Genomic DNA, 284659 nt, shown 5'->3' on the forward strand with positions numbered 1-284659 from the left:
ACTATGGGACGTGTTCTTGGGAGAAAAGAAGGAAGCACCAAGATTTCACTCCAAGGTTCAGGCACAACTTGGAGTGACAGCAAGCCGCACAGTTTCTAGATATTAGACATGTGCCATGACTTGGAAGTGGGCAAAAAACTACTCTGAGCTGCGAGCTATTATATATTAGTTTCAGCTACAGATCCCTGCACTGTGATCTGTAATAGCAGATTGCAGAATGCAGACAGGAGAGAATGTCTTTATGGAGAAGGAGAGAACATCTTGCAAGTGGGTTTAGAAAAAAAATTTTTTTCAGTGCTGGGGATTGAACCCAGGTCGTCACACATGCTAGGCAAGTGCTCTACCACTGAGCTATACTCTCAGTCCCACAGTGGGGTTAAGGAATCATAGAGACAGGAGGTGGAGCTTCAAAGGAGGCTCACATAGCTTCTGTTTCAGCACCAACGAAAGAGAAATCAAGAGGGCCTTTCCAGGGCTGAAATTGTAGCTCAGAGGTACAGTTCAATCCCCAGGACTGCAAGCTGAAAAAAAAAAAAAAAAGTGCTTTTTAACCTATCTCCTTTGTGGTTTTCCCAGCAATAAACCAAACCCGAGTGGAGGGAAATAATTGATATTACTCAGTTGAAAAGCTTAAACAAGTCAAAGTTAATTTTTTGACTTGGATATGTGTCTCTTGATTTGCTGGGAAATCCTTCTTCCTGAGGGAGGAAAGCAGAAAGAGTGGTTGTAATAATTTGGAAGCATTCACACCATTGACTGGAAAAAGAAAGCAGGACCAAGCAATAGATTGCTTATAACTTCAAAGCACATGGTTCTGGTTTGGGTTACCCCTTACCCTTTGCTGAACACTATTCCAACAATTCACATTTGAGAGTATGATGAAGTCATAAGCTCTCTATATGGGAATTACCTGAGCTCTTTCCTACCTCATGAACTTTATTTTGACTCTCAGCATAACATTTCTCTCCTCTCTTCTTCCTGTCTTTGACTTCTTTCCTGTGCTTCTTTTTAATTCTCTATGATGTGATCTTCACATATTTTGTTGTTGTTGTTTATTTTTGAGGGAGCTTGCTATGTTCTCCAGGCTGGGCTCAAACTTACAATCTTCCCACTTCAGCCTCCTGAGAAGCTGAGATTACAGTGTACACCATGCCCAGTGCACATATTATTCTATGGGAATGGTGAATATCAATCCATTTCTGGGTCTAGTATGCAAAATTATGTAGGCCCATAGATGGAGAAACTAAAACTTAGGGTTTTGGCAGAGTTCTTATCTTTTTGTCCCCATCATCCAGGCAGAAGGGCCTGAGTGCATAGGATATCATGAGAAGTAGCCAAGGAGAAGTTGGGTTTCTACCCTCTCCTGAGATTCATCCCCCACTGCAGCAAACTCTGTAGGAAGATTTGGATATGATAGATTCATGGAAGGAGGAATAGGAGAAAAGATCTCCATAAACAGCAGAGCAGGCAGCACTGAGAGGGTGGGGAGGGGAAGGGTGGGAAAGATTATCATGGGGCTGAGTGAGAAGCAGATGTGTTGAGAGAGAGCTCACAGTTTCCAGGGTGACTTTATTTCTCCAGGGGAACTTCCAGGGAGAGCAACAGGGCAAAGAGGGAATAAAAAAAGCACTGGATCTGACATTAAAATGCCTGAGTTGGTGTCCCATGCATACTGGTCACCTATACTACCTTCAGCAAGTTATTTAATATCTCTGAGCAAATTTCCTCAGCACTGCTCTTTTTACTTTTGAGGAACTGTCTCACCAGGCAAGGTGCCACATGCCTGTAATCCCAGTGACTCTGGACGCTGAGGCACGAGGATCCAAGTTCAAGGCCAGCCTAAGCAACTTAGTGAGGCTCTGTTTCAAAATAAAAAAAATAAATAAAAAGAGTTGGGGTTGTAGCTCAGTGGTAGAGCACCCTTGGGTTAAATTCCCAGTGCACAAAAGGAATTGTCTCAAAGTAAAGGAACTCAGTAAATTCACATCTCAGACTAAGTTGTTGGCTTATTGACGATACAGAGACTCTCCCTGATTTATCGTCAGAATTTCTACTACCAGAAGATCTCCTTGGAATGCATTTGAATAGCAGAGGAGTTCCTGAAGTGAGAGAGGGAGAGGGAGAGTGAAGGTGTGTATGTGTTTTTAATGGAAGATCAGACCAGAGAGGGGAAGATCTTTTGGAAAGAGGACTAGGAAACTCCAGATCCAGATCTGGTTCTGATCCTATCACTTACTGGTCATGTGCAGGTCACCTTGAAAAACTGAGGCTTGCAAAGCTTGTCTCTACTAGAAGGAATGCCTCCCCTGCTATTCTCCTGTGGTTGTAAGAACACACGTAACTCAAAAGTTTTATGAAAGTTCACAGGTAAGATCTTATAATGTAGAATATGAGAAGGAAGTCATTGTCATAAGTGCTACTTGGTATACTTTGGCATATATATATAGACTATAATAAGAATCACTCTAGGTATAATGGTTTTGCCACCCTTCCAACAAATCACTTGACATCCTTCTCCTCTTTTTTTTTGGGGGGGGGGGGGTTCCTGGGGATTGAACTCAAGGGTACTTTACCACTGAGCTACACTCCCACCCCTTTTTATTTTTTTATTTTGAGGTAGAGGGTCTTGTTAAGTTGCTTAGGACCTGGCTAAGTTGCTGGGGCTGGTCTTGAACTTGCCATCCTCCTGCCTCAGTGTCCTGAGTCCCTGGGATTATAGGCATGCACCACTGTGCCTGACTTGTGTGTGTGTGTGTGTGTGTGTGTGTGTGTGTGTGTGTGTGTTCACACACGCATGCACTGGGGATCAAGGATCAAACCAAGAACATTGTGCATGCTAAGCACACACTCTTCAACTGAGCTATTCCCTCAGGTCCACCTTTCCCTTCAAAATTCTGTATCAACTAGAATTGCCTGGTTTATACTAACTTTGGCCCACTTTAGAAATCTTGCAAAGCCCCTGTAACTGAACGCTAAGAACCTTTGTGGTGTGACCTGCACTCGCTCCGATATCCTTGCCAAGTCAAACACCAGAGCCCCTCCCAATAGCATTACAGGTGAAATGATGGGAATTATTTTTCCTTTCAGGTGCATTTTGACCCTGGGTCATTCTGGGCTGAATGTGGAAGGGCAAAAGGACAGTGAAAACCATCAGAACTGGTGAATATCCAGTTAAATTGACACAATGAATAGACATTGGTGAAATATATTATGCTACCCTAATGGGCCATCATGAATAACTCAATCCATACACTTAGCTCTAGAACTCAGTTGACTGGGAAAGAAATTTGAGTGCGAAAGTTCAAGTCTTTCACTGCTGTGATATCATTAGAAGTCAAAAAGGGATGTGGAGGCTGGGAATGTAGCTTGGTGGCAGAGTACTTGCCTCACATGAATGAGGCTCTGGGTTCTATCCTTGTCCACCATAACAGGAAAGAGAACAAACAAGGAAAGGAGAAAAAACTAGCTACAAGAATTTCTTGGCCTCTTTACCCCACCCCCCCCCCCCCCATACACACCATATGTAGGAAAAGTGTTAAGAACAGAGTACAGGGGTTGGGGTATGGCTCAGTGGTAGAGCACATGCTCAAACATGTGCAGCACCAAAACAAAAGAAAACAGAAGTGAAATAGGAAGGCACAAAATTGAGAGATACCAGGTGATTCTTTACTCCTCTGAATCTCTTTGCACTTCCCTGGTTTGGATCAGAAACCCGGTCTTAAAAAGTCTGATTTTTTTTTTCCCCCTGTGGACTATCTTTTCTCCTCAACTAAACAGCATTCTCCCTGTTTTATCTCTCTCCCAGTTCCCACATAAGAGGTACTTTGAGCATTTGGTAGAATGAAACGATTGCCTGAGTTCTCTGAGGAGGGCCAGTCTTGAGGAGAGAATCATGGTGGGGCTGGCACCTGTTTCCATGACAAAGTGCTGCAAGTGACTCAGCCTAACATGCAGTTGTGTTGCTCCCAGTGAGAAAGAGACTATTTACAGGGACCCTGCTCACTTCACACTTGACTCAGCCAAAGCATGCACATATTGGCTGCTCCTGTTTTGGACTTTTGGAAAGAAAGAGGGTTTGCAAAGTGACCAAATCTTCAGGTTTTGCAATATCACAGAGACACTTTCCAGGGACTACTATTAGAGAATTGTCCTTTGAATTCACCTTCTGCTGAAGACTTCCAGTGAATGTTCTGGAATATATTTGCTCAAAGTGTTGTCCTCATCCTCAAACATTACTCAGTGCTAAACTGTGCTATACTATGCTGCATATTGGGAATACAAGTTCCCACTCTAGAAGGCTTACAGTGACATGGAGGAAACAGGACCAACATTCAAAGTTAACTCTCAACATATCAAATGGTGACAAGTTCTACTAAAGCTCCAAGGAGGAAGGGGTTGCTCAGGACTGGGTTCATCCAAGAAAGTTTACTAGAACTTAAAATAGATCTTGGAGAAAGGGTTAAAAAACATTTTTGGTACTGGGGATTGATTGAACCCTGGGATGTTGAGACACATCCCCAGACCTTTTAATGTTTATTTGTTTTTATTTATTTATTTATTTATATTTTGGTACCAGGGATTAAACCCAGAGGGGCTTAACCACTGAGCCACATCCCCAGCACTCTGTGTTTTTCATTTGGAGTCTATAATAAGTTGCTAAGGCTGACTTTGAACTTGTGATCCTCCTGCCTCAGACTCTCGAGATTACAGGTATGTATCACTGTCCAGGCCTCTTTAAAATTTTGAGACATGGTTTCACTAAATTGTTGAAGCTTACCTTGAACTTGAGATCTTCCTGCCTCAGCCTCCTAAGTGGCTGATATTATAGGCATGAGAAAGGATCAAATTTGATTAACCAAAAAAGAGAATATGAGGATGTAGCCCAGTGGTAGTACAAAACTTTCCTAGCAAAACAAAGTATCATAAAGCAAAACAAAGAACCTAAAAAAGAACCTAAAAAAATATGTTGGAGGGCAGGTTTCATGTGGTCATATAAAGATGGAAAATGTTGCCTAAAACATAGGCACACATCTATAATCCCAGCTATTGAGAGGCTGAGGCAGGAGGAACAAAAGAAGACTAGCTCCAGCAACTTAGTGAAACACTGTCTCAAAAGAAAAAGGAAAGGGTTGGAGACGTAGCTCAGTGGTAGAGCACTTGCCTAGGATGCATGAGTCACTGCGTTCAATCCCCAGCTAACAGGAAACAAGCACATGAGAACAAGAAAGAAAAACATAAGACTATTTGATGATAGAGGGAATAATGGCTGTGTTAGGGTAGGGGAGCTTAGAGTTAAGGAGGCTAGTTAGGAAAGTACAATAGTAACCAGGTGCTGTGGCACTCCACCTGTAATCCAGTGACTGAGGAGGTTGAGGGAGGAGAATCGTAAATTCAAGGTCAACCTCAGCAATTTAACAAACCATGTGCTCAAAATAAAAAAATAAAATGGGTTGGGGGTGTAACTCAATGGTGGAGTGCCCCTGAGTTCATTCCTCAGTACCCGAGGGAAAGAAAAAAAGTGCTTATGTACATTTCATTTATTATTGGTACTAGGGATTGGAAAACCAGGGGTGCTCTACTCATGAGATACACCCCCAGCCCATTTATTTTTTATTTTGAGAGGAGTCTTGCTAAGTTGCTGAGTGCCTCAATAAATTGCGGAAGCTGGTCTGGAACTTGTGATCCTCCCACCTCAACCTCCAGTATTGCTGGGATTACAGACACTGTGCTGCAATGTATGGCCTGTTGGGGCCCTTCTGGACCAGGCCCATGCCCTGTGGCAGGGCAGCATCCATTCTCATTGCTGTGCTCATGTCACACAGGTGACCAGACACTTTGAACGTCATCCTCAGGATGGAGGTGGAGTCAAGCACCAGGCCTCCTACCTTCTCCATAGTCTTTTCTCCAGGAGAGAGGGTGGAAAAGAAAGTTGTACTATTGCCTGCGGAATGACCTCAGGCAACTCACTCTGCCCCTTTGGACTTTATCTCATTTAAGTCAGATAATAATGCTTTATTTGACTGAAGGCAGAAAACTGGAATACAGAGAATTGGAATGCAGGTTATCTTGATGATCTTTTCAACTCTGAGTTGCTTCCCCCACACCCCTGTGTTTTCTGACTTCTTTTGTTGCTGGGGATTGAACTCAGAGCCTTGGGCTTGTTAAGCATGTGCTCTACCACTGAGCTACACCCGCCAGCCCCCACACCCCTTATTTGGTCTTTAATTTTTCTTTGGAACTTTCCAACATATATTCTTTCCAAACAATGATTTCATCCCTGAATGGGTAAAACCACTTGTTGGGGTTACCCTAGTGGCCTTATAACCTCTCAGAGAAGTGATTGAGGACGGGAAGGAAGGGTCTTCAAAACTGAACTTAAAGGCTATAGTTGTGTAGGTTTAGTGGTAGGGCCCTTGCCTAGCATGTGTGAGGCACTGGGTTTGATTCTCAGCACCACATATAAATAAATAAATATACGTTGAAAACTAAAAAAAAAATTTTTTTTTAAACGGACCTTGAAAAAAGAAGTACGGCTGAATTAAGTGTTGCCTCCCAACTAATACCATGTCCACTCTAGTTTCCTCAATAGGGAGAGGTTCATTGTAGCCAATGAAAGGCTTTGAAGTAAAAGCCTTGGATATCATCCCAATATGAACCGGCCTCTACTCCACTTTTCTGCTTGGAAGGAACACCATCAAGTGCTTCGGCGATAACTCGGTTTCCCTCAGTCACAGAAACCGGATCATAACTCATCCCTCCTTCACCCCACCCATATCCAGTGCGCGGAGGCACCAGGGATCGGTTCTCTGGCTCCACCTCTCGCTACCGGGTGGGACCAGAGGGGCTCTTCCCCTTCCTTTGGCTTCTCAGGGGCGGAGCCCACCTGTGCTCCGGGGGCGGGGCCACAGCGGAGGCGGGACAGGTGGGATATGAGGTGTGCCCAGAGCTGAGAGAAAGAGCCGGAGCTAGAGAAGGCGAGAGCAAAGGCAGGCGACGGGCGGGTACCTAGGGAAGCCTCCTTCTGGGCAGCTTGTAAAAGAGAGCTAGGGAACAGGGAGGGAGGGAGGCAGCGAGCTTGCGACGAGAGGCGTGGAGAGGAGAGCCGAGCATTGAGGACACTCAGTGGAGGAGGAGCCGGGCTTTGCTGAGGAGAGCGACCTTCGAGGCGCCCGCGCAGCCTGAGACCCCGTGCTCACAGAGCATGAGCGGGAGCCCCGCTGGAGAGCGGCCGGGGAAGACGGCCTCGGCGCAGCCCTGAGACGCTGGGCTGGGGTTGGGGTTCCGGGCGCCCGGGGCGCTGGGCCCGGCCGGGGGGCGGGGGCTGGGTGGGGAGCAGCCCGCGCTGGCGGCGGCCGCCTCGGCGCAGCGCCATGGGGAGCCCCCGGGCTGCGCTGCTCCTGCTGCTCCTGCGCCCGGTCAAGCTGCTGCGGAGGCGCTTCCGGCTGCTGCTGGCACTCGCCGTGGTGTCCGTGGGGCTCTGGACTCTGTATCTGGAACTGGTGGCGTCGGCCCAGGTCGGCGGGAACCCCCTGAACCGCAGTAAGTAGCGCCGGGGGGCGAGTAACAGCGCGGAGGTGGGAGGAGGCGGCACCGTTGGCTCCTGCGTTGGGGGGACCTACGTTAACATCGGACCCGATTTCCAACTCGTTTTGCTCTCCAGGTGCCCGGCGCCGCCCGGCACCTACTGGGGGAGAAAGGTGGGCGGGGGTTGGGGGCGCAGCTTCGTGGCCGGAGCTCCGAATTCCCGAGCCGGGGCCTGCCTCCTGGGCCATGTGGGGCTGGGACATTCTCAGGGCTCCTCGCTTCTACCCTCGGGGAGCGACGCGAAGAGGCTCCGCGTTTGCCCTGCCGAAACGCTGGCGGAGACGTGGGTCACCTCCCACCTCTCCAGGCTTGCAGCTCCGCGGGAAAAGAAACGCGCGGTCCACGCGTGGGCTAGAGGTTTGTGTCTAGGATGCCCTCGGCATTTTTCACCGAGGCCGCGCGCTCCAGTCGGAGCGGCCCAAAGTTTGCCCACCCTCTTGTCTTTGGCTCGCTAAGTTTCTTCTACAACGGTGTCTTCTGGGGTTCTTTTTCAACAATTCCTCGGAGAACCACCCCATCTTCCCCCATCCCATGCTTCACCCAGCTCCCAGACGGGTCTTTTTTCTCCAAGCCTCCCACCACCTCGGTACACAGCCCCCTCTTCTCGCCCTGGTCACCTCCTGCTAGTTTTCTCAAGCCCTCCCTGCAAATCCTACAGAACCTGCAAACTCCAGAAGAGAATGGACAGCACAGTGGACATAGTGGGTAGATTCCTATGTTCATTTTTAACTTTGCCAAAGTCACTTGATGTTTCTATGCCTCAGTTTCCTCCTAAGAAAATGGGAGGGAATAGTCTCTTTCCCTCTGTACTTCACTAGGTGCGATTCTCCTGAAGTGCCTTTCAATGTACTTTTGGTGGATTTAAGAAAGTAAAAGATCAATATGATAGCAACAAGGAGTGGAGAAATTCCCAGAATGGTGAGGTGTCCTTCTCCAACCTGAAGGGCTCCGGGTCAAAGTTTTAGCTCTTGTCTCCCATGGCTTCATTTCCCCTTTTTAGAAGCCTCAAATAGGAAAAACACTCTGACCTGTACTTGTGTTAACTCCTCTCCCCAGAGTTGGGTGTGGTGCTTTGCCTCCTCCTGTGGCCAAAAAAGAGGGAATTACTAAGGACAGTAACTGAGTGGGTTCAGGTTAGAAATACATATTTATGGCCTAACCTCTTACCCTGTGCCAGGGAAATAATTCTGGCTGTGTTAAGACTGACTCTGTCACCAAGCAAAGTAACTTGGCCAATCAAGGGAAAAAGTGACTGCTTTTCAGGTCAAAGAAATTTAGTCTAAATGATCTCCAAAGATCCCTTTCAGTCTGTATCTTAATAGTGAATGAACTTTGACACTTGAGCATTTCCTGGGCCAGAGATCTCAGGACATATGGAGGAAAATTGTGTTCAGCCACAGTCCCACAGTTCTATCTAGGAGAATTCTGATGAGTCCAGTCTGCCTTCTCATAGCTAGTTCTTCCCTCCCTTGAGCCTTTCTACCTCTACAGGGCAGCTACTCAGTCCCAAGTAGCTGGGCTCCATTGGAGTGCATGCAGGTGGGAGACCTGGGAGGGATCTCCCTTCTCTCCTCAGGATACACCTTCCCAGTGTGGCCTTCGTTATGTTCATGTGGCACAAATTAAAGACGGAGAGGAAGGCAGTTGTTTTGTGACTGAAGTCAGTGACCTCTTTTCTCCCCTTCCCCATTTTTCCTTTACTTCAGGTGTGCTTCCTCCTCCAAGACCGAAACCTGTTTGCCATGATAATTCACACTCTGGCTTCCAGTTTTTATCTCCTGTTTGTTTTCTCATCCTGAGCAGTCAGTTCTTGGGTCTCTTGGGTTCTCCTAATGGATGAATCTGACTTGGTTTTCTTATTCTTTGTTTCTTTTTCCAAACCGAACCTTCTCCAGAAAAATGTTCCCAACTTCCTATTCCAGAATTGGCTTTCTGTTTCCCTGTGATTTTTAACAAGAGGCTGAGCCTGGGCACTGATGGATCTCTTTTTTTCCTCTTCTCAGTCTCCTAGAACCCTGGAATACATCTGCTATGCAAAGTGTTTGACTCTTTCCTTGATTTCCTTATGGAATGAGATTTAGACAGTGGATATGGTTTCTGGCACCTTGCCTCCCATCTTTTTTTTGTTTAAAAACCCCAGAAATTTTGCATCAAAGTTCCTTCCTGTCCTATAGCTCTTACTATCAACTCACAGCTATTCCTTTGAAGAGAGAGTGGGGGAGAAGGAATTAGGAAATAAGAGATAGGAATTATCTCCTATTCCCTCCTCCACACCCTATAACATCAATGGCAATCAGAGTAGTAAAACTGCCCCTTCCAGAACTGTACCCAGGGGCCTTGACCATAACAACCAGAGCCCCATCTTGGCCCTGCCTCTCAGTAAGCCACTCTGCTTCCTCTTTCTAGCAATCCCTGCCAACTCACTCTATCACCAGCTTGCCTGTCATCTGTAAGGCCAGCCTCCATTGCCCAGAACCTGTCATTTGCCTGTCCCTGTGTGAGGGGCGTATTGGTCTAGCGCTGGAAGAAGTGTACAGAGAGATGGCAGTCACAAACTCCAGGGTGGTAAAGTAATGACAGGGGATCATGCTTCCTACTTCATCTTCATGAAATAACCCAGTAGTTTTAAGCTATGGATGGTGTGCAATTTGGGCTCCATATGTAGAAAAAAATACAGCCAGTTTGACTAGCATCAGAGAAAAACAATCAAAATCATTAACAAATAGAAAATAGGTCCCTTAGACAAAATAATGAGGGCCATTCAGTCACTTATTTATGCAAATATTTATTTAGTGCATACCTCAAGTAAAGCATTGTGCTAGATCATTTAGATGTGATGACCAGGTTATAGTTTCTACTCTCTAGTGCTTTCTATCTAGGATGAGAGCAATATGTTTATGTGAAATAATCAGATTATAGAATAAGCATCAAGTTTTCCAAATGTAGAAACTAGGTATTGCTGTGATGCTTCTGGAAATGGGGCACAGCTCTCAAGCCATTTCGTGAAAGTGGGGACATCTGCAGAGTTCCTGAGGAACTGATAGAATGTTGATGGGTTCCAGGAAGAAGGCTATTCCAGGGAGAAAAAACAGCACAAACAAAGACTAAGAGTCAGGGAAAACTTGGTGTTTGGGAATATTGAGCAGCTAGGTTGGGTAGGACAAAAAAGTAGAAAGGAGAATAGAGAATGATGCTAATTGTGAAAATTTTTAAATAACAGTCCTTTTTTTTTTTTTTTTTTTTTTGGTACCAGAGAGGGATTGAACCCAGGGGCTCCTAACCATTGAGCCCCAGCCCCAGCCCTTTTATATTTTATTTTGAGACAGGGTCTTGCCAAGTTGTTTAGGGCCTCTCTAAGTTGCAGAGGCTGGCTTTGAACTTGCTCTGCCTCAGCCTCCCAAATCAATGGGATTACAGGTGTGCCCCACCATACTAGGCCCTTGAATAACAATTTTAAAGCATGGCATTTATACTGGTTTTGGTGGCACACACCTGTAATCCCATTGATTTGGAAGGCTGAGGCAGGAGTATTGTAAGTTTGAAGCCAGTTTTTGGCAATTAAAAGAGACCCTGCCTCAAAATAAAAAGAATACCAATCAAAAATGACTGCGCTATAACTCAGCAGTAGACGCCTCCCTGGCTCAATCCCCAGTACCATATTTAAAAAAAAAAAAAAAAAAAGTGGCATTTATTCCATAGAAAGCAGAAAAGCAGATGAAAGTTTTAAGATAGGATGGCATTGTTCAATGGAACAGGCAAGGGAAATAGAAAAACTAACAATACTTTTGGCATGGAATGGTGGTGCTGGAACAGGTCCTGAGGGTCGGTCCTGTGGTATGACCAACATTAGCCCTTCAGTTGCTGAGTCATAAAGCTGTTCTGGGGATTGGTGAGGGTGGTAGTGGGGCACTCAGAGGGCCTGGGGCCATCATTGTATACAAATATGTACCTAAGTATTTCAGGGTTTTTTCCTTCTCCCTAGAGATTGAACCCAGGGATGTTCTCCCACTGAACTATATCCTCAGCCCTTTTAATTTTTTTTATTTTAAGACAGGTCTCCCTAAGTTGCTGAGACTGGCCTCAAACTTATGGTCATCCTGCCTCAGCCTCCCAAGTTAGTGAGATTACAGGTGTATGCCACCACGCCCAGCTCAGTTTTTTAATACCTGGTACAGCTATACTGGTGTATACTGGCTGAGAAGCAGCTTTGGGAACAGACTGTTATTGGAAGTTAAAGATTATACATTCAGGCAGGTTTTAACAAGTTCTACCGATTTGTTCATATTGGATTAGCTAAGGTTCTGCCTGAAGGTAGAGATCTGGACTAAAATGTTCTTTGCTAATTGACCTACTGCTGGCATCAACTTGGAGCTATAGCCAAGAAATGACATTTGTGCAGAAAAGCATTGCAAAGTGATATGGTGTGCTGACCTCCTTCTGGATCTCCCAAAGCTGGGTCTGGCCCATCCCTGCTTATGTGCAGCTTTACCTGGACGTCAAAGTGCTCTCAAGTCCAGGAACTAATTGGTTTTCCCTGACTCTTAGTCTTTGTTTGTGCTGTTTTTTCTCCCTGAAATAGCCTTCTTCCTGCCTTCCATCTACACCTCATCTCTTTGGTTGGCTCTTGTGATTTGTGATTGATTTGAGTGGGCTAAGGGAGGCACACCCACAGATGTCAGGCAGGCACTTCAGCTCCTGGGTCACCACAGCCACTCTGCTTTGGAAAGGATACAAACCCTCCAGTAACAGAGGTAACTCTGGACAGAGCAGTAATCTGAGACACAGGGAGGGAGGAAGAAGCAAATGAGACAGATGTGTGGGCAGAAGAGGGATAATGTGGCTTAAAGGTGAAACTTAGAGCAGAGGCAGGGCACAGCTGCCTCATGTGCTTCTTGTGGGCTGGGACCGTGTCTCATGTCGCTGGTTGGGCTGCTTTTCTTTCCCATGGAACCTCTGGCTCTTTTTCCTGCATTCTATTTACCTTTCTTTTTTTTTTTTTTTCCGCAGGGCGGGGGGCACAGGGGATTGAACTGAGGGGCACTATACCACCATCCCCAGTCCTATTTTGTGTTTTATTAAGAGACAGAGTTTCACTAAGATGCTTAGTGCCTCACTGTTGCTGAGGCTGGCTTTGAACTCAGGATTCTCTTACCTCAGCCTCCTGAGCCACTGGGATTACCGTTGTGCACCATGGTGCCTGGCTTCTACTTACCTTTCTTTGCACTGATATTTGTTTGACCTGCCTGCTGTGTGCATCTTCAAATTAGTATTCAATTCTGTGCACTTACTAAGTACTCACATAGGTACTTCCTGGTTGTAAACAGTCAGATCTGAATTTTCCAATCTCCACTAGCAGATATCCTGTTTATTGGTGCCTGATCCAATAATAGAACCTAGAAATTTTTATTCCTTGTGCTGTCATACGTAGAAACAATAATAGTATTTGCATACAAATATGAAAGGTAAGAATAAGTATGCTTTCTTTGGACCTCATATTGCCTGTAGCAGGAATGTGTGACAATAGCAGAACACACCCATATTTGGTTTCTGTCCTTTCCCTAGTCTGGTCAGTCTCTGTTCTGATGTGGCCAGCAGCATCTTAGCAACACATGCACTGTCTTTATCCTCCCCACCACCCAGGGACCCTCATCTGAATTAAGGTCCCATTCTCCTGCTGCCTGCCATTCTTCTGAAACAATCACTTCTCTGCTGGTTTTAGGAGAGCCTGGTAGGTATGCTGCAGTAATTTTCCAGGCCACAGAGCCTGGTCTTGCTCTTTAGTGCTGAGCTTTATGAAGCAGAGCAGAGCAACCACCATAGCGAGTTTGCTTTGGAAGGGGGCCTAGAGGCTGTTCTTGAAGTCAGCTGCTCACTGTCTAGTTCTCTACAGAGTTCTGCCACTCTTAGAAACTTCCCTTTTCAAATTTTCCACAAACACTTTTCCTTATATCTAAAGATGATGAGGTCTAAACTAGGCCAATAATATATTTCAACCTTCAGACAATCCCTCTTTGACCATGTGAGCCATATAATTAATAGATTTATAGATTAACTGATAAAAAATACTACTACTAGAAGAAATGAGAAAAATTTGGATGGTGTATATAAAGGGTATTGGGAAGAATGAATATGTTATACATTCTGAGCAACGCATGACAGATTTTTTTTTTTTTTTTTTTTTTGTAGTACTGGGAATCAAACCCAGGAGGGCTTTACCACAGAGCTACATTTCCATTCCTTTTTAAATTTTTTTATTTTGAGACAGGGTCTTGCTAAGTTGCTGATGCTGTCCTTGAACTTGTGATCCTCCTGCCCTGGGCTCTTGAGTTGCTGGGATTTCAGGTGTGCACCACCTTGCCTGGCAAGTAGATCTTTAAATTTTTACACTCTTATGTTCTGCTTTTAACACTAGAAGTAGTCATTAGATAAACAAAAATGAATATTTTAGTTATCTCTGTGTGTGTGTGTGTGTGTGTGTGTGTGTGTGTGTGTGTGTGTGACTCACACGTTAGTCAAGTATTCTAAAGTATTCTACCACAGAACTACACTTCTAGTACTTCTAGTGTCCCCCACTTTTTATTTTTTATTTTTTTGGTACCAGGGATTGAACATAGGGGCACTTTACCACTGAGTTTCATTCCCAGCCCCTTTTTTATATTTTATTTAAAGACAGGGTCTTGCTGAGTTGCTAAGGGCCTCACTAAGTTGCTGAGGCTGGTTTTGAAGTTGCAATCCTCCTGCCTCAGCCTCCCAAGCCACTGGGATTACAGGTGTGTGCCACCATACCCAGCTCTCACAACTACTTCTGATTTATGTAATCTTATGTTCTATGGTTTTTGTAAACCAGTTTAAATTTTTTTCTGAACCAAATCAAAGCATAAAAGTGCTATGGTATACATAGAAGTGAAGAAGCATTTAATAAACACCTATAATTCCCTACTCTGATATAGAGATAATTGACAATAAAAAATATGTGTAATAAGCAGTGATAACCAGATGCTGCATTTTGGAATTTTCTCTCTCTCTCTCTCTCTCTTTTGGAACTGGGTATTGAACTCAGGATGCTTAAACACTGGGCCACATCCCTAACCCTTTTTATTTTTAATTTTGAGACAGGGTCTTGATAAATTGCTTAGGGCCTTGCTAAGTTACTGAGGCTGGCTTTGAACTTGTGACCTTCCTGCCTCAGTCTCCCACGCTGCTAGGATTACAGACATGCCACTATACCTGGTTGGATTTTGGAATTCTTAAACAAGAATTCTAGAATTAAAATCCCCCAAAGCTGGAACATTATTTTTCTGTCCTTTCCCCCTAACTTTTTTTAAAAATACTTTTATTTAATTTATTTATTTTTGGGTGGTGCTGAGGATTGAACCTAGTGCCTCACACATGCCATATGAGCACTCTACCACTGAGCCACAACACTAGGCCCATTTTCTCTCACCTTTATTTAGGCTAATTGAGAAGTTGAGCCAGGCATACTGGCACATCCCTGTAATTCCAGCTACTTGGGTGGTTGAGGCAGGAGGACCCTAATTTCAAGGCCAGCCTTAGCAACTTAGCAAGTCCCTGTCTCGAAATAATGAAAAATGTTGGGATGTAGCTCAGAGGTAGATTGCTCCTGAGTTTGTTCCTTACTACCACAAAAAAAAAAAAAAAAAAGTTGAATTGCATGAACTTTGGCATTCAAAGACTATGGAGAGGTTGGAATTTATTGAGAGATGTCAGGGCCTGAGCCACTGTTGTTGAAAAAAATGACATAAACACAAAACAAATTCAGTAAAGTTTGAGGCACTCCTGACAGGTAAAACAATGAAGATGTTGGCCAGGAAATCTGGAGACCTAAAGTCTGTCATGTGGACACCACGCCACCTAAAGGTGTAGGAGGAAGACCCTTAGACCAGCAGGGAGACCATGAATGTGAAGAGCTGTGGCTGTTGCCTGGCCTCTGGCTTATGGACACATACAGCCATAAATATTAGAGATCCTGCCCCTTTATTAACAGCTGAGAAAACAGGCCCAAAGAAGAGACTGCGTGTGCTTCTTCCACTCATTTCTTCTTTTAAACTGTGTTTTTGCTTTGCTTGGCAGAGGCTATGCTTATGTCCCACTTTATAGTGGGTAAAATTGTGCTTTGTGGTATCAGGGCCTGGGAAGAGGGCCTAAGATGGATGGGAAAAGGAAAAGAAAGGTGGCATAGGAATAGAGCAGTGACATTCCAAGGGACTTATATATAAAGTGCCCTGGAAATTGAGTGATATATATTTTTCAGTTTTCATTTTGCAAATCTTGAATGATGGCAGAGGTGATTCATTTTAAAACTTAAAGCAAAATATTTATGGAACATGAACTTTTTTGTGGGGGACTGAGTGGAAAAATTGTGGAATTTGAAGATAGGACAGTGTTCAAATCTGAGCTCTATTACTTACCACTTGTGGAACCTCATATCCTGTACTTATTCCTTTCCAAGCCTCAGATGCTTCATCTTCATCATGGAGTTCAAATACTTTCCTTTTAGAACTTTGAATGTAACAGTAACTTTTAGAGAGCCTAGCACATAATAAGTGCCGGGTTAGATTTAATAGATGTTAGAAACTCAGTGAATGTTATTTCCCATCTCTTTCCTCTCAGAGTTTACAGTCTGGTAGAAACTGTGAGAATAGCTGGGCAGGCAAGTGTGATTAGATCCGTTCTCCAGTTGGCTCTTTTGCCAGTGCTTCTTCAACATCTTTGTCCAGTCCTACCACTGTCAGTAGGCCATCATATCCAGCACCTGCCACCAAATACACATCCTCTAACCATTCTTTTTCTCCATGATGTTGACTACTGCTTTCATCTTTAATCCCCATCCTAGGGAAAAACTTGCGTTGGGGATTTGCAGGTAGGCTAGGAGGCAAAGTTTTTTTTATGAGAAAGATATTTTGGAGGATGTACCAGGACACAAAAGCACAGCAACTGGGACATAGAAGTTTGTTACTTTGTTATGTGTCCCCTGAAGTCTGAGGACTTCAGAAATTGTTATAGTTTGGATCTGAAATTTCCCCCAAAGGCTCCTATGTTGAAGGCTTGGTCCCCAAGGCAACTGTGTTCAGATGTGGGGCCTTTGGAAGATGACTAGATCATGAGGGCATTAGCCTCATCAGTGGAGTAATCTGTTTATGGATTCATAGCTTAATGGATTTTGGGAGAGAAGCTGTGTCATAAAGCAAGCTCTCTCTGCTTCCTAGCCACCATGAGCAACCTCGCTTCACCATGTACTCTCCTCCGTGATGTTCTACCTTACCATGGGCCCAGGAACAATGGAGCCAAGAGACCATGGACTGAAACTTTTGAAACCATGAACCAAAATAAGTATTTTGTCCGTTTTTGTTGTTGTTGTTGTTGTTGTTTTTTGGGGTTTTGGGTTTTTTTTTTTGTACTGGGATTGATCTCAGGGGCATTTTATCACTGAGCCACATCCCCAGCCCTTTTTATTTTTCCTTGTTAAGACAGGGTCTTGCTGAGTTGCTGAGACTGGCTTTGAACTTGCAATCCTTCCACCTCAGTCTCTCAAGATGCTGGGATTGCAGATGTGTGCCACTGAAGCTGGCACGTTTCCTCTTTTAAGTTGATATTTTCAGGTATTTTGTCACAGCAATGGAAAACTGACTAACACAGACTGAAGAATGCTAGGCAGTTTTCTTTGTTAAAATTCTAGCTCTGTAACTGAGTTAACATGAGCAATAGATTAGATAAAATAAATTTGCATTAAATGGTTAAAACATAAGATTAATATGGTATTTTTAAAGGTACCTCATAAATTTGAAATAACCAAATAAAATTTTTGAGTTTTTTTTTAAAGACAGAATTCTGGGGCTGGGGAGATAGCTCAGTTGGTAGAGTGCTTGCCTTGCAAGCACAAGGCCCTGGGTTCAATCCCCAGCACCACACACACAAAAAAATAATAAATAAATAAATAAATAAATAAATAAATAAAATAAAATAAAGACAGAATTCTTCTAAATTGCCCAAGCTAGCCTTGAACTTCCTGCCTCTGCCTCCCAAGTAACTGGAATTATAGACATATATCACCGTGCCCAGCTTTTGAAGGCTTTAGTTTAATAATCTTTGGAATGGGATGCCTCTTTCTAGAGTAGGTTTGGCACTCTTCCTATGCCACTCAGGGATCAAGGGAACAGTCTATCTTTGATGTTCTGGCACTGGTCTTTCAAGACTCAGTTACCTCAACCAGGAGGTGGCAGCTATCCCAGGGCCTTTGGCCACTTTGGCCTCCAAGGTCATCTCTGACAACATGGTCTCTACACAGCAGCTGCCTAGAGGATTAAAAACCTCCCTACTGAGATCTTCTTACAAATCCTCTGATCCACTCCTTTCCAGCCTGCCTGCCAACCCCAGTGTTCAAGTGGATGTGTGCAGCATTGCTCATGCACACCCTCCCTAACCAGTCAGCTGGTCTCACTGGCGTACTACCAGTGTGAGGACATTGAGGATTTCCTCCGGAACCAGAGACAAAGTGCCAATATTCATTCTTAGTCCTTGGTTCTCCTTTCTTTCCAGTTCTGCCAGGGGCCTGGGTAAAGGGGGATGGAGATGGAGACAGATGCCAGATGAATGACTTTTAGTAGCAGCAGAAGGCAGAGACAAAGAGAAGAGATAAGAGGCATAGAAATCAAGGGAGAGATTTCTATCCCATTTATTTCATTCTAGAGACTTATATTTGGGGGGGTCTATAAGTCTTATTTGGTTCTATTTCAAATTTGTTAAACCTCTTAAAATACTGTATTAATCTTAAGGCTTTACATTTTTAAAAAAATTAATTTGATCTAATCTATTATCTAAAATTATTGTTCTCTGTAAAACTAAGGGACTGCCAGAGTGTTAGCATCTGCTTGCTGATGTGATCTGCATCTTCTGCTGAAGATGGGATTGTCACATTTTCATGTTTTGGCCCCTGGTGATTTCCTTTACTTTATGAAGGATTTAACTGAGTCAGTAAAAAGAAGTTTAGCCATATTTCATATAGTGATTTTTAAATATTTTGCTATATTTTCAAAAAGAAAGTCCTCTGACTTAAGATCTCCTCCAGCTCCAGCAGTCTGTGATTATTGGATTGTGTGTGTCTAAACAATGGTGAATAGTCCCCTGTGAAGGGGAGACTCCAGGTGACTCTAGCAGACTCTAGATGAAAATTGTGGGAACCCAAGTTTTGTAGTACAGAGGCTCACATGAAATGGTAGAGATGAATTTGAAAAGGTGGTAGGAACTGCATTATGGAGTTTTTTGATGCCAGGCTGCTGAGTTTGGAGTTGAGTGGGGGCAATGTAAATTCTTTTAAGCAGGGATTTGATATGATTTGATATGGTGTTGTCCTTTTTTAATCTACTAATTTGTATTTTATTATTATTATTATTATTTTTTGTTTTTGTACTGGGGATTGAATTCAGGGGCACTTAACCACTGAGCCACATCCCCAGCCCTTTTTTATTTTATTTATTTTATTTTATTTAGAGACAGGGTCTCACTCAGTTGCTTAGTTTAGCACCTCGCTTTTACTGAGGCTGGTTTTGAACTCATGATCCTCTTGCCTTAGCTTCCTGAGCCACCAGGATTACAGGTGTGTGCCACTGCACCCAACTGTGTTTTAACTCTTGAAAGGTTTATTGACCAACAATGTCCTAGGAATGGTGACTGCAGGTAGGTTAGCTGTTGGAAGTTTGCAAGATGGCCTGGAGGTAAAACAGTCACTCACGTGGTTTTTACATCATCTAATGGTGGATGATGAGTGTCCAGCTGAAAGGGGGATAGATGAAAGCTGAGACATGTCAAGGAAGGAAGTGACAAGAGTTTAGTGACAGAGCTAATGTAGAATGGGAGAAAATACTAAAGTTCAGGATTCCACACATGGTTCTCTGCCTGTACTCTGCCATGATAATTTTCATAAGGGCTGCCTTGCCCACCCAGCATCTCAAAAATGTTCTTATGAGAAAAAAGTGTCTCTGTTTCTTCTTGCATGCTCCTCTCTGGGACTTGGTTACAATGCTGGTTCTGAAGAAGAATACAAAAGCAACAAGAAGACATTCATTCAACCAATATTTCTTAAGCACTCACTAAATGACAGGCAATGCTCTAGGTATTAGGGACATGGCAGGGAATGAGAAATTGAAAGTCTTTGCCCTCATGGAGCCTACATTTGTACTGAAGAAAAGCAGATAATAAGCACATCAACACATAGGTAAGAATTTCAGATGGGATTTATTCTGGGGGAGAAAAACATGGTAGTGGTGAAGAGGGACTGTATGGAGGTGAGGGAAAAGACAGCTTGTAGGGTTAGGGGGCTTCCCCAAGAGTGACATTCCTAAAACAGGTATCTTAGGGGTAGAGGACACAATGACACACCATGTGGGCATCAAGATTATAAGATCCTCAGTAATTCGACAAATGGGAGCTGGGTAGAGAGGAAGCAAGTGTAGAACAGGGTCAGTGCTGGTTTTCAGGTTAAGCAACTCCTCCCTGCCCTTCCTGTTGTCCTGAGAACAATGCCCTCTCCCTCCTGGCAGGAGTTAGTCTCAGACTTTGAGCTCTCTATTGGAAGTGCTTGAAAAAGGTACTGGCTAAAAGCTCTGTCTGGATCTTGGGAGAAACTGATAGTGGTTGTTTTTCCTTCATTACAAACCTGGATCCCAAAAGCGGTATGGGGCGGGGGCAGGGTGTGCAGCTGGAATTAACCTCTCTTCTACCTTCCCAAATAGGATTTTTTTTTTTTTTTTCATACCTCCATTAGTGCACTTATCAAAGTCTGCCTTGCATCAGAGTTATTTATGTCTGGGTTTGTCTTCCCCCATGAGATTGTGAATTTCTGGTGTACTGCACTAGACCTAGGCATCATTTCCCCCCCTCCATCTGCAGATATTTTTAACCTTTTGTGAATCACATTAACCTATAAGAATCTGATGAAGATACAGTGAACCCTCTCCCCAGAAATTTGCCCACCCCCACCCCCAGATATTTTGCTTACAATTTTGGGGGAAGGTACCCAGGACCCTGATCCAGTCCATGAATCCCTAGTTAGTAACTCTACCTGAGTGCTTTATCCAAGTCTGTATATGGTAAGTGCTGAGAATCTGATTGACTTGGGAACATTCTCTCAATGTTTGATGTCTTCTGTAGTTGAAGAGGACAGATGTTAGGTGGGAGAAAAAGCCAGAAAGCAGCTCCACTGCTAGGAGATGCAGAGGAGCATATAAACCATCCAGAGTACAGTGGCATCATAGTCACTTCTTGTCACAGAACCAGAGTTGGGTCTTGGGTTTTTTTTCTCTCACCTCTTTGCCTTTGCTCATGTTGTACTCCAGGGTCATGACATCCCTTCCACTTACCTTTCAAACCTCTGCCCACCCTGTTAGCCCATCTCGTCCCTTGACCATTCTTCAAATATCTCAGAATGAGCTAAGATGGTCCTTTTTGAAACGTCTTTTGAACTAAAGTTGTCTGAAATTTACAGTTGAGTATTCACTTTCCTTTACTTCTACTTCATTTGGGTTGGTATTATATATTCCAGCTAGATTGTTAGAGAAGCCAAAGATGACTCCAGAGCATCTGGTTAGGGAAATTTGATTCTCCTTCCCTATAGGATTTGATGGAATGCCAGCTAGAGGCAGGTGGCTAACTTAGCACTGAGTCTGCATATCTTCCTTCATCATGGCTAAATGGTCAAGAGCAGGACTGTGAAGCCATCCTTCCTGAGTTTGAGCCCCAGCTCCAATTTAGTAAGCTGTGCTTCACTGAACAGATTACTGAGCCAGTTCCTTTTCTATAAAATGGAAATTAATTTTTCCAGTACTTAGAATTGAATCCAGAGGTGCTCTACCCCTGAGCTACATCCCCTACTCTTTATACTTTTACTCAGGAACTTCTGAAATTTCTCTGGTGATAATCTTCTTTGATATTGATGATTGAGAGTAGCCTTCAAAGAAAGTTTTTGGGCTGGGGTATGGCTCAGTGGTAGAGCACTTGCCTAGCATGTGTGAGGCACTGGGTTAGATTCTCAGCACCACATACAAATAAATGAATAAAATAAAGGTCTATCAACATCTGAAAAAAAGAAAGTTCTTGTTGCTATTGAATTCTTACATTGCAAGGGGCAGGGCAAGATTTGGCTTTCCTAGCTGGGCACCGCAGCACATACCTGTAATCCCAGTGCCTAGGGAGGCTGAGGCAGGAGGATGGCAAGTTCAAAATCAGCTTCAGCAACTCAGTGAGACCCTGTCTCTAAATAAAATATAAAAAAGGGCTGGGGATGTGACTCAGTGGTTAAGTTCCCCTGGGTTCAATCCTTGATACAAAAAAAAAAAAAAAAAGATTTTCAAGCAACAGATCCCTTTGTTGCAGGCTCCCATCCTACAAACAGAGCCTGTTCCAGTGTACAGCTGCTACTGCTTCTTTGGGGGGGAAAAAAAAAAACACACACACAAATGGAGTCATGAGCTCTTATCTCACCTTCTTGAATTGAGGAGAGTTGAGAAATAGAATAGATGAAGTTGATTTCAAATCCAAAGACTCCTGGGATACTTGGATCATGAAACACTTTGGAAGAAAGATGTAATAAGACATTAAAAACATATTGCTTTCCCTTTAGTCTTCTGTAAAAAGATACAAGTTGATGTGGGCTGATGTTTTCACAATTCTGGTCTTAGGTAGCAAATAAAAGTGCATCACTGGTAATTCTGTGTGGGGGTAAAAGATAAAATGGGTGACAAGTTAAAGAAAAAGCACAGGGAGGTGGCAACAAGTGGATTCAGCTCACGTTTGGATGATTACAAAGAGAAGGTTATAAAATAATACTCCAGCTTGATTTAGCATTTTGAATAAGAGTTCAATTTTCATGCATGAAAATTGGAAAAATATTTACATAAGTAACATTCTGTCGGTTTAAAGCTTTAATTATATTACTCAGGAAATACCACCTGGCCATTATTGGGGAATATTTATTGAAGCAAGAGCTGTCAAATTGGAAATGGTGTTTACCATTTTGAGAAAAAGAAATGGATACACACTACCCAAGGTGTCCGTTGATAGAAAAACAAAAACGGGGGGCAGTTCAATTTCTGGTAAATGAAAGTATCTTGTGATATTTTGGGGGAACAATTATGAAATATTTTTAGTAGCCTTTATGAATCTAAAGTAGTTTTTAGTTAGTTTACCAAGATAAAATTTTATACATAAGTTTGTGTCTTAGTTATTTTGCTGTTGTGACCAAAAGACCTGACCAGAACATTTTTAGCACAGGAAGTTTATTTGGGGCTCATGGTTTCAGAGGTCTCAGTCCATAGACAGCTGACTCTTGCTCTGGGACAGAACATCAAGGCAGAAGGGTGTGGCTGAGGAAAACAGCTCAGGACATGGCAATCAATGTGCACAGAGAGAGAGAAAGAGTGTTCCACTTACCGGGGACAAAATGTAAACCCCAAAGTCACGCCCAGGGACCTATCTCCAGCCACACCCCACCTATCTACAGTTACCATCCAGTTAATGCATTCAAGTGGATTAATGCACTGATTAGGTTAAGTATCTCACAATCCAATCGTTTCACCTCTAAATTTTCTTGCCTTATTTTACATATGAGCTTTTGGGGGACACCTATACTATAACACTTGGCTTACTTGAAATGATTAGGCTTCTTATATTTAGAAATTAGAGCACCTGAGAGGCAGGAAGAAAAAAAGAAAACACTCCACTGAAATGATTTCTTCTAGCAACTTTTTTTTTTTTTCAAGGCAAGGGAAAATATTGTTAAGAGAGTTGTTTATACACACACACACACACACACACACACACACACACACACACACACATATATATATATATTTTTTTTTTTTTTTTTGATTCTTTATGTTGCTAAGAAGGCTTGAAGAGTTTCAGAGCAAAGAACACTTTCCCCAGTTGGCAGGGTTTTCATGAACCAATCACGTGAGAGGAGTAGAAGGTGAGGGAGAACAATAGAACTTTGTTTTCCGCAGGACCTTTCTCCTGCAGTCTTACATTTTAAGATCACTTCTCTTCTCCTTGAAGGAGGTTTGGTCCTTTTCCACCCATCTGGGAAGTTATCCTCTGCCACAGCTTAAGGATTCCTATGGAGCATTGGGGGTGGAAATAACACCCCTGTGGAAGGATGAATTCTGGAGTTTGCTGGGAAGAAAGGAAACATAGCTTGCTACCTCGTAGTAAGAGGAGAAACTAAGGCAAAAGGGAGCTGGCACTGACAAATTTAATTTACCTATCTTATCGCTGAAGTGAGTTGGGAGGCTCACAGGAGTGTTCTACCACCTGCACTGGGTAAGGTATATGGGATGGTTCAGAAGCTCAGCAGGCCACAAGATATATTCAAGAATCTCTGGAGTAACTTGACTACTTTTTTTTTTTTTTTTTTAGTGCCACTGGGGATTGAACCCAGGGGTACTTACCATTGAGCTACATTGCCAGCTCTTTTTATTTTTAATTTTGAGACAAGATCTTGCTGAATTACCTAGGCCGGTCTTGAATCAGCCTCCTGATTAACTGAGATTACAGGTGTGCACCCATGTGGCTGTCTATAGTAATTTAGCTCTTGCTGGGGGCATTTTGTTACATGGCTGTGGCATTGATGGTGCCACTGTCCTACCCTGCCCGGATCTCTCCCCTAGAGTGAGCTGGTGTTCTTTGGACTAACAGACCTGGTAAGATAGAGGCAGAGGACTTTGAATCTGATCATTGGAAAAAAGGAATTGCCTCCCAGGGATACCAATCACTGGTTAATGACAGGGACAAAATGAACAGTTAAAGAAATATGGGGAAGGGGATCATGTTCTAAGGAATCTTTGTGTATGTGTGGGGGTGCTGCTGGTGATTGAGCACAGGGCCTGGGGCATGCTAGGCAAGTGCTTTACCACTGAGCTACATCCCCAGCCTGGAGGAAACTTCTTGGGGGCAAGATGAGTAAGTGTTAGATATAGCCGAAAGGTCCAGAAGGATGAGACCTGAGAAGAAACCAGCATATTTGGCCAAGGAGCAAGGAGAGTTGCTGGTGAATTTGTACAATCAACTGAGATTTGTCAAAGGAAAGTGAAAGCTGTATGATAGTCATAGGAGTCTTTGGGTTAAAAGAGAACATAGAGATTGCCCATTGTGCTCAAACTGTGGACGTTAGTGGTTGTGTTACTAACTCAGTGGGTTTTTGTCCTCTCTATCAGAAGAACCAGGTAAAATGAATCCACCATTTGACCCAGTTATCCCTCTCCTCGGTTTATACCCAAAGGACTTAAAATCAGCATACTACAGTGATGCAGCCACATCAATGTTCAGAGCTGCTCAATTCACAATAACTAGATTGTGGAACCAACCTAGATGCCCTTCAATTGACGAATGGATAAAGAAACTGTGGTATATATACACAATGGAATATTACTCAGCCATAAAGAAGAATAAAATTATGTCATTTGCTGGTATATGGATTAAGTTGGAAATATCATGCTAAGTGAAATAGGCCAAGCCCAAAAAATCAAAGGCCAAATGTTTTCTCTGATAAGTGCATGACAATATATAACGAGGTGGGGAGGTGGAGGTGGGGGAGGAGAGAAGAGTGAAGGAACTTTGGATGGTGTAGAGGAAAATGGGGCGGGAGGGGGTGGGGGAAGGAAAGATAGTAGACTGAGACAGACAGTATTACCTTTTGTACATGTATGTCTACATGAATGGTGTGAATCTACATTGTATACAACCATAGAAATGAAAATTTGTACCCCATTTGTGTACAATGAATCAAAATGTAGTCTGTTAAAATAAAAATTAAAAAAATAAAAATAAAAAAGAACCAGTAAAAAAGCACTGTGATGGAATGAGACTATTGGGACTTCTTAGGCAGCAGAAGCGAGAGACAGCACTGACCAAGGGAGTGTCAAGTTACTTCCTTTAACAAAGAAGCTAGTTTTATTCATGTGAAAGGATAGGAGGGCTGGTTTACAGGTTAGGAATATTAATTGGCTTTAGGTGTTTTTTTATTTTTTCGGGGGCTGGTTACTAGGGATAGAACCCAGGGGTGCTTTACCACTGAGTACTACCTCCCCAATTATTTTAAAAAATTTTGGGGGGTACCTGGGATTGAACCCAGGGGTGCTTAACCATTGAGCCACATCCCCAGCCTTTTAAAAATATTTTATTTAGAGACAGGATCTCCCTGAGTTGTTTAGCGCCTCGTGCCTTGCTAAGTCGCCCAGGTTGGTCTCAAACTTGTGATCCTCCTGCTTCAGCCTTCTGAGCACCTGGTCTATAATACTCTTTTTTTTTTTTTTTAAGGGAAACACCAGGGATTGAACTCAGGGGCACTTGACCACTGAGCTACATCCCCAGCCCTATTTTGTATTTTATGTAGAGACAGGGTCTCACTGAATTGCTTAGTGCCTTGCTTTTGCTGAGGCTGGCTTTGAACTCTTGATCCTCCTGCCTCAGCCTCCCGAGCCGCTGGGATTACAGGCATGAGTCACCATGATAGGCCTGGCCTATCATGCTCTTAATAGCTAAGAAGACAAGTTAAGGTGAGAGAATAGAGAAAAGGCACATATCAGGCTTTTCTTTTTTCTGTTTTCACAGTGCTGGGAATTGAACCCAAGGCTGCTCAACCACTGAGCTACATCCCCAGCCCTTTTTGTTTTTATTTTTTATTATTTTTCGGTACTGGGGATTGAACCCAGTGGCACTTTACTATTGAGTTACACCCTCAGTCCTTTTTATTTTTTATTTTGAGACAGGGTCTAACTAAATTGCTAAGGGTCTCTCTAAGTTGCCAGGGCTGGTCTTGAACTTGCAATTCTTCTGCTCAGCTTCCTGAGTTGTTGGGATTACAGGTGTGTGCCACTGTGCCTGGCTCACAAATCATACTTTCAATAGATAACAAGCTATGATTTAAGGTCCCTAGATTGCATTTGCCCCTTTTTGGGGAGTGGCATGGGGAGAAGCTGACTGTCTTCCCCTCTCAGTGTTTTTAACTGTCATAATCTTAAGAGGTGCCACTTTTCATGGTGGGGGTCCATGACTGTCTCATTTGGGTGATTTGTCTACAGTTGTCCAAGATTTTTCCACTTATAAATGCAGTGGATCCGGAAGTCTGTTACAAGAAGAAAGCAGAATAGGACTTATATTCAGAACTAATCAAATAATAAACATATAAATGAAAAGTATTAGTTTTTTTTTTTTTTTTCTCATAAGCGCATGGATAGAGCTGGATATCAGAGGATGTGGGCTCTAGTCTTGCTTCTGATGTGGACGAGTTCTGTGACTTTTTTTTCTTGGTACTGGGGATTGAAACCAGGGGTGCTTAATCACTGAACCACATCCCCAGCCTTTTTCATTTTGAGATAGTGTGTCACAAAGTTGTTTATAGCCTTGCTAATTTGCTGAGACTGACTACAAACTTGTGAACCTCTTGCCTCAGTCTCCAAAATTGCTGGAAATACAGGTGTGTGTCACCATGCCTGGTGGCTCTGTGTCTTTGAGCAAGTCAGTTCTGCCCCCTGGGTCTCAGTTTCCTTATTTTTGTAAATGCAGAAGCTTAACTACATGGTTCTTGAGGTCCCCTCTGACTCTGACATTATTTCTAAGGAAAATGGTATTTTTCTCAACTCTGAAAATTCTAAGTTGGATGTAGATGGAGAAGATTGGAAAAAAGGGGACTCAGGGAAAATGCATAGGTTCAGCTCCTGGTTCTGCCCATGTTTAGCTGTGTAGCCTTCCCTTCTCATTCTGGCAGGATGGGCAACTGGGCCCAGCCCTTATCCCCTGACACAGTGATGGTCCTCTGCCTTCCCCATTCTCACACTTTCTCCTCCCTCTCCCCTCCAATAGAAGGGTGGGTTCCATAGGTGGGGGCTGGGAGGGAGGGGCTAAGGCTGGTTGAGCTGATGTGATAGTCCTTTAGAGGATCTTGGGGAGAGGCTCAGTAATTTGGGGGCATTTTCACAGGCCATGGTGACTATGGACATCTTTCTCATAGTCCTCCTTTGTACTTGTACTTCGGAGCTATAGACTAGTTCAGTCTGCACCCCAGGGCCTGGCCCCTTATCCCTCCCTGCCTGCTGGGCAGCCATCACATAAATGCCACTGTGTACTTAACCCAGGGATGGGAGGGACTTCTGCCCAGGGACTGGCCAAGGAATTGGCCGCTTATTTTGGCAGTTTTCACTGCAGGCCTCCTGAACAGACCATCAGAAGTGGAGGGAACTAGAGGTGGGAGTTAGTGAGTCATGGGCTTTGCCTTGGGGAGGGAGCCTTTGCTAGAGGTGCCCCTCTGGAAAGCAGACTTCCCCTCTAAATGATGAGGGGTGGTATTTCAGGATTCCTTCTTGCAGTCTTACTGACTGGGGTCAACTAATTTGATGGGCATCCCTGTGGTGTTGTGTGTAATGGGAATAATGATCCTGACCTCACAAAGTTGTGATGGTGAGTTGAAAACCTGGCACATCGAAAGCTCTCAGTAAACTTGTTTTCCGTTCCTTGGTGTGCCTGGAGTTAAGGCCGGGACAGGGTGTACCCCGTGGATGCAGAAGTGGAGGAAGAGCAGAAGCGAAGCAAAGACCAGCTCCCCACAGGCAGATGCCCAGCTGCTCATGGGTTTTTCAGAGCCCAGCCAGAGGCTGGCCATGATGGGAGATCAGGCGGTTGCTTTGTGCCGCCTGCTCCTAACCCCTCTTTGTCCTGGGGCAGGGCAGACAGGCTCCCAGTCATTACCTCACCGCAAGGCCCCTGTCTGCCAGAGTGAGCGGTGGAACTGCCTGGGTGGAGAGCTCTAGGCTAATTTTAGACCTGGAGACTCCCTGCCAACAGCTGTGGCTGGGCCCAGGCAGCTGGGCTGGGATGACTTGGGGGGAGGTCTCAGTCTTCTTACAGGGATCCCTGGCTGCAGCCATACCAGTCTACTCTGGGACCACATTCCTGTCTCTGCCTCTGCTGCAGAGAAAACCTGGGAAAAGAGTTCTTCCCAAAGGGTGGGGCCTTGGGGCCATTCTCCAATTCTTCTTTTCTCCTTTTTGCATTAAGGTATTTCTGTCCTCCAACTCTTCTTTCCAGGTTACTTTGAACACCAGGAACTCCTGATAATAGCACCAATAGAATAGGCCAGTGACCATCCAAAAAGGGGCAGGAAGGGGTATTAGGGAACAAACCATCTTGGATTTATAGGATTAGTCCAGCCTCCCACTTAACACAAAACTAAAAATCTAATTTAGTGCTTTTCAATCTTTTTCAACTGGCAATCACAGTAAATGATAAGAAAAGATAATATTTGTATTATATAATACAATGAGTAAAGATAAAAGCTTCCGTGATTGGATGCAGCCAGCCCTAGGTTTCTGCTGCTCCAAAGAGTCGATACTTTGGTTCAGCTATTACTCATTTGAAGTCCACCTGTGAGCTATGCACACCAATTTGGAAGTTCTGATATTCTTTAGCAGTTGGCTACAGTCATTTATAAATGGCAGCTCCCAGCCCCAAGAATCATCTTCTAGGTTAATTGTATACTTTATGCTGGAAGGGAAGTTAGAGGGTATTGAGCCTCTCCTCTTCTTTTTACAGATAAGGAAACTGAGGCCCAGAGAATTTTGCCTAAGTTTAAGTAACTAAGAAGTCAAAAGCCTGATTCTAGTTCTGCTAGGACAGTCATGCCCTCATTTGTACAATTATCTATGCATGTACATATTTATTTATTTTGAAATGGGGTCTCACTGTGTTGACTATGATGGCCTTGAACTGCTGCACTCAAGTGATCCTCCTGTCACAGCCTCCCAAGAAGCTATGATTACAGGCTCTCAAACTGTTATGCTTTGGATATGAGGTGTCCCTGCAAAAGCTCATGTAGTGATGTAGGAATGTGCAGGGTGAAATGATTAGATTATGAGAGCTGTAACCTAATCAGAAGATTACCTCATTTGATGGGGTAATAATTTGAAAAGACCACTGTACTGGGTGACAACTGGCAGGTAAGGTTTGGCTGGAGGAAGTATTCACTGAGAGCATGCCTTTGGGAGTTTATTTTATCTCTGGTACTTTGCTTGTTCTTTCTCTGCTTCTCAGCTGCCACTGAGCCAAGCATCTTTCCTCCACAACACCCTTCCATCATGATGTTCTGCTTCATCTCAGACCCAGAGCAGTGGAGCTTGTTGACTGTTACCTGAATCTTTGAAACTGAGCCCAAATAAACTTTTTCTCTTCTGTTTTTCTTGTCATGTATTTTGATCATAGCAACAAAAAACTAACACACTAGTGTTTATTGAGGAGTGCTTACAAAATTCAATATTCTGGGAGTACAAAGATCGAGAATAGTTTCTGGGGTTCATTTGTATTTGGTTTTAAAAAACAAAACAAAACAAAAAAGGGCTCCATGATGGAGCACTTGCATAGCATGTATGAAGTCCTGGGCTCCATCTGCAGCACCAGCAAAACAAGCAAGGAAACAAACAAAAACCCCAAGGAAACAAAGTTCAGGAAGGCAGTTATTTCTAGGGAAAGATTAGGTGTGCAATTGAAGAGAGGTACAGAGGGCTTCAAAGCAGTTGATTATGTCTGCTTCATAAGCTGAGTGATGCTATTCTTTAAATCATATGTATATATTCCTTTTGATGCATGATATATTTCTTTTAAGAAGTAAATGAAAAATAGAGGGAGTTTAATAAACTAGGAGAAAGTGTCCTAGGGAATAAGTAAGGAGTAAATCTGTTTTACAAGGTAGGGTGATAAGTGCTGAAGCCAAACTAATAATAACACCCACCTATGTGCACCTGATATATGTGATCTCACTTAATATTTGCAATAGCCCCATGAGGTACAGGAATCTTTCTGTTGTTACCATTTTATAGGAAATAAAACTGAAGTTCAGAGATATTACTCACCTTGTTCAAGGGTTTCATGATGAATCATCTTTGCAGTCATATTTGAATATTCACATCCTGTTAATGCTACCATGGTGGAGTACAGGCAAGTTGGCCTGCACAGTGAGGTGACCCTGAGGATGGGCTGGGAGGAAAGTTACTTCGTCTCTTTAAAATTCTCTTTCCACATCTATAAAATGGAACTCATTTTACTTGGCACTCCTTCTTGTGCAAATAATTTGAATATAAAAGTAATATATCAGTGTAAAACCTGACATTTATTGAGAATGAATCCTGTGCCAGCTGCTTTTCATGTGTTACTTCCTTTAATCTTTACCCCACCAAGAGCACATGATTTCAGTTTTACAGGATAGTCTGCCTCCCTGCTCTTAGCATTCCTCTGTTAACAAATCTTTCTTCTCCCTGCCTTCCCCAGCATGCTGGCTTCTCGACTTTGTCAGTGAGGGTCCTGCTGGGACTGAGTTGTTGGACATAATGAAGCACCAGCCTTTACCCCTAGTGCCAGTAATGTATGCCAGGTCCCATGGTTATCTCTGGGGGCCATCCCTCTTAGCTGAGAAGGCTGAAGATTTGAAATCCTTGATCTGTCCCGTTGGTTCTTAGCATGGCTGCACATTTGAAACACCTGAGGAGCTTTAAAACCTCTAGTTTTGGGGACTGGGGATATAGCTCAGTTGGTAGAGTGCTTGCCTCATAAGCACAAGGCCCTGGGTTCTAATCCCCGCCACTGCAAAACAAAACAAAACCCTCTAGTTTTGAGAGACTATTCACAATAAACTAGGGGTGTGGCTCTGTGGGAAGCACTTGCCTAGCACATGTGAGGCTCTGGATTCCATCCCCAGAACACGTGTGTGCACACCCCGTGCACACACGCATCCACTCCAAGATCTGATCCCAAGCCATTCACTTAGATTTGAGAGGAGGGGGAGTGAAGCATCAGTCTCCAGGTGATTCTAAAGAACAGCCAAGATAGAGAATCTCAAGAGAATACTACTTTTCTGATGGGACGATTCCAGAAATAAAAGGTAATGAAAGAAGTCTAATATACCCATGCTTTAGGCATGTAATAAATTTTGTGTGTTCTTTTCCCTCTTTAAAAAACAAACAAACAAACAAAAAACAAACAAACAAACAAAAAAACCCAAAAAACAAGGCAATGAAAAGATGAGGAAGTACACAGATAAGCAATGACCAGACTGCCTTTGGGCCCCTGACTGGTCCCACGGGTTAGGGATGTAGTCCAGTGGTAGAGTGCTTGCCCAGCAAGTGATAACCCATGGGTTGAATTCCCAGCACTAAAAAATACAAGCAACACCAAAAAATAAACAGATTATACCAGGGAGGGCTAGTAATGGGAAAAGGAACAGATAAGGAGGCAATAAGAGAAGAAAATGAAAATGTTGCATGCTGGAGGATGCCAAGTTGCCCCCAGTAATGACCCCAGACCTTTCCAATGGTACCTGTGTGTGTCCGAGTCCAGCCAATAAACATTTGATCACGTGGTATACATGTGCTGCAGGGGACACAAAGAAGCATGACTTCTATCCTGTTAGTATCCCAAGAGATAAATTGTTCTTTCACAGATAAAATATACACAATAAAAAAAAATTGTAAACAAATGTTTACAATAAAAAAAAAGAAAAAAGAAAAAAAAAAAGTAAGAAAAAAAAAATTACCTCCCTGTGTTGTGTTCTCTCCAGCATCCAGAAACCACCTTACAAGAAATAAAGTTTATCATAGAGGAGGAAGACTTTGTGTTGGAGGTGGGATTTAACTGGGTTTTATATGATGTGAAGGACTTAGATGTGGAGATGAGGGAGGATGAAGACAGATGGAACAAACAAGGATATGACAAGAACATAATAAGGATCCTCACTTGATGGTCAAGGAGACTACCACATTCACTAGGAAGGGTGGGCAGGGAGAGGAAAGAGGTACTAATAGTCCAAGGGCAGCTAAACTTGAGAGAGGGAGAGGGAGGAACCAGCTATGGTAAAAGGGCACGGGATTAATAGATAGTGTGAAGGATCTATGAATTACTTGGCCATGTAAATAAATTGTCTTTCTCTACTTTAGGGTGGTGTTTAGGATGTTCCATTCAGGAACAAGAGATTTGAAGAAACCATGACTCAGTGAATGACCTCAGAATTGTAGTCTCCAAGGCCCAACTGACAACTAAGAATGACAGGAACAGTGGTCTCAACACTGGCTGTATATTAGACCTGCATACTGGGAAACTTAAAAAAACAAACAAACAAAAAAACAAAAAAACAGCACGTAGGGAGCTCAGATGTTAGCACTCTGTACTAACAAGTAAAAAGCTGAACAGGGGAAAAAATTAGCAACTCCTCTCAGGTACCTCAGAGAAATGAAGTCATAGGGGAATCTGCTTGCCCCTGTGGAGAAAAAAGGCAGAGACAGAATCACAACTTGGTAAAGCAGAAATCCACAAGCAGAAACCTGGTTTCCTCTGCAGAAACCAATGCCCAGATAGAAAAACCTAAACTGTGATCCATGAATTGCTGGCAACTCAGTGTGAACAAGTCAGAGACTTAAAAACTCCAGGGGAGATGGGCACAATGATGCATTCCTGTAATCCCAGAAACTTAGGGAGGCTTAGGTAGGAGGATCAAAAATTCAAAGACAGATTTGGCAAGTTAGAAACTGTCTCAAAAAAATAAAGATTGTTGGAGGCACTGGGGATATAGCTCAGTTGGTAGAGTGCTTACCTTGCAAGCACAAGGCACTGGGTTCAATCCCCAGCACCGCAAAAAAAAAAAAAAAAAAAAAGATTTTTGGGGAGGTAGCCTGGTAGTAGTGCCCCTAGGTTAAATCCATAGTACATGAGGGGTAAGGGTAATAGAAGAATATTATTAACAGCAGTTCTGTGCCTACAAATATGATAATCTAGATGAAATGGACCAATTATTTTTAATACATTCTGCCAAAATTTATAAAAGATGAAACAGATGATCTGAATAGGTCTATATATATCAAAGAAATTTAATTAATAACAACCTTCCAAAAAAAAAAAAAAAAAAAAAAAAACGCACCAGGCCAAGCTGGTTTACTGATGAATTTCACTAAACATTTAAGGAAGCTATTGCAATTCTCTATAGTCTCTTCCAGAAGATTGAAGCAAAGGAAATACTTCCTAAATCATTTTATAAGGTACACATTACTCTAATAACAAAACCAGACTGAACTTTACCCAAAAAGGAAACTATGGATCAGTATCTCTCACAAATGTAGACGCAAAAATCCTCAACAAAATATTAGTAAATCAAATCCAATAATGTGTAAAAAGGATACACTATGCTCATTTTCCCCAGATATACTAGGCTGTTGCAATTCAACATTCGAAAACCAACTAAGCCAAATCAATAGGCTACAGAAGAAAAATCACATAATATCAATGCATACTGAAGATGCATTCAACAAAATCTAACACCCATTCATGATGATAATTCTCTTTCCATGAGGAACAGAAGGAAACTTCCTTAACTTGATAAAAATATTTGTAAAAACTCTATTGCTAGCTAGAATCACATTCAAAATGTTCCCACTAAAATCAGGAACAAAGCAATGAAACCCCCTCACCATTCCTTTTTAGTATAGGACTAGCAATTCTACTCAGTGCAATAAGACAAGAAAAGGGAAAAAAAAGTATAAGGATTGAAAAGAAAGAAATAGGTCTTTGTGTACAAATAACATGATATTCTATGTAGAAAATCTGAAAGAATTGACAGAAAACTCCAGGAACTAATGAATACAATAAAATACAGAATAAAAGTCAATATGTAGATGTCAATTGCATTTGTAAGTACCCAACAATGAACAAATGGAATTTGAAATTAATAACCTGTTACAATTTATGTAAGCTCCTGCCCAAAATGAAGTATTTAGATGTAAATCTAACAAAATGTAAAACTATAATGTGAACAACTACAAGTATGATAAAGGAAATTAAAGGACTAAATAAATAGATATTCCATGTTCATGGATAGGAAGATTCAGTATATTGTTAAGACATCAGTTTTGTCCAACTTGATCTATACATTTAGTGCAATTCCACCTCAGAACACACAAAACATTAACTCAAAATGGATTGGAGACCTGTGTGTACAATTCAAAACTATAGAACTTTTAAAAAACAACAGAAGAAAACCCTATAGATTATGGGGTATGGGTTTGCCTAGATATAATACCAAAGTCAGGATCCATGAAAGAAACAATTGATAAACTGGACTTCACTAAAATTAAAAACTTTTGCTCTGTAAAAGTGTCAAAAAATAATAAGATAAACCAAAGACTGGGAGAAAATATGTGCAAAAAACAATTATAAAGAACTATTGTCCAAAACCTACAAAGGACTCTTAAAACAACAATAAGAACGAAACAGCGCCATTGAAAAAAAGCAGACTGGACATGGTGGTACAAGCCTCTAATCCCAGTGACTTGAGAGGCTGAGGTAGTGGACCTCAAGTTCGAGGCCAGCTTCAGCAATTCAGTGAGATCCTCAGCAATTTAGCAAGACCCTGTCTCAAAATAAAAAATAAAAAGGACTGGAGAGGGGCTGGGGTTGTCGTTCAGTGGTGGAGCACTTGCCTAGCATGTGTGAGGCACTGGATTCAATTTTCAGTACCACATATAAATAAATAAAAGGTTCATTGACAACTAAAAATATATACATAAAAAAGAAAAAGGACTAGGGATGAAGCTCAGTGGTAAAGTGCCCCTGATTTCAATCCTCAGTACCCCAAAACAAACAAACAAATATATAAAAATAGGCATGAAGCTGGATGTGGTGGCACAGGCAGTAACTCAGGAAACTGAGGCAAGAGAATCAAGAGGACTGGAGGTTGAAGGCCAGCCTAGGCAATTTATTGAGGCCACGTCTCCAAAAGGGTGGGGGGAGGGTAATGCTGATTATGTAGTTCAGTGGTATAGTGCTTGCTTAGCATGCACAATAAATACATTAGTAAATAAACAAATAAAAATTAAAAAGGGGCTAGGCTAGGGATGTAACTCAGTGAGTGGTAGAGCACTTGCCTAGCATTTGTAATACAGCTTTAGAAAGGCCAAAATACAAACATTGACAAATGCTGCCAAATACACGGAGCAATAGGAACTCTCATTCCTTGCTGGCAGAAATACAAAAGGGTGCTAACAGTTTGATGGTTTGTTTGTTTTTTCTTTCTTTCTGGTACTAGGGATTGAACCTGGCCTTCTACCTCTGAGCTATATCCCTAGCCCTTTTTATTTAAAAATTTTAAAAATTTTATTGATTGAGTGATTGGTACTGGGGATTGAACCCGGGGTGCTTTACCTCTGAACTACATCCCCCACTCTTTTAATTTTTTTAAATTTTAAGACAGGAACTTGCCAAGTTGCATAGGCTGGCCTGGAACTTTTGATTCTCCTGCTTCAGCCTCCCCAGTCACTGGGATATCTATTCATTCTTGTATGGAACTAAGCTCTTCCCTATAATGTAGAAATACAATATAGTTTTTTTTTTTTTAATTTTTATTTTTTTGGTGTGTATTGTTCTGGGGATTGAATTCAGGATCTTACACATGCTAGGCAAGTGCTCTACCATAGAGCTATACCCCTAACCCTATTTTTTTTTTTTTTTTTTAATCTTGGAGAGAAAGTATTCAGTAACTCATTGTTATAATTAGGAAGATTTTAAAAACAATGACAGTATTTCAGTCACTCAGTGTTTTCTGCCTTTATTCACTTGCTTGTTACATAGCTCAAGGCAGTTTTCCTTTGATTAAAACAAAAATTACAGAGAATTGGAAGGGGTTTTAAAAAAATAAACAGTAAATATTGATAAAGGTGGGTAGTGAGTTTTATAAACCTTCTGGAAACATGGCCCAACCAATGTAGAATCTGTAGTGGAGAGGCAAACCATACTACAAGTCACTTAGCATGAGGTCTCCTCAATGAAGATCTCATCTTCATGGACATAGGTCATCTATGGAAAAGGATCTATTGTCTATTCTCAAGTGTAAAGGATCTTAGCATCATTAGAGTGTTCATTTTACAGGCTCTGGGGTCTCAAATAGCTAACCCCTATGTTGAACAGAATTCTGCTTAACCAGCCCTCACAATGCACTTAACTGCTAAGAGTTTAAGATGAAGGTTCCCATGCTTCTGGAGTCTCCGTTCCCTCTTTGCATATTTTCCACCATTTCATAGCAGTGATAAGGATTGGATGGTGTATTAGTCCATTTCTGTTTCTATAACAAAATCCCTGATGCTGGGTATTTTCTAATAATAAGAGGTTTTCTTGGCTCACTAGTCTGGTGACTGTAGGGTTCAAATAGCATGTTGGTGAACTATCCAGGCACCAAATATCACATCATGGCAGAGAAACAAAGGGAATTGTGTATGTACAGAAGGAACCAAGTAAGTGTGGTAAATTCTTTAATAACCCACTCTTGCAATGACTCTCTTTTAGAGATTAGCATTAATCCTTCTGAGGACATGGTCCCCAGTGACCTAACCATTTTCTATTAGGCCCCACTTTTTAAAGTTTCTACCACACTGAGAGCCAAGCTTCCTGCCCATGAACTCTTAGGGAACACACTCAAACCATATTTAGATCATAGCACATAGGATCATAACTTAAGGCACTGAGACTGACACCCAGGTATAACTTGTGTGACTTGGAAGAATTCCTGAGAGACATGGTTTTCCCTATCTCAGAGGCTCATAAGTACTCTTGGAAACTGAGGCATAGGGGTATAGGAAGACCCACAGATCAACCTCTGGTCACCAGTCATGTCAATGAGCAAGTGATAGGAATACCAAAGACTGGAGCACAGGGCTCCTGAGCACAGTGATGGAAGCATCACCTGGAAAGGTGAGACTGAGCCCTAATGTTTGGAATGTCCTTAGTCTTATTCTTTGCTAACAAAGTGTGTTAGTCAGCTTTTCCTCTTTGTGACCAAAATACCTGGCAAGAACAATTTAGAGGAGGAAAAGTTTATTTGGGCTCCCAGTTTCTGAGATTTAATCCATGGTCAATAGGCTCCATTGCTCTGGGCCTGAGGTGAGGCAGAACATCATGACAGATGTGTGGTGGAGGAGGGTGGCTCACCTCATGGTAGCCAGGAAGCAGAAAGCAGGAGAGCCCAAGGAGCCAGGGATAAAACATAAACCCCAAAGACATGCCCTCCGGGACCCACTTCCTCCAGCTGCACCCCACCTGCCTATATTTATCAATAGTCCATTCAAAGTAGTATGCACTGATTGGATCATAGCTCTCATAATCTGATCATTCCACCTCTGAACATTCCTACATTAAAAGGAACTTTGTCCGGGAGGACCACCTCATCTAAACCATAACAACAGCCAATAATGAGGACATTGTCAGGATATATATTCAGATTTCACTTGCTTTGGAAATACTGTGAAAAGCTCCTACCCCTTTGACTAGGAGTTAAGAGATTTGGGGTATAAAAAGGAGACCTAGAGTAAGTTTCCAGCCCTGCATAGCATAAACACAGAGGTGGCATACTGATAATAACTAGTATTTGTGGAGCATCTTTCAAGTTCCAGGTACAGTGTGAAGCACTTTGTATGCAATAGCTCATTTTAATTTTCAGAACCTCCTTATCAAGTTGGTATTATTGTTATTACTATTATTCTTTATTATTAGGAGTTGAACTAGGGGCCTTCACATGCTAGGGAAGTGCTCTCCCTCTAAGCTACATCTCCAACCCCTTAAAATTTTCTTTTTTTAAAATTTTGAGTCAGGTGCTGTGGTGCACACCTTTAATCCCAGTGAATGAGTCAGGAGGCTGAAGCAGGAGGATGGCAAGTTAGAGGCCAACCTCAGCAATTTAGTAAGACCCTAAGTAATTTATCAAGATCCTGTCTCCAAATAAAAAATCAAATGGACTGGGGATATAGTTCAGTGCTAAAGCACTTCTGGGTTCAATCCCCAGGACCAGGAAAAAAAAAAAAAAAAAAAAAAGATTTGGACTGGGTCTTCACCTTATGAGGGTGAACCTTTCTAGTTGCCCTCTTTAAGCTTCTTCATTTCCTCCTGAATTTTTGGGACCTTCTCTTTCCCCTTATTCACCCTGACTTTCTTAGTAAACTTTAATTCAGCTGATCACATGCCCACTCTCCAAATGAAACAGCTGAAATAAAAAACTGAAGGATCCCCTAGACCTCAAGCATACAGATAGGTGAGAAGTGATCACTTCTAAGGTTGCTCCCTATTTTCAGCAATATAGCAATGCAGTGGGATTATCCACAGATGTTCCCTTCCCAGGGGATAAGTCTGGATGAAAATCCAGTATAAGCTCCAGTTGCCAAGATGCATGTCTGAACAAAAGACACAAAGGCACTGGTAGACTAATGGTAATCTTAACTAGGCTGGAGCAGTTCAGGGTTAAGTCTTTTTTTTTTTTTTTTTGGTGCTAGAGATGAACCCAGGGTGCTTAACCACTGAGCAATATTCCCAACCCTTTTTATTTTTTATTTTGAGACAGGTCTCATTAAGTTGCTTAGGGCCTTGCTTAGTTGCTGAGGTTGGCCTCAAACTTTCAATCCTCCTGCCTCAGCCTCCCTAGTGACTGATTTCAAGTCTGCACTACCAGTCTTGCCCTTGGGTAGCTTTCTCATCTCTTCTTAGAAAAGGTATCCCCATGAAATAATAGAAGCAGGGGTCTGCAACTCTGTTGTGTCACAATCAGTGGGAGGAATGGATGACTAAGAATTATAAGAGCATGGGTATTTGTGAATGGTTTTTATATTTTATTTTTAAAGTGTGCATTTATTATGCTTTATTGATAGTGTATTTTTGTGTTTATATATGAATATCTTTATATCCCTCTCCCTAACTTGTATTTCAGTATGCTTTCTTTCTTTTTCTTTTTTTTCTGGGTGGTGGCAGGGGAGAGATGCTGGGGATTGAACCCACAACTTTGCACATGTTAGTCAAGTTCTCTACCACTGAGCTACATCCCCATTCCCCCTTTTTAAAAATTGAGCTGAAATATAACGTTGACCTTGTAAAGTGTGCCATTCTGTTGGGTACAGTGGTTCAGACCTGTAATCTCAGCTATTGGGCAGGCTAGGGCAGGACTACAAGTTGGAAGCCAGCCTGGGCAATTTGAGAGAGACCCTGTCTCAAACTTTTAGAAAGGGCTGGATGTGTAGCTCAGTAGAGCACTTGCCTAGCATGTGTGAGGCCCTGAATTCAATCCTTGGTAAGCAAAAATAAAAAATAATAAAGGTACAATCCACTAGCATTTAGTACATTTGCAATATTGTGCAACCATCACCTCTGTCCAGCTCCAAAACATCATTAACACTCCCACAGGAGTTCACCCATTAAGCAGTCACTTCCCGTTTCCCTTCTGTCTAACACCTGGCAACCTCTAATTTGTTTTCTGTCCCTGCTGATTTACCTATTTTATGTCTGACTTCTTTCACTTAGCATAATGTGTTCAAGATTCATCCACATTTTATCTTGGTAGGACTTCATTTATTTTATGGCTGAATAGTATTCCATTTTATGGAAGTACCACATTGAGTTTACCTACTCATCCATTGATGAGTACATTTGGGTTGCTTCCATCTTTGGCAACTGTGAATAACTTTGCTGTGAACGTTAGCATATCAATATTTGCTTGAATACCCATTTTCAATGATTTTATATGCAGGATTGGAATTCCCAGGTCATGTGGTAACTCTAACTTTTCTGAGCACTGAGCCAGATGGCAAATTTCCTTCACAACACTTGACTTAACATTCTACATTCTTCCCTTTCCATTTGGTTATGGGCCTGTTTTGCCACTTTGCCCTACTTTTCAAGACAAGGTAGAAACTGGAGGGGTTTTGTACAATTTCTCAAGTTTTAAATGTTGGCTTAATTTTATCTAAAAGTACCCAGAGTAGCCAAAGCAATCCTGGGCAGGAAGAATGATGCAGGAGGTATCACAATACCAGACCTTAAACTCTACTATAGAGCAATAGTAACAAAAACAGCATGATATTGGCACCAAAATAGACAGGTAGACCAATGGTACAGGATAGAAGACACAGAGACATACCCACATAAGTACAGTTATCACATACTAGACAAAGGTGCCAAAAACTTACAATGGAGAAAAGATAGCCTCTTCAACAAATGGTGCTGGCAAAACTGGAAATCCATATGTAGTAAAATGAAATTAACCCCTATCTCCTGTGCAAAACTAAACTCAAAATGGATCAAGGATCTAGGAATTAGGCCTGAGACCCTTCACCAAATAGAAGAAAAAGTAGGCCCGAATCTCCATCAAGTTGGCTTCGGATCAGACTTCCTTAACAAGACCCCCATAGTGCATGAAATAAAAGCAAGAATCAATAAATGGGATAGATTCAAACTAAAAAAAATTTTCTCAGCACAGGAAACAATCAATAATGTGAAAAGAGAGCCTACAGAGTGGGAGAAAATCTTTTCCTCACACACTTCAGTCAGAGCACTAATCTCCAAAGTTTATAAAGAACTTAAAAAACTTTACACCCAAAATACAAAGAACCCAATCAATAAATGGGCTAAGGAACTGGGCAGACACTTCACAGAAGAAGATATACAGGTGAACAACAAATATATGAAAAAGTGCTCATCATCCCTAGTACTTAGAGAAATGCAAATTAAAACCACCCTAAGATTTTATCTAACTCCAATTAGAATGGCTATTATCAAGAACACAAGCAATAGTAAGTGTTGGCGTGGTTGTAGGGGAAAAGGCACACTCGTACATTGCTGGTGGAGGTGCAAATTGGTGCAGCCACTCTGGAAAGCAGTATGGAGATTCCTCAGAAAACTTGGAATGGAACCACCATTTGACCCAGCTATCCCACTCTCGGTTTATACCCAAAGGACTTAAAATAAGCATACTACAGTGATGCAGCCACATCAATGTTCATAGCTGCTCAATTCACAATAGCTAGATTGTGGAACCAACCTAGATGCCCTTCAATTGACGAATGGATAAAGAAACTGTGGTATATATACACAATGGAATATTCTCAGCCATAAGGAAGAATAAAATTATGGCATTTGCTGGATTAAATGGATGAAGTTGGAAAATATCATGCCAAGTGAAATAGGCCAAGCCCAAAAAACCAAAGGCCAAATGTTTTCTCTCATAAGTGCATGACAATATATAACCATGGGGTTTGGGGGGGAGAGAAGAATGAAGGAACTTTGGATGGTGTAGAGGAAAATGGGGCAGGAGTGAGTGGGGGACAGAAAGATAGTAGAATGAAACAGACAGTGTTACCCTATGTATATGTATAATTACATGAATGATGTGAATCTACATTGTGTACAGCCATAAAAATGAAAAGTTTTACCCCATTTGTGTATAATGAATCAAAATGCAGTCTGTAAAAATAAAAATGATTTTAATAAAAAATAAAAATAAAAAAACCGAAAAAACCATAAAGCTATGAACACTCAAAAATAATTTATCTAAAGTACCATGAACTACAAGGAATTTGCAGCTCTTAACTTAAGGCTTTGATCTCTAACAGATACACGGGGTTTTAGGAGAAGCAACTTTACAATGTCATCCTTCACCTGTCAAGATGCACAAAGGCCCTGAGAGCAGGGGAATTTCATGGAAGGAGGCAAATCTAGGATTTTAACAACTTGAATTCTGTTTGTGGCTTGGTTCTTACATGTCTTTCTGAGTTCAGTTCTGTCTACATGAAGGCTGCAGTGGCAGGTGGAGGAGGCAGGGTAAGTGAGTGGGCAGAATGGTATAGTGGAAAGAGCACAGACTTTGAAGTATGGACATTCAGCAGATGCACACTGATCCAGTCATTTAGCTTATACCACAATAATGGTAGGAGGGTAAATGGCTTCTCCCCTGAATCCCCTGAGAACCCCAGCCCTGGATCCTTCAGACCTCCACATAATCCATTAATCAAAGGAGCAATGCCTGACCATTAGTGGGGTTCTAGCACTCTGCACAATTGCCAGGGCTGGTATCCATTCCATGAGGCTGGGTAAGTACTTTGAAATCAACCCTAGATAAACCTGAGTTTGAATCCTGGCTCCACTTCTTACCTGGCTGAGTATACCTTGACAAATTACTTAAACTGAGAATCTTAACTTTCTTCATTCATAAAATGAGGATTATACTCTTATTTGCAGGACTGTTGTGAAGAGTAACTGAGATAAGGCTACTATTGTTATTTCCCATACTCTAAGCAGGAAAATAGTATCTCCTCCTCTTCTTCCTTCTTCTTCTTCCTCCATCTCCTCCTCCTTCTTCCACTGCTCCTTCTTCTCCTCCTTCTTTGTCTTCGATACTGGGGATTGAACCCAGGGGTGCTTTACCACTGAGCCACATCCCCAGCCCTATTTTGTATTTTATTTAGAGACAAGGGTCTCACTAAGTGCTTAGGGCCTCACTAATTTGCTGAGGGTGGCTTCAAACTTGGATCCTCTTGCCTCAGCCTCCCTAGTTAATGGGATTGCAGGAGTGCACTAACATGCCCAGCTCATCCTTTCTTCTTATACATATTTTTTCCATTGCTGGGGATGGAACCCAGGACCTTGCGCATGCTAGACAAGTGTTCTACCACTACACCCCATTTTCCTGCTTTCTTACCTTGCCCCTCCTCCACCCCAGTGGTACTGGGGAATGGAACCTGGGGCCTCACATATGCTTATGCAAGTGCTCTACACTGAGCTAAACTTGTCTTTTATACAAAAGCTTGGAGATAGGAATCAGGGGACTAGAAGCTATGTATTACACAGTGACAAAACCCATTGAATCTCAAAAGTTGGTGGTTCTGGCTGCTAAGGAATGACCTAGGGAGCTTATTAAATATAGATCCCTTGAGAAATTCAAATTCAGCAGGTCTGAGTGGGATCCAGGCATCATTATTTTTACCAAGTGCCCTAGGATGATCCTGATTGACAGCCAAATCTGGGAGCCATCCTGTTCTGTCAAGGGCAAAGATAATAGCCTGTCCTTCCTCTGCCTTTTCACCCAGAACCTAGTGTAAGCAGCACTGTCCCTCCAATGGGAGCTCAGTCCAATGGGAGGAACTCATAGGCCTGTGTCAAACCTATGACTAGTGCTGGGCCAGTTAGGTTGGGACTTCACCCACCCTTTGTTGCAGATCTTATCTCACTCCCAGGTGGGCTCTATTTCTCCCCCAAGGCTAAGAGCAAAGGAGGAGACCAAGCCTGAGCGTTTTGTTGGGTTTCAGGGTAAATCAGACGCAGGGGTATGGATTAGGTTTCTTACCCAGGAAGAGGAGATCCGCTGTAGGAAGATGAACTTGTTTATGAGCATTTTCTCTGTCACATCATCCCCCCAGGGCCTGGACCCAGTTGGCTGACCTTGTGTGGACCACCTGTTGACAGGACTTCCTGTGTCCTAGGCTGGGCCCCCAGCACACCCTGCCCTCTCTGTGTCAGGTGCTCTGACTTACTGCAGCTGTCATTGTTGAGCCCCTCTTCTGCCTGGCAGCTGTGGTCAATGCCTCCTCATTACACACTCTAGGGCCACCCCTGGAAGTAAACTATCTGATTGCAGCCTTAGAAGTACTGCTGACAAAGTAACACCCAAATGATAAGGACATGGAAGATGCCATAGGGAAATGGGGCTGAGAGTCAGGTAAGAGATTCAGAGAAGGAAAAAAGAGAAACAAGCGGGTGGGAGGAGAAAGTAGGAGGAGGAAAAAGGCCAAGAAGCGAAGAGGTTAAAACCTGGAAGGTAGAGCTGGCTGTAGCTCAGTGTTAGGACATTTGCCTGGCATGTGTGAGGTCCTGGATTTGATCTGGGGTACTGCAAAAGAAAAAAACTAACAAACCCATAAGGCAATGAAAAAACATTGAGTGTGTAGAGAATAATCCTTGCCATTATCTCAGGAGGAATAACATCCATGATCCCTCTGTCTGTTGGTTAATTAAACAAGTTACTGAGATGCAGTAACTCAACAGAGGCAATAAAGTAGTAAGTTTGGGAGTTTGCAATCTCATCCAATGTTTCCAAGCAGTGTGAGATCCTGGGGATTTTAGGGCGTGTGCAGAGTGATTCACCTGACCACAGGGCCTCCTTGGTTTATAGTTTCAGCCTTGCATACCTGTTCTCTCTCACTTACACATCTATCACCACCTACTCAGTGGCCACACCCCACGATCTCAAATGTCTTCAACTCTACTTCCTCCACCACCAGGTCAGGACTGCTACTCCCTACCCTTTTCTTACATTCTATTGCCTCCTTCAAGGCCTGAGTTTCCTAGGACCTGTGACTTCTCTGTGATCAGCTGTCAAATCCTCCATGGATTCCCGGACAGAGCATTTTCCTGTCTGCAGCTCAGGTTTCTGACTTGTAAAATGAACCTGAGGCTCACTGCTAACTCCTTGCTGTGCAGAGCAGTGAATTACATCTTTAGGGAACCTGTTGCTTGTCAGATGAAAGATGCCAAAATCGGCTTCCAATCCTACCTTTCCCCATGCTGTGGACAACCCCTCTTTCCTGCTACTGTTTACCACACTGATAAGCCCTTGATTACAAAAGGCAAGTCACTAAAGATCTATGAACCTCGACACATCTCGGTTCCCCAATTCACTGACCTCTTAAGGGGCTTGCTCCATCCTACCATGTCTACAGCAGACCACCCACTTCTTAAAAAAAAAAAAAAAAAAAAAAGCTTACAAGTGGACTGGGGGTATCGGTTGGTGGTTAAGTGCTTATCTAGCATGTGTGAGGCCCTGGGTTCCATCCCCAGTACCACACACACACACACACACACACAAAGAAGAAAACTGGACCAGTATTCACATCTCTGCTGTGCAGCTTACTCAGGTGAAATTAGGAAAATCAACCTTTTCTAAAAGAGCCTCAGTTTGGAGCCAGCCGTGGTGGCACATGTCTATAATCCCAGTAACTTGGAAGACTGAAGCAGGAGGATTGCAAGTTTGAGGCCAGCCTCAGCATTTAGTGAAACCCTGCTTCAAAAAAAAAAAAAAAATTTTTTTTTTAAAGGACTGGGGATGTAGTTCAGTGATAAAGCACCCCTGAATTCAATCCTGCCCCCCCCCCAAAAAGAGTCTCAGTTCTTCCTCCTCCTCCTCCTCCTTCTTTTCATATTAGGGATTGAGTCTATTTTAGGTAAATACTCTGCCACTGAGCTTCATCCAAGCCCTTTTTATTTTGAGACAGTGTTTCACTAAGTTGCCCAAACTTGCTATCATCCTGCCTCAGCCCAACTCAGAAGCTTCCATTTCTTCACCCTTAAAATTGAGATACTACTTCATGTCCTTCCTGCTGTCCTAGTAACACAGTAGCAGTAAGGGTACCAGCACAGTGCATGGCACATAGTGAGATGTAGTCAAGCCTTGCCCAGTGAATCTACACTACAGATGCTGAGCACCAGGGATGTGTTTTGGAAGGGACAACAGAGGAAGTTAACAGGAAGGGAATTCCCAGGAAAATGTGAAATGATGCGAGTTGGGTAGTTTGAGAAGAATGAATGAATGAATTTTAGGCCAACTTTCATGGGCTCAGACAGGATATTCAATGTGTAACTTCACCTACTACCTCTTCTAGATGTCAGCTGCTCCTCCCATGCCAGAGACTCAGACTTTATTCCATGCCTCTCCCCCAACCCCCACGAATACACTTTACATTGCCAGTACAAACACAGCACAAGCATGCCCTTAACATTATAGATATATCTGGAACAAATGTTTAACAAAACAATACTTACTCTAACTATGTGGGATGACTGGGATGCTTTTCAGTTATTTTTTAAAAGATACTATTGCTGGTCTGGGGATGTGGCTCAGTGGTAGAGCACTTGCCTATCATGTGGAAGGCTCTGGGTTCCATTCCCAGCAAGGAAAAAAAAAAAAAAAAGGATACTGTTTGTGACCCACCAAATTGATTTCCAAATATCTAGATTTCCAAATATCTAGATTTCCAAATATCGTCTGGCTCTGTGGTTCCACTTGAAGCTTTCTTTCATCCTGCTGTGCCTTGTTGGCCCCGGTTTTCAGCTGTGAAAACCCAAGCTCAGTGAGAATAGGAATTTGTCCAAGGATGTGTACCTCTTAGGTGGCAAAGCTGAGAGTCAAACCCAAGTCTGTGTGACACCCAAGCCCATTCACTGAGTCAGGTCCCTTTCTCTGGCACTTGGCCTGGGGCCTCTGTCAACCTCTCATTAGGCCACTAATCGAGGATCATTAAATGTGACCTATGTCTTTGCACCCCAGGATATTTTGCCAAGATGACAATTAAAGCTTCCTTTTACTATCAAGTGGTACATAGCCTAAAACTGAGCAGGCAGCCTTGACAATTAGATTTTAATGCCACCCCTCATATACAGAATTGGTTATAGAGAAAAATGCAGTGAGATGAGAAGGTGAAAATGATGTCTGCATTGCCTGCTGAGAAGGGAGGAGTGAGGGCAGACCTTACATCTCCTTCGCTTCTTCCCTTGAACCTCCTTAGCCAAAAATTGGGGAGATGGTCTCCTATGTCACCCTTATCTCCCTTTACAGGTGGATCTTATGACCTCGTGGACTGGACGTCTTGATTTTTTGAAGGATGCGGTGAATAGGAATTTAAGAAAAAAAGAATGAGTCAATAAAAGGAAGGAAAGAAAGCTGGAGAATGGTAATCAGAGAAGGAAGGATGAGGCAGGGAAGGAAAGGAGCTGAGGAAAACCAGGAGTGAAGACAGAAAATAATTTCTGGAGAAAGCTGCCAGAAGCTTCTGATATCTTTGGAAATCCAGAGCTATCCAAAAGTTGCCGGAAGGCACTAGTAGTGATTATGGGTTTTATGGGGAGAAGGAGGCAATTAAAGGGGTTGTCCAGTCACAGTTTAAGAATCATGGGCAGTGGGAAGTGGGAGAAGGAGAAGGATTTTGGTGCCCTCACATTAGAAAGATGTCTGTTGAGATAAAAGGAAACAAGCTGAGGCACTGGTGTCCTGCCAACTTGGTCCACTCTCCTCTCTGTGCCAAACAGTGGGTATTTGATGGAATTATCTTACACACTCACATATGCACAGGCTTATGAATTACAAACACCATTAAGTTTGTTTTTGAAATCTCTTTTATTGGCAATTAACAAGAAGAACTGTTTTGAAGTGATCTTAGTTGCCCTCCTCCAGACCTCAAAGCACAAATTATGTGTAGTAGATGTTATATATAATGGTGTTTGTTTTGTTATTGATTCCTGTAACATCCTGGAAAGGGATGATAGGAAACTAAAACAGCTCACCACTAACTCCCTAAAGGTGGCAACATGGATGTATGGCAGAACCAGGGTGAAAATCTAGGTCTTGTTTCTAAACCAGAGTTTTATCTGCCTTGAATCCCAGGGTTAGCACATTCATCACTGGAGGACTTTGCAGGGCATGTATAAAAATCTTCCATGTTTATGAAATTAGAAGGGAGACCTACAGAGTAGGGGAAGGAGACTCGAGAAGGAAGAAGGGGAAGGAGAGGGGAGGTGAATGGAATTGACCAAATTATGTTATGCGCATGTATGAATGTGTCACAATGTATCCTGCTGTCATATATAGTTATAATACATCAGTTAAAAATTTTAACTAAAAAATATGCCATGTCGAATAGCCTTAACTTCATTCTGTTCTAATTACACCATTATTGAATGGCCACCGTTGACTTACTAGTTTGTACTGTATTAACTGTTAGTACTTTGGAAAGTCTGTTTTTTTTTCCTTTGAATTAGTCTAGTATTCTAAAACTAAGAGGATAAACTCCTTGAAGTTAGAGGACCAAGTTTTCTATTTTTTTAATTGACAGATACAAGTATATGTATTTATCATGTATAAAGTGATGTCTTGAAATATAGATCCATTGTGCAATGACTAAATCTAGCTAATTAACATATGCATTACCTCACATAGTTGACATTTTTGTGATGAGAACACTACATATTCACTGTGCTAACATTCTTCAAGAATGATATGTTGGGCTAGGGGTATAGTTCAGAGGTACAGTGCTTGCCTAAGTGAGGCCCCGGATTTTATTCCCCAGCATCACACACACACAAACACACACACACACACACACACACACACACACACACATACACACACACACAAAAGAAGACTATATATTACAATAACTATAGTTACCAAGTTGTCAGATCTTCTGTTTCTTTGTCCTGCTGTTTGCAGTATCCAAATCTGCACCTCCCCACACCCCCCCGCTCCCCCCCACACACAAAAAAAACCCTCATGTGCATATGCAGTCTTATAAAGAATTCACCACAGGACTTCCTAGGCAGATAACAAGTGAATTAGTAATTTGAGGCAACTTGGGGTTTGACTTTTCCTAGAACGAATTAACGTCTGGAGAAGGAGTAGGAGGAAGTGTTACCACCACGACCTCATCCAGAGAAATGACAACAGCATCAGTGGCTCTCACAACAGCCCCCTCTCCTCTGTTCCCACTGTAGCCTTCACCCAGGGATCTTGAAAGTCCAAGGAAGGCACAGCTACAGAGCCACCCCACCCGATTCCTTGGACTGGAAACATGTTTTATTTAAAAACCCAGATCAAGAATTGGCACTGGCTGAGATGGTCTTGAGGGAGAAATTCACCCCATCCTTGAGTTTGGCTTGTGCTATTTCTGGTCTTTCTCACGCTTTCCTGTCCCATTTTCAGAACGTCCCCACTGTGTGTGAGATGTTGTCTGCCCACCACACTTCATTGTCACAGGGGAGAGAGTCCCCTGAAGACCCTTGTTTCACATTACCCAGGCCAGGATTGCTATCTTCAGAGAGACAGGGGTCTGAATAGGTCTGCCTCTTGAATGGTCCTGCATCTGGATTGATAGGCACTGGGGGTAGTGGGGCGGAGAATGGGGCTCTGGAAACAAAGCTGTGTAGAGCCCGCCAAGGATTTTCAACCCTCTCCCATGAAGAGTCCTAGATCAGTGACAAGTGGGATACTTGCCATTTGCAACTCCATCCATCTTTTTTTGTCTTCTTTCATTTGCATAGATTTGAGCCAGTTAAGCATCAGCCAACGCTCTTCTTATAAGTCAGACTGTAACCCAATTTGTCTCTCCCTCTTTTTTTTAACCTCTCAAACTGTATAGGTATAGTGCAGTATACCTACAGATACATTCCTGAAAAATTCTATGTGATTCACATTTTATTTATTTATTTTAGGGACTGATTTTTTTTTTTCTTTTCTTTTCTTTTTAATACTGGGGATTGAACCCAGGGACAGTTAACCACTGAGCCACATCCCCAGCCCTTTATTTATTTATTTAAAAAATTTTGATATTAACAGACCTTTATTTTTATTCATTTATTTATATGCAGTGCTGAGAATCAAGCCCAGTGCCTCACACATGCTAGGCAAGCACTCTGCCACTGAGCCACAACCCCAGCCCCTATTTTTTATTTTGAGTCAGGGTCTTGCCAAGTTGCTTAGGGCCTTACTCATTTGCTGAGACTTGTTTCAAACTAGCAATCCTCTTGCCTCAGTCTCCTGATCTGCTGGGATTACAGGCGTGTGCCACCGCACCCAGATTTATTTTTTATTTAAGAAAAAAATTTCTTTAGTGGTGGGGATCAAACCTAGGACCTTGAGTATGCTAGATAAAAGCTCTTCCACTGAGCCACATCCCTACCCTCCTATGGATTACAGTATTTGAACTATCCTAGGGGTGCTTTATTATTTAAAGGGACCACAATGGATTTGCTAGGAACACAGTTTTCATTTGTGTGTGTGTGTATTTTTTGTCAAATCATACAATGTAACATTATCAGTTGTCCGAAAATGCCATCCTTCTATGGATAAGGAAACAGGGTCAGAGAGGTCCACTGGGATCACAAAGCTAGTGAGTGGGAGAAGGAACAAAATTCTTATTTCCTGACTCCTAGTGCAGTGCTCTTTCAATCATAACAATGCATATGAAAGAACTTTCTAGTTTTTGTTTTTTGTTATTTTGCAGTTCTGGGGATTGAACCTCAAAGCACTCTGTCACAAACAACACCTCCCCATCTTTTATTTTATTTTATTTTGAGCACAATGTCTCGATAAGCTGCCCAGTCTGGTCTGGAACTTGCCATCTTCCTGCCTTGTCCTCCCCAGTAGCTAGGATTACAGATATATGCCCATCTCTTTTACTTCTTCTACTTAAAAACATTTTGACTCAGGTGTGATGGTGCACACTTGTAATACCAGCTGCTCATGAGGCTGAGGCAAGAGGGTCGAAAGTTTGAGGCCAAGCCTGACCAACATAGTGAGGTCCTGTCTCAAAATTTTAAAAAATTGGGTGGTTGGGAGTGTAGCTCAGTAATAGAGTACATGCTTAATATGCATGAGGCCCTGGATTCCATCATTCCATCCCTAATATCTCTTTCATGTACACACACACACACACATACACACACAGTTTTTCTTTTTTTCCCCATATTTTCCTTGGTGCATTATAATGAATAGTTTTATATTTACAAAAAATTACAACAATGCTACAGAAAATTCTTACCTACTGCACATGCAGTTTCCTCTATTGTAATGTCTTATTTGTCACAATGAACTAGTATCAGTGTGTTGTTACTAACTAAAATCCATGCATTTTTCTGCAGTGCTGGGGCTGAAATCCAGGGCCTTGAGAATGCTAGACAAGTGCTCTACCACTGAGCTGTACATTCCAGTCCAGTTGTACATTCTGATTTCCTTTCAGATACCCTTTTTCTGTTTCAGGATCCCATGTATATTACCACATTACATTTAGTTAACATGTCTCCTTAGGTTCCTCTCGGTTTTAAATATTTGTTTGAGAGCTTCTCTTGTACATATGGCAAAATTTTTTCACAGGACTATGTTTTGAATATCTTTCTGGGTTAGTGTGTAAGGTCTTCCATACTTCTATAGTTTCTGTATGTGTGCTGCGGATGGAACACAGGGCCTCATTCATGCTATGCAAGTGTTCTAGTACTGAGCTTCATTCCCACCCCCTTTCACACCTTGTGTGTGTGTGTGCGTGTGTGTGTGTGTGTGTGTGTGTGTGTGTGGTACTGGGAATTGAACTCAGGGTCTTCCACTTGCTACACTTGTGCACTTGGTAGGTAAATACTATACCGTTGAGCTACATGCCCAGCTCTCATTTTTCTTTCTTCTTTTTCTTTTCTTCTTCTTTTTTAAAGTTTCCTTTTGAGATGAATCTTGCTAATTTGCTGAGGCTGACCTTGAAATTGTGATCCTCCTGCTTCAGCCTTCCAAGTAGCTGGGATTACAGGTGTGCACCACCACAGCTAGCCCTTTCCACACCTTTAAATACCACCATGTTCTATTGAGTGGCCATACCCCATAATTATAAACTTTCCTTGGCAAAGTGTCTAACAGTGACATGGGATCTAGATATTCTCTAGTGAATTTTGACAGATGCTTCTTGCTCTCTTGGAGTTTTAACACTATCAGAGGCAGAAACATTGGTGTAAGTGACCCCACAGAGCTCAGTAAAAAGAAACCAAGTGGCCTGTAGTACTGATGCTGCTGCCCCTCACCTCACATGCAGTTTTGTGTGTTTGAGGGTTCACACTGTGGTTAAAGTGCTTTTCCATAAAAGGGCTCCTAGGACAAATTCCATAAAAGAGAAGAACTTTGTATCAATGTGAACCATACAACAATGGCAATAACAGCTTTGGCATGTGGAACATTCTCCATCACTGAGTATTTCTAGCAGTGCTTGGTGGCAGCCTGTCAGGAGCACTTGAGTAGAGATTGGTTTAAACTGTGAGGTAAACTTCCAATGTCATCAAGTATAAATAGAAGAGATCTGAAAGATGCTCCAGTCCCAGGTCCCACAGCTGGTGTGGGCAGAATGTCTCCCCTCCCCACCTCACCCCTTCCCCTTCTCTTCCCTACCCTTCCCTTCCGATTGAACCCAAGGGCATTTTATCACTGAGCCCTATCCCCAGCCCTTTTTATTTTGAGACAGGATCTTACTAAATAGCTTAGGGTCTCACTAATTTGCTGAGGCTGGCTTTGAACTTGCTATCCTCCTGCCTCAGCCTCCCAAATCACTAGGATTACAGGTGTGCGCCACCATGCCTGGCCCTTTTTACTTTTTATTTTCAGACAAGGTGTTGCTTAATTGCTGAGACTGACCTTGAATTTCTGATTCTCCTTCCTTGGCCTCCTGAGTCACTAAGATTACAGGTGTGTACCTCCACACCTGGTAGGATGTTTTTTTCTTTTACCCTTCTCAGTTCCCCTCCAGTCCCAGCCCCCTATTTAGCAGGGCATCCAGTTCACACTCATTTATGAAGATAAAATTCCCAGAGCCTTCACACTTTCTTTGTCAATTCAGTAGGGCCAATAAACATTTTGAAACATTTTTTCCTCTGAAGTGCTGGGGATTAACCACAGGGGCACTCCTCCACCGAGCTACAATCCCAGCATTTTTCATTTTGAGATAGGGTCTCACTAAGTTGTCCAGGCTCCCCTGGAACTTAGGATCCCCCTGTCTCAGCCTTCCTAGTTGCTGGGATTATAGGTATGTGTGCCTGGCTTGAAACAACTTTTTCACTTACAAGTTTCACCTTGGGTTTGAGTTTCTCCAGATAACCCTTGGAATTGGTCATAGCCTCTGATCTACCTTAAACTTTCCCACTTAAACCTTCCCCACCAACTCAAACCACCAGGTTTGCCACCTCTGACCTCTGATTTACCCAGTCCTCTGCAACAGGGCTTCCTGGTTATTCCTTACCAGCAATGATAGAAAGGGACTCCTTTTTGGACTGACCCTCTCTGACTTGAGACTTGAAAACTAGACAACGCTGAAAAGTAGAAGCAGTTACTTGTCAGAGAGGATCCAGGAAGCCAAGGACCTTCCCTCCCACTCAGCCTTACAAATTGACTGGACTTTATGTGAGTGGAGCTTTGGCAGAGGTACCATGCTCTGAAGGCCTGCTAGGGAGTTGCTGTACTTCAGAAAGGTGGAGACACACTCAACTGGTTTTTCTTTTTTTCTTTCTTTTTTGGGTGCTGGGGATCGAACCCAGGGCCTTGTGCTTACAAGGCAAGCACTCTACCAACTGAGCTATCTCCCCAGCCCCTCAACTGGTTTTTCTCACCCAACAGAGAATCTCTGCCAGGTCCCAGCAGGTATTTGAGACAGACACACTCTGGTGACACTGCTTCCTCCTCACCTGCTGCCTGCCGACACTTTAAAAATGATGGTCAAATTTTTGTGAGGCAGAGGGAGTGGAAGACACTTGCACCTACTGACCTTCAGCACTTTGTCCCTCACCCCTTTTAGAACTCAGACCTGGTTTAGGAGGAGGTGGATGGGTTCCTTGAGTGAAAAGATTTGACAGCAGATAAGTGCTTTACAAAATGCAAGTGCTTCATAATAAATGAGCATTAGAAGACAACCTGGGGCCACTGTGTTTTAGGAAACCCTTTTGTACAAAGAGGACAAGCGAAAGGGAGATTTCCAGGGCAGGAGAGACTTGGGAGGTGGCACTAAATGGAGGGGGGTGACCTCCTAGGGGACTTATATGATACTGAAACCTGGATATGGAATCAGAGAAAAAAATAGCAGTTTTGTTCTCAGGGCATCTTACTCTCCCAAATACTGATTTCATTGACCTAAATCAGGTCTCTGCTCCCATTTGCTGGGACCTATTTTAAGAGAGTCTTATAAATATACAAAGGCGGAAATGCCTGATGCAGGGTGGCAAGAGGATGTGGTTCCACTCCAGGACAGGATCTGACTTAAGTCACACTTCCCTCCTGGATTCCAGGCTGTCAGGAGGGATGCCTCTGAGAGGGTATTTGGAAGGAGGCGCTCAGAGTAGAACTAGAGTCATTCTAAGCATCTCCTAGAGAGGATCCTGCCAGCCTGACTCATGTGTGTCCTTGCTCAGTACCCTGGGCAGCAGGGCAGAGAAGTGGAGGGAACCAGAAGGAGACAGGAAACCCTATCTCCACATGTATTTATTTCTTTTTTTTCCCCCTTCTTGCATCACACTGAGATTATCCACATATCTGGAGGCCCTTAGTAGACCCACTGCTTCTTCTCCAGGTTGGAGACCTATTTGACGAACTCAAGTTTTCTTCCCAGGCCTAGCAAGTCCAGTCCACATTTATTGAACTAGAAATGCATGAGTCTTAGACCCGTAGGCCCTTCCCTTTTGCAGGTGAGATGAGTGACTGGTCCAGGTTGCCTAAGCCAGTTCAGGCCTCCAACATGCATTCTTCAAGGCTTCCAACTCAAAGCAAGTTTTAACAGGGGTAGAGCACCCTGAGAAACAGCGTCACAGGGGTGCTGCTGAGTGGTGCTAAGATGTGGTAGTACTTAGGTGAAGAAGAGGGCTCTGGATAATTTTGCATATGAAGCATTGGGGATGTGGCCCAGTGGTAGAGCACTTATATTCTGAGACCCTAAATCTGATCCCCAGCACCATCAAAAAAAAAAAAAAAAAAAAAAGAGGAAAAAATATATATAATTATTTGCATACAAGAAGCCTCTGAATATCCTGGAATTTTACACACATTTGCCCGGGTGTTAAGCTGGTTGCCTGCTGGCTTTGTAAAGCATGGAAATAAGAAGGCTATTGTGTCCGTTCTTTGAGGGGTTGGTGTGGTGTGGTCTTCCTTGGAGGTAAGACAGCACTGTGGGCAGGGCTAGCAACTCCCTGCTGATCCTCAGGTTTCTTCCTTCAGTGATCTGAGAAACATTTGAGGGAGGGCATAGGGAGGGACTGGTAAGGGGAGTTGGCTTGGCAGAAAGGGAACAGGCCCTTTCAAGGGCTTGTCAGACTCTTTTGTGAGCTGTTTATCCCGCCTTATGCCCATGGGTGCAATGTGAGTCATTTAATCTAATTGGTTTAATAAGTAAATGATCTGGGTACAAAGACGAGGGGGTTGGGTAAGAGAGGGAGGGATAGTGCTATCTACAAATCCTACAGAGTCAGCTTTGAAAAGAAACCTGTTGCCAGCTCTCTAGGGATCCATGATAATTAAACAGGGGTGGAGATGCTTTGGGAAAGAGAATGGAGAGACCCAGATGTCAGGGGTTGGAAAGTGAAATAGAGCCCTGGGTAGGTCATATAGGTTCTCAGTGCCCATCTTGAAAAAAAAAAAAAAAAAAATCATTCCTTCATTAAATTAATGAATGAACATAAAACTATCCATTCAAAGGTTTTAGTGTATTCACAACCTTGTGAATTCCAGAACATTTTGATAACCCCAGAAAGAAATCCCTATATTTATTATTAATCGTTCCCTATTCTTCCCACCTACCCCAGCACTGACAAACTTGAATCTCTCTGATTGCCTATTCTAAGCATTTCATATAAATTGAATCATACAATATATGTCTTTTTGTTGGAATTCTTTTACTTAATATAGAGTAATTTTTTTTAGTGTTCACCCAAGCTGTAATATGTGTCAGCATGATAGTCCCCTTCAGTGTCACGGGAACTGGTTTTAGGACCCACCTCCCCAGGTTACCAAAATCCAAGAATGTTCAAGTTCCTTGTACAAAATGCTGTAGTATTTACATATAACCTAGCACATCCTCTGGAATATTTTAAATCATTCTAGGCAATTTATAATATCTAATACAATGTAACTGGGTGCAGTGACCCATGCCTGTAATCCCAGAGACTCAAGAACCTGAGGAAGGAAGATCCCAAGTTCAAGGCTAGCCTCAGCAACTTAGTGAGACTCTCAACAAGTTAGTGAAACCCTTCTTAAAATAAAAAATTAAAAGGACTGGGAATGTTGCTCAGTGGTAGAGCATGCTGGATTCAATCCCCAATACCAAAACAAAAACAACAACAACAACAACAACAACAAAAAATAATACCATGTAAATACTATTTTTTAATTGTGTATAATTGTGGTTTTTTTTTTTTTTACACTGCATTACAGTTATACATAGTTGTAAATACTATTGAAATAGTTGTTATATTATTGTGGGGATAATTATAAGAAAAAAATGTCTGAACATGTTTAGTACAAACCCAATTTTTTCCCTGTTTTCTACAAAAGGTTGATTGAATCTGCTGACATGGAACCTTAGATATGGAGGGCTGATTGTATTTCATTTCTTTCCTTCTTCCCCTTTTCTTCTCTGGATAACATTTCTTTGTATGGATACATGACATTTTGTTTATCCATTCATTGTTGGTGGACATTTGGGTTGTTCCAATTTTGGGTTTTTAAGAAGAACTGGCCCCAATATTTTTGTTTCTGTCATGTATATAACTGAGTAGAATTGCTGGCCCACACCGTTACTCTGGGGTTGCATTTTGAGAAATCATTGCACTGTTTTTCAAATTAGCTGCATCATTTTACATTCCTAGCAGCAGAGTGCATGAGGGTTCCGATTTCTCTGCATCTTTGCCAATACTTGTTATTGTTTGCCTTCAAGAAAACAACACAGCAAAAAAGATAACTGTTCTAGTGGGTGTGATGAGGTTCTGTGTTGTTTTATGATAATTTCTTCTTGCCAGGTAAGGTATATCAACATTATCATCCCCATTTCAGTCCTAAGTCAGTTGTTTCTGCTGGGAAAGAAACATGTTCCAGGCCACAGAGGTGACCTGTATGATACAAATAGCAAAATTTTAAAACTGTTGAAGAGATGAGGTTGTTTGGAAATAGACATTTTAAAACAATACCAAATGATGGTGTGTATTGTTTTCAAATCTTTTTGGAACATAATATGTCAATATCTCCTAAAGTTCTAAAAATATTCACACCCTTTGACCTAGAGATCTCATTTTGGAACTTGATCTACAGAAGACATAGCAGCTGCACATAGCTGAAGCATTGTTTGGAAACAGTTGAATGGCCATAAATTGGGAAATAGTTTGCTAAAACATTATATAGCCCTGCTTGTTAAAGGAAGATTAATACATCTATTAGTCTCTGAGCATGGAAGGAAACTACATAAGGTTGCCTAACTGTGAACATCAGTTATCAAAGGACAGATAGCAAGAGAGGAGGTACTATCTTTTCTTATTTATTTCTCATTCACTACTTACAGTGAATATCTGGAGTTTTTAGGAAATGAAAAAAATCCATGCACAGGGAGATTTTAGAATCAAAGGAGAATAGTAAATAAAAACAGATTCTGGGACTAGAGACCTTGGGTTCAATTCCTGGCTCCATATTTTATCTGCTATGTGGCTTTGGGCAAGTTACTTTAAATCTTTGAAGTTCAATGTCCTCACCTGTGAAGTGGAGATAATAAGGGTATCTATTTCAAAGGGTTGTTTTTTGTTTTGTTTTGGCAGTGCTGGGGATTGAACCCAGGGCCTTGTGCATGCTATGCCAGTGCCCTGCCACTGAACTATGTCCTCGGCTCCTGCAGAGTGTTTTTATGAGAATTAAATGAGATTTTCTTTTCTTTTCTTTCTTTCTTTTTTTTTTTTTTTTGATACTGGAAATTGAACCCAGGAATGCTCTACCATTGAGCTACATCCCTACTCTTTTACTTTTTATTTTGACACAGGGTCTTATTAAATTGCTGAGGCTGGTCTTGAACTTGCAATCCTCTTACCTCAGCCTCTGAGTTGCTGGAATTACAGGTTTGTGATCCCTGTGTTACTGCACTCACCAAAATTAGATAATATTTGTAAAACATATAGCATACTACCTGTCACATTGTGAATGCTAAATGTGTTGATTCTTCTGATTTTTATTATATCCAGGATTTATTGAACACTTACTGTATGCTGTTCTCCTTTGCTCCTCATAATTAACCCCACCAACATCACTGTTCTACAGAGAAGAAGCTGGCCTTTAGAAATTAAGTCTGTATAACTAGCCACCAATGCCTTCTGACTTTTTATTTTTTATATTTATTTTTGGTTTTGGGAATTGAACCCAGTGCCTCACACATGCTAGGCAAGTGCTCAAGCACTGTGCCACAACCCCTCTTCTGACTTTTAATCACTGAGCAAAACTAGATGGATACTATTAACAATGATGTCTTTTATTCAACAATGACTGTTATGTGTTATGCATAATGAACAAAATAGACAAAATTCTGCTCTCATGGAGCAAATATTCTTGTGTGTGTGTGTGTGTGTATTTCCATATATATATTTCATATATATATATTTCCATATATATATATTTCCATATATATGTATATATGGAAAGGGTACATTTTATTTTATTTTTATAGTGCTGGGATCAAAGAGCCAGGGCCTCAAGCATGATAAGCAAGAGCTCTACCACTGAACTGCACGAGATATATTTTACACATTTGCACACATAATATGTCAAATGATAATAAGTGCTATTAAGAAAAATAATGCAGAGTAAGAGAGAGAATGATGAACTCAGGGTAGAGTGCTAATATAAACAGGATGATCTTAAGACCCCTCAGATATTCCAGCTAAGACCTGAGTCATGAGAGCAAATGAGCCATGTAAATATCTAAGGGAAGTATGCTCTATGTAGGGGAAATTCAAAGGCAAGAGGTACAACATGCCTGGTGTGTTGGAAGAATAGCGAGGATATCAGTGTAGCTATAGCAGAATCATGAAGGGATAGGAGCCCAGTAGAGGATAGCCAGACTCTAAGCAGTAAGGCCTCATTCACAGGGTGACTCTACAATGTATTGTCCACATTGGAACACTTCTGAGAGTGAAGGTAGGTACTACAACCAGTATGAACTGGGTCTGTCCCCAACAAACCTTACTCTTAGACCACGAAAAGGACCTTGGCTTATATTCTTAGTGATTTGGGAAGGGTCTGAGAAGAGGGTTGACATGGTTTGACTTACATTTTAGTGGGATCACTCTGACTGCTAGACTGTAGGGTGCCAGGGTGGAGGCAAGGAGACTATAGGGGAGATGACATCTAGGACAAGAGTGGTGGAGATGAAAGAAGGAGGAGTATTCAGATTCTGAATAGTTTTTGAAGGTAGAGTTCACAGGACATGCTGACAGATTTCATATGGGAAAGAAATCAAATGATTTGAAGATTTCTGACCTGGGCAGTTGGGAGGCAGGAGTTGTCATTTTCTAAAATTGACAGAGTAGGGAGGCCCAGATTTAGGAGGAAAAATTGAGTGTGGTTTTAGACACACTAAATTTGGAATGCCTCAATGATATCCATGGAGTGTGTGAGTCAACTAGATATACAAGTAAGGAATCCAGTGAGCCCCTGGGACCAAACCTAGGGACACTGACAACATTACCAGTGATATTCAAAAGGACCAGATGAGATTAGCAAGGCAGGAGCATAGATGGAAAGAACAATCCCTGAACTAAGCTGCAGTGTAAGCTATTCAGGGATTAAAAGTGTGAAAAATGAGTATGTAGCCCAGGAATGGAGGAGGGGCCTGGGGGAGGATAGGAGTCATAGGGCATCATAATTTTCTGCTTGATTTACCTCTGTGCTCTGCAATTCTGGGGATGGTAGTGTGCCTATGTTAGCTTTATTTTAGGGGAAAAAAAAAAAACAAAAAACTTGTGGGTTCCAGTCTGGGACCCAAGACAGGGGTCTGGGTGGGACTTGGAGACTACCCTGTAAATTCAAGGTCTTCTTAAGGGCATGAGTTACCTGCATTCCCAGACTCACGACTCCACCCCAGAATACCTTTTCTGGACCTCTTCACCATGAAGTTCTCCTGACCACCAGCACCCTCCTTGCTGAATCCCAGGTACTTCTTGGTACTTCATTGCATTTCTCCTCATGTTCTCAAGTCCACCCTCCCCACATGAAGTGGAGCCCTGCCTTGGAAAAAGTGCAGGAGGGAGGCAGACCTGGGTATGAAATGCAAGCTGGCTTCACAGTGCAGCCACGCAGATCTGGCGGCTGTGTCGTTGTTGTTGTCTTCTTTTTCTTCTTCTTCCTCTTTTAAAGAAGGTTCATTGGTTTGCTAGAAAAGAGAAACATTTAAATATTTTTTAGTTGTAGATGGACACAATACCATTTAGTTTTAGGTAGTACTGAGAATCAAACCCAGTACCTCACACATGCTAGGCAAGTGCTCTACCATGGAGCTACAACCCCAGCCCTGGCTGTGGCTTATTCTTTTTTAAAAATATTTTTTAAAAGGACAGTAATTTTTTTGAAATTTAATTTTTGTGTGTGTGTGTGTGTGGTGCTGAGGATAGAATTCAGTGCCTCACGCGTACTAGGCAAGCACTCTACCACTGAGTCACAACCCCAGCTCCAGCTGTGATTTCTTAATGCCTAACCTGACTCTATTTCCTCATCATAAGTGAGGCACCATACTACTGACTTTAAAGGGTGGTGGATAGGATTAACTGGGTAGCCGTGGGAAGCCTGTGGACTTTGAAACCAAACAGAACCAGTTTGAACCTCAGTGTAGCCACCTACGAGATCTGGAGCAGGCCATGTAATCTCTTTGAACCTCAATGTTATCATTAGGAGAATGGGGAGAGTAATTCCTTACTTTACAGGGTGTATGTTGCCAATTAATGAGTGTAAAATGTCTGGTGAAGTATAAATAATCAGTAACTAGTAGCTACTGCCACAAACCCTAAAGGAGCTGCCTCTTACGGTGTCTGCATTGAATACAGGTTAGTTTAATTGTTCATGCACCTAATTCATGTTTCCAACTGAAAGATGAGAGTAGGGAAATGAGACAACTGAGGCTTGGAGAAGATAAGGAACTTGCCAAAGTTCACACAGTTAAAAAGTGGCTGGGCAGGGATTCAATGTAGATCTTTCTGGCTCCGAACCTGGTTTGTTTTCCCTTCGTTGGTCCTAGGGATTAAAGCCAGGGCGTTGCTCAGTTTGGGCAAGCACACCACTTCTGACCTACATTCCCAGCCTTTTTATTTTATTTTGAGACAGGGTCTTGTTAAGTTGCTCACACTGGCTTTCAACTTACAATCCTCTTGCCTCAGCTTCCCAAATCTCTGGGATTATAGGTGTGCAGGCTTGAGCCACTGTGCCTGGTTTAACCTGGTTCTTTACACTATATTTGATCACCACATGGAGCTGCTCAGCACAATGCTCTGTTAATCTAGCCTGTTGACTGCCCATGTGGCTTCCTCTTTAAGTCTCTCTTTTTAAGCTTCCTTTCCACTATGAGCCATTTTGTGCAACCATTAAAACAGTAATAAACTGATCCAAGAAGTCAATTCAAAATAAATAACAAACTGTGCAGTCTTTGTAAGAAACCTGTATCTGTTTTTGTACAGTGGCAAACTCCAGGGAAACTTAACTCAGTGCCTCAGCCAGCTCAAGGGAATAAATTTGCATCTTACCCTACAAATTGCCTACAACAGACTCTTTTTGAAAGATGGAGAATGTATTCCCTCAAGACCTAAGAAAGCTAAACAATTAATAGCTTCCCAAGGGTTTTGTGTATACTAGGATACCAGTAGCTATCATGGATCATTAAATATCAAAGTTGATGCTTAAGAAGCCAAAAAAAAAAAAAAAAAAAAAAAGAAAAGAAAAGAAAGAAAAAAAAGAAATTCAAGTTCTCTGTGCCTCAGTTGTCTTTACGAATACCCTAAGTAGGAGAAAGTTTTAGAAACCATTTTCATGCAGGTAAAATGAGAGTCATAGAGATCTGAAAGTTTGAAATGTTAAACTGGTAGCAGCACAAGGCACAGAGGTAATAAGTCTCCCCTTCCCTTCTCATGTTTGGAACTTTCTTGTTAACATCGACTCCTCCAAAGCACTCTCTTTTTATTTTCTTCCTTCCTTTTTGGGGATAAGGATTAAAGTAGTCTGACCCATTTCTGAACTGTGTTTATCAGCTCATCTTCTTAGATATCCTTGATTTCCTCTTTGGTGCCCACCAGACATAGTTGATGTGTTGGTTCTAGGAGGTTCCTTAAGCCAACAACTTCTGTTTCTCAGCTCAGACTCATCAGCAAAGGTGAAGAGAGTTGAGCTGGGAATAACTCTAGGAATGTTTACACTGAAAGTGTTCTCTGATTTGTCAGGTTGGTCACTTTCATGTTCTTGACTTTCCACCTCCTCCTTACTTGTGTCCTCTATTTAGTGGAATTTCAAAATCTGTTGACCCAACAACAGCTCTAAGCTGCCACCACTTCTGTGTATAGTTTGGGCCAGCTGTCACTTCCATCCCAGCACAGTGTTAGACATAGATCAGCCTGTTGGCCCAAGAAGAGAGGAATGGTGGAGAAATCATTGGGTTGTGGAGGGCAGGACATGTGATAGAGGGTTTTTTTTTTCTTTTCTTAATTTCTTTAAGTTGTCAATGGACCTTCATTTTACTTATTTATTTATATGCGGTGCTGAGAATCGAACCCAGTCAACCTAACCCATGATAGAGGGTCTTGAAATGAGCTTTTCTTCCCCACCTGAGCTGTTTGTGCATTTTAAGCCAACATTCCTGTTGACTGAACTTCATAAATGAATTAGAAAGAGTTGTATAGATCAGTTCTGTCTATTCATCTGACCAACCAGAGAGTTGAGCAAAGTGTGAGGCTAAGGACAATAGAGATCTTTGGAATTCATAATTGGATATCAAATAAGGTGATTCTTTGGCCTGAGTTTCCAGGAAAGATGAACTGTTTCAAATGTTCTCATGCTATGACCACATATCCTGATTTGGGGTTCAGGAGCTATGATCACTAACACATCAAATAACCAGTTGACTTGGTTGAAATTTTTACTTTTCTCCACAGACATAGAGCTGGTGCTTTGATTATATGGACGATCAAAACCATCACTCAATAGTTTAATCAGCCATCCTAAGAATTGTTTTCATTGCATATGTAAAGGTCAGAGTAGAATAGTAGAGATTAATTGTATAGAGTTTTGACCAGTGGTATTTGAATTGAAGTAGATGGTATCACTATATACTATAGTCCAATAAACAGATTATTTTTATTTCTTTTAATTAATTAGTTCAATTTTTTTTTTTTTTTTTTTGCAGTACCAAAGATCGAACCCAGGAGTACTCTAACACTGATTACATGCCCATCCCTTTTTATTTTATTTTGAGATAGGTTCTCACTAAATTGCCAGTCTGGCCTTGAATTTGCCACAGTATTCTAAGTAGCTGGGATTACAATCATGTATCCCTGCACCTAGCCTTTTTTTTCTTTTCTTTTTTTAAGTACTAGGGATTCAACTCAGGGGTGCTTTACCACTGAACCCATATACTCTGCCCTTTTTATTTATTATTTTGAAACAGGGATTCACTAAATTGCCCAGGCTGGCCTCCAACTTGTAATCTCCTGCCACAGCCTCCTGAATAGCTGGGATTGCAGGCATGCACCACCACACCCAGCTCAAATTCTTATTTGTGGAGGTATAAAGCAAACAATATCAACCAAGCTAACCATTGGTGTTCCTGCTTAGTTTTTTTCCTAATGAATCTAAATTCTTTTCACATCTCAAGTGTACTTGCATTTGTTCATTATACTTCTTAATATTTATATTTCTATTTTTTGCTGTGCTGGATATGGAGCGCAGGGCCTTGCATATGGTAGGCAAGTGCTCTACCACTGAGCTATATGTCCAACCCTTGTTCATTTATTTTAAACAAGTTGTTGTTAATCTAGATAGAAGTTTTTGTTTTTGTTTTCCTTTCCTACCTTTGGTCAAATTAGGAAAGACGAGGGGGTGGCAGAAGACAGGCAAGCAGGCAGGCCCATGATGCTGTAAACTATAGCGAACAACCAGTTTTTCCCATTTTTGTTTTTCGTTCCTCATCTGTCAGTGATAGATACATGGTCATACTGCACATCACCAGAATCCAGCTTGCATGGTATGACTCAGCACAGTAGCTCAAAACATCCAAAATGGTCTGTACCATCTTCAATGAGATGATGCCACTATCACTCGCTGATGTTGCAGAAATGTCAAATTGCACTAAAAGGGCAGGGTGTGGTGGTGCATGCCTATAATCACAGTTACTGGGGAGGCTGAAGCAGGAGGATCAGGAAGTTCGTAGTCAACTGAGGCAATTTAGTGAGATCGTGTCTCAAAATAAAAAATAAAATGAAATAAGATGAACTGGAAATGCAGCTCAGTAGTAGAACACTCCTGAGTTTAATCCTCAGTACCACAAAGAAAAAAAATTGCACTAAAGGATTCTAAATGTTTGCTATAAGTTTCTATACTTGCGTCATCAAGGAAAAACGACCAACAGTTTGCAACCTGTATGGGCCCTGAGTGGGAGTTTCTAAGGGGCCAGGTAACTTATCGCTCTCTGAAGCTGGAAGTTCATAGTATTGAAACTGCTGTGTCCACTCTGGCTACTGTTCTAGGGAAAGCACCCACCCTGGGCCCACTCAGAGGTTCTGTTTTTCCTCTTAACTTGTTGACTGGGATTGTTCCAACCTGATTTTACTCATACTTCACTCCTCTTTCCATTCCCAGACTTCCTGCATTCTCAAACACCAGGTCTGCCACCTTATTTCTATCAAGAGGGTAGCCGTGTGGCTTCCCACAGCCTTCAGCACCTGCTTTGTTTTTACAATTTAAAAGAGAGGGCAGAAAGGTGGAATGTTTTCACTGATATGTGGAAGCTAACCCACAACAGGGGTAGGGGGATATAAATACAGTAGATTAGACAAAGAGAAATGAAGGGAAGGGAGGGGGGATAGGAAAAGGAAAGACAGTGGAATGAATCTGATATGACTTGTCTAGGTACACATATGAATACACCACAGTGAATCCCACCATTGTGTACATCCATAAGAATGGGGTCCTAATTAGACTAAGTTATATTCCATGTTTGTATAATTACATCAAATGAATTCTACTGTCAGGTATAACTAAAAAGAACCAATAAAAAATAAATAGAGGCTGCACGGGGAGCCATGAGCAGCAAAGTCTCTTGCGACACCCTGGAGGAGGCAGTGCGGGAAGTCCTGCACAGGAACCAGCATAAGTGTCACAAGTTTCTGGAAACAGCAGAGCTGCAGATCAGCTTGAAAAACTATGATCCCCAGAAGGACAAGCACTTCTTGGGCACCATCAGGCTTAAGTCCACCCCCCACCCTAAGTTCTCTGTGTGTGTCCTGGGGGACCAGCAGCACTGTGATGAGGCCAAGGCTGTGGATATCCCCCACATGGACATTGAGGCGCTGAGAAAACTCAACAAGAATAAGAAGTTGGTCAAGAAGCTGGCCAAGAAGTATGATGCCTTTTTGGCCTCAGAGTCTTTGATCAAGCAGATTCCACGAATCCTAGGCCCAGGCCTAAATAAAGCTGGCAAATTCCCTTCTCTGCTGACACAATGAAAACATGGTGGCCAAAGTTGATGAGGTGAAATGCACAATCAAGTTTTAGATGAAGAAGGCACTGTGTCTGGCTGTTGCTGTTGGTCGTGTGAAGATGACAGATGATGAACTTGTGTATAACATCCACCTGGCTGTCAATTTCCTGTGTCATTGCTCAAGAAGAATTGGCAGAATGTCCAGGCTTTACACATTAAGAGCACTATGGGCAAGCCCCAGCGCCTGAATTGAGGCACATCCTAATAAATCCTAGTGCTACCATCCCTTGAAAAAATAAAAAATTAATAAAATAAAAAGTTTTTAAAATAAAAGAGGGCAAGCTGAGGGTATGTCTCAGTGATAGAGCACTGAGGACCTAGGTTGGATCCCCAGCAGTACAAAACAGAGAGAGAGAGAGAGAGAGAGAGAGAGAGAGAGAGAGAGACAGTACCCTATCAAAAGAACTGAAAGTAGTCTCTCAGAGATACTTGCACACACATATGGACAAGAGCCAAGAGGTGGAAACAACCCCAAGTGTCCATAGATGGATGAATAGATAAATACATGGTATACACTTAAAATGGATTATTGCTCAGCCTTTAAAAAGGAAGGAAATTCTGACATGTGCTCCAACATGAATGGGCCTTGAAAACATGCTTTGTGGAATAAGCCAGACACAAAAAGACCTGATTCTACTTATATGATATATCTATAGTAGAACTCATAGAAACAGAAAGTAGGCTGGGAATGTAGCTTAGGGGTAGAACATTTCCCTTAGCACATACTGGGCCCTGGGTTCAACCCCCAGTACCACCAAAAAAAGTTTATATATATATTATGTGTGTATGCGCACGTGTGTGAATGTATGTATGTACGTATATATATCAGGAACTGGGGTTATGGCTCAGTGGTAGAGTACTTGCCTAGCATGTGTGAGGCACTAGGTTTGAGCCTCAGCACCACATAAAAATAAATAAATAGGGGCTGGGGAGATAGCTCAGTCGGTAGAGTGCTTGCCTTGCAAGCACAAGGCCCTGGGTTCGATCCCCAGCACCCAAAAATAAAATAAAATAATATAAATAAATAAAATAAAGGTATTGTGTCCATTTACAACTAAAAAAAAATACATATATGTACACACACACACACACACATATATCAGGGGAGGGAGAAAGGGAGGGAAAGGGGAGGTACTAGGGAATGAAACTGACCAAATTATTTATGTGCAAGTAAATGTATTTATATATATACACACATGTACACATACAATAGTATGTCACAATGATTGTGCTATTATGTATAATTATAATGCACCAATTAAAAATTAATTTAAAAATTCAATTTATATCCAAAAAAAAGTTTTTGATAATTGTACAATTTGTTCTAAATAATTTGGTGATAAAACAGTAATATACTTATAACTTCAATTTTTGTTTCTATGTTCACAATTTGATTGTGGTGGCATACTGGGAATGGTCTGAGCTACATCCCCAAACTATTTGTTTTATTTTGAGACAGGGTCTTACTAAGTTGCTGAGGCTGCCCTTGAATGTGGGATTCTCCTGCCTCAGTTTCCAGAGTTGCCAGGATTATAAGCATGTGCCACTGCACCTAACACTTGATCAATTAATAAACTGATACTTTGATAAATATTATAATCCAGTATTTAATTGACTATCCATCTAGATGAATTTGAAGCTTTTAATAATAATAATATTTCTTTTTTTTTTTTTTTTCCAAAAGAAACAAAGTAGAACAGTGATTGCCAGGGGCTCAGAAAAGTTAAACGTGGGGAGTTATTTAATGTATACAGAGTTTCAGTTTGGAATGATGTGTAAGTTCTGGAGTTGGATGTTGGTGATGGTTGTACTACAACGTGAATGTATTTATGCTCCTGAAATAATTGAAATGATAAATTTTATATTATATACACTTTCACACATGCCCACACATATACCCCTAGAAATTGCATTTAAAAAAGAGAGAGGAGCCAGGCATGGTGGGGTCCACCTGTAATCCTAGTGTCTCTGGGAGACTGAGGTGGTAAGATTGCAAGTTTAAAGCCAACCTCAGCAACTTAGCCAGGCCCAAGCAACTCTGTGAGACCCTGTCTCAAAATAAAAATTTAAAAGGGCTGGGGATGTGGCTCAGTGGTAAAGTGCCCCTGGGTTAAATTCCTAAGATTGATCCCCAGCACTATGGAAGGGAGGGAGGGAGGAAAAGGAGAAAAAAGTGGAAGAAAGAAAGGAAGAGAAAGAGTACCCTAAAAGGCACTCTGAGCACTGAAGATGCTGAAATAGCGCCAGCTCATTGGTTGTTAATTTCTCAGACTGTCAGGCCCAGTGTCTGTCACTTCACCCAGTCCCTACCCAAGAATTGTGCCCAGAAGATGCCTGATCTGTGATGACAAATATGCCAGGCCCCTCATGTAAATCTTTCTTGTCTTTCATTCATTTACTCCAAATGCATCAGATGTCTGATTTACACAATGAGAATATTAAAAAAAGATCAGGTAATTTAACCTCTCTGAGGTTGTGTTGAGAATTACTGATTTCAACTCATTTACACAGTGAAAATATAATCATAAGTGAGACCTAATTTCTGCCTTGTACAGTGCTAATTTTCGGTATTTTTCCAGATTAGACCCAGTGTCTTCCTCCAGATTCTCAACCTGTAGCTCACTGAACTCCAGCAGGTATAGCTAAACCCTGTTGTGGCACACCAAGCCCTGGACTAAGAATAAAGGCCAAGATGCTTACTTGGTCCTTCACACTGGCTTCCTTTTGACATTAGACAGATCTAATTTGTCAAATTAGACAAATCTAACTTACTGTGGGTCTCTGTATCCCTATGAGTAAAATGGAAATGATTCATAGCATTAGGATAAAAACAAGGTTGAAGCTGGACGTGGTGGTGCATGCCTGTAATCCCAGCAGCTCTTGAGGCTGAGGCAGGAGGATCACAAGTTCAAAGCCAGGCTAAGCAACTTACCCTAAGCAACATAACAAGACCCTGTCTCAAAATAAAAGATAGAAAGGGCTGGGGATGTAGCTCAGTGGAAAAGCATCCCTGGATTCAATCCCCAGGGATGTTCTGTTTTGTTTGAACAAAACAAAACAAAAAAACAATCATCAGGTTGTCTGTGGTGGTATTATTTACTGGGGTGGGGGCAGGTAACTCCTGTGACCAGTCCTCTGCCCCTGGTACGGTCTAACCCTTGAAGTTACATTAAAATGATCATTTGTGGGGAGGAGGACAGCAAAGTCCTCATACTCCTTTCTTGGAGAGCAGAGTTACTATCATGCATACCTTCCTGTCCCATTCTCTCTTCTTCCAAGAACAGGTTACAACAACCTCAGCTGGGCTTTGGCAAATCACCTTCATCAGACCTTGCAGGTCTCGAAGCTGGCAGCTCTCCAGATCAGATAATGCACCTTATTTGTTTTGGAGCCTAATTTGGAAAAGAGAATGAGCTCAAGATGCTTTAAAGAGTGTGTTGTTCCAGACTGGGGAGTGCGGCTTAGTGGCACAGTGCTTGTCTAGTGTACTTGAGACCCTGGGCTTCATCCCAGCAAGTGGGGAGAGGGCTGGGAGGCTGAGGCTTCTGGCTGCTGGTCCCCAGACTAGTCCCTGTGCATGTGTAAAGAATGTGCTTGGCCTCAGGGCCCCTACTTCTTTCTGCTTCTGTTGGATGCCATTGCTTTTTCACTGAATGAACAAAAGGACCTGTGTAAGACACTTGTTAGGAGATTAAAAGAAAAAGGAAAAAGGAGATAAATCTCAACTCTATTATCTAGAAGCTGTGAGGTCTTAGGCAGATATGTATCCTCTTTACCACTCAGAGCCTCAGTTTTCTCATCTGTGCAAAGGGAATCATATTAATACCTACCTAACAGGATTATTTTGAAGATTAAATGAGACAAAGTATGTCAAGTGCTTAGGACAATGACTGGCCTGGGCAAATATTTATTTGCTGTGTGGTTAAGCTTTGTTAAATGCACATGATATTATCCCATTAGTGGGGTGAGTGGGATAATGTATGAGGAAGGGCTTTGTAAACAATGTGGTTTCCTTCCCAGGTCTCTTTTGGCATCTTACTGCAATCACCCCACATGTCTAACCTCTTCATAATTAGCAGTTATCAAGTATTACCCACTTTCCCCCTCCTGTCTCTCTTTCAAAATTAAAAAAAGAAAAAAAATCATAAGAGACCCAGGGGTCCCACTGTGTTTCCCAGTCTGTCACTGAACTCCTGGACTCAAGTGATACTCCTGCCTCAGCCTCCCTGTAGCTAGGATGACGAGTGTATACCATCATGCCTGGCTTTCCTCATATCTCATTTATTGGTCTAGGTGATGCTCTTTCTCCTTTTCAAGGCCACATTCCCAACTCTTCTTCTCCTCTTCTAGTCTTTATCCCAATCTTCAGTTATTTCATTCTGGTTCCTACTTTTTCTGTCTAAAATGCCTCCTGTCCATTTAGAACCTCTAACTATGAAACTACTCCTTTCCCTCAAGTCAGAATGGAGTCACCTCTTCCCTTTCAGGAAAAAGAGTTCCTGTTCCCTCTTTTCCACCTGTAAAGAGGTAAAAGAAGGAGCCCAAGCTTTAGACTGGCTACCAGGCTATTGTTCTAATTCCTTCAGAACCTTCCGGGGCAGTGTCGAACCTTGGGACTAGTTCTAGTGACTGCTTCTGCTGCAACTACTCTGTTGCCAGCATATAGAATCAGGTCTTTCTTATATTTCTGTAACTTCTCCAAGACTCTTTGGGAACCTGAAGATCAGTTTCCTAATCCCAGAAAACATTTGCAGAACATTTTGTCTGATATTCCTGCAAGTCTGGAAAATGGAAAATAAAGCAACATCACATAATTGGCATCCAGTTAGCTCAGCTGTCTAGGGTGCATCATCTCATTTGCATTCAGCAGAACTGGTTTATGTGTATGCCTTGTGAGTGGGCCCAAGTATGAGTGCCAGAACACACACAGAAGTCCATGAAAAGTTGGTTGTTGTGTTTACCAAGGAGCTGCACCTAGGAATGGGTAGAGCCAAGTGTCTCTACTCATCATACCTTCCTATCACAGCAGTTAGCACAATACTCAGTATACAACAGGTACTCAGTGAGTCCCTTATGATTGGTTAGTTCATGGACCTATTTGCTTCCCAAGCTACTGTTAGCTCACTCATGACCAACACTGAACACCCACCTGTGCTGGGGTTGGAACCCAGGGTCTCCCACGTGCTAGGCGGGTGCTCTACCTCTGAGCTACACCCCTAGACCTGAACTTCTTTGAAAAACTCCAGGATGGTCCCACATCTCCCCTGATGTGCATTGTTTGTCTTTGTCCCATTCCACAAAGAAGACAGAAGAAAACATGCCTTAATAGGTTCTGAAAAGTCAGTTCTGATCTTAGGGGTCCTGAAAAAACCTAAGTGGATGTTGTCTAGGTCCATCCAAGGACTAAAGCACTTCTTTGTTGGGCATGGGCCAGTCTGTGAAGTTCTGGACCCTATTGTTTTTGTCGTTGTTTGGCTGTTTTTGTTTTGTTTTTTTTTTTCCTGGTGCTGGGGATGGAACCCAGGGGTACTTTACCACTGAGCTACAACCCAAGCCCTTTGCCCTTTTTACTTTTTATTTTGAGACAGGGCCTCGCTAACTTGTGATCCTCCTGCCTCAGCCTCCCAAGTCCCTGAGATTGCAGGTGTGCACCACTGCTTCCAGCTCATGAAGGGCCTTAAGTCCACATTCTATTTGTATAGGGCTGTGTTTATGACTGTAATTATCACAACACTGACTGGTAAAGGGCCCTTTAAGTGTTGTGGGTTAATTTTTTTCTGGTACTGGGAATTGAACCCAGGGGTGTTCTACCACTGAACTATAAATCCCCATACCTTTTTATTTTTATTTATTTATTTATTTATTTTTGGTATGAGAGATTGAACCCAGAGGTGCTTAACCACTGAGCCATATCCCCAGCACTTTTTATTTTTTATTTTGAGAGTCTTGCTAAGTTTCTGAGGCTGGCCTTGAACCTGCGATCCTCCTGCCTAAGCCTCCAGAGTCACTGGGATTACAGGCATGCACCATCCTGCCCAACAGTTTGTTTTAGTTTTTTGTAATGATGATGGTAATAATGATCATATTCTCGAAGTGACCCAGGGCCATGCTACATCTTGTGGGGTTTTTATTGTTCAACCCCTTGATTTGGGAAATGGAAATTGAGCTGGGTGTGCAAAAAAGAAACCATATTCCCAAAACTGTGGCAACAGAATAGAAAGGGCATTTTCTCTCTCTCCTCTCCTTATCCACTCCCTAGGTTCTCTGGATATTCAGATGAGCATGAAGCCCTGACAGACCCAGGCACATCCTGGCAAGGCCCAGATGCCCTGTTCTGGGTTCCTGTAGGCAGCACCCAATAGGGAAATAGGTAAGAGTCCTTGTATCTTTGTGTCACATGCTGGCAAGCCTCAGCCTGCAGCAGCCACAACCATTCCAGCAGCTCAGGTGCCAGTTTGGCAGGAAGTTGGGGAAGCAGCTGGCTGTTCTTCAGGTTCCTGGGCTTGGCTCTGAGCAGTGGCAGGCTTGGGGGCTGGTAGGGGAAGATGCACAGCTTATTGGGGCCCTGCCTGTATATATCTGTTCATCAAAAAGGTGCCAGAGAAACCCGAGGAGCCCCCTTTCTGCTGCTCCTCTCTTTCCAACAACACTATCCCCACCCAATCCCCGGGCTATGAGGGAGAAGGAGATAGAGTCAAGCAACCATTGATAATCCCCTGAGCCAGCCTGTGCAACGCGCACATTGCTAGATTACTTATTTATTTATTTGGTACTGGGGATTGGAAGGTTGGTTTCATTTGTTTGTTATTTCCACAATCCCAGAACACTGGGGACTTGAACCCGGGCCTCCAGCATGAGAGGCATGCACTCTATGAGATGGGCTACATGGCCTGCTGGTATTGGGGATTGAAACCAAAGGTACTTTGCTACTGAGCTAGACCCCCAACCCTTTGCCCTTTTTATTTTTTATTTTAAGACAGGGTCTTGCTAAATTGCTTAGGGCCTTGCTTCATTGCTGAGGCTAGCTTTGAATTTGAAATCCTCCTGCTTCACCCTCCCGAGCTGCTGGGATTACAGGCGTTCGCTACCTCCCTTGGAGGTATCTTTTTAAAAAATATTTTAGTTGTAGATGGACACAATAGCTTTATTTTATTTATTTTTATGTGGTGCTGAGGATTGAACCCAGTGCCTCACACGTGCTAGACAAGCGCTCTACCATTGAGCTACAACCCCAGCCCTGGATTTTTTATCTTGAGAAGAAAGAGGCTCAACCAGAAAGACGGTGAGGCACACTGGTACTCCCAGCTACTTGGGAGGCTGAGGCAGGGAGATAGTAACTTATTAAGCTTGGGAAATTTAGCAATTTACTGAGATACTGTCTCAAAAAAAGGTGTGTCTCAAAAAAAGGTGGGGCAGGGGCTGGTGGGGTAGTTCAGTGATAGAGGGTTTGCCGCACGTGCGCAAGTCCCTGTGTCCAGTGCCAGTACTGGAAACAAACAAACAAACCAGGAAAAGGTAGCAAGCCCTGCTCAAATGCTCTTATGTCCATTATATTTGTTTCTCCACTTGCCCCTTTGCATTTCTTTGGTGTTTATGAGAAATCTTAGTGGCCAAATTAGAGTAAGGAAATGAGGTGGTAGTGTGGGTGTGGGTGTGGTAGGTGGGCAAATGGTAGGTAATTAGGGAAGGGACAGGAGATCAGGGATAGGCTAGTGACTAAATAGGTACCTGACTCATAATGATGGTGATGTTGGAGGCAGACAGAAATTCTCAAGCATATTCAATAGAGAGTAATGGAATTAAGTACATAGGGTTTTGTCCTGGGTTCAGATACTGGCATGGAGCTGGGTGCAGTGGCACATTCCTGTAATCACAACAATTTGAGAGACTAAGGCAGCAGAATCATAAGTTAAAGTTTGAGGTCGACCTTGACAACTTAGTGAGATCCTATCTCAAAACTTAAAAAACGGGGAGGGGGGTGTTGGTGTATAGCTCAGTGGCAGAATACCTGTGAATTCAATCCTTATTACTGCAAACAGACAAACAACAACAGCAAAACCACCAGAAAACAAAACAAAACAAAAAATTCACATACTTGCACAGTCACTTTGACTTTTGGCAAGATTTTTAACTTCTAAGTCTTTTTTTCCTGTAGGTTTATTATATTAAAGAAAATAATTTATGTTCCATTTAACAGGCATATGAATAAATAGGTGCATATGTGTGTGTGTGTCTACTCCATAAATGTTAATTGTTATAGTTTCTGTAATAATACTTTTTATTGCATCAAGTTCCCTGGGGTGTTGTGTTCTAGAAAGGAAAGGCTTAGCCACACATCTGTCTCTGTCACCGGAGCCTTGGGTTTACCTTGAAGACTCCTTCCCAGGTAACAGATCCCGGCTTCATCTCTAACTGTTTGTGTCACTTATGGTTTCTGGTGGAGTCCAGGCTCTCCTGGCTCTCAGCCATAGCCGCTTCCTCCTGCTGAGGAAAAGAGACTAGCTCTCCAGTGGTCTCCAAGAGCAGAACTCCAGTCCCTGCTTTTTCATCCTGGGACTGCTGTTTCCTGGCATTCATGAAACCATGTCCTGGATATCGCGGCCTCTTGTCCCCTAGACACCCCCCTTTTCTCTATTGGGATAAGGGCTTCGTCTCTGTTCTGCGTCACTGGATTTCATCACTTTTCCTCTTTGCAGTTTTAGTCCCCAGTGAGCCATTCTCTGTACACACTCTGGGGCTTCTCTGCAAATCTACACTCATCCCGCATCTTTAGGTCCTTTGAGTCTGGCTGGAACCAACCCTTTTATGCTCCCTTCCCCAACCTTCTAGAGCCCTGGAAGGGCCAGTCTTTCCCCTCTTGTAAATCTTTCCATGTAGCTCAGAGAAGGGGCAACCCCCAACCCCACCCCACCTCACCATTTTTTTTTTTTTTGGTATTGAGGATTGAGCCCAGGGGACACTTTTGTTTTTTATTTTAAGGTAGTCTTACTAAGTTGCTGAGGCTGGCCTCTTCCTGCCTCAGCCTCCAGAATTGCTGAGATTACAGGGTTGCATTACCATGCTAGCTAGATGCTTGGGACAGAGCTGCAGAGATACTGCCTCCCTGTACTTTGCCTGTAGGATATCACTCCCACCCCACCCCACATGCTTCCACTTCTCTTCCAGGCATTATTCACAGATCCACCTTTCCATTCTTATGTTGCTTTCAGGTTCCCTACTGGTACCAAAAGCTTGGGTTTTTGTTTTGTTTTCTTTTCTGGAGGAAAGGGGGTTAACTTTTTTGCTCCACTGTTTACCCCCCTTTACTTATGGATGGGCTTGCATCATCCACTAGTTTGGGCTATCTACACCTGATTCCATCTGCGAGCAGGTAAAATCCATTTCCACATAAGCAAGAAATAAGAGGTGGGAGTAAGGGGTGAGGCAAATCTAACTCATTTGAGGCAGACTATATTACCGTTAGTGGGTTCCCTTGCTGCTCACCATGAAGTGATGTGTATGTGCATGTGTGTGCATATTATTACCTCTTTACGCAGCGAAATAAAATTCTTAGCATGGTGCCTTGCATACAAGTGCTCATTAATGTTAGCTACTGTTAGTATTGCTATCTTTATAATTACTTAGGAGCAAAAGCAATACATTTTGCTGTGTACCCTATAAAATGCCCTGTTGAGTGTAGGTAGAGGTTTGAATACTCTTCTATGTGTTTGGGTGATTGGAGGAGAATTTCCTGAGAGGACCATGGCTGTGTGTGTTGTGGCTTAACTAGCTAGTCCAAGGTCTTTAGTAGCAGGCTTTCAGACTTTATACTTACATATGGATTTAATCTGAACTTTTCACCTGCTAAGTTGTTTTTCTGTTTGTGTTTGTTTTGTTTTTGGTGCTGGGGATGCCTTACACAAGCTAGGCAAGCACTCGGCACTGAGCTACACCCCCAACCCTTGCCTGCTAAATTGAAAGTGCTTTGAAGTGTTTCAACCCCTGGGATGGATTCAGGAACACAGGTCTACAATTTCATTACAGAATCTGCAACACCAACCACAGCCTGAGCAGCAAAGAGCTTCCTTTTTCTTCCCTATGAATGACCTTGACAACTGTATGATCATAGCAAGATCATCAGAGCAGGGATCAGAGGAAATAAATGCAAGCTTCAGATATGCAATATCATGACTAATCATAAAGATAATAAGTTGCAATATGTTATTGTGCTTATTGTGTTTCAGGCACTAAATTCTATAGGTGGATTATTTTATCTGCTGTTTGACCTTGAGCCCATACGTTTCCTGTTTCATTTTTGTAATCTGTAAAATGGAGATGAGGATACCTAACAGGGAGATTGAAAGGAAGCAATGAAATAATGTATGTGAGAAAAAAAGCACCAAAGGAGATTGTGTGTGTGTGTGTGTGTGTGTGTGTATATGCCATATTTTCACCAAAGAGCCAAGATGGTAATCTTCAGGCCTTTGATGAGTCTGCATTGCCCAGAGGAGGGATGTTGGCAAAGCTCCAGCTGATGGTGAATCTGATAGCCTAGCTTTGTGAGGGCAGAATATGAGGCCCATGGTGGTGCTTTATCTGTCACCTGAGATCAGGGTGTCTGTCTCCTGTCAAATATGACACCTGTTACAGGAGAAAAAGGCCCTGGCAGCTGGTGCTGTGGGAGGAGAGGTCTGGCCAGAGTAGGAGGAGTTCGCTTACCAGAGGGCAAGTGACAAGTGTCAGTAGTTAAATCAGCACATTCTTTAGCTCCAAGTTCCCCCAGCGGGTGAAGCAATGCCTGCATATTTACTGGCAGGATTAGTGTAGAAGCCAAGATGGAAGGCGGAAGGGTCCAAATATTTGGCATAGTGCCTTATGTGTAATGTGCACTTAGTGAATATTGATGGGCAGCAGGGAAGTATGAAGGAGAGCCACAGACCAATACCTGTGGGAGAAAGAGGCAGTGTTATCTATTGCTGTGTGACCACAGAGTCACTGCTGGCCCACAGTCTGCTTATAATCTGGTCATTAAACATAGACAGAAGAGAGTCAGAGGGCCACTGCTCTTTACAGTTTACAAAATTCAAAAGGGGACAGGCATGGTGGTGCACGCCTGTAATCCCAGTGATTTGGGAAGCCGAAGCAGAAGGATCACAAATTTGAGGCCAACCTGGGCTACTTACTAAGACCCTGTCTCAAAATAAAAAATAAAAAATAAAAAGGGCTGGGGATATAGCTTAGTGACAGAGTGCCCCAGAGTTCAATCTCCAGTACTGGGGGAGAAAAAAAATGGTGGGGAATTAAAACTTACATCTCCTGACTCCCAAATCCAAATAGTTAGGTAGAGGACTTTTTCCCCTTTCTTTTCGCTTTTTTTGTCGTTCATCATTTGGTTTTGCTGGTACTAAGGATTGAACCCAGGGCCTTAGCACATGCTAGGCAAGTGCTGTACCAACTGAGCTACATTCCCCAGCCCCTTCTTTCTATATATATATATATATTTTTTTAAATTGGTCCATTATAGTTATAAGGAAGAGAAATTTTATTGGATACTTTTTGGGTGTCAGGCCCCACATAATTCATTGGTCACAGCAGTCCTAAAGGGCAGGGTTGGTTGGTTTTTTATCCCCACCATCCAGAGAAGAAATCAAGGCCAAAGGGGTACAATCACTTGCACAAGCAGTCAGAGATTATAAGTGGTAGATACATAATTAGATCTTCCACTCCAAAGCCTTGCTTGTCTTGCTGCTATATGACCAAGTCTGCAAAGGGATGCTTGTACTCCTTAAATTGCTAAAGGTTGGGCTATTGAGGATTCTGGTTTCCAAGTATCACAGACCATCGAAACTCATTTGTGACCCAAGGGCAGGGCCTGGCTGGGTCTAACTTCACTGAAGTTTCTCCCTGTAATTCCTCTCTTTTCTTCCCCTCAGTGGATTTGTCCTTGCTACAAACAGAGCTACCTATTACCTTCTGTTAAAGAGATATAGCACTGCACACTAATTAAAGGTGGTGATGACAGATTTTTACTCAGCATTATTGTCAGAGGCAAAAGAGACTTTGGTATGGAATTGAGCTCAATCCTGTGTGCAGCAGAGATAGCTAGGGTTTTATAGCCAACAAGCAGAGTCAGTGGATAGACAATTACTAAGATGAGACCTCAGGGGACTATTGCTAAACTGGCCTAGCAGGATTGTTACTAAAGGCAAGAGTGGGAAGTGAGGCACTGACCAGATATCAAAGTGATCACATAGAATTGGGGGATTCTTACTGAACTGATTTAGCAGGAGTCTTGCTAACTACTGGGCAAGCCCAGGACAGAGCCCACGGATGAGACCTCCTCGAGAAGAAGGCTAAGAGCACCCCGTCTAAAGTTGGGCCCAGCAGAATGACTGTCACTTCCCAGCAGATGGTGGGGCAAGAGGCACTGACAGAGATAGTTCACTGACCTTGGGATAAGTTGTCTTAGCTTTAGTGTGACTTCCAACAGTCAAGGAATTGGGCCAGAGCTGAGAATTCTATGAGAAGGAATGTGCATCTAAGATAGCCATCACTCCACTGATAGGGCGATGCCATGTCTTTGGGCATTTCCTCACCACTCTCTCCAAAAGTAGGTGGTATTTAGTCATTAAGAGCAAAGTCAAAAGAGGTGACCCCATCATCCACATGCAGAAGCCAGTCAGGGCCTGTCCTCCTCCTCCCTACACTGTGACTCATTTGTCACCCAGGCCCCTGAACCCCACTAGCCACTAGCCAAGAGCGCCTTGGGGGCTGGGAAGGAAGTTTAGATTGTGTGTTTCAGTTAGAATCAGCAGATAATCAGACCACTTGCCCCTGAGCTCCTCTAAAAACGGAGGGTATAGGCCTGAGAGCATTCCTTTTTCTCCCTCACTTCCCATGTTCCCACCTCACCTCTCTGTCCCCCACACTTAGCTTCTCCAGAGCATACCCCTGCACTGAACTCCTCTGGCCTGTTTTGGACTGCCAGCCAAGAGAAACCTTAATGGCAGAAGGATAAACCTGCCCACGTTTCTGTAACCATAACAGGAGCAGAGGTTGAATGTCTGCAGAAACCCAAAGGTGTAGATCCCCAGCTGAGGCTTCTGTCCCAGGACTCCTCAAAGTCTATGCCAAAAAGTGTCCACAGGAGAAGATATAGATAGACTGAAAAAATGCTGGCTTGTGGGATAGAGTTCTGTCTGATCTAATCCTGGGTGTTAACTAGCTCTGTTTTTGAACACTGGGCTTCTCTTCAGAAAAAAATTTTTAAAATTTGCTCTTTTTAGATATACATCACAGTAGAGTATATTTTGAAACATTATACTGCATGGAGTATAATTTATTCTAATTAGGATCCCATTCTTGTGGTTGTACATGCTGTGGAGTTTCACTGGTTGTGTATTCACATATGAACATAAGAAAGTTAGATCTGATTCTTTCTACTGTCTTTCCTATTCCCATTCCCCCTTCCTTCCCTTCATTCCCCTTTGTCTAATTAAAAGAATTTCTAGTCTTCCCTCCCCCACCCCTTATTGTGTGTTAGCATACGCATATCAGAGAGAACATTCGACCTTTGATGTTTTAGGATTGGCTTCTTTCACTTAATATTGATAGTCTCCAGTTCCATCCATTTACTGGCAAATGCCATGATTTCATTCTTCTTTATGGATGAGTAATATTCCATTGTGTATTACCACATTTTCTTTATCCATTTATCTGTTGAAAAGCACCTAGGTTGGTTCCATAGCTTAGCTATTATAAATTGAGCTGCTATAAACATTAATGTGGCTGTGTCACTGTAGTATCCTGATTTTAAGTCCTTTGGGTATATGCCTAGGAGTGGAATAACTGGGTCAAATGGTGATTCCATTCCAAGTTTTCTGAGGAATCTCCATACTGCTTTCCAGAGTGGTTGCACCGATTTGCAGTCCCACCAGCAATGTATGAGTGTACCTTTTCCCCCACATCCTCACCAACATTTATTGTTACTTGTATTCTTGATAATTACCATTCTGATTGGAATAAGATGAAATCTCAGTGTAGTTTTAATTTGCATTTCTCTAAATACTAGAGCTATTGAACATTTTTTCATATATTTGTTGACCATTTGTATTTCTTCTTCTGTGAAGTGCCTGTTCAGTTCCTTTGCCCGTTTATTGATTGGGTTTGGTCATCTCTTATGCCATCTGTAAAATGGGAGTAATAAAACCTGGCCTATCTCATGAAGTTCTTAGAAGGCTCACGTGAAATTGTACCCGTGAAATGTCTCACAAACATTGAGGGGCTACATAAAATAAAAACCATGTAAGAAAAGCACCCCCTCTGCACCCCTGCTTTCCAGTATCTGACTCTCGGTCCTCACGCCCTCCCGGAATTACCACCTTCCGTGAGGCCACACTTGCATGTTGTATTCTTTACTCTGTGTCTGGCGGCTACTTGTGACTCTGCTGATGCTCACATAGGGATCCTATGAAACTTTATCTCACTGCCAACTGTTGGCTCCTGATGGTGGGTGACTGTCATCACACTTCTTTTGTGCAGTGCCCAATTCCTGTGTGCTAGGCACTCACTTTACCATTGAGCTATATCCCCCAGCCTCATGGGGCATGAAGAAGGTAGCAGCTCAGTTGAAATCCACCTGACCACGCTCTGTCTATTTTAACTTTGTCACTATAACTAAATAAACCTAGCTTTGCCATTTTGCCAGTCTGGGATCATTTTCCTTATCTGGAATGAGGAGGAAGTGACATCGAAAGTCCCATCTCGCTCTTGATGGTCTGTGATTCCCATGTAGGGCTAACGGTCATGCCCAAGAAATCTTCTTATAGGGAGAAAGCTCTGGCTCCTGGTGAATAACAGTAGCTGATCTCTAGACTCTGATTCTCTCCCACCCTCACCCCAGTGGAGCCCCTTGCCTCTTTGCTTGTTGAGGAATGCGTGTGTGTACCCCAGCAGTTTCCTGTTCCCTCCCTCCCTCTCACCATCAGATGGCTTTTTGCCTTCCCAGATGTGTGTAAGCCAATTGGTTCCAAAGCCTTCAGAGTCAGACATCATTGGTCACAGCTTCCAAATCAACCAGGCCTCTAACCTTATATCTCTAGCAGTTTATAAGTTTATTTGACAAACACAAAGTCTCAGACCTATCCTTCCTTGCCTCCCCCAGCTCTGGTTTTATCCAACAACACAACAATATCTAATGACGGGTAGACAGAGGCCTCCCCCACCCACTATAATCCCTTGCAGCTTCCCTGAAAAGGGCCTGAGCTGGAGGGAAGAGAGCACTTCTTTTAATGGCTATTTTTCCACAGCAACTTTTGGAAAAAAAATCAGTCTCCAGGGGCAGCTGAGTGGGAATCTCAACCTGTAGTGGGTCAGCAATGGGAGAATGATGGTCATACCTGACCTGGCTCTTGTGATTTCTGGAAGGTAGCAACTTCTTCTTTTTTTTTTTTTTTTGGTACTGGGGTTTGAACCCAGTGCCCTTTACCATTAAGCTATTCTAATGAGTTTAAGCTCATTTCCTGTCTCTGCCCTGTGGACTTTGGCTGAGGTTTTATTTGCTTGTTTGTTTTGAGGGTGGAGTACTGGGGATTGAACCACTGAGCCATGTCCCCAGCACTTTTTATTTATTATTTTAAAATAGGGTCTCACTAAGTTGCTTAGGGCCTCGCTGAATTGCTGAGGCTGGCCTTGAACTTGTGATCTTCCAGTCTCAGGCATGCGCCACCATTCCCAGCTTGGCCAAATTTTTTACTGTCTTTCGCCCCACCCACTTCATACCTACTGTATGAAGACCGGGAGGAGCAGAAAGAAAGATGATTACTTGTATTATCTCCATCTGTCCAAGCTTACAGTTTTATGAAGTTCTGGAATTATGTTGAGCTTGCTTTTCTTTGTTCCCTTCCGAAGGGTATGGCAGCTGGAGAGAACTGGCCAAGGCTCTGGCCAGCAGGAACATCCCAGCTGTGGATCCCAATCTTCAGTTCTACCGTCCCCAGAGGCCGAACCTCAAGGTATGTGGCAGGGCCTGACCCTTTCCCTGCTGGTGTTGTTAACATGGACCCTCAGTTGTCCCACTCCCATGGCCTTAGGAAAACCTCTGCTCTGTCCTGTGAGAGACAGAGGCGAATCAACTAGTGGAATCCCATCTGCTATCTGGAATTTCTGGAGGTTGAGCCCATTCTGCCCTCCTCAAAACCTAGTGCTACCACTGGACCTGGCTTTCCTATTTCTGTCTTTACTGCATCATTCAAACTACCCCTGTCTAACCAGCTCCAGTCATTCAACCTCCAACACAAACAGCATGTCTTGGGGCTAGGAGTGCAGCTCAGTGGTAAGTGCTTTCCTAGCATGTGTGAGTCCCTGCATTTAATCCCAGCACCAAAAAAAAAAAAAAAAAAAAGAGCCAGGCATCATGGTTGTGCATGTCTGTAATCCCAGTATAATCCCAGAGATTTGGGAGGCTGAGCCAAGAGGATTGCAAGTTGAAGTCTAGGTTTGGCAATTTAGCAAGACCCTGTCTCAGAATAAAATAAAAAAGAGATGGAGTGTAGCTCGTGGTAGAGTATTCCTGGGTTCTATTCCCAGTACTGAAAAAAAGAAAAGGCAAATAAAACAGCATGTCCTGCCTCTTTCTCTTATGGAGACTGAACCGTACATTGATGAAAATAACCAGATACTTGCTGCTGAAAGCCAGAGGAAATGCTAGACAGACACCACACCCTGAAAATAGCTGGGGTGCTGTTTGTAATGGGGTGGCATTTTGTTTGATTTGGGAAATTCCTGCAGTGTTTGTTGATAGGTTAGGGAAATTAGACTCCAATTCAGTCTGGAGCCCCTAATTAAGTATAAAACAGACATGGGTGCCTAAGGCTAGACCAGAACCAGGACCTGCATAATAGGGAGGATTTGTACCTGAAAGTCTCCAGCTTACTGAGAGACAAGTGAGTAACAAATCTGGGCAGAACTCTGGGGGAGGTAGAGGAAGGAGGAGTCAAAGCCCCTGCCCTTAGGAGGTCTTGATTTAATTAGGAAAAAAACTTTTCTTTCTCCATATGAGACAGATGGAGAAAATCTCAAAGCTCAGGAGCACATACTTATGACACTGTTAAGGACATATTCTCCTGAGGGATATGGTGAGAATGAATGAGAGTGTTGCTTAAGTCACAAGCTTCCTGGGGGTAGGGACTGCTTCCCCACAGGCACCGTCAAGGGTCCTTGAAGACGGTTCTGCCCCCAGGTTCTCACCCTAATATTCCCACCAAGATCATTCTTTGTTTTTTCACTAGGACCAAGAAATTGACAGAAGTGGGAACAGTAACAATAGCTACTTGAGGTGGAACAAACCTGTACCTTGGCTCTCAGAGGTAAGGGACTTCTCTTTAACAGAGTTAATTTTTTTTTAAAACAGATAATTCCAGAAATCATGGGTAACTTTCTCCTAGCGATTATTACTGTATTAAAATGCTTGCCCCTGGGACTCCCAGTTCATTTGATTTTTCTTCCCTTAGAGAAGGAGCCCTAACATTTGCTTATGCCCACTGTGTGCCAGGTTCTGTGTATCATCTGTTCCCAGCTTTTGGACCCTGTAAGTTAGTATCATTGTGTCAGTCAGCTTTCCATTGCTGACATAAACGACTCATAAGGAGGAAAAGCTTTCTTTTGGCTCGGTTTCAGAGGTTGCAGTCCATGTCACTTGGTCCCTTCTTTTGCTTGTGATGAGGCAGTACATTGTGGGAGCTTGTGGCAGAGGAGGCTTGTTTACCTCATGGCAGCCAGGAAGCAAAGAGCAAGAGGAAGGGGCTAAGGTCCCAATATCCCCTAGCCATTTCACTTCCTGCCACTAGGCCCCACTTCCTAAAGGTTTCTCTACCTCCCAATAGGGCCACGGGCTGTGGACCAAGCCAATCAGCCTTTGGGAGACATTGGAGATCCAAACTCTAGCCATCATAATCCTCATTTTATAGGTGGGAAAAACAAGCCTCAGGAAAATTATGTGATTTTCATGGCCAGGCCAATCCCTAATATTAAAGATTTAACAAATTTCTCAAACTGTCTTGGACCATTAAGTCCCATAAGATATTCCAGGAAGTAAAGAGCTTATTGTTAAATGAATTAAACAAAACAAAACTGTGTACTACATCCTCTTCTTGGAAATAGACATTAGCATATGAAAGATTCTGAGAAGTTCTGCAGTCATGATGTTCAACATGGTTGGGCTCAGCATGTCCCAAACCTACTTGCCCCCAAATTGCTTGTTCCATGAAATATCTATTAATATTCTGTGATGTTAGGGTTGTAAGGAATATGCATTAGGAAACTCTGCTTTAGAAAATGTTTTGAAAAAAAGTTAAATGCGTGAATAAAAATCATAACCAACTGGGGGTGGTGGTATGTGCTTGTAGACCCAGGTAGTACTCAGGAGGCTGAGGCAAGAGGATCAATTGGATCGATTGAACCCAGGAATTCCAGGTCAGGCTGGGCAACAGAGTGAGACCACATCTCAAAAAAAAAAAAAAAAAAAAAAAAAAAAAAAAAAAAAAAAATCAGGCTGGGTTTTAGTTTAGTAATAAAGTACTTGTCTGGCATGTGCAAGGCCCTGGGTTGGATCACTAACACTGCATAAACAAAAAAGTACAACCCTCCTGATACACTTTATTTATAGACTTTAGTACTCTTTTTTCTTTTGGTTAAGAGACGGAGGCTCAGGGAAATTACTGAGCATACCCAAATTACCTTCGGTAAATACTGTGCTAAGACTTGGGACATGGTGCTTTGGGGATGAAAATTTTAGGTTGGGTTTTATTTTAGTTTGGTTAGAACCCAGTGTCGTTTTATCTCTAGGCCTGTGGACCTAGGTTACTTTTCTTCGTCTGGTGGTGTTGGCCAGCCCATTGTCTTTAGCCTCACCTATCACAGTTGATCTCTTCAGCCTGGGTGGTTTTATTTCCAGTCCACCAACTTGCTCTGGACAGGAGGGAAGGAGGCAGTACTGTACCAAATGTGTTGTTAGGTTATCCACACTGTGAAGCTGCCTCTTTTGAAAACCTGAGAGAGGATGGATTACAACACTGGCACACCTGTTCTAGGTGATATCACCAGGTAATTGTGCCCTGCCCCATCTGGAGATAGTTTTGAAAAGAAATTGCCTTACAGATCATTTGGTTTGGTGATACAGTCCTCTCTTTTGAGGGCAACTTGGATCATTTTTCTTAATAAACCAACTATTTGGAAAGAGTATGGCTACATCCTATTCTGCATTTACTAACAATGAATTTCCCCCACTTTTTGCAAAAGATATAAATATATATATGTGAATATATAATAAAACAAAAACAGTGAACAAATAGTAAATGTAATTAAAATAGAATTAACATTTTTTTTTTTTTCTTTTTGGAGAACTGGGATTGAATCCAGGGACATTCTATCACTGAGCCTTATCCACATCCCTGTTTATTTTTTATTTTGATACAGGGTCTTTCTAAGTTGCTAAGGCTGTCCTCAAATGTGCAATCCTCCTGCCTGAGACTCCTGAGTCACTGTAGCTGTGATTATAGGAGACACCACCCATCAGGATTAACTTCTTAAAGAAATGTTTGAAGCTGAACATGGTGGTACACACCTTTAATCCCAGCAATTTGGGAGGTTGAACCAGGAGAATTGCAAGTTTGAGGCTAGCTTTAGCAATGTAGCGAGACCCTGTCTCAAAATAAAAATAAAATAAAAAGGGCTGGGAATGTGACTCAGTGGAAGAGCACCCCTGAGTTCCATCTCTAATAGTAGGTGAAAAAAAAGCTTGATATTGTAGTACATGTGTATGACCATTTGGTGGTGGATGACTTGTTTCCACTGATTTCATTTTTTTACGTATTAAAAGTAGCTTTAAAGTTCTCATTAGTACCTGGGTGTGATGCTGCAAACCTGTAATCCCAACTGTGAGGGAGGCTGAGGCAGGAGGAAGAGGATCACAAATTCAAGGTCAGCCTGTGCAACCTTGTCTCAAAATAAAATAAAAAGAACTGGGATGCAGCTCAGTGCTTGTCTAGAATGCATGAGGCCCTGAGTGCAATTTCCAGTACCACAAAATAAATAAGCAAAATGAAAGTGCACAGTTCAGTAGCTTTTAATATATTTACAGAGTTGTACATCCCTCACAGTCAATTTTATTGTTCATTACCTTGAACAATAATCCCCATACTCCCTAGCTACATCACCCTTCCCTACCCTAATCCCCCACCCTCAGAAAACAGTCATCTACTCTCTGTCTCCATGGATTTGCTTGTTCTGGATACTCAGAAATGGAATTATACAATATGTGGTCCTGTGTCTGGCTTCATTCCTTTAGTGTGTTTTCAAGGTTCATCCATGTTGCAGCAGGTGTCAGTATATCACTTTCATAAGATGCCATTATAAGATGCCATTATACAGATAAACTACCTTTTTTTTTTTTAATTTTTCAACTAAGACAACAAAAGGGTTCTTTTATTGTATATGTGTTACGCTTGCCCACGACTGAGAACAGAATGCCTCAGGTCTAGGCATGTTTTGGTATGAGCAAGGTAGGCCTCTCAGAGGTGTCTTGGTGATACAATGGTGCAATGGATGTTCTATCCATTGAGAGAGTTCTAGTCTTCAGCATGCCATACACCAACTTGTACCAGCTCCCTGGTCTCTGGCATTCCTTAGTTCTGCTCTTTTGGACTCCACAGGTGCACAAGTTAGCAGTTTGCTTGGACCTCTGCTTGTCTTCCTATTTCTACACTTCAGCCTGATCACTTCTTCACATGACTCTTGAGTTTCAAAAATTTTTAGGAAGATGGTGCTAAGGCCGAGGGAGGCATATACTGCATTTTATTTATCTGTTGGTAGACATTTGGGTTGTTGGTATCTTTTTGCTATTTTTGAATAATGCTGCTATGAGTATATATGTACAAGTTTTTGTTTTGTATGGATCAGTCTTTCCTGTTTTCAGATCTCTAAGTCACCATCATCATAGTTTGTCTTGTATTCTGTACTTTTTTTTTTTTTTTTTTTTTTTTTTGACACTGGAGTAGTCAGAACCCAGGCCCCACACATGCTTGTCAAGTGCTCTACCACTGAGCTACATTCCCACTTTCATCTTTGACTGATGCAAAACACTTGATTCTTATAGAATAAATGCAGGATCATGTTGTTCTAAGCTCAGCTTCTGAAAGCATTTGTTCATTCAAAAAATTAAGATGTGCTGAGGGCACCAGAGAGGGCACTTTTGACTCTTCTGGGAAAGAAGAGAATACTTCAGAGAAAACTTGAGAACAGCTCTGGAGGAAGAATAGGAGTTGACACGGGGAAACTGATAGGACCTTTCAATCAGAAAATGGTGTTTATAAAACAGAAGTCAAAGAACCAGACACTTTGGGCAAAGACAGGGAATTTGGTGTGGGTAGAGTGGAATGTGAGGTGAGACTGCAAGGTAGGTCAATCTGAAAGGCCAGGGAAAGGTTTTTTGTTTTGTTTTGTTTTGTTTATACTAGAAACCCAGAGACACTTAACCACTGAGCCACATCCCTAGTCTTTTTTAGAGCACTGCTGAGTTTCTGAGGCTGGCCTTGAACTTGTGATCCTCCTGCCTCAGCCTCCTGAGTTTCTGGAATTATAGGTGTGCATCATTGCTCTGAGCCAAGGAGAGAGAGGTTTTGTTCCAAAACTGTCTGTCTAAGGTTTTTTTGGCGGGGGAGAGGTGGGTATCAGGGATTGAATTCAGGGGCACTCGACTTCTGAGCCACATCCACAGCCCTATTTTGTACTTTATCTAGAGACCCGGTCTCACTGAGTTGCTTAGCACCTTGCTTTTGCTGAGGCTGGCTTTGAACTCATGATCCTCCTGTCTTGATTTCCCAAGCAGCTGGGATTACAGGCTTGTGCCACCGTGCCCATCTGTCTGAAGATTTAAGCAGCAGGGTAACCTGATCAGATTTGTTCTTTAGAATGATAATCCTGGAGACAGTGAGAGGACTTCAGTGGAAGGGAAGAAGCTGAGATTCATATAGGTCTACTGCAGGCCTGGCAAGCCTGGCAATGGTCCAGCAGAGACTGGATCACAGAGGTGGAAGATGGTGAATGTTCCAGTGTGAGGACCCAACAAACTGGCCTCACCCTCTTGATGCATACCCCCTTGAATTCTCCCCATTTCCACAAAGTTAATTGCTGTGTGTCCTTGGGAAGTCAGTTTACCTCTCTGAGTCTTAATAACCTCACTTCTAAATTGTGGTGGTTCCAAGATTATCTTCTCCACTATTTCTTACTGAAAGTTGCAAAACTAATTGTCCATAGATGTGCTCTGGCACTTGGAGGAACCCATGCCCTTCCCTGGGTCTTAGCCCCTGACAGACAGGAAGAATGTGGGCAGAGAGCAGGATTGGTGTGCTGGAGTCCCATATCCCTGCTAGATAAAAAGTCTCCCAAACTTGGAGGGACACGAATCCAGGTAGAGGAGAAGGAGGGTACCTATGCTTCCCTGATAGACCCCCATCTATAGCCAAGGGTAGGGCAGGCACAGTTTGAAGGCTTGACTGATGCTGGTAAGGGTCTAGACCTCTGAGGAAATGGCCTGTCCCCTTCCAGCAGTCCCACCTCTCCTGGTCTGACTGTTCCCAAAGTACCTCAGGTTCCCATTCCTAAAGCAAGAAAGGTCCTGAGTGGGAGTGGGAGGTGGCCAACCCAGTTTACCCTCCTTTCCCTGCCCTAGCCTCCTGTAGCTCTGGCCTGCAGGCTACACACAGTGGACGTCTCTGGTGGCCTGCCCTCCCCCATAGCCCTCCCTCTCAGTTCCTGGGATCTGAACAAACTGCCCTGAAATCTTCCAGGGAGCGGGCAGAGAGCAAGTCACTGGGAGGAGACAACTGAGTTTTGTAAACTGAACTTGAGGAATTTCCCCAGAATTAATACAATGTTCCCTTTCTTTCCTTCCTTGAAGCCTTAACCCACCTCCCACCTACACAGCCCACATTCCCTCTCCCACCCACCCCAGCCCCCCACTCATATTCCTGTGACTGATGGCTGCTTCCCAAGATCCCACATTCCTAGCATTGACCAGGCCAGCATGCCCAGGAAGTGCCAAGTCACTAAAAGGTCAGGAAGGGACAGGCTTCCCTGTGTCTTTTCTGGATCCAGCTGTTGGGCCACGTAACCCCCAAGGCCATGGCCACCCCACACCCAGACCTTTGGCTGCTGAGGAGTTGCTGCCCCTTCTGTCCTCCCTTCCCCACCCTCCACCAGCTCTCACTGAAGACTTCATGCCCCTTCCTTCCACCCCAGCGTCCAATTTAAGTGTCCCTCACACCTCTGCCCAGTATTCCTAAGGGCAGCTCAGATTTTGGTATCTGATGGGCCACAGAGGGGAGGGACAGACTGCGCTGTTTGTATAGTGTAATTAACTGAGGCCCCGGCACCTGGAGATGAAGCTCTGGAGACAGGGAGGAGGAAAGAGCTGAGACAGGGAAATCTGAAACTCTGATCAACTGGGACAGCATCCCTGCTTCCCCTTCCCTCTCAAACTTTCGGCCCTTCCACCCACCCAGAGTACTGGTTTTTGCTTTATCCCTTTCTTCTGAAGGGGACTCTCTACTCCAGGTCTTCAAGCCCAGTCCTGTCACTGATCAGTGCCATGGCCTGAAGGGGACAGATTGCTTCTACCTACGCAGCACTGCTTGAGAGGCCTCTGAGTGCCTGAGAGCCACAGGAGGCCCCTGCATGGGAGCAGCCCATGGGTCCCTAGATACCTCCCATAGCTCTTCACCAGCTGCTCCCCCGAGCCTGGCCAGAAGCGTGAAGACTACTGAGTAGATAAGGTTTCACCAGCAGACAGCTGTAGGGCTTTCCTCTCATTAGGAGTTGGGTGGGGGGGTATGGAGAGGAGCAAGTCCTTAGCTGAAACCCAACTTGGCTCCTCCTTCCAGCTCCCTATTATCTTTGCTATTTCGTCATGGCTATTACCATCCTCCCTTGCCTGGGGAATGAAAACCAGCCCCCTTCTTGCATGAAATGAGCAGGGTGTGTGTGTGTGTGTGTGTGTGTTTGCACATGTATATCTGGAAAGACAGACCCATCCTCAGGGCCAGGCTGTGAAGGTTGTATTAGTCAGCTTTCCATTCCTGCAATAAAAATATCTGAAATAATCAACTTATAGGGAAAAAAGGTTTATTTTGGCTCATGGTTTCAGAGGCTTCAGTCCATGTCACTTGGCCCCTTGCTTTTGGGCTTGTGATAAGGCAGTACTTCATAATGGGAGCATGTGGCAGAAGAGATTTGTGCCTCCTCGTGGCAGCCAGGAAGCAAAAAGAAGAGTCCAAGATCCCAATATCCTCATCAAGGGGACATGCCCAGTGACCTAACTTCCTTTCACTAGGCATTACCTCATAAAGGTTCCACAACTTTCCAGTTGCACTATCTGCCAGACCAAGTCTTCACCACATGGGCCTTTGGGGGATGTCACCGATCGAAACTATAGCAGGTTCCTGAGAGGAGCTATAGGTGCCGAAATGAGAATGGATTGTCAAGGCGACCGTCTGCACCTCACAGGAGCACTGTGCTTGGCCCCTCCATTCTTCTGGAACTGTGGAGTCACAGGACATGTGTCAGGTGCTCACACTCACTCACCCACCCATCCTCTTCTCTGTATAGTTCCAGGGCCGTGCGAACCTACATGTGTTTGAAGATTGGTGTGGCACTTCCATCCAGCAGCTCAGGAGGAACCTCCACTTCCCACTGTACCCACACGTGAGTGCCTGCCAGGCAACCTTGACTGCCTCCTCTCCTTCCACCCCAGCTCCTCTGCCCCACTTCTGTCTCTTATCTCCTGGCTCCTTCATCTTCTCTTGCTTCTTTTTCTGGTCCACATTCTTCCCTTTATCTCTTGGGTTTTCCTTTCCTCTGCTTGGAATTCCTTACTCCTTCCCAGGAATTCTTTCAATTTCTCTACCACCTTCTGCATCATTTCAGTTTAGTATCATTGTGGCTTACAATATAGTTTACTCAAATTATCACATACAGTTGTGCTGGGTGTGTACTGCATAAGGTCATCTGAATGAAGAGGCAAGTGGGACCCAAAATCTAATGTGCATTCTTCCGGCCATGCCATACCCTTGGTCCTCTATGTCTCTCTCCCTTCCTGGTTTTCTAAGCCCTGAGTGGACCAATTTGCTCAATTTCCTTTTCCCACTTCTGAGTTAGTGTCCTTCCCTTTTTCTTCCATAGATCCGCACAACCCTGAGGAAGCTGGCTGTGTCTCCCAAATGGACCAACTACGGCCTCCGCATCTTTGGCTACCTGCATCCTTTTACTGATGGTAAGGTACCTCAAAGCCCCATCCTCCTTTCTATTCCAGAATTCTACTGGGGACCCAGAGATAAGCCTTTAGTTGGGAAGTAAATCTACACTGAGAGGCCTGGACCCTCAGTCCATCATCCAGGGGAGAGGGGAAACTGAGTCACAGGAATGATTTCCCCCACACACACAAGGTTGTGACTTTTCTCCCTGTCTGTATTCTGGAGCTAGCTGGATTCTCTGTAAATCTTCCCCATCTTCACATTGCCCCCAGGATATAGAAACACACCCCTACTGAGCATGGTGGCCCACACCTATAATCCCAGCTACTTGGGAGGCTGAGGTAGAAGGATTACAAGTTCAAGGCCAGCCTCAGCAACTTAGTGAGACCCTGTCTTTAAATAAAAAGGACTGGGGATGTAGCTCAGTGGTAAAGGGCCCCTGGGTTCAATCTCCAGTGCCAATAAATAAATAAATAAAATAAGAAAGAAAAAGAAAATGTAGAGACCCTTACTGTAGAGAGAGGGGAGCCTTCACACCAAGCCCCCTGAAAGGAATTTAATACAAAGTCATAACAAATGCCTTCAATTCTTTATGCAGTGCCCTCTTTGCTTTTACCTGAACATTCTCTTCCCACTGCCCAGGGAAAATCCAGTTTGCCATTGCTGCAGATGACAACGCTGAATTCTGGTTGAGCCATGATGACCAGGTCTCAGGCCTTCAGCTGCTGGCCAGTGTGGGCAAGGTAAGGACAGCTCAGCCCCAGGAGCTCTCCCACTGGTCCCAGGAGCAAAACATCACTGTTAGCATTTCTGTTGTGAAAAAGAGGTGAAAAGGAACAGGTACTCTTTCACCCATACCCCATTCCACAAAAGGGAAGAGTGAGGAGTCAAAGTCTGAGGCCCAGAAAAGGCTCATCTGTGGACTGGGCCCAGGCAGACATCTTTTGGTTCACATCATCCTAAGCTCTGTGCTGAGGATTCCTGCTCTGAGCTGGCTGACTGCTTGAGGAGAAGGGAGCTTCTAGCAATGGTGGGATGCATCTTACTGAGTCGACCAGCCCTCTCTTTAACTCTTCTGTTTTCTCTCCATCGCTTTCATCTTCCTTCCTTTTTCTCATCCACTCTCTTTCCTTCTCACTCTTCTCCTTTCTGCCCCTTCTGTCTCCACTCATCACCTCCCATCCTTCTTCATGCTTTCTATTTTTCCTTCTTTCTCTCTTCCCACACCTCTAGACTGGAAAGGAGTGGACTGCCCCTGGAGAGTTTGGGAAATTTCGGAGTCAAATTTCCAAGCCCGTGAGGTGAGTAGAAAGGGTCACAACAGACAGCCTCCCCCCCACCCCAATTTATTTTATTTATTTATTTATTTATTTTATGTGGTACTAAGGAACAAACCCAGTACCACACACTTGTTAGGCAAGTGCTCTACCACTGAGCCACAACCCCAGCCCACATTGTGAGGTCCATAATTGCTAGGCCACATCAGAGTGAGATAGCCTGCCCCGATCCTCTCCACCATCTCAGCCTTCCTGTTCCACAGGCTCAGAGTGACCCAGCACCCTAACTTTCTGGGTAGATAGAATCTTTGAAACCATTCAATTTGTCCTTCCTCATTTTACAGATGAGAAAACTGAGACCCAAAGAGGGCTTATGACTTAGTGAAGGCCACAAAGCTCTTTAGTAACACTCAGGCCTGGAAAAAGGTCTCCTTTCTCCTGGTCCTTCCCCTTCCCATTTTCTTCATCCCTGGAAACACATATACTTGTGACATCCTTGACAATGTTTGCTCTGCCTGGGCAACTGGGAGTTCCTACAGGGAACTGCAGGATCACCTGGTAGAATGATCCCATGGTAACCTGGAGGGAAAGCAAGACTTTGCCCAGCCAATAATAGCTGGAATCCCTCTAAGATGCTGCTGGAAAGGGGAAGTTAGCCCAACTTTGGAGCACCATCTGGTGGCCTCTGCAAGCATTGGCTTGAAGTTAATCAGTGGGACACAGTGGTAGAGCACCTGCTTAGCATGTGCAAACCCATGGTTCCATCCCCAGCACCAAAAAAGAAAAAGGAAAAAAAAAAAAAAAAAAAAAAAAAAAAAAGAGAGAGAGAGAGAGACAGGAGAGAGAAGGATAAAGAAGACCACCTGGTTTGCAAAGAGCACATAATATGTGCCAATTGCTGCAGTGAGTGCTTTCTATAAAATTCAGCCCAGCAGCTAAGGATGTGAACTCTGAAGCAGGGCTGCCTGGATTCACATCCCCACTCCACTACTTACTACCTCCATGACTTTGGGAAAATTACCCAAAGTTTCTATGACTCAGTGTCAGTATATGTAAAGCACTTAGAGTACCAGGCACAGGGCTGCTCCTGTGAGTTAAAGGATTGTAATTTCACTGGATTCCCCGGTTTTCCTGTGAAGTGAGTCCTATTATTACCCATCTGACAGAAGAGAAAAGGTCACATAATTAGTAAGTGGTAGGGTGGGGAATCTAACCCCAATGGTTAAAAGGCAAGCTGCTGGGATTCTCAGAGCAGGGGAGAGGGGCAAGGGTGGTAACCCCATTTCCCTGCTCTCCCTCCTGCCAGCCTGTCAGCCTCCCACAGGTACTACTTTGAGGTACTACACAAGCAGAACGACGAGGGCACTGACCACGTGGAGGTCGCGGTGAGTGCCCTGCTCTCCTGCCAATCCTGGCTCAGTTCCTGGCACTTCCCTCCTCTTGTCCCTTGAACCCAGTCCAGAATCCACCTACCTCCAACCTGTCATAACCTCCTCTCTCCTCTTCCAGTGGCGACGGAATGACCCTGGAGCCAAGTTTACCATAATTGACTCCCCTTCCCTGTCCCTCTTCACAAGTGAGTAAGCTCTGCCCTATCCTGGAAATGAAGGCAGGGGGTGCCTGCACATGGAGCTCAGCACACTCAGGGGAATGAGGTCCAGGGAGAAGTGGGAGAGGTGGGGGCTAAAGTTCAAGGTGCTTGGGACACGGTATGGAGGTTCAGTGCAATGAGCAGAACTTAAGGGACCTTACTGTCAGGGGTCTTTCATTCACCGGGGTCAACAACCCCTTTAAAATCCTGCTGGAAGTGCTCTGAGCATGCTCAATGGCAGTGCCATTGCTAGGCATGGTGTCACACACCTGTAATCCCAGCAACTCAGAAGGCTGAGGCAGGAGGATCACAAGTTTGAGGCCAGCCTTAGCAACTTGGCGAGGTCTTAAGCAACTTAGTAAGACCGAGACTCAAAATAAAAAATAAAATGGACTGGGGATATAGCTCAGTGGTAGAGCACCCCTAGATTCAATCCCCAGTACTAAAAAAGAATAAAAAAAAAAAAAAAAGTAAAAAGAGGGGTTGGGGGTATAGCTCAGTGGCAGAGCCCTTGCCTAGCATGCATGAGGCCCTGGGTTCAATCTCCAGTACTGAAAAAAGGGAGAGTGAGACCCATACAATGGGACAAAATATATACAAATCATATATCTTTTTTTTTAATTCTTTAGTTGTTGATGAAACTTTATTTTATTTATTTATTTATATGCAGTACTGAGATTTGAACCCAGTGCCTCACATATGCTCGGCAAGCACTCCACCACTGAACCACACACAGCCTCAGCCCCCAAATCATATATCTTACAAGGGACTTCCCTTTTCTTTGTGGTACTGGGGATTGAACCCAGGGGCATTCTATCACTGAGCCACATCCCCAGCTCTTTTTACTTTTTATTTTGAGACAGGGTCTCACTAAGTTTCCTAGGCTGGCGTGGAACTTGTGATCCTCCTGCTTCAACCTCCTGAGTCACTGGGATTACAGGTGTGTGCCACCACACCTCATTCCAGTTCCTTATTTGCAACCGTAGTTCTTGCAAAACCAAGGCAAGAGAAGAGGAGACAGTAATCTGCTTTAAATTTGTAGGAAATTAACTCTTTGGTTGTATTTTTTTACAAGCAAGACTATACTTTATTTCCTCAGCAAGACTCATACTTTTGAGGTGCCACTAAAAATAAATACGATGGGACTGGGGTTGTAGCTCTGGGGTAGAGCGCTTACCTAGCATGCCTAAGGCCCTGGGTTCCCTCCCAAGTACCAAATAAATAAACAGAGAAACAAACCCATGGAGTTCCAAGGCAGCTGCAGGAAGAGCAGGCAGGACTCTAGAACCCCAAGGATAGATGGGAAAGGCCAATGCCCAGGGAGACTGAGGTGATTGTGGGAAGTCAGTGAGTTGGATAGAGACAGAAGGGGACAGTCTGGGCTCATGGGAGAAGGTGGCAAGGTGGTGGAGAACGTTGCTGGTGACCAAAGTCTGAGGCCAAAGGTCAGTGCAGAGGGGACAGGTCATGAGCTGCTGGGATGGGATAAGAGGGTGAAGGGGTGTTAGAATCCACAGATTCTACGTGAACCAAGAAAGCAGCCCATAGCAAAATTTAGGTAGGAACCAGTAAGAGGGGCCAACAGTAGCTAGCCCTGAGTGTAGAAGGAAGAACTCTATCATGCTATCTGGGGCTAAAGACAAACACAGGAGACAGAGGGCAAAGACAAGCAAGCAGCTCCCCAAGTGGTGTAGTTAGAAAAGAGATGAGGTCAGCTGGGGATCTGGCTCAGTGGAAGAACATTTGTGCAAAGCCCTGGGTTCAATCCCCAGTACTGCAAAAACAAAACAAAACAGAACAGAACAGGGAAGAGGTCAATATGTGTAAACTTGATAAAGACACCAGAGGTTGACCTCCTATTTTGGCTGTTGTGAGCTATGCTGCACGCTAGGGGGCACCCTGCTCATTGTAGTTAAGTTGTATGCAGTATTTGAGGCCTCATGACCTGTAAGCTGGAATGTATTGCCTGGGTTCCTACTGGGCTTTCCCACTTGCCAGTTGTGTGATCCTAGGAAAATGACTTGGATTCTTATGCCCAAGTCTATAAAATAGAAATAATAATAGTACCATCTGAGCATACCTAATCTGAAAATCTTAAATCTGAAGTGCTCTGAAATCCAAAACATTTTATTTTATTATTTTGCACTACTGGTGATTGACCCCAGGGGCACTCTACCACTAACCTCTCCAGCCCTTTTTAAATTTTTTAAAAATATTTTTTTAGTGGGCTGGGGATATGGCTCAGTTGGTAGAGAGCTTGCCTTGCAAGCACTAAGGCGCTGGGTTCAATTCCCAGCACCACAAAAAAAAAAAAAAAAAAAAAAAAAAAATCTGTCACTGGACTTTTATTTTATTGATTTATATGGGTGCTGAAGATTGAACCCAGTGCCTCACACATGCCAGGTAAGCACTTTACCACTGAGCCAGAACCCCAGCCCCACCTTTTAATTTTTGAGACAGAGTCTTGCTAAGTTGCCAACCTGACCTCAAACTTGCAATCCTCCTGCCTCAGCCGCCTGAGTTGCTGTGATTATAGGCATGCGCAGCTGAAATCCAGAACTTTTTGAGCACCTGATGGATTTTCAGATTGGAGATGCTCAGCTGGCTAAAGCCTATGCAAATACTCAAAAATCTGAAACAATTCTGGTCCCATGTATTTCTGATAAGGGATTCTCAACCTGTACATAAATCATATGGTAGTTATAAAGACTAAATGGGTTAATATTTGTAAGATGCTTAGAATAGTACAAAATAAATACTATATAGGTGTTAGTTAAATAAAAATTAAGTTAAATATAATGGCAATTTTCTATAGCAGGAATCAATTTTGTTAAAGAGGTTTCTTTTTCTGATTTGTACAAAATTGTGATATATGCATGCCTTAGGGCATGCAAAGGGAGGTAAATAACTTAAAGCCACAAGTCACATGGGACTGGGAAGAGGGACAGAGCACATTTTGGACTGTACCCACTAGAATACAGAAGCTATGTCAGGGTCCTTTCCCTTGTCCCTCAATGACAAGGAGGTGGGATTCTGAGACTCACAGCTTCCTTCTGTTCTTTCTTCCCTGGGCCAAGATGAGACCATCCTAAGGATGGATGAGGTGGGCCACATCCCACAGACAGCAGCCAGCCATGTGGGCTCCTCTGACTCCCTTCCCAGAGATGAACAGCCCCCTGCTGACATGCTGCGGCCTGATCCTCGGGACACCCTCTATCAAGGTAAGGCCTAGCCACATCCCACCTGGAGGCAGCAGTTCCCTTGGTATAGGAGAATTAGCAATTCTACCACAATATCCCAAAAGTCACAGAATCTTTTTCTCCTTATTGCATGTATACAATATAACATGATTACCAGAAAGCATAAATACAAAAATATTTATGTCCAATTTGACAATTCTCATGTGTGTGTGTGTGTGTGTGTGTGTGTGTGTGTGTGTGTGTGTGTTGCTAGGAAAAAACCCAGGACCTCCCACTGCTAGGCAAGTGCTCTACCACCAAGCTACATTCCCAACCCTTTTAAAACTTTTTTCTTTTGAGACAGGGTCTCACCAAGTTCAATTTTATAGTTCTATAAATTATTACAGAGAAAATATTTGAATAACCACTACCCAGGACAAGAAATAGAATCAGAATCCAGAAGTCCCCATACATCCCTCCCCTCCTACAAATGTCTGAGTCCTTATTCCAACTCTTGTCATTTAATGAGAATTATGTTGACACTTAAGCATTAATTTTATTTGTTTGGTGCTGGGGATCAAACCCAGGACCTTTAGCATGCTGAATAATATGCTATACCACAGAGTTACATCCCAATGTAGTGTTTATATTTTAAAAGATAACAATCCCCTCCCATTTCCTGCTGGTGGAGGCAGAAAAGACAACTGGAAGATGAAGGGATGCTAGACCCATGGAAAAAAATCCAGTTATTGGCACTGCACTAGGGTGGCTTGTGGTCTCTTGAAAGTCTCTAGACCTTGTTAGAGGTTTTACAGGATAGGCCAGTACTGATTCCAAAGTCACACTGTGCTTTGCATGTCCTAATTCCTCTGCCACCAAAGTGTTCCTTGAACACCCCTGCCCCTGAAGAGAGGTGCCAACCTGTTTGGTAGCCTCAGCTGATGGACATGATTCACAGCTACCACTAGTGAATACTAAAAAGTGGCTACTTAGAGAGAAGACTTCAGGACTCCTCACCCTCCACCAGGAGTCTCCGTGGCTCTAAGCCAGCCTCATTAATGCTCTCATCCCCTGCCTTCAATCCTCTTCCCTTCCTGTCCTCAGTGCCTCTGATCCCCAAGTCCCACCTCCGCCACATCCTGCCTGATTGTCCCTACAAACCTAGCTACTTGGTGGATGGGCTCCCTCTGCAGCGCTACCAGGGTCTCCGCTTTGTAAGTCTTGGACCTGGGTTTGGGGCAGGACTGGGGAGGGATTACTGCTTGTGACTAGGGTGGGAGGTGCTGAGGCTGACTCCCCACTTTCCCTCTGCCCCATCCCAGCAGACAGGATAGTCCCCGGGCGGGGGAAAACTTATATTTTACATGTACTAACCCAGAAGGACTGTTCTGCAGAGGATGCAAATGGGTGCTGTGCCTTAGGACTCACCCCCACACCTACACGCACACACCAATTGCTACAGTAATGTCAGGTGGCCTGCTGAGGCTTCCTATAGTCCCCTGTCCTGCTCAGTCCAACCAGCCTGCCAATCTGTGGTATTTGTTAAACTCTGACAAGGCACTGGGGTAAAATCAACCATGGGTGTGGTTAGCTTTAGAGGACCCATAGTCCATTTAGAGGCCAGAGAGGGAGATTGAACACTATATATTCAGATGTGAGATGATTGTGAGAGAGCCAGAAACAGGAAGGAAGCAGTCAGGAGTCACCACCAGGCCTGCCTGAGAAGTTTTTTTAGTGGCAGTGACCTCAAGCTATGTTCAAGGGGGGCAAAGGAAGCAGTATAGTCAGTAAGAAGAGGGGCTATTCAGGTCTGTGGGAGGTGGCAGGTAAAGCTTCAGAGGTGACAGGAGAGGATGAAATGGCAGAGGGAGGAGGGAATGCACGGCTGTAACTGGGGGATTTGAGCCAGGAGAGGGGAAGAGGTGATGTGGAACTAGAGAACTCGACTCAGGGGTGTGCTTGGTCCAGAGGACGCAGGAGAGCAGATGTGATGGGTAGAAGGGAATCCCAGGTTGTGTAACCAAATGTTTCATTCAGAGCAGTCCTTTGCTCCCTGCCACAGACAGGTCCCTAAGACCCTTATATGATGATAGTGAAGGGCATCTTAATACTAGTTGACTGATTCCTTAGCAGGATCCCACCCTCTTCCTTCTGCTTCTGCTTTCTCCACTCCCAGGTTCATCTGTCCTTTGTTTATCCCAATGACTATACCCGCCTGAGCCACATGGAGACCCACAATAAATGCTTCTACCAGGAAAATGCTTACTACCAGGACAGGTAAGTGGCACTGAATGGGTTAAGAAGGTAGCCTTATTCCCAGCCAGGAGAGCTGCTTGAACTAGAGTGGCCCCAATTGCCTTCCCAGTCCTAGGAGTCTTAGCTCTTCCTGGGTACTACACACACACGCACACACACACACACACACAGTCTTCCCTAGTCTCCTTCTTTTCCAGCTGGTGGCTGAGCCTGCGTGGCAACTGAAGTCAATCCACATCTCTGTTCCTCCTACAGGTTCAGTTTTCAGGAGTACATCAAGATTGACCAGCCAGAGAAGCAGGGACCTGAGCATCCAGGTACAGAATGACAGCTGAGTCTTCTGGGTCAGACTGGGAAGGGTAACCATGGTAGGGGTTCAGATCATGCAGCCCTACCTCTGAGGATCTTAAAAATTCAGGTCACAGCCAGGCACTGTGGTGCATTCCTCTAATCCCAGTGACTTAGGAGACTGAGATAGGAGGATCCCAAGTTCAAGGCCAGACTCAGCAATTCAGCAAGGCTCAAAATAAAAAGGGCTGGGGATGTAGCTCAGTGATAAAGTGCTCCTGGGTTCAATATCTAGCACTGAAAAAAAATTAAAAATCCAAATCACATTGACCCCTCCCCATACCCAAGGGAACAGATAGCAACACTCCCAACTTTTCCACATGAAGGTAAATGTGAAGAATGATATTCTTTTTAACAGTGTGCTAGGGTCAGCTGTCAGAGATTTAAAGCCCTAGAGATTACTTAGACTGCTGGAGGGAGTCACTATCCTTGGCATATCATTTGGGAAGTTCTGCTGGGAGAGGCCCTATCTTCCTATGACCTTTCTTCTTGAGGGAGTATGGGTCCTAAAAGGTGCCAGACACCTGCTATGTGCTTATGTACTTTATTAGTGTTTTTTGTTGGGAATTGAACCTAGGTCCTCACACATGTTAGGCAAGTGCTGTACCCCTAGGCTATATCCCCAGCCACACTTCATAACAATCTTTATAACCACCCTCTGAGAGGTGGATTTTTGGAGCCATAATGTAGATTAAAAAACTGGGGTTAACTGAAGTTGAATAACTTTCCCAGGGTCACACAATTAATAGGCAGACCCTTGATCCAATCCCTATCTGGAGCCGCTTGGTGTCTCACACCAGCACCAGTCTTGTATGTCTTCTTGGGAAAAGGTCAAAAATTCTGATTAGAAATGGTTATCATTAACAGGTTTTGAGGAGGACCTTCTAGAAGAATCCCAGTATGAAGTGGCCGAGGAGACCCCTGCCTCCCAGGACCAGAATACCAGGACTGGAGAGGGAAAACAAATGCCTGCCTCTACCCCTGACCAGGAGGTCACTGACTACCGCCTCCGAAGCCTGCGGAAGCTCCTGGCTCAGCCTCCAAGGGGCCCACTGGCTCCCATTTCCAAGCATAATTCCACAGGTCCCTTTGCAGTGAGAGCCAGTGACATCCCAGTCCTGCCACCAGAGAAGACGAAGAGAAAACTCAGCCCTGAGCCCAGTCAAGATTCACCTCATTCTGACAAGCAGGCCCCTGGGCGCCTGGCAAGGAAACAGCCTCAAATTAAGAGACCCAGGCCCACTGGTGATCGACCCCGGAAAACTCTAGAGCAGTCCCAATGGCTGAACCAAGTAGAATCATACATTGCAGAGCAGAGAAGGGGTGACAGAATGGAGCCTCAGGCCCCCAAATGGGGTTGGCATGGGGAGGAGGAAGTGGTGGCAGCTGCGGGCCAGGAAGGACAAGTGGAGAGAGAGGAAGAGGAGGAGGAAGAAGAGGAAGAGGATATGAGTGAGGTATTCGAATATGTACCCGTGTTTGACCCAGTAGTAAACTGGGACCAGACCTTCAGTGCCCAGAATCTCGACTTCCAAGCCTTGAGGACAGACTGGATTGACCTGAACTGTAACACATCTGGCAATCTGCTGCTTCCAGAGCAGGAGGCCCTTGAAGTCACACGGGTCTTCTTGAAGAAGCTCAACCAGAGGAGCCGGGGGTAAGGTAAAGGGCTCTCCTGGGGACAGGGACTGGGGCACACACAGCTGGCTGACCAGGAGGGCAGGGACCTGGGTGCTTGATAGCAAGCTCCCCCTGCTGCAAGAATTGTGGAATTTTCCCCCAATCCAGGCTCCTGGCAATGATCTGCACCAGTCAGTTCTTTGTTCAAGCCTGGCAGGTTCTGAAACACCTGGATATCTGACCTAGGCCCCCAGAGGAGGCCTGAGAAGGCGTGTAAATATGGTCCCCTCCCTCAAGGAGAGAGCTAATAGAGAGAGAAAGACAAACAGGAAGAACGAAGGCTAAAAGTACAAATTAAGACTTCAGGGCTAAGCTGAGCATGTTGTTGCATGCCTGTAATTCCAGTGACTAGTAGTGGTGGGGCTGGAAGGTCTCAAGTTCCAGACCAGCCTCAGCAAGTTAGCAAGGTCCTAAGAAACTTAGTGAGACTCTGTCTCAAAATAAAAAATTGAAGAAAAAAAAATCTCAGAACTCAGCCATGAGGCATATCTAGACTTCTATTTTAAGACAAAATCTCATTAATTTGTCCAGGCTGGCCTTGAACTTGTGGTTGACCTGTCCTAGCCTCCCAAGTAGCTGGGATTACAGATGTATGCCACCAAGACTGACCAATTTAGTGGTTTCAGAATATTTTTATCACCTTTACTAGAAACTAGCCAGATGCTGTGGTACATCCCATAATCCCAGATGCTCAAGAGGGTGAGGTAGGAGAATCGCTTGAGCCCGGGACATGGAGTCCAGCCTGGGCAACACAGAACACTTTTCTAATGGAAGGAAGGAAGGAAGGAAGAGAGGAAGGGAAGGAGGAAGAGAGGGAGGGAGGGACGTTTAAAAGAAATTCTGTATCTGTTCGTGGTTTCTTCTCATTTCTTTACCCTCCCCAGTCCCTGGCAACCACTAATGTCCTTTCTATTGCTATAGAGTTGCCTATTCTGGATTTTTCATATAAATGGAATTATATGTGTCCTTTTGCATCTGTCTTCTTTCTCTTAGGAAAATGTTCCCAAGGGTCATCCATGTTATGGATGTCAATTACCTCATTCCTCTGTACTGGTGAATGATAGTTCATTGTGTTAGATATACCACATTTTGTGTATCCATTCATCAGTTCATGGACATTTTGATTGTTACACTTTTTGGTTATTACAAATACATTGCTGCAGTGAGCATTCAAGTATCAGTTTTTGTGTGAACATGTTTATACACATAGGAGTAGAATTTCTAGGTCTGTGGTAACTTTGTGTTTCACATTTTGAGGAACTGCCAAGCTGTTCTTCAAGTCAGCCACATCATTTTACATTACCATTAGCAACATGTGAAAGTTCCAATTTCTCAATATCCTCATCTACACTTGTTATTTTCCATTTTATTTTGTTTTAAATTACCATTCTAATGGATGTAAAATGGTATCTCATTGTGATTTAGGGGTTTTCTCCCAATAATCCACAATGTTTAAATTTTATCATAGAGGTTAGAGGTGTTATTTAGTGGTTTTTGAGTGCTTGCTTAATGCATGAGGCCAAACACAGCTAAATAAATAAATAAATGAACTTTATTGTGGACTCTAAATGCTGAATGCTCTGATTCACACATGGATTTGTCATAAACTTTACTTAGCCTAGTTAATTTATATGAATAAATTAAATGTGTAAGTAATAAGTTATTGATTTATTTTTTTTTCCTTCAGTGTAATATAAATTACAGTTCTTCACCGGTCATGTAATTATTTATTTATTTATTTATTTATTTATTTTGAGATGTGTCTCACTATGTTGCTCAGGCTAGTCTTGAACTTGTGGACTCAAGTGGAACTTCTCCCACTTCAACCTAAGTGAGAAAATGCAGTAATTTGTCTGTCTGTGCCTGAGTTATTTCACTTAACCTAGGTCCTCCATTTCCATCCATGTTGCTGCAAATGACAAAATTTTATTCTCTTTATGACTGAATAACATTATGTTGTATATATACATTTTCCCATTCATCTGAAGATGAGCATTTTGGTTGATTTGATATCCTGGCTATTTGAATAGTGCTGCAATAAACATGTGAATGTAGTTGTCTCTCCTTCAGCATACTGATTTCAGTTCCTTTGGATATGTGCACAATAGTGGGATTACTGAATTATATCGTAGTTCTAGTTAAAGTTTTTGAGAAACCTCCATACTGTTTTCCTTAGTGGCTGTACTAATTTACATTCCCAAGACCGTATGAGAGTTACCCTTTCTCCACATCCTAGCCAGCTTGTTGTTGTTGTTATTATTATCATTATTATTATATTATTATATCTTTTTGACAGTAGACATTCTTAGTGGGTTAAAATGATATCTCATTTTGGTTTTGATTTGCATTTTCATGATGATTAGTAACATTGAACACTTTTTCATATACTCGTCCATTTGTATATCCTATTTTAAGAAATGTCTATTCATGTGTGATGCACACATGTAATCCCAGTGACTCAGAAGGCTGAGGCAGGAGGATCACAAATTTGAGCCCAGCCTTGGAAACTTAGCAAGGCCCTATCTCAAAATAAAATAGCCAGTGGTAGAGTGCTTGCCTAGCATGTCAAGGTCCTTGTTTTTCAGGTCATTTTTGCATTTTTAAATCAGATTATTTAGTTTTTGCTGTTCAGTTGTTTTGAGTTTCTTATATATTCTGGATATTAAATTCTCATTGATGAACAACTTGCAAATATTTTCTCCCTTTCTATAGGTTGTTTCTTCTATGGTGAAGAAGGTTTTGTTTGTTTGTTTGTTTGTTTGTTTGCAGTGCTGGGAATCAAATCTAGGTCCTCTTACATGTTAGGCTTTACTACTGAGCTACACCTCCATCCCAGAAGCTTTTTAGTTTAATGTAATCCCATTTGTCAGTTTGTGCTTGTGGAGTCATATCTAAAAAATTTTTGTCCAGATGAATGTTCTAAAGCATTACCCCTGTTTTCTTAGTTTCAGGTCTTAAGAGTGATCCATTTTGAGTTGATTTTTTGTGTATGGTGAGAGACACGAGTCTTGTTTTATTTTTCTGCATGTGCACATCCTATTTTCCCGGTGCCCTTTATTTGATCAGACGGTCCTTTATGTAATTTGTGTTCTTGCTGCTTTTGTTGAAAGTCAGTTGACTGCAAATACATGGATTTATTTCTAGGTTTTCTATTGTTTCGTTGGTGTTTGCATCTGTTTTACGCCAAATACCTTGCTGTTTGTGATTTTGATTTGCATTTCTCAAGTGACTAATGATGTTGAGCCAACCAGTCAATATTTATCTAATAAGCCATATGTCTTACAGACTGTTAATTTGAACAGAAAATTGTTATTAACAAGAGTCAATTTCTCAAGGAACCTCTTCACTGTGATCCCTCTTATTCACCTTGTATACTTAGGATTTTTAACTGTAAAGAACTTTATAGATTATCACAGCTCAATAGGTATGTGTTTAAAGATGGAGGCATTGTCCGAGACAGGTTGTGCATTTTCCCTTGGTCCCAACAACTAGCTAATGGCAAAGCTAGAATGAAACCCAAGATAACTGGCCTCATGGGCTTCTCCCACACATGCTACCCTCACAGTGCAGGGAAGATTATTCAAGTCCACCACCTTTTCTGCCTCAGGAGGTATCAGCTGCAGCGCATCGTGAATGTGGAGAAGCGTCAGGATCAGTTACGTGGAGGTCGCTACCTCTTGGAGCTTGAATTGCTGGAACAAGGCCAGCGCCTGGTGCGACTTTCCGAGTATGTGTCCACACGAGGCTGGCAAGGTATTGATCCTGCTGGTGGGGAGGAGACCGAGGCCCGGAATCTGAAGGGCCTGGTCTGGAACCCAAACAGACGTCGGAGACATGTCCTGAACGTCCGGGATCCAGAGCCCAAGCTTTGCTGGCCCCAGGGTTTCTCATGGAATCACCGAGCTGTGGTCCACTTTGTCGTGCCTGGTAAGCCTCAGGAGGGTAGGGATCCTAATGATAATTATGAGCACCCAGGTCTGTTTTCTCTGATTTAATCTCCCAAGAGTTTGTTGAAGAAACCAATTTATAACTGAGGAAATGGAGGCTCCCACACAAAAAAGGAATGAGCTTAAGGTTACATGACTGGTAAATGTAACTCAGAACAGATACTGACTTGTAGGCCAATGCTCTTTCTTTCTTACTAGGTTTTGGAACTGGATGTGATTACAAACTGAGATTGTCAAGTAAATAAGATAAAGAGGGTACTGTATACAATGACTTTATTTATTTCAATGCTGGGGAGCAAACCCAGGGCCTCAAGCATGCTAAGCAATCACTCCACAACAGAGCCACATTCCCAGTCCTGGAGTGGTTTTTACTGATTTATTTGTTTCTTTTTGGTTCTGGGGATTGAACCCAGGGATGTTCTACCACTGAGCCACATTCCCATCCCTTTTTATTTTTGATTTTGAGACAGGGTCTCACTAAGTTGCTGAGGCTGGCTTTGAACTTGTGATCCTCCTGTTTCAGCCTCCCCAGTCACTGGGATTACAGGTGTGCACCACTACACGTGGCTCTATTTGACCTTGCTAAGTTGCTGAGGCAGGTCTTGAACTTGCAGTCCTCCCACCTCAGCCTCTCAAGTGACTGAGATTATAAACATGTGCCACCTTGCCAGGTTCTAGATGGTTTTTGTAATGAGAAGGGAAAACACATAATAGGCAGGTGTATAACAATGGTGTAGGACAGGAAACGAATGGTAGTAAGACAGACAGATAATAGGTCTGATTGTTAGAACATGGCAGGATTGCCAGGACAGAGCTAATGATGAGCCCTAGCCCAAGGCCTTCTCCTAGGGCTCTGCCTGGGAGGGTATGCAGGGAGCGGAACATAGAGGCCAGGTAACTTGTGAGTACTCCCTCTCTTTTGGTCTCTGTGCTATTGCTAATGGTTTCCTATAGCTGCACTGTCCCCTAAGTGAAGGTCTGATGGGGACTCCTGACTCACATTGGAGCTGACACTGGAGATGATCATATTTCCCTTACCCATTTCTTTCTTGCTACCTGGCCCACTGGGGCAGTGAAGAACCAGGCACGCTGGGTGCAGCAGTTCATCAGAGACATGGAAAACCTGTTCCAAGTCACCAGTGACCCACACTTCAACATCATCATCACTGACTACAGCAGTGAGGACATGGATATTGAGACAGCTCTGAAGAGGTCGAAGCTGCGGAGGTGAGGAGGATCCCTGACCAGGCCAGAGCCTGGGCTGCCTCCTTCCTGAGTCCTAGGATTACTCAGTCCAGTGCAGAGCTAGAAGTCCCACCCAGTTGCCAACTTTCTCCCAAGGACTTACCTGCTGATACAAACCCCATCCCAGAACACTCCATCTCTTCTGTGCCTGCCAACTTTCTCCAGGGGACAGTTACAGCTGAGTCCTAATCCTCAGCCCCTCTTTTCTTTCCTCTTCCTGCAGCTACCAGTACATGAAGCTAAGTGGAAACTTTGAACGCTCAGCTGGACTTCAGGCTGGCATAGACCTGGTGAAGGTAATCAGTCTATAGGGGGCTTGGGAGATGTGATTAGATAGTGGTTAAGAGGTAGAGAGGCATTTGAGATGGGTAAAGTAGTCAGCTCCTCAAAAGGGAAGGGAATGGGGACAGAGTAGTGTTAGTTAACTTACTGTTACTGCAACAAAATACCTGAGAGAATCAACTTAAAAAGAAAGACAGGTTTGTTTTATCTCATTGTTTTAGAACTTTCAGTCCGGTCACTTGGCCTTTGGGCTGTGCTGATGCAAAACATCATTGTGGAATGAAGGATGCTGCTCACCTCTTGGTGGCCACGAAGCAAAAGAGATACAAAGGGACCAGAATCCCAAGACCCCCTTTAAGGGCACTAACTTCCCACTAGGCCCACCTCCTAAATGTTCCACCAACTTCCTATAGTACTATAGATGGACATCCAAGCCTTCCACTCATGGATCTTTGAGGGACACTTATCCAAACCGCAGCAAGGAGCATTCTTCCTGCTATGCTGCATGCAGGCCAAGGCCAAGCATGGGACTAAGCAAATTACAATGGAGCATTTGCCCAGAGTCCTCAGAGCTCACAAAAGTAGGGGGGAGTCAGAATTCACTGATGGTAAGAAATCTGTTCCGATGCTCAGTACCGTGGAAACCTGCCCATCCGTTAATTTTGTGCAAGTTTGTTAGTCATTCCAATGGAGAAGAGCCTGGGGGTTCTCCTAGAGAGTGGCCTCCCACCACCCTCTGTTGACCCTGCCCTTTTTGTCCCCAGGACCCACACAGCATCATTTTTCTCTGCGACCTCCACATCCACTTCCCTGCTGGAGTCATCGATACCATCCGGAAGCACTGTGTGGAGGGCAAGATGGCTTTTGCCCCCATGGTGATGAGGCTGCATTGTGGGGCCACCCCACAGTGGCCTGAGGGTGAGCTGTGCCCGGAGCTAGGGAGCAGGAAAAACCTTTCTGGCCTTAGTTCTCAACCTCAGAGCTGGAAACAGTCATGTGTGTGAACATCAGCATCCTCTTTTCCTGCCCTGCCCTCTCGTTACCCCTGAGCCCCAGACAATCCAGAGAGAAGTGCCCCTGGGCTGTGCTGACAGCCATAGCCAAAGAAGCAGCAGTGGGCATTTCCCGCTCACCTTCCTCCTTCATTCATGCGCCAAACTTTTATTAGGAATTTACTATGTGCTGCATGCTATGTCCCTGTGAGGATACAAAGGTGGGAAGAAGTTTCCTGCCTGTGGAGAGGGAAATGGACGAGTAAACTGACTTGCAGCTGTGCTTTGTGTGGCTGCTGTTGTCGGGTCCTGTCATCAGCCCATGGTCAGTGCTGTATTTGTTGAACCCTAATCTTAGTTAGGGGGCTTCCCCTGAAACAGGCAAGGGCTTGTTCAGCTAAGACAGCTGTCAGCCTCACCCTCCCTCCCTCTTTCAGAAAAGCCTCTAAGAGCATAGCCCAGAAGCCTTTTGCATTTCTTCTTCCTGACCCTGGCTCATCTCACCAGGAGCTTCTTGTCTGTCTGCAGGCTACTGGGAGGTGAATGGATTTGGGCTGCTTGGCATCTACAAGTCAGACCTAGACAAGATCGGGGGCATGAACACCAAGGAGTTCCGAGACCGTTGGGGTGGAGAAGACTGGGAGCTGCTGGACAGGTGACTAGGGAAAGGAGGGCATCCAAGACATCTGCTGAAATTGCATCCCACATGGTGCTCTAGGGAAGGAGCAGAGCTGGATCAACCCAGCTATGCCCTTGGCTGCAGGTGTCCCAATGGATGAGTAAAAAGCACTGGGCTCAGAGGACACTCTCAGGTGGCTCACCTCACATGCTCTGTATATCTAGCAGAAAGGGATGATACTCCTGCTGTCTGTGTCACAGGGTTGCTATGACATTTAAACTGCTCAGTAAACTGTCAGAGGAAAAGAAAAAATTTTGAACTGTAAAAATGCAAATGATAATGTTTTCAGTACCAGACAAGGCACTCTGGTGAATATCACTGCCTTGTCCCTAAGCCAGGGTAGATCTCCCTACTGCAGATGCCTGAGGCTGAGGCTAAAGCTGTGGAAATAGATAAGGGAGACATAGATCAGGAAAGACTTTGGGGCTCACAAAAGAAGCATTGAAGGGCAACGAGATATCCAGAGATTCTGGGACTCAGGAAGTCAAGGGGGAAGGAGATTTGGAGAAGAGGTAATAGCCTCAGAGAAGCAAGGAAACATAGGAGAACATAGTATAGGCTGTGTTCATGGTAGGAGGGCTAGGAGAGAGTGTTCTAGCAGGAAGCTAGATTGTGCTTTGAGGGTTTGGGGATGTGGCTCAGTGTTGTGTGCTCTAGGTTCAAGCTTTGGAAAAAAATAATGTGCAGTGACATCAGGTTTAGGGGAGGGAGGAACATAGGGGCAGTGAGGAAGTTCCCGCCTATGATTACATGATATTCTCTTTTAAGAAGTTTGCTGCCAGGAGAAGGGGAAGGAAAGAGGTGCCTTGAGAGTTGAGCTTAGAGGAAGGAGCAAATGGGGGATGGTTAGTTACCAGAAGGGTATCTGGAGGAGGAGGACGGGATGAAGTCAGGCACTTCTTCCTGAGAGATGGGACAAGATGAGCCACCAATCACTGGCACCTGTACTTGGCAGATGATTCACACATTCCCTTGTTTATCTCTCTCCAAACCCATGTGTGTTAGGTGTAATTTTCTTCATTTTCAGTGAAAACTGAGTCATGAAAAGTAGTTAATAACTTGCCCCAAATCTCTATCATTCAAGTGTGAGAGGCTTAAAAACTAGGCCTATGTATGATTTTCCCCAAGAGGGAAGGAAGAAAAGGAAGATGACAATACTGAGAAAAGTGAAGGTGGAAAGCGGAATGTTGAGGGATATTATGTCAGATAACTGAGATCTCAGAAAACTAGATCAAAGTTGATCCCAAAGTGGACATGAGCCATGAGTTGGGAAGCCCAGTACAGTAGTTACTATCACCCTTGATCTTTGTGCTGCACTTTGTGTGTTTGTGTGTGTGTTTGTTGGTTTTTTTTTTTTTTTTTTTTTTTTGGGGGGGGGGTGTTTATTTTTCTTTTGCACTGCCAGGGCTAGAACCAGGGCCTCACACTTGATGGGGAAGCGCTCTACCACTGAGTTTACCTCCCCAGCTGTTTTTATTTTATTTTGAGATAGGATCTGCCTAAGTTAACCCAGGCTAGCCTCAAATTTGGGATTCTCCTGCCTCAACCTCCACAGTCTCTGAGGTTATAAGTGTGTGCCACTGTGCACTCAGCTGGGCTTTGTGCTTTGATGCAGATGTCTGATATAATTCTTTAATGTGCCTGCCTCCTTTAAGGCCCAAAGAGAAAGAATGTGTTTCCAATTCCAGCTACTTGTAGCCCTGCTAGAAGTGCAGGCCTCCCTGTGAGAGGGACTCCCAAAGGGATATACAAATAGAAAAGGAACAGGGAGGGCTGGAGATGTAGCTCAGTGGTAGAGCACTTGCCTGGCATACAGGAGGCCTGGGGTTTCCATACCCAGCTCTGAAAAAATGAAAGGAAAAAAAAAAAAAAAAAAAAGAAAACGAACAGGAGCAGGACACTTAATATGTGTCAGAACTGTGCATCACATCCATCATATCTTCGTGTATTATGTTATGTATATTATGTACATATATATGTTATAATTGGTGGTAAAGACTTGAGATGGATGTGTACATATGTGTAGCTAGCACATATATTTATAAAATTGTTATCCTCTTTCTAAATAGCAAACAGACTTTGACAGGTGACATGACTTGCCTAGACACATTGCTAGGATTCTAACACCAGCAGCCGGATCTCAAAGCCGGCACTCTTTCCACTACACCCTTCTTCCTCTGTTCCATGGGAGGTGACCAGGGGAAGGAGGAACAGGGTCTGATGTAGATGTGGAAGGGTCAGTTCCTCAGGGGCCCAGGCTGCTTCCCAGTTGCTTCCGTTGGCTCATCCTGCCCCTCCCTCCTTCAGGATCCTCCAAGCAGGCCTGGAAGTGGAGCGTCTTTCGATCAGGAATTTCTTCCATCATTTCCATTCCAAGCGAGGCATGTGGAACCGACGCCAAATGAAGATGCCGTAATCCCTGGGGCTGCCTGCAGCTCCTTGACTTGCAGTTGCTCCCCAGCACCCCTGATCGCTGCTGGAGGAGGGGAGGGCAGGGGAGCAGAAGCGATGGCTAGGTCCCAAGAGACCTCAGAGCCAATTCCCCTTTCCACTGGGAGCTGTCCCCTCATGCAGAGACAGGTGCCAAGGCTCCTCTGCCACTTGATCAGTCAACAGAGAGAGAATGGCTCCTGAGAAGGATGGGGCAGCGAGGTCAAGGAAGGAAAGACCTGCTTGAGCAATACTGTCATTAACCATGAAGGTGCATTCCAGTCACCCCTCATGCTCCTCCTGGGAGTTTTGGCCATTGAAACTGAAAACTTCTGCTGGGCATATTTTAATGGAGGGTTTATTTTTCAAACAGAGAACCAAAACTTCTGTCTGGACCCAGCATTGACTGCGAAAGGAGTGAAGTTGTGCATTGAAGGAGCAGTCCCATTTGCAGATCCCAGATCCGAATTTGTGTAGAGGTGTGTCCCTCGGGCACTGACACTTCTAGAGGTGCTGGCCACATGTGGAGCAGGTCTAGCTCTAGCCCAGGCTTGTGCCTTCTAAACACATGTACATCTCTCCTGGTAGCCATTGAACAGCAGGCCATGGATCAGGGCATTAACCTAACCCCTCCAGGTGGCACTAACTTCAGACTGGAAGCACAGAACTGGCAGCCATGTCCAGGTACAGTAGTGGGGTTGGGAAATAGGGAACTAATGAGCATTGGGCTTATCTTGCCCAGTGTTGGACATATGGGCCATGCAGAACCTGCAAGGTGAAAAAGGCCAGAGAAAAAGGTCTTTCCCTTCCCAGCTCACCTGTGAGGTAAGACCTCTGGAGTGGATAGAAAGAGTCAAGCAAAGAGGATGTAAACACAAACCATCAACTTTGTGTAGATGAGACGAGGCAGAAATCTGACAGAGAAGGATGAAACGGAAGTGGAAAACTTGAATCCTGGAAGCCCAGCTCCCCTATGGATTTGCCCTCCTGCAGGGAGAGCCTCACCTGCCTGGCCTTGAGGGGAAGAAGAGGAAGGGGTATGGGTGAAACCCCAGACTTCAAGACAGGAAATGGGCAAGGCAGAAGGGTTTGGGGAACTGAGGGTATTGTCCTGAAAGGTATCTTCCCCAAGGGGAGGGGAGCAGGAGGAACTGAAAAGTGAAGCAGTTTCAGGGAAAATCACTCTTGGCCTTTTCAGTCTGCTACCACCCTTTATGTCACCTGATGATCATGCACTTATCTTGCACTAATCCCCGGTGCTTTTGTGGCTGGGGACTTTTCTACTGCTGCTGTTGAATTCACCAATGGTGCATTGGATGCTGGATCTTGAACTCCAGAGTCTGTGGAGGGAGCTGAGCACAAGGCCTCCCTGTTGGGAGGTGCAGCAGGGCCCAGGAGCTCCATGCTGTGACAGTCTATATCACAGCGCTCAGAGATAGTGTCTACCTGGTGGGCTTTGCATTCACAAACAGCAAAACTTTGGCTTATGAGAGGACAGAGCCCATTGAGAACCTTCTGGACTTTGGGGAGAATCCCTGCCTTCCCCTAAGGAGTCAGAAAGGACAGAGACATTTCAGTGAATAGGTTTTGGCTTGTATGTCATACCTGCCCCCTCAGCTGTGGCTTTTACTGGTCCCTGCCCAGGCTTCTACCCTTGGAAAGAACCCCATAGGAGATAGGCTAGGGCCACAGTTGGCCAACTGGGGGGCCAGCTTTCTTTTTAGGGCCACTCATCCATGGCATTGCACTGGAGGCAACAGTCCCAACAGCCCTCTTGTTCCACCTCTCCTAGGGACCAGGAGACAGCCCAGCCCTCCCTGCCCTGCCCACAATCCCTCTGTCCTTGGGCCAGTGCCTTGTGTTTGATGTCTGTTACCTCCCCACCATATCTGCCTTAACAGGAAGGGCCTGGCATGGCCCCTACTCTGTAGAGAAATGTCTTGGGTGGAGGGAGGGAGTGGGTGAAGGGAGGGAAAAAGCATTAAATACAGCATCTTCTTAGAAAACAAATGGCTCTTGTGTTTTCTTGTTGCCTATTCATGGTGGGAGAGGGTCAAGCTGAGGGGCCCAAGGATTACATCTGTGCACCTCTGATAGGTGTGCCAAGGACCTCCCTCACCGCCCTCCACCCTTGCTGCTAGTTTGCTACCTGCTCTGGGGGATGGGGTGTAGCCTTCTGTATGCTGTGGTTTGTTCAAGAAGGATATAACATTGTCCTTAAGTGTCTCACAGTCTGATAATAGATGAGGCATTTTCTGTTCAGTAAATTAATGGAAGTGACCATTCCAGCTGGGAAAGGCAATAGACAACCTGGTGAAGGAGACTAGCTATAAGGCCAGAATGGTTTGGTGAGCAGCAGAGAAGAGCCAAGTGGTAGCTTATTCTAAGATAACAAATGGGGCTGTGGTGCACACCTGTAATCCCAGAGACTCGGGAGGCTGAGGTAGAAGGATCTCAAGTTCAAGGCCAGTCTCAGCAACTTAGTGAAAGCCTGTCTCAAAATAAAAAATAAAAGGAGCTGGGGATGTGGCTCAGTGGTAGAGCACTCCTGAGTTCAACCCCTGGCACTGCAAAAATAAATAAAATTGATTAATTAAAATAGCAGATAGGGCTGCAGATGTAGCTCGGTGATTGAGTATTTGCCTAGCATGTGCAAGACCCTGGGTTTGATCCTAAACACAGAAAAATTATTTCTATTTGCAAATTCATCTTCCTAGTTGAATTTGGCCTAAGCAAAGATCAAAATTTGTATTCAGTAAATATATGCTTAAGAGACACTTTAGGGATGGTGGTTATTGGGGATTGAACCCAGGGACTTTACACTGAGCTACATCCCCAGCCCTTTTTATTTATTTGTTTATTTATTTGTTTATTTCTATTTTGAGGCAGGGTCTCACTAAGTTGCTTAGGACCTTGCTGAATTGCCGAGGCTGGCCTGGAACTTTTAATCCTCCTATCTCAGCCTCTCTAGTTGCTGGGATTATAAGTGCGCCCCCACACCCAACAAGAGACATTGTAATATGAAAACTATTACAGGTTTTAGTAGGTCCTTGAAAAGGTTTGTACATAAATGCATTAGTCCAGAATTGACTAATCTGTGATTGAGGTAGGAGATATAATAAGCCCTTTCCAGGACATAGAGAGGCCTTTCAGACACCAGCCTGGATACTGGAACCTTCATGACTGAAGACAAGGAGATTGACTCTAAGTGAATTTGCAGAGACTTTTATAGATAGAAATCATTCCATTTTACACAAAGGGAGAACTGAAGCCTGGAGCGAGGGAGGGCATGGGGTGGGTCAGAACCAAAGTCCTAAGGCTGGGCAGACTTGGTTTTACGTTGACCTATCATAGGCTCAGAGGATGCTGCCAGGGAGGGAAGATTGGCAGTACTGGAATCAGAGCTCAGAACTCCAGAACAAGATGGAGTCACTTAGATCAGTAAAGCATCACATCTTAATTTGGGTGCTGTAGATAGGAAGCCAGGACAGCTATATTGGACTTTTAGAAGCTCTCCCAGGGGCTGTGGAAAGTGCCCATTAGCATGGCAGATCAGGGAGGAAGGAGGCAGAAGCAGTTCCAGACCCAGTACCTGTAGGGGAAGCAGACAAGAAGCAATGAGGAGAGCAGGCCAGACCAGTGCTCCTCAAACTTGGATGCAGACACTGTTCACCTGGCACTTACTAAAATGCAGGTTCTGATTCTGTGGCTCAGGAGTAGAGCATGTTTAGCCAGCTCCCAAGTGGTTTTGTGGATTCTGCTGGCTTATGGACCATAATCTGAGCAACAAGGACTGCTAGACAATGCCAAGGAGACATCCCACATCTCCATCTTTCTTTTACTAGGTGGGCAGAACCAACCACTAACCACATTACCTCCCACCCCAACCCAGGCTGTGGAAAGACCTGAGCCTAAGAACTGAAGGAGCGTCACCTATTGACTGGGAAAAGGGGCATAGGGCAGGTCTTCCTGAGAACCAGTTCCCACTCTTCAAGATACCCATGTGCTCCCAGACTGATAGGCCCTCCCCTTTGGCTTGACAAGGGAAATTATTCTTACCCCAACCCCCCAGAGGTGAGAGAAGGGCCACCTGGGGAGCCCTTTGACCAGGGAACCTGCCGTCCTTCCTCACCTAGATCCCAGGCTGTGTTCAGAGAGGATTCCTTGAGGCCCTGGCAGCCAGGAAGCCTGTCTTATGAGCCCCAAAGGCTGTAATGAAGACATTGATGACAACAGTGATGAAGACCAAGGTGGTGGCAGCATTGTTGAGCTGGTTTAGTCGCCACTGATTCTCTACCTCATTCAGGTTTAGCCGTGCTGTGGAAGAGTGGGGAGCAGGGAAGGAAGGGTCAGATTAGGGGCCATCGCTTGAACATTCCCTCCCTATATCCACTCACTTGGAGAAAATTGGTCATGACCCACATGACAGCCATCAAGGGAAGTGGTCATCATTGGGCTGAAACTGAAATGCCTTTGGCCCTCTTGACCAGCATGTGGTGCTTCATGGATGGGATTTGGGAATTTAAGCTGGGTCTTCCAAGAGTGGAGATAAATGATCACAAAAGGCTATAGGGAGCTGGGTGCAGTGGCACACTCCTGTAATCCAGCAACTCTGGAGGCTGAGGCAGGAGGATCGCAAGTTCAAAACCAGCCTCAGCAATTTAGCGAGGCCCTGAGTAACTTAGTGAGACCCTGCCTCAAAATAAAATAAAATAAAGGGATAGGGATGTGGCTCAGTGGTTAAGCGTACCTATGTTCAATCTTTGGTGCCAAAAAACAAAAACAAAAAAGACTATAGGGTCGAAGATTCAAGATGGCGGACTAGAGGGAGGCTGCATTCCTTGTCACTCCATAACTCCGGTTCAAGCAGAGGATATCTGTTTCTTGATTGCTCACTGTCAGGCGCCTATCATCCACCATTTGCCTGCCTCTTGCCTGTCCATCACCTGCCTTACATCTATCCATCACCCAACGCACGAGGTTCACCTCCCGATCGTCCGACAACAGTCAGCAAACTGATCGCCAACTGCCAGTGGAGCACCAGCTGCCTGCTGTTGCCTGGAAGTTCTCTGTCACAGTACCTGCAGGTTTGATTACACATGGCTGCCGCCATTTTGAGACAACAGCCAGGCCCTGTAGGACCCCTTTCCAGACTGATTGAGCCCCGTCTCCAGGATCCCTCAGCCGGACCGATCACTTCCTGCCTCCAAGGCCCTCACATCGACTGACTGCTCCCTGCCGCCAGGACCCCCAGACCGACTGATTGCACCCGGCCTCCAGGATCCCACAACCACACCAAACACACCGGAACTCCAGGACCCCTGCCTGACCAACCAAATCCCGCCTCCAGGACCTCCTGCTGACCACATCCACACCCTGAGCTGCAGCTCCTCATTTGCCAACACATTTGGAAGCCAGAGCGGCCATCTTGGATAATCCTGGAAGCCATAGCTCCGATCTTTAGGTGGGGCAAATCCCATCCTGAGATGCCTGCTGGAGGCTTGAAGCTCATTGTCAGGTACCTCTCACACATCAGGCTACTGAACTCTGGGAGGTTTCATTACTATATGACTTATACTGTAGATTTTCTTTCTTCTCCTTATTGAAAAATTTTGTTTTTATTTCTTTACTTTTCTTGCTCTCTTTTCCTTTTGTTTATCTGTTCCCTCAGAGTCTCTTTCTCCCTTTTTTGCGTGCTAGCATCCAATTTCTTTTGATTACACTCTCACCCTTTCTATTATCTAGAACTTCTGTATATTCTTTTCTTATCCCATTAACAGCCACATTCTGCATCCCTCTGCATCCTCTTTGTCCTCCATTTGAAACTGTAGACCTTATTGCAAATTTGTTTGTTTTACTGAAGATAATTTTTGAACTCATTCTGTTTATTATGACAGTTTTATTATTGTCCTCATAGGGGCTATTTGGTCTAGGATTGCATAGTGTCTGAATTGGGCACTGCTAACATTGATCTCCCCATAAAGAAAGGGTTTTGGAAACCTATAGGGCCACTATAAGCCTATAGGGGGAAATCTGTAATACCCCAGATCTGCACTGCTAGAAGGGAAGATACATGAACAACATGAAAAAACAAGGGAAGAAAATGACCCAAACAAATCTAGATTGTATGACAATGACAATCCAATGACAGTATGGTAGAAGAAATGTCAGAAAAGGACTTCAGATTATACATGATTAAGATGATTCACGAAGCAAAGGATGAGATAAGAGAGCAAATGCAGGCAATGAATGATAATACCAATAAGCTGAAAGGGCACCTGCAGGAAGCAAAAGATCATTTCAACAAAGAGATAGAGATTCTAAAAAAGAAACCAAATGGAAGCCCTTGAAATGAAGGAAACAGTAAACCAAATAAAAAACTCAATGGAAAGCATCACCAAAAGACTAGACCACTTGGAAGACAGAACCTCAGACGAAGAAGACAAAATATTTAATCTTGAAAATAAAGTTGCCCAAACAGAGAAGATGGTAAGAAATCATGAACAGAATCTCCAAGAACTATGGGACATCATGAAAAGACCAAATTTAAGAATTATTGGAATTGAGGAAGGCACAGAAATACAAACCAAAGGAATGAACAACCTATTCAATGAAATATCAGAAAATTTCCCAAACCTGAAGAATGAAATGGAAAATCAAATACAAGAGGCTTACAGAACACCAAATGCACAAAATCACAACAGATCCACACCCAAGGCACATTATAATTAAAATGCCTAACATTCAAAATAAAGATAGGATTTTGAAGGCTGCGAGAGAAAAGCATCAGATTACATATAGGGGGAGACCAATATGGATAGCAGCCGACTTCTCAACCCAGACTCTAAAAGCTAGAAGGGCCTGGAACAAAGTATTTCAAGCTCTGAAAGAACATGGTTGCCAACCAAGAATCCTATACCCAGTAAAATGAACCTTCAGATTTGAAGATGAAATAAAATCCTTCCATAATAAACAAAAGTTAAAAGAATTTACAAATAGAAAGCCTGCATTACAGAAAGTTCTCAACAAAATATTCCATGAGGAGGAAATGAAAAACAACAATGTAGGTCAGCAAAGGGAGGAACTACCTTAGAGAAAAACCACTCAAAGGAGAAACCAAACCAACTTAAAAACCAAAAATAAGCCAAATGACTGGGAATACAAATCATATCTCAATAATAACCCTGAACGTTAATGGCCTAAACTCCTCAATCAAAAGATATAGACTGGCAGAATGGCTTAAAAAGAAAGACCCAACAATATGCTGCCTGCAAGAGACTCATCTCATAGAAAAAGACATCCACAGACTAAAGGTGAAAGGATGGGAAAAAACCTACCACACACATCGACTCAGTAAAAAAGCGGGGGTTTTCATCCTTATATCATGGACTTCAAGCCAAAGTTAGTCAGAAGGGATAAAGAAGGACATTTCATACTGCTTAAGGGAACCATAAATCAGGAAGACATAACGATAGTAAATATTTATGCCCCAAACAAGTGTGCATCCCTGTACATCAAACAAATCCTTCTCAATTTTAGGAATCACATAGACCACAACACAGTAATTCTGGGTGACTTTAATGCACCACTGTCACCACTAGATAGATCTTCCAAATAAAAACCAACCAAAGAAACCATAGAACTCAATAACACAATCAATAACCTACACTTAGTAGACATATATAGAATATTCCATCCATCAACAAGCGGATTCACTTTCTTCTCAACAGCACATGGAACCTTCTCGAAAATAGACCATAGAAATCAATGACAAAATAAAAAAGAAATTACTCCAACACCTGGAGACTAAATGATATTCTATTGAATGAAACATAGATAACAAAAAACATCAGGGAAGAGATAAAAAAATTCTTAGAGGTCAATGAGAATGACGATACAACATATCAAAATCTCTGGAACACTATGAAAGTGGTACTAAGAGGAAAATTCATTGCATGGAGCACATTCCAGAAAAGAATGAAAAGTCAACAACTAAATGACCTAACATTACAGCTCAAAGCCCTAGAAAAAGAACAGAATAACAGCAAAAGTAGTAGAAGACAGGAAATGATTAAAATCAGAGCTGAAATCAATGAAATTGAAACAAAAGAAACAATTCAAAAAATTGACAAAACAAAAAGTTGGTTCTTTGAGAAAGTAAACAAAATAGACAAACCCTTAGCCACACTAACAAAGAGAAGGAGAGAGAAGACTCAAATTACTAAAATTCATGATGAAAAAGAAAATATCACGACAGACACTATTGAGATACAGAGCATGAGAAGCTACTTTGAAAATCTGTATTCCAACAAAATAGAAACTACTGAAGACATTGACAAATTTCTAGAGACATATGCTCCTCCCAAACTGAACCAGGAGGACATACACAATTTAAACAGATCAATATCAAGCAATGAAATAGAAGAAGCCATTAAAAACCTGCCATCCAAGAAAAGCCCAGGACCAGACGGATTCTCATCCGAGTTCTACAAGACCTTCAAAGAAGAACTCATTCCAATACTTCTCAAAGTATTCCAGGAAATAGAAAAGGAGGGAACCCTACCAAACTCCTTCTATGAAGCTAATATCACCCTCATACACAAACCAAGCAAAGACACATCAAGGAAAGAACATTTTAGACCAATATCCTTGATGAATATAGATGCAAAGATACTTAACAAAATATTGGCAAAACGAATCCAAAAACATATTAAGAATATCGTGCACCACGATCAAGTGGGGTTCATCCCTGGAATGCAAGGATGGTTTAACATCCATAAATCAATAAACCTAATCCATAATGTCAATAGACTTAAGGATAAGAATCATGGTTATTTCCATTGATGCAGAAAAAGCATTCGACAAAATACAACACCCCTTCATGCTCAGAACACTAGAAAAAATAGGGATAGTAGGAACATACCTGAACATTGTAAAGGCTATTTATGCTAAGCCCATGGCCAACATCATTCTTAATGGAGAAAAACTGAAACCATTTCCCTTAAAAATGGGAACAAGACAGGGATGTCCTCTTTCACCACTTCTATTCAACATTGTCCTCGAAACTCTAGCCAGAGCAATTAGGCAGACTAAAGAAATTAAAGGGATATGAATAGGAAAAGAGGAACTTAAGCTGCCACTATATGCTGATGACATGATTCTATATTTAGAGGATCCAAAAACCTCCTCCAGAAAACTTCTAGACCTCATTAATGAATTCAGCAAAATAGCAGACTATAAAATCAACATGCATAAATCTAAAGCATTTTTATACGCAAGCGACAAAACATCTGAAAGGGAAGTGAGGAAAACAACTCCATTTGCAACAGCCTCAAAAAAAATAAAATACTTCGGCATCAATTTAACCAAAGAGGTAAAAGATCTCTACAATGAAAACTACAAAAACGTTGAAGAAAGAAACTGAGGAAGACCTTAGAAGATGGAAAGATCTGCCATGTTCTTGGATAGGCAGAATTAATATTATCAAAATGGCCATACTACCAAAAGTGCTATACAGATTCAATGCAATTCCAATTAAAATCCCAATGATGTACCTTACAGAAATAGAGCAAAGCAATCACGAAATTCATCTGGAAGAATAAGAAACCCAGAATAGCTAAAACAATCCTTAGCAAGAAGAATGAAGCAGGGGGTATCGCAATACCAGAACTTCAACTTGACTACCAAGCAATAGTAACAAAAACAGCATGGTATTGGCACCATAATAGACAGGTAGATCAATGGTACAGAATAGAGGACACGGACACAAACCCAAATAAATACAATTTTCTCATACTAGACAAAGGTGCCAAAAATATACAATGGAGAAAAGAGCCTCTTCAACAAATGGTGCTGGGAAAACTGCAAATCCATATGCAACAGAATGAAACTAAACTCCTATCTCTCACCCTGCACAAAACTCAACTCACAATGGATCAAGGACCTCAGAATCAGACCAGAGACCTTGCATCTTATAGAAGAAAAAGTAGGTCCAAATCTTCACCTTGTTGGCTTAGGATCAGACTTCCTTAACAGGACTCCCATAGCACAAGAAATAAAAGCAAGAATCAACAACTGGGATAGATTCAAACTAAAAGCTTTCTCTCAGCAAAGGAAACTATCAGCAATGTGAAAAGAGAGCCTACAGAGTGGGAGAATATCTTTGCCACTCATATTTCAGATAGAGCACTAATTTCCAGAATATATAAAGAACTCAAAAAACTCTACACCAAGAATACAAATAACCCAAACAACAAATGGGCTAAGGATATGAACAGACACTTCACAGATGATCTACAAGCAATCAACAAACATCTGAAAAAATGTTCACCATCTTTAGTAATAAGAGAAATGCAAATCAAAACTACACTAAGATTCCATTTCACCCCAATTAAAATGGCAATTATCAAGAATACAAGCAACAATAGGTGTTGGTGAGGACGTGGGGAAAAAGGTACACTCATACATTGCTGGTGGGGCTGCAAATTTCCATTCTGGAAAGCAGTGTGGAGATTCCTTAGAAAACTTGGAATGGACCCACCATTTGACCCAGCTATCCCACTCCTTGGCCTATACCCAAAGGACTTAAAATCAGCATACTACAGAGATACAGCCACATCAATGTTCATAGCTACTCAATTCACAATAGCCATACTGGAACCAACCTAGATGTCCTTCAATTGATGAATGGATAAAGAAACTGTGGTATATATATATATATATATATATATATATATATATATATATATACACAATGGAATATTACTCAGCTATAAAGATAATAAAATTATGGCATTTGCAGGCAAATGGATGAAATTGGAGAATATCATGCTAAGTGAGATAAGCCAATCTCAAAAATCCAAAAGACAAATGATCTCACTGATAAGCAGATGATGACACATAATGGGGGATGGGAGGGGGGCAAGAATGGAGGAAGGAGGGACACTCTATAGAGGGAAAAGAGGGGTGGGAGGGGTCGGGGGAAGGAAAAAATAACAGAATGAATCAAACATCATTACCCTATGTAAATGTATGATTATGCAAATGGTATGCTGTTACTCCATGTACAAACAGAAACAACATGTATCCCATTTGTTTACAATTAAAAAAAAAAAAAAGACTATAGGGAACTCTGCCACAAGTTAGGACAGTCATTTGGCAGATATTGTGGAATGTATCTCTTCTGAGATACCAGGATAGAACAGATGTCTGCCCTCGCTGTACAGGAGTTATTTGTGCATGTGTAGGTGCAGCAGGCTAACACTAGGTGTCTAAATTGGGAACTCCATTGCATATGCCAAAGCAGGGGCCTTCTCCCCCAGCAGGGGGCAGCAAGGCAAAAAGCCTGACTGACTCCCAGCTCCTCACCAATGACGACTAGGAGGATTCCGATGACCACCTGCAGGAGCAGAGAGATGCTGATGAGGGTGACAAGGGCCGTGTAGTAATGAGAGGATGGTCCCTGTTCCAGCACCGCTTTCAGTCGTGTGGCATTGGACATGAAGAGAGCCACATCCAGCATGCTCTCTGCCACGCTTTTCTTGGTGGCGTAATGGTTCAGGTTGATGGGTTGGTTCCTCCTGGGGTTGGAGTTCCTAGGCTGTAAGGGAGAAAGCACAGACTTACCTAGGAAACTCCAGAAGGGAAGCAGTGGAGAGCTGCAAAGAGGAGATTTTAATTCCTTTCCCAAAGCAGGTGGGAATGCCCTCACCATGGAGGGTGAGAACTCATGATTTATGGCCTGAAAATAAAGGGCTGCTGGGCATAGTGGCCCAGGCCTGCAGTCCCAGCTCCTCAAGAGGCTGAGGTAGAGAATCTTTTGAGCCCAGAAGTTTGAGATCATCCTGCACAATATAGTGAGACTGTCTGACTAAATAAACACAGAATAAATAAACACACACAAAAATAAGTAAAACATTAGACTACAGAACACTTAAAGATCTTTGCTCTCTAAAGTAATGCTATGTTGTGACTTCTACTTCACGGAGGAGCACTTTCCCTCACACCTTGATGCATCCAGCAATAGAGGATTTGAAGCTTGGGTAAAATGGAATAGATGCCATAATCCCAAGGGATGGTGTGTAGCTCAGTGAATTAAACATGAGGTGCCTTTCAATCCACTGAGCTCCTGAACCAAGAACCCTGGAATCTCAGCCCTGTTCAGGTACACACTGGCCATTAAACATAGGCTTTCCGAACACACATATGTAAGCATGTGTATATAACACAGTAATTAGTGCATACTATTTAAAAACTTTTTTTTTCAATACTAGGAATTGAACCCAGGGGTGCTATACCACTGTGCTACATCCCCAGCTCTTCTTTTATTTTTATTTTGAGACAAGGCCTTGCTAAGTTTCCCAGGCTGTCCTTGAACTTGTGATCCTCCTACCTCAGCCTCCCAAGCTAATTTAGTGTTTTGAATAAATTTTAGCTAGGGTTCATTATAGTGTAATTTATATTAAATTTGGTTTTGGAGTATAAAATAAAGCTGTTATTTACAAGAAGCCTCTAACTCCAAAGGATGGAATCACAACACAGGGCACATGGTAAGGGTCTCTGGGGTGGGCCAAGAAATTCACACTGGATGCTGCAGGCCATCTGCAGTCACTTAAGAGCATATGGGAGATTGATTTAGCAGTGGTGCTTGGGATAGATTGAGCCAGGAAGGACCAGAGGCAAGGAGACTCATTTAAAGGTTATGGTCTTATGGGCTTGAGATGTGACTCAGTGGTAGAACACTTGCCTAGCATGGTGAGGCCCTGAGTTGATCCCCAGCACTGCATAAAATAAATAAAGGTTATGTTCTTGATTTAGGGTGAATATAACAGGGAACTGAAGTGGCTGGTGATGAGAAGGGAGAGGAAGAGGACTATGAAAGATGTTTTGGCTTGGAGGTAGGGAAGCTGACTCAGCAGGTCATCACAGCAGGATAGATCCCTATGGGGTGGAGGGACAGACAGATGGTCTAGTGGATGGAAGGATGGGTGGATGGGGCAGGTTCAGAGGGTCTGGATGCTTCTTGTATTCAGTGTGACTACAGCAAAGCACTTCACTTTTTTGTTAAATAGGTAATTACAGAGCAAGTTAAGAGGGAGGAGAAGCCTACAACTTTGGACTGTAAGAACTTTAAAAATGTTCTGAAATGCAACAATCTCCAAACTTTTTTGATAGTATAATCCCAGAATCAGCATTAATTATTTTGTGTTGGGCATACCCTGTAATCCCAGCAAGTTAGGAGGCTGAGGCAGGAGGATCACAAGTTGGAGACTAGCCTTAGCTACTTAGACCCTGTTTCAAAAATAAAAACAAGGACTTTGGATGTAGCTCAGTGATAGAGCACCCCTGGGTTCAATTTCAGGTATTACAAAACAAACAAATAAACAAAACAAAACAGAACAACAACAACAAAAAACAACCCAGCTCTAATCCACACACCTAGTTATAGACCGAACCAAACCTTTCCTAAATCAACAGAAAGGGGCCCCCGTCTCCCTGTCCTCCTAAAGTTTGCCTTCAAAGTTCATTTTCAAACTCCAGGTCCATCAATCCCTTTGCCAGGAGGATACAGTCGAGGCAGGTGGTGGGTCACAGGGATGTTAGCAAGGAGCACCTTCCCTGACAGACAGGATCAGTGCTGGCAGCATGTGCACCTTGAGCCTCTGTTTCCATGTGCCCATTGGAGGATCCAAGCACGAAGGGACCCACTTCCCTACGGTGGTTCCCTGCACTGGGGTTGCACATTATCAGTTTATCAAAATCTGTATGTACTCAACTTCTGGGCAGGATGGGACACTCAGAGGGCAATCAGAAGTGTGCACTTTGGCCAGCAGAGTTATTTATACACTTTTCCTCAGGACATGAAAATGGAGACCCGTGGGCATCATTCAGTCAACACAGTTTGACCATACACTTCAGGCGGTGCTCAGGACTGAGTACCCTCAAGGTGGGATAAAATATTGTTGCTACCCCCAGGTCCCTGGTGAGCACTGGCTCATTGGGTTGTTGGCCACTCATACCAGGCCCTGGTTGCCAGTTATTTTTCACAGCTACCAAAATCAGACTGAGGCCCAGAGCCTAGAGAAATAGGAAACAGGGCTGTAGACACAAGGGAATGGAATAGCTCCCTGTCTCTCATTCCTTTCTGTTCGACTTTTCTGGGGTCTGGGTTTCAGCCAGGGGGCTATGAGTTGGAGGAGGTGGGGATAGCATGGTGGTAAGGACCTGTGCAGACCTGGGAGGCCACACACCTCATTCAGAGCCTTTGGAAATGAGCGTCAGGCAAGTCTGGGCTTGAAAGAGGCCAGCAGTCTGGTTGATTAGGGCCAGAGATCCCAGGACTAATACCTCACAAAGTACAATGATCATTTACAACATGTAGTCCTAGCGCGTTCTGGTCACTAAGAGAGTCTCTGGTTCAGCCCCCTCCCCTCCCTGAGTCATTCAGAGTCCCTGCCTCATGCACACCCATATCCACTCCTCCTCTTCCCACCTTACCCTCTGATTTGTCCAATAGCTTTCTCACTCCAAACCCAGTTAGAAAGATCTGATAGATCCATCTAGCATCAAGGAAGACACCTTTCTCTGAACATTTGCATATGAACAGTAGACAAAACCTTAAACTCAAACCTTTAGCAGTGTTTTCAGCACTGACTCAATGGTGGTAAGAAGGGGAAGAGAGGGTGAAGGGAGGGGAGTACTTGGGAACAGAGAGATCTTCCCAAACCTGTCCATAAAGTATCCTAAGCTGGCCATAGGCTTGGTGGTGCACATCTTTAATCCCAGTGATTTAGATGCTGAGGCAGGAGAAGTGCAAGTTTGAAGCCAGCCTCAGCAACTTAGTGAGGTCTTCAGCAACTTAGCAAGATCCTGTCTCAGAATAAAAAATAAGAAGGCCTGGAGATGTATCTCAGTGGCAGAGCACCCTGGGTTCAATTCCTGGGTGGGGGACGACTAAAGAAATGTTTCACTTTTCTTTCTTTTTTTCCCTCACCCACAGGGGATGGAAGCCAGTGTAGTGCCCTCGTTCACTGAACTGCATCTCTAGCTCCTGCAAAATTTTAAGAGCTGGTCGACTTCTGTTGAATCTATTTGAGAGCCCAGAGCTTCACAGTGTTGTGGAGATTCACAATGAGTTGAGGAGGTGCAGGCCTCAGCCTCATCCTCTCCTAAATTCAAGACCTTTCCCTTGCCTCTCTAAATTTATTTTGACAAGTCCTGATTCTGGAGTGCTTCTAAGTGAGGGTGCTTTTCCAGGGTCTGCTTAAGGTGGTGATGACCTCTATGGGGTGCCTATCATCCCAAGGCACCAGTTCTCCAGAATGTCCACATGGTGGCGTGTAGGGTCCAAAGAAGCTACTTGGGCACTCTGGCAGGATGGAGTTTCTGTTCCCAGGTATCCACTGACAGGACAGGATTGGTGTGAAACCTGGATTCCTGGGAGGCCCAGGACAGGAGCCTGAATAGGACCCAAGTCTGAATAGGTCAACCTAAAACCCACAGACATGAGTGTCAAAGGAGAGTTCAAGAATAAACCAATACTGCTAGGTGCAGAGGTGCCTACCTGTAATGTAAGGGACCCTGGAGAATGAAGCAGGAGGATCATAAATTCAAGACCAGCCTGAGCAATTTAGCAAGATCCTGTCTCAAAATAAAGAATAAGGAGGGTTGTGGGGCTGGGGTTGTGGCTCAGTGGTAGAGCACTTGCCTAGCAAGTGTGAGGCACTGGGTTCAGTCCTCAGCACCACATAAAAATTAATTAATTAATTAAAGGTATTGTGTCCATCTACAACTACACACACACACACACACACACACACACACACACACACACATTTTAAACAAAAGAAGGAGTGGGAATTCAGTTCAGTGGTAGTGTCCCTTGGTTAAATCCTCAGGACCATCATGCAAACACAAATTGAAAGAATGAGCCAAGACTGAAGTAGGGCCTTCAAGACTGAGGTTAGGTGGAAGGACTTCAAAGGGAGGGAGTTTGGGGGAGGGGCTCCAGCAAGACCTGCAGTCTGGGAGCTGGCAGTTAGAAGGGGCTGGCTGTGAGACCCTGGATGAAGTTGTTTTGAAAGGGGCCCCCTCGTGGTAACATCATTAAAAAGCAGGGAAAGAGTTGTCTTAATCCTGCTGGGCCAGTTTAGAGGCAGCCCAGCTCAGAGGCAGGGATGGGTAAAATCACCTGAGGGCCCTCCCTTGCAACCTGAGGATTGGATTAGATAAACACTCAAATCCTGCAGGATACCATCCTTTCTACCCATGCCCAGAACCTGCAAGCAACTCCACCAGAGGTCAGGATAAAAGAGGAGGGTTGGGGTGGCTGGCAGGGTGATCTCTGCTTCTACCTTCAGAGGAGCTGGCCCTTTAAGGCCAGGCCCAGGCTGGTTGCGAACAAAGGCCCGGGAATGTGGGCTGGACCAGGGAACTGAGCCACCCAGAGTGAGTCATTCATGTTTCATGGACTCGGAATTGCTGGCTCCCACTTGCTGCCCTCCCATGGCCCTGGCCCTGGCCCCGGCCTCCTCCCGGGGCTGAGGGGCAGCCTGCAGGGCCTGTCTGCCAGATCTTGCACTGGGCGGGCTAGAGGCCTCCTCTCATCTCAAACCCACAAGCCCTCTGTCTGCTTCTGGTGCCTCTCAGAGCCAGGGCCAGAGGGCCTAGCCTCCTGGCCTCCAGGCCCAGCTCTGTCCCTGGGTTTGTAGCTCGATGCCTAGTTTCCACATCCATAAACTGAGGGGAAAATCCCATCTCTGGAGGAGAGGAGACTGTGAAGAAACTGAATGATACTTTGTTCCTCCTGAGAAGGACAGACAGAAACCAAGTTGTTCTTTTTTTTTTTTTTTTCTTTCATTCTGAAATCTGTCTCTCAATGACGCTCTGTCTCTGAATCTTTCTCTTCTGGCTCATTCTGTCTTGCACTTGACCCCTCAGTTTCACTCAAAGACAGCAGGACCCAGGGCCAGAGACCCATTTCCCTGAGCTCCCAGAGCCCCTATTTGAAGTACTGTGGCTCTGGGAAAGGTAACCAGTCACAATCTTGCTAGCCAGTGGCTCCCAAACACCAGGCCAACAGGCGGGGCTTCTGGTTGACACAGTTGGAGCGGGGCTGACTGTGGGGGAACTGGAACTCTGGGGCCACAAAAGGACATGGGTTTGGTAATCAGGGTGGGACGGAAATACCACTCCATGGTATTTCCCATTTGCCACTTCTGGGTCATCCCTAGTCACAATCATTTCCCTCCCTGATCCTCACCCTGTATGTTCCAGCTCAGACTTCGCTGTTACCCAGGGCCCTCCTGCCAAGTCCCAGCTCCTAAGGCTTGTGTGGATTCCATCCCTTGAAATCATGGATGGCTTCATTGTTCTGCCAGATAATTATTTATCCCTAATCCTTGCTGGCCTATATTTTTGTTTCTTTACAAAACTAAAGTTGGATAAGAAAGGAATGCCTTTTAAACAGAAAAGTAAATAAGTTTTTACATTGTTTATTGACATTATGGTCACTGGGGACCAGGAGCTCCAATGGCTCATTCTGCCCTTTCTTGGAAACAAGATTATAGGGATGTTGTCCCAGAGTGTCATGGAAGTTGGTAAGTAACTGTTCTACTGAAAAGTCATGGGATCCTGTACTCAGTGTGTTGAAGATCTGAAGACTGTGGTAGCAGCTAGACCCTGTGGGGAAGGCCAGCCTGAGAAGGCTCAGAGGTGGCGATTTGGTTCAAATCCCGGCTCTGCTACAAGCTACATGCTACGTATGTAAAGCTGGTTCCCCTCACTGGCTTCCTTTTCTTGCTGTGAGATTGAAGGCTTGGGTTCTTTCCAGCAGAGTGATCTAGGAATGGGGAAGCCCCCGCCTCTGAGGAGAATCTCAGGGGTTGAGGGCATCCCCTGAGAGAGGCAGCTGGGGACCAAGGCCCAGGGCAGAGTCAGTGAGTCACTTTGGACCCGGCAGCTGTAGGGCATTGGTGACCTTTTAGTGAGTCATGCCTGTCAGCCCTGAGAAAAGCCATATGGCAGTCTTCCTGTGGGTCAGCTCAAACTCAGAGCTACAAACAAAACAGGCTGAGAGAACCTGGGCCAGTGGCCCTTCTGTTGTTTTCAAAATGACCAACCACCCAGGAAAGCCAGGTCTCCCCTGAAAAGGAGATGATGGGAAGCCAGGCTTTGAGAAAGCTGGTTTACCATCCAGAGAAAGGGCAGATCCAGCCCAGGAAGAGCAATCTGTTCAGATAAATGGATTTGAGTGAACTTCGATGCCAATTTGCTTTTAAATAGGTGTCTAAGATCCCTAATGCCCCGTCAGAATGCCATTTGGAGGGATAATGGGTCTGCCCCACTGTGCACACATGTAGGAGGCTTCCAATACACTTGACTGGTGTTTCTGCTTATAGAATACATGCCTTTGTGCCTGGCACAGGGTTAAACACAGGACATGAGTCATCTTATCTAGTCCTCACAACAGTTCCCTAAAGTAGGTGAAGGCATCACCATCCTAGTTGAGAAAGGGAGGCTCAGAGACCCCAAGTAACTTGCCCAAGATGACACAGCAGTTTTTAATCCCATTCTCTGTGTGCCAGAGCCTGTAATTTGACCCCTATTCTACAGTGTCCCAGAAGTTGAGTTTTGCTGATCTCCATGGAGTTTAAGATCTAAAGATAAACATACATGACCTAAGATGAAGGAAGACAACGCCATAGTCCCATGAGGGTACATTCGTACACTTGCTCAGAGGAGGTGTAATTCTCTGCCTGAGTGAAATTTGCTTGAGGCTTTCCCGAGTCTGCAGTGAGACTGCATCCTCAAATCCCTCTGTACTGCTGGGCAGAAAGTATGCTAGATTCAAAAGCAAAAGGCTTGGGTTTCCAACTAGTAACAGGGGACTGAGGCAATTGGGAGAATAAGATTGAGAAAGGAACTTTTATCTCTTTTTCACTTTTTCTTCTTTTGTGATGCTGGGGTTGTGCTTTGCTACACCTTTAGCCTTGTTCTTTTTGAATTTTGAATCATGTGAATTTTTATTTTTTATTTTTGACACCAAGGATTGAACCCAGGGTGCTTAACCATAGAGACAGGGTCTCACTGAGTTGCTTAGGGCCTCACTGAGTTGCTGAGGCTGACTTTGAACTCACAATCCTCCTGCCTCACCCTCCCAAGTTCCTGGGATTACAGACATGCGCCTCTGCACTAGGCATGTGAATGTTTAAGTTACCTAAAAACACAAATATGAAACAAAAACAAATATACAGCTGGAAGAGGTAGCACATGCCTGTAATCCAAGGGGTTTGGGAGGCTGAGGCAGGAGGACTGCAAGTTCAAGACCAACCTCAGCAATTTGGTCAGACTGTCAGCAACTTAGTGAGACCCTGTGTCAAAATAAAAAAAAAATAGGAATGGGGATGTAGTTCAGTGGTAAAGCACCCCTGGGTTCAATCCCCAGGACCATAATAAAATAAAATAGCATCCTTAAGGGTCCAATGGTTAAAATAAAAAGGGGCTAGAAATGTAGCTCTGGTGGCATACTTGCCAAGTATTCAAGGCCTTGGGTTCCATTCCCAGCACCTCAAAAAATAAAACAAACAGATTAAAATAAAACTGAATTTATAACTTCATCTCCCTCAGACCTTAGCTTCTCCATCTGTGAAGGGGGAATATCTGCCCTGTTTAGACAAAGTTTTCTTAGATCCATGAGGGACTGGTAGTTTGCTGAGTGGTAAGGCATTTGCCTAGAATGTGAGGCCCTGGATTCACAGCATCGCAAAAAAAAAAAAAAAAAAAAAAAAAGAAAAAAAAGGAAAGGAAAGGAAAGGGAAAAAAGATCCATGAGATAAAGTGAAAGAATGTGCTTTGAGAACTATAAAGTATTAAATATGAGATGAGACAGAAATCTCACCTACTCAAGACTCTACTCCCACCTGTGGGCCTATACGTATTTTATTTTATTTTATTTTATTTTTGGCAGTATTAGGGATAGAACCCAGGGATGTTCTACTACTGAGCCACATCCCCAGTGTTTTTACTTTTTATTTTGAGACAGGGTCTTACTAAGTTGCCCAGGCTAGCCCCAAACTTGCAATCCTCTTGTCTCAGTTTCCCCAATTACTGGTATTACTTATGGCCTGCACTACTGCATCTGGTACATATCTAAATAATACATTCTGACTCATGGCCTATCCTAGTCCAAATATTTTTTCCATATTTTTATTAGTGCATTTTAATTATACATAATAATGTGATTCCAACAAAAATTTCAATGTAGGCACCATTTAGCTTTTCAGCAACCCCCAGTGTCTTTGGAATGCCTCTCCCTGCCTATTGGAAGGCCTCTTTCCTGGATCCCCAGCTCTCACCATGCACCTGCACCAGTCTCTCAGGAAGGGAAGTGGTTACACAAGCCAGCCCACATAGGGACTCCAGGGTCTCTGTTTCTGGGCTGCGGACCTCTTCCCTCTACCCCATCCTCCTCTCTTGCTCTCCTGCTCCTCCTCCCCACAAGGGAAAGGGCAGACAGTTAACCTTCCTTAAGGCACTGCCTATGCCAGGAGCAGTGGTAGGCCACACCAGATTACTCACTGCTCTCTGAACACACCCTACCCTTCCTGGCCTGCTCCTAAAGGCTTTCTTCCCCAAGCCCCCTGAGGGAAGCCTCCCATCCCTTCTAGCCCATAGCCATAAGTGCACTACCAGGCCCTGTTTGGGGGAAAAAAAAAAAAAAGACTGTACTGGCCATTCAAGCCTCTTGGTGTTTCCTTCTGGATGCCTCCTTTACTATTTGGACCCCATCTTCTATATTCCTGGGTCACCAGGGTGCCTAGCTCAGCATCTTGCCCACATTAGGTGCAAAGTGAATGATAATAGCACTAATCTCCACATTCATGTGTCTTTCTTTGGTGCTGGGGATGGAACTCAGAGCCTCACACATGCTAGGCAAGTGACAGCCACTGAGCTGCACCTCAAGCCCAGCATTATATTTTTTATTTGAAAGACATACTTAGAAAATTTTTCAAAAAAGGCAAAAGAATGAACCTTTAAGGGTGGGGTTTCAGGCACATTGCTTCCTGGTGGGAGGAGTGGTGTTTGGGATGTGAATCTTTGACTTAAAAGCTCCAGCCAGGGGCAGCCCTTTCTACCCTGGACCAGGCCTGTGGCAGTCCTGATGGAGAGCCTCAAGGAAGGAATAACTAACTAAGTCTGGTCATCAGGTCAAAACCTGCAAAAACCCAGACCTCTGAGGCCTTCTGTTTGGGGCAAGTCACATGCAGACAATTTGACTACAGCCTTCCTTATGCCAAGCATAGCAATCTTGCCCTTAAAAATCAACAGTCTCTAATACATGTTAGGGTGGGGTGTCTTTTGCCTTCTATTCTGGTAATAATCCCTGACTGACCTAGAAGCCTCCTCCAACTCCTGGGCACAATCTCACTGCAGGACTCTAGCCCTCACCCCAGGTTGCAAACCGGGTGGGGCCTTATAGCTGCAACACTCAGGACTCAGGGAGAGGCCTCCTGGGAAAGCCTGCAGTACCTCGTTTGTCCACTAGGGACCGCTAACCCCAGGAAACAGTTCAGCAAGGCTGGGGAACAGGAATCCAAGCTCTGATCCCTTTGTGACAGTGTTTGTCCCTAATAAAAGAAGGCAGAATGTGCAGGGGAGGGATGGGAAGGCAGAGGGGCTGCAATGGAAACCTCAGGAGTCCTGCTTGCTCTTTCTAGGAAGCATTTTCTGTGAGGCATATCTGAAATCCCAGCTGAGGCTAGAGGATTCCCAGCCTAGGCACTTTTGGGAAACCCTGTCTCAAAAAATACGTGTGGGGGTGGGTGGTACTGGAGATTTAGCTCAGTGGTAAAGTACCGCTGTGTTCAATCCCTAGTACTGGAGGGAAAAAAAAAAAAAAGAAAAGAAAAGAGAAGAAAAAATCTGGGAAGCATTTTCCACCTCCCCTGCAAGAGATACTTTGTCAATAGCTCTCAGGAAAGACTGTCATAACAGAGTCCAAAGTTAATCATGGGTTTACCATACAGAAATTTCCACAGAGTGTATCTAGTCTCTCCCAATACCCAACCCAAATGAACACTTTCTGAGTTAGTTCCTTGCTCTGAGACTTCTGAACCCATCTGACTTCAGACTTCATGGCCCACTTTGGCTTTGGGGTTCCCCAGAGAAACTTTCTCCAAGCCCACTCAGCCCACCCCTGCTGACTATAGCCCTATTCATGTTCCAAAGGCCAACACAAGCAGCTAAATTTTAAACAGTAATAATAATAAATAGTGATAATCCGTATGCCAGATACAACTCTCACAAAGTGGGTATTAATACTCCCATTTTGCAAGTGAAGAAATTGAGACTCAAAGAGATTAATTACCCAAAGTCACCAGATACTAAGGGACGATCCCAGTATCCTAAACCTATAAGTTCTTTTTTCTATTTACCAATGATTCTCAGAGTGTGTGGGTGTTAAAGCAGAAACTTTAAGCATTTGCATGTAAGAAATGCAAATACTGGAATGGGGGTGTAGCGGGTTGCCTAGAGTGTATGCCTAGCATGTGTGAGGCCATCGGTTTGATCCCCAGCATTACAAAGAAAGAAAATGAGAAAGCAAATTCTCAGGTTCTCTCCAGACCTATGTAATGAGACACTCAGCAGAAAGTCAGTAGTTGGCTTTCAGTATTTTAACAAGCCCTCCAGGTGATTCCCATGCAAGATCAAGTTTGAGGACCAGTGGCCTAACTGCAGAATGTGTCAGTGCTTATTTTCTTCTAAGCTTGATGCTAGACACTTTTGTATTGATTTTGTCATTGAATTCTAACTTATAGGTGAGAAAATTGAGGTTCAGAACAATTCAGAAATGTTGTTCAAGATCACCCACTTTTTAAGAATTAGATGGGATTTGAGACAGGCAAGCTCTTGAGTTCATGTCCTTAACCACACACCACACAGCCCTGGAAGTACAGGATATAAACCCCTTGAAGGTAGGGGTAGGGCAACCTAAAGTATTTATAGGTAGTATTTCTAGATCTTTCTATAGATTGGAAAATTGATCAAAACCTACATTTCATACCAGCAGTCTTCATGCCCCAGCAGCTCCTGTTCCCCCATTCATGGGTCTATTTCAGAGGGTCCGATGCTTTTTTTCTACCTTGAAGTGCTGGGACTCAAACCCAGATCCTCACAGTTCCTAGGCAAGGGTTCTACTACTGAGCTACTCTCCCAACCCCTAAGCCTCTCTTGATTTTGTCAAGGCTTAGGTTTTATGAGGGAACCTAAATCCAGATAGGTAAGTAAAAGTGACTTTCAGAACAATAATCATAAAGCAAAATATCACCATTCCACATGATGGTGTATGAGTTTCGTGTGTTCCCTTTAGATTGTATGTCCCTTACCCCCAAAAAGGGCAAGAATGATTTCCTTGGAACTTAAGGCAATTGGAATAAGAAGCAATAGCAGTTGAATCTACAGTCTCTGGCTGCATTCCAGGTGAGAGGACCTCACAAAGTAGATCCTATCTGACAGTGAGATGGGAAAAAGGGAAGGTGGTGAATTTCCCACCCCACCCAGCCCTGCAGAGAGTCTGCCAAGATTCCTATTCAGTCTAGTTCAATAAACATTTTCCCAGCTCCTATCATGTGCTAAGCATCTAGGATGCAATAAAGATCCCTGCCTGCCGTATAACCCTATTCTCGTAATCTTCTAAAATGACAAGGCTTAGCAGAGAATAAAGTGTATAAAAGGGGGAAGACAGGAGGTAAAAATATTGTTTTGATACCACCCTGATAGATAAGCTTCATGGGAACAAGGACTTCGTCTGGTTCACTGCTGTATCCCAGATCCTGGCTCCTATAGCCTGGCATGTGGAATGAGAAGAATGAATGAATGAATGAATGAAGCATTCACTTGTCACTCTCTGCATTCATTCTGCACCATGGTGAACTGAAGTCCATGACCCTCTTATGTGGAGCCCTCTGGGGGTGTCAGTCATAACTGTCTTACTAAAGTCCATCATCACAGCCTCTTCATGCATGTGTCTTCTGTCCTTGTGGTCAGCAGTATTCCGTGTCTTTGTCATAGATGAGACAGATTACCAAAGAGCCTGAAATGCTGTGAGATGAGATTGAGATAGAGACACCTCTGGAGCATTGAGTCCCAGGGATCAAAGCCAGGATAGGAACAGTTCTTCTTTTTGGGGGGTAAAAGGGGTATCAGGGATCGAGCCCAGGGGCACTTAACCAACTGAGTCATATCCCCAGCCCTTTATTTGTATTTTACTTACAGGTAGGGTCTTGCTGAGTTGCTTGAGGCCTCGTTACATTGCTGAGGCTGGCTTTGAACTCATGATCCTCTTGCCTCAACCTCCTTAGCTGCTGGAATTACAGGCATGCGCCATCACACCTGTCTAGAAACAGTTCTCAAAATTCCCCCTACTTCCATAGGCTTGCCAGCCCCAAGTCAGCTGCCCCCTGCCTGTTTGCACCAATCTGAAGAGGCCTTGGTCCAGATCCAGCCTGCCAGGTTTGCCCTCCTGGGGCTCTCACCTGGTGGCCCTCCTGCCTTCAGATGACATGGGTCCTGACATGGTGATGCTCTCTTCCTTTCTCAGAACTTGAGTGTGGGCCTGTGAGGTGAAAGAACTTAAAACACACACATTCTCCCTGCCCAGCACTCTCCCTGACACCAGCACTTGGAGCAGCAGCTCTGATGTAGCCAGCTAAGACTGAAGAAAACTGAGTTTGAGTGAATGAGTGAATGATGGCATTGGGTGTGGTGTTAGGGATCTGAATGGAGCCTGCCTGCCATGTCTGCCCTGGGTGACTTCAGGCAGGCTGTGCAATCTTAGTGCTCCTCAGCTTCCCCACTCAAAAACTCCCTCCTTCTCATTATGAAAAACTAGTAGATGGTCTACTCTATGTGGATGGGAGAGACCAACCTTTGCCAAACTCAGCAAATCCTGTAACAAAAATGCTGTAGAAGTCCCAGTTCAATTCTAACCTAAACCCCAAGGCAGTCCTACAACTAGAATCACCATGGATGCTAAACATGTTAAGTAGCAGAGCTCCAATGTTCTTCCAAATTTCCAGCATTTTCTTTATATCCCTATGATAGAGAAAGAATCCAGGGCCTTGTACATGCTACACAAGTGCTCTGCCACTGGGGGCTCAATCTTAGCCTCTTTTTTTTTTTTTGTAATAGGAATCCAGTGGTGCTTTACCATTGAGTCACATCTCCTTTTTGGTTTTTTTTTTTTGAGATATGGTCTCACTAAGTTGCTTTGGGCCTCACTATGTTGTTGAGGCCAGCCTGAAATTTGCAATCCTCCTGCCTCAGCCTCCCAAGTAGCTGGACTACATGTGGGCTGCCACACAAAGCTACAGTCTCTTTTAAAATACCCATTTGGGCTGGGGTTTTGCTCAGTGATAGAGCACTTGCCTAGCATGTGTGAGGCACTGGGTTTGATTCTCAGCACCACATATAAATAAATGAATAAAATAAAGATCTATCAACATCTAAAAATATTTTAAAAATAAAATATCCATTTTGATTTACCATTTACTGTTCTTTCTACATTCTTCATATGCATTCTTTCATTTACTTTTCACAGAAATCCTGTGATAGGAAACTTAGGCTCAGAGAGATTAAATAAGTTGCCCAAGGTCTCATAGCTAGGAGATAGGAGAGTCAAGATTTGAACCCAGGTCTGAGAGCAGAGCCTGAATTCCTAACAACTATGCTCCTTTGCCTGCCACTGTTTAGCTCTTGCTCTTTTGCCACCATCCTGGTAGGTTGGAGCCCTGGAGAAACTGTTCCTTCAGGGCCTAACATAGTACTGACCAGCAGTGTGTGCTCAGGATGAATAAATGAGTGAACACAGGCATGTAGGCATGCGAGTCCTGCCTTTAGCCACTGGTCCTGACCCAGCCTACAAGCACTTTCCTACAGCCCAGGACAATGCCCCAGGACAAGGATGCAGTTGTTGAGTTGCTGCTGTGCTCTCACCCCTTTTCTAAAAATACAAAAGAGCATGGGCCCTCCAGGCCACCAAACAGCTATCCAGTTGCTTTCTGGGGTCACTCCTGTTCAGCCCTGTCCTGCCACCTGGCATCTGCTCCCTCTGGGCCTCCTGCCTGACAGCTGACCCCTATCATTCCTGTGACTGTTTACTGCAAAGCAAAGTCCAGTTCTGCAGAGGTGGGAAATCCTGAGCAGCCAGGCCCAGCCTAGCCTGACCTCACTCAGGCTGAACTGTGGGACACCAGGACAAGTTTGGGGCTTTCTCCTTAAGCCCAATCAAAGATAGCTTCTTTTTGACTGGGGTTCCATTTTTATAGCCATACATGAACAGATTCATCCCACCAGATCCTTTCGAAATTTAAGTACTAGTCTTTTTCAGGAATGTGGACACTTAAGGTCAGGACACTAAATTGCTGTTCTCACTAAGTTGCCCAGACTGGTCTCAAACTTGTGATCCTACAGCCTCAGTCTTCCAAGTTTCTGGGATTATAGGCATGCATCACTGTGCCTGGCCCTTGAGGACATTTTGGAACTATGGGATGGGTAGAGAATTGTTTCCTTCCAACCTGACACTAGGAAATCCCTAATTAAAAAGGATCACCTGGACTGCAATGTTAATTCTATCCTCTTCAGGTAGGAAGAAGAGAAAACTGTTGTAGATGTGATGCTTTGGCTGAGGCAAGGGCGTGACCATATGGTGTCAACAATGTGGCCTGCTCTCTGGACGAATCAGCAGCATCGATTGAGCACCCACTGTGTGCAGTACCTGTACTCTGTTCTCAGAAGATAACCCTGTTTGCTTTCTAGCTAGTCAACAAATATTTGAGTATCTATTTTGGGCAGGTCAGTGTGCAGAGGGCATTGCATAGAGATGAATAATTCAGAAAGGGAATTTGTGATTCATTGGAAGGATGGTGTGAGAGAGAAAAAAGTGAAGTGAGAAAGCAGGAACTTCTCCACTTCTCCAGCTAGGGATATCAGAGGAGATGTTATGGACCACAATGCTATCTCAGTGAGGTTTTTTTTTTTGTTTTTGTTTTTTTTTAACTCAGAGGTGTGCTGCTGAGCCACATTCCCAGTGCTTTTTTAAATTTTATTTTTAGACAGAGTTTTGCCAAGCTGCTCAGAGTCTTGCCAAGTTGCTGAGGCTGACTTTGCACTTGCAATCCTCCTGCCTCAGCCTCCCAAACTGCTGGGATTACAGGTCTGTACCACCTTACCTGGCTTATTTTTTATTTTGAGCCAGGGTATTCCTCAGATGTTTCAGTTAACCTCAAACTTGTGATCCTCCTGTCTGAGTTTTCTGAGTCACTAGGATTAGAGGTGTGGGCCACTGAACCAGCTCAGCAGGATCTTGAAAGATAAGAAGAATCTTTGAGTGTTCTTTCTTTGGTAAAATGACATAATCCCTGCCTTGGGATCCAATACCCTAACGGGGACAATTGGTAAATACACTGGTAAGAGGTTTCCAAATGGGTATTAATGTAACCAATAATAATTTGTAGGGCCTAGTACAAAATGAAAATGTGGTACCTGTCATTCAAGTTCATTAAGAATTTCAAGATGATGCCAGGCACAGTGGTGCTCACCTCTAATCCCAGGGATTTGGGAGTCTGAAGCAGAAGGATCAAGTTCAAGTCCAGCCTGGGCCACTTAGTGAGACCCTTTCTCAAAATAAAAAGTAAAAAGTTCTAGGAATGTAGCTCAGAGGTAGAGCTCCCCTGGATTCAATTCCTAGTATTGGAAAAAAAACAAAAAACAACCTAGAGGGGGAAAAAAAAAAAGGTGGCAACAGCAGTGTGGGGTCCTTCTCAGTGCTAGGCTCTTTTGAGCAGGTTTTGTGAAGTCAGCCCAACCCAGAGGACTGGTGAGTACTGGAGATCAGAGTTAGGCCTTTCTGGTTGCCAAGAGAACCACAGGCCTTGGGCAAAATAGTGACTGCCATGTTTGCAACCTGGGGTCAGTGTTGGCCCCCAGAGGCTGAGATCACTTAGCCAGATCAGGTTCTATACTTGGCTCTTCCCTTTGGGATCAGTGCAGAGTTCTCTCTCTCTGAAGTAAAGGTGCCATCAATGCCAAAGGCTCTTAGTTCTTTACTCAAGAGCCTGTACTAGTGCAGCAAAGAATAGAAACTCATGAGCCTTCATTGATAGAAGTAGTGAGAACTGCTTCTCACTACAAAGGGCCAGCTCCACTTAAAGGCATTCAACTTTGAACCTTATACACTTCCATTTTACAAATGAGGAAACAGAACCAGAGTGGGAGGAAACTCTCTAAGATCACACAAACAGGCAGTGCTGAAACCAGAACACAGGTTCCCATAGGTCCACCCCTTTCCCTACCAGCCAGGTGTCTTTCTGTGCTGACTGGACTGTAGGGACCCTGGGATAGGCTACCCTGTGCAGTGATCTTCACCTCCATGACCTGCCTGAAGAGAACTGCTGATGCCCACTAGAGGATACTATTCACTGGACTCTAGAGAGGATTTGAGGTCTGGATGGAAGATACCCACCTGCCCCAACTCCAAGACTTTAATTGTGAGCAGATGGTAGAACTGCCTGGGAAGAGAGGAGCCCATAGCAATGCCTGAGGTAAATACAGCCAAAGAGAAACTGTTATCAAAAACCTGTCTGAAGTTGGGTATAGTGGCACACACCTGTGAAGCAACCCCCTTTGCAGGAAGCTGTCTCAGGAGCTCCAGGAATGCAGACAGGCTAAATCGTGAAGCCCCCAAGCTAGGAACAACTCCAGTTCAATTAGCAGCAGAAAGTTCCCTGAAGGCGTCAAATATTTAGACTACAAGACAGAATGTTTGCACATGTGCAATCTCACAGAATTTGTACAGCTCTCTGAGGACCAAAAGTGAGACTGCATTTTATGGATGTGTGAAGTGGGCCCCAGTGCAATGAAGTCATTCTTAGGGCCACCCGATTAGGCAAATTCTGGAGAAGCCAGGTTTTCCTGGGCTTAGTTCCCTGTTCTGAGCTCTGGCTTCTGACCACCATTCTCCATCATTCCACTTCTTCCTGTCTCCTCCCTATCTTGGTGCCCCCGTGCAGAGGTGGGGCGGAGGGGTCTAGCACATCACAGGCACATAATACATATTTGTAGGGTAGGAATTGAACATCCTGTCCCCACTGTGTGTAATGCCTTCTGTACCTGTTCCTAGCCACAACCCAGTAAGCTCTTCCTTCCATGAAAAATGTTATTTCCAGCATGTGGACTTTGATTACACCTTCCATTGGTGACTAATCTGATCTCTCACTAGACTGTGAACTCTTTCCAGATAGGAACTGTGGTATGAGACTGGCATTTATCAACGTAAGTCTGGTTTATGAAAGGTCCCACTCTGATACTACAGCTCTACAGATACCTTACCTAGTCCTAGCACATGATGTAGGCATAAATAGGATTCCACTTGAAAAAAAAAAAAACCCAGTATATGCAAAGTGAAATTAACTTAAAATACAGCAAAATGGAGGAAGGAAGGAGAATCCATGTTGCAAATGCATCTCTAGATACTCCTTCATTTAAAAAAGAAAAAAAAAATTTTCTTTTCAGTTCTGGGGACAGAACCCAGGGCCTCACTCATGCTAGGCAAGTGCTCTACCACTGAGCTACATCCCTAACCCCTTCACAGACTTCTTTAAATAGCACCCTTTGTGAATATTTTTCTAATCTCAGAATAAGGAAAACCTCTATAAGCATGACAAGAAATCCAGAAGTCATAAAGGATCAATAAACTTTTTCTTTTTTTTTTGAAGGAGAGAATCTTGATATGTTTCCCAGGCTAATCTCAAATTCCTGACCTCAAGTGATCCTTCTTCAGTCTCTTAAGTAGCTGAGGCTACAGGTATATGTCATGCCACCTGACAAGGATCAATAAATTTCACTGAATAAAATTAAAACTATTTGAATGCAAAATGATAAAAAAAATAGGAACAGCATGAATAAGTACTTACTTTATACCAAAACTGCATTGAACATTAACTTATTTCATTCTCATAATAATTCCATTGTATAAGTACTTCTTATATTTGATTTTTAGATTAGGAACCAACCAATGTCCCACTCAGTAGTAAATTGGAGACTAAACCAGATTACTGAGAGTTTGCTGTCTAATTTGTGGTCTAGCCACCTCCTATTCTGCTGCTTACCTTAAGAGACAGAAGACTGGTGGAATAGCTCAATGATAAAGCACAAGACTTATTAGCATGATGAAGCTCTGATTTCAATCCCTAGTGTGCATGTGTCACACGCACAATCAGAAGACAAAGACAAATGGGAAAACATTGTAATACACCAGACAAAAGATTGATTTCCCTGATATATATATACACACACACATATATATATGTCTTAAAAGTGAGTTCATTAGAGCCTTAAACTCTAAATATATTCTCTGCTTTTAAAAAACCAAAGGTCAAGGGGCTGGGGTTTTACCTCAGTGGTAGAGTGCCTGCCTGGCACTTGTGAGGCACTGGGTTTAATCCTCAGCACCACGTAATAAATAAATTAATTAAATAAAGGTATTGTGTCAATCTACAACTAAAAAAACATACAAAATAAATAAAACAAAAAACCAAAGGCCGAATGTTTTCTCTGATATGCAGATGCTAATTCACAATAAGAGGGGGGGTGTCCTAGGAAAAAATAAAGTTACTTTAGATTAGGTAGAGGGGAGTGAAGGGAGAGGAAGGGTATGGGGGTAGGAAAGATAGTAGAGTGAAACAGACTTTATTACCTCATGTACATATATGACTGCATGACCAATATGATTCTGCAATATGTACATTCAGAAAAATGAGAAATTATACTCCATTTATATGACTTATCAAAACACATAAATACATTCTACTGTCATGTATAACTAATTAGAACAAATAAAAAAATTTTTTAATGTAGAGAATATCTTGTCCCCTGTATCTACACAAGCATTTATTATTATTTGTGTTCTTGATAATTGCCACTCTGACTGGAGTGAGATCAAATCTCAAAGTAGTTTTGATTTGCATTTCCCTGGTTGCTAAGGAAGTTGAGTATTTTTTCATGTATTTACAGGCCATTGGTATTTCTTCTTTTGAGAAGTGTTTATAGTTCTATTGTGCATTTATTGATTGGGTTGTTTATTTATTTTTTGGTGCTCAGCTTTTTTAATTCTTTATATGTTCTGAATATTAACCCCCTATCAGAGGAGCAGCTGGCCAAGATTTTCTCCCATTTTGTAGGCTTTCTCCTCATGCTCTTAATTATTTCCTTTGCTGTGCAGAAGTCTTTTAATTTGATGCTGTCCCACTTTTCAATTCTTGGGTTTTATTTCTTGAGTTCTAGGGGTCTTGTTAAGGAAGTTAGCACCTGCACCAATAAGTTGGAATGTTGACCTTATGATTTTTGTTGTTGTTGTTGTTGTTTTCTCCTAGCAGTTGTAAAGTTTCTGGTATAATTCCTAAGTCTTTGATCCACTTGATTTGACTTTTGTGCAGGTGAGAAATAGGGATCTAATTTTCTTCTTCTACATATGAATATCCACTTATCACAGCACCCTTTGTTTAAAAGTCTATCTTTTCTCCAACACATACTTTTGACACCTTTGTTAAGTATCAGATGACTGTGAGTGTGTGGGTTTGTCTCTGTGTCTTCTATTCTGTTCCATTGGTCTTCATTACTATTTTGATGTCAATGCCATGCTGTTTTTGTTAGTATAGCTCTACAGCACAACTTGAAATCAGGTATTGTAATGCCTCCAGTGTCACTCTTTTTGCTCAAAATTGCTTTGGCTATTCTAGGGCTATTCTATTTTATTCTTCCAAATGAATTTTCAGACTGCTTTTTTTCTAGTTCTATGAAGACTGTCATTGGCATTTTGATGGGGAATACTTTGAATCTGTATAACACTTTTGGTAATATGGCCATTTTGACAATATTAAGTCTGCCTATCAAGAACATTAGAGGTCTTTACATCTTCTAAGGTCTTCTTCAATTTCTTTCTTCAGTGTTCTATAGTTTTCATTGTAAAGGTCTTTCACCTCCTTGGTTAGATTAATTCCAAAGCGGTTTTTTTTTTTTTTTTTTTTTTTTGAGGTCAATGTCAATGGGATAGTTTTCTGATTTCCTTCTCAGCAGAATCACTATTGGAATATAGGTAAGCTATTGATTTATGAATGCTGATCTTGAGGGGGAAAGGTACACTCATACATTGTTGGTGGGACTGCAAATTTGTAGAACCACTCTGGAAAGCAATTTGGAGATTCCTCAAAAAACTAGGAATGGAACCACCATATGACCCAGCTATCCCACTCCTTGGTATTTATCCAAAAGAACTAAAATCAGCATACTAGAGTGATACAGCCACATCAATGTTTACAGCAGCACAACTTGTAATAGCTAAGTTATGGAACCAGTCCAAATGCTTGTCAACAGATGAATAGACTAAGAAAATGTGGTATATATTCACATCAGAGTTTTTCTCAGTCATAAAGAAGAATGAATTTATGGCATTTTCCAGTAAATGGATGAACTGGAGAGCATTATGCTAAGTGAAATAAGTTAGACCCAGAAAATGAAGGGTCAAATATTTTCTCTCATATGCAAAAGCTAGAGCAATGGAAGGGGATAAAGGTGAGGGGGGTCGGATATCATAAAGATATAAGGAAGATCAGTGGAGTAAAGAAAGAGATTAAGGGGGGAAAGGAGGGACAGGAAAAGGGAGGAAATGTGGAATGGATTTTACACTAAGTGCATGTATAAATATACCACAGTGAATTCCACCTTTATGTACATCTATAAAGCACAAATTAAAAATAAATAAATAAACAGGTGGAAGGAAAACTAGTAGAATATAGGAAGAGGAATGGGGGAGGGAAGAGAGGAGGGAAAGAAGAGGCACTGAGGACTGAAATGGAGCAAATTAAATTCTATGCATGTATGATTATGTCAAAATAAACCCAACTATTGTATATAACTGTAAAATACTAATAAAAGCATTTTTAAAAGAGTATTTAAAGCAAAAATAATTCCAAAAATGTGTAGAGAATATGAACTAACAAGCCCTGAAAGAATGTCACAAATGTGTATACCCTATTAGATTGGTAAGGGTTTAATACTCAATGTTGATATAGGTGTGGCCACACAGATCATATACACATCCCTGGGGGGAATATAAATCAATATAAAAACTGTATCAACCAAAACTACCACAATCTTCTCTTTATTTCTCCTCCTCCTTCTTTTTTTTGTTTGTGTGTGTGTGGTTTTTTTTTTTTTTTTTTTTTTTTTTTTTGGTAGGGACCAGGTCTTGCTAAATTGCTCAGACTGGCTAGCAGCTGGAACTACAGGCACGTGCCTGGTTTACCACAATCATTTTTTGGAGGTAAATCTGACAGTTATCCATTAAATTTTAAATATTCTTTTCAATTAACCTCATACATCTACTTCAAGGAATTTTTCCAGAAGAGAATGTTCCCCCAAACACAAAAAAGCAAGATATTCACTGCAACACTGTTTGTAATGCCAATTAGAAATGACCCTAATTGTTAAACTGATAATGTTTTGACTAAAGAAAATTGGCTATAAAAATAATAAAGTAGCTCTCTATGCATAGATGTGGGAAGTCATCTAAAGTGTATTTAGTGGGGGAGGAGGTCACTAAGAATATATGAACCAAGCCAGGTGTGGTGGTGCACACCTATAATCCCAGCCTCTCTGGAGGCTGAGGCAAGAGGATTGCGAGTTCAAAGCCAGCTTCGCCAACTTAGTGAGGCCCTAAGCAATTCAGCAAGACCCTGTCTCTAAATAAAATACTAAAAAGGGCTGAGGATGTGGCTCAGTGGTTAATCCCCAGTACCAAAAAAAAAAAAAAAAAAAAAATGAACCTACATTGGTTCTGAACCTATAAAATGTTCAGAATATCAAATTATTATTATTATTGCTATTATAATTATTATGACTACTACAATCAGTGGTGCTGGGAATAGAACTCAGGGTTTTGTGCATGCTAGATAAGCACTCTCCACAACTGAGCCACATCCCCAACCCTCAAATTTCTGTTATTATGCATTAGTATAAGCACAGGAAACAAGCAGGGGAGGAATTTATATCACTCTTAGGACATTCTTTAAGTTATATATTTTACCATCTTGAATTTTTGACAAGTACTATGTGATCCTTTTATAATCAGGGAAAAAATAAGAAGACACAATTAAATATATGGTAAATAAATAAATACTGAACAAACACCCTTTCCTGTTTATTTATTTATTCAACAAGCAAGTACTAAATATAGCTAACGAGTCCTAGGCACTGATGCTAGATGTTGGGAATGCAAAGATTGATAAACAGCTAAACATAGCTCCTGCCCTGGAGGACTGTGCCCCCCTCCCCCCCACACACACACACTGGAGATTTAACCTGTGGTGCTCTACCACTGAGCCATACCTCCAGCCCTTCTTATTATTTCGAGACAGAGTATCTCCAAGTTGCCCAGGCTAACTTTGAACTTGCCCTCCTCCTGCCTCAGACTCCCAAGTTGCTGGAATTACAGGTGTGTGCCACTACACCCAGCTCCTCAAGGAACTTCTTTAATGGGGGAAACAAATGGCAAATATCTAGAAAGTATAGCGGGAAGTGGAGTTTGTGGAAGGTGCTGGGGGAGAAGGGTGTTCAGGGCTCAGGTCTTCCGGGGTGAAGGGGGTGCTGATGGATTACAACCTTGAAAGATGAACAGTTGGTGGGCAACAGTCTCAGAGGGGATGCAGTGGGCTCAAAGCTCAGGACCCAAGGGGCCCTTGGGTGTATATGGAAGGTAAGAGGTAGGAGAAGGGGACAGAGTGGGGTGGAGCAGATGAGAGAGGGCCAATGAGATATACTTGTCCTTGATATCCTCAGGGACTGGTTCCAGGACCCCCACATCTTAAAACATCAAAATCCCTGAATCTCAATTTTCTTATTGTGGTTTTTTTTTTTTTTTTTTTTTCTTTTGGTACTGGGGATTGAACTTAGGGGCACTCAGCCACTGAACCACATCCCCAGCCCTATTTTGTGTTTTATTTAGAGACAGGGTCTCAATGAATTGCTTAGTGCCTTGCCATTGCTGAGGCTGCCTTTGAACTCCGGATCCTCCTGCCACGCCCAGCTATATGTTTTTTGTTGTTTGTGGGATTAGCACATGCTAATCAAGCACAGTACCACTGAGCTACATACATCCCCAAGTTTTCATTTTCTTATATAAATGCTATATAAAGTATTTGCATATAACCTCACTATTCTTTCTACATACTTTAAACATCTCTAGATGACTTAACTCATTCATGTAAATGCCATTGTAAGTAGCTGTTGTACTGTATTGTTTGAAGCACAGCAGGGTGGTAAGTGTGGACATGGGGCCTCCCAAAGAGAGGTCAAGGAAGTAGAACTGGCAGGACTAGAGAATGACTGGATGCTGAGGGTGTGGGAAAGGGAGGGGTAGAGAATGACACCCTGTGTTTCTGGTTGGGTGACAACCTCTGTGCATTCCAGTCTATAATCTCACCCTCCACATTGCAGGCAATAAGATTCAATTTATGAACAACTTTCCAGGAACGCAGCTCTTGTGTAAGTAAGGGGCACTTTTGATAATCTTATGCATGGGTGCATTTGCCTGCTGGCAAGTGAAACAGTCCACTGACCACTGTGCCACAGCATCTGGAAGCTGGCCAGGGGCTTCTTCTGACTGGTGCTCATTGCTGAACAGAACTCAGGACAACATCATTTACAATCAAGGTTATCAGAGATGGGAGAGAAAAAAGATCATGACAAGTGATGCTTCTTTTCAAAGTGGTGCCATGGTCCCTCAGTTCTCTGGCTCTTGCCTCTGGGTTCAGGGCTGTTAAAGCCCCTCCCCTTCACATGATTTCTATGAATCAAGGTAGTCGTAGGTCCTACAGAGTGCTGGGGCTCTAGCCTTTACCTGGGTTCAAGTGACTCTGAGTCCGGATGTTACAACACCCTGTGGCATCTCCCCTCACCTCCTCCTTGCTGACAGCACTCAGCTGGGGCAAAAATAGCCCTGTCACACTCACCCGCCTGCCCCACACCTATCACCAGTCCTGGGTTGCAGACTTTCTTGCTGCTGAGACCCTGCTGCCCAGGACCAAATGCTGACTTACCTGCTACTTTGTTCAGAGGGTTGGGGAAGTTTCTGGAAGGGCAATGCTATTGGAGCTCTATAGAGTTGGTTTTACAACCAGAGGTCTATTGGTTGAGCCCTGAGTCCCGAGGGACAATGTCTGCAGTGGACAGATGTCACTAAGGAAGCAATTCAGTGTCACCAGGCTATCTTCTTGCCTCTGGTCCCCCTGCCCGTCTTATCTAATCGGGCAGTCAGCCTGAGGCTTCATGGGAGCAGCCTCTGAGGGCCACGGGTGTTTCTTCTGAGGTATTGCTCAAGGTCTGGGCCTCATTTTTACAGGAAGCCTTCTGAAAGAGTGAATAGCTTGGTGACAGGTATGGTATGTAGAATAACTTGTCAATTTTGATCAAAGAGAGTCCCGGGCCCAATTTGTTAGGAGACCATCCAACCCCTTGTTCCTCCCACTCTGCTCATCCCTCCAACTGTTCCTTAAACCTAAAGACCTAGAGACCCAGCCACCAGCTGGGACCAAATACATATCTTGTTTGCATTCTTGGTGAACTCTTGATTAAGCTGTAACAGATGAAAAGTGTGGACTTTGAAGTCAGAATGGGGTAAATACTTTAATACTTACTAGGTAGGTGACCTTGGACAAGTTAATTTGTCTGAGCCTCAGTTTTCTCATCTGCAAAGTGGGGGTGAATGATAAGAGACACTCTGTAGAGAACAGTCAGTGCCTGCTAAATATGAGGGAGTATCATCATTGCTGGAGGTAACAACTGTTGACCCACTATGATACATCCTTAGGAATGTCCCACACAGTGGTGTTGAAAAGGAGGAGAATGCTTATATATATATAAAGTAGGCTAACTGGCTGCTTAGGCCCCGACATAAAGGAATTTTTTTTTTTTTTGGTAAGCCATGATCTCATTATGTTGCCCAGGTTGACCTTGAGTTCTGGGGCTCAAATGATCTTCTGCCTCTTTTCCCAAGCAGCGGTGACTACAGATGCCTGCCACTGAAACAGCTCAGGTCCTTGCGTAGTTGTTTTGTTTCTGTGATACTAGAGATTGAACACAGGGGCACCATACTACTGGGCCACATCCCCAGACCTTTTTTGTATTTTATTTAGAAACAGGGTCTCGCTAAGTTGCTGAGACTGGCTTTGAACTTGCAATCCTCTTGCCTCAAGCTCCCAAGCCACTGGGATTATAGGCATGCATTACAGTGCCAGGCCTGGCCCATGGTTTTTTGAGCTCTAAAAAATCAATTTTGTTGATATACTTTTTTTTTTTTTTTTTTAACTATTAACTAAATTCCAGGCTTTGTTTGAATTTCACTAGATTTTTTTTCCTAATGTCTTTTTAATGCCTCCCCAAACCCCTCTTTATTTTTGAGGTGCTGGGGCTGGAACCCAGGGCCTTAGGCATGCTATGCAAGTGCTGTTCCACTGAGCCACATCCCCAGCCCTAGTGCCCTAGAATCTAATCCAGGATATGGTGCTTAGTTGTCATGTCTCCTTAGTCTTTTTCTGGTTTGTTACAATTTCTTAGTCTTTGCTTTTCATGACCTTAGTATTTTTGAAGAGTTTTGGTCCAGTATTTTATAGAATGTCCCTTAATTTGGATTTGTCTGTTGTTTTTCTCATGATTAGACTGGGTGCTAGGGGTTTGGGGAACAAATACCCCAGAGGTGACATGTCCTCCTAGTGTATCATATTAGGGATACATGCTATCAAGAAGACTTGTCACTGGCAATGTTGACTTTGCGTTTTCAGGTGCTATGGTTTGGATGTATTTTATCTGCACCAAAACTTGTGTTGAAAGTATTGAAAGGTAGTGGAGCTTTTAAGAGGCAGGACCTACTAGGAGGGGATCAGGTCATGACTATCCTTGAGAAGGACTAATGCTCATCTCAGAAAGTGGGTTAGGCCTCCCTGGAGGGAACTTGTTCCTGAGAAAGCAGGTTGGCAGGAAAAATCAAGTATGGTCCCTCCCCCACCTCTTGCTCTTCTCTTGCCATTCCTCACCCCATACATACACATGCTTTCCCCCTGTTTGAAGCCATCTGCCCTAAGGCCCTCACCAGAAGCTGATGCTGGTGCCGTACTCATGTATCTCCACAACTAGAAAGTAAATAAACCTTTTTCCCCCTACAGTACTGGGGATTGAACACAGGAGAATTCTATCACTGAGCTATATCCTTAGCCACTCACCCACCACCTTTTAAAAAATTTTTGAGACAGGGTCTTGCTAAGTTGCTGAGGCTGGCCTCAAACTTGTAATCCTCCTGCCTTAGCCTCCTGAGTTACTGGGATTATAGATATACACCACCATGCCTGACTAAACCTCTTTTCTTTGTAAAGTACCTGGCTTTAGGTATTTTGTAACAGTAATACAAAACAGATTAAGACACTGTAAAATTACTTTCTTCACTGTAAAATTACTTTCCTCCCTTCTCCATACTCTTAATTTTTTGGAAGCAAATCACTAAGTCCAACCCACACTTAAAGGGGAGGGAGTGCAGCCTTTTAAAAATAACATTATCCAATCCTATTATCACTCCTAAAAATGTTAACACTAATTGCTTAATATCATCAAATATCCAGTCAGTGTTCAAAATTCTCCATTTGTCCACATTGCAAATGATTGATGTCTCAATTTCATTTAATCTATAGGTTTTCCCCCCTTTTATTTTTTCCTTGCAATCTATTTTTGGAACAAAGCAACTCATTTGTCCTATTGAGTCACTCAGTGTGATAGTAATTCTGCAGGGTGACCCCCAGTAACCTTTGCCTCCTGGTGTTCATAATGTTATGTTGTCCCCACCCACACTGCATAAGGCTGACCTGAGCAACTAATAGAAGGATGCAGAAACAGAGGTGTGTGATTTCCAGGGCTAGGTTATAAAAGACATTGTGGTTTCCATATTGCTCTCTTTTGAATTACTTGCTCTAGAGGAAGCCAACCGCCATGTAACCAGTGCACTCAAGTATCCTGTGGAAAGATCTACAGGGCAAGAACTGAGGCATGAACTAGAAGCACTAACTTTCCAGTCATGAGAGAAAAAGCCATCTTTTTCTTTGTTTGTTTAAGTACTGGAGATTGAACACAGTGGTTCTCTACAAGTGAGCTATGTCCCCAATCCCCTTTATTTTTTTATTTTTGAGACAGGGTCTTACTAAATTGCAGAGATTGTCCTTGAACTTGTGATCCTCCTGCTTCAGCCTCCCAAGTCTCTGGAATTACAGATGTGTGACACTACATCTGGCTGTCCCCAGGCCTTTTAAAAAATTTTTTATTTGGAGACCAGGTCTCATTAAGTTGCCTAGGCTGGACATGAATTTATGATCCTCTTGACATAGCATCCCAAATTGCTGGGATTACAGGTGTGCACCACCTAGTTGTTTGTTTGCTTTTTGATACAGTGTCTGGCTATGCTTTAGAGACTGCTTTGAGCTCGTGGGCTCAAGTGATCCTCTTGCATCAGCCTCCTGAGCCACTGGGACTACAGATGTGCCTCACTACATCAGTCTTCACTACACCAGTCTGGAGTGAGCCTCTGAAGTGTATCCTCCAGCTTCTGCCAAGTCTTTAGATGATGCAGACATGTATGACATCCTAAATACAATCTCATGATGCCTTCAATACAATCTCATGATGCCTTCAAGGCAGAACAGCCCAGCTAACTGACTCCTGAATCTCTAACCCACAGAAACTTGGGACAAATGTTTATTGTTACTTCAAGTCATTAAACTTTGTGGTAATTTGTTATACAGTGATACCTAGCTGATATGTAGTGTAGATTCTGTTCTGGATTTTCTATAAATGGGTAGTTATAGCTAAAGGGTAAATCTGGTGGTAGGTGGGTAAGAATACTTCATAGGTGGTTTTCATCAGGATGCACATAATATCTGGTTGTTTCTCAGTGTTTGATTTTTTTCCCCCTTGTGGTACTGAGAATGAGCCCAGAGCCTCATGCACATGCAAGGTAAGTACCCTATCACTGAGCTAGTCCCCAGTCCTTTCCATGTTTTTGTTTGTCTTGGGGCAGTGCTGGGGATTGAAGCCAGGGCCCTGTGCTTGCAAGGCAGGCACTCTACCAACTGAGCTATGTCCCCAGCCCTATTTGTTTTTTGAGACAGGGTCTTGATAAGTTGCTGAGGCTGGCATTGAACTTGCAATCCTCCTGCCTCAGTCTCCCGAGTAGCTTGGATTATAGGCATAGTGTTTTATTATATGAATATATCTTTAGATAACATTCTCTTAAAGGTAGTCACACTGAATTCTAGATTACAGATGTTTTCTTCTCATGTGTGCACAATAAAAAACAATTTTAAAAATTTACTCTATTGTCACTTGGCTTGTACTTTTGCTGTTGAGATGTCAGTCTTTTTTCTCTGCCTGCTTTTTAAATCTCTTTGTTTTTTATGTTCTCAGCTTCACTATGTTTAAACTCAATGTGTTTAGATACAAGTTTCTTTCTCCTCCTTCTCTTCCTTGATGGATTTGTTGGGCTTCTGAATTTGAAGATTGGCATATTTTATAAATTCTGAAAATTTTCAGTATGAATTTTTAGAATATCACTTTCCTAGCATTATCTCAATCATCTCTTTCTAGAACTCTGATTAGACATTAGTTGACCTTTTATTCTCTGTACCTTTTTTTTTTTTTAAATATTTTAGGTGTAGATAGACCTCTGTTTTATTCATGTATTTATATGTGGTGCTGAGACTCGAAACCAATGCCTCACACATGCTAGGCAAAGCACTCCACCACTGAGCCACAGCCCCAGCCCCCTCTGTATCTTTTTGTTTCTTTTATCACTCTGCTTGGCATGGACCTGAGAGCCTGTGCCTATTAGGCAAGCACGCTTCCACTGAGCTATACACCCAGCCCCTCTCTATATCTTTTAATTTCTTTTTATCTTCCATCACGTTGTCTTTCTACATTGCATTCTCATTTATTTCTTCTGTGCTCTCTACCGATTCTTTTTTTGTGTGTGTGGTGCTGTGGATTGAACCCAGGGCCTTGTGCTTGCAAGGCAGGTACTCTACCAACTGAGCTACATCCCCAGCCCCCCCCCCCCCCCCTTTTTTTTTAAGGACTGGTTATTGAACCCAGGTCGGTCTTGGGTATGGGAGGCAAGTGCTCTACAACTGAACTACATTCCCCAATCCTTTTTATTTTACTGAGACAGGGTACAGCTAAGTTGCCCAGGCTAGACTGGAACCCACAATCTTCCTTCCTCAGCCTCCAGAGTATCTGGGATTACAGGCATGTGCCACCACGCCTGATTGTCTACCAATTCTTCATTTATCTCTTTTGCTTTATCTAACCTATTTGAAATAGTTATTGACTTCTTAGTGCTTTTTCTCATTTCTAGAAGTTCTATTTTGTTTATTTTTCAAATTGATTTTGGTATTTTCTGTTCTTTATTCATCCTTTAATCTTCTATTTAAGTCTATTAATAATTCTAATTCTTTAAGTCTATTAATAATTCTTTAGAAATCAGTGTATATTTTATATTTGAAATGACTATATTTAATTTCTCAATTCATATCCCAAATTCTCAAAGATTAAGGAGAAATGTGGACCTACCAATACAATGAAGCTGTAATTGAAGGAAAAATATTTTACCTACTTTAGCATTTAAATTAAAATTAATCAAAGCCAAATAAAATCAAAATAATACAAATGACCATCAACCAGTGAATGGATAATTAAATGTGACATACAAACCTATACAACCATACAATAAGATACCATTTGATTATATATATTATATATAAGTATATACTTATACTTATAATCAAATATATATAATATATATAAGTATATAATAATATATAATATAAATATAATATATATATAATATTTGTACAGGAGATCGAACTCAGGGCTTTACATATGCTAGGCAAGTGCTCAACTGTGGGAAACCATCCTTATTGAGCAGAATAAGACTAGGTTGAACCATGGGAAGCAGATGTCTGGCTTCTAGGAACTGCCAGGAGGCATGTGGCGCTGCAAATCTCCTTCTGGAATAGTCCCCCTAAGAGAATGACTTCCCTAACTCCACCCTATCCTATCCATCACAGAAGAAGCTCCTCCCGTCTTGCCCCCTTTATCTGTGTGTTATAAATAAAAGGCGAATAAATGGGCGAATTGTTGTAAGAGGCCAGAGCTGGCAGACCTGTCACGCCCCCTCTCATTTAAAAAGAGTGTTGGTTCTTGTGTGTTTATTGAGTAGATAAGCTTATGGGTAATTGATTGGTAAACAGCCAACATCATCCTCTGGCAATTAACCCTGTGGTAGAGACCCCCACACTACCACTGAGCTATATCCCCAGTCCTCAACAATAAAAATGAATGAAGTTTTGATACATGCTATATCATGAGTGACCCTAAAAACTTTAAGTGAAAGAAACCAAAAAAGACTAAAAATTGCATTATTCTGTTTTTGTGAAGTTTACAGAATGGGCAAATCTATTGAGACAGAAGATTAGTTCTTACCTGGGATAGGGGTGGGAATGAAAATGGATCATGAATTGATGTGGGGATTTGTTGGGAGGTGAAAAAAAGTGTAATAAAAATTTAAGAGGCTGGGGAGATAGCTCAGTCGGTAGAGTGCTTGCCTTGTAAGCCCAAGGCCCTGGGTTCGATCCCCAGCACCCCCCCCCAAAAAAAAAATTTAAAATTCTTGGGACTGTGCTGTAGCTCAGTGGCAGAGCAGTTGCCTAGCATGTGTGAGGCACAAGGCACAACATAAAAACAAACAAACACACAAATAAATAAAGGCATGCTATCCATCTACAACTATAAAAAACTTTTTTTTTTTTAATTTTAAATTTAGATTCTCAGTTACTGTAGCCACATTTCAAGCTCATCAATAGTCACATGTGAGACTGTGGGGGTGTAAGCCTATAATCCCAGTTACTCCAGAGGCTGTCAGGAAGATCACATGTTTGAGGCCAAACTCAGTAACTTAATGAGACCATGTCTCACGATTAAAAAATAATTTTAAAAAGTGCTGGAGATGTAGCTCAGTGGTAGAGCACCCCTGGTATCAATCCCCAGTACATAGAGAAGAAGGAGGAGGAGGAAAAGGAGGAGGAAAGATATACAGATTGGAAAGGAAGAAATAAATCTGTTGGTCACAGTTAACATGGTTGTTTATGCAGAAAATCTAAAAGAATCGATGGGAAAAAAAAAAAAAAAAAACCTCCTAAAACTAGTAAGTGATTATAACAACGTTGCAGGATACAAAGTTAATAGACAAAAGTCAATCATCTTCCTGTACACTGATAAACAAGTAGAACTAGAAATTAAAAACACAATCCCATTCACAAAATTAAATACTTGGTATAAACTTACCAAAATACGTACATAATCTATATACAGAAAATTACAAAACTCTGATGAAAGAAATCAAAGAACTGAATTAATGGGGAGATAGGCTATGTTCATGGACAGGAAGACTCAAATTTATCAAAATGTCGGTTCTTCCCACCTTGACCAATGATTCAGTGCAACTCCAATCAAAATCCCAGGAGTTATTTTGTTTCTGTCAACAAACTGATTCTAGAGTTTATATGAAAAAGCAAAAGGACAAGGATAGCAAACAAAATATTGAAGAACAAAGTTGGAGGACTGATACTAACTAACTTTAAGACTTCCTATAAAACTATACTAATCAAGACAGTGGTATACTAAAAAGAACAAATAAAAAGATAAGTGCAATTTAAAGAATTTTTAAAAGACAGTGATATTGGCAAAAAAAAAAAATATATATATATATATGGACAAATAGATCAATGGAACAGAATGGAAAATCCAGAAATAGACTTATATAACTATACCTAACTGATCTTTGACAGTAAATACAATGAAGCAAAGACAGTCTTTTCAACAAAAGTTGCCCAAACAAGGTTCCATATGCAAAAGAATGAATCTATGCACAGAACACCCTTCACAAAAAATAACTCAAAATGGGTCATAGACCTACATGTAAAACGTAGAACTATAAACTGAGTATGGTGGCACACACCTGTAATTCCAATGACTCAAGAAGCTAAGGCAGGAGAATCACAAGGTCAAGGTCAGCCTCAGCAGTTTAGTGAGACCCTCAGCGACTTAGTGAGATCCTGTCTCAAAATAAAAATTATAAACCACTGAGGAATGTAGCTCTGTAGTAAAGTACCCCTGGGTTCAACTTCCTGTACAAACAAACAACAGGCCCACCCTGCCCACAGAACTCTAAAACTCTTACAAGATAACAGGAAAAACCTAGATGACCTAGGGTGTGGTGATGATTTACTTTTTAGATATAACACCAAAGGCATGATGCATGAAAGAAATGATGGATAAGTTGTTATTATGGTTTGGATGTGAAGTGTCCCCCAAAAGCTCATGTGTGAGACAATGCAGACCATTCACAAGTGAAATGATTGGGTTATGAGAGCCTTAACCCAATCAGTGAACTAATCCCCTTATGGGGTTAACTGAATGGTAATTGAAGGTAGAGTGTGATTGGAGGAGGTGGGCAGTAGGGGCATGCCTTTGGGGTATATATTTTGTATCTGGTGAGTGGAGTCTCTCCTTCCTGATCTTCATGTCTTGAGCCACTTCCCTCTACCACATTCTTCCCCTATGATGATATGCCTCACCTTGAGCCCTGAGGAATGGAGCCAGCTGTCTATGGACTAAGATCTCTGAAACTATGAGTCCCCAAGTAAACTTTTCCTCCTCTAAAATTGTTCTTGTCAGGTCTTTTCGTCACAGCAGCAGAAAAGCTGACTAAAATAGTTGTTCTTCGTTAAAATAAAAAAACTTCTGTTCTGCAAAAGAGAATGAGAAGACAAGCCATAGACTTGGAGAAATACTTCCAAAGGATGCTTGTGATAAAGGACTATTATTCAAACTCTACCAAGAACTTTTGGAATGGCAATAAGAAAACAGACAACCAATTTTAAAAATAGACTAAAGACCTTCGCAGACAAAGCTTGGCATAGTGGTGCATGTGTGTAGTCCTTACTACAGGGGAGGCTGAGGCAGGAGAATCCCTTGAGCCCAAGAGTTGGAGGCCAGCCTGGGAAACAGGAAGGAAGAAAACAAAAACAAACAAAAAAATATTTCAGACACCTCACCAAAAAGATATACATATGGCAAATATACATGTGAAAAGATGTTCCACATAATATGTCATCAGGGAAATGCAAATTAAAACAACAATTTGATTAGACTGGCCAAAATCCAGAACACTGAAACACCAAATGCTGGTGAGGATGTGGGACAATAGGAACTCTGTTCATTACTGGTGGGAAAGCAAAATAGTATAGCCACTTTGGAAGATAGTTTGGCAGATTCTTACATAAGTAAACATACTCTTAGCATATGGTCCAGCAATTGTATTCTTTGGTAGTCTCCCAAAAGAACTAAAAACTTAGGTCCACACAAAATCCTGCCATGGATATTTATAGAAGTTTTATATATAATTGCCAAAATCAAATTGTCCTTCAGTAGGTGAATGTATAAATAAACTGTGATAATCCAGACAGTGTTACATTATTTAGTGCTAAAAAGAAATGAGCTATTGAGTCATTAAAAGACATGGAGGGATCTTAAATGCATATTACCAAGTGAAAGAAATCAATCTGAAAATGTTACATATTGTATGGTTCAAACTGTTTGATATTCTGAAAAAGGCAAAATTATAAACGCAGTAAAAAGATCAGTGGTTGCCAGGAATTGGGAAGGGAAAGTGGAATGAGTAGGCAGAGCACAAAGGATTTTTAGGGCAGTGAAACTCCTCTACATATCATTATGAGTTTGTCCAAATCCATAGAACATTCAACACCAAGAATGAAATGTAAATATGGAGTTTGTATGATAATAGTAAATCAATGTAGAGTCACCTATTCTAACAAATGTACCATTCTTGAGGGGTGTTGATAATAGGGAAGCTATGCAAATATAGAAGCAAGAGGTCTATGGGAAATCTCTGTACCTTCCTCTCAGTTTTGTTGTGAAGCTAAAACTGCTCTAAAAAAAATTAAGATACAAAAAGGAAGAAAGAAATAAAACCAGAAGATAACACAGTGACCTTATAATGGGCAGGATTTCCAAAACATAAAAGTGATAGAAATCACAACAGAAATGGTTAACAGACACCAAACATGTTAAACTTCTACCACATGAAAAACTTCTACACTTGATCTTAGACAAAAAGTCAAGAAGTGATTAAAAAACTTTTTTAAATTAAAAGGCATGTCACATATATTATATCTTCAACAAAGTAATACATTTAGTACCTATTAAGTATATTTATGATGCCATTTTTCTAAAATAAAACAAAATGCCTTTATATACATGAGGATGATAGAGGAAGGTTAGACATTAAAATGTCAGTGGTTATAGGTTGTAGGCTTAATGATGATGCCTTGTTCTACCATCCGTGTGACCTTAGGCAAGTCAGTTAACCTTTCTGTGCCTCAATTTGCTCATGAATAGAATGAAAATAATAATAGCATGTTCCTGGTAGGGTTGTTATGAGGATGAAATGAGTTAATGTGTTAAAGTGAGTACACATAATAAGCACTCAATGAAATCTAAAGTTTACTATTATTATCCTATGTTTTCTTACTGGTGGTCTCTTGGAGTTTTGATTGTGTTTACCTAGGATGCTAAGGGTTGTACTGAGAACACAGTAACACATGAGGACATTGTCTGCCACTGACAGAATTAAAGGGTATTAGCAACAGAAAAGTAAAATAAGATCAGACAAATCAAAGATTAAAGGCAGCACTTATATCCATATTATATCAAGCCAAAGAGATATAGATAGATGGTCCCCGGCTTACAATGGCTCTGCTTGTGATTTCTGGTTTTTTTTTTCTTTGTTGTTGTTGTTTTTCAGTGTTGGGGCTCAAACCCAGGGCCTCATACATGCTAGGCAAGCACTCTACCACAGAATCCCTAACAATTCACATTAAGAAATACTACAGAAGTGCTGGTCTTGGTGGCACAAGCCTATAATCCCAGCAGCTTGGGAACCTGAGGCAGGAGGATCCTAAGTTCAAGGTCTGCCTCAACTTAGGCAGGCCCTAAGCAACTCAGTGAGACCCTGTCTCTAAATAAAATACACAAAATGGCTAGGGATGTAGCTCAGTGGTTAACTGCCCTGGGTTCATTCCAAAATTAATTAAATTTTTTAAAAAAGAATTGCTCCAGGAGCTTATATTCAAAGAAGGCCTAGGGCTAGGGTTGTGGCTCAGTGGTAGAGTGCTTACCTAGCACATATGAGACACTGGGTTAAATCCTCAGTACCACATAAAAATAAATAAATAACATAAAGGTATTGTGTCCATCTACAACTAAAAATATTTTAAAAGAGAAAAAAAAGGCCTAATTCTGAAGGTATGGAGGGATTGGGATGTCGCTGGTTTTGGATGCATGTTGGACTATTAGAGCCAGAGAGCCCACAGGCCTTTGCATTGCTAACCCCTCTAGTATAATGTTGCCTGTTCTAGTATGAAGGACTTCTATGATCCCCAGTAGGATTTTTCTTGGTAACTCTGGACTCATTTGTGACGTGGAAGTTCCCCTCCAGAGACAAATTAATCTTTCATATATAAACACATTTCACAAGCATCTGCAGATAAGTTTCCTGTCAAGAAATGAGCTCATTAATGGATGGGGAGATAAAGAGCTGCTCACAAACAGAATCTACACGCTGACGCTGTGTGTGAGCCCATAGCTGTGATTTCATGTGCATGTAGATATGTACAGATGGTACTTTGCCAATGACCTATTTCTAGTATGCTCAGGGATGTTTTCAAAGTTGGCTATATCTCAGGTGTTTTCACTTGTTATCCCCTGGGCATCAGGGGGCAACTGCCAGAACCTACATTTACCAGGTAACTGTCCATCACTCCATTTTTGCACACATGCCTCCACCCCCTTCCTGCTCTTCCTCTACTCAGAGAGAGGAAGTTGGCAGTGGATTCTACAGAGTCCTGGAGATGGTTGCCCAAGCTTGTCCACATTACCAGAAGGGGCCATGCCAAGGGCTGAATGGTGTGGAGCTGGCCACAGGCCACCTTCAAAGCAGCAGCTCATCCTTGACTCAGTCTGAGTTTGTGAGAAATGAAGCTTAAGGGAGTGATATATTTAAATCATGATCATCAATTGATTCTGAATCTCTAATCAGAGTCATTGGGGGTACTCCTAATATCCACCAAACTGTTCATTGCAATTATCTATGCATGACAGAATTAAGAGAATTTTTGTTGTTTTTAGTGAGATGCAAGTCTCACTATGTGGCCCAGGTTGGCCTCAAACTCCTGTGCCCAAATGGTTCTCTTGCCTCAACCTCCCTAGTAGTTGGGACTATAGGTGTGTCCATCATGCCTATCTCAAGGGAAATTTTAAATCATTTTAAATACATATTTCCACAATGATTGTTTGGACAAGAATGTATTCCTTTTATAAGCAGAAAAAAGAAATATTAAAATAAATTAGTAATATATATAGATATAGATTTTTTTTTTTATACCAGGAATTGAAGCTAGAGGTGCTTAACCACTGAGTCACATCCCCAGCCCTTTTTTGTATTTTATTTAGAGACAGGGTCTCACTGAGTTCCTTAGGGCCTTGCTAAGTTGCTGAGCCTGAGTTTGAAATTCAGCCTCCAGAGCTGCTGAGATTATAGGCGTGCACCATAGCCCTCAACAAGATACAATTTCAAAAAGTATTTCCTCCTTAGTTAATTTGCCAATTGATCTAAAAAAACTTTAAAAATATGCTTTTCATTTGAAGCAGTAGTTACACTTTAGAAGTTTGTCTTAGGAAAACAATCAGAAATGTGTACAAAGATTTATCTTAGGTGCAGTGGCACACATGGGTAATCCCAATGACTTGGGAGGCTGAGGCAAGAAGATTGGAAGTTCAAGGCCAGTCTGGGCAACTCACAAAGACCCTGTCTCAAAAGAAAAAATAAAAGGGACTGGAGATGTAACTCAGTGGTAAAGTGTCTCCTGGGTTCAATCCCCACTACCACAAAGAAAAAGAAAGTTCATTATGAAAATATTTATAATAGTGAAAACTGGTCATAACCAACAATAGGGGATTGGTTAAATAAATTATGGTGTATGGTGTACCAGGCAATGGAATATTGCCCAGTTAATTTTAAAATTTTTTCATGTTTTTCATTTTTTCTTTGTCTCTTTCTCTTTTTTAAAAAAATAAAAAACTTTTATATTTTGGGTGCTGGGGATAGAACCTAGGACCTTGTGAATGCTAAGCACACATTGTACCCTGAACTATGCCTCCAGCCTGCCTAGTTATTATACATGATATAAGATTAATGACATGGGTGTTGTCCAAATAACTTCATTAGGACACCAAATGTGTGTACTTTATGATGTTGTGTACATGAAACAAAAAAGAATAAACATAAAAATATTCACTGTAGTTACTTCTGAGGAGTCAGATTATAGATTACTTTGATTTTTGTGGGATTTCTTTTCCTGAAATTTTCAAAGATTCTATGCTAGGCACGATGGTACATGTCTGTAATCCCAGCAGCTTCAGAGGCTGAGACAGGAGAATCGCAAGTTCAAAGCCAGCCTCAGCAAGGTGCTAAGCAACTCAGTGAGATCCTGTCTCTAAATAAAAATACAAGACAGGGCTGGGGATGTGGTTCAGTGGTTGAGTGCCCCTGAGTTCAATCCCCAGCACCTAAACACAAAAAAATCAAAGATTCTATTTATGATAAACATGTATTATACAAAGCATTGAGTTCACATTGTGCTGGGTTATACTTTACATTATGATCTCTGACTTTTACAATATCCTGCAAGTTGGGGATTATTATCCCCATTTACAGAAAAATAAATGGCTCAGACTTGTAAAGATTTCACAGCATGGCAAATCTTTGGGATTTGAATCTGCCAGGTTACGGGAATCAGTACTACTGTAGTCAAGAAGTGTGGAGACACTTCCATCCCTATCACTGGGGTTTGACCCTCCGCCTCTCTTCAGCTCAGTCAAACCTGCACCTCAGTGTGTGTCTGAGGGATCTCACATTCCCCTATGAATTACTAACATTGCCCATTTCTGGGCACAGAAGCAGCCCTCCATTAATGATCCTCTAACATCAATATTTATACACCCCAGGCATCAGCCACACCTCCTTCTGCCCACCTAGCAGGGCCCTGATGTTCTTTCCTTCCCTGACTGGTTTCTGAGTCTTGGGGAATGTGCCCAGAAGCAAATTGGCACTGATATTCACATTAACTCCTTTATTTCCTCCAACCTCCTGAGCAACTGGGGGGTCTTGGCTGTTACCAAGCTTCAATGCCTTAGGTCTGAATTCCTCAAACTGAGTCTTGGGAGGTCCTTGGAGCTAGGTCCTTCTGAGAGACATGCAGTGGAGGTGATGGGAAAAGGTGATCAAGGTTATGAGAGAAATGGAGCTAGAAGCTTTAACAAAATGGCAGAGAAATGGTTTAAAATTAGACTGACAAGGCAGGTGGCAGAATTGTTGACATTTTTCTTTTCCCATTTGTTAGGCTTGTTTGAATATTTAAATAATTTTTAAAAATCAAGCTTGAATTCTCAAAGGGTAGAAAAGATATGTAGAAATTTATCTGAATCCTTCTATAGTTAAAACATCCCCAAAGCCAGGCATGGTGGCGCATCCCTGTAATCTCAGTGGCTCGGGAGGAGGCTGAGACAGGAGGATCACAAGTTCAAAGCCAGCCTCAGCAAAAGTGAGGTGCTAAGCAACTCAGTGAGACCCTGTCTCTAAATAAAATACACAATAGTACTGGGGATGTGGCTCAGAGATTGAGTGCCACTGAGTTCAATCCCTGATACCCCTGCCTCCTTGCCCCCCAAAAAATCCCCAATCCCTCTGGTAGGGAGATCCCTGTCCTTTGACCTAAACACTTGTTAATTTAGCTCATCAGTGAACTGGATTTGCATCTCACTTGGAATGCATTCCCAGGCTTGCAAATAGGTAGGTACTTTTTGTATTATTTACTACCAATAAAAGATGTCTTTTAAAAGGTAACTTTAGGCTGGGTGCAGTGGCACACACCTGTAATCCTAGTGACTCCAGAGGCTGAGGCAGGAGGATCGAAAGTTCAAGACCAGCTTCAGCTAAGCAACTGAGCAAGACGCTGTCTCAGGATAAAAAATAAAATGGGCTGGGGATGTGGTTCGATGATAAAGTGCACCTGGGTTCAATTTCCAGTACAAAATTTTTTTTAAAAATTAACTTTAGCTGGGTGTGGTAGTACATGCCTGTAATCCCAGCTATCTGAGAGGCAAGAGGATCACACATTCAAGTTCAGCTTCAGCAACTTGGTGAGACCCCGTCTCAAAATAAAAAGTTTTGATGATATAACTCAATGGTAAAGTACTCCTGGGTTCAATCCCCGATGTATGTCCTTCAAATAAAATAAAAATTAACTTTTAAAAATTAAAATAATCATTTCTATGGAAACAAGAAGGCAAAATCAAATTCAGCTTTTTAACCTGTCTTACTCGATAAACTTTTTTTTTTTTATCCAGTACTGGGGATTGAGCCCAGGGTCTCATACTTGCTAGGCAAGCACTCTGGCCTGAACTACACCCCCAGCCCAATAAACATCATTTTAAGTTCTTAACATCCCCTAATGAAGCCAGTGGCAATCTCTTAACTAAACAACCATTCAATTAAGAATGTGTCATTGCAGATGCAATCTTACATGGTGATGATGGAGAAGCATGGTGGTTAAGATATGCTGGAGGCTTCCAATTCAAAGGTGTTGACACTGGAGAGCTACAGTTAGGCACTGACTCCAGGGATCCAACATAGTGACTTTATTGAGCTCTAAGTCCCACATTTGAAGGTGCAATTCAGTGGTTTTTAGTATGTTCACAGAATTGTGCAACCACACCATAATTTTAGAACATTTTTGTCACCCCCAAGAGGAACCCTGTACTTACCCTTCTTCACTCTGCCTCATCCTGGGCAGGTAATCTACTTTTTGTCTGTATAGATTTCTCTATTCTGGACATTTCATATCAATGGGATCATAGATGAGATCCTTCATGACTTTCATGTATCATGTTTTCAACATTCTTCCATGATATAGCATGTACCAATGCTTCATTTCTTTTTTATCATTGAATAAATATTCCATTGTATGACTATGCCACATATTCTTCAGCTGATGGAGATTTGAGTTCGTCCTACTTTTTGGCTGTTATGAACAATGTTTTTATGAGCATTCATTCATCGGGCAAATTAATACTTGGAAGGGGCACTGGTTAACTGAGGAACTGTCAGATTGTTTTTCAAAGACACTGCACAACTTTCTTTCTTACCAGTAATATGTGAAGTTTAAATTTCTCCATGTACTTACCAACACTTGTTATTATCTTATATACATAAATAGCATCCCAGGGAGAGGTTTTTTTTGCAGGGGTGGGTTACGAGGGATTGAACTCAGGGGCACTCAACCACTAAGCCACATCCCCAGTCCTATTTTGTATTTTATTTAGAGACAGAGTCTCACTGAGTTGCTTAGCACATTTTGCTGAGGCTGGCTTTGAACTCGTGATCCTCCTGCCTCAGCCTCCTGAGGTGCTGGGATTATAGGGATGTGCCACCTCGCCTGCTGGCTACTTTGAATATCTTTTCACGTGCTTGTTGGCCATTTATATATCTCCTTTGGAAGATTGTCTATTCAGTATCTTTGTCCATTTTCACATTAGGTTGTCTTCTTATCATAGAATTGTAACAATGCTTTGTATATTTTGGATACAAGTCCCTTATTAGATACATAATTTATATACATTTTCTCTCATGTGTGTTCTCTTTTTTCTTCCTTTTCCACTTTCCTTCCAGCCCCCACTTTTTTTGTTGTTGGGGGATTGAACTCAGGGCCTTATGCATGCTAGGCAAGTGCTCTACCACTGAGTTATACCCCCAGACCCTCTTTTTAATTTTTTGGTACCAGGATTGAACCTAGGGGAACTTTACCACTGAGCTACAATTCCAGTCCTTTTTATTTATTTATTTATTTTTATTTTGAGAAATGGTCTTGCTAAATTGTAGAGGCTGACCTCAAACTTGAGAGCTTCCTGAGTTGTTGGGATAACATATGTGCAAAGCAATTTTTAAAAGTATAAATTGTGCTGGGCATGGTGGCACACGTAGGAGGATCACAAGTTCCAGTCCAGACTCAGCAACTTAGTGAGGCCCTAAGCAACTTAGTGAGACCCTGTCTCAAAAATAAAAAGGGATGGAGATGTGGCTCAGTGGTCAAGCTTCTGGGTTCAATCCTTGGCACACACACACACACACAAAATGTATGAATTGCAAGAACAAAGAGATTTGGAACGGAAACAAGTCAAACAAGGGAAGTAAATAACTTGGCCAAGCAAGAAGCTGCAACCTGAGGCCTATAGAAAGGAATCAAAGGGAATTCAGGAAAGCACTGAATGGGGAGGGACAGGGTACCAAAGAAAGCAGGAATTGAGGTAGTGAGCTGAAAAGGGGGATGGGCTTACAAAGCAGTTCAGCCCTCCAGGTTTCCTACACCATTCTCAGAGCCTAGCGATAGCTTCTCCCCAAGGCAAAAGACCTTATTTCTTAGCTCAGGGCTCTTATAATGTGCTTTATGAACTGGTTTGGACCCATAAACTGTCATTCACCCCAAGAAGAGAAGTATAGAAAGCAAGAATAAATACATAGGATTTTTACATAAATGTGGCATTGCCTCAGCGTTCCAGTGTGTGATCAGGGGATTCTTCTCGCTGGACAAGGTCTAGCCAGTTTGGGTGTCTGGACTTAGACAGTGAGGCTTATGCAGTGTGAGATGTCATGCACAGTACGACCATGTATAAGGGTCCCTGACAGGTTGGGAATTTTAAAAAGCTGGTCCTTCACCACAGATAGTTTGAAAAGTGCTGTGTTGGAGGCCAACAGGCACCAGTGTGTGTTTAGTTGGAAGCCCCTGGCTCAAAATCTGCATTCCGAATAGTGGCATACCACCTCCCACTCTCATTCCAGAAAAATGGCAGCCAGGCTTCCACCCTCCTCTGGCACACATCCCCAGTCAGGAGTCTAGAAGATTCTGATCAGAAAAGACTAAGTGGCCTAGAGAGATGACATTTAAACATGGATATTTGGAGTTCCCTCAGCAAAAAGTTGGCTTGGCTCCTCCATACAACTCCACAGTGAAGTTCCCCAATGGACAAGTCCCATCCAAGCACATAAAACTTTAAAAAAAAAATTTTTTTTGATGGCATTTGCAGGCAAATGGGTGGAACTAGGGAAGATCATGCTAAGTGAAATAAACCAATCCCAAATAAACAGAGGTGGAATGTTTTCTCTGATAAGCAGATGTTGATCCATGGTGGGGGGTGGGAAGGGAAGAATGAAGGAATTTTGGATTATACAGAGGGAGGGGTAGGGCGCATGGGAATAGGAAGGACAGTAGATACAGACATTATTAACCTATATACATGTATGAAAAATATTTTTTTAAAAAATATTTATCACTGTCAAAGAAAGTTAATTAAAAAATAAATAAAAGTTAAAAATTTTTTGAACAGGTTTTATATTAATATGATTCAGAACTCAGAAGATTCAATAGGTACAATGAAGAGATCTACACTCCTTCTTAACTGTCCTTCGTGACTTAGTTCCCCTCCAGTAGATTTTTTTTGTGCCTCACTCCTTTTCTTTTCTTTTTTTTTTTTTTTTTTGGTACCAGGGATTGAACCCCAGGGTGCTTAACCACTGAGCCACATCCCCACCTCTTTTTTATATTTTATTAGAGACAGTGTATCATGAGATGCTTTGGGTCTCCCTAAATTGCTGAGGATGGGTTTGATCCTCCTGCCTCAACCTCCCAAGTCTGGGATTACAGGTACACTCCATCATGCCGGCTCCTGCCTCACTCTTTAATATACATAGCAATCCTATATGAAAGACCAAAATAAAGAAATAAGAGGGAAGAGAGAATTCAGGGAACAAAAGTTCCAATAAGAATAATAATAAAAAAAAAAATCCCAAGGAGAGAAAAATTATTACATCAATAAAATAAAAATAGTATCCTATTTTTAAAAGGAATATTCATGCTGGGCACAGTGGTGCACATCTGTAATACCAGTGACTCAAGAGGTTCAGGCAGGAGGATCACAAATTCCAGGCCAGCCTCAGCAACTTAACAAGGACCTAAGCAACTTACTGAGACCCTGTCTCAAAATAAAAAATAAAAAGTGCTGGAATGTGGCTCAGTGGTTAAATGCCCTTGGGTTCAATCCCTGGTACAAAACATATATATATTATACACACACACACACAAATGTACATATACATACATATGTGTACATATATGCACATATATACATATATATACAAATTCAAAACCCACCTTGAAAAGTTACAAACAAGTTTATAAAATCACAGGAAGTAAAATAAAGAGAAAAAAAGGTGGAAAATTAGATATAAAAAACAGAATTAAGAATTCTGATCAGGAGATCTGACATCTGAATAACAGGCTCCAGATAGATTGAACAGAGAAAAGAGAGGGGGGAAAATTCTTAAATAAATAGTTCAGAATTATTTTTTCTAGAACAGAGGTTTTCTAGAACAGAGGTTTGTTAGTTTTACATTGCTGTTACTGAAATACCTGATAGGAACAACTCAGAGTAGGAAAAGTTTATTTTGGCTCATGGTTTCAGAGGTCTCAGTCTGTAGACAGAGGACTCCATGATTCTGGGGCCAAGGCAAGGCAAACATCATGGTAGAAGGATGTGGTGGAAGAAATCTGCTCACCTCATGTGGGTTAGGAAGGAGAGAGAGAGAGAGAGAGAGAGAGAGAGAGAGAGAGAGAGAGAGAGAGAGAGAGAGAGAGAGATGGACTACAGGGAAAACCTTCTAGGACATACTTCAGTGACTCACCTCCTCCAGCCATGCCCTACCTACCTACAGTTACCATCCAATTAGTCCATTCAAACCAGGATGGACTGATTAGGTTATAGTTTTCGAAATCTAATAATTTCACCTCTTAATATTCCTGCATTAACACAGAAGTTTGGATGGGAGATACCTCATACCCAAACCATAACAAGAGGATATAAATTTCCAGATTGAAAGGGTTTTTCAAGTATATGAATGAGAAAAGATGTGCCCATCTCAAAGTACAGCATGGTGAACTCTCAGAACTTGAAGTCAGACAAGAATCTACAAGCTTTCAGACATGAGAATAGAAAATTGAGTGGCATTGGTTGTAATAAATATTCAGCCACACACTCAAGCGGTATAAATATGATATCAGTTATGTTAGTACTCACTGTCCTTTCTTTGTTCACTTTCATAGAGAATTACCAGAAGAGCTGCACCACTGAAACTAGAAAGTAAACCAAGAACGAGGCAGAAATGCAATTCCCAGTTCTGTGGATAGAGATGCCTTGGCACTAAGCAGAACAGAGGGGAAAGGAAAAAAGGAAAGTGGGAAGGGAAGGGGAACACCACACTGAATTAAGTGCATGGAGAGAGAAGACTATAGACCAAAACAGGCATTGAAATCCCTGCCTCCACTTCCTGAGGCCCAGCTGCAATCCTGTCCTTCAGCTTTACGAGACACCCATCTCCTTGTAATAAACTCCTTGCTTAACTGGTTCACAGTGGATCTCAGTCACTGCAACCAAGATTCCTCCCGATACCTTTGCTACTCAGGCAATTAGCAGACTCAGCATTAGAGCTTGTTAGAAATGCCACATCTCAGGCCTCAGACATACTCAACCAGAATCTGCAGTTTTGTTTTGCTTTGTTTTGCTTTTGGTATGCTAGGGACCAAAACCAGTGCCTTGCACAAGTTAGGCAAATGCTCTACTGCTGAGCTACATCCCCAGTCCCCAGAATTTGCACGTTAACAAGATTCCAGGGGGCTTGCATGCACGTTCTCATTTATCTACCCTGCAAGGGAGGGAACAATGTGTATTAGAGATAACAGTAAAATACTAACCACTTAGTAGGGACTTTGTAAGGTATTCATATGATGATGATGATGGTGATGATGATGTCAATTATCAGGATGATTGAACTTGAATTACTTTGGAACTACAGTTCAGGAAGAGTTCCTAGGACCATAGTAAATGATAGCCCTGCACCAAATTGTAAAAACAAGCACAAAAGCAAAACGGCAGAAAGCACGTTTATATCATATTTCTATCAGTCTGCTCCAGGAACCTGTCAGGTTAGTCAGCCCAGGTGTCAACATGGAAACCATTAAGAAAAGCCACCTCTCAGGTGTGGCAATTGGCTGTGAGTGACTGACTGACAGTCAGCATCCGGGATGACGCCTGGCTGGGGGAATGCTGAGCTAATGCTACCCTTCTCAGCAGAGCAAGCATTCTGCCCCTGCACTCAGGAAGTAGGTCAAGAGGAAATATCCTGAGTTAGCAGCTCCTAATTGCTTTTTCAGGCAGAAACCTGTGGCCCATAGGACTGGGGGTGGAAGAGGAAAGGGAATGAGAAGAGGTTAGGGGGCCCACTGCGGGGGTGGGGATAGGAAATCACATCCCCATTCTTGGCAGGAACAAGGTTGCCTCTCACCATAGCTTTCCTGGCTCCAGTCCTTTGGCATCCAGCCACCTTCTTTGTGCTAGGGGTTCCATTGACTTTCCAATGCTGAACAAATTTGAATGGAAGCTGTGATTGTAAAGGTTTTAAAGGAAAGAGGAAATGTGCTTGTGCATAGTTGGTGTACCATCTCAGCCTTCAGTGTCCTGTGACTGAAGGATGAATAGTCAAGGTTTTGCTCTTCCTAGCAATTATTGGTTGTTCCCTTCTAATTGTCCACAAGTTGCATGGTTCTGTACCCAACTCTTAGAAGTTTTTACCAAAAAGAGAATATATCTCAGCCTTCCCAAACCTTACATGACAGAGTCTCCAGTCCATTAAACCATCTCTAGGAGTCAGGCACAGTGGTACGTAACTGTAATCCCAGTGTTTTAGTCAGCTTTTTTGTTGCTATGACGAAAAAACCTGAGAAGAACAACTTAAGGGAGGAAAAATTTATTTGAGGCTCATGGTTTCAGAGGTCTCAGTTTATAGTTGGCCAACTCCATTGCTCTGGGCCCAAGATGGGGAAGAACATCATGGTAGAAGGGTGTGGCTGAGGAAAGCAGCTCAGGACATGACAATCAGGAAGCAGAGAGAGATAGCTTCACTCAAGAAGGGCAGAATATAAGCCCCAAAGGCACACCTTCAGTAAAGTGGACCAAGTGATTTCAGGGTTGTTTTGGTTTGTTGTTTTTGCCATGCTATGCAAGTGTTCTACTACTAAGCTGCACACCCCCAGTCCCTGTTGTTGTTATTTTGGTACCAGGAATCAAACTAGGGGTGCTCAACCACTGAGCCACATCTCCAGTCCTTTTTATATTTTTCTTAGAGGCATGGCCTCCCTGAGTTGCTTAGGGTCTCACTAAGTTGCTGAGGCTGGCTTTGAACTCGAGATCCTTGTTGCCTTGGCCTTCTGAGTCACTGGGATTACGGGTGTGCACCACTGCAAATGGCTCCTTTTTTTCATTTTTAATTTTTAATTGAACCTGACAACACTCACTGAAGAGTTACTGCATGTACAGATGCTATACCTGGTGCCAAGGGGCCGCAGAGATGAATCCAAGGCAGACTTGGCTTTTGCAAGGCTCATAGTCCAATTCTCTTTTCCATTTTGTGACTCCTTTTGAGTTAAGCAAGTTATTATTAACCCTTTATTTAAAAATTGAGGAAATGATGTGTAAATATGGAAGTTCACACAGTTCAGTCGAAGCCAAAGGGTGACCCCAAGTCGACTTCTAACCCTAGGACTCTTCCTGTTCTTCACATTCTTCCCTCATTTTGACATCACTGTGACGAAAAGCTACAAAGTCCACTTTGAGTTTCTAACATCCCACAATCATTTTTGTACCATGTTTCTGCCTTCCCTGTCCTGAGAAGTGAAAATACACCACAGCACTTGTCACCCCAAATCACAAAGAATCAATGCTGTTAAGTGAGTGAAAATCAGCCAATCTGGAAGTCTTACTCTATTTTTATTTGCATTTATGGGAATGGAACCCAGGACCTCACACGTGCTAGGCAAGCATTCTACCATTCAGCTACATCCCAGCCCCAAGCCCTATTTTTTTTTTTTTTTTAATCCAAAGCCCAGCCTGGTACATGAGCCAAGACAGCTACCATATACATCATGAGTCATTATCCCATCTGCTGACTCAGAACTGAAGCCTCTTGCCCCACCAAGTAATTACTGGTGAACAGGAAGTCCTTAGTTAAAGATAAAGTCAATCTTCTGGCTGAGAGGAAGGGGTCAGTGGGCACAGCCTTCTGCTGGACACCCCTTCTACCTCCCTGGGCTCCACCAAAGCAGCCAGCCCTGTCCCCTGCATACAGTGTGTACTCAACCCAGCATTAGTGGTGGATCAGCTGCTGTGTCCAGCGCAGCTTCAGGATGGGGTTGTTAGGCAGATATATAGCATATGGGTTTGCAGTCTGAAGGAAATGACTTCACCCCTCTTTTGTAGAACTTGGCTATGACTTGGAGAACCACAGCACTGAAAGTCTTTTCTTTAAAGAAAACTGTGCTATCAAATTCACCTCTGCAATCTGTCCCAAGAACTTCCTTTTCTGTGCCCTAAGTTAGGCTTAAGGAAGAGGCACAATATCCCCATGACTTCCTTGAAATGGTGTAAGAGTGGAAAAAGATTTTAGAAATCATTGAATCTAAACAAATCCTAGTCACACTTTCTGAAGCATTTTCTTGTAGATATTTTCCCCATGCCCATTATATCTCTTCTTTGGTAACAATCTGCTCCCAAAGCTAGAATCAGAGGAGACCAAAACTTCTGTGAATTTTTAAGGAAGTAAGGACACTAGTGATCTCTGTGATTTCTGTAGGAGGTTACTCCCAATATCTATTTGCCCTTCTTCTTTTTTTTTTTTTTTTTTTTTTTTTGGTACCAAGGATTGAACTCAGGGGCACTTAACCACTGAGCCACATCCCAAGTCCCTTTTTATTTTTTATTTTGAGACAGGGTCTCACTAAGTTGCTGAGGTTGGCTTTGAACTTGTGATCCTCCTGTTTCATCCTCCCGGGTCACTGGGATTACAGGTGTACACCACTACACGTGGCTCTATTTGACCTTCTTACAGGATAATGAAATTTTTGACTGACTGCATGACTGCCTGGCTAAAATCAACCCTTCCTAATTTCTCTTGCTTGACAGCCATATGACCATGGTCTGGTTAATAAGAACTTAGCGGGAACAACTGTTCTCTTAAAAGGCCTTCACTATCCCTTCCTTTCCTCTTTCCCCAACTAAAAGGAGGATTTTGTGGCATGCTGTCTTCAACTGTGTATATAGGGCAGATGTTCTAAGAGCAGAGCAAGAGGTGAGAAGGAGAACAGGTCCCTCCCACTGTGGAGCCACCATATCATCCCCCGACTGTTTGACCTCAGGAGAGGAATGAACTTCCATCTTGTCTAAGCCATTATCCTTTGGGGTCTTGTTATTGCAGTCAGATTTTTATCCCAAGACAGCATGCTTTGAAGTGTCACAACCATCACAACCTCCCTTTATCTGAAGTTCCCCTAGCTCCACTCACCTAGGAGGCAGCCTAGCAATGTTGTATTTGGTCTATGCACGCCTGGCTATGGCTGAGTAGACTAGGGGTAGGTGTTTCCTCTAAGCAGGACCCATGAAATTCTCCCTCCCATGAATTTGGAAATGAGATTCACTCTGCTATTCAATCTCCATTGAAAACATGAGCCAAGACACACAGAGAAAAGCCAAAATGAGAGGTCAGAGGACTCTGCAGCCCACTCTGGGCACACTGGATCCTTTTCATTCTTGCAATGAAGAAGGATCTGAGGTGAACAACATGGACTAATAGATTGATCACCTAGTTGACTGGTTGTTGGGTGAATAGATCAATGGATTTTCTGAGGGATGTCAAGCAGAACTTGTGGAATTATAGAATCAGGGGCTGATGAGACAAGTGGCATCAGGCAAAGTGTGCCCAGAGAGATTTAGTGACATACCCAAGCCATGCAGTTCAGCAGCAGAATCTGGACTAGATCCTAGGCCCACTCTTCCTCCCCTGCCATCCCTGCTGATTTGAAGAAGACTCTTAAGTGTCCAGGAGGAGCTCCCACATGCTAATGAGCAAACTCCGGATAACAGGTATGTCAAATCTGTCATTTCTGTAGCTCCTAGGAAAAATGAAAACTTACCCTTTTACTGAAACTTTCTAATCCCAAATCTCACCACATAGCTTAAAGAATAAATTGTTGCCAGGCGAGGTGGTGCACCCCTATAATCCCAGTGACTCGGGAGGCCGAAGCAGGAGGATGGCAAACTCAAAGCCAGCCTCAGCAACTTAGTGAGGCACTGTCTCTAAATAAAATATTAAAAATGGCTGGGGATGTGGCTCAGTGGTTAAGCACCCCTGGGTTCAGTACCAAAAGAATTCTTTTCTTCTTTCGAAAGAAGAACATCTATCTATACCTCCACCATGGACCAGGCATTGTGGATGGCACTTTTCGGGTGCTATTTCATTTAAAGTGTACAAGAGACCTTTCCCAGGGTAGGAATATGAGATTGAGAAAGGCTAAGTGACTTGCCCAAGACACACATCTAGTAAGAATGGCACTAGGGAGGAACCCAGATACTGGTCTAGCTGGAATCTCAATGTATTCTTTTTTGAGAGGGTTTGGGGACTAAACCCAGGGACACTCTACAACTGAGCTATATCCCCAGTCATTCTTATTTTTTTATTTTGAGACAGTGTCTCACTAAGTTTCTCAGGCTGGCCTTGAACTTGGGATGCTCCTGCCTCAGCCTCCTGAATAGCTGGGATTATAGGCATGTATCACTTAGTTGGCCCCTAGCTAACCCAATGTCTTTTACACACCATGCTGCTTCCTGAAGATCCATCCCTGTTGATCACTTTTGCCTTTACTTTCTAGCATTCTCCATGAGCATTTGCTCATTAAGCCTTGATTAGGTTACCAGTGCTGGGCCTAAGATCCAGGGGGCATCACAAGAGAGGAGTGGTATGCTTGGTGGCACCCATGGGAGTCTCAGCAGATGGCACTCTTCCCTCACAGTCCTGCCCTCTTACTGCCTCCTGTCTGGGGCTTGGCCCCCTCACCCCACGTGTTTCCTTTTTGCCTCTGACCACATCTACCTCCTTTTTCCCTATACGTTCTTCAGGGCCTGTGACCTAACATGATCATTCCTTCCTCTGATATTCAACAAAGGACGGCTTACTTATTCCTCCTGGGTGCTACCTTGTCTACAGAGTTATCTGGTTAGCTCATTTTTTTCTCTTCGGAGAAGAAAACAAAGGCCTCATACCTCAGGGCTCAACCTGTCTGTTTTTGGAGCTGTGTTTGCAGCAAGAGCTGAGTGTCTAGTTCAGATTCCCAGAGGCCTAAGGGCAGGACTATGTCTTCACACGCCGGGTGGCGTGCACTGTCAGCGCTCTATGAAAAACAAATATCTGTCATGCAAAGACAAGGAAGCTGCCCACTTGGGGAGGCTCCTGTCCTAAGCTCAAAAGATGTAGTCTTGAGGTCTTGACCTCTTCCATTTAGCACACAAGCTCATGTCCCTAATATCACCCACAGAGACCATGCAGGAACCCCAGGAAGATTCTCTCTGATGCTTCAGGGGAGAGTGGTTTGTGTGAATGTGTAAAGGTGTAGGGTGGAAGAGGACCCTCTCCGAATTCATTTTCTCTACTTATAGAACTAATCTATAGTTACATTTCACTTTCAAAAAATGAGTGATTCTCAAGGAGAGTTATAGGCCCCATAAGGAAGGTACATCAGAATCTTAGAGATCCAGATGATAAATGAAAACATATTGTATTTACCATAAGGAACATGATTTTTAAAAAGGCCTGACTCAAGGTATTGTGTCCCAGGCCTGTAATCCCAGCTGCTAAGGAAGCTAAGGAAGGAAGATGTCAAGTTCAAGGCCAGCCTGGAAACTTAGCAAGACCCTGTCTCAAAATAAAATAGAAAAAGGACTGGGGATGTAGCTCAGTGGTGGAGTGTGCCCCTGGGTTCAATCCCCAGTACCAAAAATAAAATAAAAAAAAAAAAGCAAAACTGACTTGGTCTCGTGAAGGTGGTACTTCTTCCCATTCTTTTCTCTACTTAAAGAACCTACTTACCCTTCAAAGACCATCTCAATGTCCTAAGGCCTTGAGAAGCCTTCCTCAGCTCCTAAACTTGCTAAATTTGTCCCTCTTCCTCAGTTCTCCCAAAGCATTTGATTCATTCCTCTAGCAGAGCATGCACAATGGGGTATTACAGAGGGCTACAGGTGAGATTGTTACCCTATGGGCAGCATGCTCCCAAAGCATGTGTCTCACACAACTTCACAAACACATTTCAGAGTCTTCTGACAGGCAAGAGAAGAACACTGCTGATTGGCAGAGAGCAGTGCTGGTGTAGGGAGCATGTGAGAAGAAAGGACCGAAGAGTCATAAATGTGAAAGAGAGAATATATGTCACAGGGATTTGATCTAGTGTTGGAGAACTACAGAAAGGAGTACTTTTAATGAGCCAGAGGTAAATTGGTTAGAAAAAACTAATGAGAATTTGCTGGGGTAGAAGAAATTCTAAGGAAAGTTAAGGACTGGTTAATGGAAATTTCTATCTGAAAAGTGGAATGGGGTTGTCATTCCAAATGATGGCCCCCACTATGTTTTGAAATAGGAAGACCTGAGAAGCAAGCTTAAACTTCTCCAGTGATGCAAGCTAGGGGAGAAGAGACAGAAGCAAAAGCATTGGTAATACCCTGATCACTGGGATTAGCTGTGTCAGGCTGTACTGAGTAAGTGGATTGTGTACCTATCATTTGCTACTCCCTCTATGGCTTATACCTCCTGTTTTCTTATGTTCTGCTGATGAACTATGGACTGCAAATAAGCAAAGGAACATGTATAAGTTCAGGAGCTTGGTCTGGGGAGGACACAAGTCTGGATGCTTGGGTGTTGGCGGTACAAATTGTTCAGGGATCAAGTACTAGAAGATGATCTCTGTGGGTGCTTGCTTCATTCTAGTGCAAAACGTGGTTGTTCCAGTTCTAGGGACAAGGACAGCAACAGTGATAAGGTTACACAGCATCATCAGGAAACTCACCCTCAACCCCCTCTCCAAATGGGAAACAGGTCAAAATGCCAAGAATTGGGACTTCATGATCATGAGCTGGGTGGGCTGAGCTGCCAGCTCATAAATTAGAAGTAAAACTCTTGAGTGGTAAAAGGAAGTTAGATGTTACTCTGCTTTCTCATGCTTTTAAGATTTGTCTAGAATGGAACACCCTTCCTCACAGTAGTCTCTAGTGTGACCTAATTTTGAAGACAGGGATGCTTAGTTAAACCAGTAAAGGATTAAAATTCTCTTTGTGATTACCTGGTGTCTCTGGCACTTGCAAAGTTAAAATTGTCTCCATTTCATTAAAAGAGCGTGGTGACCTGTTCTTGACATTGGTCTTCTAACCTCAGCAGGGTTGTTCTAGTGACACCTGGTGTGAGCTAAGATGACATCAGAAGAAAAACTCCAGTGGAAGATTACTGTTATGGTTTGAATTCTCATTGTCTGCTGAACACTTGCCTGCCAAAGTCTCAGTTGCCAGCCTGTGATGCTATTGGGAGGTGGTAAAACTTTTAGGAAGTGGGGCCTAGTAAGTTAGGTCACTGGGGGTGTGCATTTGAAGGGGATATTGGGACCCTGGCCCCTCCCCCTTCTTTCTTTGCTTTCTGACTGCGATGAGATGAACAATCCTCCTTCACTATGTGCTCCCACCCTGGTGTACTGTGTTGCCACAGGCCCAAAGCAACAGGGCCAAGGAACCCTGGACTAAAACTTCTGAAACACTGAGCCAAAATAAACTCCTTGCAAGTTGATAATTTCAGATATTTTGTCACAGTGATGGAAAGCTGACTGACATAATTATGTAACAATCAGAGCACATTATCCTTGACAAAGGCTTCCCTGATCTCCCCACTTGCAACTAAAGTCATGGCCCCTAATTAGAAACTCTTTCTGATGCCTGCCTCTCTATATCCATCACCCGGGCATTCCTTCTGCCTCTGGACCTGCCCTCACAACAGCTGATGAGGCAAGTGTCCTGGCCAGCACACAATTTGCCTTCCCTTTCTTCCTAGGCTTATAATTAGGGTGTGTGTGTGTGTGAAACTCTCAAGCTCTGGGGATAAAAGGCCTAGTCTGGCACTGTGCTTTTTCTCACGGTCCCCTGAGCTCACATAGGTGGCTACTGTAGCAAAGGGGCTCCCAGCCTCTGGCCCTTGTGGTGTCAGCTTATTTTCTGTTCTCTTTGCTCATTCCTCAGGATGTTCTGATTTCCTCACCTCAGGCTCTTTGTTTAGCCACAGAGATTGAGAAACAACCATTGGGCAGTGGGGTCAGAAGCCTGTTTCCTGGGAAAGGGCTTCTTTTTCACAGGTCACTCTGAAATTACTTGCTCTCCAGAGGCTTTTGTTGCGCCAAAACCCGGGCACTTGACACTCTGGCTTCATCTGACAAAGGTTAACTCTTTCTTCTGGCACTGCCATATCTGTACCCAGCTCCCAAGGTGGTGATGCTGGACACTGGTCAGAAGTGCAGGTTCTGAGGTCACCCTCCTTGAATGTGACTCCTGGACCTGCTGCCAGTTGGCTATGTGAATTTGACCTTAATCCCTCTGTAAAATGAAGGTCAGAATGGTTCCTTATTTTATAGAGATGTGAGGATTAAAACTGATGACTTGTTTAAAGTGCCTGGCATTTGTCAATTAAGGTTAAAGTAGTTTTATTTCCTGAGAAATGATGCCCTCATAGTCCCATTCACCCTATAGGTTCAGATCAGCAAGTCTTCCTTGGATGGCCGAAATAAACCACTTCTCATGACTCATCTAGGGCTCTTCCTGCCTCAGAGCAAAGTTATGTTTCATCAGATAGAACCACAGTATCAGAGTGAAGGCTCAGATTTGGGGACCACCAAGGTCTCAGCACCTTCTGACTGAGCCTCCTGGACAATATGTAAAGTCACAGAGGAGGTAACCAAGGTTGACCTGGATGTCCTTTGTAGATAGGACCATGTTGTGGGATGAAGGTCTTGTATTGCTTCTTAGTGATCACTTTGTTTATCTGCCCTCAATTTAAGGTGATTATACAGTTTACTGTGGGCCATTTTCAATCTTTTCTAGAGAAAGGAATTATACTGTCACTTTCTTTTTCTTTTCTTTTCTCCTCCTTCTTTTTTCCTGAGGTACTAGGGATCAAATCTAGAGGCACTTTATCTCTGTGCTACATCTGTAGTCTTTTTTTATTTTTTATTTTGAGACAGGGTCTCACTAAGTTACTAAGGTTGACCTCAAACTTGTGATCTCTTGCTTCAGTCTCCCAAGTCATAGGATTATAGGCATGGATTACTGCACCTATCCCATTCTGTCACTTTCTAGCAGGGAGCCTTGGTCTGGCCATGGCAGGGCAAGACCACATGAATCAGAGGCCTGCAAGGACTTCTTGAGGGAAACAGACTCAGGCTTCAGGAAGGCTTCTTTATCCTACCTAGAACCCACAAGAGCTATGGGGTAGAGAAAGGGACCAAAGGCAGGAAGCTCTTTTCTTTTTTCCATGTCCTTGACTGATTAAAGAGCCCACCTCCCTTCTGATTCACTCCACAAAAATTATCAGAAGAGGTCTGGAGATGTAGCTCGATGGTAGAGCCCTTGCCTACTATGTGTGAGGTGCCTTGGGTTTCATCCCCAACACAACAACAAAAAAACAAAAAAAAAGGATAAAGAACAAATCAGACTAGAATGGCCCCATATTTTCTTCCTTCACAATCTCCTCTGCTTTCTCTGGATCTGGCTAGTGGGAAAGGCTAGAATGTCACTTTGTAGAGTACTTCCAAGTTTTTGGTTCAAAACCTCCAGAACCGGGTTTGCCTAATATTTGCATGTAGTTTGTACATGCCTGAGACCTTCCTTCGAATACTCAATGCTGAGTTCTTTTATAGCAAAGTATGTATCCTGGAAAGGATGAGCATTTCCTCCAAACTTTGAGGTCCCTGTGGCTTCTATTTAGGTCATACACATTCATTCTCAGCTTTATCATTCTGGTTGGGTAACTTACATAAGTCATTCCGTTTCTCTCTGGCCTATAAAATGGAAATAATTTCCCCTATCTTCTAAATATGATTGTCATGAGAATTTTGAAATGAGCTAATAGAAATAAAATCACTTCATAAAATTCAAAGAACAGGTAAAATATTCAGATATTATTATTATTATTATTATTATCATTTTTAACATTATTCAAAGAATAATAATCCTCTCTGAAGATGACAAAGGAGAATCTGAAGGTGACTGAAGGTGACAGGGGAGAATCTGATTTATTGATTTAATGTCAACCTGCATAAAAGCCCCCCAGTCCCTCTCTGAAGTTTTATAGGGTACTGGACGGCAGCAACTTTGCTCTGTCATACTTATCTGAACCTATAGGAATTCCCAGCTGGATCATGAGAAGAATCAGTCCTGACTTGTGGCAAGTGGTTGAAAGTCTTATGGGAATCGGTGGCAAGGTGGCAGTGTGGGGGTGTATTGAGAAGGCAGTGTGCTGTCTGGAACCTAGGAGGAGTTTTAGGACTCCAAAGGAATGTTAAGGCAGAAAGGGACTTAGTGATCAGTTGTGCCCAATCTTCCCATTTCACAGATGAAGAAACTGAGGTTCAAAGAGATCACAACTTCGTCAATATTCCCGGGAGGTTACAGTTAACCACTTGGGTTGACCCAGTGAAGGTCAGTCCAATAGCACTGTGGCCCAAGGGCTGCTCAGTCACAATGCCAGAACACTGGGCTCCCAGGAGGCTATAGTGTTGGATCCGGAGCTGAATTGCCTCTTACCCCAGACATTCTGTCTCAATCTGCAGAGAAAAAGAGGCTCTTGGCCTTACAGGGCAGCAAAAGGCAAACATACTTGGTTAATAGAAACCCTTGAGAAAGTGACAAGAGGGTAGAGGAACTGTAAACACCCTCCTCCATGTCTTGCCTTAAGCCTACCCCTGGTTTCAAAAGTGAGCTGCCAAAAACTTGAATGGTCTCTCAGAGCTCCATGAGAGCCCTACTCAGGTGCAGAAAAACTGGCCTCTAGACCCCAACAGACAAAAGATTCTTCAAAAGGTCAGACTTATTTCTGACAGGGCAGCAAAACAAAATCCCAGCACTTTCAAAGGTCGTGAGCCTCATGCAGGATTAGGTAGGGAGTGGGGAGCCAGCAATTTCTTTTGAGGGGAACAATAGCCAGAATGAATGGTCTAGGAGGGAGGAACTTTATTCTTAGGACTGGATTTAACTCAACGAGGATTTATTAAGAGTTGAGGCTGTGTCCAGTTCCAAGTTGGGCACTTAAGGTAGAGAATGCAGAATAGGTTTGACTTGGCACCTGCTTCCAAGGAGATTGTTGGGGATTTAAGACTCTCACACAGGCATCAAAAGAGAAAAAGCAGAAGCTATGCTAAAGGTCAAAGATAAAATGTTCTAGAAGGGGTGAGAAAAATTAATGTAGACTCACACAGTTCTGAAGGGCTTTGTAGGGAAATCTCTACACAGGATGATGCTCTTTAGTTAGTGATAGTTGGGGAAGAAGGGTAGAGAACAGCCTGAGCAGAGGTGGGGATGAGCATAGGAATGCACCCTTCCCAAACTCCCTTGTCCCTAGGCTGTAAGCTGAAGTCAGAATTTTAAATAACACTCTGTCCGCCAAGGGTTGAGTCTTGCCTATGGAGTCTTCCTGAGACTTGGAAGATGTGGCAAAGATGCAGTAGATAAAGAGGGCCTTAGCATTACTGGTAAGCTATGGCTGGGTTCAGCATGATTCCTTGGGTTAAAGGGGTAGCAAGATAACTTAGGCATAAAGAAGACCTAGGAATCCTGAGCCCAGTGAACCTGGAATAAAGCATGACTACGTAGTGATTACCATCTCAGGGTCTGGATTTAGGCTTGGTTTTGGATCTTATCTTAAGTTTTAGTAATCATATGACATTGCCATTAACCTCTTTAAGCTTCAGTTTCCACATCTGAAAAGTGAAGTAATAATAATCCTTAACTCACAGGCTTATAGGAAGGGCTAAACGAAGTAGGGCTTACCCCACAGCTTGGTACCCTTAGTCCATGACAGGTATGTCATCGTTTTGTGTTCCACTCTGTTGCCAAAGTCTGGCATGTTGTGTTATTAACTCTCTTGTCTGATTGTTTTTTTCAGATTAGGCAAAGCCTAGTGAGTCCTTTCTTCCCTTAGGTGCCCTTTGGAGATCTCTTAGTGAGAGGAGAGTGCAGAAGGAGTAGATCTGGGAGACAAATAGCATGAGCATCCTGCAAGAGCCCAGGAGATAGTCAAGAATTTTGGGTTCTGAAATAGACTCCACTCTACCTCACTAAGACCTTCATTTTGCTAGACCACAGTTTCCTCATCTCTAAAGTGGAGAACTTAAATTAGACCAGTGATTCTTACTTCGTGGAAAGAGGAGGGGGGCTCTCAGTTACAGATACAGGTTTCTAAAACCAGATGCACACCAAACATTGCCAATAAACTAAATAAATAATGCATCTCACACACAGATGCTATGCTAGTTTTCAAATACTCAGAGATGCTGCTAAACTTTCTAATTACATATTTAAAGGATTATTGAATGCACTGCAGCTTTTTGTCAGCATGCAATCTTTCATTTATGGGTACTCAAAGTACAATTACCATTACTTGGAGGAATCCAAAAATGGTTTTGAAGTTTTAAAGAGGTACTTGAAAAGTTTGGCTCCAACTGGATTACATGAAGGATATGCTCCACCTTTCCTGGACTGGGGCTCCCAATTCCAACCTAACAAACAAGCACTCCTCCCCTTTTAGCCTCAGTATCAGGCTAGCAGGTATTATAATAAGTTCCCCTGTAGCAGTGAAGACAAGACGGAAGGAGGAAGGACAGGTAAGAAAGATGAATGTTAACTGAACAGAGAAAGTTAACTTTCTAAAGCAAATCTGAGAAATCCTCAGATTTCTGTTCATTTAAAAGTCTTTTTCAAAAAGTGACCCATCATTTCCCTGTATTTGTCATTGTTTCCCACTGCACACATGTTTGCAGCACATGGGAAGTGGGAGGAGTTGGAATGTCCTCCGAATTCCCCTGATACCCATTTCCCACCTTCATCCTCTAGAAAAATGTGTTGTTTTTTCAACTGTTCAGGAGGTCACAGACTTTTTCAGAACCTGATCAAGGTTGTGGACCCTCACTCTGTTCCTCCACCCCAGAATGCAGCCATCCACACACATGTGGGTAATTTTTACACATAATGTCAGCAGGTTCTCCACTCTTGAAGCCATATACGGCTTCATGGGGATTTATAAACCTGAAGGTAGGAAATCCTTCAGTTGAGTGAGTTGCTTTCCACACACATTTAAATTTACCTTGCCTTAATTTTCTATAGATAACTTTGTGGAACTTGAAAAGTGCCATAGAACCCCTGTGTGTCCCATTTCCCATACTGCTGCTATAAGTATCTTAGATTTTGGAAGACAGGGTCAGCACAAGGCTGCATGCTCTAAGGTGGAGAATTGCAAAGGTACATTTTTCCTCAAGGGTAGGTTCTCTGGGTCACTGGCATAAGGTGAATGAAAATCAAGACAGGGGCCTGGAAACAGAGTCTATTTGAGAATCAAGAATCCCCCCATATCTGGGAATGATTGTGTAGTCCCAGCTACTCAAAAGGCTGAGGCAGAAGGATTGCTTGATCCCAGGTGTTCAAGACCAGCCTGGGCAATACAGTGAGACCTCATCTCAAAAATAAATGGAATAGCATTTAATAAGAATCTCTTCTGATGATGCAAATTTTGTAGGTTTCTATTCTAGACCTTGACATGGAAGCTGCTCCCATCTCCAGACAGGATCTCCTAGCTTTCCATCTCCTCCCAGTCATTCACTGTCCTCTTCCCTCAGATCCTGCATGAAGACACCTTTTTCTAGGGTGCATCTTCCTGCTTATCAGGAAAAGATTTTTCCATCCATACAAAACTTCAAAACTTCATTCTATTGTCATTCAAACTCTGAATGTAAAAGCCCAGTGGTTATTTACCACCCTGAGTCCAAGCTCAGTTGATTCAAAAGCATCTACTCTTGGATTTGGTTTGCATCCTATATGTTCCTTAGGACAAATGAGAAGGCAATAATCTAGAGGGATCAAGGGGAAACCAACAGGTCTACCAGTGACAGATGGTTTAGGCAGCTAGGCAATTTGTCCCAGCAAAGGTTAATTCCCCAAATACCAGGATGTTGGGCAATATTGCAAAGAATGAAATTCATTGCTATTACAGTCCTTCCTCTACCCCCACCCTGAACTCTATGTCCCATCCTTTTCCTCTCCAGTATACTATGCAAATGACTCATTGTTCTCCATAAGCTTACACCACTGAGTTCAATTCTATCTTGGCTTTCAGGAACCTTAAACCTATGACTGTCTTAATGTCTTTACAGGTTGTGTAAAGGTGTGAGCACTTCTACACATTCAAATCCCTTTTGTTAAGTGTTTTGTTTTGTTTTTTTTTTCCTTGCGTGCTGGGGATAGAACCCAGGGTTTGGGGCATGGGAGGGTAGAGCTCTACCACTAAGCTGTACTACCAACACTTTGAGTTTAAAAATTCATTTGTCTAATAAGTATTTACAGAGCTTTAATTAGGTTAGCATACTAGAATATAGGGATAATAAAGATGTACTAGGATCGTAGGATATAGGAAAATATATAAGTGAATGAGATTTTGGGTCTGCTTTCAAGGAGACTGAAAAACTAGGCATATTAAGCCCCAATACATGGTATATACATTTACATGTGTACATTTATATTTGCCCTAACTTACTAATTGTCTGTCACATAGCAAGTGATATTTAAGCTGGACAGTGGGGGATGGGTAAGACTTGGAGAAACAAAGAGAAAAAGGCATTGCAGGCAGAAGGAAGACCTGAGAAGAGCCTTGGGAGCAGTAAGGTGGGTTTCTATGTAGAAGAACAACTTGTTCTATTTGGTGAGAATGAAGAGAAGGGGAGTAGAGAGAGAGAAGGTTGGATAGCTAGGGTAGAGTCAGCCTCTGTGTGGCCGGTCGGTTTAAGAGGAGTTTAGGACTTTTAGGGGACCCCTGAGGGTTTGAGCAGAGGAGATCATGATGATCATAGCTGAACCTTAGAAAGATTCATTTGGTCATTCTGTGGAGGCTAGATTGGAGAAAAGGAAAGAAAGAAGGAAGGAAGGAAGGAAGGAAGGGAGGGAGGGAGGGAGGGAGGGAGGGAGGAAGGAAGGAAGGAAGGAAGGAAGGAAGGAAGGAAGGAAGGAAGGAAGGAAGGAAGGAAGGAAGGAAGGAAGGAAGGAAGGAAGGAAGGAAGGGAGGGAGGGAGGGAAAAGAAATTGGGAGGTGGCAGTAGGAAGAGTCTTGAGAAGAGGGACCTCTACAGGAGACTTTTCCAACAAGCTACTTCTGGCCAACAAACCAAAAGTGACCTTGACCTCTGTTCTCAATGGTTCTCATGTCTGGATCTCTCATGAGGGGCAGGACAGCCTGGTTATGAGGAGCAGACTTTGAGATCTATTATATATAAAATGAAGTAATTACATCCAGTTTTGTTGTAAAGGTTAAAAGGTATAAAATTTATTAACACACTTAATAGAGGCAACTGAAACAATTAATAAATGTTTGATATGATAATCATTATCCCATGATTCACATTGTAGATATGTGATATAGAGCTAGGATCAGGGGCTGGGGTGTAGCTCAGTGGTAGAGCGCTTGCACTGCAGGCATAAGGTCCTGGGTTCCATTCCTAGAACTACAAAAACAAAAAGAAAGTTCGTGTTTGTTTGTTGGTTTCCTTTATTAGATTATAAGTGGCTGCAGGGCAGGAAGCCAGGTTTTTTCTGTCTTGGTGCTTGCACAGCATATTGTTCCAATTAGTCTACCAACAAATATGGGGAAAAAAATGGATAACATGGCAGGTGAGTGATTGGGTTGTAAGATTTTCATTAAATGTAGAAGTATCCATCCGTTTAAATGAGAATGGATGTTTTCCTGCTCCAAGTGCTCTTTATTCTCATAAGTACAATCACTATAACTTGGCAGATGGGAAATACCAGAGGGTAAAGGTGTCCTCCAGACAGGAAATAAAGTCCAATTTCCAGGTAAGGTTTTTGACTCACTGGTCCTGGTAGGCATTAATCTGAAGTCACTAAGACCTCTGGGCTTGTTCCTAATGGGCCTATGTTCAACATGAAGAGTTATTGTATAAAGTCCTTCTGCTATTTAGCCGGCATCCTTCATGGTAACCTTGGCCTTGATGTTCAACCAGAGCCAGGTTAGCAAGGAGGCAGTGTGAACCAAGAGTTAGTGCATAGCAGCATTTGGATTTCTGGTCTCTTTTTCTAATACTTACACATGTGTACCCACAAGTGCATACTAGGGATTGAGACCAAGGCCTTGCATGTGCAACATTATATCTCCAACCTCTTTTCATAATTCTTTTGCCCAGAATGAAGAAACCTTGGGCATTTTCTTCTCTGTGCTGCCGGGCCTACTAATCACAGCATCGCTGAATATGGATGAAATACCTCCTCCCAACGAAGGCAGTCCTGCACTCTAGGACCCTCTAGGAAGGTTGAGACAGTGGGTCTGGCTTCAAAGAATTTCATTCCAGTCAAAGGAGAAGAACATTGCAAGCACAAGGCCCTGGGTTCGATCCCCAGCACCGGAAAAAAAAAAAAAAAAAAAAACCAGAAGCAAAGGAGAAGAACAGGAAAGGTAAAACCTAGGAGAAATATGGTGTTGTGGTTCACAGTAAAAACAACAGAGTCAGGTTTTATGGTTCAAATACTGGTTATCTCACTAGCTGACACTGGGCAATTACTTATCTTTACTGCATTTTAGTTTCCTTATTTCTAAAGTAGAAATAATAATAGTATTTATCATATAGGGGTACTATTAATGGTTAAATAAAATAATTCATATAAAGTGCTTTATACAGTATGGCCCCTAACAAGCACCCAATATCTGGTAACTCTTTTTTGTTATTGAGTTTAATAATAACACTCAACCTGGAAAGTAACATGTCAATAGGGAATTTTCCAGAATTTTAGAATTTTAGAATTTTTTTTCACCCCTTTAGGTTTTCAAACTTTTGTGTCTTCTTCTTTTTTTAAAATAATTTTTATTTGCAGATGGACACAATGACTTTACTTTATTTATTTAATTTTATGTGGTGCTGAGGATCAAACTCAGTGCCTCCCACGTGTGAGGCAAGTGCTCTATCACTGAGCTACAACCCCAGCCTGCTTCTTCTTCTTCTTCTTCTCCTTCTTTGCTAGGAATTGGACTCAGTACCTTGCCTACGCTAAGCAAGCAATTTTAAGCTTTTGTTTTGTTTTTTTCCCAGTACTTGGGGATTGAACCCAGAGGTGCTCTATCACTGAGCTACATTCCAACCCTTTTTTATTTTGAGAAGTTTTCACTAAGTTGCTGAAAATTGGACAATCCTCTTAAAAACTACCAGTCCTCCTGCCTCATTCTCCTGAGCCAGTGGAATTACAGGTTTATACCACCTGGCTCAGCTAAGCTTTTTATTTTTTTCCTTTTTTTTTTTTTTTTTTGATATTTTTTACTTGGAGATGGACACAATACCTTTATTTTGTTTATTTATCTTAATGTGGTGCTGATGATCAAACCCAGTGCCTCACACAAGCCAGGCAAGTGCTCTACCATGGAGCTACAACCCCCAGCCCCACCAGCTAAGCTTCCCTTTTTTTTTGGTGGTGCTGGGATTGAACCCAGGGTCTTATGCATGTGAGGCAAGCACTCTACCAACTAAGTTATATCCCTAGCCCCCAGCTAAGCTTTTGATAAAAGATACTGTCCTTTGATTTAATAGATCTTCCAACGCCTACCTCTAGTGTCTTGCAATCAAGCAGGTGCTCAAATATTTCTGAGACTATAATTAAATACATCTCTAATTCCCAAACAAATGGAATAGGCAACTAGGAGAATCGGGACAGTGATACAGGTATAGATGCATGGTTAGGAAGTCTTCATGGAGGAGATGAGGACTCTGATTCTGACAGCCTAGAAGAGTTAGGGGTTCAAGAGAGGCATGGTGGTCATGGCTCTGGCACATGCACATTAAAGGTGGTGGCACTAGGGTGCCCAGAGCCTGGGATCTGAGGGTGGGCCTGGGAGGACAGGGCTGGAGGTGGAGCCAAAATGTCATGGAGTGGACTTTGGGCCAAATGTCAGGAGCTGTCAGCTGTTCAAGAGGCCCTTGCCAAAGTCTCAATCTGCAAGGCCAAGTCCTATCTGTCCTCCCAGCTCCTCTTTCAACACCCTGTGCCAGTTAGGAGGCCTGGGAGTGAGAAGATTGACCGAGGGGACAAGGAGTTGAAGTCCAAAGATCAAGGCCAACTGTGTGAAAGGCTTGCATGATCCCTCCGCAGCTTTATTTGACCCCCACCAGGCTGAGCTGGAACACTGATCTGCGGGGAGAAGGGGACCCATGTTCCAATGTCTCCGGCAGACCTGTGTCGTGACATCTATCATCGAGGAAAATGGGGTGCAGAATTTCCTCCCTTTTAAAAAATTCTGATTTTTTTTTTTCCCATTTTCAGTGCTCGTGCTCAAACCCAGGACCTTGCACATGCTAGGCAAGTGCTTAACCATTGAGTTACACCCCAGCCCTTTTCCCCCTCTGTGATACTTTCTGAAAATCTCTGTGAGGAATGTATCCTCCTCTCCCAAAGAGTGGGAACCAGATCTTTCCTTTCCTCTGTCTCCTCATAGCATCACTTTCCGTGAGCGTTTGGCACACAATAGATAGTCTTCCTGTCTCTGGTGCAGAATAACCAGCATAACTGTTAAGAACATTTCCTTATTTTTCAGACAGGGAAAGAAAAAAACATAATCACAGTAATGCTTACACAGTATGAATTCCTATCTTACACACTGTTCATGTTTATTGATCCTCACAACAGTCCTATGAGGTAGGGACTATCACTGTCTCCATTTTTCATATGAGAAAACTGAGGCCTGAAAGTTGAAAAATTGGCCTAAGTTCACACAAGTGGTAAGCACATTACACTTCTAGTAACCTGGGATTTGAATCTGACCCATGGTCAGCCTCCATGGGTCACCATGTAATGCACCTGAATGAAGGCAGCCAAGGTCCGATAAGCGGCGAGAGCAGGACATAACCCAGGAATCCTGCCTCTCAGGTCCCTGAAAGCAGTGAACCTACCCAAGTCTTCACAGACAGTCCAGGTGATGAAAACCACACTCAGTTGCCGCTGTCTCTGAGGTCCCATGCCAGTTCCTTTCCTCAGGTAACTCAAGATAGCAGAATGGAATTTTACCAGACCACTCCCAGGTTCCTTTCTCAGGAGACTGGGAATACTCTGGAGACTGCCTGCCTGTAGGCAACTTTTTTTATTTTTTCCAGTTTAAAGAAAGTGGTAAACACCTGAAAATAGAGTTTTTGAAAAAAAGTGACTCTTCAGTTATAATTATAGAAGAGAGGGTCACTGCTTTCTATAAGCAGGGAAACTGCTTCTAAATATAGCCTGCAAAATGCAGCCTCCGGTCCATGCCTTCCCTCCCTCGAGGGCTGGGGCCCACACCCTGGACTTCAGTCTCCCTCAAGCGTGGCCCCACACAGCCTCATTCCCTGTCCTAGCAGTCTGTGGGGGTTTTTCCACCTGCCCAAGTGTGGGGTCCAGGAGAAGGAAGGGGTCAGCTTTCTACCTAATGTTCTGGAGGTGAAACAGGAGCTTCTTAAACATGTGCAAGGAACAAGAGTGCATTTGAAAACATTTAAAAATGCCTTCCACCTTTGACTGAGGTAGGAGTTAAGCCTATGGGTCCTAATGAGCAGAAGGTCCCTTGCAGGAGGACTTAGCAAAAGCCCCTGTCACAAGGGCCTGCCAGCTCATTTTCTATTTCTAACCCAATGGTAGGCACTTGACTATGGTAGTCAACCTAGCAATTTGGAGATTGCAGTGGGTATGTATGTAACAGAACAGGATGCTCTCTGGACAAAATTTCAGAAAGAAAACCAAAACGGAAGACAGTCCCCTACGCCTCCTCTGGACAGTCTCTAATAACCCTTCAGAAATGTTCCAGCCATGCTCAGACATCCGAAAAGTTACTCACCTGAGAGTTGTTTCACTTCCTGATCTGTGGGATCAGAAATGGGAAATGCAGGGAAATGCAAAGACGTGTGTGTGTGTGTGTGTGTGTGTGTGTGTTGTTTTTTAGTCACTCTAACTTATAATTCCCTTTCTTGGTCTTCACCCCAATTTCAGTTATGTGAAAAATAAAGCAAGTAAAAAAAAACTAAAAACATGGGCTGGGGATATAGCTCAGTTGGTAGAGTGCTTGCCTCACACGTACAAGACCCTGGGTTCAATCCCCAGCACCACCAAAAAATAAAAATAAGTAAATAAAGCAAAAATGGTTCTAAGAAACTTCATCTGAAATACCTAGAAGGTTAGAATCAAGTATGAACAGAATAGAGCTCCATATTTCTCAGTTTATAGCATGACCATGAAAATTATAGATTTTTTACCCCTCATGATTACTCCAGAAAGGCATGCAGATGAGAATATAACCACATTGTGAGAATGTCCAAGTTATTAGGTAAGGATGCTGAAGTTTGGGGGAGGGTCAGCTGAAATAGCAATTTGTGGGTGGAATATTAGCAGGCTGCAGAATTAATCATAGGAGGAAGGGACTTTGGGAGACAGGGGAGGATAAAGACTAAACTCAGATTCAAGATGTGGGAAAAGATTCAGTAATGCTGGAGTCCTGTGTGCTCAGATTTTAAAGTCTTCACCAGCCCCAGGGTGTCTAAGACACCTCCAGCAAGTAGAATCAGAGATTCCATTCAGCAAAAGCAGACAGGAAAACAAATCTCTCTTCTTTGTTTTCCTGGTTGAAAACCAAACACAGAAGCCATTTGATGAGATTCCAATGTCAGGAGTGTTCAGGCAGGGAAAGGAAGATAAAAAGGCAGCCAGCCTCTGACCACAGGGAAAATCAGACTAATGGTTCCTCACATGCCTTCCTCCAGTGCTGCACTCTGGAATGTTCTCAGGGTGTCTATGAAGCTCCCCTGATTCTAGCCCACAGGAGACTTCCTGCCTGCTGTCTTTTTCCTGTGACCCCAAAATGTCAACTGGTAAGGCCCAGCATTCCTGTCTGGGACTGAGCAGCTTAAACCACGTCTGTGAGTCAGCTGTTGTGGGAAGGACAGAGTGAAGACAAAGTACCAGGTCCTAATGAGTCTTAGCTCTAGGGGAAAGGAGTTGGGGAGGGGGAAGTAGGCTCTAAAGGGCAATTCAATGTCCTCCCATTTTCATGCACCTTCACCAACATAGACAAATTCCAGTCGATCCACTAACAGCTTTAGAAAACTTGACATTTTGTAATTTGTAAAAATGAGGAAACTAAAATTATAGTCCTGCCTGTAGCTTGAAAGCTTGGCCAGCTGGGGAGAGTGCCAACCCAAACCAGAACCAAGTTTGGAAATTTCATGCCATTAGCACAAAAGGTTAGTGGGCCATGTTGAATTTGGGCAAGATTTCACAGGATCTTGGATCTGGTGCATTTTCTGACAGTAGATTCTAATTAGAAAGTCTGGGAAATATACCTTAACCTGGCATTGGGTATGGGGTGAAGATCTAGTTCTTTCCTTTCCAGAGAAATCTTATGAGTACTGAGTCTATTCCTGTCTTATAATCTATCCTCCTCATTCTTTTGCTTATTATTTTAAAATTCTCCATAATTTAGTGTCACCTCACCTACTGACTAGTACACTTTCACACACACACTTTGATCTAGTGAACAGGGCCTTCTCACAGTCCTCAGGTGGCTTCCTCAGAACTGCCTTTGTGTTTCAATACTCAACATTCTTTACCTTCATCCCTGAATCTGAGTTTACTCTTAACTTCTTTAATAATCCCCAAAGATCCCACCTTTGGAAATTTGCCAATTGTGTCAATTTTCATCTCTCCATCTCCAAGTAATTACCAAGTCATTCCATGACACATATATCTCCCCAGTAGACCGTAAGTCCCTATGACTTTCATGCCACAGTACCTTGCTTAAATTGCGTTTGATAAATAACTGTTTTGTTGGTTTTCATGTTTTGCTTTGTTTTTGGTACTGGGGATTGAACCAGGGGCACTTAACCACTAAAGCACATTCCCAGTTCTTTTAAATTTTATTTAGAGACAGGGTCTCACTGAGTTGGCTTTTTTTGTTTTTTGTTTTTTGAAATAATTTTTTTTTTCTGCTGTTGATGGAACTTTTTTCTTTTTAAATTTGTTTATATGTAGTGCTAAGAATCGAACCCAGTGCCTCACACATGGTAGGCAAGCACTCTATCACTGAGTTACAACCCCAAGCCTGAGGCTGGCTTTGAACTCAAGATCCTCCTGCCTCAGCTTCCCAAGCTGCTAGGATTACAGATGTGCACCACTATGCCCAGTGATAAATAACTATTGAGTAAGTGTAGTTCTTCTTCTTCTTAAAGACTAAACGCATGCACACAGAGACAATGATCTCATTCCAATCCTGTGAGATTTCAAGAAACATGACATGGGACCTCTCAGTTTCGAGAATATAGAAAATGGTTGTGCCTCGGATAGTGAAGGGATGAGTTCAAGACAGAATAAATGCCTGTTTAACCCTGACATTTTAAATGCTTATCTGAAAACTGGGCATCTTCAAAATGCTGTACTCTTCATGTCATCCAAATCCAGGTCACCATCATTTCAGATTCCTGTGTGTTTAAGATGTTTCCTTCTCATTCTCTGTCTTTAGCAGAGAGTGGGTAGACATATGAGAAAGAGGTTGGAAGAAACCATACACTTCTTTAAATGAAAAAGAGCAGATATGAAAACTAGTAGAATACAATAGAGAGTCCAGAAATAAACCCTCACATATATGGTAAATTGATTTTCAACAAGGGAGTCAAGGTCTCAATGGAAAAAGAATGGTCTTTACAACCAGTGGTGTTAGAAAAATTGGATATTGTTATACATAAAAGAATGAAACTAGACCTTTATTTATGCAAAAATTAACTCAAATTGGATCAAAGTCCTAAACTTAAGAGTTAAAGCTATAAATCTCTTAGAAGAAAATATAATGGAAAACCTTTGTCACATGGGATTTAGGAGTGATTTCTAGACTGATGGCAAAAGTGCAGGTGACAAAAGATAAAACAGATAAAGTGGATTTCATCTAAATGAAAACTCTTTTCCATCAACAGACACTATCAAGAGAGTGAAAAGAGGAACAGTGATATGGCTCAGTGCTAGTCTACATGCTTAGAAGGCATAGGGGCCTGGGTCTAATCTTCAGCAAGAGGTAGAGGGAGACAATACATATAAGGAAAGAAAATGTTTACAAATTATATATCCACTAAGGGATTCATATTCAGAATATATGAAGAACTGCTACAACGTAAGGATAAAAACCAAACAACTCTATTCACACTTGTAATCCCAGGAAAATCACGTTTGAGGTCAACTTTGGCAATTTAGTAAGACCCTGCCTCAAAAAAGAAAATACATTTTTTCATGTATTTGTTGATGATTGTATATCTCTGTGAAGTGTCTGCTCATGTATAACTAAACAGAACAAATAATAATAAAAGAAAAAACAAAAAAGAAGAAAATACAAAGGGCTGGGATGTTGCTTAGTGTCAGAGTACTTCCTTAGCATGTGTGAGAACTTGGGTTCAATCCCCAATACTGCAAAAAATAATACAAAACAAAATACAAAAATGGGCAATGGACTCAATAGACTTTCTCCAAAGATACACAAATAGCCAAAAAGCACATAAAAAAGTCCTCAACATTATTAGTCACTAGAAAAATGCAATCAAAACCATAATGAGATGCTACTTCTCACCCCTTAGGATGAATATTATTTGAAAAAAAAATTTTTAAAGAATTGGCAAGGATGTAGAGAAATTGGAATCTTCACATGTTGCTGATAAGAATGCAAAATGATGTAGCCGTTGTGGAAAACAGTTTGACACTTCCTGAAAAAGTTTACAGAGAATTATCATATAATCCAGCAATTTGACCCTTAGAGGTACTCCCAAAAGAATTGATAGCAGGGATTCAAACAGACAACTATATTCCAATACTCATAGCAGCATTATTTAGGACAGTCAAAAGTTGGAAACAGCACATGCTTGTAATCTCAGTGGCTTGGGAGGGTGAGGTTGGAGGATCACAAGATCAAAACCAGCCTCAGCAACTTAGCAAGGCCCTAAGCAACTCAGCAAGACCCTGTCTCAAAGTTTAAAAATTAAATTAAATTAGAAAAGGCTGGGGGCCTGGGGCTACAGCTCAGTAGCAGAGCATTTGCCTAGCATGTGTGTGTAGTTCCTTAGAACTACATAAGAATAAACAAATAAAATAAAGACATTCTATCCATTTACAACTACAAAAAAAAAAAAAAAAAAAAAAAAAAAAAAAAAAAAAAGGACTGGGGATGTGGCTCAGGATAAACTCTCCCAAATTCAATCCCTGGTACCAAAAAAAAAGTTGGGAACAATTTGAATGTCCATCAAAAAACAATGAATAAACTAAATGTGATACATACATATGATGGAATATTATTCAGCCTTAAAAACAGAAGGAAATTCTGATGCATGCTACATCATGGATAAAGCTTAGAAACATTGTGCTAAGTGAAATGAGCCAGACATAAAAGGAGAAATATGATTCTGCTTATGTAAGATACCTAGAATAGGCAAATTCAAAAAACAGAATCCCCTGGGTTCAATCTCCAGGCAGGGGGGGAGACGAAAAGTAGGAAGGAAGAAAAAAAGGAAGGCGTACAGAAGGAAGAAAGGAAGGAAGGAAAAAAATAGAATAGAGGCTACTTAGCTGGGGAGAGGAAGAATAAGGAGTCTTTGTTTAATGGGTACATGAACAATATTTGGGATGAAGCTCTGAATATAAATATTGGTGATGGTTGTACAACACTTAATATAATTAATGCCACTGATTTGTACCCTTAAAAATAGCTAAAGTGATAAACCTTGTGTTACTATATTTTACCACAATTTTTTTTAAATGGGAATAGAGCCTGAATTCAATAATAAAGGAAAATATCAGGCAAATCCAAAACAGTACGTCATTCTTTGGAACTGAGAACTCAAAATGTCTAGATCATAAAAGGACAAAAATGGGAGTAGGGTGCTGTTACAGATTAACAGAGACTTATGAAAGAGGACAAGCAAATGCTATGAGTAATCATTGATTACATGTTTTTAAATATATTATTTTTTAGTTGTAGATTGACACAATACCTTTATTTACTTATTTTTATGTGGTGGTGAGGATCAAACCCAGTACCTCATACATGCTAGGCAAGTGCTCTACCACTGAACCACAACCCCAGTTCTAATTTTGATTTTTAAAAGAAAAAAAAAAAAAAAAGCTATAAAGGATATTGTGTGGACAGTATGGAAAAGTGCATATGAACACTAAATTGTAGTTTTGTTTTGTTTTGTTTGAGGTGCTGGGATGGAACCCAGGGATTCATACTGGCTAGTAAAGTCCTCTGCCACTGAGCAACACCCCAGCCCTGTGACATGCTCCAATGGAGACAAAAAGAAACTATGTATCTCTAGAAAGAGAAAAATGTGGCACATCAAGGAAATTAGGTGAAGAGTTCAAAGATATTCATTGTACTAATTTTTCCATTTTTCTGTATTGAAAATAAAAAGAAGACAAAATGGATTACTTGTTTTGATTGACAAGTGACCAGGGAAGCATTGGCTTTCTGTGAATCGGTGAGCAAAATATTGATTTTTTTCTTGGGGTGGGGAGAGGTACTGGGCATTGAACCCAAACATACTTAACCACTGAACCACATCCCCAGCCTTTTTAAATATATATTTTATTTAGAGACAGGGTCTCACTGAATTGCTTAGGGCCCTGATAAATTGCTGAGGCCTCCCGAGCCACTAGGATTAAAGGAGCATACCACTGTGCCCAGCTCAAAATATATATCTTGTTGCCACAGTGGTTTATCCTCTTTTATTTAACTCACTTGCCAAGGTTGCCAGAAGGGGCTGACATGGATTATTTGGGAGGGGGAAATAGATGCTTCCTTCTGTCAACTGTGACTCCCCACTGTGGCCCTTAAGCCCTCCCAGGGCTTGCTTCTCTGTCTACCCACCTAGACCATTTCAGGATCTATGGGGCTGTGTCTTGTATGTGCCCAGGTTGTTAGCTCCCAAGGACAGGCCGTGTCTCATTTTTTTTTAACCTTCCCTATCTCAACATTCCAATCCCTTGCTTCGTACGAAAGAGCTAAATACATAGTGGGTGCTTAGTAAATATTTTTCTATTAATTGATTATTAACTATTTCCATCAGTATAAAAAAGAAAGACACATATGGAAGTGTATGTGAACAAAGTTGGGGTCGAAAAGTTTACCCAGCTAAGTTATTAAAAGACTGTTGGGTAGGACCTTGGGGAAGAAATACTAAGGGTAGGGTTTGACACAACCTAATTCTCTGTGGCAACCAGATGTTACTGGCTTAGGTAGTGATTAATGCTTAGGGGTGGGGTAAAAGAAATACAGCCTTGGCGAAAGCTTATGAATACCTAAGCATGGTATGTCCCCTGTTTAGCCCTATAGGGCAACTGTTGTCTCATGCCCATGAGTTCTTCCCAAGGAATCAGGGCCAAACCAAGGATTAAGGACCTCAAAAAGGGAGTTCTCATTCTGGCTCCTTGAGCAGAGACACTGCCTTGGGGGACCTGCACCAACTATGATTCAAGGAGAACAAGGTTAGGCTCTATGAGAAGGTGGGAGCAAGACCTGCCCCCTGCTTTGTTCCAGAAGGAAGGTGCTGCCCACACACTGAGCAACCTGCAGAGCTCCCAGGCCTGCTGCATTCCACCTCCAGCCCAGATACCCTATGCTGCTGTGTTGCAGCTTGTTAAGGGAGTGTAGACTTGTCCTTCTTGTCTTGAGTAATTTTTCAGCAAGCTGGAAGACCTAGAGGGTAAATTTCCTCTCTACTGTAGCCAGGGCTTCCAGGAGACAGACCCTCATCTCTAATATATGGTCAATATCTTGTTATTTTCTATTAAATTGCATCTTCACTAGCCATTGAGTGTCATACTAGCATTGACATTTAGTTTCAAATCAAATTGAATATTTTTTACATGGATTCTTGTATTGGTCTCTGAAGATTTCATGTAAATCCTAAGATTCCCTTCCAGAATTACAAACTTCTTGGGGAATCATGCTGTGTGCTGTTTGATGAATATGTAAATTATCTAGTGCATATTCATAGTATGCAATTCCTTGCGATAGTTAAAAATAACAAGAGGGGCTGGGCGTGGTAGCCTATGCCTGTAATCCCAGCAGTTTGGGAAGCTGAGGCAGGAGGATTGTGAGTTCAAAGCCAGGCTCAGCAACTTAGGAAGGCCCTAAGCAACTCAGTGAGACCCTGTCTCTAAATAAAATATAAAAAGGACTGGGGATGTGACTCAGTGGTTAAGCGTCTCTGGGTAGAAATAATAATAATAATAATAACAATAATAATAATAATAATAATAGCCAGGCACAGTAGTGTACACCTGTAATCCCCACAATTTGGGAGGCTGAGGCAAGAGGACTGCAAGTTTGAGATCAGCCTCAGTAACTTAGTGAGACCTCAGCAACTTAGTGAGACCCTGCCCAAGATAGAAAGAGGTAAAAAGGGCTGGAGATGTAGCTCAGTGATAAAAACAACAACAAAAAAAACCCCACCAATAATAATAATAGGGAGCTACAGATGTAAACTGGTGGTTGAACACATACAACTCTAGGTTCAATCCCCAGCAACAATAATAAGATGAATCTATATATTCTGACATAGAAAGATTTCCAATTCATATTATTATTGTGCAAAAGAAAAGAAAAGACTCTGTGCCATACGGCACAGTAGGAAACCCTTTATGTAGAAGGAACTAGTAACAGACACAGGACCTGGCCTGGTCCATGTATCTATTTCTTTCCTTCCTCATATACTCCTAGTCACAGGAATTTGTTACAAACTAGTGTGGTATAACTCAGTAATTTCTTGTATTTTCCTTTTTGAAAGGAATTGTAGTTAATGTCAAATAACATATCAGGCAGTTAGCATAGGACTTGTCACAGTAACAGTCACACTTACATAACAATTACACAGAGCAGGCATTGTTCTTCGTGAATTATCATTTAACCCTCACAATAGTCTTATAAAAAACTGAGGCACAGATAGATTAAGTAATTTGTCTTTGGATAGACAGCACAGAAAGAAAATGACAGATCCAGGATTCAACCCAAATCCAGCTCCAGAGCCTGTGTGCCTAACCACTGTGCTGAAGGTGCTCAATAAATGTACCCCAAGTAACTGGGATTACAGGCGTGCGCCACAGCACCTGGCCTTTTCCACACTCCGTCCTCCCTTTTCTATATCTTGTATGTACCTCTGTGATAGCACTCTGAACGCTGTGAGAAATAACCAAAGAAAGAGAGAGAGAGAGAGAAGGAGAGAGAGAAAAAGAATCCCCAGCCTCAGCCTAATATAAGGCTCTATCCTTCTGTGGACTTGAAGGTTTGAGGTACCTCTAAGGAGCTACTGATGCCTTCTGGAAACTATGTGAGAGTTGTTACAGAGAGAACATGACCACTCTTTGTGACTGTATTTAGTCATATAATATACATAGATCTCTGGGCAAGGACCCTGAGGACAGGTTTTAGCCGCAGTCCTAGATCATATCAAGTAGAAGCTCAGCTTAGTAGACAAGGCTAATGATGGTACAGTCATACTAAATCACTGATGGTGCCCTGATAACTTTTAGAGAAAGTAGGCATAAGGTATAAGGTTTCTAGGACCCTGATTCTTGGCCTTGAGAAATTAACATCAATGCTTTCGGAAAGTAAACTAGGAAGTTTTACCCAGCCCCAGATCCCAAAATGGTTGATGGAAATGACACTGTATTTAGTGCTATTTGGGATTAAATCAATATCCCCACAAATTTGCCAGACCTATATCATGGCGATATGTATTTCCCATTTATACATGGAATGTTTGCTCTCTGGCAACCAAATGCACTTGGAACTGGCAATGATGATCTCGGAAAGCAGGAAAGCTGAGCAGTTAGTCAGATGATTAACACGTTCTTGAAATGGAGGAGCTGAACTCACTTATTGAAAATATCTGAGCATTGCAGAATCAGAAGTTTTCAAACTCAGAGGCAACCTAGGAACCATCATATCCAAAGTTCTTCATTTTGCAAATGCAAAACTGAAGCTTTTTTTTAAAAGGGAGATATCAGAATTTCCGGACAAAGAAAAATTTAAATGTAGTTCTTTCAATACAGTTCATTCTGGAGCAAAAGTACTGTGGACTTCTCTCTGCCTCCATGGCTTTAGTATCAGTTATAGTAGTCAATTCATCTCAGGTGCCTGGTGACTTCTATTCTCATCTTAACAGTTTCAATTTTTATTTTATTTTTCAGAATTATTTGGTTTGGTGTGGTGTTGGGATCTTGTACAGGCTAAGCAGGTGCTCTACACTGAGCCACAGTCCCAGACTACTTTTTTTCTTATTGATTTTATTTTCTATTCTAGAATGGAATATTTCCTTAATAAAGTAGAATATGTTCCTGTTTTTATTTTTAATTGTCCTGTATTGTGTAAAAGGAGAATCTTACTCCTCTCCCCTGTGGCTCCAATGTTACAGACTGATCCAAACATCAGAACAGAAAGAATAGAATGTTATAGGTAGGAAGTGGGGGTTTAGATGTGACCTGCATAAATTATCTGCATACTTTGTGTCTAGAGATTTTAAGATATGGGTTCTCCAAGTAGTTTTCAGGTCTTTTTCTATGTAATCATGCTTAGGAGATGAAATTATTTAATGATCTGCTTGTACTATTTTCAAATAATAAAAACCCAGCTATCAACTTGCTGATAATTCAGCAAAACAAAAATCCTGCCTCCCATGTGTACAGTGTTTTCTAGTTTGCAAAACTACCACTTACATTTTCTCAAACAGACCTACTTTCTCACTTGGAAAGGGATGTTCTAGGGACATGGGAAGTTGCTATTCTGTCAGGATGGGAAGCATAGGACCCAGGAGACTGTGGTCTTTCTTGAGCACTCTGAACATGACCCCCTTTTCCCACTACTGGCTTTCTCAATTCTCCAAGTTGTTTAGCCTGATTTGCAGGTAGGTTCTGGATGCAAAGCCTCCGTTTTCTCTAAAAGGCTAAAGAGGTGAGCAGGGATCATGAGAAGGGGAGGAAGGTGTGCTCCAAAGCAGGATGCTTCTCTTGGAATTCAAGGGAAGAATTCCAGATTGTTAGCTTTCATCAGACCCTAGTGCTAAAGACATAGTCTGTTGTGGAAATCTTTTCTAACATTGTCCTAGGTTAATTTCTAGTCTGGCCCGGAAAATATCTGTCTTGGAGGAACACGCCAAAATCCCAGAGTCGTGTTAGAGTTGAATTTTAGTCTTTGACATGGTCCTACTGAGAGACCTCAACCAGAGTCGGACAACGTGGGCTGCGAATCTCAGGTGAGTCCCTTGCTAGCTATAAATTAACTTTTCTTAATTTCAAGTTTTCTCATCGGTAAATTGGGATTAAAGATACTTCACTTTAAAAAATCAGGAAAAAATATGTAAAAACGCTTTTTCAATACAAAGCGCTCAGAAAGTGATAGCTGTCATTATTAATAACCTAAGGGAAGCCTGGGGAAACTCAGCAGGAAACCAAAAACTCTTCTGCGAAAAAAGGAACCAAAATAGCCCTGCTGAGCTCCACCCTCCCCTGTCAGCCAGCCTTCAGCGAAGGGGGCCAGGCCGGAAGAGGACTCTGCCCTCCCCCAGCCTGCCCCGCGGTTCGGTGGCCCGCCCGACTGTCAATAGCGACGCCTGAGCAGAGGGCTGGGCTGAGATAGGAGGGAGCCAGGGGTTGTTTTGCTTTAGAAAAGGGTCAGGGGTACCCTCGGCCTTGGCAGGGGGAACAAAGTGGAGATAAAGCCCTGTAACCGAAGCTCTAGACTAACCCCCGCAGCAGGCCCCATGGCCGGATGGTGGAGGGGGGGAGTGTGCCCTTGGACCAACTTCCCCTCCTTTGCCCTGTCTCGGTCATCTGGCCTTGTTTTGCAGGCTCCGACCCCTCCTGGTTGGGATCAAGCGGGCCGCAGGTCCCCCGACCCTGCTCCTCACTGCCCCGCGGGTGAGGAGCGCGAGCCCAGCCTCCTCCTCCCTCGGCGCGCTCTAGGCCTCCGCCTCCCGGGCCGATGCGGCCTGGCCGCGACCTCTTCCGCCCTGCGCTGGCCCTTCCCTGTGCCCGCGTGGGCAAGGGGAAGGCGGGCTCTCCCGAAAAAGCCTTCAGAGGCCACAGTCTCCCCCTTATGAAAAGAATATTCACATCCCCAAGAAGACCTTGGCGGTGAACACACCACTGACGGGCAGGTAGGCTGGCTGCCCGAGGATCACCATAGCCCCACTGTGCCGGCTGTGTCCCCTGGGGGCTTTCAGAACCTCTCTCAAGGTTAGGGCTCCAGGGAAACAGTGGGCCTTTTCTTCCTTTCAAAACCACCCCACCTGCGGCCCTAACTGACCTTCCTCCTTTCCAGCCTGCTCAGTGGCCCCTACTGTTTGCAGACTCCCCAGGAGCACAGCCTATCTCAGTATTTGTAAGTACTTAGAAGAAATGTTTGCATTTCCAGAAATTCCAGCCTTCAGGCCTAAATCCACCCAATTACACAGTTCACAAACTAGGTAAAGGGGAAATGAGAAGGAACTCTGGATTCAGGAACGCCGCTGTGCAACCGGAACTTTACACAATGTCTTCTCTCTTAATCCTCATAAGACCCTGAAGGGAGTGTGTAGCATGTTCCTGGCCTGGCGAAACCAAGGTTCTGATTAAGAATTGTTACAAAAGTTGGGCTGGGGGTGCAGGTCATGGCGGAGCATTTGACTAGCATGCCTGAGGCCCTGGGTTCCATTTCTAGCACCACCACCCCGCCCCCGCAAATTACAACTACTGAAAGTCTGGTTTGCAAGCAGCCTATTCTTAGTGACTCAGCTTCATACCAGGACACCAAGTAGTGTCCAGACTCAAATCCCCCTGGGTTCTCTTGTTTGCTTGGGGAGCAAATATCAAGGGCAGTAGATGTTCCCTGGAGCAAGGTTAAGTTCTTTCTAGTGGAGGGTGGGAAGAGGGAAATGGGTATTTCCCCTACACAAAACCCCTCCTATAGTATATTCCCGGCTATGGGGTAAGAGTAGTTTGAGCCACCATTTTCTACAAGCTATTCCCCACCCACCACACCAATCCACCCCAACCCGGGTTGCCAGGAAGTGAACTCAGGACCTTGCTGGTTAAATGCTCTACCACTGGGCTACACCCCCCAGCACTGCATGCTGCCCTTTGTCATTAGCTGAGTGTTCTTACTTTCCTCCCACATCTCTTCTGGAACCCCTTCTCCTCACATCATGGGAGCAGTCAGAGACCATTCTGACACTTTGGCAGAGAATCTTAAGTTTCCAACTTATCTTTCAGGTCTCAACACTTTTCCTTGACTCCATAAGCCTCCTGCAGCGCTTCTACTTCCCTTTTTTTGATAGCTCTCATTACACCACCTATTCAAATTGCTTATTTTCTGATCTGTCACCCCCTGTCAGAGGTAAGGAAGTTACCTGAGTGGAGGAAATATGTCCTGACTGTAACCTCTGTATTAAGCTAAAATTCTCAGGTCCAGCTCCCAGACTGCCAGTGTTCCCCTGGATCACCATTTGAAAACCATTAAGCTAGTGTTTGGAAGTTAAAGAAAAGAAAAAAGGAAACAGAGACAACTGTAAAAACCTGACCTTTAATCATCCTAACAAATGCTGGGTGTGCTGGTGTGTACCCATAGTCCCAGCTATTCTGGAGGCTGAGGTAGGAGGATCACTTGAGCCCAGAAGTTCTAGACCAACCTGGGCAACATAGCAAGACCCCCATCCCACAAAATAATAATTTTGACAACAATAATAGTGGTTATCATTTAATCAGTGCTATAAAACAGGCATTGTTCTAAGTATACCAGTGCATCTGAATCACCTGGGAAATCTCCTTAAAATGCAGGTTCTGACTCAGTACATCTGGGGTGGGGCCCAAGATTCTGCATTCCTGACAAGGTCCCAGATGATAGTCCATGGATCATACTTTGTACAGCAAGGCCTTGGTGTGTGAATTTATTTATCTTTTTTTTTCTTTTTTTTGCATTTGGGATTGTACCCAGGCCTTGCACTCTACCACTGAGTGACATTCCCTAACCTTGATTTTATTCTCTTAATAACCTATGAAGTTGGTTCATTTTACAGATGAAGAAACCAAGAGATTATATATACATGTCAAAATAATGGTCTGGGAGTATAGCTAGCTCACAGGTAGATTGCTTGCCTAGTTTAAACAAGATCCTGGGTTTGATCCCCTACAGAACAAATTAATTAATTAATTAATTTTAAAAATATTTTAAAAGACTACAGGACATTGAGGAAAGGGAGAATATGTGGGTAGTGTACGATTGTAGAAGGAGTAGGTTTTAGGCAAAGAAAACAGTATCTACATAATGACTGGCTTATAGAGGAGGTGGACAGGGGCTATACACAGGCCTATTTCACCCAAGACGAACTGTGTGCACTGTACTTGGGGCTATGAGTTTTCCAGTTGTCCCCAGTATTTGAGACCTGAGGGGGGAAAAATAAAAAACTGAAATTTAAATTAATACAGATGAAAACTGAAATTTAAATTAATAATTAAATGTTCAAATCATCAGAAATCCTTTCAAAATTTTTACATAAAAAATCATATTTAGTGAATGATACAGATATATATGAATACATTTGATAAATATAGGGTAGGGTAAAGAACAGACTAGGCCATGGCTATGTTAAGTTTGGATGTAATCCTGAGGGCAGCTGAGAACCATTGATAGAAGCAGAGAAATGTTTTCTGTGGCTATAGTGAGGAGAATGAATTGGAGGCAAGCCAGCCTGGAGGCCCAGCAGCTAGAGACCAAATAAGCAGTTACCATCTTCCAGACTGAAAGAGAATCTCTTGTCAGTGCCAAGATTAGCATAAAATGATAGCATTATACAACCCAATTATTATTTGATTTCTCTAGCGTCAATCTGACTCAGCATTCTAAATTTACTTAAGATTTGAGGATGAGGGTTTTGCAAATCCTTCCTCATTAAGGCCAATGATATTATAGTCTAGAAGAGGACAGGGCACATGCTTTAAGCCAGATAGGTGTGACTTTGAACCTCAGCTCTGCTACTTGCTAGCTGTGCAACTTTGCATAAATGACTTCTCTGAGTGTCAGATTCCTTACTGATACAATGGGCATAATACTTTCCTCAGAGAATTAAGAGAGATACGTTGTATATGCAGTGCCTCTCACAGAGTAGGTACTTATAAATAAATGGCATCATCTACGTGCCATTGTTCTGTGACCTAGTCTAGTTTTCTATAGAAGGGAACAGAGAATGGGGTGAATAATTTAATCTTTTATCAATTATCTGAGGTAAAATTAATATCCCTATTTTGTAGATGAGGAAAAGGACACAGGCTCAGAAATTAGGTAACAGCTCAATGAACTAGGGACAGAAAGTAGTAAACCCACAAGAGCTGGTATTTCATTTTATTTTTATCTGCTGTACACTCTCTCCAGCAGTCAACATCTGCTGCTTCCAGCACTCTTTGATGGGTCCAAAACCCATTCCCCTTAGTCATGGCACAAATCAGTCATGAGGTCTGATGGCCTATGGCAGATCACCAAATACTGTACTCTGGCTCCACTGAATATCCTTTTCCCTCCCTCCCCAACCTTTTCCAATATTTCTACTACCTCCTCCACCTCCCCCCGCATTTTACAGTCTCTGATTTTCCCTTATTAAAAATTTGCCTCTTTGAAATTCAGACAGAACCACCCTGGATTGGGATGCCTTCCAGGGTTCCTCCCTTTAAAGGGAGTAGATAAGTAGGTCACATCAAGATGGTGGGGGAGGAAGGCAGATTCTTATGGGAGGAGGAAAAATACTGCAGATCACATGGAGAATGGGAAACAAAATAAGAGGGTTTCTTGCTCTTTCCCCCTCCCCACCTCTCACAGTGACAGTCCCTGCCAGCCACTATTACAGTGGAAAGCATTTTGGAGACTACACAGGCAATACTGAGTTCTTAGTGTCTGAGGATACTAGTGAAAACTGTATTGAGCAGAAAGCTTATCTACCCACCTGCCTCCTCTTCAAGCTACCCCCACTATACTCAGGATGCATGGAGAAGAGAAAGCTCAGTTTTTCTGGAGCTTCAATGACTATTTTCTGAAAGTTCGGATCTCTGGAGTTTGGAAGCTCCCTGGGGCCAGAAAGGCACTGGCTGTGATTGCCTGGAGCAGCAGCCTAGGATCCCATTTACCAAGATGCTGTTGTGGCAACCAGAACAAGTCAGGGGCTTTGCACGATTTTGCTTCCCCGCCCCAAACCCTCTTGACATCAGTTCACAGCAAGGGGTGTGGATGAGCATTAAATTACACAGATTGCTGTGAAAACCAAAGACAGAGACAGGCACAGGGATAGAGGCAGGGTGCGGCATCAAAGATCCAACAGTACCAACTCCACCCTGATGCACTGTCCCTTGGGACTGAGCCCTGTTTGAATCATAACACTGGGCGGTTACATTTCTAGGAAACTGCAGCTGAAGGGGAAAGGTCCTGGCTAGATGAGTGAGACTGTGTACAGATCAGGACTGAAAGCATGCATCCAGGCAGATAATTGGTCCTTGAACTCCATGCCTAGGGCACAAGGCAAGCACACAAAAACAAAAAGACCAAAGGCTGACCCTCTAACCCAGGGTCAACAAACCCTCTTCCCTCCATGGTTGTTGGAGGAAGCAGGAGGTTCACATCTGGAGAGGTTAGAGGTTTCTACTCTTCTTGCCTGAAGCCTAATGAACTTCTAACTCAGAGTCTCACTGTGTCAGGACACTGGCAGCTCTTTTGCAGAGGCTTAGAGGTGATGCTGCAGACTTTGGGGTATGATAATCTCTCACCTGGCTCATGTTCCCATATTCCTCCTTACCATCCCTTCCCTATTCACAAGGTGCTGGGCAGATTACACAGGGACACTAAGCCCTTCTGCTCTTCTTCCTTCACTCTGTAGAAAGGAGTCCCTTCCACCTCTTAGATGTCTGTGCCCAGGTGCCCTATGGGAAATTCTCATGCTTTTAGTGGCTCTCCTTCCTCCTGCAGATCACATTAAAAGCCATACTGGATGACAGGAGAAAGACATCTATCTTCACCTGGGCTCTTCATCATGTTTAATCTCCCCAGAGGGGTAGACCTGACAAACACACTTCCTTCCCAGGCTGGAGAAATACAGAGCCATCTCTCAACAGAGTAGGTGTAAATTCCCCACAGGTATGTAGCAGGCAAGTAGCAGCAGTGACAGTATGGTGGTGCCTTGAATTGAAACAAGAAGTTTGGACTTGTGAGGCTTAAGACCCTTTGTGTTCTCAAAAAGTCACTGGCAGCTCCTCCAGCCTCAACTACTTGACTGGCCAACATCTCCACCTGGTCCTGGGTGGTCTGCCTTACCTAGGTCTAGTGCCAGTTGCTAGCCCTTGGCATATCTAGCACCACCTGGGAGAAATGGGCCAGTTTTGAAGCTTCCATATCCCCCACCCATAAGTTACTCATGCATCTAAGATGTTCTAAAACTTTAGTACGCATTGAATCACCAGAGGGCTTGTTAAAATATAGTAGTCCTCACTTATCTCTGGGGAATATGTTCCAAGACTCCTAGTTGATCCCTGAAACTGTAGAGAGTACCAAGCCATATATATATGTTTTTTCCCCCTCTACATACATATCTATAATAAACATATCTTTTCACTTATAGGAAGCACTTATATGGATTCTCTTTGGCATATCTGAATTACCAGCATCACTGCTTTTGTCCTTTGGAGCTGTTATTAAGTAAAATAAAGGTTGCTTTAACACAAGGACTGTAATACTGCAATAGTGAGCCAACATAGACAACCAACATGGCTACTAAGTGACTAATGGACAGGTAGCCTAGACAGCATAGAGACGCTGGACAAAGGAATGATTCACATCCCAGAATGGAGGGTGCAAGATTTCTTCATGCTATTCAGAAAAGTGCACAATTTAAAATTTATGAATTGCTTATTTCTGGAATTTTCCATTTAATATTTTGTACCATGGTTGACCTCATGTAACTGAAATTTGAGGAAGTAAAACCTTGGATTAGAGCATAGGTACTGATTGCTGGGCCTCATCCCCAGGGTTTCTGATTTGATAGGTTTGGAATAGGGACTGAGAATTTGTATTTCTAACAATTCCAAAGTGATAGGATGCTTGCTGTTTTAGGGTCAACATCTGAAAACCAGTGAAAAGAATAGGTTTGAGTCCTAGCCCTGCCACTTTCTGCTTCTAAGATCTCATACTTGACCTCCCTGAGTTTCATTCAATTCCTCATCCATCAAAGGGGTGAGGACATAGCTTAGTGGTAGAGCACCCCTGGGTTCAATCCCTAGTATCCCAAAAACAAAACCAAGGGCTTTGTTCTATAACTAGTTTACTGGGGATAAACTGATCAATAACTCTGGTGACTTTGCTCTGTAGAGGTACCTGGGCTCTCAGATGAAGGTCCTATATAGGAGTGAACAAGGAATTGAGAGGATTCAGTTGCATCCTGTGTTTGTTTTTGTTTTGTTTTGTTTGGGGGGTACTGGGGATTGAACCCAGGGCTTTATGTATGACTGCTCTACCACTGAGCTATATCCTTTTAAAATCTTTTATTTTGAGACAGGGTCTCACCACGTTGCTGAGGTTGACCTTGAACTTGTGATCCCTCTGCTTTAGTCTCCTGAGTAACTGGGATTACAGGCATGTGCCACTGTTCCCAGCTAGTTTGCATCTATTATTTGAAAGACCCTTTCCCTGTGCAGGGGAAATTGAGTGTCAGAGCTGGGGATGTGGAGTAGTGATAGAGCACTTGCTTCAACAAATACATTTATTGAGTTAGTTTGTCTCCTGTCCATCAGATACTCTACTTAATGCTGAGGCTGACTTTGAGCAGATATGTGGGGATTCTAAGACCCACTTAAACTCATCTCTGGACCTCAGTTTCTTCTACAAAACAGGGGCTTTGGGCTACATGTGGTAGTGCACACCTGAAATCCTAGCTACTCAGGAGATTAAAGCAGAGGGATCACAAGTTCAACGCCAACCTTCGCAACTTGGCAAGATCCTGTTTCAAAATAAAAAATAATAAGGGCTAGGAATATGGCTCTGTAGTATTCCTGGGTTCAATTCCCAATACCACCAAAAAAAAAAAAAAAAAATCAAGGATCTTGTCTATTAAATAGTTCATTGGGGATGAACTGACCAATGACTCTAGTGACTGATGTTCTTCAGGTGAAGGTTCTAGAAAGGGATGGATAAGGAGTAAAAATGTGACTGTTCCTTCCAAAATCTAACCCTGGTCCCAAAGTTGAACTTCTACACAGGACCCAGAAGTGCTGTTAGTCTGGTAGACCAAATTGGACCTTCAAGACTTTGTTCACAGTTCTCATCATAAGAAGACCTGTGCACAGGTCAAAGTTTATTTATTTACTTATTTATTTATTATACTGGGGACTGAACCCAGAGGCACTATACCACTAACCTACATCCCTAGCCCTTTTGAATTTTTTATGTGAGATAGACTCACTAAGTTGCTTACAGCCTTGCTAAGTTGCTGAGGCTGGCCTTGAACTTGCTATCCTCTTGCCTCAGCCTCCCCTGAGTTGCTAGGATTACAGGTGTGTGCCACAGCACCTGGCAAGGGCCCTTTAAAGCTCATTCAGTGTCTACCTTTTCTAAAAACTCATACTAAATTCTCTCTGGCAATCCAATCTTTATCGATCACAAGTAATTTTTATAATTTTCTTCAGGTGATAATAGGACAGATTACTGAAATTGTCAAGTGAATTGAAATCAGGGTTGCTACCACATTACACCCTTCTACTTGTGCCTGATATAGTCCCTCTGTGGGGGCTATGTAGAAACTCAGTGGTCTGCAGGTTCATCTCTGTATGTCACATATCTAAAGTCTGTCCTTAGAGAATACTCAGATATGAAAAATGAGTTATACCATGTAAAATGCTATTAAAATAGAAGAGCCCTTGAAAAGGAAATGCCTGCAAAAATACAAAATTAGTCAGCTGCTTATTTTATATGGTAATCAGAGATAGAGAATAAATATATTTGTGTGTAAATATATATACATATATACGTATATAAATATAAAATGTCCCATATTCTAAAATCTACTTATTTGCATATAGACACAACTGCTTCTCTAATCTTTTTTTAAACTATATGTATTTTTTTCTATTCTAAATATAATATATGGGTTGGTAGAAACTAAGCAAAGAAAATAAAAAGTAAAAAGAAAAGTAAAAGAAGAAAGTAAGTCATTCATAAACCCATAATTCAGAAATAACTAGTAAACATTTTGATATATTTCCTGCCAGTAGTTAAATTCACATCATGAAAAACAATATATAACATATCTGTGTGTATGACTATAAAAATAAACACTTTCAAAAAAGATACATATACAATGGATCTGTGTGTGTCCATAAAAGTAAACAAAATACTTTCAGAGTACTTTCTCTATAATCCTTCTAGTCATAAGCAATTTGTACATCCACTCCCATCTGATTCTGTCTTGCTACACTTAACCCTATCCATATTGAATCTACATATTGAATTCGACATTGGCATATCTTAGTTCCCCTTCTAGGAGACCATTTTCACACCTCCTTTTATACCCAGCATGAGTAGAAAAGGGGGCTGTGTGTGAAGCTGTATAGGGGAATCTGGAAGCAGAAGAGGAACTCTAAGAAGGAACCAGACTGCAGGCTTGAACGCCATTCTTGAAGGACTAGAAAGGGATTTTACTCAGTCTTTCTCACATCCAGATTCTGGGTGGTGGTGAAAGATGAAATACTAATCAAGTACAGTGCTTGGGAGATGAGTAACCTGAGCTCCCTGGTAGGGCTTCCACCAAAGGCAGGGAAAAGAGTAGAGGCTTGAAGACCACAGACCAGGTATTTAATTGATAGAGACAGCCAGTTGTACCACGACTAACAGCCCAGTCTCACAGGTTTTGAACTGAGCAAACAACCTAGAACATGGATTATTGATATTCAAGTGAATGTTTTTTAGATTGGAGTGTCCCAGACTTACGCTGTGCCATGTTCATGATTTCAATGTCATAGTGAAAAGAAAGCTGCAGTATGCACAGTCACATATCCCTGTGATCTGTATCACCAAACTAGCCACACTTTTGAACAGTTAAGACAGATACAACTATTGAAAGCAGTGTGTGGCCCATGACACTCTTGAGGACTGCATAAAGTGTTAAGTCACATTGCGGCTCTTACTTTAGCCTCATTCTAAGCAATAAAAGTATTGAAATCATAGGTTTGATGCTTTAGCTACACTTTTTCCAACACGTTAAAACAACAAAGGTATCCATAATAATTAAAAAGCTGTCAGTCATTGAGCATCTGGTGGTAATTGCACCACATTTTTGGGAAGAACTGGTTTAACTAAATAGTTTTTTTTAAATATTATAGTTAATTGTGTATATTTTTTCCACTTAATTATAAGTTTCCTAAAGTCAGGGACCATGTTTAATTCAGAGCTTAGTACTGTGTTGAAGCTCAATAAATATTTGTTCTTTCTTTAGTTTGGTTTGTTTGGGTGATGGGGTTGAGATTATTAAGACTTAACCTATGCACTTAAGTGATGCCTCCAAGATCAGTATCACAAATGGGAGGGCAATATTTATATGGTAAAAGAAGTTGTCCTTGTTTCAGTGCTATGCTTTCATTATTTGAACTTGGACTTGAAGGTATTTTTATAATAATAGGATTTTAAAAAGTGAATCACTCGCATACTTTCTCCTTGTTCTTCCTAGGATGAATAACACACAAGTTTAAGGCTTAGTCATGGGCTACAAGATAGAGCAAAAGTATATGCCTAGCAAGCATGGAGTGAAATGTATAGTCATTGATCAGTAAATATTAGTTGAATGAATGGATGAAACGATGTAGCCACAGTCAATTTACCACTCAGGAACACCTTCAAAGAAAAATGGAGGAAGAACTAATATTTACTCATTATGTAATATTCTTTCCTCTCGATTTCATGAGGATAGACACCTCTACCTGTCTTTAACCAAAGTTTGCCTTCTTGGGAAGACCACAGTTTCCAAAAAGTTTTATCAGAGAGCTGGACAGGAAGTGTAGTAAGTAATGGATGCCTTCTAACAAACCAAACTAATAAATGACCAAAGGAAGCTGTGAATAAAGACTAAAATAAGCCAGGCATGTGGTACACACCTGTACCCCAGGGATTCAGGAGGCTGAGACAGGAGGATTGCAAGTTCAAGGCCAGCCTGAGCCACTTAGTAAGATGCTATCTCAAAATAAAATAAAAAAATTTAAAGGGGAGGCTGGGGATGTTGCTCAGTGATAAAGCACCCCTTGATTCAACCCAAGCCAAAAAAAAAAAAACTGAAAATATGATGATGATGATGATGATGATGATGATGATGATACTGCTGCTGCTGCTGCTGCTGCTACTGCCAGGGATTGAACCCAGGGCCTCACACATGCTAGGCGAGCACTCTGTCATAAGCTACTTCCCCAGTCCTAAGCTAGTATATTAAGAGAGAGAATGACTCTAATGAAGAAGAGAAAGCTATGCTAACTTTTTAGCCACTTGCTAGAGATAGAGACATTGATTAACTCTGGCCAGTAAACTTCTCCTTCATTCCACTATCTCTTTCATTCAAGTTTAAGTCCATGGGCTGTAACTCAGAATTGTTTCACCCATAAACACATAAGAAACTTGTTCTTCAGATAGTGAAAATGAGCAATACTCTTTCCTTAGCTACCTATGAATGGAGGCAAAAACTAAGTAAAAAGAAAATACACCTTAGAGGACCTGGCTTGGAGTCCTAACTCTGTCAAGGACTTGATTGATTGTTCTTAGGCCTATTACTGATCTCCTCTAACTCATGGTTTCCTTAACTCATTCATTTTACAAATGTTTTCCAAGCACTTACTGAGTACCAAGCAGGGCTCAGTGCCCTAGGGATCCAACAATGAATAAAACAGAGGCAGATCCACTTAAATGGAATGTATCTTCTAGCAAAGAGTGACAGGTAATAAATGATTAAATAACCTCAAATGGTGAGCAGTGCTATGGAAGAGATAAAACAAATGATAAAGACGAATTGGCGAGAAGGGGTCAGGAAAGGTCTCCCTAAGGCAGTAACATTTGAGCTATACGTCCTAGAAGGAGCCAGCCAAGGAACAAGCCAGGGAAAGAGTGTTCCAGGAAGAGGGATCAGTAAGCCATGCAGGGCGACTACATTTGGGACTGGATGATAATCCAGGAAAATGATACTGCATATGCAGTTATATCAGTTGAATGATTTTGACCCAATACACCAAATAATCCTACAAGTTTCTGGTGTTGTGTCAGGGGTGGAACAAAAGCAGAGGCTCTGCTAGGCTCACACCACTCTAACCACCCCACCCCCCAACACACACTCCTGCTTTAACAAAAGCAGCTCTTCTTTAATCTGAAGTATGTTCTACATTGCTACTTTAAGACTTAGGAGAATCCAGGTTCCAGGATCAAAACTTCTTGATCTCAAAAGTCATTTTTTACTCTTTGTCAGGTTCTCTGAAAAGTTTTCATACAACCTCTGTGATGGCTATGGGAAGATTAATTCTACTCTATTTGATTGACAGAGAGTCAGGGAATACAGATTCCAGCAATGTGACTCTGCTCTCAACCAGAACCTTCCATTCCTTTCCCCTATGGTGGTTGATCTCTCAGGTGCCCTCTAAGCATGTCCCTGATAGGGAGGGACGCTGACTCTGCCTCTTTCTAATAGCTTATGCTGACTTCTTAGCTTGTTCTGTCTGAATGAGGTGCTTTCTGTCCTGCACAGGAGAGAGCTCTGTGCAGGTAGCTGAGGAAGGACTCTAGTTTTTTTTTTCCAACCTATAAAATGCAAAGTTGGCCAGCTGCCTCCCTTCCAACCCCAAAACTCATATCTTCCCTTGTCTCCAGAGAGCTGCCTGGCAGCTCTCAAATCGTCTCGACTATCCTGGGGTTTTGGGAAAAGCGCTGCACAGAATGTGAAGTCATTTTCTGGTAACACAGATCTAATTAGCTCTTTGACTGACAAGAGGAAGTAAAGGCCAAGAGGGATTTAAACAATCCAGTTCTCACATATTTCAAGACAAGTGAAGAACCAGATGGGAAAATGGAGAGAAAAGGGGAATAAAGAGAAAAGAGCCTAGAGAGAATTTGGAAAAGGGTGAGGGGAATAAAGAGAATGGGGAGGGGGAGAATATCAATTGATCAAAATATCAGTCCTTTGTTCTTCAAGCTTCACCTCTGTTCCCAAATTCCCTGCTCTCTCCCAGACAGAACTTACTTGAAGGTCAATGATTTCTCTTTCTGATTCCATCTTGTTGCCCTTCAGTCCCTTCACATACACCGGGTGCCAGCAGCAGACTGCGTGGGCTCCTCCAGACTCTGCTGTCTGTCTCTGCTGCTTTCCTTGGGTGGGAGAGAGCACACAGTTGGCAGGACAGACCTGCTATTCATCCGGCTGATGCGGGATGCCCATCCTGGCCTCAGCCCTTGGGGGAGGTGTACACACGTGCAGGCGTTATGCCCCTGTGTGTATGCACATGTGTGCACTCCAGGGGCTGGTGTGGGGCAAATTAATGGGTGGCTTTTTGAGTTGGTGGTGACAACCTTTTTCACCGGCATCTCCAATGCCCCTTCAGTCCCAGCAGAGCCATCTGAGGTCACCCAGCCTGCTTTGAGTAAGTAATTTTACTACTGGGAAAGAAATCCTGCATATTTATCAAGGAATTTGAAAGTCAGCCTGAAGATGTTTTTTGAGTTCTCATTGGTGGAGCTGAGCAGGGTCCCTAGTCCAAGGGTGGGGTGGCCTTCAGCATAGCCTCAAGACTAAAGTTTAGGATTTTTTCTGGTTCTTTGCTTTGTTCCCGCCATTCTTAAAAGGTTTTGTTTGTTTGTTTGTTTTTGTGGTTTTTAAATGGTAGTTTACTTAATAGGCTGAAAGCATAAGTCTTGTTCTACAAAGTGGTTAAACAATAAATTTTTGTTGATACATTGTTTGATACCCTTAACTTCTCCCTTTATGTAAGAAAGAGAGATGGGGGGAGCAGGGAAAAGTCGTACCTTCAAATCCTTCTCATGCAACTGGTTGCATTTTCTCTACTTTTAAAAGAAAGCTACTGAGTCTTTTTTTTTGGAAAGTATTTCTTTCTCCTGTTTACCTAGAGCCCAAAACTCTCCTGACTTTTTCCTGAAGCTCGTTTTAGACACAAGCTGGTGTGGGCATGGGCGTGTCTGTGAATGTGTATGAAGGAGGGGTTTGTCAGGGAGAAATCTCATTCAGAGTTTAAAGAAGTGGGGGTAGGGAAGAAGCGGGGTCACAAATTTACCCTCACACACTTAAATGCATGAGGTTGTGTGGCACTTTCTTTATTTCTGTTAAATGTCTTTTTAAGTTCCCACCTTACTATTCAGTGGTGTGAGAAAGGGTTGGACAATGGGATGAGAGCTCAGCTTTAGTACAATCTAATAAGCATTGTTGAATCCAATAATTTAAGTGGTAAATAGCTTAGATAGAACAGTCTTTCAGATTTCTACCCCTTTCTCCCAGAGATGGCATCTAGCCCAGGGAGATGGGTGAATGAGGGGTGGTTCTTGGATTTATCCCATGGTCTCTCTGTCTAGTTTCTGCTATTTTCTGCTATGGAGCTGCTATCAGGGGTGAAGTTTCCCCATGGCTGAATTTACTGGTTTCTGAAGGGAGTCTGGTCCTACTCCATGCCCTCCTGCTGACATTGGCAATTGATGTCTATGGCCAGAACTTATTCTCTGTCTCCTTTTAAGGACCAGTGGCCTCCCTAGTTGAATGCCCTATCTTTACCTTTGTGGTGATGTGGACCACCCTGTGATCTGGTCATGAATTCAAAATATCCCAGAAGTACCAGCTCAGCAATATGCCCCTCTAAGATAGCCTCCTCTGAAAATTCTCCTACCAGATACTCAGCTAATACTCCTGATTTCTCCCTGGGTCCATGGGAACTGAAAGATGCTAAGAAAGAACTGGAGAAAGGCAACCCAGCACCAAACCGGGCAAACGGTCTTCTTGATGTGGCTATGCGATGTGGGGGCAGGGCAGTTTTTGAGGTGACCTCCTTTCAGATTCCCAAATGCAAGTAAGATATAGAGCCCATTCCCTTCTTAGTATTTCTTTGAAAATCTACCACAAGTATCTATCACCTCACTCCTCATAATAATAACCATGCTAGTCAGATTTCAACCACTGTGACACAATACCTGAGAAAATTAACTTAAAAGGAGAAAAGGTGTATTTTGCTCATGGTTTCAGAGATTTTAGTTCATGGTTTTGTGTCCTGTTGTTTGGGGCCTATGGCAGCACAGTACATCATGGCTGGAATGCTTGGTAGAAGAATTCATGGCAGCCAGGGAACAAAAAAAGAGAGAAAGGGACTGGGCTAGTATGCCCTTTAAGGGCACACCCAGTGACTTCACTTCCTCCGACTAGGCCTCACCTTCTAAAGGTTCCACCACCTCCCAATAGCACCACAGACTGTGACCAAGCCTTTAACACGTGAGCCTTTGGAGAACACTTCAGATCCAAATTACAGTGAAAAGGGCTGGGGATATAGCTCAGTTGGTGGAGTGCTTGCCTTCCATGCACAAGGCCCTGGTTCAATCCCTAGAACCACCAAAACAAACAACAAATTACAGTGAGAAGCACTGTAGCTCATACCTTATTTAGTCTTCAGAACAACTCTGGGATATAGATAACCAGTATTATCACTTTAAAAGGAGGAAAGAGAAGCAGAAGAGGTTAAGTAGTTGCCCACAGTTAAATTGAGGTTTGAACCTGGCATTCTGGATTCAGTCTTGTCTTAGCCACAATTTTGTCTTAGAGAGGAGAGATTGAACCACATTACAGAACACCTGCTTTCCCTCCCTCTGCTATACTTCTTCCCAGAATCCCCAGAATCTAGGATCAGAAAAGAGAGGACTTTGTCTTTTTTCTTCTGTTTGACTGAAATGTATCTTATGTGGAGTTATATGATAATATAATTCCATAATATAATATGATAATATAATATAATATATATAATAATATGATAAGGGGGAAATAAAGACATTCTTAAAATTTTCTTTCTCAACAAACCTGGTTATCAAAAATATTGTCTTAGCCAGCCATGGTGGTGTATGCCTATAATCCTAGCAACTAGGGAAGCTAAAGCAGCAAGATAGCAAGTTCAAGGTCAGCCTGGACAACTTAGACCTCATTTCAAAAAATTAATTCAAAAAAATATATATTTTTGGGATATAGTTCAGTGGTAGAGTGCTTCTGGGTTCAATTCCAATACTGGGGAAAAAGAGAGTGTGTGTGTGTGTGTGTGTGTCTAGTCTTGCTGGAAAAATTTAATTTGGGTATCAGAAGCAAAATATTAACTGTTTTCTTTCTCTTTGCATCCTTGTTGTGATAACTCCCACTAACCTTTAAATAATATGGATGCATCTGGCTGAACAGAGGGGAAACCAGAAAAAGAAAATGCAAAAGAGAAAAGCACCTGAATATATTTTCAAAGAAATTTCCCTATTAATAAGCACATTGACTTCAAAAGGAAACAGCTGGTGATTGGTTATAAAATGGTTTTTGCTGCCAAGATCTTTCTGGATTTGAACCTTTCCTATCTCATAATCACCATTTGGAAGTAAACAGAAAGCAGGATTTGGAAAGTGGTTTATCTACCCTGTCACACTGTGACTCTGGACCAGGGTCAGCAAACTCTTTCTGTAAGAGGCCAAAGAGCAAATGTTTTTTAGCCTTCGTGGGTTGCTTTTAATTGCAATTACTTACCTCTGCTATTTCAGTGTAAAAGCAGTCATAGACAATATATAAATGAATGAGTGTGGTAGTGTTCCAATAAAACTTTCTTTACAAAAACCTGGTAGTCATATTTATAAAAATAACACCTGATTTGGCCACACAGGTCCTATCTGTTGACCCTAATCCCAGAATTTAAGCAGAAAGAATCTTTCAAGTCTAATGCTCATTCAAGAGGTAATTGTGGAACCCCTACTAAATGGATATTATGTAAAATCTCTGCAGGGACATCCAGGCCTCCACTGCAACCCCGGTGAAACACATGCCTATTAAGTGAGGCTGTGGTAGAGAGTGCTTCTGACATTTTGGCTGAGGTATTGAAATTGTACCTACATGGAGGCTTTTCAATCTAGAGGGAAAAGGTTTCTGTTTCTCTTTACTGCTAGGGTGATTTTTGCAATGTAAAGCCCAAAGGAGATTTTTAGGGAAATTTGTCTCTTAAGAAAGTATAATTTTAAGAACACACTTAAACTTAACAGATAACTTACAGAGAAACTTAGAAAGTAGCTGTGGGATGGGGCGAGGCTCAAATTAGACCCTATATTTGTCTATGCAGGAGGAGCAGAGTTGTAGAGTGTTGAAGAAGTCACAATAAGATCCCTTTGCCTGGTGCAGGGGCATGCACATCATTCCAGCTACTCAAGAAGCTGATGTGGCAGGATCTTTTGTTTTCATTATGCTTTAAAAAAAAAAAAATTAAAAAGTGAAATTAAAAAAGAAGAGTCTTAATTTTTTTTTTTTTTTTTTTTTTTTTTTTTTTTTTTTACTACATAGGGATTTTTTTTAAATCCACCTTTCCATTTTAAAACCATCTCTTACTTTTGATTTGTGTTGGGAGGTGGGGGGCCAGGTATTGAACCCAGGGCCCCGTGCTTGCTAGGCAAGCACTATGCCATTGAGCCACATTCCCAGCCTTCTAATTTTTTATTATAATTTATTTTTTAAACACATTATTTTTTAACTGACATAAGAATTATAAAAGCTAGGTATGGTGGGGCTCCCTGCAATCCCAGTGACTCTAAAGGCTAAGGCAGGAGGATTACAAGTTCAATGCCAGCCTCAGCAACTTAGTGAGGCCCTGTCAGTGTCTGTCTGTCTCTTTCTTTGGTCCTAGAGATTTAAGCCAGAGATGCTCTATTAATGAGTCACATCCCCAGCCCTTTTTATTTATTTATTTTTTAAATTTTGAGACAGGGTCTCATTAAGTTGCTTAGTTACTGAGGCTGGCTTTGAACTTGCCATCCTCCTGCCTCAGCCTCCGAGTCACTGGGGTTACAGTCATGTACCACACTTCTGGAGACACCCTGTCTCAAAATATGAAATTAAAAGGACTAGGGATATAAAGTTAAAAAATAAAAATTATATATATTTATGGGGTACCATGCAGTGTTCCAATACGTGTATGCATTGTATAATGTTTAAATCAAGGTTAAGCATATCTAGTACCTATAACATTTATCAATTTTTATGGTGAAAACATTCAAAATTCCAGCTTCTTTGAAATATGTAGTATATTCTCATTATCTATAATCACCCTAAAGTGAAGATCCCTTAATATTGAACAGTGGGAAAAGCCCTAGGGTGAAAGCAGTTGACCTGGTTTCCTCTGTCTCCTGAGTCACTGTGTGTTCTTAGGCAAGTTATTCAACTTCTCTGGATTTTATATTCCCCTTTGTGAAAAGTGAAGCTGTCAGGAGGTGATTCCTAAAGTTCTTAGAGCTCTTAAATCCTTTTTCTAACATGTGTTTATTTTAAATCCTGTTTATAAGTGTGTGTTTAGATTCAACACTTCCTAGGTAACAGTGAGGGTCTCAGATCTAGGTCTGAGCCAGGTGCAGTGGCGCACACAGGCAATTCCAGCTACTCAGAAGGTTGACACAGGAAGATCACAAGTACAATGCCAGCTTTGGCGATTTAGTGAGACCCTGCCAAATAGAGCAGGAGACATGATCGCTTAACATGCAGGGTTCCTAGGTTCAATCTTCATCACTGGAAAAAAAGAAAAAAAAAAAAAATCAGATCCAGGTCTAAATTTTAGTGTATGAAAGCTAAGGCCAGGGATGGTGTTGCACACCTGTAATCCCAGCAGCTTGGGAGGCTGAGGCAGGAAGGCTGCAAGTTTAAAGCCAGCCTCAGCAACTTAGCAAGGTCCTAAGTGACTTAGTGAGAACCCATCTCAAAATTTAAAAAATTTAAAAAGGGTTGAGGATATGACTCAGTGGTTGAGTGCCCCTGAATATATGAATATATGAATAGAGCAAGAAGAATCCAGTACCTTCAGTTTGATATTACCAACAAAACCCTCTCTAAAGGAATATTTATATAATAAGAAAAATTTTAGGGGAAATTACCCATTACCTCTGCTAGTGAAATACACGTCAAACAATATACAGAAGTGAGAATAAAAGCAAACTTCAGAACATGCTTACAAACCCACTTACGATCATTTACAAATTAACTCAGCCACTTCCGAATTCACTGTGTGGGAATGCTGGGACCAGGATGAATGGCAAAGGGAAGCTTTTGGGGACCTGAGAAGGGAGCTAGCAGTGCAGGGACTAATGGGGTCCAAAGACTAATGGGGACTAATGTTGACCAAGGACATGATTAACAATTAGGTGACCCTTGCACTGTCCAATAGAACTTTCTATAACGATCAAAATATTAGAGCACATTTCCATCTTCATTGTTAAATACAGTAACCATTAGCTACATGGAAGTGTAGAGCAAATGAAATGTGGTTGGTGTGAGCAAATGAAATGTGGTTGGTGTGACTGAGGATCCAAATTTGTAATTTTATTTAATATTCATAAATTCACATTTAAATAGTTAGCTATATTTAAATAGCTAGTAGTTACCATATTGGCCAATGCAGCTCTAGGCCAAAATAGGTCTATTCAAAACATTGCTTAGCAGTGGCCAATTCATATTTACCACTTCTTTTCTTGCTGCTCTTAACTTGATAGATGTTCATCAGGCCAAAGCCTGATTTGACATAAATAGGAACTCAGGGTACACAGTGCTCATGGGAATGCCCCGTGAGACCTGGGGATGCTCTTGGTTGTGGTAAGCAAAATTTCCCTTTGTTCTTTCAAATTCAGAGTAGGGGGATTTTAACTGTGACTCACTCTCCAATGACTGATTAGGAAAAGAGCCTTCTCTGTTGATGTGGAACACTTCTTACCTCTCATCCCTGTGATGAAGCTCAAAGGCGCCTGGCACTCTCTTGGTGGTGTGTGGTAGGTAATGACTAATCTCAGTAATAGGAAGAGCAAGATCTCAGTGGTTTTCAAACTTTTTAAACCACTGAAACCCTTTTTCTTAAATGTTGTCTTAGGTGGATGTTAATGTAAAGCAGATTAAAGTAAAGCTGCTCGAATCTGTCCTGCTTGTTCACCATCAATTTCTCAAGCCATCCCTTAAGGTACCTCTTGGGAACAACTTGAATTCTGGACAGGTGGCATGGTTTATGTCTCCAGGGGGCTTTGATTGTGTTAGGGTCGAGGATTACAAGTCACCCAAAATTATGTGGAGTTTTTCGAGTCTTGAAGTGAGGTGTGTAAGAGATATACATTTCACATGTATGTATAGATAGATATATCTCACGTGTATATATGTATATATGTACATACATGCACATACACTTGTGTGTGTCAGTATGTGTATAAATATGAATAAGAAAGTTTAAAAAGCAGTCAAATTATGTCCACTTATTTCAGTAACAGATGGGATGCTTGCCCACAGGGTCTTTATTACTGACAAAAGTTTCCTCAGAGGAATCTGAGTGTGACTGTTGTACTATTTCCCAAAGAGAACAGGGGACTCACAGTTGGGGTGTAGGGAGGATGAACGTCAGAAAGTGGCCATAGGGGTCGTCCTCATGTTCTTCCAACACAAAAGGTGTAAGAACGAAGAGACCATACACAAGTCTCTAGGGCGGGTAGGATGGAGAGGGGGCACTGTGGTGGAGTTCTGAGTGCAGTGGAAATCAGAGATGAAAAATTCAAAAACCCTTCAAGATGAAGGTACCAGTCCAACCCCTTCAACACAAAGATGATAGAAGCAGCTTGGTGGTGAAAGTGGAATTAGAGATTTATAATTGATGTTTCCTGGTTACCCCTTTAACCACACAGATAAGTGCATGTGAATGTGTGAGTATAATAACTCATGAGTGAGCATGTAATAACTAATCTGGGTATAGTCCCTTACAGGTTCACAGGACTTTGTACATAATTTCATTTGTCCCTCAAATGACCTAGCTGCAATTCACAGAAGCAGGATCTAAAACAAAAGTGACCTGCCCAAGATCACACAGAAGATGATGGAACCAGGACTCAATTTGAAATTTCTTTCTTCCCATTCTTATTTTTCTCCACATGATGCTACTTAACATATATCCTTAACTCACACCAAGCGCACGCATGCACACCCACACACACACACACACACAGAGTTATTGCTGTTGTGCAATGGAGCTTAATACGTCATAGATAATAAAAACTTACTGTCTCCCAAAGACAGTGGTCCTGTTTCCTAGCTGTGGTGTTGTAGTTGTTGTTGCTCTGTGGTGCTGGGGATCAAACCCAGGGCCTCATTCATGCCAGGCTAACATTATTGCTGAGCTACCTATGCCATCAGCCCCCATTGCTGGTGCTTTAATAGACATTTTATAGAGCAGTTTTAGGTTCTCAGTAAAATTGAGCAGACAGTGCAGACTGTTCTTAAACACCCGCTTCCCTTCCCATCTGCCAGGCTATCAACCTCCCACACAAGAGGGGCACACTTTGCAACCGATAACCTGGACACATTATTATCCCCGAAAGTCCATAGCTTGCATTAAGGGTCATTCTTGGTATTGTATGTTCTGTAGGATTTTTTATTTTGTTTGGTTTTTGTTCTGTTATTGTCATTTATTATTATTATTATTATTATTGGGTTTTTTTTTATGCTGGAGATTGAACCCAGGGCCTTGTGTACATTAAGCACAAACTCTACTAGTGAGCAACACTCCATTCTGTGGGTTTTGACAAGCTATGTTTTTGAGAAAGTTATTTTTCTTCCTCTTGCCCTGTAAAAATGGGGATTACAGCATCTAATTTATAAAGATCATTGTGAGGATTGAATTAAATCAGTTTATCAATGTAAAGGAAATTACCTGCCTGACATGGAAGAAGAAGAACCCAATACATGAAGCTAATATTAATCTCATTGGGATAAGCCTGGCTGTTTTATCCTCCTGAGCCTTTCCTTCTCCTCCTTTATATCAGCCCAGAGCTTCTCTGTCCAGAGATATCACAAGAAGTTCCTTAAAGGTACTTAGTCTTTGAAGATTTACTGTGCTGCTGAGAGGAACTTGAACTGTAAGTTCAATTCTTGGAGGAGAAAGGGTTAGAAAAAGAGGGATAAAATGCATAGATGTTCACAGGACCTTCAAGGTGGGCCACGGCACAAAAATGGTTCAGATTTGGACTACCAGTCAAAGGAACAGGAGAAAGTTCAGTGGGAAAATGCCAAAGCATGGGGTGAGCTGCTGCTGGAGCTACTGTGAAGGTGAAATAACCTCTTCAGCAGTTTCTCAAAGAAGACCTTCAGCTATGAAGGTGAACTATGGAATACCCAAAATGCACACTTACCACCACATTTTTATCTCCTTCCCCTTTGGACATCTCCACAGATGGTAGCTGGGAAAAATTTAAAGGAGCAAAGCTTCTAGCCTTTTTCTTTGTGAACATGCTAGTGAAAAGATTTTGTCAAGTGTTCGTGGTTACTCCTCTGGCAACCTCTTCCTCTTCTGCCCCCGCCACTGTTCTTCTTCTTCTTCTTCTTTGTTTTTTCTTAATAACTAGGTTTTTTTTTTTTTTTAAATACCTTCTTTTATTTATTTTTATGTGGTGCTGAGGATCAAACCCAGTGCCTCACACATGCTAAGCAAGCACTCTACCACTGTTCTTACATTTAGAGTTTGCATGTTTTACTGATGTTACTATTTCATATACAACTGTAAGAATCTGCTAGAAGCCCTAAGAGAACAGGGATTGTGTTTCTACTTCTGAGATTTTTTTTTTTCCTTCCGGTGCTGAGGATCAAACCCAGGCCTTGCCTATGCCAGGCAAGCTGTCTACCACTGAGCTACACCTCCAGCCCTACTTCTTCTGTACCTCGCCTAGCAGTGAGTCCAGCAGATGAGCACATAGTAATTGATCCTGGTCTTTCAAGGGTGGACCCCCTTCTGCAGAGCATAGTGCTAGGTCCCCTAACCAAGCAGATGCCAAAAATGTACTCGTTAGAAAAACTGTTGGTAACACAGACCTAAGCAAGTTGGGTGCAGAAATGGAAGCACAGTTTCCTGAGCATTGTCATAATGTGACACTGATTGCTGTGTGATCTTAGGTGAGTCATTTCCTATTCGTTACCTTGGTTTCACTCAGTTGCAAAATGGGGAGGAAATTTTATAAAAGAATATGTACATATTCACTTATTTTTCCTGGTCAGAAAGTAATATACATTCATTATAGAAAATGTAGAATATACAAAAGGATAAGGGAGAAAATAAAAGGCAGCTTTTATAAACACTGTTTATACTTTGGTTTATTGCTTTTTAATGTTTTCCTGTACATGCAAGTGCAGGAAATAAAATTTGCAGGACTCAGTGCAAAATGAAAATATAGGTCTTCTTATTCAAAAATTATTAAAAGAAGGCAACAGCACAGCATTAAACCAAGTATCCATGCAGCTGTGCAGTCCTATACACAGGAAGCTGACTTTTTATATTTTCTCCTTGAAATAATAAGATCATTTATCAAGTGCTTTCTGTGTATCAATCTATTACAAAATATTTGGAGAGTAGAGGTAGGAGGATTGACAAGTTCAAAGCTAGCCTCAGCAATTTAGCAAGACCTATCTCAAAATAAACAATAAAAAGGTCTGGGGATATGACTTAGTGGTTAGGCACCCCCGGGTTTAATCTCTGGTACCAAAAAAGCAAAAAACAAAAACAAATACATGAGAAATATGGTGGCTATTTATGAGAAACACTGAAGACCAGATGACAACACATTGAGAATAATTTCATTGCAAGATTATGTTAAATACAAAGCACCAATGAGCCAAAGCAGGAGCACATGTGGAGACTTGGCAAAAGCTAAGCTGGTGTATTTGATTCATGTCTCCTGCCTGATAAGTGGAACATAAACATCTCACTCTCCTTTCTCTGAATGTCCTGCACATTAAAGAGGATATCTTTGCATATTCCCAACAATCAAGAGGATGTTTTTTTCAAAAATTGCTTTCTATTCCAGGACACCCTTGATTTTGTTTAGGCCTCCATTTTCCTTCCTGCTCCTTTCCACTCCTCCCCTTCCTTCACCAGTAATTTTTCAATACATTCTTAGTCTCAGCATTTGGTCAGTTCCTCTCCCGACCTAGAAAATCCTGCAGCATTCCAGCACTTTCAACTTTACTTTCAAATGCTTGCAGATGGGAAAGACCCTTACACTTTTCTGCCTTTGATTGCTCTTCCCACTTAAAGTGAACACCTGCCTACTTGAGAAACTGAGCCTCCTAATGGGTTACATTTCAGTTTGAGTTCTCATTATGATTTTTGACTAACTAATAGAGTATAAATCTATTATAGAATATTTGGAAAGTAGAGAAAGAAAAAAAATGCTATAAATAACTTCATGATCCTAACACACCACCACACTTAGTCTATTTTAATAATGTTGATGTTTTAAGAAAAGTTGAACTCTCCACTCACTCCTATAATTACTACACTATTTTTGCACTTAGAACATCTTTTAAGCTAATTCTCTCTTTTCAAGATACTGCCAATTCATGGGCACAGGGCACCTCTGACTGCCCAGCCTTGGTCTATTAGAAGGTGACCACAAATCCTGTTTCATTTAAAGAACTAGTCAGCTTATTTTTAACAGTTCTACTGGCTGATGGATCAAAGATGGCCTCTATGAGGAAGGCATTGAACAGCATAATGTTTAGATAACAATATAGCTGTGTTTTACCAAACACAGCCTTATCCAGATCTGTCCATTCAAATATCACTTGTAATTTAGGCAAGTTCAGAATATACCTCTGTTCACAGAAGCAGTTACTTAGGAATAAAAAGCGATATACAAAATGCCTCTAGCCAGGCACAGTGACTCATGCCTATACTCCTAGTAGCCCAGGAAGCTGAGGCAGGAGGATTGCAAGTTTTAGGCCTGTCTGGGCATCTTAGCAAAACACTGTCTCAAAATAAAATAAAAAGAACTGGGATGCAGTTCAATGGTAGTACACTCCTGGGTTCAATCCCAGCACTTCAACAACAACAATAAAAAAGGAACTATAGAGCTGGAGAATATCATGCTAAGCAAAATAAACCAAACCCAAAAAACCAAAGGCTGAATATTTTCCCTGATAAGCAGATGCTAACTCATAATGGGGGGTGGGGAGAATGAAGGAACTTTGGATTGTGCAGAGAGGGGAGAGTGAGGGGAGAGGAGTAGGTGTGGGGATAGGAAGGACGGAGGAATGAGATGGGCATTATTATCCAATATATATATGATTACAATACCAGTGTGACTCTACACCATGTTTAGCCAGAGGAAGGAGAAGTTGTGCTCCATTTGTGTACAATGTGTCAAAATGCATTCCACTATATGTTTAACTAATTAGAACAAATTTTAAAAAATAAAAAGGATATATATATATATATATAAAGGATATATATATATATATATATATACTCTTTGTAGCATTGTTTAAAATTTCCTAGCTGAGATGAGAGAGAGAGAGAGAGAGAAAGAGAGAGAACACATAAAGGGAGAGTCATTACAAGGAAATACAAAACGTTTGAGATAGAAGTGATGTCTATGGTGGTTGTGGGTGATGTGTTGGTGGAAGCTACATGAGAATCGCCTGAAGATGGCCACATATGTAACAGGTGAAGCAACAAATTCAAATTATAAAGAATACATCAACAGAAAAAAAAAAAAGAAACCATAACCCAGCAGAGAAATGGACCAGACATTTGAACAGATAATGAACAGAAAAAGAATCTCAATAGTCAAATATGAAAAAAATGCTCCACTTCACTAGTAATCAAGGAAATGCAATCTCAATTGACAATGAGACACTATTTCACATCCATGAGACTGACCAGAAGTAAAATGTCTGACAATAATAAGCTTGGTTCATATGTAGGAAAATGAGAACTCATACACATCTGACAGAAGGGTAAATTACAAGGTCCATTTTTTAGAATAATTTGAAACTATCTAGAAAGTTTGGAAATATCTGTAGTTTGAGACTTCACATTTACTTTAGGGTTCCAAATGACCTTCCTTAACCGACGTTCTTCTTCTGAACTATAGAACATAGAAATAGAGTACCTATTTCCAAGGATGGCATATAACTAGTATCATTTTAGATGCACGGGAGAGAAGTTGATTTATTACAAACAGCGGTTGCATTATGACATCAGGGTTTGTATTATTAAACCCAATTGAGAAAGAATGCCAGGGAATTTCCCAAACATATTTTACAATACCACACTATTAGTAATGTAACTGAATGCAATGGGTTTGCCCTTGGTGAGTGCAAACCCTTAAGTATGAAGGAAATAAATGACTGAAGAAAGCTTTGTTACTTGCAGCAAGTAAGGGGAGCACTGGAGATATTTCTCAATGCAATGGCTCCCTAAGCAAGGGGCTTTTACTGGGGAGACTTGTGCATATTCATACAAGGAAGACTCATTGCCACATGTAGGGTGGGCACATTCTTAAGCATGCTCAGTTGAAGATCATACTCTATACATTGCATGTTCAAAAAATGACCAATAGGAATGCCTCTGGGTGGAGAATTTAGTATTATAATGAGCGAAGTTTACTCTAGGTCACATAAAAAGTATGGGTTGGGATGACTCAGAGATTTTGGCTGGCTCCTAGTAAGTTTCTCTGGAAGGCCTTACTTGAGTCAAAAAAAAAAAAAAAAAAAAAAAAATCAATTTTGAAGATTTGTTAACAGTTACTTAAAGGGACAGCAGTTTTCCACCCAGCCCTGCAATGTAATTGGTGATTGTCCCTAAAAATACCTGCTTAGCAGCTAACAGTAATGATAAAAATTGGAAACAACAGTGTATTTATAGTGTGGAATTAAGTAAATGAACCAGATGTCTATGATTCAGCATAGATAAATCCTAAATGTAAAATGTTAATTAAAAAGTTTAAAACATTGTAGGGTGTACACTTGTAATCTTAGCTACTTGGGAGACTGAAGCAGGAGAATCACAAGTTCAAGGCCAACCTGGGAAACATAGCAAGACCCTGTCTTAAAACAAACAAACAAAAAAAATTTTTAAAGGGTTGGGGATTGTAGACGATTGCCTAGCAAGTCCAAGTTCGCAGGTTCAATCCCCAGTAATACACACACACACACACACACACACACACGTAAAACATAAAAGTATGATGGCATTCACAAATATTTTATAAAATACATAAACTAAAACTATAATGTTCATATAAAATACTGTACTTATAGTAAAAATATATAATAGGGTCTAAATATGCATCACATTCATGACAGGGCAGCCTCTGTGTGGCAAGGGAAATAGTTTGGGGCCATGGGATTCTGATAGTTATTGTGTCTACGTAAAATTCTTATGGATCTTCTACATCCTTATTTCCTTTAAAATGAAGTATGACCTGATGATTTATCTTGGCCAACAAAATATGAGTGAAGTGTTACTTCCAGGCAAAAGGTTTAAGAACCATTTGCACAATTTGCTGTGTTCTTTTTTCTTTTGCTATAGCAATCATCAATGCTTCATCAGCTAGGTCCTGAAGTAAGGACAATGTACAAAGGAGTCCCAAAAGATCTACAGTTGACATGGGGCATGATTCAGAAATAGATAATAATCTAAAAGGCTCAGCAAGGCAACTCATGCTTGTAATGCCAGCTATTGGAGAGGCTGAGGCAGGAGAATTGAAAGTTGGAGGCCAGCCTAGGCAACTTGGGGGACCCTGTCTGAAAGTAAAATAAAAAGGGCTGGAGGTGTTACTCAGTGATAGAGTGCTTACCTCGCATGCAGGAGGTCCTTGTTCAATCCATAGTACTGCAAACAAAATAAAAATCTGGTTCTAACTTTATAATATGCATGTTTTTCTTTCAAGCTATCTCAATTCTTTTCAGAAAGCAAAAATGAACAAAGCATAAGTCCTCCTTTACTGTTGCCTTTTCAGTTTCTTCACATTGACTGTGCTTCATTCCTCCTCTAACTAGGAAGCCTCATCTGCAGGAGAAAATTTCTCAGTCCTTAACATGTCTCCTTTCTAAGTCTGATATAACCAAGGTGAGTCTATAACCTGGGATTAGTCCTGATCTCCCACTGTGGTATAATACAGGAGTTCTCCCAGTGGGTATGTATTTTAGGATCTACTTAATATTTGTAAAGCAGATGCTTCCAATCCTTATCACTTTCTTTTGTTCCCACACAGTGTTTAATATTAACATCCAAATGAGGGACAGGTGCAGTGGTGCATGCCTGTAATCCCAGCAGCTCAAGAGACTGAGGCAAGAGGATTGTAAATTCAAGGCCAGCCTCAGCAACTTAGTGAGACTTTAAGCAACTTAGCAAGACCCTATTTCCAACCTCCAAATAAAAAATTAAAAGGGCTGTGAATGTGACTCAGTGGTAAAGCACCCTTGAGTTCAATCCCCAGTACCAAAACAAACAAACAAACCCAAAAACTAAAAACACCCAAATAAGAAACAGTCAAGATAATTTCAAGGACTCATAATACACTTCATCTATAAACTAAAAACGAAGGCGAACTGGGCATATTGATCAATGGTAGATTCCTTTCCTAATACACTTAAGGCTTTTGGGTTTGATCCCCAGCTCCACAAAAAAAATAAAAAATCAAAACAAAACAAAACAAAACAAAAAACATAAAGGAATCACTTCAAAACTGAAAAATAGACTGTTTCAAGAACTGGTTGATTCCATTTGTAAGAACCACTTTAGAAGTATTATTGTCTTTCAGCCTATAGGATTTGTCTTCCTTTCTGGATAAGGTATATATACATTTTTTTTTCTGTCAATATTTACTAAATTAGAAGCGATTATTTTGTCATGTTATATAAAGTTCTCAAAATTTTAAGAAAAGGAAAATTGCAAATTAACTAAAGAAGTGAAGAACCAAAAAGAGAGTTGAAATATTATATATCAGCAAACAGGTGATCAAAGATGAGCTATGGAAGAAATCTATTCCCCAGGTGTGTGGCAAATAAGCAATACAGGAATGAAATCTTAATTTTTGGGTTAGGACTAGGTGATCTGGGGGCAGCATTATTTCAGATACTTTTTGGTTTGGATTTAGCAAGGAAGAGCAGTTTGCTTTTATAACAGAAGGGAGTCGGAGGAGTAGAATTCATGCCAATATAATCAGCGAAGGTCCTGCTTCCCAAACCAGTGTTCTGAGGATCTTAAGAATTCCTATCTTAAGAATTCCTAAGTATGACTGGGCATGATGGCGCACACTGTAATCCTAGTGACTTGAGAGGCTAAGGCCAGAAGATTGCAAGTTCAAGGCCCACCTGAGCAATTTAGTGAGACCCTGTCTCAAAAAATATAAAGGGCTGGGAATGTGGCTCACTTGTTAAGCACACCTAGGTTCAATTCCCAGTACCTGCCCCCTTCCCAAAAAATAATTCCTAAGTAGGTATACTTAACATATTTTGAAAATGATTTATGTTTTCTCTCTGTTGAAGAATCATAATGTATATCATTTTTATTAAAGATTGATAAGTCCTGCAGAAAAGAAATGTTTTAACTTTTAAAACTTCGGTGTCCACAAATGTATTTGTGCACAGAATACTCTTTTGCTCACTTCCATTAACACCTTCCAGGTCAACATGGGAATGTTCTAAGGCAATATCTTGGCCTGTGAACCAGGAGCCATGTAGAATGTCGTTGGTTCCCCATCAGAAAAATGAGGACATTGCACTTGTCCATCCACATCTACTTGAGACATTATATAATGTCCACAAGGATTCTGCACACTTTGGGAACTATATAGAAACAAACTGCCATTATCTCATTGTCTCATCAATGGGATGATAAGCCACATCATTAGATACTACAAACCTGAAACTAGAGATTGCTCCTCACCTAGATCTTGATGCTGAAGGGGTTTGTACACATTTCATATACTTCAGTAAACAAACCCATTTCATGTTTGTGTCAGTTTCAAACAGATTGAGAAGGGAAAAAAGGAAATAAAGAGGAATAAACAAAGTGGAGCTGACGGTACATTATTGACAATAATCCTTAACATCCCTTGAGGCCTTACTGTGTGCTGGGTCTTGTGCTAAGCAGTGGAAACTCACTACATTTAAACTTATTTTTTTAAAAATTAAAAAAGCTAGGTGTGGTGCCTTATGCCTCAGTCCCAGGTACTTGGAGACTGAGGCAGGAGGATCACCTGAGTTCAACAGTTTGAGGCAACATAGCCTGGGCAACATAGCCAGATTGCCTCTTAAAAAAAAAAATTAAATAAGTAAATACATAAATTTATCCCATCTAACCCTCACCCTAATTCTTAGGAATACCTACTTATGGCAATATTGGAGTTTGTTTATTTTGTGGGCCTGTGGGTCAAACTCTGGGCCTTATGCATGCTAGGGAAACGCTGTACCACTGAGCCATAAATTGGAGTCCAGAGAAAGTTGCTCATCCAAAGACATACAAGTATTATGAGGCAGAGATAAGACCTGAACCAGGTCTGTCTAGTCCTAAAACGCACACTATATTAATGTTTCTTAAGATAAAGTAGTAAAAAAAATTGTTTTAATTGTAATAGATTTGCATTTTAATGTATATTAGAAAAAATACAACATGTATAGCAGACCCATAGTGGATTCATTCACGAAGGTCATAGCTGAAGATTTTTTAAAAGTCCATTTTTTAAATTAAGAAAATATTAATATAGGTATATGTGAAAATGTCAAAAATCATGAAGGTGGGGTGCTAGTGACTAAAGCTGGACCAATAACCCTTCTTCCTCCCAACAGGTAGGATAAAGTCAAAAAGCAAAAGTCCAGTTAGATTCACATTAACAAAGCGTTGAGCTTGTTTCTGTCCCCAACCAAATAAGCCTCCCCTAGGTTTTTCTGAAGGAAGTGACTGAGAGGAAATGAAGTTAGTGAAGGCTAAAGATTGGGGATGGTTGCTGTGTTTGCCTGGGCAGAGGATGGAACCAAGATAACTAACTGTGACTGTGAGATCTGCTTCACAGAAGATCACAGATTGACAAGCACCGTCTACGACAGAGAAGAAACGAAGTCTTTTGAGTACTTGACAACCATGGTTCATCTTTCAGCTTCATGGAGAAAATGAGGGCTTTGGTCAAGACTTCTTGGTTGCAAAAGAAACACATTCAACTGGTTCAAGTATGAGCAGAGGAGAAGGGGTTTGGTATAGACCACACAAAGAGGTGGGGTGGGAGTCTGGACCCAAGATTACTGCCTCTCATCTCTACTTTTCTGAAGTTCTGCTTTGTTCTCTCAACTTCATCAATATGACCATTAGGCCCATGCTTTATATCACTTCACCATTTTAGTCCCTACAGGACAAGTAGTGGGGCTGCCACAGAACAGTGATATTGGGCTAGTTAGAGTCAGGAGTTCATTACTGTCATGTGTATGACAGCCAAGGTCAGCATGGTACCCTATCAGCAATTGACAGGCCCATCTGAATTCAGAATCTTCATACTCATGGGTTCCTATGACTTCTATTAGGCAAGAGTGGGGTCACATTTCCTGATATTATGATCAGCGTGGTCCTCAGCTTTCCTATTCTTTCAGTTCAGTAAGTTGTATTTTAATATTTGACATTTCAGATATAAAGCTTTGGATTTCCTTTGTCAATAGCTATGCTTCTTCCATTGTACCAACTCTGGCCTCCTGAGGCTTGAGTATGATGGACACACACAAAGTGATAAAACAGCAATCATTTGAATTTTTTTTTTTTTGGGGGGGGGGGGTACTGGGGATTGAACCCAGGGCCTTGTGCTTGCAAGGCAAGCACTCTACCTACTGAGCTATCTCCCCAGCCCAATCATTTGAGATATAAAGAAAAAGAGTTCAGCTACTCAGGAGGCTGAGGCAGGAGGATTACATGTTTGAGACCAGCCTGGTCAACACAGTGAGACCTCTATCTCAAAAAAAATTTTTTAAGGAGCCAAGCAATCAGTAAAGGTTATAAAGCACATTACTCAAAACTGTGTGAAGAAGATAAAGGGATGGTGATGATGACGGTGGTGGTGGTGATGGTGGTGGTAGAGATTTAAAAAATTAGAAGGATGGATCTTATGAAGACATATGAGAATATAGTGAAAAGAAGCACAAATAGTAATTTCCAAGGAGTAGAAAGAATCTTGAGCTAAGGACTCAAAGACTTAGGTTCTAGACTTGGCTCTGTCCCTTGACTAACTTAGAGATCTTAAACTCATCACATTAAAAACAAGATGGTCCTCTAAGTCAAAAATTTCTATAACCCTATGCCTGGAGAGAAAGAGGATCTTGGAATAAATGGGGCAATTGATCAGCTGGATCTGGTTTCTTAAAGATGAATCTTTAAGAGAGACTTGAAATGTTTCAGGATTTGGTGGAAAGTAAAAGACCAGGTTTGGTTCATTAGAAGGGCCTATGATAATGACTTAGGAGTGGGGATGCTAGAGAAAGATAACTGGGCTAAAATATGATTTAGGTAAATTATTTCTCTTTTCCAGGTCTCAGCTTTCTTCAGTTCTATTTTTCAGAGAAGGAAATTGCATGGGGAAGGAAATGACCATCAGTTTGTCTAACTGAAGCAGAGTCAAAGCTGAAGTATAAATAAACAAAAAATTAAGATGGAATGGAGTAAGAGGAAGTCTAGGGAAGGCTAGTGAGGTGTCTTGAAATCTGAATTTTTCTATCTTAGAATAGGGTAACTTTTTTAACCATTAAAATCCCTTTGGGTTTATCATTAAAATTCCAAGAGTATAAGTTTCTCTTTCTCTTTTTAAATGTTGGTTAATCTATTGGTCATTGCTAGTGCTCAGGAGAAAGGAGTAGAGATTGAAATAAAGCAGGTTATACATTGGCAGCACAGCAGGTCTACAAGATGATTCCAGCAGAGTTTAGATAGAAGATAGGCTTACTACACATAGCCAAAGATGAATTAGTCCTATAGAGAAACTGTATCAGTCAGTTTTCCATTACTACAATGAAATACCTGAAGCAGGATAACTTTATAAAGTAAAGAAGTTCATTTTGCTCACAGTTCAGGACATTCAAGTGCATGCACCACAAATGGCAGGAGTGTAGAATGAGAGATCACTTTGTAAGACCAGAAGTCAGAGAAACACAATTCCTTTCAAGAGTATGCCCCCCCAGTTTACTTAAGGCCCCACTTTTAAAAGTTCCCATCACTTCAACTCTATGACAGTGAGGACCATGCCCCTAACACATGAAACTTTGGGAACACATACAAACCATATCCAAACCATAGCAGGAACCAAAATGGGCAATTTTGAAGGAAAAAATTCTTTCAATATGGAAAATTCCAATCTTTGAACACAACTTGCTAAGCTCTATTTTCATTTTAGTTACAGCATGGCTCAAGATAAAAGGCTGACAAATTGAGACCTACATTGTCTCTCAGCTATACCTGGAGGCAGTTGGAGTCATGGTTGGCAGTAGCCTGATACCTATTTTCAAATAAAGTCTTTAAGACCCCTAGCAAGCCAGCTGAAAGGGATTTTTAGAGCAAGGTGTGGTGGCGCACAACTCTGATCCCAGCAACTTGGGAGGCTGAGGCAAGAGGATTACAAGTTCCAGACCAACTTAGCAAAACCCTGTCTCAAAATAAAAATTTTAAAAAAGAAGAAGAAAGGGTTGGGGATATAGCTCAGTAGTAAAGTGACTCTGGATTCAATCCCCAGTACAGAGAGAGAGAAAGAGAGACAGAGGGAGAGAATATGAGACAGTCTCTCACTAAGTTGCTGAGGGCTTTGCTAAGTTGCTAAGGCTGGCCTTGAACTTGTGATCCTGCTGCCTCTGTCTCCCAAGTCACTGGGATTACAGGCATCCACCATCAGTCCAACAGAAGTGGAATTCTTCTGGGCTTCTTCTCAAGCCCAGATCTGTCCACATCAAAGGACAATAAATCATGTCTCTTGCAGACCATTAACAAGAGGGAATAGGTAGTTGGATGGCTTTGAGCTCCTGTTCTTAACCTTGAGTATACAGTCCAGGAAACTGGCATTTCTGAGAAGGTGATTCTGATGCTGTGGGTCCAGCAGGACCAGAGCTTGAGAACAACTCACTTAGAGCTAATACTTTTCCCAGCACATGTTCTAATGACAGTGGACTGGGGAATGTGTGTAATGAGACAAGGAAATAATAGGAATTGCTATAGTTGTGAGTTATGTAGTAATAATAAGCTGTATTTGGTATTTGCCTGGACTTGTAAAACTAAAATAAAAGCACCTGGTTACAAACTTGCTGTGTGGCAGGATGACACTCCTGAACAATGCTGATATGAACTTTTATCTATGATTTGAGTGGCGGTTCCTAGTATACTCATGTTCTGGTCTTTATCAATGAAGACCAGAGCATGACTGGGCTGGAAATCACTACTTAAACCCCTGGACTTTTGGAGCAAACTGTCAGCAGCACAGTGACCAGAGGACTCCACGTTGCTCTGTCTCTTGACTGCCCCAGCTGCTGTCTACTCCATCACTGATTGCTGATCGACCATTGTCACCGAGTCCAGACGACTGATCACCTCTCCCGCAGCGACGACTGCCACCCAGCCTCCGGCTTACTGGACACCCAAGGACATCCAAAGACATCCGAGGAGCTGAGAGAGGCTACGGCTGAGAAGAATCCCCTCAGTCTTGTTGACTGACTTATTAGCTAAGAGACATTGCATTCAGTAAGTCCATGAGGATTGGACTCTAGGTGAACAAGGGAGTGAATCTTCAATGTATTTGTGACTTGCTATTATTTGGAACGTTGAGTGTGCATTGCATAAATAAAATCCACTTGTCGGAACCAAATTTGATTCCTCTCTTACTGCTCATGACAATGTGGCAGTGTCATCTTTGTATATGAAGGCTTAATACATCCCAAAGTACCCTTAGAATAGAATTTTCTCTCTGAGAGCTGATCATGTTTTCTTGATCTCTGGTTCCATTGCAAGATTTCACCCACAAAATATTTGCATTGCCAAATGAGTTAAGTTACAGATGATCCTCATTATTCCCAGATTCTGTATTTGTGAATTTGCCTACTCCTTAAATTTTATTTGTGATCCCAAAATCAATTCTCACAGGGCTTTTGCAGACATTCATGGACATAAACACGAAGTAAAAATAATTGACTCTCCAAAAACACAGCAATACACATTCTCAGGTGAACTCAGACAAACTTGTTACATCATTAAAAAGGTCCTTCCAATGTACAGAATATTTAGTGCTATGTTCTTCATTTTTTGATGATTTTTCTTGGTGATTATGTTGTTTTTTGTTTTAGCTCTTCTTTTTTGGTGGGGGGTTTCTGGAGATTTAATCCAGAGGTACTTTACCACTGGGCTACATCCCCAGCCCTTTTTGGTTTTTATTTTGAGACAAGTTGCTTAGGACAACTAAGTTGCTTACTAAATTGCTGAAGCTTAGCTTCCCTAGGTTGCTAAGGCTGACCTTGAACTTTTGAGCTTCCTGTCTCAGCCTGGAGCTTCTGGGATTACAGGGATGCACAACCACGCCTGGTGTGTTGTAGTTCTTTTGTTCTTTGTTTTTCTTACTGCTGGTGATTGAAATCAGGGCCTCATGCATGCTAAGCATCTGTACCACTAAGCTACGACCGGTACAATTACACTATTGAAAATGGTCCCCAGGGCTGAGGGATGTGGCTCTGTGGTAGAGCACTTGCCTAGCATGCACATGGTCCTGGATTCGATTCTTTGCACTGAAAAAAAAAAAAAAAAAAAAAAAAAAGGGTCCCCTCCATTGCGGTACTGAAGAACTGTCTAGCATTTCTAAGTACAAGACTGTGATGTGCCTAACAGAGAAAAAAGTGTGTTAAATAAGCTTCATTTAGGCATGATTTATAGTGCTGTTGTCCATAAATTCATTGTTAAAAAATCAACAGTTTATCTCTAATAATATACATTTAAACAGAAATACACATAACTGGTTGATGAAAATATTGTGACCTAAGACTCCCAGGTATTGCCCCCAGGAGCAATATTTCAGTATTCATAGTAACCTCATAGAAAATAAGCACTATGAAACATGAGAATCATATATTAAAGGGAATCTGAGAGTGTAAAGCACAGAAAAGAACCACAAAAATCAAAATGTGAAAAAAAGGGAGAAAATCTTGAAAACTGACTCAAAGACTTAGCAACTACATTAATCATCTATAAACTATATGCAAAACCATGTTGTTTCTCTAGTTATTTCATATGCCAAAATACAGGAAATTACTAGTAATAGTTCTTATTTTAACAGTTCAGCTTTCTCTTACTATCCCAGCAGATAATATTTTATTTTTAAAAAGTGCATCCAATGTTCCCATCTTCATCAATGCCGTCCTTCCAGAATTGTCAGACCCTCTGTGCTAATAATGCCCATTCTCACATTCATTGCTCAGGACTAGCAGAGGGAGAGCCAGGGCCTCCCAGCTGCTGTTTAGCTCACTCTTGTTGTAACCAGAGAACAATGGATTCTTCTAATGGAAGGATGAGAATAATACTCCCGTTGTTGGCATAGCAGCTAAAAATGGGACTCTGAACTTGCTCTTCAGTTCTTGCTCTTCTCCTCTAGTCCTGTGATTTTTCAGAAGCATAGCCACCTTTCAAGGATGTCCTGTTATGCTGGGAAACCAGCAGAGGAGTCCCAAATTCAATACAACCCAGAACCACACACACACTGAGAATGCAAATAAATGGCCTTGACCTTAGAACAAAAAGAACCCTATCCTCAACAGATTTGGGTGGGATAAGTGCTGCGGAATCCTACAGTCTTCAGTGTAAGCATACCACAGCTAAAATGTTTAGGGGAGAAGTCCTGCTCACATGGATTGGAGAGTGGCAAGACTTTTCATTCAGTCAGAACAACTAAAGATCATTGTCAGTTAAGTGGACAGAAACAGTCTAATTTTTCTTCGTTTTATGTTATTGAAAAATGTGATGTTTGTGTACATCATCAGGGTCTGCAGTTTGTGTTTTTGACAGTTCCATTACATTCCTGTCAACTATTCTTTTTTCCCTTGGGACACCTGATGCCCCACTGTGAAAGAGGACGGGAGAGTGTGTTTTCTGAATAGTATGCTTACGGGTTTGGATGCTCTTGTTTTCTCTTGCAGCACATTCTCTTTGTCTTCAGCCACCACTTGATGGAATAATGTGCTTATGCACATTCTTGGTGTATTGATCCAGTCTCATCTTGACGGCTTCATGGCAACATTTACATTCTATTAATAGAGAGTACTATATTTGCATTTGAAACGTGCCTATAATGACAATTCCTGGCAGTTGGTCTCTAGGGTCTCTAGTTGGTCTTCCTGGCTTGAATAGTGGGCAGGAGGAAAGTGACATATAATGGGACAAAGGAGTGGGAACGTGAAGAAATTTTGCTTCAAGTTGGAGCCTTTAAGTATTCAGAATATTCAGAGAATCAACTTCTCAGTCATGTTTGTAAGCTCGGGGGCATGGCTAGTGGCCAAATAAAATCGACAGAAAGCTTTATTGGAATTTGGCTCTGGAACGAAATTCCCAGCCCCCGGGGGGTACAGGTCAGGGTAGGGAGCCCCTAGAAAATCGCACATGGCCCTGGCTGCCCAAGGTCTTTATAGGCCAGAATGAGCGGGGGTCCTGCTGAGTGACAGGTGGAGGTAAGGGTCAGTGGAGTTTTCCTGCCCCTTTGGTCGCAGTGTGGCGCGCTGCCCTTTGCCTCAGTTGCTCCGCTCTTAGTCATATACAGTCGCCCAAATTCAGACCTAACAATGTTCTCAACTTGTTTCATTTGTTGCTCTTTGATTTTAATGTTCAATTGAACATCTTTTCCCGTCATTTTTATTATTTTCTCTGATTCTCATTTCTTATCCCCTAGTGCTACCTTGCTTGTTTGCATTGTTCAGTTTACACCTAAGTATCTGAACCCTTCAACTTCCTTTGGGTTTCCCGCTGCTTTCACAAATTCTAAAAACCTTATTTGCATTCAGAGCCTTCATAAAAATCTCTATATTTTTCATTAGGAAGCATACTATGTGCATGACACTCACACAGTCCTGAACACTTTATAAATATTAAGTCATTTAATTTTTGTAACAGTCCTATGAGGTAGATTCTACTATGGATTCATAAAGAAAGCACAGGGAGGTTAAGTAACTTGACCAAGGCCACCCAGTAAGGAAGTAGCAAAACGAGGATTCAAATCCCAGCTGTCTGACTCTAGAATCTGTGCTACTAGCTACCACTCCTGGGTCCTCTTATGCACAGTGAATTACAAACTTTGTACTAGCCCTGCCACATTTTCCCTAGTGCCTGTGGCCCATGATCTTCTGTCCTACCAAAGCTTTCCCTTAACAGGTTTTCCCAAAAACTGCTGCAGTGGATATGGTGATACGCCACCTAAACCTGGCGTTAAGGATGGACTCGTGGCCCCAGCCACATTTGTGGGAATGTGGCTGAATGCTTCAGGGATTCTTAGCTGTAGATGGATGACCCCCTGACCCAAGGTCAGGTCCTTCCCAAGGCAGCACATATTCAATTACCAATAAAGGCAGGAGGTATAATGATTGCTGTTTCAGTCATACGTGGGATAACTTGAGCCATTTTTCATTCCAGAGCTCCCCATGGGGTTGGCTAAGGCTGCCTTTAGGGCTGCATGCTCCTCCCTCTACTCAAACTGCTTCCTCCCCTTCCTTCTTCAGTTATGGTCCTGAGGGACTCCTTAATAAACATTCCATACACAAGTCTGTCTCAGAGTTCCTTTCCTTGAGAGCCCAACTTGAGACTACCACATAGGCCTAGGACACCCGAAAGAGTACAGTCTTTACAAGCTAGGATGAAAGGAAAGAGGTGCATAGAAAGGTAGGTGGGGAGGGGGTTATGAAAAAAGAAAAGAAAGGAATGGAAAGGAAAAGAAAAAGAAAACTGAAAAAAAAGAAAAACTATTCATGATACCAGACTTATCATCTTATATCACTTTAATCCTGCTTTTCCAGCTGATTTTTGTTTTCCTTTGAAACATTTTTTTAATGGTAATTTTTCTTTTAATGCACAGGATTGTTTTCAACTCCTCATGACTGGTTCAATTCCTTAGTCACAATTTAACATAGAACAACTAGCCAGCCCTTCCTAAATAATCCAGGCAAGAGTAGTAGTAAATGTTCTGTAGGGTTAAGTCTGACCTGCCATGAGAGGCTCTCTCCCAAGAATATGTACCTGCCAGCACAATGGGGGCTCAGAAGTCCTTGCTCTTAAAACTCATGGTATCGAGGTAGGTGTTCACTGTTTCTTTTCATCCAGCCCATTTGGATCTTCATTTTGGGGGCCGGCTTGCTGGGGATTGAATTCAAGGGCACTTTACCACTGAGCCACATCCCCAGTCCTTTTTGTTTTTTAGTTTGAGACAGAATATCACTAAATTGCTTAGGGCCTCCCTAAATTGCTAATGCTGGCCTTGAACTTGCAATCCTACCATTTTAGCCTCCAAAGCCACTAGGATTATAGGGTGTACAACACCACACTGCACTCAGCTGATCCTCATTCTTTCTTGGGGTTGAGAGTTTCTCTAGTTTTCTGGCTCCCACTTAGGCACAGGGGGCTGGTGTCCTACTGGGCAGGTGCTGGAGCCTCGATGGCCAGAGCATGGACCAGCCCAGTCAGCTCCTTGGAGGCACCATGTGGACCAACCTTTGCAGGGGGCTCAGATCCTCTAAACAAGAGCTCACCATGGCCCTGAGAAAATGTATCTTGCTGCCTGGAGGGACACTGTGACCTCCACTCTCATTGCACAGCTACAGTACCTTGGGGCTCAGAGCCAGTTCCAACTTTGCAGAATGGCTGCCTCCAGTGGACCTGTGGAACAGACACAGGCAACCATGGAGATCAGGCACTGGACCACCCACTGCTGCAGCTCCACTAAGCTCTCTAAAACATTTGTGTAACTGCAGGGTGTGGTGGCCCATGTGCATAATCCCAGCGATTTGAGAGGATGAGGCAGGAAAATCCCAAATTCAAGGCCAGCCTCGGCAATTTATTGAGACCCTTTCTTATAACAAAACAGAAGGGCTGGGGGATGTGGCTTAGTAGTAGAGTGCCTCTGGGCACAATCCCCAGTTCAACAAACAAACAAACTCTGGTTAACAACATAGCAAATGCTCTAAAAGTTAAAAATATAATTACATGTGGACCAGTAATTCCACTTCTGGGTATATGCCCAAAATAATTGAAAGCAGGGTCTCCAAGCAATATTTGTATATCTAGATTCATAGCAGCATTATTCACAATAGCCAAAAAGTGGAAGAAACCCAAATGTCCAACCCAAATGATGGATGCATGACTAAACAAAAGATAGTATATGCACAAATGAGGTATTAATCAACCTTCAAAGGCAAGAACATTCTGATGTATGCCACAACTTGGTGAAACCTGAGGACATTATGCTAAGTGGACTAAGACAGTCACAAAAAGACCAATGTTGTAAGATTCCACTTACACGAGGTGCTTGGAGTAACCAAATTCATAGAGAAAAAAAGTAGAATGGTGGTTGCAAGGAGCAGGGGAGACAGGAGAAAGGGGAGTTATTATTTAATGTTTAGAGCTTATGTTTTGCAAAATGAAAAGAATTCTGGAGATTAGTTGCACACAGAGTAAATGTATTTCACAGTCCTGAACTACATACTTAAAATGATTAAGATGAGCTGCGTGTAGTGGCAGTAGCACATACCTGTAAACTAGCAGCTTGGGAGGCTGAGGCAGGAAGATGGCAAGTTCAAGACCAGCCTCAGCAATTTAGCAAGACCCTGAGCAACTTTGTGAGACCCTGTCTCAAAATAAAAAATGAAAACGACTGGGGATGTAGTTCAGACGTTAAGCGCCCCTGGGTTCAAACCCCAGTACCAAAAAGGAAAAAAAGAAAAAAAGATTGGGGATGTGGCTCAGTGGCCAAGCACTCCTGGATTCAATTTCCAGTATAAGAGAGAGAAAAGAGCGGGGGCGGGGGAGAGAAAGAGAAAAAAGAAAAGAAAAAAATGATTAGGATTTTTTTTTTACTTTTTGCACTGCTGGATATTGCACATTTTAAGTAATCATTCTAAAACTGAGCTTCATAAGATGGTAAATTTTATGTTATGTGTTTTTTGCCATAGTTTAAAAATGCAAACACAGAAGCTTGGGGAACACTTAACATTTATCAAACTTGTTCCGGTGTGTGCAACTCTGAAGATGATAGAAGATCCAAAATTCTGCTCAGTGTAAGCTTAGGAAGGACAGAGGCTAATTTTTCCCCAAAGTTTGTGACCAGAGAAAGATAAAGCCTTGAAGAACCATGGAAGAGTAAGTCAGAATCTCAGCTACATGGGAAGCTAAGACAGGAGGACTAGAGTTCAAGGCCAGTCTAGACAACTTAGCAAGACCTGGGAAGGGAGGAAAAGTGAGGGGAGGGGAGCTGCAAGTTCTTAGGGAAATAATGTTAAATGCAGGAGTGCCTGCCACAGTGCTACTCTGCAGTGGCTGCGGGGGACAGGCACTACTTGGGTCCTACAAAGGCACAATCTGAAGGCAGCAGGAAAAGTGTTTGCTCATCAGTTGGAGTTGGTTATGTGTCACAGCTAGAGGAAACTGGAAGGAAAAACCATTTGTTTTGACTCTAAGAGGGCAATTGTAATAGCAGGTGTTAAACAGGAAGAACCAGAAAAACAGTTCTTGAAGCCCCATTCAGCAACTCTAGAGGGAAAAAAAATGCCTAGAAGGGTTCAAAGACTGAGGTTTGAGAAGTGAAGATGACAGAAGGAACAATAGGCAGGTATCAGCCAGAGGATTCTAGCAGCCAGGGATAGGAGCTGAGGAGGCTCTGTGATAGTGGATCAGTCTCTCTTGATTCCTTGGGTTCCAGGTGGTGCTCTGGCCATGACCTTGGCTCAGGACAATGAAAGAAGAGCCAAACAATCAAGAGGAAACTTAAACTTCAGTGGGGTTTTATTTCAAACCCAGCCAACTGCCACTCTGAGACTACTTTTCTCAAAACAATGTCTCCACCGAGCACTGTAGCCATAGAGGCTCTAGTTGATGCACAGGTGAGAACTACCTGTCTGGCTCATAAATTCAATTCACCTGATCCCCTTTTTCAGAGCACCCCCTCAAAAAACAATTGCCCTATAAATTTAAAATGGTATAGGTTGCCTTAGATGTTGCTAAAGGGGATCCCTTTGAAGTAATTTTAGTATTGTTTTTTCTCTAGTTTTTGTTGTTGTTTTCAGTGTTATTTTTTCATTGTGGTCAAATATTTATAACAACAGTTACCACTTTAACAATATTTTAGTGTTCATTCAGTGGCATTAAACACATTCACAATGTTGCAAAACCATCACAATTAGCTATTTACAAAATTTTTTCATGACCCCAACTAGAAACTGTACCTATTAAATAGTAACACTCCAGGCCCTGGTAACCTTTAATCTCCTTTTTATCTCTCTGAATTTGCCTATTCTACCTCAGATAAATAGAATAATACAATATTTGCCCCTTTGTGTCTGATTTATTTCACTTAGCATGTTTTCAAGGTTCATCCACATTATAGCATATAGCAGAATTTCTTTCTTTTCTTTTTTTTTTTTTGTTTTTGTTTTTTTGTTTTTTTGTTTTTGGTTTTTGTAGTAGGAATTGAACCCAGGGCCTCATACATTCTAGGCAAGTGAGCTACATCCCCCACCCTTTTCAAATTTTGCTTGGGGATAGGGTCTTATCAAGTTGCCCAGGCTGGCCTTGAATTTGCAATCCTCCTGCCTCATTCTTCCTAGCAGCTGTGATTACAGGCATGTGCCACTATGCCTAGTCCTTTTCAAGACTGAACAATATTTCATGGTATGCATATACCACATTTAATTTATTCAACCACTTATCCATTTATCTATCTATCCATTGATAGACACTTGGATTGTTTCCAACTTGTGGCTATTGTGAATGTTACTCTGAACATTGGTATATAGGTATCTGTTTGAATCTCTGCTTTCAATTATTTGGGGTATACACCTAGAAGTGAAATTGCTGAATCATGTGGTAATTCTAGGTTTAACTTTCTGAGGAACTACTGAAATGTTTTCCATAGCAGCTGCACCATTTTATATTCCTACTAGCAATGCATAAAGATTATCGTTTCTCTATATCTTCACCATATTTGTTATTTTTTATTTCTTTGATTATTGCTACCCTTATGGGTCTGAAGTGATAATTCATTGTGATTTTAATTTGTCCCAATGACTAGTGATGTGGTACATCTTTTTATGTTTGTTGGCCATCTGTATATCTTCTTTAGAGAAATTTCTATTCAAGTCCTATGCCTATTTTTGAATCAGGTTCAAATTACCAAAGAGGTAGTTCTCACCAGTGTTATCAAAGGGAGCATCTATAGTTACACAGTCTGATAGTGATAATGCTTTGAGAAGTTATTTCAGGTTAGCAGTTGGCTGGGGTTACTCTGTTAAGTGGTAGAATTTCTTTACAGATTCTGTAAAGAAATTTACAGAATTTACAAGTCCCTTATATGACTTGCAATATTTTCTCCTACTTGATGGGCTGTCTTTTTACTCAGTTGATAGTGTTTTTAATATATTTTTAGTTGTAGATGGACACAATACCTTTATTTTATTTTATTTTTATGTGGTAGTAAGGATTGAACCCAGCATATCACACGTTCAAGGCAAGTGTTCCACCTCTGAGCTACAACCCCAGCCCATTTGACAGTGTTGTTTTGTGTGTATGTACAAACGTTTTTAATTTTCATGAAGTCAAGTGTATCTGTTTTTCCTTTTGTTGCTTGTAATTTTGGTGTCATATACAAGAAATTATTAACTAATCCAATGCCATGAAAATTTTCCCTCTATGTTTTCTTTGAGAGTTCTTTAGTTTTAGCTCTTATGCTTAGGTCTTTGATCATTTGAGTTAATTTTTGTACATGCTGCAAAGTATGGATCCAACTTCATTCTTTTACATGTGAATATTCAGCTTTCCCAGTACCTTTGTGGAAAAGACTATTCTTGCCAGGCTTATTTTCTTTTATTTTATGTGATTTTAGTCTTCCTGCTAGTAAGGAAAGGGGGAATTACTTAAATGGTAATATATAAGAAACATATGTTACAGTTAAGTAAGTATTATATAGAATGCTATTAATATTACAAATCCAGTTTTATCTAAGTCATGATGTCCTATTGCCTCAGCCAAGATAATTCCCTTCTATCATTGACCTCTTACAATGATCTCTATAATATTTTTAAATTATTAATTGGCCTACTATTACTCCAGCTACTACTAAGACAACCAATTGTTTTTTTGTTTGTTTGTTTGTTTTTATTTACTGGGGATTGAACCCAGGACCTCAAGCATGCTAGGCAAGTGCTCTACCACTGAGATACACTCCCAGTTCAACAACCAACTTTTCCTGGGCATGATTCTTGTGTTCTGCCCCAGAAATCAGAGACGAAGGTAGTGGACAAAACCCCCTCATCACTCATACAGAGACACCTTAGCAGTGCAGGGGGATTCAGTGCCTCATGGAAGCAAACCTTGACATGCAGGAACAAGTCTTTCCTTGCCTCAAGGGGGAAATTCTGAAGCCATTCCACATGCCTCCTAAGAAGTTTCTAAAGTGATAGAGTGTATTTCCTAAATGACCAATGTGAGAATACAACTATATACTGGTTTTCTATTCTTTCCCAGTTTTCACTCTCCCTAATTCCATGGGGTTACACTCCCCCAATACTTTCACTCAAGTTTTGGTCTAAGACTGTTTTCCAGGAAGAGCACATGCTAATAGAGTAACTTTTGCCTTTTAATATTCCTTGTTTTGTTGTTATTGTTTTGTCTTGTTTTGCAAGTCTTAAAAGAAATTATTTTTTGCAAGTAGGACTATAAGACTAAGAGGAATTTATCATTGTGGGTCAGTAAGGATTTGGCAATGTAAAATAGCAACACACGGGCTGGGGTTATGGCTCAGTGGTAGAGCACTCGCTTAGCATGTGTGAGCCACTGGGTTCGATGCACAGCACCATGTAAAAATAAATAAATAAAAATAAAGATGTCCACCTACAACTAAAAAAGAAAGAAAGAAAGAAACACATGGTTTCTGTATTGGGTTAAAAGAAGACTAGAGTCTGAAATAGCCACTCTTATGGGATCAACTATTTTAAAGTTGCTGTCCATTGACTGGGAACTATAATTTCTCCTGTCTGTCATCAAGCCTCTTTCACAATGCATTGCTCTACTGGAAAGCTGGTGCGATAACTTTGCAAATAGTGCTATGTTATATTCCTTCCCTTAAGTTATTTTTTAAAAGTTTGTTTGTTTTAAACATGTACAATTCAGTGGATTTGGGTAGATTTGCAAAGCCATATGATCACTACACTATCTAATTTCTAAACATTTTGATCACCCCAAATATAAACCCATATTTTGGACCAGGCACAGTGGTACATGTCTGTAATCCCAACAATTCAGGAGACTGAGGCAGGAGAATCAAAAGTTTGAAGTTAGTCTTAGCAATTTAGCAAAGCCCTAAGCAACTTAGCAAGACCCTGTGTCAAAATAAAAAAATAAAATAAAATAAAAATGGCTAGGAATGTAGCTTGGTGGTTAAAATGCCCCTGTGTTCAAACCTCAGTATGGAGAGGAGAAAGGAACTGTATTCATTAGTAGTTACTCCCTCCCAACCCCCCAACTCCCACCCAGCTCCCAGTCCCTGGCAACTACTAATCTGCTTTTTAGCGCTACAAATTGGCATGTTCTGAACATTCAATAGTAATAGAATTGTACCATTCGTGTGTGGCCTTTTGTGTCTGGATTGTTTCACTTAGCAAAATGTTTTCAGGGCTTATTCATGTTGTAACATGTATCAACACTTCTGAGGTTCTTTCCTCCTGACCTCAGTTCTTTGAGATGAGCTAAATGTCCTACAGTTCACTTCAATTCTGACCTAATTCTTGGAGTCCACATCGGATCTTAGGATGAATAATATGCCATGGAATAATATTCTGTTGTATGGATGTACTGCTTTTCTTTTTTTTTTTTTTTTTTTGCAGTGCTGGGGATTTGAACTCAGGGCCTTGTGCATGCAAGGCAAGCACTCTACCAACTGAGCTATATCCCCGACCCTGCTTTTTTTTTTTTTTTTTTTTTTTTTTTTGTATCAGGGATTAAACCCAAGGATGCTTTATCACTGAGCCACATCCCCATCCCTTTTTATTTTTAGTTTTGAAACAGGGTCTCCCTAATTTGCTTAGGGCCTACCTCACTAAATTGCTGAGACTGGCCTTGAACTAGCAATTCTCCTGCCTTGGCCTCCTGAGTCACTAGGATTACAGGTATGTGCCACCATGCCCGACAGATGTACCACACTTTGTCCATTCCTTGTTTGATAAACATTTGGATTGTTTCCACCTTTTGGCTATTGTGAATAGTATTGCTATAAACACTCATGTACAAGTTTTCTTGTAGACACATGTTTTTGTTTCTACTAAGTAAATACCTAGTGTCAAAGGATAAAATTACGATTCCAGAATCAGGCAACACTTCACTCCATAAAATAGATTGTGTTCCAATGAGCTGAGTACAAAAGATTGGTTTTATAGACAAAGAAAGGCAGAAACAAAGAACAAAATGTGATTTGGTCATTTCAAAGATTTCCTTGTAAGACAGGGACAGGGAGACAGAACAATAGAAAAATAACTCTTGGTTAACATCGGGTTACTTTATTATTTTTTAAAAATATTTTTTAGTTGTTGATGTACACAATATTTTTATTTACTTATTTATCTTTATGTGGTGCCGAGGATTGAACCCAGTGCCTCACATGTGCAAGGCAAGCACTCTACACTGAGCCACAACCCCAGCCCCAACATCAGGTTACTTTAGGTTAACTTTTTTCCGTAAGGATTATGACAGCGGGAACTTCATTCTCATGCCAACTGAACTGACCTGTTTCAGAAATTTGACTATTATCTCTCTAACTCCAATTTCCCAATTTCTTTATTTTTCCATTTCTTGGAAGGGCAGATGGACAGGTAAGTTTCAGGTTAGTATGGTGACATGAAACTTTGCACTTTATTTTTATCTTAAACACAGCCTATGCAGGAGCTCAGTCCAAAACAATGGCTTCTTATAATCTTTGTTTAACTCTAGAAATGGAATTGCTGGATCCAATAACAGTGTCATGGTTTTCTGTTTTGTTTTGTTTTTTGTTTGCTTTGTTTTTTGAGAAACCGAACTATCAAACTACTTTCCAAAATGCTTGTAATTTTTTTTTTTAACTTTTCTAAATACTAGTTAGGTTTTATCTCCCAATTATTCAGATATTCTTGAGGGAAGGGTTTCTTCTTCCCCACATCTGCCATGTAACTATACTCACACTCAATAAGTGTTTGTATGTGATCAGATAATTAAGACAATATGCCCTTTTTCTTGGGTCTTGGGTCTTCCTGTCAGCTGGACATATACATAGTGGACATATATATAGCTTTTCTTTGTTTTTCTTACATAACAGGAAAGATTCAGGTACACTAATGGACAGAGTGTTTTGATGGTGGTTGGCAGGTGGTGGTGTAACCAAGAAAAGGTCTGATTCTGCTGCTGCTTGATATAGCCAGTGACTCAAAGAGAAAGCACCAAGAGAAGAAACTTAGTTATTTTAAGTAGCTGAGGCTGGCCTCAAACTTATGATCCTCCTACCTCAGCCTCCTGAGTCCCTGGGATCACAGGCATGTGCCATGATGTCTGGCAAGAAAGTGATTTATTCAGTGGTCAAAGAATGAAGAAGCGAGAGCTCTCCTGGCAAATCAGTGTCTCTCCTCCAGGGAGCTGAGGAGTCACAGATATGGGATAGGAATAATGAGGGAGGGAGAGAGGTTAATAAAGGGGAGGAATAGTCATGTTCTTTCTGGGAATAGAGGGAACTCCTTCCATGGTCAAGTGCTTCCTGTCATGGCTGCTGGTAGGTGTTTTTACCCTCAAAAGGTGAAAAGAGAGACCAGACAAGTCTAGATCAGATTAACTCTGCTTCTGGACAAAATATTTCTCAAATGATCACCACATCTACCTGCAAAGTTGAGTATGTTCTTTGCTACAAGTAATACAAGTGAAAAACAAAGCAAACAAAGGTAAAAACACAATAGGAAGGCAGAGAAGCCAAGCCTTTTCATCCCATTCCAGTCATCCTTCAGATATCTGCAGGCCCAAGCAAAGAATCAGGGTTTTCACAAGAGTGTCCTTCAATCTCTGAAAAGTAACGAGGTGATTGTTGTCATCATAACTCAGATGTCAGAGGTTTTATCTCCAACAAAGCTGGTTGGAAACTAATAACGTAACACCCATCTGTGTGACCTCCAAAATTAATTATTTTTAAGTCAACTAAGAGCAAGTGAAGCTACGGGGTTTTATTTAGGTTTTCTTTCAATAATGATAGAGTAAGAAAGAATGAACAAGAACCAGGCACAGTGGTGCATGCTTGCTATCCCAGTGACTAGAGAAACTGAGGCAGGAGGATAGCAAGTTCAAGGCCAGCCTCAGAAACCCAGTTAATGCCCTAAGTAACTTAGCAAGTCCCTATCTCAAAATAAAAAAAAGATGAAGAACTAGGGATGTAGTTTAGTGCTAAAGCATTCTTACAAGGAAAAGAAAGAGTGGGGTGATTAGCCACTAAGCAGGCACTTTTAGGAGCAAGCTCCTATACTTAAGGGGAATGGGAGGAAAGTTACTGTCCCTTTAAATTACTGTCTTAAAGTAACTTCAACTTTCTTTTTTTCTTCCTTCCTTCCTTCTTTTTTTAGATAAGCCCTTTTAAAGACCCTTACAAGGAATTTACCCAGATTGACAAGTTGCTTGACTTATTCTTTTTAGTTGACACAGAGTAAACTTTACCTATGATAATGCTCAATTCTCTGTCCAGAGGCATTTGCATTTGCCTTTTTTTGAACATGTGATACGTGGCCTTGAAATGAGCATGCTCAGGGATGTTTCCACATCTGAGTCTTTCCTACAGGAATATGTATGTTTCCCCTATAAAATCCCCCTTCCTTTCTTTGTTGGAAGAAAACATTCCCTTTAAGAATTATCCCCAATCCTCCTTATTTGCTACAAATAATATACCTCTCTCTGCTCTTTTATCTCCTGGTTATGCTTATTGATTTTGTACTTACCAAGAGGGGAATTCGTTGCATTTGGTTACAGGATCAGAAAGAATCTTTTCCCCAATCCTTCTTGGTCAGGTGCTCATATAGATTCTCTGAGAAGAATAAGAAGCAGTTCTTATTCAAAGTGATAGAAGTGATTTATACCATATTCACAGATGAGGGGTGATTTGTGCATATCTTCCCTCTTCTACCTAACTCATCTCAATCCTCCATGCTCATAGAGTTTTACTCCAGAGGTCATAATTACAGAAAACCAACTACTGTAGTTTGGATAAGGTTGGAGTGTCTCCCAAGGCTCCACATGTTGACATTTAATCCCCACTGTGAGGTATTAAGAGGATGGAAGTTTAATCTGACTATAGTGTTTAGAGGTGGGGCCTTTGGGAACTGATTAGGATTAAATAGAATCATTAGGGTGAAGTCCTATGATTGAATCCTAGTGACTTCTCTTTCGTTTTTTCAGTGCTGGGGATAGAACTCATGCTAGGCAAGCATTGTATGACCAAGCTACAGCTACAGCTCCCAGAGGGTTTATAAGAAAAAGGAGAAACCAGAAGAGACACATATGCACAGAGGTCCTCCCTGACTTGCCGTGTGGTCTTCTATGCTCCCTTGGGACTTTGCCTGCCAGAAGGTTGTCACCAGATGCAAGTTCTTGAACCTCCAGAATCTTGAACCTAAATAAGCCTTTTTTTCTTTACAACATATCTGGTATTGCTAGCAATAGCAAATGTACCAAAACACCAAAATAAACTAGACAAAAAAAAAAAAAAAAAAAAAGTAAGGGAAGAGTTTATTAACTGTATGTTCATAAGCTTCAAACAAGGATGGGTCCCTATCATCAGATTGCTCATGCTCACTGTCTTCCTGAATCTATTGGCTCTCCTTTATCCTGTCTGGTCTTTATTCTTAGATGGCTTCTTTCCAAGGCTCAGGAGGTTAAAGTAAGGAGGATCACAAGTTCAAAACCAGTGTCAGCAACTTAGTGAGGCCCTAGGCAACTTAGTGAGACCCTGTCTCAAAAAAGATAAGAAAGGGCTGGGGACATGGCTCAGTGGTTAAGTGCCCCTGGAATCAATCCCCAGTACCAAAAAAAGAAAGAAAGGTTCTTTCCACCTGGCTGTAAGATGTCCCCTGGAAGTTCCCTTTGCTTTTATTATCTCTTTGTTAAAAATACTAGAAAGCAAGACAACTCTCAGGAGCTAAGTTCTATTTACCAACCTGCTGATGACAATAGTAGCCCAACATTCTTTTAGGGTGGAAACCCAGAGCCATTCATCACACCACTTCTCTCCTCACCACAACTTCCTCTGGAAATTCTAGGCTCCACAACATGTACCTTGTGTTTGGACGGCAAGCACCTACTCCTGTCTGTTCTTGTAAGCAACATACGCTGATGTCACCCGCGGAGTGGTTAGAAAATAATAGTGTCTTAGGATTCATACTTCAAAACTTCCTGCTGGTCTTTGCTTCCCTTCTTGAACCTTTGCTTTGGGTTTTGCCTTTTAGTCCTGAAAGGAAACTGGTGCCATGGGACAGTCATTCCTGAAAAGAACTTTCAGTGGCAGGTGAGAGTGAACTAGTGGTGTGCAAGGCATGCCTACTAGAGAACAATCTGAGTTCTTTCTGCAGTTGACCCAAGCCCTCCTACTGGGGTCATAGCACTCCTGAGGTAGGGCTTAGTATTTTCCAAGACAAAGAAATGAATCCACACCATGATAATAAAATCTAGAATGTCCTCACAAACTCAGCTCAGGTCTAGGATGAGATGTGAAAGTTCTTGATTCCCTCTGCCTTCTGTTCCTCTACAACTACTTCTCTCTCATCCTCTAAAACTTTCTGAGCCAGGGATGGGAAAAAAAGTGGAGAAGATCAGAATCTGTCTCACCTCACACAATCATGTTCCAGCCAAGAACTCCAAACAGCCCTAAAATTCTCGATTTATTTATTATTATTTTATTTATTTATTTATTTTTGGTATTGAGAATTGAACCCAGGGATGCTTTACCACTGAGCTATATCCCCAGTCCTTCAAAAAAAATGTTTTTTTTAAATTTCGAGATAGTGTCTCCCTAAATTACAGAGGCTGATCTTGAACCCGCAATCCTCCTGTCTCAGCCTTCTGAGTTGTTGGGATTACAGGGTTGGTTGGGATTACAGGCATGTGCCCAAAATTCTCAATTTAAACTTGGTCACTATTACGAAAACATATTTTTCAAGACAGAAGAACAGAAGATTTTAACAATTTGTTAGTTTAATTTATAAATTTTAAATATTAAATCTACAATTTGTTTTTTCATCTGTATTCGTGGCTCAGGCCACACAAATGTTAGGGGCAAACTGGTTCTCTTTTTTCTCTTTCTCATTAATTGGGGAGCTATTGTCTTAGGCACCTTCATAAAAAGAAGGGCACCCAAAGCATTTAGGTTCCTCAATTGCATCTTGAATTTGTATCACCTCTTCCTTGCACACAGAGGAAGCATTGATAGACTTAAACCCTAACAAGCAGAGACCACTTGGCAAAGAGTACGATGTGACTGATATATGTAGGTCTTATTTCAAAAAAGTTTGTTGGGTATGAAAAGGAAGGGGAAAAAATCATGTTAATGTTAGTTAAGAATAGGAATGTCCCAGAGGCTGATGCAGGAGGATTCCAAGTTCAGGGCCAGCCTCAGCAACTTGGCAACCCTGTCTCAAAATAAAAAATAAAAAGGACTGGGGACGTGGCTCAGTGGTTAAGCAGCCCTGAAATGCCTAGGAATGGAGAATAGCTCAGTGATGGAGCACTTGCCTAGCACGTGGAAGGCCCTGAGTTCAATCCCCAGCATCAAAAATAAAATAAAATAAATGCCACATAGGCAGCTGAAAGAAACTACTGCATGATAAATTGTGGTATGCAACAAGTATGAGAACATACTTAATGGAAAGAGTCACCTCATTGAGAAGGTCACAGAACCTCACCTTCATTATCACATGTCCTACCTAGCAGGTGAAATTTATTATGGTGCTTGAAAATGAGGAAATCTAGGCACAAGAAATTCAAGTATTTATGGTATGTGAATCATATCTCAATTCTTTAAAGTCAAGCATCTTGCCCAAGGTCATAATAAACAGCTACAAGATCACTTGACTAGGATCAGTTATTGAAATTCCTGGGCCCAGTATAAAATGAAAATGTGGGACCCTTATGCAACTATTATGAGAAATTTCAAGATAGTGACAGTGGGGCCTTAAACCAAGGCCATGCCCTTGAAGCATGATGCAGGTGAAGCCAGACATTGACCAAAAGCTTCCTAGTTCCCAGTAGGTACTTGAATGTGTCAAGGAGACCAGTGGTTCTCAAACTGGAGGTCAGAATTTCCAAGAGTACCTCTGATATATATTGTGTGCCAGTTAAACAATTTTGGTTGTTTTATTTTCCTGTCATCTCTCAAGTTTTAGAAACACCTGGGCACTTGTCTTATCAAAAGTCAGTCCTGGCTGGGCATGGTGGCATATGCCTATAATCCTAGGGGCTCAGGGGTCTGAGGCAGGAGCATCACAAGTTTGAGGTCAGCCTCAGCAACTAAATGAGGTCAGAAGCAACTTAGTGAGACCCTGTCTCAACATAAAAAAATAAAAAGGGTTAGGGATGAGGCTCAGTGGTTAAGCACCCCTGGGTACAATCCCCAGTACAAAAAAAAAAAAAAATGTTGTTGAAAGGGGCCCAGGCAAGTGACCCCAAGAGTTCAGTTTCATTAGCTTTGAAATGAATATTTCCCTTCCTACATCCTGGTCCCAGGCCTCATCTCCTCTCCACTTCTCAAAAACTTTGCTCCTTTAGTATCCCTTCCTTTTCCTGTGTCATTAATTCACTTCATCTCTTGCTATTCTCTTACTCCTATCCCCATTGACTCTTTGTCTCTCTCTAAGGTTCTTCTTGCCTCCCCACTGAGAGATGACTTTTGTTGTATTTATAAATAATATGTGGCTTAAGTATTACTTGAATGTATGAATAGTGTTCTGGACTCTTCTATTTGACTCTCAGCAGCATTTGTCATAACTAGGAATTCTCAACCTTTTTTATTATTTTTTTTTGGGGGGGGTGGGTGGTACTGGGGATTGAACCTAGGGCCTCATGCACAATAAGCCAAATGCTCTACCACTGAGCTACATCCCCAGCCCTTTTTACTTTGAGACAGGGTCTCACTAAATTGCCCAGGCTGGCCTGGAACTTGTGTTCCTCCTGCCTTAGCCTCTTGAGTAGCTGAATTCCAGGTCTGTGCCACCACACCTGGCAAAACTCTCACTTCCTTCAAGCTCCTTTCTTGGCCTCAGTGATACCACACTCTCCTTGTATTCCTCTTCTTAGGTCTTCAAGAGTGTTCCTCTTGCTCGCTTTTGGCAGGCTCCTGGTCTTCTACTCAAACTCTAGTAGTATGATATGGGAATTAACTAAACCATGCAGGGCTCAGTTCCAGGGCACACGGAAACCACATTGGACTCGGGAAATCACATAAGGGAGTTTATCAAGCAAACAGAGTGTCTCCCTGCAGGGTAAGAGAGAAAATGAGAGGAAAAGAAAGAGAATGAGAAAGGGTGGGTGCTAGAGAGAGTGTGAAAGCCAGGAGGATAGAGAAAGTGATGAGGAGAGACAGAAGGATGAGAAAATATGGCGGGAAGCTACAGTAAAGCAATTGAATTCCACCAGGCTAACAGGGGACCAATATCGGAGAAGGATACTTGCAAGCTGACTGATGAACCAATAGCTAGCTAGGATGTTCACAGATTGACAAGTGGTTGGGAGGCGGGGAAAATGGCTGCACCTGATGGGTGGGGGAGCAGCTTTATGCATTACATCTTCTCTATCTACACTATCTTCCTACACTGATTGGTGACATTTTCGTAAAGAATTTAAGGAGGTGAGAACATGTGGCTATCTGAGGTAATGGTGGTGTTCCATGCACTGAGGGAATAGCAAGCAGGCCATTGGGGCTTGAGTAGAGTGAATAAGGGGGAGATATGGAGGGTTTGTGGACAGATCATGCAGAACTGGAAGTGGAAGACTTCAGTTCATACTCTGAGGTAAAAATCCAATGGAAGACTCTGAGCATAGGGATGACCAGGTTCTGCCTTATACTATACTACACTATGATCAGTCTCACATGTGAATGAACAAATGACTCAATAAATGAGTGAGTGGAAGAAAATGGGACAGAAAGGAAATACAGGCCTTAGTTAATTGGTGGCTCATGCTTGTACCTAAGGGCAGAACTTAGTTACTCTCAAAGAGACGCTAACTCCTAATTCCCTTCCTCACTATGTTAAAGACTTAAAGACCATTCAAAGGGTCTGTGCAGCTTGCTGCAGATCTCCCCTTAGGCTTGTATGCTGCAGGAGGGGGCAGCAAAGACACTTGAGCTGAAAGAGAAAAGCAGCTGGTTCCTGGTGAGGTTGTGGAAGAGGATCCCAAGCAGCAGCTCCTTTGTCACTGGAAACCTGACCCTTTTCAGTTGAGCCAGACAATGACAGCTTTGGCCAGAGACTGTTAGGGAATCCTGCCAAGTTCACAGTCAGCCTCCCTCAGCCTAGACAGCCTCTGAGAAAGGAGTGCAGCTTTTCGATTTGAAGAAATGAGACTGAGCAGAGGGGAGAAATAATACTTCTCATTAATATAACACAGACTGTGTCAAAATGTGTTGCTGAATCTATTTTGTTCTAACTGTGAGAAAGCACGACTTAGCCATAAACAAAAGAGAAGTTATAATTGTGGGGTGGAGATTTTAAGGAACTCCAAAATGGCTCCTCTAGATAAATTTATCTCTGCTAATCATTGTTTACCTCTGCCATTTTCCTTTATTTTTTATTTTACCTATATCTACTTACCTATTTATCTATCCATCTATATATTTGTTTGTGTGTGCTAGGGTTTAAACCCAGGCACTCACACATGCTAAGCACATGTTCCACCACTGAAGTAAACCTCCAATCCTATTTTTAATTTTCTTTAAGAGTAAAAATGAATAGTTTCTGATCACAAAAAATAATCCACGTAGAGTTGGAGTGTAGCTTAGTGGTAGTGTCAGCCTAACATGCATGAGACCCTGGGTTCCAGTCCTAGTACGACACACACACACACACACACACACACACACACACACACATACACGTACATGGTTAAAAATCCAAGCAGTACAGAAAGGTGTACAATGTTGTCTCTCAATAATATAAACAGTATCTTGCCTAGCACGCGTGAGGCACTGGGTTCAATCCCCAGCACCACATAAAAAAACTAAATAAACAAAAGAAATGTATTGTGTCCCATCTACAACCAAAAAAAAAAAAAAAAAGTTAAAAAAATATAAAAAATGTAAAGTTTTCCTAAATTCATCTATTGAAAAGTAAACATACAAAAGTAGTGATGAAAATTCTGCAAAAGTAAAAGAACAAGGCAAGATACAACCTCAAAGACTGAAATTATAAAAGAATTATAATTAAAATTTTGTGGCAACCGCTTAAATCCAACCTAATAAGATACTATATCTTATTTGAGCTTTATGTTTCCCTCATTATATAGCAAAAGATTATGTATTGTCCTTGATGGCAATGTGACCAGCTAAAACCCTACACTTTTCAGTCATCATTACAGTTCTAACAGGAACTCAGGTGTTATCACCAGAGCCTAAGAAGCCATCTGAGATTATGAGGAACTGCATCCTTGGCATCCATGAACCACTGAACAAAGTGCTAAACTGACACCTGTTTCTGGACTTGAGATTTTCTGGGAGAAAATAATCTTCTATTAAAAAAAAATTTAGTTGTAGATGGACACGATACCTTTATTTTATTTTTATGTGGCACTGAGGATCGAACCCAGTGCCTCAGCAAGCATTCTACCACTGAGCTACAACTCCAACCGCTCCTCTATTGTTTTTTAAGCCACTATTTTTAAGCCTTCTCTATTACTAGCAGACAAATGCAGTTCCTAACCAATACCCTTGACCAACAGAGTATGGTGGAAATTGGGCTGTGTGACCTCTAAGGTCACACCATACCCTTCTAACTTGCTCTCTTGCAATGCTTGCTTTTGGAAACCAGCAGCCATGCTGTAGGGAAGACTAAACTAGCCCATGCAGATAGGCCACATTTATAAAACAAGATTGGTGATTGATATGACAACCCAGTTGAAGTCACAACCAACAGCCAACATCAACCACCAGACATATAAATGAAGACATTTCCAGATTATCTCAGCCCTTAACCACTGAGTCATACTTAGGTTTTAAATCTTTCAGCCCAGTCCAGACATTGTAAAGCAGACAATTCATCCTTTCTTTGCTCTGTCCAAATTTCTGGTCTTTGAGCACAATAAAATGTTTCATACTAAAATAAAAAAAATTTGGTAATGGCACAGGAATAGACATATTAGAGGTATAAAATAGTGTCTATAGATAGACCCAAAACATGAGAATTTAGTATAAAGCAAGACAGCATTTCAATATTTGGAAGGAAATACATGGACTTAGAACATTTAGCTTAGTCTCTAAAAAAAAAAAAAAAAAAAAAAACTGAATTCCTATCTCATTTCTTATGCCAAAACGAATCCCAGTTGGGTCACTTATTTATTTAAATATTTGAAGAGATGGAATCTCCTTATGTTGCTCAGGCTGTCCCCTGAAATCCTGGGCTCAAGGGAATCCTTCTGCCTCAGCCTCCCTAGTGGGTGAGACTTATACACATGTGCCATCTTACCTTGCATGGATCATAGATTTAAATTTAAAAAATAAAACCATAAAAGTACTGGAAGAAAACATGGGAGAATTAAAAATAAAAAAAAGGGGTGGGGGCTGGAGTTGTCACTCAGTAGTAGAACACTTGACTAGCATGTGTGAGACACTGAGTTCGATTCTCAGCACTGCATATAAATAAATAAATAAAATAAAGGTCCATCAACAACTAAAAAATTATTTAAAGAAAATAAAAATAGCTAGGTACAATGGCTCAGGAGGCTGAGGCAGGAGGATCACAAGTTCAAAGCCAGACTCAGCAAAAGCAAGGTGCTAAGCAGCTCAGTGAGACTCAGTCTCCAAATCAAATACAAAATAGGGCCGGGATGTGGCTCAGTGGTCCAGTGCAATCCCCAGTGCCAAATAAATAAATAAATCAAAATTTAAAAGCCAGGCTCAGTGGCACACATTTATAATCCCAGTGACTTGGGTAGCTAAGGCAAGAGGATCACAAGTTTGAGGCCAGCCTCAGCAACTTATCAAGGCCTTAAGCAACTTGGCAAGACCCTGTCTCAACAATAAAAAATAGAAAGGGCTGGGGATGTGACTCAGTAGCAAAGTGCCCCTGAGTTCAAGCCACACTTGTTCTATTGCCTCACACACACACAAAAAAAGTTAAAGGCCAGCATGAAAAATTTAGGGACACCTTGTATAAAAATTAAAAAATAAAAAAAATAAAAAGGACTGGGAATATAGTCAGTGGTCAAGTGCACCTGGGTTCAACCTTCAGTACCACAAAAATCAAATAAACAAAAACCTTTGCAATAAGTTGAATTGTTTTCTCAAAATTCATATGTTAAAATACTAACTGTCCACCTCAGAATGTGACTGTATTTGGAACTAGGATGTTTAAAACGGTAAAGTTAAAATGAAATCATGAGGGTGGATCTCAATTTGATGTGACTGGTATCCTTATAAGGAGATCAGGAAACAGACAACACCATGTGAAGACAGGGAGAAGACCACCCTCTATAAATCTTGGAGAGAGGCCACAGAAGAAACCAATCTGTTGATACCTTGATTTTGGCCTTCCATCCTCCAGAACGGTGAAGAAGTAAACCTCTTTTGTTTAAGCCCCTAGTCTGGGGAGTTTGGGGTGTTGCAGCCCTAGCAAACTAACAGACAACTAATATCTTTCTAATATGCAAAATTCAGAACACAAGAGAAATGATTGATAAATTTGACTATATAAAAAGTTTTAAATTTCTACATAGAAGTAAAAACAAACAAAACACAACACCAAGGAAGTAACTTCAAGCTGGGCTCTGTGGCACATACCAATAGTTCCAGCTACTAGAGAGGCTGAGGCAGGAGGATTGCTTCAGCCTGGGAGTTTGAGATCAATCTGGGCAACAAAGCACGTCTCTGTCTTCTCCCTTCTCCAAACACACACCTCCAAATTCAAAAGACAAATAAACTGGGGAGGGGGACCCCACAGGGAATGACATTCAAAGGGCTAATTTTCTTGTTTTTAAAAAGGAACTAAAATTTCCAGATTTTCTCTCTGTTCTGCTGCCTCTCCATCCACCCCTCTGTCTTTTCTCTCAGTAGAAGCTAGAATTCCAGATTTTTGTATCATATCTTCCAATGGTTTCATGTTGAAAATTAATTAAAATTGTCAACATGGCACAGACTAACACTATGTGAGCGAGGCTCTTAGCTTAGGGTGCCTGGTCTACACTACCACTATAGGGGGCATTCCCTTTAGTATAGGTCAGCAGGCGAGAAAGCAAAATGAAACTTTCTTAGTTATCCAGAATCATGTACACATATACTCAGGCACACATGCATGCACGTGCGCGCACACACACACACACACACACACACACACACACACAGGCATATTGTTGATATGAACTCTCAGATTCAATACAATTTGGGGCCTGAGGGTGTTGCTCATTAGTATAAGTCTTGCCTAGTGAGCCTGAGGCCCTGGGTTCAATCCTGGGCACTATAAAAACAAAGACCAAAAACCTACAAAACAACAACCATAAAAATTCAGTGCAGTTTGGAGTTACATTCACAGGAGAAAATCATTTTCCCATATGCAGCATAATTTTTACTAAACCTCCCCTGCCCAAATGGGAATCCTGCTTCACATTTTCTATGGGAGCTGTGTCAATCACTTCCTTTTCTCATCTTCTTACAAAGCAAGGATCCATACCTGAGCAAAAAACAGGAGTCTTTAAGAGTTGTCTGTTGATTGATGGCTGCATTGAGGACCTGGAACAACTTTAAAATAACTCCCTTCTCTGTACCTTGAGCCAAATCACATTCCCAGGCAGACATAGCCAGAAGGGAAAGAGGAAATAGGAAAATATATGATCTACTTGTCTGAGAACCTCCTCCTGTGAGTAAGTGTGAGGTGAAGATAGGGGTAATATGCTTGTCTGGAGTGAGGGGAGTAATAGAAATGTATAATTTGAATTGCTAACTGTGGTTAATTGCTAACTGTGGAGTATTAGGGTTTGGGAAGCTTTCACTTTTATTCTACATCATTTCCTGAATTTTCTAGAGTGAATTTATTTTGCTTTTATGAACAGGAAAAAGAACAATAACTGCTATAGAAATCGTTTAGTATGTTAAGCTTACTTTCCTAACTAGATTATACAAACTCCTGAGAAGAGGGGTCAATTTTGTGTTTCTGTGTGGGGAAGGGATTCCCATACCTACAGTTTAGAACTCATGGCAGACACTTGGTAAACGCTTACTAACAGTCATTAATTTGGAGTCTTTTCCTCAGTTAGTCCTGATTAAGGTCACTAGTCAAGACGTCTTTGTCTTGTGTGGGTCAGATGACCCTCAGGGAGATGACTGGGAAGCAGATCTTTGGGTTGGACATGTATTGCCTTATGTTGAGCTCATAGGTGCATTAGCTTGTCCAATGGGCACCCGGCCCCACAGCATGGTACTCTGGATTGTAGTTTGTTATTTGCCTTTTTTTTTTTTTTTTTTAAATACCAGGTCTCCTGTGTTGCCCAGGCTGATTCAGAACTCCTCGGCTCAAGTGATCCTCCCACTTCAGTCTCCCAAGTACCTGAGAGACTACAGGTGCGGGCTTCTGTGCCTGGCTATATTTGGCATTATTTTAGGCTTTGGTTGGTGTTTACTGGTTTGTAACAGGGTTACCATTCACAGATTTAATATTGCAGAGTGTGAATAGCATTCATCAACTTGAATTTATTTCATTCAAGAAGACTCCTCTGACCTCCTTATCTAGATAAGTTTTCCTTCCTCTTAGTTTCATTACACATGATTTTTACCTCCACATCAACCATCAATTTCTAAATTGGTGCTATGCTTACTTATGCACACATCTTATCTCCCCTCCTAGACTGTTTTTTTCTGAGATCCAGATCTATTCTACATAGGACTTTGTTTGTCCTATAATAAGATAACAGCTACCACTGATCAAGCAGTTACTCAATACCAAGCTCTTTACACAGACAATTCTGTTTAAAACTCACAACTCCTTCCCATGAAGCAAGCATTTTTATTTTCATTTTACTGAAGATGATGTTTTTCATTTTCTTACTGAAAAACCTGAAGACAGGTATAAGGTCACATGGCCACTAAGTAATGAAGTCTCTTTTTCTTTTTCTTTATGGTACTGGGGATTGAACTTATTGAACTCAGAGGCCCTCTACCACTGAGGCATAACCTAGCCCTTTTATATGTATATATATATATATATATATATTTTAGTTGTAGATGGACACAATATCTTTATTTATTTATTTTTAGGTGGTGTTGAGGATTGAACCCAGTGCTTCACACATGCGAGGCAAGCACTCTACCACTGAGCTACAGCCCCAGCCCCGTACCCTAGCCTTTTTAATCTTATTTTGAGACAGGGTCTTCCTAAATTGTAGAAGCTGGCCTCAAGAACATTTGATTCTCCTGCCTCAGCCTCTGGGTAGCTGGAATTGTAGGTGCACAACTGTGCCCTGCAAGATTATGCTCTTAACTTCTGGGTCCTCAAATCCCCCCATGATGCTTCCTGTATACTGTAAGCAGTAAAGATGCAGTAAACATCTCTTTAATGGATTCATGAATCAGCTGGTGATACAAGAATGTTATAGACCATTCTGTTTCAGATCTCTTCTGCCCTGTAGCATTAGAACAGCTAAGGCTGTAAAGGATTTTGGAGTAAAATCAGTCTGACCATCATCAAATCAAGTTCTACCAAGACTGACATTAGCACCATTATGATTAATCTAAGTCACTGCTTCACAGTCCCATGAAGACCTGACTGAGTCTCACTTGCTATGGAGAGGAGGTTCCACATCGCAAAGAATTAAATTACATAACTCTTTGAACCTTGGTGTTGTGTGTGTTAGGGACAGAGGGCAGATGTACATACTTTGTTTGGTTCTATGTGATTTAATGAGATAATGTGAAGTACTTGGGACAGTGGTTGGTACACAATAGGAACTTGCCACTCTCATGTGAGAAGGAATTACCCTCTTTCCCACTTTGCAGCTAAGTTGAAAAGAAGAGGAAGCCAAGAGGAGAGATGAATGGATGACAGCTGGCAATACAAGAGATGTTGGTCAAATTCCACAGGGTTAAGTGATTGTGAATCAGAGGTGTTAAATTCAATTCCAAAATTCCACAGAGCAGCTTCCAGTCTTACAAGAAAATCATCAGAAGTGGGATAAATGAGAAACCTCATGGAAGGAGGAAGAAGTAGTTATTCTTCACAGAGAGTGAAATTGGTTCTTAGGATCCCTTCTCTGTAATGAATGACTTTTATTGGCCAGAATTGGATTAGTTTAAGGGTAGTCAAAGATCTTCTGTACTTTCCTGAGGAATGGGAAGACTAATTACAGGCACCTGCCAGTCTGATCCTCCCACTTAACATAACCAACCCCAGAAAATTCCTCTCTCATTCCAGAAACTGCTGCGTCTCCTGCCTTTGTGAATTTTGCACATCTGTCTGGAAAAGGCAGACCAATTCTCATTTTTCCCAAGCAGTAGAAAAAAGTCAGTCTCAATAAAGTTTCAAGTTTGTCCTAGGAATCTGGAAGGTTATTTAAGAGATGTTTCAACAACCCATATCTTAAGTAAGGCTCCCCAGAAAGAGAGCTGTAGACAGATGTGCATGCAAAAAAAATTTTTTAATGAATTAATATATTTATTTTTATTGGGAGTTTAGAGTGGCTACACCTCTAGGGAATAAGGGACCCAAAAGGAAGAAATTAAAGTGCAAGTTGTAGTAAGTTTCCAGCCCAGTGTGTGGAGCTCCGAAGGCAGTGCCCACGGTGAGACAAAGTACGGGGCTGGCCTTGGTATTCCCTATTGACCAGTCATTTGATGCTGGCTGCCCCCAGGGAAAGGGTGTAACCTTATTCAGGGCAGCTCACTTGCTGAAGCCATTCCCAGAGAGGGACTCAGCTAGTGTTGCAGCTGTGAGAATCAGAGTTTCTCCAATAACCTGCTGGGTAGCAGTGAGTCATGTTTAAAGTTTGAAATCTAAGAGAATTTTGTTACTCTCCAGAGGGTAATAATGAGGTGGGGAAGATGGAAGAACCTCATCTACGAGTTGAAATTTGGAAAGGGTAGGGGAAAGGGACATATTGGTAATTTTCTGCAATGGAGATGGACATTGTAAGGTCTGAATGACCCTCAGAATAGAGGCCAGCTATGGTAGTAATAGTTAATAGAGAAATTTGGGGAGGGAGATATAGCTCACTTGGTAGAGTGGTTGCCTAACAAGCACAAGGCCCTAGGTTCAATCCTCAGCATTGGGGAGAGAGAGAGAGAGAGAGAGAGATTATTAGATCTTGGCAAGACAAAAAAAAAAAACTCAAACAACAATATCAACCCCACCCCATGGTTTCTTCTGTGGTGAATCCCTGTATTCCCATAGAGGTTTCATTGTATATCTCACAGAATCTGTTTTATATTAAATAAATTTTTATTTTGTTTATTTTTAAGTTGTGGTCTGGACCTGGAGATGTAGTTCAGTTGTAAAACATGTGTTTAGCAGGTGTAAGGCTTTGATCCCCAGGACCAAAAATAAAATAAGAAAATAGCATAGGTGTCTGACTTTTCCACCAGATTATGAATTCCTAGAGAAGAAGATCTAAATACTTATTCTTCCTTCTTTTCTTCACAATGAAGGATGATATTAAAAATAGTTATTGTCTAAGGCTGAGGCAGGAGGATTACAAGTTGGAGGCCAGCCTCAGCAAATTAGCAAGGCCCTAGCATCTTAGTGAGACCCTGTCTAAAATAAAAAATAAAAAAGTTTGGAGATATGGATTAGTGGTAAAGAACCCCTGGGTTCAACTCCTAGTACAAAAAAAAAAAAAGAAAGAAAAAAAAGTTAACATCCAGTACAGCAAAGACACTAACTAATTTAAGTGGACCTAGGTCTTAAGTAATTCTTATGTCCACACTGGTGTGTGTGTATAGCTGAGTGTTCTCACGGAGAAGGTCTCCAATAAACAATGGTTGACTTGAAGTTCACTGCCTTAGTAGTCCTGGATTTGACATATAATAACCTTCTCTCAGAAGTAAGGTGACTTTTCTTGCCAAAATATGATCATAATCTTTTTTCCCTCCTTGATCTAGATTCTACAGGAGTTTGTGAATAACTCTGAGGAGCTTTGCAAGAAACAGGACGTTCCATACCTACATTATTTAATATGGTAACCACTAACCACATGACAGATAAAAATATCAGATGCCCAGTTAAATTTTAATTTCAGATAAAAAGAATAATTCTGTAGTATAATTGTGTTACATGTAACACTTGTGGTTTTCTTAAACTACAGAGTCATCTCTTGAGTATTTGTAATTGGGAGTATAGCTCAGTGGTGGTTGTATAGTATGTGTGAGGACCTGAGTTTGATCCCCAGTCCTACAAATTATTTTTTTGCAGTACTGGGGATTGAACTCAGAGTTGCTCTTCCACTGAGCTACAACCCAGTAATTTTTATTATTTTTTCTTTTTCTTAAAGTTGTAGATGGACATAATACCTTTATTTTATTTATTTATGCAGTACTGAGGATCGAACCCAGTGCCACACACATGCTAGGCAAGCGCTCTACCACTGAGCTACAACTGTAGCACCTTTCTTTCTTTCTTTTTTTTTTTTAATACAAAATCTTGCTGAGTTGCTGAAACTGTCCTCAAACCTGAGATCCTCAGGAAAAATGGGGCTGGGGGGTGTGGATCATGAACCCAACTACTACACAAAACTATATAGTTCTAATTTAAAAAAATAAAAATGAAACAGACTTTTGATCCTTTTATCTTAACCTCTCAAGTTACTGGGATTACAGGAGTGTGCCACCAAGCTGGCTTGTAACTGATTATAATGCATTCAGTACTTTGTTAAAACTGATAAACCTACACATAACTATTCAGATTTAAATTAATTTACATAATAGCTGCTAGTTACTTTTTCTTTCTTTCTTTCTTTTTTTTTTTAATCCTTGTCTTGCACTACTCTATGTTGCCCAGGCTGCTTCAAACTCTTTTTTTTTTTTTTTTTTTTTTACCCTGAACATGCACAGAATTTTATTTTGTAATTATTTCTGAAACAATGCAGCATAGAAACTACATTTACATTAAGTATTACAAGTAATCTAAAGATGCTTTATAGTATATTGGAGGATTGTGTTTGTTATATGCAAATATTACAATATTTTATATAAGAACTTGAGCATCTGTGGATTTGGGTATCTGTTGGGGTCCTGGAACAAATCCCCCATAGATAACAAGAGTCAACTGTACATCAGGTCATCCCATTGTACACTTTGAATATATTTGATCTTTATTTGTCAAAAATTTTTAAAGAAAATCAATTATGAAATGGCTTTATAATTGTCAAAGTCTTGGGATCATTTTAAGTGTTTGATAACTTTTCCTGGATCACAGTCGTGCCTGACCCCGACCCCTTCCCTGTGGGCTGCCAGAACTTGAGTCAGTGTAGAGATCTGGACACGCTGAGAGGAGGTCAAGCGAGTCCTAAGGAGGATCAGTGGTCCCATTCTAGGTGGCCTCTGGAGAGGCCATTGCAAGTTCTTCAGGCAAGGCAAATAGAATTCCTCAGACAGGGAAGGAAAAGCTATTTCTATAGCAAAAGAGGTTCAGCAGAATGTTGGTGCTTTGTCTTCTCAGATTTATCTGAATCTTCCCACATGGCCCAGCCTAGTTTCAAGGGCCCCACTGATTGGATTCAGAGCCTTGCAGAGTCCCCATGATAAAGTTAGGACTTTGGTGTGGAAGACTGTTTGTGTTGTAACTCAGCAACCACTCGCCTGGGGTCAAGGGATTCTGCTTCAGCCTCCCGAGTAGCTGGGGCTACAGGTGTACCACTGAGCTCAGCTGAGTCATCATCTTTTTTTTTTTTTTTTTTTCCTTTCAGTGCTGGGAATCGAATTCAAGATCTGTAGATGCTAGGCAAGTAGTCTTGGCGTTATCCCCTTAGCTCTTGAGTTACCATCTTGAATAGCATAGATACAGAACATTTCCATCATCAAAGAAATTTCCACTGGACATTACTACGCAAAAGATAGAAGGAAAGTATTGTGTATTTTACAGGTTATAAAAAATTATGTTTGTAACTGCAAAATTTGCAGCAAACCCTAGAAGCCCCCTCTGACATAGCTAATAAGCCAGTCTTCCTGTTCTGGTGCTTACTCTTACCGGATATGCAAGGTATTTGATTAAAAGGTGAAAGCACCTTTGTTCCAGATAAATTAGTTGATAGGAGCTCTTGCAGATCTACATTGGTAGAGGAAACTGGTCTGCTTTCTTTATAGACTACCAGGAAATAAGCTAGCTATCAATGACATTTTAAAAGGTCTTCAATGAGAAGTGTGTTATTTGACTTATTAATATTATTATTCAAAGATTTTCTTAATAACAGAAAGCATCATCAACTAGACTATCTGGTTGTAACTCATGTTGTTAATGAATTTGGTAAACAGTATAAGGACTGCCTCTCTTAATTAGCCTTTTGGGAGAAATCATGTTTTGAATTGCCTGCCTGCCTGAAGCCCTGGGAGTCTTGCAAGAAGCACGAATAGTTTAATCTCTAGAAGAGATACATGCTCAAAGCTGACTTGAAGATTTTTAAACTGAAACAGACTGACATGCCAAATGTGGCCAGTTAAAGTATGTGAAATCTGTATTAGCATTAAAGGCAGAAATCATGAAGGAAATGATTGATAGACATGGCACAAAAGTATTAAAAGCTATAAATCAGAAAGGTATGAAAAGCAAAATGAAGGCAGATGACTTTCAATTTTTTTTAAATTTGCTACACGGGGCATAGTTGGCACTCAGTAAAGAGACACTATGTGAATAAATGTGGCAAAATGTTTGACTTCAGGACTAATCAAGAACTGGTGATTAAAATAACAGTGAAATACCACTTTCACCTGTTGGCTTGGCAACAGTAAAAAGATAAAATAAAAACAGCCAATACTGGACTGGAGATGTAGCTCAATTGGTAGAGTGCTTGCCTAGTATGCTCAAGGCCCTGGCTTCAATCCCCAATACCATTAAAAGCAAATAAACAAATAAAAAACAGTCCTGGTATTACTGAGGGGAAATGTGTAGTATTACATGCTTTTGATGGGATAATATAGTAGGATAAACTTTTTGGTGGACAGGTTGACAACATATAAAAATATCACTTTCCCTACCCACCCCCCTTTTAATAGGACTGGAGATCAAGCTCAGGTCCTCACACATGCTATACAAGTATGACTGAGCTATACTCCCAGCCTAATGTCTAAAATCTTTGACAGAGAAATTTCATTTCTAGGAAATTATTCCAAGAAAATACTTAAAATTCTCAAACTTATGTGTATAATGGCAATGTAGATGATGTGTGCTTTTTTTGTTTGTTTGTTTGTTTGTTGGATCTTCTTTCTAGATATATACTTCTGACCTTGATGGTTGGTCCAAGACATAGATGTGGGAGGCATATACATCAGGTCACTCTTTCTTTCATAGGGTTAAGTTGGAAATGGAAAGGAGTCCTCTCTTTGCTCTTGGCTTTCTGGCTGTAAGGATGGGATTCTAGAACTGATAATGGCCATGCCCTCCACTAGAATGTGGCTATGATATTCAGGTAGAGAGAGATGAGATGGAGAGACAAAAAGTGAGAGAAAGTATAATTTGAGCTGATAGATGCAGTTAACCTTATGGCCAGTGTACTTTCTTCCTTTTGATGGTTGGATTATATAAATAAATTAAATTAAGTCTATCTTTTTGCTAAACACAGCATGATTGTAGACTTCTACTTGTAACCAAGATAGTATAACAGTGACGGAATTTATCCAGACACTTGATATAACTAAAAACCTGGAAAAAAATTTTTTAAATGTTTCTTTGTTACTGTCATCGTTGTGTTATTATTATTAGTGCTTGGGATTGAATGCAGGGACTTGTGTATGCTAAGCATGCTCTTTACCATTAAGCTATATCCCCAGCTCATTCATTCATTCATATATATATATATATATATATATATATATATATATTATAATAACTTTTTAAAATGGCATTGGACATCAGGCTATGAAGAACAATGATCCCCCAGAGATGGAAACCAAAGGAGTTAAGCCCTATGATTGTGCAGTTTACTGTCTGGAGATAGTTTCCAGGTGGTGGCAAAAGGCAGAAATTAAGTAGAGTCTGGCAGATTCCCTGAGATGAGAAGATGGAGGGAGTTGAGAGTCCAGGGAAACCCAAATAGCTAAGGTTTACAGGGTAGAATAACAGGAAAGATCTGCACAAAGAGAGAAAAAAAGACTAGCAGTAACCAAATCTAGAAATCTTCAGAGGGTGCTCATTGGGTATTCAGCAGAGTATTCAAGAGCTCATGAATGTATGATACTACTCCAGGTCAGAGAAAGAACCACCTGAAAAATCATGGAAACAACAGCTAGAATGGGGCCTGAAATGGTGCCTGTTCCCACCCGCCAGTTTGGTACTCCTATCATTCACAGGACATTAGGTAAAATATTCAGAAGGGTCTTGCCTCAGTCATGGGACAAAATTGACCCTAGACTAAATGTTGCTCTGATTCTGCCAAGCAAATTTTAACCCCACCTCAAAGGTCAAATTGTGTTTTGTTGTTATTGTTGTTTTTGAAAGAACTAATAGAATTTGTTGTTGTTGTTGTTTTTGGTATTGGGAACTGAATCCAGGGGTTCTCTACCACTGAGCCACATCCCTAGTCTTTTTTATCTTTCATTTTGAGACACAGTCTAAGTTGCTGAGACTGGCTTCTAACTGAATTCTCCTGCCTCAGCCTCCCAAACTATGAAGTTGCTAGGGTTACAGGAGTGCACTTCCACACCTGGCTCTAGAATTTATTTTTCTAAAACCACCAAGAGCCCTTAGGAAAAATGAAAAGACACAATCAGGCAATAAATAGGACATGCATATAAGAAGATGGTATACAATTTCATAAGTAAGTGAAAGTACAAATTAAAGAATCAGGACACAACTTTCCACTTGTCAAATTAGCAAAGTTGTAAAACCTGAAGCTTCCTGCAGATGTGAATGGGATGGGAAGGGGAATGCTTGGTCAGGTTGGTGGTACAATTGACTGGTCTGAGAAAAGCAAGATCTTTAAAGAATCAAACTGTTTCCAAATAACTATGTCCCAGAATAAACTCAAGAATACCAGTGGGCCAGGTATGGTATTGTACACCTGTTATTCTTGCAACTCAGGAGGCTGACGCAGGAGGATCACAAGTTCAAGGCCAGTCTGGACAACTTAGTTAGACCCTGTCTCAAAATAAAAACTATAAAGGACTGGGGATGTGGCTCAGTAATAGAGCACCCCTGTGTTCTATCCCCAGTATTCTTTCCAACTCCCCACCTCCCACAACAAAAAAGCAAACAGAAAAAATACTAAATGGACTACTAGAAAAATATCTAGTCCCTTTCAAATAAATTCACAATGAATGTCATTAAATAAAAATTACTGAGCACTTAAACAGGAAACTATGACCTGTAATGAGGAACATAATTAGTCAATCAAACTGAGTCAGAACTGATGGGGATATTAGATTTAGTAGGCAAGGACATTAAAATAGTTATTATAATTCTATTCTACAGGTTCAAAATGCTAGAGGAAAGATTTAATATGTTCAATAGAGACATGGAAGAACTTTATCCATATTTTAGCATTTACCAGTAATTCATTCTTTTAATGCCCAAATAATATTCAATTGTATAGATTTGCCACATAGTATATCCATTCATTAGTTGATGGACTTTTGGGCTGTTTCCATTTTGGGGCTATTAAAAATAATGCTGCTATGAGCTTTTATGTACAGGTTTTTTTTTTTTTTTTTTTTTTTTTTTTTTTTTTTTTTGTGGGGTGTAGGGTACCAGGAATTGAACTCAGGGGCACTCGGCCACTGAGCCACATCCCCAGCCCTATTTTGTATTTTATTTAGAGACAGGGTCTCACTGAGTTGCTTAATGCCTTGCTTTTTGCTGAGACTGGCTTTGAACTCTCCATCCTCCTGCCTCAGTCTCCCCAGCTACTGGGATTTTAGGTGTGTGCCACTGCGCCCAGCTCATGTACATGTTTTTGTATGGATATACATGTATTAATTTCCTTGGGACTATATCTTGGAGTGGAATTGCTGGATCCAACTAGAATTGCTGGAATTTGATTAACATTTTGAGAAAGTACTGAATTGTTTTGCAAACCAGCTATACCACTTTATATTCTACCTATAGTGAATGAGGGCTCTAATTTCCCCACATCCTCACCAGTATTTGTTATTCTTTCCTTTTGATTATAGTCATCTCAGTGGATGAATAGTACTTCATTGTGGTTTTGACTTTGATTTCACAGATGGTTAATGCTATTCAGCAATCTTTTCAAGCACTACTGGTCTTTTGTATATTTTTTGTTCAGAAATGTCTATTCATATTCTTAGCCTATTTTAAAATTGAAGTATCTGTCTCCCCCACTCTCCCTTGGTATTGAGGATTAAACCCAGTGGTATTCTATCACTGAGCTACATCTCCAGTCTTTTTAATTTTTATTTTGAGGTAGTGTTTTATGGTTTTAGCTGTTACACTTAGGTCTATAATCCATTTTGAGATTATGTATAGTGTGAGGTAGGTATTCCATTTCATTGGTTTGCCTATGCTATCTAATTGTACCAACACCATTTGTCAAAAAGGTAAAATCTTTCCCCATTGAAAGTTCTCTTTACCTTTGTTGAAAATCAATTGGATCATAAAGATGAGGAATTGTTTCTGTACTCTCAATTCTATTCCTTTGATGTATACATTGATTCTTATACCAGTACCACACTGCCTTGATTACTGTAGCTTTGCAGTGTGTTTTGAAATCAGGAAGCATGAGTGCTTCAACTGGGTTCTTTTTCAAGATTATGTTGACTATTCCCTTGAGATTCCAAACTAATTTTAGTGTCAACTTGTCAATTTTAGTGAAGAAACCAGCTAGGATTTTGATAGGATCATTCTGAATCTGGAGTTAGTTGAGAAGTACAATTACCATTTTAATAACATTAAGTCTTCAAAGAGTGAACATGAAATGTTTTTCTCTTTAGGTCTTTTTTAAAAAAATTTTGATGTTGATAGATCTTTATTTTATTCATTTATTTATATGTGGTGCTGAGATCGAACCCAGTGCCTCACACATGTGAGGCAAGTGCTCTACCACTGAGCCACAAATCCAGCCCCTTTATTTAGGTCTTTAATGTCTTTTTAAAATGTTTTCTTAATTTTTAATTTTTTGGTTTTGTTTGTTTGATTTTGGTACTGGAGATTGAACCCAGGGTACATCCCCAGTTCTTTTTATTTTTTAATTTTGACACAGGATCTTGCTCAGTCACGGAGGGTCTAAGTTGTCAAGTCTGAAGTTGAATTTGTAATCCTTTTGCCTCAGTGTCTGGAGTTGCTGGGATTATAAACATGTGCCACTATGTCCAGCTGTTTTTAAATGTTTAAATATGAGTTTTCTTCCCCTCCTTTTCCTCTTCCTCTTCCTCCTCCTCCTTCTTCTCCTTCTTCTCCTTCTCCTCCTTCTCCCCCTCCCCCTTTCCTTTCCCCTTCTCCTTCTTCTTTTTGTAGGAGGTATTGAACCCAAAGGCTTTTAACCACTTGAGCCACATCCCCAGCCTTTTTTATTTTGTGACAGGGCCTCGCTAGATTGCTTATAGTCTTGCTAAATTGCTGAGGCTAGCTTCAAACCTGTGATCCTCCTGCTTTAGCATCCAGAGTTGCTGGTATTACAGGCATGTGCCATCACGGCTGGCAGTTTTGTCCTTCATATGTTAAATTTATTCCTAAGGTTTTTTGTTTTGTTTTGTTTTGTTTTTGTTTTTTAGTATTTTGTTCTTTTTTATACTACTGTAAATGGAATTGTTTCTGAATTTCATTTTTGGTTTGCTTATTGCTACTTTACAGAATTTATTTGTTATGATTATTATTATTTATGCTAGGAATCAAACACAGGGCCTCACTCATTCTAGGCAAGCATTCTACATTCCCAGCTACATCCCCAGCCCACAACTGAATTTTGTATATTGATCTTCTATTTTGTAAAATTACTGATTTCACTACTTTTACTTCTAATAGTTTTCCAGTGAATTTCTTAGGATTTTATACATAAAATATTATACCAGTAATATTGTATTTACTTCTTTCTTTTGATACAACAATGTCAAAAGCAGACATTCCCCCTTATTCCAGGTCTTAGGAGAAAGCACTCAGTTTCTTACCATCAAATATAATATTCTATGGGTTTGTTGTTTTTTAAATTAAGCGTTTTATTAATTTCATTCTGTTACTTCACGAATATTTTACCCATATTGATGAGTCTTTCAATTACTCATTGTTTATTCATAATGACTAGAGAGTTTTGTTTTCTGAATGTGATGTGCATACAACCAAGCTCAGCTACAAGTTTATGTCCATCCCATTCTGGTAGTAACAGAGAAAAAAAGATATTGTGACCTTATACTAAACTTCTACAAGGCTATATTAGGCTTAATGCAAATTTGATGGAGGTATAACATGGTTTTTACAATCCCTTTAATAGCTTTTTAGATTATCATACTGCCTTGCATGCAATAGGTTCTCAGTATGTGTTGTATTGTAGTGGGTTAATTGATAATGGGAAAGGGATAACATAGAAAAATAAAATCCAAAAATAATCAAAATTCTAATTTTAGCCAATAATTTTTATGCCGGCATCCTTCCCTGCAAGTTTCTCCCCCAAGCTTCTTTCTCCTTTTATATAACAAATGAACAACTCTAAAAGATGGGAAGACTTAGAGGACATAATAAAGGTCTGAATAGTTCATCTGAGGCTGAATAACGATTGGGGAGATGATACAATATTGTGATCTTGTAACAAATACTTATCACCAGGAAAATTCCCCAGAGTCTGCAGTCTTTTTAAATCTACAAACATTTGCCCTTTTAAAAAGTAATACTGTAGCTTTAAAAGCCTGGCTAGTAGAAGAATGTCAGGATCTTGGGTCAATAATTTTGTTTCCTTAGGCCACAGTTTCTTTGTCTACTTTTAAAAAGGAGGTGGGGATGGAGAAAAGGACTAGATTATCTCTAAAGGTACTTCAGGTTTCTTCTAAGACACTAATTAAGTCATTGTTTTTTCTATAGTTAGGTACTATTTTAATACACTCCATTGAACATAACCCAAAAAACCCAACCAACCAATAAACAAACAAAAAAAACACAAGTAGAGAAAAACACTTCTGATTCTCACTTGGGGATGTGATGCTAAGGATTGTGGCCAACAATGATAAAGATGAGGGAATGACAGATTCTTAGAGTTTAAAGGGTCCTTAATGTCGTTGATTCCATCCTACTGTCCAATCTGGAAACTTCCCTTCATATCCGTGACCCAGGAGCAGTCATCAGCTTCTGCCTGAACATTTCCTGTTACAAGGAGTTCACTGGCTCACAACAATAGGGATTCCAATTTAGGGTAGTTTTTAATCATTAGCAAGCTCTTGCTTACATTAAGCTGAAATCTGTCTCCTTGTAACTTCCAGCCTTCTGCCCTTTGGAGTCACACAGAATAGGTCTAATCCAGTTTACACACACCAGTCCTTCAGGTATTTGAAGAATTCATCATGTCCCCAGTACGAATTTTCTTATACATACTATTTCCTAAGTTTCTTCAACTGTATTCATAGAAATTATTTCCAAGCCTTTTGTCTTCCGTCCTGGGAAATACTGATACATGTTTTGAAAATATCTTCATAAAAAATAATGCTCAGAACTGAACACTATACTATAGATTACTGATTGAGGAGGCTTTTTGTTTTTGTTGTTGTTGTTGTTGTTGTTGTTGTTGTTTGATGGAGGAGGGTTCAAACACACCTTTGGGAGTCACATGAAAACTATGTGCCCTTCCCCTAAAAGAATGTAGACCCCAAAATCTTCTTTTACTTAGGTGGTTCAGGGAGCTAGGCCCCAGTTATTAAAAAGTATTTATAAAGTATAATGAGTCTATCATCTATCCTAATTTAATGATGATAATAGCTAAGGTTTATTTTATCACAGGTTTGTTCATTTGATTATTTACCTTATTAATTTTGACAAATGATGAGCCACCTTTTCCCTTCTTCCCTCCCTCCCTCTCTTTTTCTTTGTTTTTAATTACTAGTCAAATATCTTCAAATTTTACTTGTGCAAATGATTACTTAAATATAGTTTAAGACTATATTCTCTCTCTAAAATTTTATTTGCGTTATTTAAGTTCATTGTTCAGGCCTAATGAGATCCTTTAAAACCTCAGTTTGTTGAAGCTGTTGATTAAAACATTGAGTAGTACAAGACAAGAGTTTCATGGCATGTGTCTGAAGACCTCCCTCTGATATAACAGTCATATATATATATATATATATATATATTTTTTTTTTTTTTTTTTTTTTTTAATCTTACAGTTCTTTTGTGTGTGTGGTAGGGGATGGAACCCAGGGCCTCATGCATGCTTGTCAAGTGCTCTACCACTGAGCTGCACCCAGTACCAGCTCATATATCTCCATCTTATCTACAAAAATATCCTAAAGGACATTGTAATAAGCTTTGATAAAAATAAAAGGATACTATGTCTTATAGCATTTCTTTGGTTTAGCAGTTTATATTTCATCACAAAAGGAAATGAAGATTATTACAAAGGAGTTAGTTCTAGGTTTGATACATATTTTATCATTTTATGCAACAATTATACTTCTAAGATTTTTTGTAAACAGCACATTAATAATAACTAACACATAATATAGAGTTTATGATAGTTAGGAACTGTTCTAAAGATTTATATCTGCTGACTCATTGAATCTATTAACCCAATGAGGTGGAGTCCCTATTATCAATCCCCCATTTTATGATAAGGCAAAAGACGGAGGGAGGGTTAAGGAACTTGGGGAAGTTAAATAGGTGTTAAGTGACAGAACCAGAGTTTGAACCCAGGTAGTTTTTCTAGAGGATTCATGTTCATATATAGCCTATATTTTAAAAATCCCAGGCTCAGTATAAGGAACATTGAACCTTTGATAATCATCTGCAAGCTTCGTTGTTTCTCTCAGGATTTCTACCCTGGTTCCACACTATGTTTCAGTCGAAGAGAATAAATAGAACACTTTAAGCACTTGCTATTTGCCCAGCAAAGTATACTTTAAGATAAGCAAGCTTGGGGCCAGGGTTGTAGCTTGGTGGTAGAACGCATTCTTAGCATGAACAAGGTCCTGAGTTGAATCCCCAACACCTCCCTGCAACACACGCACAAAAGATAGGCAAGTTTCTTTTTGCTAGTAAATGTAAGTGGGAAAATATCCTAAGATTCACTAACATGTAATACCTTGGGTCTAGATGGAAGTTATATTTGGACTTTAGAGAGCCTACTAGTAAAGTTTAGTCACTGGCTAGGTGACTCTAGTCAAACTCTTCTCCTTTCTAAGGTGTCTCAGCTTCCCCATTTGTTGTACCCTACGTTCCTTCCTACATCCGAGGATGGCAGGAGAAGGAGTATGATTGACTATATGAGGAATTTTGAGTTTGAGAGAAGAAGCAAGGGAAAATACACGTTGTTAGAATCTACTAAAGATCAATTAACAACCTTAAGATGAAACTAAGGGGCTGGGATGTAGCTCCGTGGCAGAGTGCTTGTTAAGCGGTAGGAGGCCCTGGTTCCATCCCCTGACAACAAAAAGAATAAAATGAATTAGAACTACAGTAAAATAACCAGCTTGAGTGTGCCATTGCATCACCTTTAAAAATAATTGACATGCAAGTTCAGCTAGAAAACTATTCAATCTTAATTAAAATATGGGGATTAGTACCCGTCTTAATTAAGGTCACATAAGTCACCAGCTGTCCATTCAGGAACAAGTCTTGATGAGGGATTTTAACTTGAAGTGAACTCTTCTCAGGATTAAGCCGGTCAAACTTCATTTGATACATATTGACTATCCCTAGTGCATTTATTTTTACATAAAAAGATATAAAAATGGATCAGTAAGCTCTTTAAACCCTCAGTAATATTATACAAATGCTAAAAGCTTATAGTGTGTTACAGGCTGACAAGTTATCCATAATACTAAAGGATTTTCTGAGCCTTTTAAAATGGAAGCTTGCTCTCTTTGTTCATAGTTTCCCGACTTTATTTCCTTCCCCACCTTTTCCCCATGTCGGCAACTTTTGTTATTCTCAGTGGCCATTGGAAACAAAAAAATATTCTTGAAGGTTTAAATTGTGACCAAGAACAACACAGGACAAGCAGGTCATGCTCCCCTCCTTACTGGGCTTCCAAACTGGGCTCATTACAGAGCTTCCAATAGTAGGAATAAAAGCCTTTTTAGCCATAGAGCTCAGACCCCACAACAATCGCATTAAAGAACGTTCATTTGGAGAGCTGGGTGTACATAGCTTAGTGGGTAAGAGTTCTTCGCGGGAAAAAAAAAAAAAAAAAAAAAAAAAACAAATTAAAAAAAACCCCAAAATTTCATTGGGGTCATCACACTATTCCTCAGGAAAATGCTCTAGTACTTGTATCTAGTCAATTATGTATGTTCTATATGTAATTGAAATGTATGGGATTATCAGATTGTATAACTTCAAAGTGGTCTTTCTACAAAGCAAACTGGTATTGATATCAGTGTGAAAAGGAAAGCAAATTTTGGAAAGGAGGAATGAGTATAAATTGGAGGTTGGGGAGATGGATGACTGGCTTGACAAGATGGGATGAGGAGGTAAGGAATATGAAGTTCTGTGTCTTGTGTTTAGTATTTAAATAAGAAGATTTCCCTCCCTCCCCTCCCACCCTCCCATTGAGGTCTTCCTATGTTTTGCAGGCTGGCCTTACATTTCTGGTCTCAAGTGATCTCCTGCCTCAGCTTCCTGAATAGATAGGACTGCAGGCATGCATCACTGTACCCAGCAAGGATAAGCGTTTTTTTTTGTTTGTTTGTTTTTTTGGGCGATTGGGAATCAAACCCAGGGCCTTGTGCTTACAAGACAAGCACTTTACCGATGCGCTATCTCCCCAGCCCAAAAGACTTTCTTAAAGGAGGTCTATTGATGTAGTGAGTCTGAGGAGAAAGGAAGGAGATCTCTGTAAATGTTCACATTTTTAACCCCATCTCTATTCCACACCAACAGAATTTCCACTTACAGACCTGGGGTAAAGATAGATCTTCAAATGCATCCTATTATAATAATGAAATATGAGTAGCAACTTAAAATCCCCAATGGGGTGGTGTTTAAATAAATTTTGGGTCAGCCATATAATGGAAGACAATGCTATCATTTAAAATGATATTAGCAATAAAGTGTTAGTGACATGAAAGTATGCTGTTAGGTAAAAAAATTATAAGATGCCAATGTACAGTTTAAAAAAAAAAGAGAACAAAAATATACACATGCATAAAAGCACATAAAAAATACTGGAAGGAATTACATAAAATGTTAACGTGGGGTCTGGGAATGTAGCTCAGTGGTAGAGTGCTTTGCTAGCATGTTGTGATTCCTGGTTCAATCCCTAGCACTGCCTACCCCCCAAAAAAGTTAGTGTGTTGATCTCTCTGTGTAGAATTATGAGTTGTTTTTATTTTATATTTTTGTCTTATCTTTGTTTTCTGTATTAAAAAAAGAGTATGCATATACTACTGAAATGAGAAAAACAATGAAAGTTACTTTCAACATGTGGGCTCATGATATGATTCAGTGGTAGGGTGCTTGTCTGGCATGCATGAGCCCTGGGTTTGATCCCCAGCACTGTAAAAAAGTAAATAAAAAGAACGTAATAAACAAAGTAAGAAAACATGGTCTTCCTGGCTTTTGAAGAGATAATTTTATTTCATTTAATTTTGGTCCTAAGGATTGAACCCAGGGGTGCTTTAACCATTGAGCCCACATCTCTATCCTTTTATTTTTTATTTTGAGATAGGGTCCATTAAGTTGCTGAGGCTGGCCTCAAACTTCAATCCTCCTGCCTTAGTCTCTGGAGTCACTGGCATTACAGTCATGTGCCACTATGACCGCAACACACATAATTGTTTTCAATGACTCTCTTCTATGAATTCATTAAATAATTTTGGACTCCTAAAACAGTCCAATGTAGTCCAATGTGTATGTATGAATGTAGGGGTGGACCTCAATACAAAAAGTTAAAATTTAAGGTTTGTGTCAATCACTTAAACAATGTTCAGCACCTTCTCATAGACATTGTAGAAGATACATTAAATATGAGCATAAACCTTATTCTCAGCAGACTTCCTTCATCTGATTGTAGAAACAGGTGGGAATGTCAATAACTAACCTCCTGTTTAGTTTTTCAGGCAAACCATTATATGATGTTCATTCATGTACCTTGTGACCAGAAGATATCTCTTGAGAGGATCTCTACATTTGAAACAGCTCAGTTAATTTTATCTTTCCTTAGGTAATGACCATGTATCAAAGTTGTCTGAAAAGATAAGATTTAACCCCCATTTTATATATTTCTTTTTGGGGTGCCAGGGATAGAAGCTAGGGCCTTGTGCATTTTAGGCAAGCACTCTTCCACTGAGCTACTCCTCAGCTCTTTTTTCCCTACTTAAAAAATTTGAATAGTGCTAGGGATGTAGCTCAGTGGTAGTATAATTGCCTAGTATGTGTGAGGCCCTTGGTTTAGTTTCCAACACCAAAAAAAAAAAAAAAAAAAAAAAAAAAAAAAAAAAAAAGAATTAAAAGAATTTATTTGGCAGGCAGATAAGGGCTAGTTAGCTTTTTACAGGGGCTTTGAATTCTCTTGGGCCAGTGTTCAGCCTTTTGGGCCTCCTAATGACTACCTGTGAGCAAAGTCTGACAGATTTTGTTTTTCTAATCAAGGCTAAGCACTTATGTCCTGAATCTTTTCAGTAGCTAATCCAATACTTCAACCTGTCTGGGCTTGTTGTAGACAGACACAGATGATAAGAGTCCCCAATTCTATTCTGTCATAACTTAATACTTCTGTCAAAGCTTAGTGATAAGAGTGGTAAAGATGCATAGATAAAGAGCTAAACTCAGCCTGGCAGTTGAAAGGGCTCTAATTTGAGAAGCTACTTCTAACATGTACTCTGCTGTGAAACAATATTATCTTGTCTTTATCTAGCCCTCCCCAGCCGCCCCCCCCCCCCCCAGCATTCCTTTCCCTCACTCTTCTTTTCCTTCTGTGCTGGGGATGAAACCCAGGGCCTCTAGCATGCTAGGCCAGTACTCTACCACTAAGCTACACCCCCATCCCCCCACCCCACATTCCTATCTCACACCATATCCTAGCTCCCTATTAACATCATGACTATTATTATTGTTTGGCACCATTGTTGAAGAATTAAAATTATATAGCATACAAAATATGAAATTAGACATGCATTTTCTCTCCACTGGGAACCTAATTGAGATATACACATAATGGGAATTTAGAAGTTATTAGGAAGGGTAAGGAAGAACAAAAGAGGGACAAAGAAATAATGATTTGAAGATTTCCCTGGAGAGAACATAAAGAAACCTTACAGGAAGTAAGTTCCAAAGGGAGCAGATTGATGTACCTTGCCACAGTAAAAACTGCATACCCACCTTATTACTAAGTCAATTCAATGAAGAGTCCAGGTCTGTGCAGGCTCATCCATTAACTAAACTCTTATCTACTAGCTGACCTTGGTGGGCCCAGGTTTCTTTTTTTTTTCATCTTCTTTCCTATTTTCTTCTATAAATTTTATGAGTTATGTGATTGAGTTTGAGAAATAAGCAACTATTGTATAAGGAATATATCATCTTAAAAGAATGTATACTACTATCTACTGAGGTGTACTACCCACTATCATAGAACCTGGAATTTTTTCTCTTTTAATTTATTTATTGATTAATTAATTGATTTACTTATTTTTGTGGTGCTGGGGATAGCTCTTCAAGCATGCTAAGCACAACACTCTACCACTGAGCCACTCTTCCCATTCTAAGAGAGCAAGTTCATCCTACCTTCAATTAGTCCAAACACCTACAGACATTGAAAGCTGGTAATATTACTATTGCTATTGAATTTGCTAAATACTTTTACAGAATGAACTGATTGTGGAGTTTAATAAGCAAAGTATATTCAGTAAAGTCATCATCATAAAATTAAAAAATATAAGTTGGTAATCCCAGTGACTCCAGAGGCTGGGGCAGGAGGATGGCAAGTTTGAGGACACTTTGGGCAACTTAGTGAGATCCTATCTCAAAATTAAAAATAAAAAGATCTGAGGATGTAGCTCAGTGGTGGAGTGCTTCCCTAGCATGCATGAGGTCCTTGGGTTTTTTTCTTTTTTTTTTTTTTAATTAATATTGCCATTCTTGTTTTGATTAATGTTTTCATTCATTTACTTATTTTAAATAGGCAGCATGTAGGAGGGTGTTACTGGTTTTTTGTTGTTGTTGTTAGTACTGAACCCAGGAGTGCTTTACTACTTAGTTACATTACCAGACCTTATTTTTATTTTTATACAGGATCTCACTAGTTTGCTGGCCTTAAATTTGTGATCCTTCTGCCTCAGTCTCCCTTAAACCATTTATTTTATTTTAAAAAATGTTATTGATACATTACAATTATACATGATAGTGGGATTCATTGTGACACATTTGTACACACACATAACATAATTTGGACAATTTAATTCCCCAGTATCTTCCATTTTTGTCTGTCTGTCTTATTTACTTATTATAATATTCTCTATTTCCATTCCTTTTCCTGCAAATGACATAATTTCATTCTTCTTTATGCTGAATAAAACTTCATTTTGTGTATATACACATTTTCTTCATCCATGTCGTTTGTAAAACATTATTTTTTTTAATCTATTTATTTATTTTTGGTACTGGGGATTGAACCCAGGGCTCCTTAACCACTGATCTGCATCCCCAGCCCTTTTTATTTTGAGATAGTGTCTTTGCTAATTATTGAGGTATTGAGGCTGGCCTTGAACTTATGATCCCCCTGCATCAGTCTCCTGAATTGCTGGGATTACAGGCATGCACCACTCCACCTGGCTAAAACGTTTAATTTAATGTCATTGTCAGTATGTTGAGTTGAAAACCCTCCTGTTGGTTTTTTTTTTCTACTTGTTCCATGTATTCTCTTGTTCTGTGTGTGTGTGTGTGTGTGTGTGTGTGTGAGAGAGAGGAGAGAGAGAGAGAGAGAGAGAGAGAGAGAGAGAGAGAGAGTGTTTTTGTTTTTTGCAGTGCTGGGGATCAAACCCAGGGTCCTGTGCCTGTTAGGCAATCACTCTACCTTTGGAACTACACTCCTAGCCTGGCATTCTTTTGAATTAAGTATTTTTTTTTAATGATTCAGTTGTATATCTACTATTGGCTTATTAACTATGTTTCCTTATTTTATGGTCTTAGTGATTGCTTCAGTATTTACAAATGCATCTTTAACTTATTAGAGTTTACCAACGAATAATATTATGTCATTTCTCATATAGTATAAGACCCTAAGAGCAGTAATCTTCCATTTCTCCTCTTGCCCTTTGGGCTGTGTTATATATATGTACTTCTACAGATATCATATATGAATATCACTCATTATCATGCTTCCTTGAAACTTACCTTTTAACACACTTAAAAAAATTCCTTTTATGTTTCCCAATATATTTATTTTTCCTGGTATTTTCATTCCTTTTTGAAATCCAAACTTTCTAACCCATCTATAGCATACGAATACCGCTCCCCCCCAACACACTTCTTAAAATTTCTTGTAGTACAGTTTTGCTTGAATGAATTCTCTCACCAAAAATATACCTAGTTGACTGTGGGATAGTAGTAAAAAACCCTAATGGGTATATTTTGTAATATATGTTCTTCCTAGGTCATTCTGATATTTTCCTGCAAAAGTGTGTTAAGAGCTGGAACATACTATGTATTCCCACTTTAAAATGTTTTCCCCAGCCAGGCTCTGGAGGCTGAGGCAGGAGGATTGAAATTTCAAAGTCAGCTTCAGCAATTTAATAAGACCCTAAGCAAGTTAATGAGACCCTTTCTCAAAAAAAAAAAAAAAAAAAATTGTGTGTGTGTGTGTGTGTGTGTGTGTGTGTGTGTGTGTGTGACCCATTTGGGCACAATGGTGTGTTCCTGTAGTCTCAGCTATTCAGGAGGCTGAGGCAGGAAGGTCAGCTTGATTAACATGGCAAGACCCTATCTCAAAAAATTTTCCCCAATGTTCTTTCCAGATGATGAAATAAACTTACACTTGGTGATGCCATATAATGGAATATTATGTATGCAGTCATTGAAATGATCTTTCCAAAGAATATTACTGATAGTGGAAGTGCTTACAACTTAATTATAATTTTAAAAAATCTGTTATGGGAAGAAATACACTTAAATATTAAAGGCTAGTGTCTCCTGGCTATAAAGTTTGTTGATGATTTTCTCTTTCATATTTTATTCTGTAGTTTTCAAATTGGCTGCAATAAGTGAGAAATATGAATATTGAGAAATTCATACAGTGGTTGGTAGGGCATGGTGGCACGCTTTTGTAATCCCGGTGGCTCCGAAGCTGAGGTAGGAGGATTGCAAGTTCAAAGACAGCCTCAGAAATAAGGGAGACCCCATCTCAAAATAAAAACTGAAAAAAAGGTGCTGGGGTTGTGGTCCCTGGATTCAACCCTTGATAAAAAAAAAAAAAAAAAAAAAAAATCATACAACACAAATTCTCTGTGCATTAAAGTACACATAGAAACATGCTTTTTTTTTTTTTTTAAACATACAAGATAACAAGATATAATCTAGGGCATATTATCCTACAACTGGATATTTTCACTTTTTCTTTTTTTTTTTTTTTTTTTGGTACTTGAAATTGAATCCAGGGCCTATGCCTACTAGGCAAGCACTCTACTACCGAGCTACATCCCCAGTCCTATTTAATATTTATACCATATGCAGGTGTCCCCAAAATTGGATATATTATAGTTTAACTATTTTTTATTGATGAACATCTAGATTATTTGATTTGTTATAGACAAAGTGAATAATCTTACAGATGTTCTTAGTGCACATGTAGGAGCATTTCTCCAAGGTACTGACCGAAAAGAGGGAATCAAACTATGCATATTGTACATCTAAATAATCACTACAAATTGTCCTCAAAAAAAGGTTGTATTAATTATGCTGTAATTAAAGAATAAATTTTCCCAATCCTTGCCAACATTTACTATGACAAATTCTTAAAATTTTGCCCATTAAAAAAAATTATTTTAGTCTTTGATGGACATTTATTTTATTTTTTATATGTAGTGCTGAGAATCAAACCCAGTGTTTCACACATGCTAGGCAAGCACTCTACCACTGAGCTACAACCTCAGTCCCAAAGTATTGCCAATTTTAAGAGGGAGAAATATTATTTTAATCTATACCTCCCTATTTACCAAGTTTTAACATTTTTTCATGCTTATCTCTGTCATTTGCATTTCCTCATTTCTCAATTATTTTTTCATGCCTCTCTTTTTTTCTACATGATTTTTATCTTAGTGATTTATGGTGTTATTTTTATATTTTAGATATTGGTTTTTCATCATACAGGCTCCAAAGTTTTTCTGCCAGCATGTACCAGCTTGTCACTTGTGTATTATTAAACCGAGTTCTCAATTTTGATACTACCATATATTTTTCTTGGTTTTGTATTGTTTTCATTTTGGTACTAGAGACTGAACCCAGTGATGTTCTACCACTGAACTTAATCCCCAGACCCCAGATTTTTTTTTTTTTTTTTTTTTTTTTGTACTTTGAGACAGGATTTCACTAAGTTGCCCAGGCTGGCCTTGAATTTGCAATCCTCCTACCTCGCTTAAATATTTTTCTTTATGGCCTATGGTTTGTGCTTTGAAGCACTCTCCTTTCCCATTGTCTATATTTTAAAAAATCATTCTTAGCTTTTTAAAAAAAGTTCAGCTCTTTTTAATGCATGTGGAAATTAATTTGTGAATGGTGTGAGGTTGATACTGACCTAATTTGTTTTTCAAGTGAATAATTGTCTAAACACTGTTTATTATCTTGCCTTACAGACTTGAAATGGTATTTTCCTTATATATGATATTCATATACAGTCAGATGGTACTGTTCTGTACCTTATCATCTCAACATAGTACAAATTTAATTTCTGGATTTATTTATTTATTGATTGATACCAGGAATTCAACCCAGGGATGCTTAACCACGAACAGCATCCCCAGCCCTTTTTATATTTTATTTTGAGACAGGGTCTCACTAAGCTGCTTAGGGCCTCACTAAGTTGCTGAGGCTGGCTTTGAACTTGTGATCCTCTTGCCTCAGCCTCCCAGGCTCCTGGGATTATAGGCTTGTGCCACCATACCTGACTTATTCAGGGTATTTTAAACTTTTTCTAAATCAAAGCTGTCACTGATTTTCATTGCTAGCTAGTTACCAATGACAGGGACCACATAAACATCAAATATGAATGCATGGGAAATAGAAACATCGATCAACATGAGAAAATGAACAAAAACTAGAGAGAATAAAATACTTGTATTCTTATGCATCCAAATGTCATGATGTCAAGGCTCTGAGCTTAGTGCATTCACTATAGCCTGGGTTTCTGCTATCTCTACTCTGTCAATTGATGGTTTATATGGATGAAAGAGAAGTTCTTTACATGATAATTGAAATAACAGAAAGGAAAAATACTATTAGGGATTATAGTAATGAGTAAAAGAAAAATAACATAATACTTGGAGGCTGGTAAGCATTAAAAAGAAAACTAAGCAAATAAGTGTTTAAAGTAAAATCTTCACAATACACAGTATAACCTTTGAATCTAACCATTGCACACAATATGATTATACTCAAAATTGTATCTGTTTTCATAGTACAGCTAACATTACACAAGTAGGAAAAGCCATCATGTGGGTAAGTGTGGTTTTAAGTCAACAGTTAATTCAATTATTTACCATAAATTTAGGTGTTTCTGGGTTGGAAAGTCATGTTGACAGGGCATGGTGATTGTTAAGGAACTTGTGTTCAATGCAGTGTGACTGAAGTTTCAGGGCTCAGTAAACAGGAATAGGCAATAAAACCCTTTAATAACCACTTACCCAGAAACATCCTAATTTTTTTTTTTTTTTTTTTTTTTTTTATGGAGGGAAAAAGTGAACATTGTGATTTGCTGATCTCCTTTTAACTCACCAGTTTATAATTAGTTGCCTTATGTTAGAAGCTGACTTTTTCCTAGGAAAGCAACAATTGAGCGAGGTCTAAGAAGCAGCTTCAAGAAGTACAACAAAAATGTAATTGAGTCATTTCTTCCCTTGCTTACTTTAGGTTTATGGTTGGAGATGACCATTAACTACATAATAAACTTACTATTAGCATAGCAAATGGAAGATTTATTTTCTAAAATAGGAACACACATATTTTTGTATTCTGGTTGTCTTTACTGAATTTGCATTGTAAAATGTCCACAACCTGCACCTTCATGAAAGCTAACAACCATTGTTTTAAAGCCAAATTTTTTATAAAACTGAAAGTGTAGCTTTTGGGAAAAAAAAAATAGCGTTAACTTTTTTATATACTTGCTGAATTAATATGAATTGTACATCAAGAATTCTCTAAGCGAAGATTATCCAGATAAATTGTGCTAACGAATTTTGTATCTAGCTACTTTGAAACTACTTCCTCAGCGTTGTCCTCCGCTACCTGTGCGTTTCTGAGCTCGCTCCACAGCGGGCGCTGAGGAGAGGCTGCAGCGTATCCACGCTCTAATGCGGTTGCGTACGTTTAAGCGCTTCCCGCTCTTACCGGCTGGGCTAACTTCAACTGCCATCTGACTCGCAAGTCTGGTTTCCTACTCTGTCTGGTGCCCCCTGGTGCTCATCACCTGTACAACCTTGGGTGGTTGCAAGGAGCAAAGGGGTCCAAGGAGTGCAAGGATGCTTTGAGGAAAAGCATTCCGTATATGTGAACCGTATGGATCCAGATTTCCTGAGTCCAAATGCCTTGGTATAAATTATAAATGTTCATTCGTGCGGCGAGAGAGAGAGAGACAGAGAGAGAGAGGGAGAGAGAGAGGGTGTTAGACCAAGTTCCTAAACAACAACAACAAAAAAAAGATGGAAAATAAGGTTCAACTACAAAGGCAGAAGTCAACTTAACCCTTTCAAGTTTGTAGACAAAGACACAAGGATACATAGACTTTTATCTTCTTCGAACCCATCTCCCCGCCCCCGTACCGGTCCAGTTCATTCCTTTTCAGGGAAAGAAGAGTTCACTATGATTCTGGATTTCAGTAAGGCAGCACATTTTTGTATTCAGAATATGTTTTGGGGTTGGAGCTGAGAATGTGGCATTAATTGCTGCGGTGGGGAGGAGGATGGAAGATAATTCTTCCTGTTTCCTTCTCTAATACATTTAATCAATATTAATTCCATGTGCAACTTTAGCAAAGTTTTCTATGAGCTGTTGATTCCCCGCCCCCCACTAGCTCAGGATCTAGTTATTCTCCTTTGCCCTTCCCCTCCACCCCCATACCCCTAGTCACTCAACACTACTGCGGTTCTTTCCATTAAAGATGAATAACAGATCATTTTTCAT

General features: G+C 41.7%; 3 protein-coding genes, 1 long non-coding RNA gene and 1 pseudogene across 9 annotated transcripts; 4 read left to right on the forward strand and 1 right to left on the reverse strand.

The window, feature by feature from the left end:
* Positions 1-7361: 7361 nt before the first annotated feature.
* Positions 7362-113555, forward strand: B4GALNT3 (beta-1,4-N-acetyl-galactosaminyltransferase 3). The gene is made up of 20 exons (XM_079142374.1): positions 7362-7539; positions 81630-81733; positions 83009-83086; positions 90381-90476; positions 90954-91044; positions 91667-91767; positions 92258-92325; positions 93608-93686; positions 93811-93877; positions 96970-97113; positions 98176-98285; positions 99248-99348; positions 99583-99644; positions 100543-101332; positions 104963-105282; positions 106376-106529; positions 106771-106843; positions 107594-107747; positions 108350-108476; positions 110808-113555. The coding sequence occupies exons 1-20, from the start codon at positions 7371-7373 to the stop codon at positions 110914-110916; spliced, it is 2997 nt and encodes a 998-aa protein (XP_078998500.1). The 5' UTR covers positions 7362-7370; the 3' UTR covers positions 110917-113555.
* Positions 65275-65964, forward strand: LOC306662552 (large ribosomal subunit protein uL1-like; annotated as a pseudogene). The gene has a single exon. The product of its transcript is annotated as a large ribosomal subunit protein uL1-like (transcript).
* A 584-nt stretch (positions 113556-114139) lies between the features above and the next one.
* On the reverse strand, positions 114140-214459 carry NINJ2 (ninjurin 2). Of its 3 annotated transcripts, none has more exons than XM_079140348.1 (4): positions 211796-214459; positions 122298-122529; positions 115063-115247; positions 114140-114522 (listed from the first exon to the last, which is right to left on the reverse strand). In XM_079140348.1, exons 1-3 carry the CDS (start codon positions 211826-211828, stop codon positions 115081-115083), a joined length of 432 nt encoding a protein of 143 aa, XP_078996474.1. In that variant the 5' UTR covers positions 211829-214459; the 3' UTR covers positions 114140-114522; positions 115063-115080. The 3 variants fall into 3 exon arrangements, with proteins under 3 accessions (XP_078996474.1, XP_078996475.1, XP_078996476.1); XM_079140349.1 differs by lacking the exon at positions 211796-214459 and adding an exon at positions 187433-187507; XM_079140350.1 differs by lacking the exon at positions 211796-214459 and adding an exon at positions 155089-155110.
* On the forward strand, positions 145187-150313 carry LOC306661498. Its single transcript, XR_013763886.1, has 3 exons — positions 145187-145476; positions 146478-146525; positions 150000-150313. It is a non-coding gene; the product is annotated as an uncharacterized lncRNA (long non-coding RNA).
* Positions 189295-233337, forward strand: LOC306661375 (uncharacterized protein). 3 transcript variants are annotated; one of them, XM_079140352.1, is made up of 9 exons: positions 189295-189429; positions 193732-194008; positions 198635-198781; positions 199376-199445; positions 199849-199908; positions 201342-201441; positions 204511-204678; positions 226579-226688; positions 233105-233337. In XM_079140352.1, the coding sequence occupies exons 3-7, from the start codon at positions 198726-198728 to the stop codon at positions 204534-204536; spliced, it is 312 nt and encodes a 103-aa protein (XP_078996478.1). In that variant the 5' UTR covers positions 189295-189429; positions 193732-194008; positions 198635-198725; the 3' UTR covers positions 204537-204678; positions 226579-226688; positions 233105-233337. The 3 variants fall into 3 exon arrangements, 2 of the variants coding, with proteins under 2 accessions (XP_078996478.1, XP_078996479.1); XM_079140353.1 differs by lacking the exons at positions 201342-201441; positions 226579-226688; positions 233105-233337 and having other exon boundaries at positions 204511-205663; XR_013763861.1 differs by lacking the exons at positions 198635-198781; positions 199376-199445; positions 199849-199908; positions 201342-201441; positions 204511-204678 and having other exon boundaries at positions 233105-233119.
* Positions 233338-284659: the final 51322 nt, after the last annotated feature.

This window comes from Sciurus vulgaris (genome assembly GCF_902686455.1).
Source record: "Sciurus vulgaris genome assembly, chromosome: 5".
NCBI lineage: Eukaryota > Metazoa > Chordata > Mammalia > Rodentia > Sciuridae > Sciurus > Sciurus vulgaris.

What these genes read in the sequence shown, in the direction of transcription:
- B4GALNT3 (XM_079142374.1), top strand. Translation starts at nt 7,371, where the DNA reads ATGGGGAGCCCCCGGGCTGCGCTGCTCCTGCTGCTCCTGCGCCCGGTC. An exon ending in AAGAGGTCGAAGCTGCGGAG is followed by an intron (nt 106,530 to 106,770) that starts GTGAGGAGGATC and finishes CTCTTCCTGCAG; the next exon opens with CTACCAGTACATGAAGCTAA. An exon ending in CACCCCACAGTGGCCTGAGG is followed by an intron (nt 107,748 to 108,349) that starts GTGAGCTGTGCC and finishes GTCTGTCTGCAG; the next exon opens with GCTACTGGGAGGTGAATGGA.
- LOC306661375 (XM_079140352.1), top strand. Translation starts at nt 198,726, where the DNA reads ATGGTCCTACTGAGAGACCTCAACCAGAGTCGGACAACGTGGGCTGCG. An exon ending in ACGTGGGCTGCGAATCTCAG is followed by an intron (nt 198,782 to 199,375) that starts GTGAGTCCCTTG and finishes CTTGTTTTGCAG; the next exon opens with GCTCCGACCCCTCCTGGTTG. An exon ending in CTTTGTACAGCAAGGCCTTG is followed by an intron (nt 201,442 to 204,510) that starts GTGTGTGAATTT and finishes TTCCTCCTGCAG; the next exon opens with ATCACATTAAAAGCCATACT.
- NINJ2 (XM_079140348.1), bottom strand. Translation starts at nt 211,828, where the DNA reads ATGGAATCAGAAAGAGAAATCATTGACCTTCAA. An exon ending in GAGAAATCATTGACCTTCAA is followed by an intron (nt 122,530 to 211,795) that starts GTAAGTTCTGTC and finishes TCTCCCTTACAG; the next exon opens with CCTAGGAACTCCAACCCCAG. An exon ending in AATCCTCCTAGTCGTCATTG is followed by an intron (nt 115,248 to 122,297) that starts GTGAGGAGCTGG and finishes ACTCTTCCACAG; the next exon opens with CACGGCTAAACCTGAATGAG.